Source organism: Bos mutus, chromosome 21, assembly GCF_027580195.1.
Source record: "Bos mutus isolate GX-2022 chromosome 21, NWIPB_WYAK_1.1, whole genome shotgun sequence".
Lineage (NCBI taxonomy): Eukaryota > Metazoa > Chordata > Mammalia > Artiodactyla > Bovidae > Bos > Bos mutus.
In genome coordinates, this window is record NC_091637.1 from 19,301,825 (window position 1) to 19,588,786 (window position 286,962).

The following is a 286,962-nucleotide window of genomic DNA, read 5'->3' on the forward strand; positions in this document are numbered from 1 at the left end:
TAGTGAGCCCACGAGCTGCAGCTACTGACGCCTGTGTGCCTAGAGCCTTCACTCTGAAATAAGAGGAGCCACTGCAACGAGAAGCCTGCACGCCACAACCGAGTAGCTCCTGCTTGCCGTGACTAGCGAAGGACTTCATGCAGCAACAAAGACCCACCACAGCCAAAATAAGTAAATACATAAATCTTTAAAAATATCCTGTGATAAACCATAGTGGAAAGAAAGATGAAAACCCCTTAACTCAGTCCTCTGAACCTTCTCTGGTAAGGAGAGTCTGAAGGAAAACCTTCTCTTACCATGTGGCAGGTGGTAGATAAAATTAGCAAAAAGGATGGCTTCTGTCACTGACCCCACTCAAAAGCATCTTTTTTCTGAAAATTTTTGGCCTCACTGCGCAGCATGGGAGACCTTAGTTTCCCAACCAGGAATCAAACTTGCACCCCTGCATTAGGAGGTGGAGTCTTAAACTCTGGACCCCGAGGGAAGTCCCTCACCAGCATCTTAAGTCTATTTCCCATGGGCTCTTCCCTATGTCTTTTAAAGTCCTCTGAACACCCTCATCACTCAATCTTGCTGCCATCCTGTTTCCTACCCTTTCTCATGAATGTACTTCTCAAGCATGTGGCTACAGCTGGACCAATTCCTAGGTTCTCCTTAACCCCTGGGGAAAAGGGACTCATTCTCTCCATCCCTGACCCTAAATTTTACCATGCAGACATCCAAAGATTATCAAAAGCATTTGAATGGTCAACCCCAAAGGCCTTTTCTCAGTAATCATTCTCCTTTAATTCAATTGAACAAACATATTTAGCACCTTCTATCATTGGGGTTCAAAGATGAATAAGTCATCATTCTTGCCCTCAAGGTATGACTATAGAAGTAGCTATTAATGTAAATAGGTCAATAGTATTGATGAGATAAGAACTATGATATGAAGTATGAACTGTGAGGATTCTTGACCTCAGCACTCAAACTTAGTTCAGGGCCTTGAACATAAATATTTTTTGAATGAATGAATTAATGATTGAATGAATGCATGAACTCCACAGGAAGGTGAGAGAAGGCTTTATGAATGAAGTGACCTCCGAGCAGTGTCCCAAAGGATGAATAAGGTTTTCCAGGTAGAGAGGGTATAGTTAGGTGTTCCAGCTGGGGTCAAAGGTGTGGGAGCAAGAAAAAGCATGTCACATTCCAGATACAGCGATGATGTAACTGGGTGACATGGAGGTATGAAGGGAATGGGAGGAGAAAGGCTTGGGATGGAAGGTGGTTAGGAGGTGGAGATGCAAAGAGATGCTGAAAAAACCCTCCTGTGCCTCCAGGAAGAGTTTGAATGTTATCACTCGGGTAATGGAAGCCATTCCTGGGTTTTTATTTTAACAAAGGGAATCAGTTGATTAGAGTGCATTTTGAAAGACAGCCTGGCAGCCACTTAAGGTACTAGAAGAGGATGAAACACTTGGAAAGAGTATATGGGAGAGAAAAACAGAAGGCTGAGGACAGAACCAGGGCTGAAGAGTCAGACATGGGAAGAAGAGTCCACAATACACACCAAGAGGGAATGTAGGGAAAACAGGGGTGCCTACCACCAGAGTCCCCGGCTACCAAGAAGTCGAGAAAGGGTGTCTGAAAGCTGACTGCAAAACGTGGCAGTGAGTGGGGGTGATAGTGACCTTGTCAGAGCCCGTCCAGTGCAGCAGCAGGGGCAGAGCTAGGACTACGGCAGTGGGCACTGTGAGACCACCCCCTCCTCCCTTGACCTCTGTGACCACGCGCCTGCTCTCTCCTCTCTCTCTCTCAATGGAAATACAAACTTAAAAATAAGAAGCCATGGGAATCAATTTCTTTGCCAGGACAATGAATGTTAGTTTCTTCTTCTTCTTCTTTTTTTAAAGCTTCTTATCTAAAAAATGTTCAGGGACTTCCCTGGTGGTCCAGTGGCTAAGACTCCATGTTCCCAATGCAGGTCGCCTAGGTTCGATCCCCGGGATGCACATGTACTCACTGCTTGCTATATTTAAAATGGGTCACCAACAAGGACCTCCTGTAGAGCACAGGGAACTCTGCTCAATGTTATGGCAGCCTGGATGGGAGGGGAGTTTGGGGGAGAATGGGTATATGTATATGTATGGCTGAGTCCCTTCACTGTTCACCTGGAACAATCACAGCATTGTTAACTGGAAATACACCAATACAAAATAAGTTTAAAAAAGACAGAGAGACAGGGTTAACATGATCAAGGCGACATGCATGTGCCTGGAGTTTAGGATGCCTGGGGTGTGACTTGCGCTGAACTAGGATAACCAAATCCTCAGGCAGAGAAGATGAAGCCATCTACTTCGATGAAATAGTAACCAGCCTCTGTCGTGTCACTGGCCCATTCTATCTCTTCACCTTCTCTCCTACTGATTTTCCACTTGGACTCTGCTCTGGACAAGTCAAATTGCATTCTTCCACTTAGAGGCCTCTGTCCCCATGTCCTCCCCCCTCCCCGGATGCCATGCCACCCTCACCCTGACCTCAGCCCATAGACCTTCAAGCACCAGTTCATATCTCTAAGAATCAAAATCAGAAGAAATTGTTCCCTCTGTGGAATAATTGCTCATGATATCGATTACACTTTATCACTTACTACTCAGTCCTTTTTAGTGAGCTCTCCAAGTATTTCCCTTTGGCCTACACAGGACTTGGCTTTCTGGTTCTCTCTCTGTAATACTAAATGTCTTGCTCGGTAAAAACATTTGCTCTGTTATTAAATCCAATATATGGTGAAACAATATAGGGATCTCTGGCAGGATGTAAACAGCTTAAAAATAGCTCAAGAACATGAAATTATGCAGGAAAGGCTTGTAAAGCACTTACTTAATGCACAAGTTTTACTGATTCCTTTGGAGTTAGCAGCATGAACAACTCAATTTTTATTACTGTAATTAAGGATGACGTCAAGAAAAGGAATGCACAGTGACTAAGAAGTCATCTCTGGCCAATCACCTGTATTAATCACTCTGATTATGTATCTGATTATAATGCTGAAACAGCTTTTCATCTGTGTGTGTGTGTGTGTGTGTGTGTGTGTATTACATAAACATTTACAGCCCTGGGTCCTACGTATGTAAGTACAAGTGTCACCACACTATTTATCATTCAAATTGAGACCATTTGAGAGTGAACGGGGCCACAGTTTGCAGTGAAAAGGAAAAAAAGGGGAATGAGTTTTTCTTTCTTTTCTTTTCCTTTCTGAGAACAAAGAAGATAAAGAGAACAGTGAGCAGGCTTGATCATTCCTGGTTTTCACTTTAACTATTCCTAATCTGTGGTTTGTAACTAAGTTTGCTTTTCTCAAAACTAACCTGACACTATGTAATTTACATCCTGCATATAACTCAGCATAACTTACATTCTGCATCTATTATCCTTTAACTCTGTGCTAATTGCATCCTGTACCTGGTGCTCACCTTTACCTGGGACCACCTCTTGTAGTTTTTTATCTTTTTGCACTTTTAGCCAGAAAGCCACAGTACAAAAATCCAGAGACAAACAGACCCAATTACCAGGCTACACTGGACTGCCAGACTCAATTCCTGGGCTACCTGATGCCAGATAGGAGTTTTGAAACAAAGCAAGAAAAAAAAAGAATGCAAACCTTCATTACTTTGAGCCTTATCATTTATCTAAAGACCAGAGACCCAGACTATGGAAAGTCCCTCGGTTCCCTTGGGGCAGGGAGCACAGTTCTTGAGACCCTAGCCTGCTGCGTACTCCTCTCCACTGGCTGAGAATTAAGGCCACCTTTCTTTTTCCTCCAAGCTCTGTCTCTGTAATTTTTAAATTTGGCTTCAGTGGGCAGAGAAAGCCAAGATTTGGGGGATAACAACACTGTTAAAATTCTACTGGGGCAGCAGGCGTAAAACCAAGACTGTCCTGGACATAAAAGCACCCTGTGATGTGACCACAGACAACTTCACAAGTAAGTTTAAGGAAGCAGCCCAAGTCACAGACAGGGATCTTGTTCAGCCAGCCAGCAGGAAGCTTTACTGATAACAAAAGAGGCTAAACCGTTGAATTTCACCATAGTTTGTCCTCGTGGAACTATTGAGTATGGCAACTTAGATCTTCTAAACAAACTTCATCTGTGTTATCAATCAGAAGCTAGCCAGGAGGCCTGGCCCTGGGGCTTTCTAAACACATTGCCCAGACTTTACACAGAGGCAGCACTGGGTATGACAATAAAGTGACAGTGTTGGAGTCCTTAGAGCCTGAGCTATCTCAGGCCTTGAGGGGAATCTCATGGACACCCAGGTTGCAGCCACAGCTTTCACCTTTCCCTCAGAGGGATTATGCTGATGAGGTCTAGTCTCAAAAATCTTAACTCATGGTGGGAATGTAAACTGGTGCAACCACTATGGAAATCAGTATCGAAATTCCTCAAAAAACTAAAGATAGAACTACCATATGATCCAGCAAGGGCTTCCCTGGTGGCTCAGCAGTAAAGAATCCGCCTGGCAATGCAGGAGACATGGGTTCCATCCCTGGGTCAGGAAGATCTCCTCAAGAAGAAAATGGCAACCCATTACAGTATTCTTCCCTGGAGAAACCCATGGACAGAGGAGCCTGGTGGGCTACAGTCCATGGGATCACAACAGTTGGACAAAACTTAGCGACTAAACAGCAGCAACAACAATGATCCAGCAATCACACTCCTGGGCATATATCCAAAGTGAAAGAAAGTGAAGTCACTCAGTCGTGTCTGACTCTTTGCGACCTCATGGACTGTAGCCTACTAGGCTTCTCCATGCATGGAATTTTCCAGGCAAGAGTACTGGAGTGGGTTGCCATATCCTTCTCCAAGGGATCTTCCTGACCCAGGGATTGAACCGGGTCTCCTGCATCGCAGGCAGACGCTTTACCATCTAAGTCACCAGGGCATATATCCAAATGAAACTATAATTTGAAAAGATAGATGCACCTCTAAGTTCATAGCAACCCAATAGCCAAGACATAGTTCACAACAGCCCAGACATGGAAACAACCTAAATATCATCAACAGAGAAATGGATAAAGAAGGTGGGGCACATATATACGGAATATCACTCAGCCATGAAAAGAATGAAACAATGCCAGCAACATGGATGAACCTGGAGATTATCATACCAAGCGAAGTAGGTCAGAACGAGAGAGACAGATAGATATCACTTATATGTGCATTCTAAAATATGCCACAAATGAACTTATTTACAAAACAGAAGCAGACTCATAGACAAGAGAACAGACTTGTGGTTGCTAAGGGGGAGGAAGGGAGGAGAAGGTTGGGTTAGGAGTTTGGGATTAGCAGATATAAACTATTATATATAGAATGAATAAACAATAAGGTCCTATTAAGTAGCATGGGGAACTATTTTAGATATCCTGTGATAGGGCTTCCCTGGAGGTCCAGTGGTGAAGAATCTGTCTTGCAATGCAAGGGACACTGGTTCAATCCCTGGTCTTGGAAGATCCCAAATGCCGTGGAGCAGCTAAGCCCATCCAACACAGCTAATGAGCCAGCATTCTAGAGCCCTCGAGCCACAACTAGTGAGCCCACGAGCTGCAGCTACTGACGCCTGTGTGCCTAGAGCCTTCACTCTGAAATAAGAGGAGCCACTGCAACGAGAAGCCTGCACGCCACAACCGAGAGTAGCTCCTGCTTGCCGTGACTAGCGAAGGACTTCATGCAGCAACAAAGACCCACCACAGCCAAAATAAGTAAATACATAAATCTTTAAAAAATATCCTGTGATAAACCATAGTGGAAAGAAAGATGAAAACCCCCCTTAACTCAGTCCTCTGAACCTTCTCTGGTAAGGAGAGTCTGAAGGAAAACCTTCTCTTACCATGTGGCAGGTGGTAGATAAAATTAGCAAAAAAAAAAAACAAAACCCTGCGTGTGTTAGGGTGATGGGTAAATGAGAATTTTCTGTACTTTCTGTCCAATTTTGCTGTGAATCCAAAACTATTTTTTATTTTAATTTTATTTATTTGGCTGCACCAGGTCTTAGTTGCAGCATGTGAGATCTTGTTCCCTGACCAGGGATTGAACTTGGGTCTCCTGCATTGGGAGCTCAGAGTCTTAGCCACTGGACCACGAGAGAAGTCCCCAAAACTATTTTTTAAAATAAAGTCTATTCAGGACTTCCTTTGTGGTCCAGTGGCTAAGATTTGACCTTCCTACTCAGGGAGTGTGGGTTCAATTCCTGGTCAGTGAGCTGGGACCCCACATGCTTGATGGCCAAAAAATCCAACAAACATAAAACAGAAGCAATATTGTAGCAAGTTCAGTAAAGACTTAAAGAAAAATAAAGTCTCAGTTCAGTTCAGTTCAAGTCGCGTCTGACTCTTTGGGACCCCGTGAACCACAGCACGCCCAGCCTCCCTGTCCATCACCAACTGCCCGAGTCTACCCAAATCCATGTCCATTGAGTCGGTGATACCATCTAAACATCTCATCCTCTGTCGTTCCCTTCTCCTTCTGCCCTCAATCTTTCCCAGTATCAGGGTCTTTTACAATGAGTCAGCTCTTCGCATCAGGTGGCCAAAGTATTGGAGTTTCAGCTTCAGCATCAGTCCTTCCAATGAACACCCAGACTGATCTCCTTTAGGATGGACTGGTTGGATCTCCTTGCAGTTCAAGGGACTCTCAAGAGTCTTCTCCAACACCACAGTTCAAAAGCATCAATTCTTCGGCGCTCAGCTTTCTTTATAGTCCAACTCTCACATCCATACATGACTACTGGAAAAACCATAGCCTTGACTAGATGGACCTTTGTTGGCAAAGTAACGTCTTTGCTTTTTAATATGTTGTCTAGGTTGACCATAACTTTCCTTCCAAGGAGTAAGCGTCTTTTAATTTCATGGCTGCAATCACCATCTGCAGTGATTTTGGAACCCCCCAAAATAAAGTCAGCCACTGTTTCCCCATCACTTCATGGATCCTGAATTCTGTGACCACTACTTTTGAAGGACAGAACTTGAAAAATGAGTTAGCACCTAGAGAAATGTTCTTAAGTGAGTTCTTATAATAACTATGGCAGGAACTTCTGTAGCAGTTCAGTGGTTAAGACTCTGGGCTAATAAATAAATAAGGCACACACTTATTAAGAGCTAAATATGTGGCAGGCACTATTTGATGCACTTTACATCTATTAACTTGTTTGCTCTTCACAGCACCCCATGAAGGAAGCACAAATACCATCATCTGAATTTTATGGAAAAAAGTGGACACACAGAGGTGCAGAACTTGCCCAAGGTCACAAACTTGGGAAAGGAGGAGCCAGGATTCAAGTCCCAGGGGAATAGATGCCAAATCCCACTGCTCTTGATCATTCACTAAGGATACAGGATAATAAAAACGACAGACTGAGTGAATCACTGACTGCTATAAGAGAATAAATAGAGCTCACTACCTGCCCTGACCTCTGGTGCCTTATATTTCTCTGAAGACCTCAACGATTTGGTCACAAATCCTGCTGAGAGACCCCAGGTGAGTTTAGAGTCAGTTCGCCTTCAGTAAAGTGATGGAGCTTTAGTCATTCTGGAATGTGAGTGGGTGCACACCCTCTCCCTCCTTCCCTTTATGACAAGGCACTCTCATGCTTTCAGAAATGCATCTCATAGCCATGTGCTAACCAATGCAATGGTTACCGAAAACCAAGCCATCCCAAATTCTCAATCCCAGCAGGCTACTAAACTTAAAGGCAAAACTGAGTCCATTCTCTTCCCCTAACTGGCCTCCCACAGAAAAGCTTTATAGAGGGAAATCATTTGATTCAACAGAATATGGCAAGAGCCAAAGCTGGGGAGAGGAAACAGAAACCAGAGACCAATAAGAAAACAGTCCTGTGTGTTGCAAATGGCAATGGATCATTACTTAAACCAGCCAGAGCTGCAAAGGAAAAGATGGTCATGTCCTTTCCCTTGTTCTTCTCTGCCTGGGCTCATTCTGCACCTCCCTTGGAGCTTCGGTGACACAATTGTGCTTTAGAATTCCTGAACTGAATGGACATCCCTTTCTGGAACTCTTGGCTGAAGCTTTGTTCCTGACCTGTGTGGAAAAATCCATTTGCACAATAAGTCTATCTGCAATCTACTCCCAACAGCTGCTATCTGTGGCTCTGAATCAAGCTGGAAAAGTCTTCCCGGATCCTGGGAGCCACTTCATGCCTTTCAGAGCCTAACGAAACATCTCAATCTCCTTCAGCAAACACCAGCAGGGGCAAACCTGTTCCCCCAGCACACGTGCAGACATACGTATGGCCACCAAGCAGTACTATTTAAAGACACAACAACTGGAAAACTGTGGAACAGAACCAAATGCACACACACACATACACACACACGTGCACATACACATGAACACACACACATATCCAACTGGCCACAGGTCTAAAGCTCCTTTCCTGCAAGCACAAACTTTAAAAATTTTTTATTTTATTTTATTTTTTTTTAAATTTTATTTTATTTTTAAACTTTACGTAATTGTATTAGTTTTGCCAAACATCAAAATGAATCCATCACAGGTATACATGTGCTCCCCCTCCTGAACCCTCCTCCCTCCTCCCTCCCCATACCATCCCTCCAGTTCGTCCCAGTGCACCAGCCCCAAGCATCCAGTATCGTGCATTGAACCTGGACTGGCATCTCGTTTCATACGTGATATTTTACATGTTTCAATGCCATTCTCCCAAATCTTCCCACCCTCTCCCTCTCCCACAGAGTCCATAAGATTGTTCCATACATCAGCGTCACTTTTGCTGTCTCGTACACAGGGTTATTGTTATCATCTTTCTAAATTCCATATATATGCGTTAGTATACTGTATTGGTGTTTTTCCTTCTGGCTTACTTCACTCTGTATAATAGGCTCCAGTTTCATCCACCTCATTAGAACTGATTCAAATGTATTCTTTTTAATGGCTGAGTAATACTCCATTTTAATTTTATTTTTAATTGGAGGATAATTGCTTTACAATATTGTGTTGGTTTCTGCCATACATTAACATGGGTCAGCCATAGATATACATATGTCCCCTCCCTCTTGAACCTCCCTCCCACCTCCCACCCCATCCCACCCCTCTAGATTTTCACAGAGAACTGGTTTGATCTCCCTGTGTCATATAGCAAATTCCCACTGGCTATCTATTTTACGTATGATGGTGTATATGTTTCCACGGTACTCTCTCCATTCATCCTGCCCTCTCCTCTCCTCCCCACAAGTCTGTCCTCTGTTCTCTACATCTGCGTCTCTATTGCTAACCTGCAAATAAGTTCATCAGTACCATCTTTCTAGATTCTATATATGTGTGTCAATATATGATATTTGTTTTTCTCTTTTGGACTTACTTCACTCTGTATAATAGTCTCTAGCCTATTATAGCCTCTAGTGAGATTCATCCACTTCATTAGAACTGACTCTAACGTGCCCCTTTTTATGGCTGAGTAATAGTCCATTGTAAATATGTACCATGCTATTTCAAATCCTGAAAGATGATGCTGTGAAAGTGCTGCACTCAATATGCCAGCAAATTTGGAAAACTCAGCAGTGGCCACAGGACTGGAAAAGGTCAGTTTTCATTCCAATCCCAAAGGAAGGCAATGCCAAAGAATGCTCAAACTACCGCACAATTGCACTCATCTCACATGCTAGTAAAGTAATGCTCAAAATTCTCCAAGCCAGGCTTCAGCAATACGTGAACCATGAACTTCCTGATGTTCAAGCTGGTTTTAGAAAAGGCAGAGGAACCAGAGATCAAATTGCCAACATCCACTGGATCATAGAAAAAGCAAAAGAGTTCCAGAAAAACATCTATTTCTGCTTTATTGACTATGCCAAAGCCTTTGACTGTGTGGATCACAATAAACTGTGGAAAATTCTGATAGAGATGGGAATACCAGACCACCTGACCTGTCTCTTGAGAAATCTGTATGCAGGTCAGGAATCAACAGTTAGATCTGGTCATGGAACAACAAATTGGTTCCAAATAGGAAAAGGAGTACGTCAAGGCTGTATATTGTCACCCTGCTTATTTAACTTATATGCAGAGTACATCATGAGAAACACTGGACTGGAAGAAACACAAGCTGGAATCAAGATTGCCGGGAGAAATATCAATAACCTCAGATGTGCAGATGACACCACCCTTATGGCAGAAAGTGAAGAGGAACTCAAAAGCCTCTTGATGAAGGTGAAAGAGGAGAGTGAAAAAGTTGGCTTAAAGCTCAACATTCAGAAAACCAAGATCATGCCATCTGGTCCCATCACTTCATGGGAAATAGATGGGGAAACAGTGGAAACAGTGTCAGACTTTCTTTTTCTGGGCTCCAAAATCACTGCACATGGTGACTGCAGCCATGAAATTAAAAGACGCTTACTCCTTGGAAGGAAAGTTATGACCAACCTAGATAGCATATTCAGAAGCTGAGACATTACTTTGCCAACAAAAGTCCGTCTAGTCAAGCCTATGGTTTTTCCTGTGGTCATGTATGGATGTGAGAGTTGGACTGTGAAGAAATCTGAGCACCGAAGAATTGATGCTTTTGAACTGTGGTGTTGGAGAAGACTCTTGAGAGTCCCTTGGACTGCAAGGAGATCCAACCAGTCCATTCTAAAGGAGATCAGCCCTGGGATTTCTTTGGAAGGAATGATGCTAAAGCTGAAACTCTAGTCCTTTGGCCACCTCATGCAAAGACTTGACTCATTGGAAAAGACTCTGATGCTGGGAGGGATTGGGGGCAGGAGGAGAAGGGGACAACAGAGGATGAGATGGCTGGATGGCATCACTGACTTGGACGTGAGTCTGAGTGAACTCCGGGAGTTGGTGATGGACAGGGAGGCCTGGAGTGCTGTGATTCACGGGGTCGCAAAGAGTCAGACACGACTGAGCGACTGAACTGACTGAATTGAAATACGTACCATAGCTTCTTTATCCATTCATCTGTTGATGGACATCCAGGTTGCTGAAGGCACAAACAGTTAACATAAAGAGTTAGAACTATGAGGGGGGGGTCCCTCACTATAATCCTTTGAGTTTTTCTTTCCCAAAATGAAAAGAATATAGAGGAATAAATAAATGTTGAGGTTAAAAAAATTTTTTTAGGTAGCGTGACAACAGAATGAAAAATAGAGCATCAGTGAAGGATTCTTTCTCTTCCTTCAACCTATATGTGAGTTCTCTCAAAGGCAGACCCAAAGATCTGGGGCTAACTTCAGGCTTGAAGGTTTATTTCTGTTCACATTTCAGGACTTCCACACCTTCAGAATAGGCAAGGGGCTTCAGGAGTTCCTGACAGATTTTATGCTGATTAGCCTTCAAAAGGATGAAACATGAGCCATTGCATGTTTGGATGGGTGAATAGGAAAAAGGAAGCTCCATTTTTCCTTGTCATAATCCTGAAATGTGTTGGAAAAAATTTAACATTGATACAAATACCACTGCCCATCTCTGGGTAAATCACCATTCCCATCTCACCCTGTGCTCTCTTTCTTCCCGCCCTATGGTGCCTTGGTAGGGTGGCCCTGTTTGCCCTAGAATAGTTGCCTTTCAAGTCAGTCAAGTGTTCTATTCTTGGTAAAAGCACATGCCAATGCAAAAGTAGTTTCAGACTCATAGAATGTTAGAACTGGTCCTAATGCCATAGACCGATGTGTCAGTGAGTGGAGAACTGGTCTTGCCTGAACGCCTACTCAGTGCCAGGCACTGTTGGTGTTTTGTTGTTGACGTTTAGTCACTAACTCAAGTCCGAATCTCCTGCAACCCCTGGTCAGTAGCCCTCCAGGTTCCTTTGTCCATGGATTTCCCAGGCAAGAATACTGGAGTGGGCTGCCATTTCCTTCTCCAGGGGATCTTCCTGACTCAGGGATTGAATCCGCACCTCCTGTGTTGGCAAGCAAATTCTTTACCACTGAGCCAGCAGGGAAGCCCAGGGGGTTGGGGAGTGGAGAGTTATTAAATCTTCTCATCAACTACTGTTCATCTCAGTTGCCAAAGCAAAAAATCTGGACCTAAGCAGAAAGGTTAAATGACTTGCTCAAGACCATGTAACCTGTACATGCCAACAGAGTTCTAGTTATGATTCCAAAGGCCACATTCTTCCAGTCTGCCTTCAACTGGGCGAGGGTCGTCTTAAGGACAGAAAGAACAGTGGGACAATAACTGAGATCCACACTGCCCCACATGTCCCAATCACATTTCCCTAGCTAGAAGAGGCCAGAGACGGCTGCCTCCTCATCCTTTCCTCCCCTTGCGGCTTGGTGACTAACCTGCCTCCTTTCTCGTGGGACACGACCCCAGATTTTGCCCTGGTGTCCTGGACTACAGGTGAGTCCATTGGTCGGCCTGAAGCCTTCAGACCCAGAAGCTGAACTACCTGCGTGCCTTCCTCCTCCCAAACCCAGACGACACTTGACTCTACCCCGCCCGGCAAGCCAGCTTGTGGTCACAAATGCCTCCCTATTTGCACCCTGCCTCAATCAGCATCACACAAGACCCATCTTTTAGCCCTCCTCTCTTTTCCCTGCCCCCTCCGCGCTGGATTTATCCTATAGTTCCTTGGCCTATGGGCTAAAGACGTCAAAAATAACCAATTGTCTTGGAGTTCTTCGCTAAGGGCTCCGCCTCCGCTCTGAGGAGCAGGTCCGCTGACCAATGGGCTGCCCTCCGGGCGCAAAGAGAGCGCGGAGCTAGCAGAGCAGCCGCTGGGCTGCCCAATGAACAGGCTGGTTTCCGCGGTTAGGGGCGTGGCAGAAGCGGTGGTCAGGGGCGTGGCGGCAGTTGCTTGGGCGGGGCCGGTAGCGGCGGGAGCTGCACTGGCCAGGGGTTCCGGCTGTATTTCCATGACCGCCGGCGGCAGCCGCGGAGCTGCGGGAGCGCGACCGGGGGCGAGCTGGGCCGCTGTAGTCAACCAAGCGCAGGTAAAGCCACGGCCGAGCGAGCTCCGCTTTGCCGCGATCGAGCCCGCGATCAGTTGGGTCAAACCTCTGAGCCTCGAGATCCCTTGTCCTGGCTCGGCCCATCGCGCAGCTGCCTGAGAGCCCCGGATCCTCAGGGAGCCTGTTACCTGGCGCTGCGGGGGTCCCCAGGGCCGGCGGGAAGGGAGGCAGCCTGGATCACATAGGGTGGGATACGCCTTCCTGAAAGCCCTTTGTCCCTTGAAGCTTCAGATACCGAGGTTGGGGACATCCCCGACTGCGGCCTCCCTACCGGCCATTGGTCCATCAGTGCGCACTTGGGGGGTCTGGGGAGGGGGGTCTGCCAGGCTTGGTGATGGAGATCTGGCAAAAGCATCTGTAAGGAGAGGGCCGAGGAATCTGATTACAGCCCCGAATATCCGAAGGGTCTCTGCGTTTTGGGGCTCCAGGGGCATACTCAGGACTGATGGGTTCAAGTTGTAAGGAGGCAGCTTTGACCCACTTGGAGGCGCACTTACTGAGCTCGGCTCCTTGCCAGGCACTGTTCTAGGCGCTTCGTGGTCTTTCCCCACAGTGAGAGCTGTCCAGCAGCACAGGCCCCGCTAGTCGGGGCAGCTGGCATCTCGACCTTGGAAGTGACCAGGCAGAGGCCAAGTGACAGCCACCTGCCAGGGATGCTTAGCCAGGACTCGCAAGGGACGACTGTGCCACCGACCTGTAAAGGCCCTTCTTCATGCATAGATGCACTCTGACTTTGAAGGCCTACCTCCAGAAGAATACTGCTGGGGGCTCACTAGTTTGAAAGAGGGTGTTGAATTCATTCCTAATGAACTGGTGGTCTCACTTTCCAGAGTGGATGTTAGCAAAGAGAACAGACCGTAGGCAGAAGATAAGGTTTATTTAGACATCACGAAACTCCTTCCTTTGAACTCTCTTAATCTTCCTGATTCCTGTCTGGTCGCTTCACCTCCAGTGTGTCAGTTTCACCTGCATTCCAGTAACCGGATCCAAAGGCAGGCTCCAAGATCGGAGTCCTGAGAGATGCCTGGAGGTGGGAGGGACTGTAGATTTAGTAGAGTTAATGTGATCTGGCCCAGAGCTTTTCGAGGGCCATTTCATTGCAACCACACAAAGCAGCGTCCAGAAGAGAAACCATACAGCCTCCCTTTCACTACCCTCTTTCACTTGCCTGAATGGAGAGGACATAATAATCTTCTGAAGGTCAGGAGATAGAGGAGGAACCTTAATAGCAAGTGTGCTGCCTGTTGTAGGGTGAATTCGCCTTTGACTAACCCAGTCAGAAAGCAGACCGGTCCATACACTGCTGATTGTCAGCATGGACTTGTGGAATTTTAGAGCTGAAGACACCTTAGGTAGAGCTCATCTAATCAGCCTTCCCAATGCACAGGTGAGGGAATGAAAGCCTGGGGAGGTCTCAGGACTGACTGGTCATCACAGAACCATGACTAAAGGTTAATCTGTTGACCCTGGGTCTAGCAAGTGCATGATTTGTATTTCACTCCTAGCTACTTTTCTCACTCTTCTGAGTTGAAATTCTAGGGGTGGGGTGCAGAGACGTTAAGGGCACAGATTTTGAGGCCAGGGTGCCTGGATTTGAACCCTAGCTTTGCTTTGGACTGGCTATCACCTCGGGCAAGTCACTTAACCTCTCTGTGCCTCTGTTTGTTGCTGTTTACTCCACTCTCTGTGACCCCACGAACCATAGCATGCCAGGCTCCTCTGTCCACGGAATTTTCCAGGCAAGAATACTGGAGTGGGTTGTTGCCATTTCCTTTTCCAGGGGATTTTCTCAACCTAGGGATTGAACCCACATCTCCTGCATTGGCAGGTGATCCACCAGGGAAGCCCGTGCCTCTGCTTGTTCACCTCTGAAACAAGAAAAATAATGGTACTTAGATTAGAGGTTGCTTTGAGGTTTTGATATCAGAAGCAGTTAGAGCAGTGCCTGGCACACAACAAACATTATGGATTTGCTAAATATGGTCTTCTATTGCCTTTTTAATCCTTATTTTCTTTGTACTTACCCCCCAGTATTTTCTATCAGGCTCTGATTTTTTCCCCTGCCTCCACTCGCCCAGTTCATTAAACATATTCCAGATTTCATTGTAGCACAGATGTCTGTGGGGTTTTTCAAGTCACATCACATTTTATTTCTTATTTATTGCTTATTTTTCTGTCTTTTATTGAATCAGGTAATTCATTGTCTCTGTTAGTCCTCTCCTTGCAATTATACTCTTTTTCAGACTCCATATCTCGTTCTCCTTAAAAGAGGGCGAAAACCCCCCAAAGTGATAAACACCCTGATGATATCAGTCTCCACGGCATTCTTCCAAATATCTATCCCCCCTGCTCGGCCCTTCGTCCCAGTTGTCAGTGTGATGCAGCGTGATTATAAATGGGTGAACATTTTTAGATTAAGATTTCATGAGCCACTGTATTAAGTGCTTTTCGGAAGTTCAGGGATCGTGTGTCAAATGCATTTAAGTAAGTTACTTAGTCATGGGAGCAGGAGAGCACCAGCAGCGCCTGCCTTCCCTGGCAGAAGCACAAGTGTGTGACTGATTCTTGCTGGTAATCTAGCTCTTTCACTAATTTCACTGCATTTTTCCTGTTCTTTTCTTGAGCTTGAAATAAACCAGATGGCACGTGCAGTGGAATGGTTCTTTTCCTCTTGTCTTATTTGGGGAAATCCCCTTTCTTTCTCTTTGCTTTCACCTTCACTTCCTTTATCAGCTTCACGGGGCTGATAAATACCTACTCTCAATCTGCCAGCCAATTCCCTTTTCATCGGAAGGTAACCTGTCATCTTTATTTCTTGCAGGAATCTGGTCACTTTTGGTTTTTCCCTTCTCTGTTTTTACGTGTTTTCTAGAATGAACCAAAGATGATCGCTGTTCATTGATTCGCACCTTCCTTACAGCTGATTCTGAGTTTGGGTTTTTGTTTGTGTTATTTTGTTTAGGACATTCTAGACCTCAGCCATCTTAGAATAATTGTTGTAGTTTCTTTGTGTATTAATATAATATAGGCCCTTTTCTCTCTTGCTTTCTTTTCTTGTAACATCTGGGTGGAAGGGCTTCTCATTTGCTGTTGTTTCTTGTGTGTGTGTGTGTGTGTGTGTGTGTGTCTGAGTTTCTGGGTCATGTCCAACTCTGCGACCCCATGGGCTGTAGCCCGCCAGTCTCCTCTGCCCATGGATTCTCCAGCCAAGAATACTGGAGAGGGTTGCCATTCCCTTCTTCCATTTCCACTTTTTTCCTGGGAATCTCTGGCAGGGACCATGGAGAGTATAGTAGTTCCCCACCACCTTTGTCCCAAGCTCCTGTCCACACCTCAAAATAATTTCTTTGGTCCTAGGGAAGACCGTGGTGAAGTCTTATTCTTTTCCTGAAACCTGGCTCTTTGAAAAACCCTGGGAGAGAGAGCCTTCTAATACAATGGAATTCGTGTGGCAGAATTTCTGCTACAACCTTCTACTTACAACAGAATGATTTTCTTTTTTTTTTTGCAGTGTGGGTTTTGAGTACTTTTTTGACCAATTTAGGCGTATAGATGACTGGGGCAAGGGGTGTTTCAGCCTTCCTGTATCATCTTAGGCTATACTGTCCCTAGGAACAGAGTGCAGGGAGTTCATGCCACCTCTTCTTGCGCTCTGGCATGAGGTTCATAGTGGCTCTGCATGTTCTAACCTTTTTGGCTGGTGCTTGACGTTTTTTAACCCACAAGTTGCTATTTCTGTACTGATACCCTGCAGGTGCTGACATCTCCCTTCAGGATCATTTTCCTATCTGCATGTTTGTTTTTGTGGTCTTGGTTCCAAGGCATCATGTTTTTGGATTATATGTTTTCTATTTATAAAAGGGGGGTGTGGACAGGCCACTAGACCTATTGTTACCCATGAGGCTGGCGCACTGGACCCAGCTGGGTGCAGAGCATGTGACCCAAGGAACTGTTTTATGATCTTTTGTGGTAGTTAAGTAACAGCCAGGTAAAGAGCTTATTAGAGAATTAGAACTGATACCCTTGGGTTTGCCTGGTTTCTGATTTTCTTTTGTTTTCTTTCAAGCGGAGGTTCATTAAGTTCAACAAACTGAGCATCTGGTGTGTGCCAGGAAGACAGCTGTCCAGATTAACAAGGGTGTTTGGTTTTGCTGCAGAAAGACTATTCTGGGTTTATTATTATTATTTTAGATTTTTCAGTGTTTGTATTGCAAAAAAAAAAAATTTAGTAGGTAACGCATCTACATGATGAAAGAAAATATTCGAAAAGCACAAAAGTGAGGCAGGAACTACATCTCTGCCCGTCCCTGACCGCCGCCACCCGGTTTTATTCCTTAGAGGCACCACTCTTACTGGTTTTTCGTCTTCCAGAGGTGTTCCGGGCACAGCCAAGATACTTTATAACATCTATTAGCAAATGCATTATGATCATCTTTCCCTTTTACACAAATGGTAGCAGACGATACATGCTATTTGGAACCCTGCCCTTTTCCACTCAGTATTTCTTTGCAGTACAGGAAGAGCTTCAGTATCCTTTTTCACAAAGGTGATCTATTTTAAATATTCGATTCTGTTTCCAAGGCTGCTAAGAACCAGTCTTATTTAGGCAATAGCTTCACATGGAGATCCTAAGGCATTTCTGTGGATGTTGGAGGGCAAATATTTTTCTCCTCTATGTCCTATAGCTCTGAGCCTTGGAGGAGGCTAGGTGAGGGGGAGGGCCTCTCCTGAAGGTCCTCCTATGAAGGGAGAGTGGGACATTGAAAAATGAACGTTGGACCTTAGGCCCTTGGCCTGCGCTCTGGGCAGAAGGTGCTGGAATCACCTGGGAAAGCTTGCTGTGCTTTCTCTGGTCTCCAGGGAAAGCTCTGGGCCTTCCTGATTGGCCTTTCGGCATCTCTACCACGTCTAATCCGTCTCCTACACCCCAGCCCCGGCTCTGTGTTCGCCTTAGGCATCAGAAGGGGAACCCTCCCTTCTTGACACAACGTCCTGTCTAGTCGGCTTTGTTAAGCCCCGGCCCTTCCTTTCCCTCACCCCAGGAAAAACCAGCTCTCACACCTGTGCCTCTGTGAAGCATCCTTCCCAAACAATATTTGGGAATATAATTTTTTTCTCTCCTCAGAAGTCTTTCCCATTCTCCATATCACTTTGTCATCTCCAAGGCCTCTCAGACTCACATGGCCTTGCTAGGCTCTTGATGATTACTCTAAAGAGAGTTTAGGGGGTCTTTGTGTTTGAATTTTCTCTGGCTGCAATTGTGTTTTTCTAACCACACTGATTTAAACATGGTCTTATGGTCCTCAGTGGCTTCCATCTTGCCTGCTGCTTTATTTTTCCCTTTTCTTTAAGATCTGCCTTAATCTTCATCTTGTTTTTATTTCCCTCCGAATCTAATTTAGAGTCACCTTGACCTTGCTTTGAATCTTCATAATGTCAGTCAGACAGTCTAACGGAGAATCGTTGCATTCTGATCTTTGCTCCTCCCTAGGCGTCTACATTCTCAATCAGTTGTGCCATAGCTGCTGTGTGATGTAATATGAGAGGGGATGATGTTATCAGTCAGCTTCTGGAGGTAGAATAGTTACAAGCTTTGAAAAACCACCCCATATCTGCATAGTCACGCTAGGCATGTATTTGTGTACTATTTACTTAGTCATATCAGTGACAACAGTTAAAAAAAATCAGGAAGTCCAACACAGGATTGCCAAATTTTGTTTTTCAAATAGGGAAATAAAAAAGCTCTGTTCTCTTCCATCATCACCGTCATTTCTTAAGAAAAGACATTTTAACACCAAAAATGAGGGAGGGTCCACCTCCCAGAATAAAGAGCAGCCTTCTAAACAGAACGTATTTAGATTGATTAAAAAGGTGGAGGGCTTCCCTGGTGGGCTAGTGGATAAGAATCCGCCTGCCAGTGCAGGGATGTGTGTTAGTCACTCAGTCACGTCCAACTCTTTGCGACCCCATGGGCTGTAGCCCACCAGGCTCCTCTGTCCATGGGGTTCTCCCGGCAAGAATACTGAAGTGGATTGCCATTTCCTCTCCAGGGGATCTTCCCGACCCAGGGATAGAACCTGGGTCTCCTGCACTGCAGGCAGATTCTTTACCATCTGAGCCACCAGGAAAGCCAGTACAGGAGACATGGGTTCAATCGCTGGTCCCGGAAAATCCCAGATGTCATGGGGCAGCCAAGCCCATGAGCTACAGTGAGAGAAGCCACCACAGTGAGAAGCCCAAGCACCCCTACAGAGTAGCCTGTGCACAGCAACAAAGACCCAGTGGAGCCAAAAGTTTAAGTACATAAATAATTGTTTGAAACAGTTTTGCTAATGGAAATTGAATCATGGCATTTGAGAGGGTCTGAAGTAGAGGATTCTATTCAAGGAAGGTTCCACTTTTTCAGTTTCCTTAAACAGTGCCAGCTTTTCTTCTGCTGGGAAACAAGGCCATTCACTTAAGCTAACCTAGCTGTGGCATCATTTGGTGCAGTTTTTGCCCAGTTTCTTTTAGGGGATACAGACCACATAATGTCAATATGTGATGGTGCCGTCAGAGTGATGCGAGCTGACTCATGGGAGTCAGGGTACGTTCATGTCTTACATGTGTTCTCTGGTAGTTCACTGGTTAGGGCTCTGCGCTCCCACTGCCAAGGGCCTGGGTTCAATCCCTGGTTGGAGAACTAAGATCCTGCAAGCTGTGGCAAAAAAAAAAAAACTAAACCACAGTAATAAAGTGCCGTGTTGTAGTTCTTAAGGAAGAGGCGTGGGGGAAGCCAGGGTGGGACCTCCACAGCTTGGAATGAGGCCCTTTGATGTGATGTCTTTTGAAGTGTATGTTTACACGTATTAAATTCTTGATGTAATATGTCAGGGGGTGGCTCATATTGTTTCTGAGATGCAATGTGACTTTTCATTTGAGTCCCCATGGCACCCTCTGCTCTCCTCCAGCAGTCAGTACCACGACATTCCTTCTGGGTTACAGATATGTCCCAATCCAAGACCAAGGGTATGTCCTTGATTTTCTTTGAGTTCTCCTTAAATTAAGAACACTCAGACTTTTAGAGTTCATATTAATGATAATTGGCAATATTTTAAAGGTATGCCTGGATCACTGGGATGACCATATTATATTAGGGTCCAGCCAGGCCACCTCAGTGCCTCTTATTATTTTTTTAAAAAATTTTTAAATTTCTATTTTTATTTATTTCTTTGGCTGCACCAGGTCTTAACTGGACTCTTAACCACTGAACCTGGAGAAGGAAATGGCAACCCACCCTAGTAATCTTGCCTGGAGAATCCCATGGGCAGAGGAGCCTGGCAGGCTACAGTCCACGGGGCCACAAGAGTCGGACACGACTTAGCAACTAAACAACCAAACAACCAAAATCAACCACTGGACCACCGGGGAGGTCCCTCAGTGCCATTTGTGTGTAAATTTCTGGTAACTTAGAGCCAGGTTAACCTGCTATGAGAAAAACACAGAGACAGACTTAGTGTGGAGAAAAGATGGTGTCAGATGAAGCCAAGTGTGCAAATGAAGGCTGAAACAAGGGTTCCAGCAGAGGAAAGTGGTGAAGTCAAGTGTAGTAAATCTGAATTATACTCTTTGGGTAATTTTATTTGTTTTTCTTTGTACATTCATTTTAGTCTCCATAATTGGAAAAGTGCTAAGGTAAATTTATGCCTGGTTTTATGTTTATATGTTTTAAGAAATAGTATAGGAAATAATAATTGAATAAAAGTAATTCAATGTAAAGACTTCTCTGGCGGTCCAGTGATTAAAACTCTGGGCTCCCAAGACAGAGGGTTCGAGTTCTATCCTTGGTCGAGGAACTAAGATCCCACATGCTACTCAGTGTGTCCAATAAATACATAAATTAGAGCTCCTTTCTTCTGGGGTCCCTGCATTTAAAAAAGAAAACAAAGCAATTTGATGTAAGAATCGAATAAAAGGCAGGGCTATTTTTTTTCCCATAGAGGGGGCCACCTGGCCCCTGAGTTTGAAATACCCCAGTGGAAATCTAACCTCAAGACAGAGGTTTCCAGTCACATTTGTGTCATGCATGGCTCCTTTCCACATGTTTTTGTTGAACACTTTAGAAATACCCTTTGAGTCTGTTCCTTGCTTTGTTCACTTAACGAGGAGCAATGCGTTTTAGCAAATCTCCGCATGTATTGTTTGGCATCCTGTTCACTTTTCTCCAATATCCAGCTATGACATTACTGCTCTCAAGAAATTCAGGAAACACTTTTCTCCAATACCCAGCTATGACATTACTGCTCTCAAGAAATTCAGGAAAGCACAGTATTCCCAGGATGACGTGATAGCACTGAAGTGTTTTTTTTTTTTTTTTGGCCACACCACAGAGCATGTGGGATCTTAGTTCCGCAACCAGGGATCAAACCCTCACCCTTGCCTTCGAAGCTCGGAGTCTTAACCACTGGATCTTCAGGGGAGTCCCTGCTCTGGTGTCTTTCAATAAACATTTACTGAGCCCTCTCTTTGGGGGGCCTCTACCATCCAGGCTCCTCTCTGGGGACTGGACACCCTCTGTCCCACTGTTGGCCCCTTGTTTGGCCCAGAGGTGGATTTCCATGAATGCTTGCTGAGCTTCCAGCCCCTCCCAGCTATAGCTTCCTGTGTGGCCTGGACTGTAGACTTCAGCTTCTCAGATTCCGAATACCCCAGCTGCAATTCCCGTTTCTATTCTGATCATGTAAATAAAGTGCTCGCTCACTCTTGTCAATGACATTAAAAAATGTGCCCTTCTAAATAGTAAGATGATGGAAAGTGCCAAGGAGATGATAGTCAAGCATACTTTTTTCCCAATTTAGAAAACTCAGTCCCTTTCACTTGGTCTGTCATTAATGTCACCCATCACTCTATTTATTGCCTCTACATAGCTGGATGTTACCCTGAAATTGCGAGAGAAATCTTGACTTTGCCACCAAAGAGCCTGTGAGGGGAATGCATATTTCCGGAAGGCCCTCTTTGATGGGAGAGGATATGCAGAGCTGCTGTCAGTGGAGCCAAAGGGATCAGGATCCATCCAGCTCTGTGAAAGCTCTCTAAGACAGACAGGTGGCTTGTTTCTCTGTATTCCTAGAGCCCTTCCCAGGCCTGGCCCAGGGGGGGTTCTCCAGGCCTCAGCCTCCTCCTCCCTGGCATTAGTAATAACTCACAGAACTGTCATGAGTACCGAGTGAGGTAATGTCTGAGGACGCACTCTGTAAACAATAAATTCCATATAGGTCTCTACTGTCAACACCGGTGCACTTTGTGACTTGTTTGAGGATTAACCAATGTAATGTATTAATATTTAGCTCACAAGCATTTGATTAACTGTAGAGCTACACAAATAGGAATTTTGTTTTCATCTGGTTCTACTCCTTCCTTTTGAAGAGACAGTGACTTGTTAGTTAGAATTAGCCAGAGAGCACTTACTGGATTTCAGAGTGAGGGTCTTTGACCCCTAATGTGTGAATCATAAACTTTATAAATTCTCTGGGGGAGCTAATAGACAAGCTACGGGTCAGGAATGGGTACGGGAATGTGTAGAATGTCTGTGATCTGCTCATCACCTGCATGAGATGGTTAAATTGGGGTTGCTGGTGATCGCTCACAAGCAAGTTCAGGACCTGGACTAATCAGGCTTGAAGAGATCTACACTTCGGGCTCTGCCCTGGGACCCTCTAGTCCAGTTGGATAAATCAGTTTCCTCTTTTGCCATATCTGGTGGACACACCATTGCCAAGTCATCGTGTTTGCATCTAGCGTTTTTGTGGTAACAGCAGGACACTCTATCATCCCCATTTTAATGGGTAAGGAAACTGAGGTGCAAAGAGGTTAAGAAACTTGCCCCAAGTCATACAACCAGTCAGTGGTAGGATTGTGATTCTGGACATATCGCTCTGCCCCCAAAGCCTGCCACCCTACTGTGAGCAGCCTCACTATCTCACCACCCCTGCACACCTATGGGAGCATCTCCATGAAGCAGAAATCTTTGTAACAAGACTTGTTCTGACCTATTTACACAAACCTGTTCCGAATGTCACAGATGTTTAAGGAAGCATTTTTCCATTTTTCTTAGATATTAAAAATGATCTTGGGGACTTCCCTCGTGGTCCAGTGGTTAAGACCATGCGCTCCTAATGCAGGGGGAGTGGTCAGAGATCCCTGGTCAGAGAACTAAGATCCCACATGCCATAGGGAACAGCCTAAAAAAAAGAGATCCCTATTTTTTAAAATTCCATTAACTTCTCAATCTAGGTTAACCTTAGGATTAATTGTATTCAGATTTAAATTTTCTAGCTCAAATAAGCTTATGCCGACAGTTTTGTTGCATTGGATGTTCTGGAGTAAGAAGCAGGAGCCATGAGTCTTCTAATGGTATTTCAGTATTTATCTGAATGCCAACAATTAATGGGTAGTTTTCTGCTACCTTCTCTTTGGGTATCTTTCCTTTCTTCTGCTACATAGAACAGCCTGTTTATTAATGGCTCAATCCATTAATAAATATTTACAGAGTGCTGCCCCCTCCCTTGCTCCCATGCTCCACACTCTGAATTGAAACTTGTATAGAATTGTACACTGAGGATTGAATTAGCAGGGCGTGGACCAGAATCCCCAGCAGAGATCAAAGGGACATGAATCATCACTTTTATGTGGCAGTGAGGCTTGCTGATTTTCTAGTCATGAAGAAGTATCTGGAAAACACAAAGGTAGGAAATGGGACGTTTTTGAGGGCCTGGAGGGGATAGTCCTCAACTGAAGACTCCTGAATACTTCAGCAGATTGTCTAAAAACTACTGCAGTGTCATGGCAACTTGGGGCGATGTTCACGAGGTGAATGACAATGCTTGTCCAACATCCTATGGGTCGGGTTACACCCAGCCAAGCAAGGGCTTCTCATACCTACCGAGGCACATCTGTCCCCCAGTGGGCCAGCCCACTGGGCTCCACCAGGGCACCATCTTCCAAGCTGTTGTCTAGAATTCCCCCTGGAAGTAAAGCCCTGAAGCTTCTTCCACAGTGACCCACTCCCACTGCTCCCAGACCCATTCCTCCTGTCCTACCTGCCGGTTTCCTGGTTGTCCAGGATCTTCAGGCCTTGGCTCCACTCCTGAGCCCAGCTTGAGGTCTGCACCCACCCCTTCTTTCCCTCTTTTCTGTTCCCTCCCTTCCCTAGATGGCTCTCTAGCCATCTGAGTCCCCCTCCTCCTTCTTGCCTCCTTTGAGTTCCTCCAGTATTCATAGTTGGAACTTAGGATTTCATTCTTCATTATATATGGGTTTGCACTGTTTGCTCATTATTTCCTGGACGCCATGTATTGTACTTCTTTCATAGTCCCCATAGGGCTTAGAACGAAGCTGATGCCTTTGGTACCTGTGGGGAGCAGAGTGGAATGTCAGAAGTGGGATGTAGTTTTGCAAATAGCTCCCCCAGTGATATTGACACCGTTTGGGTGGTGGGGGTGGGGTGTCTGTCCCCTACTTTTAAAAAGTGAAAAGTGAAATTGTTAGTCACTCAGTCGTGTCCAACTCTTTGCAACCCCACGGACTGTAGCCTGCCAGTCTCCTCTACCCATGGGATTTCTCAGACAAGAATACTGGAGTGGGTTGTCATTCCATTCTCCAGGAGGATCTTCCTGACCCAGGGATTGAAGCCTGGTTTCCTGCGTTGCAGGCAGATTCTTTACCATCTGAGCCACCCAGGAAGCCCCTACTTTTACAAACCACTGCTTTATCCTTGAGGGTGCATCCAACTTACACAAGTAAATCAATTTGGGGGAAATGGGATCATTTTCCCAATAATGGAGAAACATTTCCCTCATTTCCAGTGAAATCTAACTTACCTTCCAGGAAACTAATGTTTGGCATCACATAGGCGCAGGGAAAGCCCAGCAGAGGAAGACCACCTGTAAACTGAGCTCGTGGCTGAGTCTCTGCTCCCTGGGAGGCTCACCTGCCTTCGGTGGAGGTGGAGATGGACTCAGATCAAATGCCTGCCTGAACAGGCAAAATTTAAACAAAAACCGAAGGAGGAAGGCTGCTGGGCGACTAGGAATAACAATGGAGACTTGCCTTCAGGCTTTAAAGAAGGCAGAGAACTCTCATTTGCTTAGTGGGAGGACTGGGAGGAAAGTGCAGAACAACAGTGTGACGTTTGTGTTGGATGGACGAGGAGACAGGAACTTTTGAGAACGTGAACCTCCTTCTGTTTAGCTAAGACCTCAAAATATATCAACCCAGAGAGCTGCCCTTTTCATGTCAGAGCCTCTGAATTTTTATTCTTCTAGATTTTCAGGGTCCTTGGTAGAAAGATCTGACGAAGTCAAACTCAAGACTGCCTAGGGACCAACTCCCCTGTTCTTCATATGTTGAGAACTCCCTAGCTCTTTCTTTCTTTAAACAATTTTATTTGTTTATTTTTGACTGTGCTGGCCCTTCCTTGCATGGGCTTCTCTTTGTGGTGGCTTCTCTTGTTGCAGAGCACAGGCTCTAGCAGCTTGGGCTTCGGTAGTTGTGGCCCGCAGGTTTAGTTGCTGCTCGGCATATGAGATCTTCCCAGACCAGGGACTGAACCTGTATCCCCTACATTGGCAGGCGGATTCTTATCCACTGTGCCACCACGAAAGTCCTCGAGCTGTTTCTTTACATTTTTATAATCTTGAAATATATAATAAGGCAGATTTCCTGTAAAAAGCTCTAAGCATTTTGCGAACCGTGTCTTGAGTGTATTGGTATTTTATAATTACAAAGCATTTTCTTAACCAACATAATTTCACCAACTTCTTTCCCTCCATAGTCTGTAAAGTAATCTCCCCTCCCCTACTTGATAGAAGAAAAAGTGAACTTTCATGAAATGTAAGTAGTTCACTCAAAGTCACTTGGAACAACCTAAACTCAAACCCAAGGCCTATGACTCTAAAATCTATGTTATTTGAACTGACTTTTTAAAAATGGACAGAGGTTCTGAATAGATGTTTTTTCCAAAGAAGATATGCAGATGGCCAACAAACACATGAAAAGACGCTCAACATTGCTAATCATCAGATACACGCAAATCAGAATCCCAATGAGACATCACCTCACACCTGTCAAAATGGCTGTTATCAAAAAGAGAACACATAAATGTTGGTGAGGATGTGGAGAAAGGAGGGTCCTCACGCACTGTTGGTGGGAGTGTAAACTGGTGCAGCCACTGTGGAAAACAGTTGGAGTTTCCTCAAAAAATTATAAATAGTCCTACCATATGATCCAGCATTTCCATTTCTGGGTATATATCAGAAGAAAACAAAAACACTAATTAGAAAAGATATATGCACACTGATGTTCCTTGCAGCATTATTTACAATCGGATTTCCCTGCTGGCTCAGTGGTAAAGAATCCAGCTGCCAATGCAGGAGACTCAAGTTCAATCTCTGGGTCAAGAAGATCCCATGGAGAAGGAAATGGCAATCCATTCCAGTATTCTTGCCTGGGAAATCCCATGGACAGAGGAGCCTGGCAGGCTACAGTCCATGGGGTCACAAGAGTCAGACACAACTTAGTGACTAAACAACAAAAATATGGATGTAATCTAAGTGCCCACCAATAGATGAATGGACTAAGAAGATATAGTACATATGCACAGTGGAATATTACTCAGCTATAATAAAGAATGAAGTCTTGCCGTTTGCAACAACATGGATGGACCCCGAGGGTACTATGCTAAGGAAATAAGTCAGACAAAAACAAAACACTGTATGATTTCACTTATATGTGGAATCTGAAAAACAAAACAGATGAAGAAACAAAACAAAACAGAGATAAAGAGAACAAACAGGTGGTTGCTTGAAGGGAGGCGGGTGGGGGGAAGAAGGAAATAGGTGAGGGAGATTTAAGAGTACCAACTTCCAGTTGCAAAATAAATGAATCACTGGTGTGAAATGTACAATGTGGGGAACATAGTGAATGACTGTTTAATATCTCATGTGGTGATATATCGTAACTAGATTTAAGGTGATCATTTTTTGAAAGTATGGACAGATTGAATCACTTGGTTGTATAACAGGAAGTGATATAGTGTTACAGGTCAGTTTTACTTCAAGAACATATGGGCAAACTCATGGAAAAAGAGATCAGTTGTGTGCTTACCAGAGGCAGGTGGCAGGAGGAGGGGAAATTGACTGAAGAAGGGCAAAAGATACAAACAAAGGTCCTAAGATTAAAAAGCACTAGGGGTGTAATATACAACATGAAATATGAAAGTTGTTCAGAGAGTAAATTCTAAAAGTTCTCATCACAAAGAAAAAGTGTTTTTTTTTATATTTCTTAATTTTTGTTTCTGTATGAGGTGATGGAGCTTCACTGAACTTATTGCAATCGTCATTTCACGATGTAAATCAAGTCCTTATGCTGTTCACCTTAAACACATGCAGTGCTGTACGTCCAATACATCTCAATGAAAGAAAGAATAAATGGAAGGGAAAAAAAAATCTTTTGTCATTTGATTATACCACAGGGGCTCTTAGGGTAAACTTCAAAATCCCCAGAGAGGGCAAGTGATCTACTCAGAGCTGCACAGCACAGCCCATGCTCAGATTAGGGACTAGCATCACATACCACCAGAAGTACATCGTATGGAGACGCCAATGGGATGGGATCCCCTTCCTCTTCTGAGAGCCAGAATCCAGCACATCTGGGTCCTTCCACTTGAGCTGTGACCTGGACGCTGGGGACAAAGCTCTATTTAGCTCTCAGAAACGGCAGAACTGATGGCAGAGGCTGGGTAGGGGCTCCCTGGAGGCCTGTGAAGCCCCAGAAGGGTGAATGTCTCGAGATACCCTGCCCTTCATTTTTAGCCTAAAGGCCTGAGTATGAGTCAGTGCGTCCTATGGGTCTGCATTTAGCTGGTGGATTTGTCTTCCGGGACGTGGGTACTTGTCTCTGGAATCCACATGACCTTTAAGCTTACTGCTCCAAGCCTGCAGGAGATCCTGTGTCTAGTCCCAGAGCCCGAGGTATATGTTAATAAAACAGAAGTAAGTAAAGCATGCCTTACACTGCATACCCTTGCCCCTAGAACCTTCTCTCCCTCTTGGAAGGACAGGGAGTCCAGAACCTTTCCTGCTTTCTAGGCCAAGCCCTGAGGGGAGCTACTGTTCTCACTACTGGCAGAAGGCTGAGCACTAAAGAATTGATGCTTTCGAACTGTGGTGTTGGAGAAGACTCTTGCGAGTCCCTTGGACAGCAAGGAGAGCCAACCAGTCAATCCTAAAGGGAATCAATCCTGAATATTCATTGGAAGGACTGATGTTGAAGCTGAAGCTCCAGTACTTTGGCCAACTAATGCGAAGAAGTGACTCATTGGAAAAGGCCCTGATGCTGGGAAAGATTGAGGGCAGGAGGAGAAGGAGCGACCGAGGGTGAGATGGTTGGATGGCATCACCGACTCAATGGACATGAGTTTGAGCAAACTCCGGGAGATGGTGAAGGACAGTGAAGCCTGGCGTGCTGCAGTCCTTGGAGTCGCAAAGACTGAGTAACTAAACAGCAATGGGCAGAGTTCATCATCAGAGGCCAGAGCTGGGAGAGGCCAGGAGCGGATGAGCCCAGCCTGGCCCTGTGGCCATGCGAGTGGGCAGAAGTGTCTCTTCCTAGGGGAGGGGCAAGGGGCTTGACCTGTGGGTTGGTTCTCCTCACAGACCTACTTCCTGCTGCCTGCGTGGTGACAGGCAAGCATCGGGATTATAAAGGGCCACGCGTCATGATCATGCTCCTATTACAGCTTCAAAGTGTGTGTCTTAGCCAAGTACTGTGCACCAATCTGGCTCTGGGGCCTTTGGGACAGAATGCTCAGGAATGGGGACTCCCGATTATTTTTATTCTCTCATTAACTGAAGGTGGCTGTAAGTGCTTTGTATTGCAGGTCTGTGTTAAACTTTCTGTTTTAGTGAGTTCCATGGGGTCAATGATTCTTCTTTTTTTTTTTTTTAATAAGTTAGAACCTAGAGTTTCGTTTTTAATAAATATTTATTTATTTGGCTGCATTGGGTCTTAGTTGCAGCATGTGGGATCTCCAGTTGCGGCATATAGGTTTACCTGTTCCATAGCGTGTGGGGTCTTAGCCCCGTGACCAGGGAACGAACCCACATTCCCTGCATTGCAGGGGCAGATTCTTAATCACTGGACCAGGGAAGCCCCAGGGTCAGTCACTGTTCAGCCAAGGGCTGTGCCAGGCACTAGGGCTTGCCCTCCCACCCCATCCCTGGTTTCCTCCATCTAGAAGCTTGTTTGCTGGGTGGGACCTTTGCCGTTCCCATCGCACGCCCTGGAAGTTTCTTCTGTTTAAGAAGTCTGGAGATGCCCTTCTCTTCAGTTGTACCTATCTCTTAAAAATTCCAGGGACTTCCCTGGTGGTCCAGTGGTTAAGACTTCACCCTCCAAAGCAGGGGTCGATCCCAGGTCAGGGAGCTAAGATCCTACATGCTTTCTGGCCAAAACATAAAATAAAAACAGTGTTAAAACAAATTCAATAAAGACTTTAAAAATGGTTCACTTCAAAAAAATCTTAAAAAAAATTCCTGTGTACTAGGCAATTGGGTTTGTTGGTTTCTGATAAATTGAGATTTTCTTTTGATATTACAGAGTTTAATTACAGTATGTATTTTTAAAGTGTTTTTTAAATTATTTATTTAGGATGCACTGGCTCTACGTTGCTGTGCATGGGTTTTCTTGAGTTGCAATGTGAGGCTTCTCATTGCAGTGACTTCTCTTGTCACAGTCTCTAGGACTCTCGGGCTCTAGTAGTCACGGCACTCGGGCTTTAGTCGTTATGGCATATGGGCTTAGTTGCCCCATGGCATGAGGGATCTTCCTGGACCAGGGATCGAACCTGTGTCCCTTGCATTGGCAGGCAGATTCTTAACCACTGGACCACCAAAGATGTCCCACAGTGTATGTTTTTAAATACAGTGTTGGAGTTACCAAATCTCTCCATTAAAATGCCAGTCATATTAGAAAACTATTGGATCTCCGTAGAGGAAACCCCTGGCTTAGAATTTTGGGTTTGTCCTCAGGTTTGCATTGAATGGTTTCTTGACTGTACAGAAAACAATTTTCCTGTAATTTTATTAAGTGCTTTACCCATTGTCTTCCAATAGAAAGTACTACACTTTGAGGAAGGCTATTTGCTAATGAGAGAGGCCAGCTCCCTTTCGGTAATTTAGTAAATGCATGTAAAAGGGCTCAAATCAATGTGCCTGCTTAACTGGTGACACAGTCTCCAGCTATTTTTAGTTTAGTGACTTCTTTTGTGAAACCTATGGGTTAGTAGTCACTCCTGATACTTAAGCACAAGGTTCACACTTCCTCTCATAGGATGACTTTGCTCTTACTAGACACTTGTAGGACACCTTCTGAAATTGCAGCAGGATGAATGCATGAGCTTATGACTGTGGAAGAATATGGTTAAACAAAACTGTTATCACTTGGGTGAGTTTTCACAAAAAGGCAATTTCAAGCTCTTCATTTTGAACACAACTGAGAGTGAGGTTAACCTAAATGTATTTAATCATTTGGAAATCCCCTTCTCTTTACCAAATTGTGTGTGACTCAGAGCATTCCCTTCCCCTCATAGGACCTGATTTGTAAGGAACTAGCAATTGGATCTTCCTGCCACCACCCACAGCCCAGCACCATAGCCTGGTCCCAGGACGCCACAGCTGGTCCCTGGTTTGATCTGCTGAAGGAAAGGGCCTGGGTACTCGATGCTTAGTGTTCAGAAGTCAATCAGTTAATTAATCAACGTGTCTTGGCATATCTGGAAAATACAATTACCCCTGTCATTGCCAGGGTTCTCCATCAATTTGGGGCGTGAGGTGATGGCAGTGGTGAGAGGCAGAATTTCAAAACCAGGTTACCCTGAAGGCTCAGTCCATGGGAGTCTCCTTGGGAGGAGGACACACAGGATTGGAACAGCCTGGCTGTGCTGAGAGGTGGTTCTCTGTGCTGCTGGCCAAGGCACTGACCTAGAGAATTGAAATCTCACTGTGAGATCAGAATGGGGCCGAAATCAGCTCAGGTTATCAAGCGTGCACACGTCTGGGTTGACTAGGACATACTTCAGAACCTTCCGTCTCAGCCCCGAGTCACTGAGCACTTAGCAAGTGCAGAGAAACAGCTCTTGAGGGGTGTCCAGGCTTTGTTCCAGCAAATCTGCTCTGGGCTTGTTCCTCCCCTTCTGTGTGACTGTGTGTGGTGTGTACAACAGCCCCAATTTCCTTAGTTAAGTGGCAGATAAAGTAGGGAGAAACTGGCCCTTTTCCTCCTGCTTTCTCCCCAAATATGTCATGTTGCCTCCATTTAGAGTTGACTACTTTTATCTAAGGGCTTCCCAGGTGGCCCAGTGGTAAAGAATCTGCCTGCCAGTGCAGGAGACGAGGTTTGATCCCTGATCCAGGAAGATCCCCTGGAGAAGGAAATGGCAATGCACTCCAGTATTCTTGCCTGGGAAATCCCATGAACAGAGGAGCCTGGCGGGCTCCAGTCCACGGGGTCACAAAGAGTTGGACATGACTTAGCGACTGAACAACTTTTCTCTAAGTTGTCACCAAAAGGTGGACAGATTAGAATGACCTGACCACCATGTGATATGGCCCTTGCCTTCTCCTATACTACTCACAGGGCCTTCTGGAGGAAGCAAGCCTGCCCCAGGCTTACTGTGCTGGCGTGGGGTTTTATTTCAAGGCGTTGAACAGGTTTGCTATGAAAATCGAGCAAGAGTAGATTTACAGGCAGGAAGGAGGTGCAGTTGGAGGAATGGTCTCCGTGGGAAAGGAGGGGTCCCTTGGCAGGAGAGAGGGTGTATGTGTCAGAAGCAGAGGTCCAGGCTGTGGACTGCCAGACCCTTTCAGCATAAACGAAAATGCACCTTGGAACTGTTCATGAACCTTGGTGATGAACATTTACTATCCAGTGATTTATTAAGTGTGTAACATGATTCTGCATTAGAAGAATCGAAAGTGTGTCCTGGGAGTAATCTGAAACTTGTTGGAAGAGCCCAGGCAGTGGATCCACTAGTTATTTCATTGTTGATGAGGCCTCTGTGTCAGTTGGGAAAAGGGCATCTTTTGTGGTACTTGCTACCTGTCAGATTAGTGTTTACTAAGGCAAGATGGAGGAGAGTTTAATGGTGGTGATGGGGTAGCTAATATTTGGGGTTCACTTACTGTATACTGACTTTCCTGGTGGCTCAGTTGGTAAAGAATCCACCTGCCCATGCAGGAGACCCAAATTCAATCCCTGGGTCTGCAAAATCCCCCGGAGAAGGAAATGGCAACTCACTCCGGTATTCTTGCCTGGGAAATGCCATGGACAGAGGAGCCTGGTGGGCTACAGTCCATGGGGTTGCAAAGAGATGGACACTACTGACACTTAACTTACTGCATGTCAGGGATTGATTTAAAATTAACACCTTCGGTTTGCAGACAAGGCCCACAGGAGGTAAGAAATGTGGCCCAAAGACAAATACCAGACCTGGGTGGGGTCAGGGTTTGACACTGGGTCACCTTACTCCAGGGAATGAACCTAAGCATTATCTACTTCAACTAGATTGGATTTGAAAGAGAGAAATCCTTTAAGAGTTTGGTTTCGTTCTCCTTGAGGTGTATTTGACGCAGGACTCATGTCTGTGTTGAAGTTTGCTTGTCAGGTCCTTTGGATGGCAAGGAAAAGGGGGCCCTCCGTTCCCAGCCTGTGATATTTCGTCTCTGGGCTCCCTCACTTCACTTCCCTAGAACAGGAGAGGAAAGGATGGTCCTAACAGCTGAATCTCAGAGGCAATGAGGCCAAGCCAGTGAACACTTGGGCCCAGAGTGCAATTTGTCGTGTGCTATGCAAGTAGCCTGGGAGTATCGTGTTGTTAGCTGATTATGGTTAGTATCAGTTGGAACTTGTCTGGGTGACTTTGGAAAGAGTGTGGCAATGGTTCTCGTCAACCGCTTGAGGACAGGGGTATGGAACAGTTGAGTCATGAGAGGTGCTTTGGATCTGTTCTGTCATAGTTCTGGAGGTTAGATGTCTTAAATCAGGTGTCAGCAAGGTTCTTTTTTAAATGAGTTTTTATTTTTTTAGACCCATGCAGCAAGTGGGATCTTAGTTCCCTGACCAGGAATCGAACCTGTGGCCACTGCATTAGAAGTGTGGAGTCCTAACCACTGGACAACCACTTCCTTGTTGCAAGGTTCTGAGAGCCGGCCGGGTTTTTCTTGAGAGCTCTGAGGGAAATCTGTTCCTTCTGCCCCTCTCCTAGCTTCTGGGGATTGCTAGCAATCCTTGGTGTTCTTGGTTCAGAGAGGCATGACCCTCGTCTCTACATCCATCTTCATTCACATGGCCTGTCCTCTGTGTCCAGATGTCTCTCTTCTTTCATGGAAACCAATTGTGGGGTTAAGGGTCACTTGAACCAGTGTGACTGCACTTTAACTTGATCATATCTGCAAAGACCCTATATTCAAATAAGGTCGCATTCATAGTTCCCTGGTGGACGTGGATTTGGGGAAACAGTGTTCACCCCATTATTACCAGCCATTGAGTCTTCTACGTGTGCAGTCTCTGCTTGGTGTTTTTCTCCTTTTCTTCAGTGTAAGTTTTAGGTTTTTAGTAAACATTAGTATTCCAAGGCTGAAACCCCAGTCATGTAGTTGGAATGAATAGGATGGAATTATTGGTGTAAATGGCACAGCTGAAAATATATTACTGTTTGACTTATTTGCAGGAAGAACAGAGGCCCTGAGGGTTGTTAGTTCTTATGAGTTTTATTGTTTAATGGTCCACAAAGTAGACTGGAAAACAGGGCTGTCTCCTGTTACCGAGCACAGAGAGAGTGTTTCCTGTGCTCTGAAGCCAAGGACTGCAACTCTGTCCCTCAGAATCTCAGAAATTTTGAGCTGAGAGAGACCGTTGGCATCATCAACTTCTAATCTAGTCTTCTCCTTTTACAAATGAGTTCTTTAGGGCCCAGCAAGGTTAAGTGACCTCTTCAAGGTCACCAGCTAAGAAGGGGCAGAGCAAGCACAAGGACCAGGTCCCAGACATCTCTCCTGGAATCTGTGCCTCCATCTGAAAATAATGCCCTTCGTCACGGGGGAGCAGTGAGAAGCCCAGGCCCTCGCACCGGTGGAGATGGAGGTGCCCAAGCGTGTCTTAGAGACCAAGGACGATACTGAAAGTTCTTTTCCTGTTGAGCCTTTGGCAACACCTCGGATTACTTTTTAAATGTTAAGATGACAGATGGAATTTTAACTATCAGTTACAGCACCAAAATCCCACTCATAAAAAGACCGTGTTACGGGACCTCCCTAACAGTCCAGTGGTTAGGACACCAAGCTTCCACTGCAGGGGGCATGGGTTCCATCCCTGGTCAGGAAACTAAGATCCTAGATGATGTGTGGCCCAGCCAAAAAAAAAAAAAAAAAAAAAGACTGTGCTGGGAGCAGAGAAATGTGGGGGTTGGAATGGAAGAAGCACTGATCAGGTACACCGTAGGTGGGGTGGGGAAGGGAAAATGTCTGCTTTCCACCTAATGCATACTCAGCCCTAGGCTGCCAGAGGCCCATTTTAACTGAATTTCACTTGCCCAGGAAGGGAGAGGAAACACACAAAGAGTACGTATGTGCTTAGTCGTATCCTACTCTTTGTGAGCCCATGGACTGTAGCCCACCAGGCTCCTCTGTCCATGGGATTTCCCAGGCAAGAATACTGGAGTAGGTTGTCATGTCCTCCTCCAGGGGATCTTCCCAACCCAGAGATTGAACCCATGTCTCCTGTGTCTCCTGCATTGCAGGCCAGTTCTTTACCCACTGAGCCATCGGGGAAGCCACCAAAAGTTCAATAGAAGCTAAGTTTGTTATGGCTGTAACAAGTGCAGAATATTAATTTTTAGTGGCAGGTCGAACTTAGAAAGAAGACCATAAAATAAAATGCAGTAAGAGAAATGCACATGAATATCAAAGAGTCAGTCCACACCTGCCAGTTAATTCCTGGTTTAACGTATATAGTGCGCATGTACGCATGCACACGTGAAGAATCTCCCTCACACAGACTCACACACACACTTCTTCTGAATCCACACTTCACTCACGCCCAGTTCTAATTCTAGCTGCGCCGTAAGTCCTTTCCCCACGTTTTTTTTTCCCTGGACTACTTATTCTTGTCCCCAAGTTTCTAAAGTCAGTGTAGCGCTAACACAAACTTCTTTTCCCCCCAGCTAAAATGAGAATTCTATTTGATTGTGGTTCTACACAATGCTTAGCACAGTTCCAGGCACACTGTACGTAGGTCATCAGGTCTTTAAGCCCCCTGAAGTTCAAGGAAGGTGGCCCTAGCCATCTACAGTAGAACCACCCTGCTTCTCCGAGCTTCAGCTCAAGGCTCCACATTTGGACCATAATAATTAGAAACCTCTCATAGGATTGCCTTCAGGAATTAAATCCAATTTTAAACCCTTAGTGTTTTTCAAGGGTTGAGGAAATTAATTCTCTACTGCATTTGCTATTAAAAAATCTTGTAGGAGGACATTGCCTGTCACATTACTCAAGGTCCCCTTATGTAAAGTCTCGAAGAATTTTTTTTTTTTTTTTAATAAATTTGTGCCAGAAAAATCCCTCTTTTCTCTGAGTGTCTTCCTGGGAGGTAAGAAGAGTGTAACACATGTTATCTCTGCGTTTTGGAGACTCTCAAGTCTGGCTAGGTTTCCCTTTTCCCCCTGGCAGTCAGAAAGCTCAGATATAGTTTAGACTTAGTCACATGCTTAGTTTTATATATCTTGACGTAGGTATTTTCCTTGTTCAGAGTTTCTTTTCTTTTTAGATTTTGTTCATTGCCATTTTGAAGATATTTTTGGTAATAAAAAAATTGTAGTCATTATGAATTTTGGAAAAGAGAAAGAAAAGTTTGCCTGTGTTCTAATAATAACCCAGCCAGGGCAACATCCATGAAGATTTAGGGAGATAGTAATTCCTCCTGTGTAATTAGAAATTACAGACTCTGAGAGTCTAGAAATAACAGCGGTTGAAATGTGCAAGGGTTTATTCTCTCGCAGAAAAGAAATCCTGAGATAGGCAGTCTAGGTCTGACACGGTGGCTCCATGGAATCATCATGGACCCCGAGCCTCTGTCTTTCTCCTCTCCTGTCCTCTCAGTGTGGCTCCTAGAGTGACCTCATGGTCCCTTCATGGCCCAAGATGGCTGTTGGAGTTGCAGCCCTCTTGCCTGCATTCCAGGGAGGCAGGGAGGGAAAAGGGCAGAACAGTTAATGCCTTTTTAGGTGTCTCCCCAGAAAGCAGACCAGCCCCTTCAGAACAGGCCCACATTTAGTCACGTGGACTCTCCTGTCTGCACCAGAGGCTGGGATCTGTAGTTGGTTTTTTCTAGCTAGCCATGTTTTCTAGGTTTCTGTTCCAAAGAAAGCAGAGACTTCTTTTGTTCTTTTTTCTTCCGGGCACTCCACAGGGCATATGGGATCTTAGTTCCCTGACCAGGGATCGAACCTGTGTCCCCTGCTTTAGAAGCATAGAGTCTTAACCACTGGACTGACAGGGAAGTCCTGGGACTTCTTACTGGGAAGCACTCAGCAGTTAACTGCATTTCTGAATCTTTCTCTGTGGACGTCTATCCAGTATTCACTTGAAGCTATCTCAAATAGTTTGTGGAAAGAGTAAAACTGCAGGAGGTTTCCCTGGTGGTCAAATGACTAAGACTCTGTGCTCCTGATGCAGGAGGCTTGGGTTCAATCCCTGATAAGGGAACTAGATCCCACATACTACAATTAAGAGTTCACATGTCCCAACTAAGGGTTCTTTTGCCTTAACTAAAGATCCTACATTAAAAAAAAAAAAAATCCCACATGCCACAACTAAAACCCAGCACAGCCAAATAAATCAATAAAAATAAAATACTAAAAAATAAGTAAGAAGTTGATAGATGACTTCTAAAATTTAAAAAAAAGAGTAAAGGTATAAATAAACATCAGTGTAAATATCAATAAATAAGATGTATTGCATCTTGTTATTTGCTACTTTGCCTTTCCATAATTTTTTTGTATTAACTTATCATTTATACATATACTGATTGGAGAAGGAAATGGCAACCCACTCCAGTATTCTTGCCTGGAGAATCCCATGGGCAGAGGAGCCTGGTGGGCTACAGTTCATGGGGTCGCAAAGAGTCAGACAGGACTGAGCGACTTCACTTTCACTTTCATACATATACTGATAGTGTATATTTTGAATATTCAATCAGCATAGACTTATTCAAGGCTAGTAGGGACCTTGGTCTTCCCTGGTGGCTCAGTGGTAAAGACTCTGCCTGCCAGTGCAAGAAATGAGAGTTCAATCCCTGGATGAGGAAGATCCCCTGGAGAAGGAAATGGCAACCTACTCCAGTATTCTTGCCTGGAGAATCCCATGGACAGAGGAGCCTGGTGAGGGCTACAGTCCTTAGCATCGCAAAGAACTGGACATGACTCAGCGACTAAACAACAACAACCCTTTCCCCAAGGGTTGCACATTCGGATGCCTATAGCGACCATTCAGGTACCATCAGTGATTAAGGAGGTCAGAGATCATTGCTGAGGACCATATGGGGACGGTGGCCACCTGGAGAGAGCACAATCTGTCTAGAGGGTCAGCCCTGCTCAGCTCCATTCATTGCTGCCATGTGAGAATGCTGGATCAGTTTCCCAAACCTTCGGATTTTTTTTTTCTTCTCAAGAGAAACCAGAGATTCCGATTTTTATCTGCAATCTCCTGGTGTTTATAACTTGGCAGCTAATAAATACAATTAAAAAAATGCCAACCAAATGCAATGCCATCCCATGGGTTGCCAGTTTAAGATCTCTGATCTGGCACATCCCTTTTTTTTTAGTGGACAGCCAAGCCCTGGAAAGGTCAGGTGGCTTGTGATGTGGCTGGAGACATGCTCCTTAGTACCCTGCCCCTACCCCCCAACAAAGCCTGGTCCTCTGTGTCTAATTTGTCTCAGAATAGGAAAAAATAAAAAATTTGAATTTGAGCAAGGCTACTCTGAAGGTTAATTGAATCTCCCCTCCAACTGGCTTTCATTTTCTTTTTAAATCATTTGGGTGTGATGGAATCAGAAAAAAACTGGGCTTGAATCCCAGCTCTACTATGTTACAGCTTCATGATTTTTGCAGGCTCTTGGTGTCTCATTTGTGTTTTCCTCTACCATCCACTTTCTTTCTTGTTTCTCTTTTTCTTACTTTTCCTCTTTTCAAGTAGCACAGCGTGGTGGTTAAAAGCACGTTCTTTGGAGCCTGATATGTATCTTGGTTTCTCTATCTACTACCTGTGTGACCTTGGGCAAGTCACTCAAGTTTTCTATGGCTCAGTTTCCTCATCTGTTGTCGTTGTTCAGTCACTCAGTCGTGTCTGACTCTTTGCAACCTCATGGACTGTAGCATGCCAGGCTTCCCTGTCTTTTACTATCTCCCAGAGTTGGCTCGAACTCATGTCCATTGTGGAGAAGGCAATGGCACCCCACTCCAGTACTCTTGCCTGGAAAACCCGTGGACAAAGGAGCCTGGTAGGCTGCAGTCCATGGGGTCGCTAAGAGTCGGACACGACTGAGCGACTTCACTTTCACTTTTCACTTTCATGCATTGGAGAAGGAAATGGCAACCCGCTCCAGTGCTCTTGCCTGGAGAATCCCAGGGACGGGGGAGCTTGGTGGGCTGTCATCTCTGGGGTTGCACAGAGTTGGACATGACTGAAGTGACTTAGCAGCAGCAGCAGCATGTCCACTGAGTTGATGATGCCATCCAACCATCTCCTCTGTTGCCCGCTTCTCCTGCCTTCAATCTTTCCCAGCATCAGGGTCTTTTCCAGTGAGTCAGCTCTTCCCATCAGATGGCCAAAGTGTTGGAGCTTCAGCTTCAGCATCAGTCCTTCCAATGAATATTCAGGGTTGATTTCCTTTAGGATTGACTGGTTTGATCTCCTTGCAGTCCAAGGGACTCTGAAGAGTCTTCTCATCTGTAAAATGGAATAATAATAGTACCTACCTCAGAGGTACTCTTAAAAGCATTAGGACGCATTTTACATGAAATATAAGGGGAGCTCGGCACCTAGATGGTGCTCTGTAAACACTGCTGTCTCTCCCTCTCCCTGTTTCTCTTTTTGTTTGCTGCTTTGGAAGCCATGGGTCTTTAACCCAGAGGGCCTGGCTCTGGTTCCCCATCTCACGGTGAGCGTTTCAGCCCTGGATGGCCCAGCACAGCCAGCCTCCAGCCCGCAGTGTGGCCCAGATCTGGCAGGTGTTATGGCTCCCCACTCGTTACTTTCAGTTCTGTTCCATTTCTGGAACTGCGTTTTTGAGCCCATCTGTGCCCTTTTACTTTTCTCAGCTCCTATTTTTTCTGTCGTTTCCGTATATTTGGAAGAGATGAAACAAGTCAGCTGCCTGCTATCTCGACCTAAACCCGGCTAAATTATTTCATCAGTCACACAGAGATGATCCTTGTCATCGTCGGGTATCTCTGAAAATGATGTTATGAGATAAAGGACAAAAGCAGCTTGAGTTTACATTAGCCAGAGTTGTGAACGCAGCAGATAACTTGTCCTGGAAACCACAGAGCCCGCCAGTCTGGATTCACCAAGATCTCCCCCAGCAGGTCTGGCCAAGAGTGTGTCACATATGTTAATTAAAGAAATCGTTTTTGGGTTTTTTTTCCTAACGATTTTAAATGCAGAAAAACTTAGACTATGCTTATATTTCAATTAAATTGCTTCTTTCTCAACCTGTAAAATGTCACTATCCAATCTTTTCAGCTTTTAGGTTAAATCGAATAAGAGATCTGACCTGACCGGCCCAGCTGTTCAACTCTTCTTCAAGATCAATTTGTATTCGCAGCAGAGAGGAACTGGTGACGTAGGTATGTATTGGCGAAACTCTTATTTTTGCCTCTTCTCCCTACCTTCCCAACATTCGTAAGTGGTGAGTGAAAGTGGGGGTGGAGGGACTTATTTTATGTTTTTAATTCAATGTGTCTACTCTAGATCAGCCAGAAAACTGGTCAAGCGACCCAGTGCCACCTTCTCCTCTCTTTGCGATTAAGAGGACAAGGAGGATGTCTATTTCAGTTTCATATCACCAGCATCATGCCAGAAAAACTGGAAATCCTCCTAGATTTTGGTTTCGGCCCCCCACTCACTACACTTAAAAGTCTCTATGAAAATTAAGACAACACTATTTCAATCAACTATACTTCAGTAAATAGCAAGCCATGTCATCTTGGATATTTGTTTCGAGTTGGTTTGACTGGCAGGTGGCAGGGTTTTGGAGATGTGAGGGACAAGGACACAGGTGGGACCACCAGAGCAACTCTGAGTGTGGTGCTGTGTGCTTGTTTAGGTCACAGGCCCCCTGGAGAATCTGATCTTATCTGCAAGCCCTCTTCCCAGAAAACTGTACCAACACGCACACTTTCACACATAATTCCAGGAAGTTCCCAGAAACCCATAGGGGACCTACGGACCCCAAGTTAAAAGAATCCTTGTTTTAAAGGTTTGGGGAACAGCTTTTGAGAGACATGACCCCAGAAGTTAAGTTTTAAGGAAACCGTCAGCTCATAAAAGGTCAAAGGTTGATGCAGCTAAAAAGTATATTCTGAGGTCTAGCCTTGATTCTAAACCAGATAAATTTAAAAAAAGTATTTTCTTGCCCTGATGGTGAGTTAAGGAACTGGGTTCTTTTTTCTTCAGTTGGACTATAGTTGATTTACAGCGTCGTGTTAGTTTCCCGTGTACAGCAAAGTGATTCTGTTATACGTATACATACATTCTTTTTTAGATTCTTTTCTCATATAGGTTGTCACAGAATGTTGAGTCGTGTTCCCTGTGCTATACAGTATGTCCTTGTTGGTTATCTTTATATATATAGTGTGTGTGTGTGTGTGTTTATCCCAAGTTCCTCATTTATCCCTCCCCCACTCACATTTCCTGTTTGGTAACCATCAGTTTGTTTTCAATATCTTTAAGTCTGCTTCTGTTTTGTAAATAAGTTTATCTGTTTCTTTTTTAAAATTACATCCCACATATGAGTGATATCATATTTGTGGGATCTTTTGATTGCCTTTCCTCACTCAGTTGGAGCCCCTGCCAGAGATGGTCTGCCCTGTATTTGCCACAGATGCCTCGATTTTAGCAAAGGACTTCAAGATCTCTCTGGCCTGACCGTCGGTCTCAGATGAGTTCGTTTGGTTCTGCCCCAAACACATTTTTGAGAGATTGTTTCGTCCTGCCTCTTTTCTCTGTACCGCTGGCCACTGGGGTTGTCCTGCTGTTTTCAGCAGAGACTACTTAAAACCATTCCAGGGGAAGCTGTTGCCATAGCGACCTTGGCTGCCAGGAGTTACCATTTTCTTCTTTTTGTTAGCTTGTGGTTTCCCTGATTTTGAAGGTAACAGCTGATGTTCTGATTTCCTGCAGTGCAGCGAGGAAAAGACTGGATTTTTGTTATTGTTGTTGATGTCTGTTTTTTTAAAAGTTTAGAGGGATGTATGTGAGTGTGTGTGTGTGTGTTTTGTGTACAAGATAAAGCTACCTGAAAAGATGAAAAACTAGATATTCGTGTATATTTTCCATACTCCAGTTTTAAATTTTGGTCTAGCAGTTGAACGGTGGTCCACTTTTAGCCCGATTTTGGAGACTAATGACTGTAAGCAGTTGCCTTCAGTAGGGGGAAAAAGTGACCAAGTTCCATTTCACATTGCCCGCGACTCCCAGGTGTAAAGACCTCTGCGAGCTGGGCTTAGTCTGAACTTGACTCCAGTGCCAGGACTGCCTCCAAGGGAGCAGGTGGCTGAATCAGGCTCTTCCTGCTCTGGAAACAAAGGTGGGGCCCACAGGCATGACAGCCACACCTGGTGGCCACAGCAGTCCCATCTCACGTCTGTCCAAGGCTGTAAACACGACACCTGATGCCCGGCCAGGGTACCAGGTGCAGGTGAAGTCAGGAAGTCAAGGCTGCCTGGTAACAGAAATCAAAGCTAGTCTCCTGGTCCCCTTGTGCCTTTCCAGCTGGACTTCTTTCTCCTGCTCTCATCAGGTTTTATTTATTTTTTTTACACTTTTGGTCCTGCCACACTGCATGTGGGATCTTAGTTCCTAGATCAGGGAGGTTGGACCTGCACTGCCTATGTGCAGATCAGATCAGATCAGATCAGTCGCTCAGTTGTGTCCGACTCTTTGTGACCCCATGAATCGCAGCACGCCAGGCCTCCCTGTCCATCACCAACTCCCGGAGTTCACTCAGACTCACGTCCATCGAGTCAGTGATGCCATCCAGCCATCTCATCCTCTGTCGTCCCCTTCTCCTCCTGCCCCCAATCCCTCCCAGCATCAGGGTCTTTTCCAATGAGTCAACTCTTTGCATGAGGTGGCCAAAGTACTGGAGTTTCAGCTTTAGTATCATTCCTTCCAAAGAAATCCCAGGGCTGATCTCCTTTAGGATGGACTGGTTGGATCTCCTTGCAGTCCAAGGGACTCTCAAGAGTCTTCTCCAACACCACAGTTCAAAAGCATCAATTCTTCGGCGCTCAGCCTTCTTCACAGTCCAACTCTCACATCCATACATGACCATAGGAAAAACCATAGCCTTGACTAGACGAACCTTTGTTGGCAAAGTAATGTCTCTGCTTTTGAATATGCTATCTACGTTGGTCATAACTTTCCTTCCAAGGAGTAAGCGTCTTTTACTTTCATGGCTGCAGTCACCATCTGCAGTGATTTTGGAGCCCAGAAAAATAAAGTCTGACACTGTTTCCACTGTTTCCCCATCCATTTCCCATGAAGTGGTGGGACCAGATGCCATGATCTTGGTTTTCTGAATGTTGAGCTTTAAGCCAACTTTTTCACTCTCCACTTTCACTTTCATCAAGAGGCTTTTGAGTCCCTCTTCACTTTCTGCCATAAGGGTGGTGTCATCTGCATATCTGAGGTTATTGATATTTCTCCCGGCAATCTTGATTCCAGCTTGTGTTTCTTCCAGTCCAGCGTTTCTCATGATGTACTCTGCATATAAATTAAATAAACAGGGTGACAATATACAGCCTTGACGAACTCCTTTTCCTATTTGGAACCAGTCTGTTGTTCCATGTCCAGTTCTAACTGTTGCTTCCTGACCTGCATACAAATTTCTCAAGAGGCAGATCAGGTGGTCTGGTATTCCCATCTCTTGAAGAATTTTCCACAGTTTATTGTGATCCACACAGCCAAAGGCTTTGGCATAGTCAATAAAGCAGAAATAGATGTCTTTCTGGAACTCTCTTGCTTTTTCCATGATCCAGTGGATGTTGGCAATTTGATCTCTGGTTCCTCTGCCTTTTCTAAAACCAGCTTGAACATCAGGAAGTTCACGGTATACATATTGCTGAAGCCTGGCTTGGAGAATTTTGAGCATTATTTTACTAGCATGTGAGATGAATGCAATTGTGCAGTACTTTGAGCATTCTTCAGCATTGCCTTTCTTTGGGATTGGAATGAAAACTGACCTTTTCCAGTCCTGTGGCCACTGCTGAGTTTTCCAAATTTGCTGGCATATTGAGTGCAGCACTTTCACAGCATCATCTTTCAGGATTTGGAATAGCTCAACTGGAATTCTATCACCTCCACTAGCTTTGTTCATAGTGATGCTTTCTAAAGCCCACTTGACTTCACATTCTAGGATGTCTGGCTCTAGGTCAGTGATCACACCATCGTGATTATCTGGGTCATGAAGATATTTTTTGTACAGTTCTTCTGTGTATTCTTGCCATCTCTTCTTAATATCTTCTGCTTCTGTTAGGTCCATACCATTTCTGTCCTTTATGGAGCTCATCTTTGCATGAAATGTTCCTTTGGTATCTCTGATTTTCTTGAAGAGATCCCTAGTCTTTCCCATTCTGTTGTTTTCCTCTATTTCTTTGCATTGATCGCTGAAGAAGGCTTTCTTATCTCTTCTTGCTATTCTTTGGAACTCTGCATTCAGATGTTTATATCTTTCCTTTTCTCCTTTGCTTTTCTCTTCTCTTCTTTTCACAGCTATTTGTAAGGCCTCCCCAGACAGCCATTTTGTTTTTTTGCATTTCTTTTCTATGGGAATGGTCTTGATCCCTGTCTCCTGTACAATGTCACAAACCTCATTCCATAGTCCATCAGGCACTCTATCTATCAGATCTAGGCCTATGTTGGAAGGTAGATTCTTAACCATTGGGCCACCAGGAAGTCCTCTCCTGCTCTCAGCAGGACGCTATTCTCCGCATTTTCCAGTTTGCTCATCTTAGAAATAAATGCTCATTTGTTGTTGTTCAGTTGCTAAGTTGTGTCTGACTCTTTGTGACCCCATGGACTGCAGAATCCAGGCTTCCCTATCCTTCACTATCTCCCAGAGTTTGCTCAAACTCATGTCCATTGAGTCTGTGACACCATCCAACCATTTCATCCTCTGTCACCCCCTTCTCCTCCTGCCCTCAATCTTTCCCAGCATCAGGGTCTTTTTCAATGAGTCGGCCAAAGGATTGGAGCTTCAGCTTTAGCATCAGTCCTTCCAGTGAACATTCAGGGTTGATTTCCTTTAGGACTGACTGGTTTGATTTCCTTATAGTCCATGGGACTCTCAAGAATCTTATTCAGCACCACAGTTTGAAAGCCAACACCCAGCCCAGTTTATCAGTGCTCAGGATTTTTGTGACCTGGGTTGTTGCCGGTTCATTGGCGGCTGTAAGGGCACCGATAGGAATTAGTCAAGGTGGGTTCTGTGGGCCCTTCTGGATCGTCACCATTCCCACTGGCTTTGTCTCTGTGCGGTGGGCTCTTCCCTCTACACATGCTTCTAAACCCACCTGTACCCCTGCTCCCCAGATCAAGATGAATGCCATGATGGAGACCTCCGAGCTCCCGGCCGTATTTGACGGGGTGAAGCTGGCCGCGGTGGCTGCCGTGCTGTACGTGATCGTCCGGTGTTTGAACCTGAAGAGCCCCACAGCTCCGCCCGACCTCTACTTCCAGGACTCGGGGCTCTCGCGCTTCCTACTCAAGTCCTGTCCTCTCCTGACCAAAGAGTGAGTAGACGTCAAACCCACCTGTACACCTGATTGCTGATCTGTCTGTCATTACACTGTTCAAAGAAGAACCTTTTCACCATGGGTCCTCAAGGCATCTATGTAAAATAGTGTCACTGATGTTAAAATAGCCACCATCTCTGTAGGAGTCTGGCACTTGAATCCTGGCGGGTAGGGGACAGACTCAGATCTTTGTTGCCCAAAGTCATCCCTTCTTCCACAGTGTGGTGTCATCAACCATGTCAAGGACTTTGCAGAAAACTGTTGTTGTTTTTAGGTAGATGCAGAAAACTTGGACAGTATTTTGCATGTGTGCGGACTCAGTTGTTTCCGATTCTGTGTAACCCCATTGGCTGTAGCCCACTAGGGTCCTCTGTGGGATTTTCCAGGCAAGAATGCTGCAGTGTGCTGCCTCTTCCTTCCTCAGGGGATCTTCCCAACCCAGAGATCGAACCCGGGTCTCCTGCATTACAGGCAGATTCTTTACCACCTGAGGCCAGTTCTAAGATGGAAGTTTTCCTGACCCCAAATAATTAATGAGCAAAAAAAAGCATAGGTTTCTTGGGTACCTGGAAAAATATACATTAGCTAAGAGAATCCACTCTAAGAGAAGGTTTTCATTCTAGTTCAGTTCAGTTCAGTCACTCAGTCCAGTTCAGTCACTCAGTCGTGTCCGACTCTTTGAGACCCCATGAATTGCAGCCCTCCAGGCCTCCCTGTCCATCACCAACTCCCAGAGTCCACCCAAACCCATGTCCATTGAGTCAGTGATGTCATCCAACCATCTCATCCTCTGTCGTCCCCTTCCCCTCCTGCTCTCAATCTTTCCCAACATCAGGGTCTTTTCAAATGAGTCAGCTCTTCACATCAGGTGGCCAAAGTATTGGAGTTTCAGCTTTAGCATCAGTCCTTCCAATGAACACCCAGGACTGATCTCCTTTAGGATGGACTGGTTGGATCTCCTTGCAGTCCAAGGGACTCTCAAGAGTCTTCTCCAACACCACAGATCAAAAGCATCAATTCTTCGGCACTCAGCTTTCTTTATAGTCCAACTCTCACATCCATACATGACCACTGGAAAAACCTTAGCCTTGACTAGATGGACCTTTATTGACAAAGTAATGTCTGTGCTTTTTATTATGCTGTCTAGGTTGGTCATAACTTTCCTTCCAAGGAGTAAGCGTCTTTTCATTCCAGGTGAACCAGATTTCCCTGCAGAAGCCCCAGCTCTGTGTTCTGGAGGTGACAGGGGTGAGCACAGCTTCTGACAGAAGTAAAACAGTAGTTGTGAAAGAGACAGAATCTGTGTTCCACACCACACATGCTGTTTCCAGGAGACGTATTTGGCAGGATCTTCATTGAGGCATGTGGAATCTAGTTCCCTGACCAGGAATCAAACCTGGGCCCTCTGTATTGGGAGCACGGAGTCTTAGCCACTGGACCACCAGGGAAGTCCCTGAATGATTCTCTTCGAAGAACAGATGGGCAGCAGAGACACCTGAGAGTCTGGGCTCTTGCTTTGTCCTCTTTGGTTGTCTAGCTCATTTCCACAGCCACGGGTAAAGAGCTGTGGGCTATGGGTATTTTGGGTGTCTGTGTACAGTTTGCTTGTTAGTTATAATGTCGTGACCCTAAAAAGTTGTAATCAAGCTGAAAGAGACTTATAGCTCAGTTATATTGCCTAATACCTGTGAACTGCCATATACAATATAAATCGCGGTGAACTTGGACCCGCCCCTGCTGAGGGGATTCTACGTCATAGTGGCCTCCACAGCTATGATCAAGGGCATGGTGTTTTAGTAAGCAGTGTCTGCCGTGGAAACTCTGCTCTCTGAGGAGTGTGCACAGCGTTGGTGTGTTTTCAAAATCATCCGGCATTTTTCTTCCATGTTTAATTTAGATAATTCACTCATCTGAACTGGCAAGGAACATTTGCATCCCCTACTTTCAGATGGGGTGGGATGCAGCTGGATCCAGTTCCTGGGTCTCTGTTTGTAGAGAGCTTTTGAAAAACCAAGGTTTTAAAAGCCCTACGAGATTATAGGCAGATGAGTACAAAGTTCCAGCCAGCATCAGTTCCTGAGTAATTAGAGGAAGCCCTGGGAAAGCTTCTCCCCTCTAGGCTGTTTGGAAAACATCATGTAAGGTTTCAGTTAGTCAGTCGCTCAGTCTTGTCTGACGCTTTTGCAACCCCATGGACTCTAGCCCACCAGGCTCCTCTGTCCATGAGGCAAGAACACTGGAGTGGGTAGCCATTTTCTACTCCAGGGGATCTTCTCAAGCCAGGGATCAAACCCGAGATTCTTGAGTCTCCTAGGTTTGATTTCACACTAATTGTTCAAAGCATTTTTTTTTTTTTAAACTGATTTTTGGCAGGGTTTTTCCTAACCTGGTTTCTCAGTTTCCTTTGAAAAACAGCCTGGAGACATACATCCAACAATTTCTCTTTGCTTTTTCTTCTTCCTGTACACTTTCTCGATGAACCTATGTAACTTCAAGGTTGGATTTGTTTTCCTCGCATTTTAAGGATGGGGAGATGAGGAGTAGTAGAGGGGGAGCCTGGACCCAAGTCTGTGACCCCACAGCTGGCTCCTTTCTTGTCCACAGGGAGGGGGAACAGTGACCTTTCTCAGGGTGCAGGCGAGGGACGGGAGGCAGAGAGCAGTAAGGGGCCAGTCCGAGACAAAAGTCTCTAGCTGGGCTAGCCCTGGAGTGGCCTTCTGATTCCTGCATGACCCTCTCGCTATTTTAATCACTGTCGGAAGCAGGTGGCCTTGATGTTTTTTCTCTGTGTGGCCTTTCTGGCAACAGCCTTCCGTGTGTTTGAAGCCAAGCTCAGGAAGCTTATCTGTTAGGGGTAAAAGTGCTTCTCCCGGGACTTTGAAGATTTTTTTTTCCTACAGGAAGCCTGTCTACGGCCTTTACAAACAACTGTCTTGGCTAAAAATTTCACTTAACTGATTTAAAACAAGCTGATGGGGTTATTCAGTAACCCTGACAGAAAGCAGCCAGTTAATTATGACTTACGTGCAAAATCACGGACATAGCCTTTTGATGTTCTGGTGTAGGAAAAAAAAAAAAAGTCGGTGAAAGGTGAACAGTGAAAACATGTTAGGAGAACAGGGATTTTTTTCCCCCTCTTTTCAGCATTAAAGTCAGTTTTTAAGTCTGTCTTGAGATCACCTAGCCAAAGATATATCAGAAATGAATTTTTCAATGTCTCGAGAGAAACTTTTCTAAGATCAGGTGATACGTCTCTTGTTCACTTAGCAACAGGTCAATATTTACCTAGTGATTCAATTTTTTTTCTCAAAACATGTTCGATTTCAGTGAAACAGGCAGACTAAAAAGCTCAAATCAGGATTATGAGAAAATTTAGATGGTGATACAGATCTCCATTTTTTCCTCAAATAAAAAATTTAATGCATGTTCATTTTTTTTTTTAAACGGAGAATAAGGTGAAACACAGAAATCATCTGTGAGTCTCCTCCTTGGGGATACACATCACTATGTTGGTCATCACTCCTGCAGGGTTTTTGCTGCTGCAGATCATTTCCTCCAACAAAATCAGGGGCATATGTAGCATTTGGTAACCTGCTTTAACACTTAGCATACCATGGGGACTTCCCTGGCAGTCCACTGGTTAAGAATCTACCCTTCTAACACAGGAGCTGAGGGTTCGATCCCCGGCAGGAGAACTTAGATTCCATAGGCCGCATGGTGTGGCCAAAAAATTTAAAAACAAACAAAAAACAAAACAGTATGCCATGGACATTCATCCACACTGCTACATATCTTCTAACATTTGATTTTTAGCAGCTTCAGAATTCTGTCAACTATTCAAATTTCCTAATGGCTGTTGGCAGCAGTGGTGCAGAGAAAAAGCCTTGATCTGAAATGTGGATTATGATGCAAACTGAGGTCTTCTTCTAAACAAGGTGGACCCCTGGACCACGTGACAGGCCCTCTGGCCCTTGGTTTCCTCGTGTGTGAAATGAAGCAGTCTTACAAAGCTCCTTCTCATCATGAAGCTATGACCAGAAAGTACTATCCAAGAAAGCATCAATTTTTTTTTTTTTTTTAATTTATACATGTGGCACACACTACATAGACTTCTAAGGCCGCAGCTTTTTGTTGGGGTGAATGACTCAACGACTAGAAGTCACAGAGGGTGTGAAGAGATGAATATTATAGAGTTCTGCTTTACGTATATCTCTAGTTTTAAGCTGTGAAGAAAAGGCTGAATGTTTCTGATGGTAGTTCTTTAATTGTAATGCATGAGAAAAAACAGGGCCGATTGACCCCATCATTCTAGCTGTGTTTACTACCCCTTCTCCCATCCTAACTCAGATTGAAGCATCCCAGTGTGGCTTGGAAAATGAGTTGTGCTATGGACTGAATTGTGTCCCCCCAAAATTCATGTATTGAGGACCTAACTCCTTATATGATGATATTTGGAGGTGGGGTCTCTAGGAGATTATATGGTCTAGATAAGGTCATTTGGGTGGGACCTTTATGATAGGATTAGTGCCCTTATAAGAAAAGGAAGAGCATCAGTGCTGTCTGTACCATATACAGACACAGCAAGAATGTGGCCTTCCACAAGCCAGGAAAGGCGCGCTCACCAGGAAGCAGATTGGCTGACACCTTGATCCTGGTCTTTCATCATCTAAAATTGTGAGAAATAATTTCTGTTAGTTAAGCCAAGAAGATAAATTAAGTAAAAATAAATGAATAAAATGAAACTGGCCGTTCTCCCGCCGTGCCCTTTCAGCACTATCATCCTCTGAGTCTAGGACCACTGCATCGTCACAAGCACTGAAAGACTTTCTTAGAAGGACCCTGGGTTGGGAGCCCTAGTGACCAGGTAAGGACCGGAACCCAAAGAGAAGGGTTTTCTTGTGTGTCTGCCCACTCCTAACCGTTCTCACTCCCTTTGCTCTAGGACAAGGGGACACTGGACCCCTTGGACTTTTGTTTTTTTAAGGACTTTGTTGAGCTGTCATTTACATATAGTAAAATACACAAACCCTAAGTATACAGCTCACGGCCTTTTGCATATATATTCACCTGTGTAACTGCCACTCCCCTGTGCTTTACAGGAATGTCCCAAGTCACCTCTTGCCTCTGACCCACTTTGTCACTATGCCACTTGAGTTGGGTTCTTTAAGCAGGCCAGCACCCAGAGTGCAACACTGTGACCCTAGCCTATCCCAGCCTCACCACCCATGGCATTTTGCATTGCGCATTAAGTGCCTGCCCCTTAGGCACTCGTCCCTGGCTCCCCCAAATCTCTTCTCTCTCTCCACCAAGAAGCCTCCTCACCCTGCAAGAAAAACTTAACTAGCATAACTTTGCTGGTGGTCCAGTGGCTAAGACTCTGAGCTCCAAATTCAGGGGGCCAAATTCCCTGTTTGGGGAACTAGATCCCACACGCTACAACTAAGAACTAGTGCAACCAAATAAATAGGTTTTTCTTTTTTGAGTATGTCATAAAAAAAGAAAAAACTTAAATAGCTTCTATTCTGAGAAACTTTGCCTGACTACCCTCAGCTCCTCTTCAGTCAGAATGAGCCCCCTCTTCCTTCTTCCTGTCCGAGTTTCCCCAGCATATAGCTTCTGTGTCCATTTAACATATTTCATCGTTTTCTGCAGGGCTTCCCTGGTGGCTCAGTGGGAAAGAATCTGCCTGCCAATGCAGGAGATGTGAGTTTGATCCCTGGGTAGGGGAAAATCCCCTGGAGAAGGGAATGGCAACCCACTCCAGTATTCTTGCCTGGAGAATCCCACGGACAGAGGAGCCTGGCAGGCTACAGTCCATGGGGTCAAAAAAGAAATGGGCAATGGGTTGGACATGACTTAGTGATAAACAACAACAGTCTTATTCTATAGAGGTTTGTACCTGTCTCTTTTCTTCACCAGTGGAGTATATGTACCCCAAATCAGGATCCATAGTCTTGACCAGACAGAACAGGATTCCAAGCCATTCTAAGTCTTAAGTGTAATGCTCTTCTGCCACTTGTTTTCCATAGACAGGTGTAGTTGAGGGATGTTCCCATTTTGGTTTGGTTTGGTTTCCCACTCCAGCTTAAGCAATCAGTGCTGCTCAGGGGCACTTCAGGGAATCAGGTGTACCTTCAGCTCTGAGCTTAGGGCTTCCCTCGTAGTTCAGTCAGTAAAGAATCTGCCTGCAGTGCAGGAGACCCAGGTTCAATCCCTGGGTTGGGAAGATCCCCAGGAGAAGGAAATGGCAACCCACTCTAGTATCCTAGCCTGGAAAATCCCCTGGACAGAGGAACCTGGTGGGCTGCAGTTCATGGGGTTGCAAAGAGTTGGGCACGACTAAGTGACTAACACTTTCTCAGCTCTGACCAAGTTTTGCTTATTAGGAAGTCACTGTGCTGTCTCTGAAAGAGGATGGATTGGTTGTTTGGTCTTGCTGCTGCTGCTAAGTCGCTTCAGTCACATCCGACTCTGTGCGACCCATAGACGGCAGCCCACCAGGCTCTGCCGTCCCTGGGATTCTCCAGGCAAGAACACTGGAGTGGATTACCAATTTCCTTCTCCAATGCATGAAAGTGAAAAGTGAAAGTGAAGTCGCTCAGTAAGTGTCCAACTCTTCGTGACCCCATGGACTGCAGCCTACCAGGCTCCTCCGTCCATAGGATTTTCCAGGCAAGAGTACTGGAGTGGGTTGCCATTGCCTTCTCCGTGTTTGGTCTTAAGTCAGGGCAAATCCAGGTATATCCAGAAAGGCAGTTTGCAGCCTCCACCCTCCCCTTGTAGTTCCCATCACCAGCCCTGGTTTAGAAAGTGAAGACAGGAAGCAGGTGCCCTGTCTCTGGAAGCTGTTATTAAAATGCATACATTCCCTGTGAGAAACCAGGTGTCTACTTTTTCACTCATTAGTGGGCTCGTCAGTATGGATCGTGGTAGAGCTGAAGATGAAGGCTTTTAAGAGGAATGTGATGGAGCGCTTAGCTAAAAGGCAAGCCTAAAAACAGATGACCGAGGTGTTTTTATTAGATGCAAGAGACATCTGTGAAGCCCTACACAATCTAGTGAAGGGACACAGTGAGATCAAATCATCAACCATATGCTTGTGGGTCCTTTCTTCCCCAGAGGCAAAAAAGGTAATAGCTTCCTTCTGTAACCCACTGCTGCCTGTATTAATAAGCTCTGGATTTTATTATTCTCCATGGGTTTGAGAGACACCTGAAACTTGGAGTAGAGGATCACACCCATTTCAGCACCAAGCCAAAAATAGTAGTTGACTCATCTCTGCCAATGGTGCCCTTTCTGAGCACTTCCTCTTTGAAGCTGCTTCAGACACTCATCAAACAACAGCAGAAACCCTGTGACCTTTCCATGGATCGTAGTGGGTTCGTCTTCTGTGTTGTTGTTGTTTTTTTTTTTTCTATTTATCTCCTCATTCACGAGAGTAGACTCCAAACAAGAATCCCATGGAAATGTTGTTCTCATCGTAATTAGTCCCTATCTTTAGTTTCCTGCCAGTGGTCATTCATTAGCCTGGGTTAATGAACATCGAAAGATTTACTTCTCTGAGACTCTGTTGTTGGAGGTATTTTCAAAAGATCATTTATTTTAAAACCATTTCATTGTGAAAAAAAAATTTTGAGGGACTTTCCTGGCAGTCCAGTAGTTAGGACTCTGTTCTTCCTGCAGGGCATGGGTTGCATCCCTCGTCTAGGAACTGAGATCCCATATGACACGTGGTATGGCCAGAAAACAGAAACAAAAAATGTTATTGGTTTCTACATACCTGTGCTTAATTATTTCTTCTCAGACACAATATCAGTTCCCTTTCTATACAGGCATTCATACTCCCTTTCTATCAGTAATATTCACTTTTCTTTTATTTATCCCAAATAAAAGCCTTTTTCTATATATAAAAATACCATGTTGTTGCTGTTGTTTAGTCGCTAACTCATGTCCAACTCTTTTTCGACCATGTGGACTGTAGCCATCCATGGGATTCTCCAGGCAAGAATTGGAGTGGGTTGCCATTTCCCACTCCAGGGGATCTTCCCAACCTAGGGATTGAACCTGCATCTCCTGCATCGTCAGATGGATTCTTTACCACTGAACCACGAAGGAAGCCATTCACACATGTATATATATCTGTGTGTGTGTGTGTGTGTGTGTGTGTGTGTGTATCCTAGTATACCCAGGACATATTAAAAAATTAGAAATACTCAACAGAAAAGCACTAATTCAGATCGGTCTCATGTTGCAATATATGAAATTATTTTCCAGATCTAAAGAGCAAAGGGCTCAATATGTAAATTCCTACTCCCCTTTCCATTTCCTGCCTTGCCTCCTTTTTATTTTACTGTGTCTTCTTAGTGGTGGTGTCACAGGGGAAGCTAGGACAAGAATCTTGTTTGTGAACAATTGGTGTTTCTCAGTCTTAAAGGAAACCGTGCAAAAGCAGCTCCACGCGTTCCCTTCCGGTCACACTGCCACCCCTGGGCCCCTCCTGGGTAGAAATTCCGGAGCCAGCACGGCTTATTTATAGTGAGTTAAAGTTGAAAAGAATTTCATTATCTTGGGCTTAAATTCTTAATTCCTTCTTGTTCACAGAGACATTCCAAATCAGATTTAGATCCTTTCCTTCTTGGCTACACACTCAAGCTTTGTCCTTTTTATAGGATAATCTCCTAATTGCCAGGAGCCTTAATTCTATTGACCTGATTTTACCCATTTAAGAACTGTGCAAATATTTCCTCAGATGCTTGTGGTAAACCATTAACAATTGATAAGTGGATCTGGAGCACTCTAATGGGTTTATTATGTACGCACCAGACCTTCAGAACACATTTGTTGAGAAACTTACATTGCAAGAGAGTCCTTGAAAGATGAAAGACTCAGAAAGCATGAGACTGATGATTGGTGGTTAGCTCCCATGAGGTCACCTTTTCAGGGGCCTTCATTTTAAAATGGCTTGTGTTTTTGATGACAGTGGCCCAAACCCAAACTGTCAAGGTGAGAAAGTTGAATTGCTAAAGCTGAGTTACTGTCCTGTCACTAGGCTGACCAAACATCCCGATTTTCCTGGGGCTTAATAGGGTTCCCAGAGTATGGAACTTTCCCACTAAAACCTGGGAAAGTACCAGATAAACAGGGATGCATCGGTCACTATCTGTTTCTCACTGTCTTCTGGGATCAGATGGTGAGGTTTTCGTAAGTGGGTGCCATTAGGAGTAAGTGTTTAGTTCGCCAGTGGTCAGCTGTAATTTAACCCTTGGATGTTGCCCATCTGTACTGTCTCTGCCCTAGCAGCTCAGTTATCCAAGAGACCAGGAGGAAAGTGCTGCCGCCTCTGAGGCCTCTTGTATTGACTTAAGACGAGAAAACTGTGAGACCGTGGAGAGATTCGTCCGCCTTCCTCTAGCCTTGGGACAGGTTGTAGCCTCTTGTTAGAGACTCTGCTTTCGTGGAGGAATTGCTGAAAGCTCTAAAAGGTTCAGAATCTAGAATATGTGAAACTCTCTTGATTTGGTTCAGATGGAAGGAACATCTATGTGCCATGCACTCCGTAAAGCAGAAGTTTTCAGTTTCTAAGAATGTATTACCAGCCTATTCCCCTGTTGATCATGCTTGAGTTTACCCTTCGGGCCTCTACCATGCCTTCAAAAAGGGAAAAGAAGCATGTGCTACAGCTGATTCTATCCCACGGTGTCAGAGCCAGCACATCTGGATGGGCCGGTGGGCCTCCGCTTTGTGCAGGGCTGGCTGCATTGCCAAGTCACCGTCTCTTTCAACTTTTCCCAGGGCTCCAGGGTCAATCTTTGTCCATCAGTCAGCCTTAATTTTATTTAAACTACTTTAAACCTAATTTCCTTTATAGGATTTGCCTGGGATTAGATCCACTTTTGTGGTCCTTCTCAATATGTAGTTGACTGAAAACAGGTCCAACATCTAGGAGCATGACCAGGCTTCATTTTCTAGAAACTGTAAAATTTCCAAGTGTAGCCAACTTTTGTCAGTTTTTCTTGTTCTGTTGATCCTGTAAATTTACTGCTTATGAATTTTGATCTCAAACTATTTCTTTTCTCTGCCAGCTCCCTGGCACAGCTCCCCTCACTGTGACAGTGCACTCGATACTATGTACGCTTTATTAATAAAGTATAATTAAGACAGCAACTTGATTTTGAACGTGTGTCCTAGGGACTTCCCTGGTGGTCCAGTGGTTAAGACTTCACCTTCCAATGCAAGGGGTGCGGATTTGATCCCTGGTTGGGGAGCTAAGATGCCACATGCCTCGTGACCCAAAAACCAAAACATAAAACAGAAGCAATATTGTAACAAATTCAATAAAGACTTTTAAAAATATTAAAAACGTGTTCTAGAGGGTTCAAGTCAGGGATCGAACCAGGGTCGTCTCCTGAATTGCAGGCAGTTTCTTTACTATCTGAGCCACCTCCAGGGACGCCTCCTCTGGAGGGTTAATAAATATGGTTTCTAAACTCTTAACTGCCCTCATCAACATTCAGTGGTATGGAGGGTAAAAAGCTGACTGCCGTTTTACTTCATCTTCGTCCAAAGCGGCAGCAAGCGAAGCAACCAATTTTGGAAGCCCAGTCCTCTTCAGCCACCTCGAGGATGCCTTCTGTGCAAATGGAGTCTGTTGGGGGGACGGGGTTTTAGGATCAGAATCTGCTAAATGGTATAATATTAATTCAAGGTAAGCGTCTTCCGAGGTTTTTAAGGAAACTTATCCCTCTGTGAAATTCTGGGAAGTGAAGCTTTTACTCCTACAGAAAACTGTAGTCCTTGACTAATCGATGTTTCAAACGGTTGGATAAGATGCCAACCCTGTCACCACTCCCAGGTCACGGTCTGCCAGACTGAGCGGCGCCATCCCCCAAGGGCCATGTCCTTCTGGGAGCGTGTCCTCTGCCCAAGGTGACTCCCAGTGGTACAGCAGCCCCGTGAGCCTCAGAAATGAGTCAGCCCTCCTGGCAGCTTGTGAACCAGCCTAAATCTCCACCCTGTGCCGTCTCTAATCATAGAGTGAGGACCCAGCCTGTGTGGGTGCAAGTTGGACGGCTTAACTTGTGACGTGGCCAATAAGAGTCTGCAAGCTGGAGCATTTGGGAAACCTCCTCGCCCGGAGGTCAGCAGTTGATCCCTCCCAGGAAGGGAGAGGTCCATGAGAGGTGGCAGGTTGTGTGTTTTCCATCTTTTCCACTGGGTACTAAAGCCATTGCCAACCAACCCCACTTTCTTGTTGAACTGTGGTACCAAATTCTCCAACACTGGCATTTTCAGCCAGATAGCAAAAGCTTGAACAGTAATTCCTTTTTTTTTTTTTTAAGATTTTAAAAACCATTTTATTGATTTATTTATTTTTGGCTGCGCTGGGTCTTCATTGCTATGTAGGCTTTCTCTAGTTGTGGCGAGCGGGGCTACTTTCCAGTTGCGGCGCTCCAGCTTCTCGTTGCAGGGGCTTCTCCTGTTGTGGAGCACGGGCTCTAGGGTGCGTGGGCTTAAGTAGTTGCAGCTCCTGGACTTAGTTGCTCCAAGGCAAGTGAGATCTTAGTTCCCTGACCAGGGATGGACCTTAGCACCCAGCAGTGAAAGAGCCGAGTCTTAATGACTGGACCACCAGGGAATTTTTTAAACTTGAAATCTGCCAAGCCATAACAATGCAGACTTTTCCTTCCTTAGTATTTCCATAAAGGACAATTCTTCTTCTCAGTGGATAAAAATATATATATATATATATATATATTTTAAGGTAGTCAATTAATATAGAACAACATGCTCTTCCAGTCTGTTCTCTGTGTGTGCAGCCCATACTCACCCCTTCCCTTACACGCAGAATCCTTCTTCTCGTATTTCTGTCTCCTCTGTATATCAAAATCCTCTTCATCTCTCAAGGCCTCCTTACATTCTAGCTCTTCCAGCATTCTCTAACCTTTACTCTTCTTCTGTCTCTTTGGCTCCTACTTACCAGCAGAACTATAAATGATATCTTTCTCTGTGTGTATCTCTCTTCACCCTCAGCTGTGTTCTGAGAGGCTTAAGGGCAGAAGCTGTCTTAACGTTTTCTGTATTCTCTATGGCCGCTGCTTTGCACAGAGTCAGTGCACTCTGACACTTGTAGGTCGTTTTGGTAGGAACCCAGGTGATTAAGGGTCAGAATGAGTAATTCAGATCAGTGATTAAGGAGTGTAGAGGAAGAGGGAGATGGTGCTGTGTTGGCTTGGATGAAGTCTTGTGGGATCCTGAAAGATGAGTTGGTTTGGAAAAAAGACAGAGCAGTTGGCATGATCATGAGCTAGCAAAATCCATCATTTAAGCAAGTACTTCCGGTAGAAGACTGCCTTTGATCCCCAGGCCATCGCTTTTCACTGACCCACGTTTGTTCCTTGGTCCTGTTGGCCATCCAGCCAGCCTGCCTGCGTAAGGAGATGATGGATGTGCCACCGATTTGGCCTGTTTTCTCACTGTCACTCTTTGCCCTGCCCCCACAGCCTCTCTTCTCCTGTTGCCCATGTTCCAGGATCTTTATTTGGCTAGACTTGGACCATCTGTCTTGCAATTCCCAAACATTTCTTTGATGCTCTTTGTGTAGCATTTGGACCTGCTGCTGTCTGTGCCCTTTGTTCTCTGTGCCCTGGGTTTTGTTTGCTAATGTGCTTTGGCCCCATCACTGGCCTCATCTCCATAGCTGCTTCCTGGCAAGCTCCTTGCTGGATCCCTATGCCGTGATCCAGTGTGAGGAGAGCTGTCTGATTACAGCAGACAGCCCCAGGTCACCAGGGGAGAAAGAGGAGTCTCAGATTCCCAGAAAGGAAGAGTCTGGTCTTGATCCCATGAGCGCTAGTGGAGAGAGCAAAGGGAAGGGTGGGAGGCCTTTCAAGGTAGAATCAATAGGTGCTGGTAGATAGTGGAATAGCCTTGAGTGGTTGAAGGGAAGGGCTGAGTAACCGAAAATGCCATGATTACCGAGCAATTGAGAGAAGAATAGAGCCATTGACAGAAATAAAGGAGTCCAATGGGGAAGCTGCTTTCTCGGGGAAAGTTGTTTAGTTTGGGACAGTCTATGGGACATGCCTGGGCAACGAAATTTAGGTGTGAGCTTAAGGCCAAGTGGTTCAGATGGTTAAGAGTCCACTGCAGTGCTGGAGACGTGGATCCGATCTCTGGGTTGGAAAGATCCCCTGGAGAAGGGAATGGCAACCCACTCCAGTATTCTTGCCTGGAGAATCCCATGGACAGAGAAGCTTGGCGGGCTACACTCCACGGGGTCGTAAAGACTCGGACACTACTAAGCAACTAACACTTTAAGGCCAGGCATGCAAAGTCCAGAGCAGCTATCAACAGGGGAGAGAAAGGCAGATGGGGAGAGAGCTGAGGACTGATGGCCGTGGCAGGTGAGGGTGGGAGGAAGAGCCAGTGAACGAACCAGAGATGGGCAGTTCTTGAGGAGAACCAGGAGCCCTGGGTGTCATAGAAGCCAGAAAAGGAAGACTTTGAAGCAGACCATGTCAGAAGCCACAAAAAGTCAGGAAAAGTGAGGGCTGACCAAAGACCTTGGAGCTTAACCAGAAAGAAGCAGGGATTTTTGAGGATGAATTTTCTTTTTTGGGGTTGGTTTTTTTGTTTGTTTTTAATTGGAGTATAGTTGCTTTTGGGTTTCCCTGGTGGCTCAGCAGTAAAGAATCTGCGTGCCAATGCAGGAGATTCAGGTTCAATTCCCGGGTCAGGAATTGACCTGGAGGAGGAAATGGCCACCCACTCCAGTATGCTTGCCTGGGAAATCCCATGGGTAGAGGAGCCTGGCAGGCTATAGTCCATGGGGTCCCAAAGGAGTCGTACAGGATTTAGCGGCTGAACAACATAGGTGCTTTACAATGTTGTGTTAGTTTCTGGTGTACAGCAAAGTGAATCAGCTATACTATACATGGATCTCCTCTGTTTGGGGTTTCCTTCCCATTTAAAACAGACCGCATAGCGCAAGGCTGAGTTTTCAGTAGTAGGGTCAGAAATGAAGTCAGTTCATAGAAACTGCAGGAGAAACAACAACAACAAAAATAAGTGTGGCAACCAAAGCTGAGAAAGAAAGGGGGGAAAATAGGAAGCTAAAAAGTGAAAGTCACTCTTTCACTTTTAAGCTTTCACTTTTAGCTTTCAAGTGAAAGCTAAAAAGTGAAAAGAAGTGTCTCCAACTCTTTTCGACCCCGTGGACTGCAACCCACCAGGCTCCTCTGTCCATGGGATTCTCCAAACATTAATACTGGAGTGGGTTGGCCATTTCCTGTGCCAGGGGATCTTCCCCATCCAGGTATTGGATCCGGGTCTCCCACATTGCAGGCACATTCTTTACCATCTAAGCCACTAGATTTATCCTAGGAAGCCAGAGGAGAAAGCCAAATTGGATGAAAGTCTTCCCCAAGATCAGGAAGGTGGGTGCTGTGGTGCCAGGCAGAGGGAGAAGTTAACAGCTATTGCTCATGGAGCTCTGGAGCCCAGCTCTGTGGCAAGACCACCTGGGTTCTCATACCAGCTCTTTCCCCTCCTGGCTGGGCCACTTCCCCTTGCTGAGTCTCTGTTTCCTCATTTGTTAACTAGCACTTGTTTCACAGGTTCAGTATGAGAAATGGCATGTGAAACAGTTTATAGTCTGTTTAGCATGTGTAAGAAGTCAATAAGCATATATTGCTATGGGTGTTATTATTCTCTACCTCTGTCCTCCAATTTTTAACTCATAAGTAAGTGCAACTCAACAAGGTAATTGACTTGAGCAAAGTTGCAGAGCTATCAGGAATGAGATTGGACCCTGGTCTCTCTGACAACCTAGTTCTCATTGTTTTCTCTCTGCCATGTGTCATGACTGCCCAGTATTGTGTCCAACACATAGTAGGTGCTCCATAAATATTTACTGAGTGAAAATAAGAATACACAGATCACAAATAAAGGAACAAAATTGTTAATTCCACTGCTATGAATCTAACACAAAGAAATCATTTAAACCCTGGTGGTCCAGTGATTAAGAATCTACCTTTCAATGGATGGGACGTGGGTTCCATCCCTGGCCAGGGAACTAAGATCCCCCGTGCCTCAGGGCAACTGAGCCTACCTGTCCCACCTGCCACAACTAAGACCCCACACAGCCAAATAAATACTTAAAAATAAAATAAAGAGAAATGCTGAGACTTGATTAAAAGTGGCAGATTGAACACATGTTTACCTTCACCTCTTCTCGAATCCCCACTAAAATGACAGTAAAGGAAAAAAAGGCATGAATTTTCAAGAACATAGAGACTAGGAGGGGGAGATAGGGGCAGATGAGTGGAAAGCAGACAGACAAGTGGTGGACACTAACTTAGAGAAGCAGAGAAAGCTGAAGCACAGGCCTGCAGACTGGGAACTCTACAGGAGTCAGGCTGGTTTGAACACTCAGGAACTAGAGGCACCTCTGAGGTTGGGGTGTGAAATATGTCTGAAACCACAAAGACTGAGGGAGAGTCCCCCAATCTCCTCCTATCCCACACAACCAAGTGAGCACCCTGCCTCTGCCTGTTGGGAGACTGGCCGACTGAGAGCAGGAGTGAGGTGCCAGGTCATAGAGTCTGCCCACAGAAAGTCCCAGCCATGCCTAGGTTCCCCAAGGAGTTGGGAGGACTGCCCTCTGGGGAAACTGACCTGCCCAAGAGATAAGTCCGAAAGACCTTTATCTGGGGGTCCTCTAACAAAGGAGCTGGAACCCACAGATTGACAGGCCCTGCTTAAGGAAACAGCTGGGCATCAATTTTCCTGCCACAGGAGCAGACACAACCAAGAGTCCCTGGACATTCAAAGAAAACCTTGAACATGAAAGCCAAAGATATAAAGCAAGCAGATGAAAGGCTAGGGAGGAAACACAATGGGAAGGAACCAAAGTAAACTTGAGAAAACCTGTAATGAGCATACTCAGAGGGAAGAGAAAATGTACATCCTTGTGGCAGGAAGAATTGCAACATCAGGAACAGGAAGAGCTTTGGGAACACAAATGGAGAAGATTGATAAAGGAATTAGAAGATTAAAGGACGATCTCTTCCAGAAGGTAGAATAAGAAGACAAAAGATGGAAAGTGGAAGAGATTAAAGGATCAGTCCAAGAAATCTAATATCCAAATAATAGTAGTTCCAGAAAGAGGCGAGAGAGAGTGGAGGGGAAGAAATTATCAAAAAGTATCCCAATATCCTATAAGTATGAAGTGAAGTGAAGTGAATTCGCTCAGTTGTGTCCGACTCTTTGCAACCCCATGGATTGTAGCCCACCAGGCTCCCAAAATCCATGGGATTTTCCAGGCATGAATACTGGAGTGGGTTGCCGTTTCCTTCTCCAAGGAATCTTCCTGACCCAGGGATCGAACCCACGTCTCCCACATTGTAGGCAGATGCTTTACCATCTGAACTACCAGGGAAGGACCTAAAAACTCTTATTAATTGAAAGAGCCTCTGAAATTCTAGCTCAGAGAAAAAGACCTAATCAAGGTTCTTTGTAAAATTTTGAAACACTAAAGCAAGATCCCCAAAATTTGCAGAGTAAAGAATTAGATACTTTGGCCACCTGATTCAAAGAGCTGACTTATTGGAAAAGACCCTGATGCTGGGAAAGATTGAGGACAGGAGGAGAAGGGGGCGACAGAGGATGAGATGGTTGGCAGGGCAACCTGCCAGGACAGGGCAGCCTGGCATGCTGCAGTCCATGGGGTCACAAAGAGTCGGACATGACTGAGCGACTGAACAACGACAAAAGAAACAGAGTGCACGTAAGGACCAGACATCAGCATGACACCAGATCTCAGTGGCGGATCAGAAGCTGGAGGACAGGATCGAGGCTTCCAAATCCTGAGGTGTTAATAAAATGGCTTTTAACTTAGACTTCTGTACCTGCCAAACTAAACCTACTGTGAAGGTAAAATTAAGACATTTTCAGGGACTTCCCTGGTGATCCTGTGGCTAAGACCCTGTGCTGCCAAAGCAAAGGGCCCAGGTTCAATCCCTGGTCAGGAAACTAGATCCCACACGCTGCAACTAAGACCCAGCACCGTCAAATAATTTTTTTTTTAAGTCATTTTCAGATATTGTGAGTTGCTCTCAAAAGTTTTTTTTCTTCCCCCCAACTTACTTTTTTGCAAGAAACTAGTAGAAGCTATTGTTGTTCAGTCTCTAAATTGCATCCAACTCTTTTCGACTCCATGGACTACAGATGCCAGCTATCCTGTCCTCCATTGTCTCCTGGAGTTTGCTTAAACTCACGTCCATTGAGTCGGTGATGCCATCCAACCATCTCATCCTCTGTCGCTCCCTTCTCTTCCCAGCATCAGGGTCTTTTCCAATGAGTTGACTCTTCGCATCAGGTGGCCAAAGTATTGGAGCTTCAGCATCAGTCCTTCCAATGAATATTCAGGGTTGATTTCCTTTAGGATTAACTAGGTTAATAGAGGAGAAGGCAATGGCACCCCTCTCCAGTACTCTTGCCTGGAAAATCCCATGGGCGGAGGAGCCTGATGGGCTGCAGTCCATGGGGTCGCTAAGAGTCAGACATGACTGAGTGACTTCACTTTCACTTTTCACTTTCATGCATTGGAGAAGGAAATGGCAACCCACTCCAGTGTTCTTGCCTGGAGAATCCCAGGGACGGGGGAGCCTGGTGGGCTGCCGTCTATGGGGTCGCACAGAGTCATACACAACTGAAGCGACTTAGCTGCAGCAGCAGCAGCAGGTTAATAGAAGCTGTTAGTAGAAGCAGACCTCCACCAAAAGAAGGAAGTAAATGAAGGCAGGGTAGCCATGGCATCCATACTGCAGGAAAGAGGCCAAGAGGCCTCACAGGATGGAAGGAAGCGAGGCCCTTTCATAGGGGTGTGGGGGCAGAGAGGTCCTTGAACAGTGTCTCCAGGAGAAAGCAACACTGGCGATGTCTGATATCTTTGTCCGGTGGTCAGGGAACTAGACCCCACATGCTACAACTAAAGATCCCACATGCCACAATGAAGATCAAAGACCCCCCGCCATACTGCAACCAAGACCCAATGCAGCCAAATAAATAAATAGTTTTTTAAAAGGCATCCCCAGTGGAAGCAGAAGCACTACAATGCAGGGTTAAGAACGTGGGGTATCAGGTTAAGAGACATGGAGTTCAAATGCAAGGTCTGCTGCCTACTGTGTCTTTGGAACCTGTTTCCTGGACTACAAGGAGAGATCCTGATAATAAATGTTGCTGTGAAGGATAAATTATATTATGTAAATGTGCCCATAGAAGGTGCAAGATAAATGTTTGCTCCCTAAACTACAGCTAATAAACAGGTTAAAATTGTATGCCATTCAGAACTTAGTATTATAGCTATATGTACAAACAGGGATTAAGTGAAGAAAGCAGAAGATATTAATAAAATTATATAGCTATATATCAAGAGACCAATATTATAATTATATAAATACTCTTCAAACAGACACAGGTAGAAAGGAAATGAAAAAATAGAAATAGTTCTTGTTCTATAAGGGTTGTGAGGATATGGATTTGTTTTTAAACTTTTGGTTTCTTCTAGCTGTTGCAAATTGATATGAAATAAAATGAAGGGACTGTGAGTATACATTTCATCCTCCACAGTTTTGAAAGTCGTTTGTAGTTCATTTGCTACTAATAAGGATAAGCAGTGATGCCAGCCACTGTCTTTTGAATCTATCCTTCATGTGTAAAGAGACATGTGCTTTGCTTTAGCAGAACTTTCTAGAATATGCTTATCTGTACAGTTTTGTGATGCTCTCTTGTCATGTGGGCAAGAATGAAGTTTCAGTGCCTAAGTTGCCGTGAGTTTTCACAAGGGTGGAGTTGTTGACTAGCTGAGGAAATATTTTTCTGTTCTCATGTCATAGGAAAGAGCTGCCATTTCATCTGGGCTAAACCACAGCCCTCAACAGTGGCCTCTTTCAGCTTTTTGGAACCGCGTTCCTCTTACAGAAAGCTCCAGGGCAGCTGCATCATTTCCTTCCTTTTACATTTCTGCTCAAGAAGCAGTGTCTGCATTTCCCAGTCGTTCTCTCATCACCCAGGAGCGTCCATGACCTCGTTCTGGCCTTCAGTGTTTCCCTGGCCATCAGTAGGCTCTGAGGTTCATCAGGGTAAATTTATAATAGTCATGCATATCATAAACATCCTTAACTCCTGGGTAGCTTATATTTGTTTTTAAAAGACAGGTTACATGAAGAGACTCCCACAGACATCATCCAGTTACCTTCAACCGATGTTTCCAGTTTCTTGACTGTTTTTCCAGATATATTTTTAAAATTTATTTTTTAATTGGAGCGTAGTTGCTTTACAATGTTGTATTATTAATAGTTTCTGCTGCACAACAATGTGGATCAGCCATAAGTATTCATGTATCCCCTCCCTCTTGTGCCTCCTTCCCAACCCCTGATGCCCATGCCTCTCGGTCATCACAGAAAACACCGAGCTGGGTTCCCTGTGCTAGACGGCAGCTTCCCTCTAACTCTCTGTTTACACATGTGCTGTATACATGTCAGTACTACTTGCTCAATTCATCCAGACATATTTTATGCAAAAACAGTTACACACACACACACACACTTCTTTTCCTCTTATTGCACAACTAATAGTACGCTATATACGCTTCTACACTTGGTTTTTCTTCATGAAATACCACCGACAGCTTCCGTATGAATATAGGAAGAACTTCCTCCACGTATGTCTCAGCTGCTTAGTATTCCATTAGTATTGCCAATCTGATGAGTAAAAAAGTGTTTTCTCACTGTGTGTTTTAATTTGTGTTCCTCCTGTCAAAGAGGCTGTGCATTTTTTTTACATCTAAGAACTATTTTTATTTCCTTTCCTGTTGACCTTCTATTGGTAGCCACTGCCCAATCGTCCAGTGGTCATTGGTTTCTTCAGAATCATCTGAAAAGATGATTTTTGTTTAGTTTTTACTTGGGCAAGATTTTTATTTTCAAATTATTGGTGATACGAATAATGGTTATACCAATGGTACTTATAACATTAAAAAAATCCTCAAATAGAATACAAAACAGTGGAAACAAGTTCTTAATGTGTGATTGTAGTTACCTTTGGTATAAATTGCTCAATCTAGAAGACAGTTGATGATCATACCTTTTTCAATTATCAAATCTCCTAGACAGCCTCCTGTTTTGAAAAAAAATTTTTTTTCTTCCTTCTCTTTTAGAATGTATAGTTAAATATTTTCCTTCTGTAGTCTAACCATGCATCCTTTTATTTTTGGGGGGAAGGGACACCTCTGTCTCCTATAATATCACTTAAAATGTATTTTTGAACTTCCTATTAATTTTCTCTGTATTACTTTAGCCCAGAGACCTTTGGGTTGGGTAATGGAACCTAGTTCTGTAATGGATCCTTTATGTATGCTGGAGATTAGCCCTTTGTGGTATGTGTTGCAAATATTTGTTCTCAGTCTGTCATTTGTTTTTGTGACTTTGCCCATGCTGGTATTTGCCATGCAGATTTTTTTTTTTCTTAATATTTGCATAGTCAAATCTTTGGATCGTTTCTTTTGGCTTCTGGGATTTCTGTTTTCCTTTGAAAGATCTTCTCCATTGTGATGATTTTAAAACCGCCAAACTTTCTTTGGGGTTTCCCTGGTGGCTCAGACAATAAGGAATCTGCCTACAATGCAGGGGACCTGAGTTTGATCCCTGGGTCAGGAAGATCCCTTGGAGGAAGGCATGGCAACCCACTCCAGTATTCTTGCCTGGGAAATGCCATGAACAGAGCAACCTGGTGGGCTACAGTCCGTGGGGTTGCAAAGAGTCGGACATGACTGAGCAACTAACAGTTCCTTTTCTTTCACTAATCTTTTTATGGGCACCTGTATTCTTTCATTTCCTATTTTAAAATGTCGGATCTCTCTGGAATTTGTCGTGGTATGAAGGATGACTCCAACTTAATTTTTTTCTACATGGTTACCCTTTGTCCATAGCCACTTATTGAACGGCCATCTTTACCCCATTTATTGAAATGCCACCTTCCTCTCCTACTAAATTTCCTGGATGCATTTAGGCATATTTCCAGTCTGTTCCACTCTGTTGATAATCCTGAATATACATCATTAGCAGATTTGTAGCTTTTAAATACGTTTTGCTGTGGGCAGAGGGGTGGGTACTAGTGCCCTGCCATTATTCCTCTGTTTCATGATTCCCTAGACTATTACAGCTGGTTCTTTTTTTCCATATGAACTTTAGAATGCTTGTTTAATTCCAAATATAAAAACCCTGCTATTTTTACTGTGTGTCTATGACATTTATAGATAATTTAGGGAGAATTGGCATATCTGTGATGCTGAGGTTTGCCATGCAAGCTCATTTGTTCTTGTTTCCTGAGCCCTAAAGAGCTTCATACACTTTCCTTATTATCTCCTTCTCATGTCTGTGAACTTCCTGGGAACAAGAACGGAGCCATATTTTGAGTGTTGTAGGGTAGTAACAATGATGTATATATATATTGCTGACAAAAAAAAGCATAGTTTTAATTAACTAGTTTAAGAACCTGTCTTCTTCTACTGGCAGTTTGCCATTTTGTGAATTATTTTCTGCATGTCGAGGAAAGGCAAAATACATGCTGTTGTTGAATGCTGACACTTTTAATTCTTACAGTAATCTCTTGATTGAAGTGCTCTTAAAAGGGCACTCCATGTAGATAACCCAGGAATCTCACATTTCGGTATTCCAGTTCCCCCCCACACTAGGAATAGTAGCAGATATGATGTGACATTTCAGCTCTTATCGTCCCTCCTGTCTAGCCCTGGCAGATTTTGAGGTGACCTTGGCCTGAGACGTGAACAAAGAGGTTGGGCGAAGAACAGACTATTGCTATCTCTGTGCCTGTCCTTCATACAGATGACGGGTGACCGGGGAAGACAGGGACAAAATGAAGGTGTTCCGTGTGCTGCGTGTCACTGTAGGTCCAGTGTGGTCAGCAGAGGCAGCTTTTCCAGAGCTATTTATTCATTTTTCCCTTTTGGCCACGTCGCATGGGTTATGTGATCTTAGTTCCCCCACCAGGGATTGAACCTGGGCCCTCAGTAGTGAAAGTGTGGAGTCCTAACCACTGGATCACCAGGGAATTCCCAGAGGCAGTTTTTTTCAAATCCACGCTTTAGTAATAAGAAAGGTGAGGTGGGGGAACAGTTTAGCATCTTGGGTGCCAGACTCCAGGAGCTGTGATGTAGTCTCCCAGCAGAAATGTGGAAGTGTTAGTTGCTCAGTTGTGTCCAATTCTTTGCGGCCCCATGGACTGTAGCCCGCCAGGCTTCTCTGTCCATGGGATTCTCCAGGAAAGAATACTGGAATAGGTTGCCATGCCCTCCTCTAGGGGATCTTCCCAACCTAGGGATTGAGCCCAGGTCTCCTGCGTTGCAGGCAGATTCTTTTCCACCTGAGCCACCAGCAAAGTAACTAATATTTGACTGGGTTTTTGCAGGACTAGTTATTTAATAGGTGATATTTGTCGGTGGAACCCCCAAACCTCCTGATAAACTATGAGCCCACTTAGAGCATAGTGTCCAAACCAGGTCGAGATATACATGAGGAGAGAGGGCTGAGCTTCCTCCCTTCTATGTACAGAGAGAGGCTGGTGACCAGAGCTAAATGTGCAGGAAGATAATGGGATCAGAGACATTTAACATGTGGGTACAATTCAGAGGGATTTTAATTGGTTTTCTTTGAACTTTAAAATTGAGTTTATTTTTCCTCAGAGTAAAAAAATGTGTGGTTTCTTTCTAAGTGGTTTTTTTGTCACTCATGGGCGTCCCCAGTGGCCCAGTGGTAAAGAATCCATCTGCAACGCAGGAGACTCGGGTTCGATCCCTGGGTTGGGAAGAGTCCCTGGAGGAGGAAATGGCAACCCACTCCAGTATTCTCGCCTAGAAAATCCCATGAACAGAGGAACCTGGTGGGCTACGGTCCACGGGGTCACGGAGAGTTGGACACGACGGAGACACTGAGCACACGTGCACACCCATTGTCACTGGTGTGCTTCTTCCTGCTAACGTTCCTTCTTCATGGCTTGCACAAGAGACATAATGGTTCAGAGATGTGCCAATGTCCTGTATATATTTAGAAACCAGGCACAGGAACGGAAGTCGACTTCTCTCTTGTTTCCTTCAGCCACTTTTGGTCACTTCAGGCAGAAACAGCCCTCTCTGCACTGGAATTTTTCTGTGCACCATCCTGTAATTCAGGAACAGAGCAACAACCGTTTTAAAAATGTAGCGTGTGACAGCTGTGAAGAGGAATGTGCTTCCAGTGGGGGAAAATGCTGTGTTCCAAGCATACTGCTGATGAGCCTATTAATGGGGCTTGGGGAAGCTGAATGTGCCATTTTGAGATAAAACGCCCAAGATGTTGGTTTCCAAAGCCAGTGATGAGGTCCCTTCCCAGCCTCAGCCTCGCCTCCCCAGCAGGACTGGTGTCACGTGGTGCAGGGTCTCCTCCGCGTCTCGACCTCCTGCAAAGAAGGGCCCTCCAGGGGGCTGTGTCCTAGCGGAAAAGGATGAGGTCCAGTGTGGGGAGACCACAGAAGACCTGCTGGCTTCGGGCCAGCCAGGCTGGATGCAGAAAGACGGGGGACCCAAGGGCTCTGCGGTAGGAGCAGCTGCAGTTCTGTGTTCAGGGTCTGTGAAAGAGAGGCTCTGGTAGTTCAGGATCCAGGACAAGTGTCTATAGGATGTTCCCCTAAACTCTAAAGGGCTCTGCCCCTTCCCCTCTCTTCTGTGTGGACACAGGCTTGTGCACACACACAGGCGCATACACACAAAGGCCTGACATCAATTTTCTGACATCTGGAGCTGCCACAAATCTTCGCTCCCAGTGTCCTCCCCCACCCCACACACGCCTGCCCCAGTGATCCTTGTCTTGATTAATTTATCCTCACTCAATTAAAGCAGGTAAAAATGATTCCCCAAACCAGACACCTCTCACCTTTCCAGAAGTATCTCCAGCCTTTTGCTCTACCATCCCTCTCCTGGGTCTCACTATCTTTGGGGAGATATTTGGTATGAGTTTATTAACACTCTGGCCCCATCTTGAAATAATCCATGTGAGTATTCAAATTAATTACCCTCCAGATGAATCTCCTGCAGAAAAAAAAAAACTTCACTAACGTGACGGAGTTGGTTACAGTTGTGAAAAACATGTAAAATCAAAGAAGTTTCTTATGTTTGTTTAATGTGTACTTAGAACACCAAAGAGAAGTTCCAACAAATTCAATTATCAGATTGGAAAAACGTGATTTAACCTAACATTCTGCCAGTTGATCAGACAGAAAAGAGCGGGCACAAAACTGTTTGTTGTTTTAACTCGTAGTTGAGGGAGTTGAGAAAGCTCAACATTCAGAAAATGAAGATCATGGCATCTGGTCCCATCACTTCATGGGAAATAGATGGGGAAACAGTGGAAACAGTGTCAGACGTTATTTTCAGGGGCTCCAAAATCACTGCAGATGGTGATTGCAGCCATGAAATTAAAAGACGCTTACTCCTTGGAAGGAAAGTTATGACCAACCTAGATAGCATATTAAAAAGCAGAGATATTACTTTGCCAACAAATGTCCGTCTAGTCAAGGCTATGGTTTTTACAGTGGTCATGTATGGATGTGAGAGTTGGACTGTGAAGAAAGCTGAGCGCTGAAGAATTGATGCTTTTGAACTGTGGTGTTGGAGAAGACTCTTGAGAGTCCCTTGGACTGCAAGGAGGTCCAACCAGTCCATCCTAAAGGAGATCAGTCCTGGGTGTTCATTGGAGGGACTGATGCTGAGGCTGAAACTCCAATACTTTGGCCACCTCATGTGAAGAGTTGATTCATTGGAAAAGACCCTGATGCTGGGAAGGATTGGGGGCAGGAGGAGAAGGGGACGACAGAGGATGAGATGGCTGGATGGCATCACCAACTCGATGCACATGAGTTTAGGTGAACTCCAGGAGTTGGTGATGGACAGGGAGGCCTGGCGTTCTGTGATTCATGGGGTCTCAAAGAATCGGACACGACTGAGCAACTGAACTGAACTGAACTGAGGGAGTTGATGCGTCTGGAGTATGGCATGGTAAGAACAGCTCTGAAAAGAAAGCAGAGGTCTGTGCTCTAATCCTGACTTCCTGATACCAAGCAGGTCAAGACTCTATTTTTCTCATGTGTAAAGTGGGGGTGATACCATCACTCAGAGATGTTGTAAACACTGCAAGACATGACCAGCCCAGTCCTTGACCAGAGGTTGGATGCTCAGAAACTTGCCCACTCTCTGGGAACCTTAGACTCCCTGTCTTAGCTCAGGCTGCTATAACGTAATACTGTAGACTGGGATGCTTAAACAACAGATAGTTACTTTCCAAAGTTCCAGAGGCTGGAAGGTCTGTGATCAAGGTGCCAGCAGGTTTGTTTCCTGGTTTGTTTCCAGGGCTCTCTTCCTGGCTTGCAGGTGGTCACCTTCTCACTGTGTCCTTGCATGGCAGAGAGAAAGAGGGAGAGACTGGTCTCTCATCCTCTGCTTATAAGGACACCAATCCCATCATAGGGGCTCCACCCTCAGGACTTTATCTAAGCCTAGTTACATCCCAAATATTCCATTTCCAAATACCATCACAGGTGGTAGGAGAGCCAGGTAGGGCTTCAGTATGTGAATGTTGGGGGAGGGGACACAAATATTCAGTCCTTAACACTCCCCATCAGATACTGAGTTAAATTGGTACTTCTCAGTCATGTGACTCAGTCTCCCCAAACATCCCCCCATCCTGCCTTTCTGACCCCATGGCCCACGCCTCCTCTCTGTGAGTAGTTGTCTGTGTTTCCCTCATGTGCTTCCACCCCCAGGATGTGAGCCTTCTAAGGTCGGGCACTGTGTCTCCCTAATCTCTGAACTGTATTGACTCAACATGTAAGAGCCAAAAAAAAAAAAAAGTAGGGCGTGGCCGGCTCAGTTTCGATGACGTCTCTGGTTGGGTCCCAAGTACCAGCCACGTGCTCCTAGAGCCATTTCTGGTCCATGTGCTCACTCTCCAAACAAATCTCCTGATCAGAATAAAGGTCATCTCTGTTCTCAGTGGTCAAATATTTTTGCTGAAATGGAAAATTTGTTTTTCTTTACCTGAGGCTGTGCTCTGAGGGCCTGTTGAGAAGAGTACTCTCTGCAGAGGCTGAGCGAAGGGCCCCAGCACCTGCCCCGACCCCCGGCCGGCATCTCGGCTCAAGGCCAAGGAAGGACATTATCAGCCACTCAAATGAGAGATTCCCAAGAGAGAAACAGGAGCAGCTGTGAGGCAGTGCTCTGTGGGCCTGATGTGAGGGGAGCTCGTCCCTTGGGAGGCTCGCCCAAGACACCATGACCCCTCCCTTTCTGCCCCTGTCACTGAGGCGTTCCCCAGGATTGGGCTTTGAGGAAGGAGAGCGAAGCTGAGGGCAGACTAGAGTCTATGGAGTGAGCCGCTGGGTTGGGAACACAGTCAGGGCTGTGCACTGGATGGGCCTCCAGCCAAGTGCTGTGTTCACAGATGCTGACATTCAAAAGTCACCAACCCTTGAGAAGGTGTCGTTCATTTTACCAAATGACTTTTTTTTTTTTTTTAATTGGAGTATAATTGCTTTAAAATGCTGTGCTAGTTTCTGCTGTACAATAAAGTGAATCAGCTTTATGTATACATATAACCCCTTCCCTCCTGAGCTACCTCCCACCTACCCCCATCCCATCCCACCCCTCTAGGTCATCACAGATGACCCTTTAAACCTAAAAAGCAAGTTCTAGGTGAATCCCTGAGGTGACCGTGGATGCCTGGGAGAATCCTGCAGACAGATCTGCTCAGTGTCTGGAACTTAGGCAGGGAGTAAACGAAATTACTGCTTCCCAGGTGGCTCAGTGGTAAAGAATCTGCCTGCAATACAGAGATACAGGTTCTATTGCCAGGTCGGGAAGATGCCCTGGAGGAGGAAATGGAAACCCACTTCAGTATTCTTGCCTGGAGAACCCCATGGACAGTGTAGCCCCCTGGCGGGCTACAGTCCATGGGTTGACAAAGAGTCAGACATGACCTAGCGACTGAGTGTGCTCAAATGGAATTACTACTTTAAAAAAAAAAATGTTTTTTGCAATATGTAAATTATTACTCCAATATGCTTTCTAGTCTTCAGTTGGAGCTGTATCATATATATTGGGTTGGCCAAAAAATTCATTCAGGTAGTGAATGTGTTGTGCAGTACAGTTCTTGGTGTATATGAAAAAGTATGTATTTTATTTTTACTTAAAACTGAACAAACTTTTTGGCCAGTCCAATAACTCAACTTGTGTAGATTCAGCTCTTTATGTCAAGAACGACAGACACTTACGTGCGCGCGCGCGCACAACACACACACACACACACACACACACAGTCTTCCTTTGTGCTGGTCCCGCAGCCGGCTGCTTTACTCAGACGCACTCAGCCCCCTTGTGTAGGTTGGGAGCCTCATATCCCCACCAGCAGTACCAGGGCCTGTGTGCTTCTGCTGCAAGGGAGAAGCATCGTGCTATGTCCTTGCATTTAAACATTTGGGATTTCCTGGTTTCACAACATGACCCTAACCACAGGTCATCAGGGCCATCTGTGTTACTGCTGTCCCAGCCATCCGCCCAGCACTGGATGAGAGCTGCTTGGACTTCATGGACAAGCAGTGTGTTCCTGCCTGTAGGGTATTCAGAAGGTGATTTGACTTTAGCTGGTGGTTTGAACTTTTAATTTGAAAATCAGACTATGGGTGAGACATGACCCCACTACACTAACAGAATGACCCTGCGGAGGAGAGAGCAAAGTTAAAACAGAAGGGATCACTTCTGAATGACCCCTTTGCCATGACTGTTGCACTCACCGAAGACCCAGGATGTGATCTGAGGCTTTGTCCTTTCTCCGGGGTGTCAGGGGTGTCAGACAGGGGTGTCCTGTCTCCGGGTGTCTGACTCAATAAGTGGATTTATATCAGGAGTAGCTACCAGGGCTCCCTGTGTTGCTAAGAAGCCCCTGATTGGCCATAGCCTTAAAAACCGACAACTCTGAAATACGCATATGCTAATTTGATGTATTTTTAAAGCTAGAGGCTGCCTGTTGACTAAGATATGTTAAGTTTCATTTGCACTAGTTCTCCATAACTGTAATATTTTTAAAGGATGACTAATAGAATCATAGGAGTATCTGGAATGAAAATATCTCTTTCTCATCATCATGCCTGTTTTGTCATCCAGATAAGCACTGGACACAGTGGTCATCAAGGTCTCAGTTGAAGTCCTGACTCTGCCCTTGATTAGCAGAGTGACCGTGGCTAAACTCTGGGCCTCAGGGTCCCCATGGTTGACAACAGCTGCCCATTGCAAAAACTTGGTATCAAAGGCAAATGAAAACAAGATCGGACTGTGTAGCACAGGGAACTCTATTCAATATCCTATAATAAAGCATAATGGAAAAGAATATGAAAAATAATACATATATATGTGTGTAACTGAATCACTTTGCTATACAGCAGAAACTAACAACATTGTAAATCAACTATACTTTAATTTTTAAAAATTACTTAATTTGGGACTTCCCTGGCAGTCTTATGGTGCTTTCAATGCAAGGGGCATGAGTTTGGTCCCTGGTCAGGGAAGAAAAATCCCACATACCACATGACCAAAAAAAACCCAACTTTTTTTTTTAATAACAAACATTCCTGTGATAACATAAATAAAAAAACAATTAAAATTATTCTTAAGAATAAAATTTTAAAAGGCAAGTGAAATCCTGTACAGAAAAGATTTTGACAAATTGTGAAGTGCTCTAAGTAAATGAAATGTTCTACGTTGAAAGTAGGAAATAAATGTGGTGATGGAACCATAACTAGCACCTCAGATATTCCTGACTACTTTGGAAAAGCCTTGGGGGAGGATCCTTAATGTGCCTGAAGTCATGAAGGGTTTCAGTCCTGGTGATGTTTCTTTGCTCTAGTAAGCTTCCAGACCTTTGTCTTCACAGGTATCTCATTCTCGCAGATAATTAGAGTCTGGTGACTCTTCCCTCCCGCTTCCTTTTTCTCTGTGAAATCACTGGCCCTCCTACTTCCTTAAGATGGTGGAGAAGCAAGACTTCTCCCACGACTCCCACGGATCTCAATGGCCCCCAAGTGGACCCTGCATTTGGGATCTTGTCTTCACTGCCTCCTTACTTTTCATATCATCTACTTTGTTGGTACTGGTCTTGTCTGGATCGAGCTGGGAAGAAGGACCTCTAGTTGGGTTCTAACTATCTGCATTCCCGCAGGGAGAAGGCTCAGTAGAGGTTGAACCCAAGGACATTTTAAATGCAAGTATTTTCATCAGATTTACGTTACCATGAAAGAATTTTAGAGAAACTATCTTTGGGAACAAATTCTACTGAACCAATTTGGTTTCATGTTGATTTTTTAGAATATAATACAATTGAATTTTATCTCCATCAGGTTTATTTTCCATTTAACTTTTACTGCAAAGCTTGGATTCAGTTTTTTGTTCATATTGTGTGTTACTGACCATGGCTTCCTCTATAGAAAGCTGTCTTGTGGCTTTTCTTTTCATCAAGACCAATTCTCTAGGTTAAATTTTGCAAGTCTAAATGCTTTTATGAAAATGGATTCTTTTGTCAAAATTTAGACAATGCTAAATTATTGTTGTTGTTTAGTCACTAAGTCATGTCCCACTCTGCGACTCCATGGACTACAGCACATCAGGCTTCTCTGTCCTCCACTGTCTCCCAGAGTTTGCTCAAATTAATGTCCATTGAGTAGGTGATGCTGTCTAACCATCTCATCCTCTTTCGCCCCCTCCTACCCTCAGTCTTTCCTAGCATCAGAATCTTTTCCAGTGAGTCAGCTCTTCACATCAGGTGGCCAAAGTATTAGAGTTTCAGCTTCAGCATAATTTAGTATCCAACATAATACTAAATTATACCACATACCATTTTAACTGTTACCAATTTTACTCTGATTTGATTCTTTCTACTGGTAGTAGCCAAATTATGATTAATATTAGAGATAGAGATAGAAGCAGAGATAGAGTGGAAGGAAATAGCCTGGAGTCAAAATGGTAGGGCTTTTCAGTGCCATTAATCATTAGGGAAATGCAAATCAGACCACAGGAGATGCCACTTCATACCCACTAGGGCGGCTGTAATAATTTTTCTCATGGAAAATAACAGGTGTTGGCAAGGATGTGGAGAAATTGGAACCCTTGTGTGCTGTTGATGGAAATGTAAAAGTGTTTCAGCTGCCGTGGAAAACAGTTTGGAGGTTCCTCAGAAAGTTAAGCATGCAATTACCAGATGACCCAGAAATACCACTCCTTGGTATTTCCCCAAAGAATTAGAAACAGGTATTCAGTCAAAAACTGGTACACAAATATTCATATCAGCACTGTTCATGATAGACACAGGTGGAAATAATCCAAGTATACATCAACAGATGAATGGACAAGCGAAGTGTGATATATCCATGCAATGAAATATTATTCAGCCATAAAAAGGAGTGAAGTACTGACACGTTACTACAACATGAATTAGCCTCGAAAACATAATGTAGGTGAAAATTCACAAGACAAAAAATCACATATTGTATGGTTCCATTTATGTGAAATATCCAGACTATACAAATCCATAGAGACAGAAAGCAGATAGATAAGTGGTTGCCAGGGGCAGGGGGAGGGGAGGAAGTGATTATGTAATGGGTGTAGTGTTTCCTTATGGAATGGTGAAATGTTCTGAAACTAGGTAAGGGTGATGATCCACAATGTTGTGAATATACTAAATGCCACTGAATTATAGACTTTGAGATGGTTAATCCCATGTTGTATGAATTTTACATCAAAAAGATGAAAGTGAAAGTCGCTCAGTTGTGTCCAACTCTTTGGGACCCCATGGACTATACAGTCCATGGAATTCTCTAGGCCAGAATACTAGAGTGGGTAGCCGTTCCCTTCTCCAGAGGATCTTCCCAACCCAGGGATCGAACCCAGGTCTTCTGCACTGCAGGCAGATTCTTTACCAGCTGAATCACAAGGGAAGCCCAAGAATACTGGAGTGGATAGCCTATCCCTTCTCCAACATATCTTCCTGACCCAGGTATTGAACTGGGGTCTCCTGCATTGCAGGTGGATTCTTTACCAGCTGAGCTACTAGGGAATCCTGGTAAAAGATAGTGGGGGCAAAATGACGGGTTATGTAACATGTATTAATTTAAGGTCAGTAAAAATCACTGACCAGGAGTCATAAAAACTCTACTTGATGTCTCCTTTAAAGAAAACAACACAAACTTTATATATATATAATATTTGCTTTTATAAAGACAGGTGTGTGGGGGGAAAAAACACACTTGAGCAAGTAGGTTGTCTTTTTCTGAGCTATGCTATGTCATAAGTGAAGCAAATACTTCAAAGTAGATACATTTGAAAATAATGGGAAAAGACTGAGTTGGGACCAGGTTTGGGGAATAGGAACAAAAAGAAAGAGGAGACTTTGGGAGCACTAGAAGAAGCATTGTGGTTTGATGGGGGCTGTGGGGTGTCAGGGCACTGAAAAAGCCTCCTTTTTAATGTTATTTATTTGTCTGTGTCTCTAGTTATGGTGTGTGGGCTCCAGAGCAGGCAGGCTCAGTAGTTGTGGCACACGGGCTTATTAGTTGCCCCATGGCATGTGGGATCTTACTTCCCCAACCAGGGATGGAACCTGTGTCCCCTGCATTGGAAAGCAAAATCTTAACCACTCGACCACCAGGGAAGTCCCTGAAAAAAGGCTCTTGAAGCAAAGACAAGTCCAGCTAAAAGCCTTGAAAATGATGTTTGTTACTTTTCTGCCGCCCAGCGTCCATTCCTCCTCTCCAAGGGCACACACATTTCCTTTGGGGGACGTTCTTCTCTCACAATGCACATAAGTAGTAATTCAAGGTGCCCTGCCCACCCACTCTGAAATTCCGTGCTTCTAGACATCTCCCTCCTGGGACATTGACTCTTTGCAGGGAGTGATCCTGCTGACTGTGTAAAGAGCTCATTGTTAGAGCAGCCCCCTGGTTTCTTTCCTGGATCCTGCGCTCTTCAAGCCTGCTCCAGCCTCTCGTCCATTTGGGGAACATCCCAGCATCCCTCTAATATAAGAGGAGTTAAGTTAGTCGGGGCTGGGTTGTTGCTTTAACCAAAGTATCCTGTTTGATACAAACATAAAACGCCAAGAAGTAGCTGCTAATGGGCATTTGTTTCACTGGGAAAGACTTGCTGGGAGTCATGGTGGGGGAATTAATCTCAGACAACATATCCTGAACACCTATTGTGTGCCAAGCCTGGAGCCAACTTGGTAGAGAGGTGCTGGAGAGAATCAAAGGGAATAATAACTAAGTCTAGGTCCTATAGCTATAAAGTGGTTTGATCTATTAATACATCCAAGGGACCCAAGTCCCATAGGGAAGAATCGGTCACCCACAGATTTAGGGCAAAGATGAGCATTAGTCACCTTTTTTTCCAACTGTCTTATAAACAGCCCAGCAACCATCTGTCCTTGCTCATGTGAACTCCATCTGCCCAAAGGTGGTGTGTGGTGTGTGTGTGTGTGTGTGTGTGTGTGTGCCTGTCAGGAGGGATGTGGGTGGGAGGGAGGTCTGAATTTTCCCTTGAGGTCTTTTCCTTTGGGCAATTCTGTTAGTATAGCCCGATGTTGATTATAAGCATGTTCAGAAGATAAAGACATCCTGGCCTCTAGATTTTATTGTGGTCTTCCAACTTCTTTCTTAGTAACAGGATTCATTAACCACTGACCACAGCACGACATTGGACAAAATATCATCTAGATAAGTAAAGAAGTAGAAGACATAACTTCTGCTTCCTGGGAGTCAGGAGTAAAACATGCCCAGATGCTAACTCTTGAGACTAACTTTTAAAAATGTAGACATGAATGCAAATTAGGGTAGTGAAAATTCAGTATTGAAACATGAAGCAAGCTATAAAGTTTTACTATAAGACATAAATACTTGAATAGTGGAGAGCTACACCATGTTTTTCAATGGGACAAGTCAAATTGTAAAGATGTCAATTCTTCCCAAAGTAGTATGTGTTTGGTGTGTTTGCAATTTAAAAATCCTAAATTTTTCATAGAACAAGCTAATACTATAGTTCATCTGGAAACTAAAATGCCAAAAGTCTGCCAAGAAAATGTTGAGTGAGGTAGGCCTGTACTATCAACTCTCAAAATACTCCATAAAGCTATGTTAATTAAAGGGATACCATATTGGCACAAGAATAGACAAAGAAATCGATGAACCAGAATAGAAAATGCAGAAAGAATTCCAAATATTTCATTGAGAACTTGATGTATATTTAAAATGACAGTCAAAACAGTAGGGAAAGGATGGGCCATTTATAGTGTAAGGACAATTAGCTAACTGTCAGGAAAAAAAATGAGTGAAATCTTCACATCATTTTCAAAAATAAGTGGATTTAAAAGAGTAATACATTTTTAAAAACTATAGGAATAACAGAAAGAAGTGTTGGGAATATACTTATAATTGGGTGTTGGAATAGTTTCCTTCTAAACAAAATGCAAAGCACAAAGGTTTTAACAGAGAAAATTAACAGATTTAACCACAACACATAAAATTTATATAAAGTGAAAGACAAAATTAAAGTATGCAATACAGCACATGGTAGTTAAAAGAAAAAAGGAGATGTTTTCAGGTGTTAAGATCCCAGACTAGGCCTTTCCCACTTCCACACTAGCTCTCCTCCCCCAGCCCCTCCATAAAGGGCGGGGCGGTGGGTGGGAATGGTGGGTCTCGGGCCTTGCCGCTCTCCTTTCTGCCTCTGCTCGTCCCAAACCACAGCTGTGAGAGTCATCTCATGATGACTGCACTAGGTGCTCAGCACATGCTTGTGAAGTTAATTCACACACACACACACACACATAAATGGGATAGACTGGGAGAAAACCTTTGCAAAATATAATATATATAATGACTTAATGTAGGGATGATAAAAAGGAAAAAAGAAAAGTATAATAGAAAATGGATGAAGGATATAAATAGACAGTTCACAGAAAAGAAATACAAATTGCTAATAAGCATATGAATCAAGGAAATGCAAATTCAAATAAGAAACTTTTGGCCATACCTTTAGGAAACACAAATTGAAGTGAAATATCCATTTTTTGCCTATCAAAGTAGCCAAAATGGGAAAGACTGATAACACCAATTCTTGATGAGAGTGAAGAAGACAGGTACTTTCATACATAATTGGTGGGAATGTAAATTTGTCCCTCTTTTGGGGGAGGCAGTTTGGTGATACAATAACATTTAAAATGCACATAGCTCTTGTGTGTGTGTGTTTTTAATATTTATTTATTTATGGCTTCCATGGATCCTAGTTGTGGCTCTCAGGCTTAGTTGCCCTGTGGCTCGTGGTATCTCTGTTGCCCAACCGAGGATCGAACCCAAGGCCACTGCATTGGAATGTTGATTCTTAGCCACTGGACCACCAGGGAAGTCCCAAGCTCTAGGTCTTACTTCTCATCCTCTCGGCCCCCTCCGTATTTCCCCACATCACTGTGTAGTCAAGGCCCAGCTTCTATATTGGCGTATGCTGTGCTTAGTCGCTTAGTTACATCTGACTCTTTGTGACCCCGTGGACTGTAGCCTGCCAGGCTCCTCTGTCCATGGAATTCTCCAAGCAAGAATGCTGGAATGGGTTGCCATTCCCTTCTCCCAGGGATCCTCCTGACCCAGGGATAGAACCTGTGTCTCCTGCATTGCAGGTGAATTCTTTACTGTCTGAGCCACCAGGGAAGCCCCTCTTTACTGCATAGCACCAGGCTTCCAAGGAGGTACAAGAAGAAGCTGCCAGATTCCTGAAGGGCCAGGCCCAGATCTGGGCAGCTTCCCATCACATCCTACCAGTCCAAACAAATCACAGGCCTGCCTGGACTCACAGGGTGTGCAGATGTTTCTAGCTCCTAATGGGAAGAGTGGCTGGGGACAGGAATAGGTAAAATTATTGGCACCCGTATTTTCAGATAAACTATTCCATAGGTAGTTAGAGTAAAACATATTCCTCCATGTATTATTTCAGCAGCATTTCTTAAATGTTTCCATATTCATACACATTTCAAATGTTCCGTTGTTTCGGTCCAGATTTCTTCGCTGAGCTAAACCATGTAACTAGGCACCTATTCTAGTTTTTCATTTCTTAATGTTTTTCTTATGATCTGTGGATTGGTTATATAAACAAACAGAAACACACAGTAAAGCTCCACTACAGTAAATGCTATGCAGAAACTCAATTTTGTAAGCTCTCGTGTTGTGTTACCGTGAAGTTAATTAAAGACAGTGTTTTATCAGTAGGTGGTAGTGTCATAAAATGATAGATTATGAAACCTCTTCTGTGCACAATTGACTTTAACTGAAGGTTCCAGATGACCCTGAGGCAGTCGTTTATTCTCATACACACACACGCATGCACATACGCACACACGGCTTGAGAATTTCATCCCAACCCAGTCTGAGAACAGTGCTAAGTAGCCTCGAAAGAGATCAGCAGCCAAACCAGTCATGCCACAGCCAAGTTCACGTTATTATGATGCTTATGATATTTTAATCACATCTTTGTCTTTTCAGAGGGCTTCCCTTGTGGCTCAGCTGGTAAAGAATCCACCTGCAGTGCAGGAGACCCCGGTTTGATTCCTGGGTTGGGAAGATTCCCCTGGAGAAGGGAAAGGCTACTCACTGCAGTATTCTGGCCTAGAGAATTCCATGGACTGTATAGTCCATGGGGTTGCAAAGAGTCGGACACGACTGAGTGACTTTCACTTTTCACACCAGTGGGTCTGTACTCTTCATCCTCAAGTCCTCCCTACATGTTTAGTGTGTGTGTAGTGCCATGAGGACAGACACAAGAGAGAAGGAGCCTGGCTCCTGCAGGTGGCAGGGAGGAGTGTTCTTGAAAAGAGTGTATTTTAATGAAGCCTCAGGAGTGCCGGAATGGAGTTATGTCGTGGGGTGCTTTGCCAGGGGCCACAGAGAAGAGGCAGCTCCCCAAACAATCTGATTGGAAGTGACTTTTGAGAGACAGGTAGTAGCTGGGCAGGAGAAAAAATTGGATGTAAAAAGAGAGAAGGAGGGACTTCCAGTGCAGGAGACGTGGGTTCAATCCCTGGCCAGGGAACTAAGATGCCACACGCCAAAGGGCTGCTAAGCCCGCGTGCCACAACTACTACAAAAACAGCAACTAAAGAGAAGCCCAAACGCCGCGACAAAGAGCCTGCTTGGGGCAACTGAGACCCAGCGCAGCCAAAAATAAATGCATGTAATTTTTTAAATGAATAATTATTTAAAAGAGAGAAGGAGAGAGTATTCCAGGTAGAAGAAACAGCCTGAGCAAAGGTATTTGGGATAAAAATAGCTCCTGGGTGGAGCTGGGCTGGTGGTTCAGGTTTTTTGGAGCTTAGGGAGAAAAGGCAGGCACCAGAGTGTGGTGGGCCTCCCAAGCCAAGCTACAGGGACTCAAACAATGGAGGACTGTGGCCAGGGTTATGTGTTAGTTATCCTTCCACTGGTCGGGGGATGCCAGAGTCGGCGGGAACAAGACTAGAGGCTAAGAGGCCACTGGAGGGAGGCAGATGCCAAGACTCAGAGGTGCTGACAGGACCTTGAATCTGGAGCATGGCCTCAGGGTCATCACATGTGTCATGATTATACAGGAAATCTGTGACTAGCCAAATGGAAATTTTATTCTTTTGTCATCTTCTCTAAGATTATATTGTATTCCAAACAAAATCAGAAGATTTTGTATTCCAAACAAGATCAGAAAATAAGTAGATGAAATTTAACCCATTCTTCTGACATTTTTAACCTCAGAACATTTCCATTTTTAATTTACATTATAAACAAAATTTTCTCTCAACTTTTCCTCCAGGAGCGATTGAAAGTTTAGTTTCTTGGACCACTCCCCTACCCCGATGCACAATTTATCGTCCAATTTAGTAGTCTGACGGTCATCCTCATCATTTTTCAACAGGGTTTTTATTGTTTAGTTGCTTAGTCATGTCTGACTATTTAGCAACCCCCATGAACTGTAGCCTGCCAGTCTCCTCTGTCCACGGGATCTCCCAGGCAAGAATACTGGATTGGGTTGCCATTTCCTACTTCAGGGGATCTTCCCAACCTAGGGATTGACCCCAGGTCTCCTGCATTGCAGGTGGATGCTTTACCACCAAGTCACCTGGGAAGCCCCTAAGTAGTCTGAAACCCTTCATAAATTCTCTTATCTAAATCTTGTATAGTATTCACCTGTCCAATTGACATTATTTTTATAGGCTTGCTTTCTGTTGCTATCATAATCCACTCATCTCTTATAAATGCTTCTGCCTGCTTTCCAAAGGCCATGCCCTCTGCACTGAGATTTGCACCTGTGATGTGACATTGGCAAGTGATTTCTTGTCCTTAGGTCTTAAAATACTCTTCCTTGTCCTCCCTGCCCCCACAGAAGAAGCATGTCTGGGAACTGGCTTGCTTAAGGTGATAACTTCCCTTCTCTTAAACCTTGTGATGAATTAATTAACAGTTAATGAATTACCAGGAAAAAAAAAAAGAGTAAATCTGGTTTAAGGAGAGGATCTAGATCATCTGGTCTGATAAAAAAGATGGTTTCCAATTGGCAAACAAACATTAAGGTAAATTCTTAACAAAATGCTCACCACTGTGATACGCTACGGAGATGGATTGACGTCAGTACCAAATCCTGCTTGACCATCAAGCTGGGGCTCAAAGCCGAAGAAGAGAAACAGATAGCAATTTCAGGAGATGGGATCGTCTTGCGAACTGTGATTGTGAACAGTAATCATTTCTTAATTGTCACTTGAAGGACCTTGTTTTTCCCAGTAATTAACTAGTTTGTGGTTTTTGCACTTCCCTCTGACGACCAGAGTCACTCTGTGTTTTCACGAAGGACAGTTGTTAGGGTGGTGTCGTGCCTTGCTTGTGCTAACAAGACTTTATCCTTCATTAATCCAACAAATATTTACATTGCTCTGCCCTTCCTGCACATTCTCCGGAGCATACAATGCTGCCCCCGCAACACACACAGACACGCACAAGGCACTCGACAGACTCTCAGGGGCTTTGCAGCCCTTGCCAGTTTAACAAAGGCAGCAGGTTTGTGTTCATGGGGTCACCCCTGCAGCTGTGGCTGCCTTATTAGGGGAAGGCAAAGAAGTGAGCATTTAGTGTGCGTAGGCGCCTGCCAGCTATTTTATATACATTAGCTCAGTTGATAATGAGGCTAACCCTGTCAAGTAGCATGTGTTCAAAATGTACTAGTTGCTTTCTTTCTGTTCTACATTATGGAAATAACCCATGTTGAATTAATTAACACCTTCAATTTGAAATCCTGTCTATATAAGCATGTCCTGGTTGATTTCTAAAGCTAATCTGATGCATCAGTGGGAAAAGAAGTAAATCATGGCCTGGATGTAAGGTTGAAAAAAATATCCTATTTGTGCTTAGTGGACAGAATTTACCAGAGGGGGGAAAAAGGTTGAAAAGCTTTTGTTCCAAGAGTTTTTCAGAGTGTTATTCCAAGAGTGTGGGAAAATTGACCTCTCCTCTCCTCCTTTCTAGATACATCCCACCCTTGATCTGGGGGAAAAGTGGACACATCCAAACGGCCTTGTATGGGAAGATGGGAAGGGTGAGGTCACCACACCCGTATGGGCACCGGAAGTTCATCACCATGTCTGATGGAGCCACTTCGACCTTTGACCTCTTCGAGCCCTTGGCTGAGCACTGTGTGGGAGGTGAGCTAGTTCAGGTTGTGGGATTGGGCCAGCCCTCAGGGAGGGAGCATTAATCCCTGAGGGAGCTCGGTGTAAATGCTCAAGCCACTGACTGTCACCATCGCATCCAGGGGGCCCAGAGGACATCAGCTGAGGTTCGTCACTTAGCTACTACCTGCAAGGACTGGGTCCAGCATGAGCTGGCCGAGTGACTTGTAGGGCTCTGCAGAGAGCATTGTCGAATACAGTTGATAAGTCCTCTTGTGAAATAGAAAGGTTTGTATAAGAACTTGGAGCCCAGGATCAGATCTCTGGTTTGATAACGGCAACAGAAGCTGGCCTAGTCTAAGTGTTTCATATATACTATCATCTCATTTAATCTTCACAACCACCCTGAAAAGTCAGTGCCTTATTATCCCTACTTTACTGGTGAGGAAGCCGAAGCTTATAGATGCAGTGTAGCTAGTCTTCTTTGTTGGACAACAGCAGCTCACAAAGGCTCTCAGGTACCCTCTGCTTAGATTTTCAGGGGTCTGGGACACCTATTTCTCAGAAACAACCACAGTTTCTATTGCTGATAAAACTCTCATTGTTCCGTCCAGGCTGCACAATAAGCAGGCATTAAAAAGCTTCACAATGAGGACTTTTGAGGAAGTGGAGTTACATGGCAGCATCCTCTGAATGTTGTTTCTACCAGAAGAGAACAATATTTTGATTCCATAGTATTCAAATGCACCTCGTTTGTTTTTTTTTTTTTAATAGGAGCTCAGTAAATATTTAGGGGTAAATTCCAGTAAGTATATTATTATAGCTCTCAGTTATTTGAAGCACTTAGAACTGCCGAGTAGCTAGTGACAGCGTAGCTTATGTTCCCTCTGTCAGGAACGCTTGTCCCAGACTTTCACGTGACTGCTCTCTTGTCACTTAGCTCTGTGCTCCAATGTCACCTCCTCATAGGGATGCTCTCTGATCCTTCCCAGCAAATCCATCACCTTCTTGCTCAGGTTCTTCATGGTACCTGCCAATCTCTAAACTTACTTGTGTAGCTGTTTATTATCTGTCTGCTAGAATGTTGGAATCCTTCAGAGTCCAATAAATAGTCACAGAAAGAATGAATAAATGAATAAGTTGGCCGTTCACAGTGTGTTTATGGTCTTGTAGCCGATCTTTCAAATATTTACTTCTCTACCAAACCCAGTTAAATATTTTTTTCCCTTGTATCTAATGCTCTGACTTCTTCTACTGTTGAAGCACAAAATTTAATTTAACCAGTCTGCTCTTTAGGACGGAGGTAGAAAGTTGAAAAAGACAAAACTTTTATTCTTTTTTTCCAACTTGTCTCTGTATTTCTACCACCCCTGTGCCCAGAAAGAATTGATGAAGGTAGTTGTGGAAAGCAGTATTTGCATCCAAGAAATGCTTTAAGGAAAGCAGCCCTTTTTTCCCCCCTTTTTTGATTTTTTTCTGACAACAAAAGGAATACTCACTTTAAAAAATGTAGATAACATAGAAACTTTTTTTAAAAAGAGAAAATAATCATCAATAATCGTACACCCTGCATACCGTTGTTAACATTTTGTTCCATTTGTACCATTACAGTAAAATAGAACTGAAAATTTTCAATTACTACACATTATAAGTATATTCCCATATCATTAAAAGTCTAAAATGTCTTTAATAACAAAAGTGTAATGATTGCTTAATAGTCTACCATGTGGTCATGACATAATTTAATCAATCTATTTTTGAACATTTAGCTTGCTTATAATTTTGTTATTCTTAAGTAATCCTTTGATAAGAATACTTATTCATAAAATTTAAGGCAGGATTCCAAAAATTGGAATTTCAAGATTTATTAAAAATTTTAATGTTCTTTATACATTATTGCATAAGAATTTAAAAATTATTTGTCTCAACTTTTAGAAGGAAAATTTATGATTAAATTTAATGACCTAAATACCACTTTTCTTTTAAAGAAAAATGCATATTCATATTTTCAAGTAAGTAGTTCATACTCACGGTAGAAAATTCAAAAGTTACTAAAGGACATACAGTAAAAGTGTAAATTTCTCTCCCACCCTTACGCCCCAGTGGTACCAACTGTTAGGACTCATGTGTATGGTTCCAGAGCTAGTGGATGCATTTATAAATATAGATGTCCTCCCCCACCCCCAAATGATAGCATAGCATAGCCTTTTTTTGCATCTTGCTCTTTTCCACTTAATACTTATTGGAGAGCTTGCCTTTAGCAGTGTATAAAAAATGTCTCATTATTTTTAAGGACTACATAATATTTCTTCATTTGGATATGCAAAAACTTATTTAACCAGACCCCTGTTTCTGGACATATATATTATATTCAGATTTTTGCCATTACTGCAGATGTATTGCTTTGTGTATGTACCATATATTTTTAGAATTCATATCTGAAAATAAAATTGTTGGATCAAAGAAGTCTGTGCAAACATAGTTTTTTATTTTTCTGTTCATTGATTCATTCATACAGAATTTCATATAGGAATTAAGAGTGATGCTCAGAAATTTGTATGGTGGTTTGACAGAGGAATTTTATATCTGTTGAATCTAGTACTAAAAAATTGAGATTTGTATTTCTTCATTTTATTTTTCTAGTAATTAATTTTTATTGTATTTTATTTTTCAAAAGCATCTGCCCTTATGGATTGGAACTTTTTAAAAACTGACCCCTCACCATAAATAATTTGAGAAGCACTGACGTAGACAGTTCCAGCTAGAAGGGAAAGTTACTCTGGCTGAAAGTAGAGTGAAAAGATGAATGTTAAATTCTCTCCTACTGTTTTCTAAGCCAGTGAAGTGTAATTGTGTCCATTTACCACGTCAGTATTTATTGGCTATCTCAGAATCTCCTTCTCCACCCTACAGATGACATTACCATGGTCATCTGCCCCGGAATTGCCAATCACAGCGAGAAGCAGTACATCCGCACCTTTGTCGACTATGCCCAGAAAAATGGCTATCGGTGCGCTGTGCTGAACCACCTGGGCGCCTTACCCAACATTGAACTGACCTCGCCACGCATGTTCACCTACGGTAAGCTGGGGCCACGGCCAAGCGGAGTGCCCCTCAACCTTTTTTTTTTTTTTTTTTTCTGTTCCCACTGCAAGTGTGCTGCTCCGTCTGCGTCTGCTTTACTTTTCTGAGTTTAGAGTTTGTGCCCATGTGCAAGAGCTGGTGAGGCGCACAATTGTAACAGCAGGGCATTTAAGAAGCTATGCCTCCCAACAGCAGCTCAGTGGGGCCCTGGAACCACCAGGTGCTGGAACCACCTTCCTCTCATCCCGTCTCAGGGGCAGGAGCTAAAACTCACAGGGGACGGTCTTGCACAGCGCCCCCTGCTGGTAAGTTAGTGCCCTTCACTCATTCCTCCGGACTCCTGTGACTGGCGGGCAAGCATTGTGATGAGGCTGGTGGATGCCCGTGGGAAGGGAATCTGGTACCTTAACAACCTAGTGGCTTTCAGGCTGCTTGAGGACAGGAATTAAATCTCATATTTAAATACATGCTTCTTGCCTTTAACTGAAGTCCTATGTTAGGTAAGGCTGTGTGTTCTGGACTGCTCATTCTTGAATCTTACTTAACTCTCCCTTCAGATTAACTGTGAACACTCATAAATAATAAACACTTAAAATATGTGTCTGTATATATGTACCATCCTATGGGGTGTTCATAAGTAAATCAATTGTAATGTGTTTTCATGGGAAACAAATGAAAATTATATCTATAATCTCACCATAACTCTATTTCTTCATCCTCCCATTCTTCGATCTATGTGTACAGTTTTTGAGTGCAGTCATAGGGTGTATATCTATGGTGACTTAATTTAAACAATTTTATATTCACTAACATAAAGATGCATAGTCATTTAATCTTTTTAAAGAGCCACCTTGCTGTGATTACCCTGTTATAGTTTATTTAACCATTCCTCTTTGTAGTCATTTAGGTTGTTTAAAGTTTTTCAGCGTTTTAAATAACGAAGCTATGAATATTTTTACATAGAATCTTTTTCTTCTCTTTAATGACTTCTTGGGAGTAAATTTCCAGGAGTAGAATTTTGGAGTCAGCATTTCTTATGCATGTTTATACATATTGTCAGATTGTCCTCCAGCAAGGTGGTTCCGGTTTATTCTGCCCTTGGTGGCATGTAAGGGCAGGTAGGGAAGCGTGAGCGGGTTTGCCTGCTCTGTGCCTGGCTGGGGGCTCCCCATCTGCCCCTCCTCGGTATGCACTCCCACCTAAAGGCACTCACTTTACAGACTCTCTTCTGTACAGCAGGTTGTTTAGTGGCTTGAAGATATAGGTGAAACCCCAGATTTATACATAAGACAGGAACATGGGACCCTGATGCTGGGAAAGATTGAGGGCAGGAGCAGAAGAGGGGGTGACAGAGGATGAGAGGGCTGCATCACTGACTCAAGGAACGTGAGCAAACTCCGGGAGATAGTGAAGGACAGGGAAGCCTGGCGTGCGGTAGTTCATGGGGTCACAGCGTTGGACACGACTTTGCGACTGAACAACAGGCACGTGGGCAATAGTGAGTAAGCAGGAGACAGGTATGGGGCCAAAAGACAGAAACAGAATCTAATAAAAATGAAAACAGTGGGGAATGATGATAGGTCTGGGACTTCCCTGGTGGTCCAGCGGTTAATACTTCACCCTCCAATGCAGGGGGTGCAGTTTCAGTCCCTGGTCACGGAACCAAGATCCTACATGCCTTGCAGCCAAAAAGCCAAAACATAAAACAGAAACAATATTATAACAAATTCAATAAAGACTTTAAAACTGGACCACATAAAAAAAAATCTTAAAAAAAAATAAGGTCCTGTACTTGGATATACAAATTCATCTTCACGAGTAGAGAATGGGGAGGTGTGGCTTGCTTGGCCACAGGATCTGGGATGGGAGCATGAAGTGCTAAAAGCATAAAGTGCCAAGAATTCAAGAAATACTAGCAAAAACACTGATCACGTGCCCTGACACAGGGAAACATCCATTTCCCATGGACAGAATCCCTCCCACCTCAGCAGTAGCCCTCGAGGCGGTTAGTAAAACTGTGATGGAAAGACTGAAGCACAGAGAGGCTAGGTAATTCAGGCAGAGAGATAGAGCCAGTAAGTAAAACAGGCAAGATGAGAGCCTGGATCTGGCCGCCCCAGCCTCCAGAATCCTCGAAGAGCTGGGTGTGTGTGGTCCAGGCCCCTGCCCCACAGCGTGCTGAGCCATAGGGACAGGAGATTAGATTAGGGGGCATTCACACCCATATCCGGAAGTCTAATGGCTAAAGGAGAAGAGAAGAGTTGCTCACTGTGGGATGTGGTCACAGAGCAGCCACCCCGGCCCTGCCACTGGCTGGCTGTGTGTCCTTGAGTTTGCTTAAACTCAGTTCCAGGTTCTTCATTGGCAAAGTGAAGACTACAATTTTACAATTAAATGTGGGTTACTAAGGACTTAGCCGGCAATTGAGTGCCTAACGTATAGTAACAGCTTATTAAATGTTCGACTTACTCAGATACTTGAAGATCCATTAATGCTAGTGAGAGATTAGCAGTGTTCTGTGTGGCCAAGATAAATAAGTTCTCCAGGGGCAGATGGGAGTATCAGTAATAATTACAGTACAGTATGATGAGTGAACCAGTAGAGAGGTCTGGTGGGCACACCACCGCAGTGCAGGGAAACCAGCCTCTTTCTCTGTAGTCAAGGAGTCATTCGTGGAAGGAAGTGTTCTCCCAGAAAAAGCATTTGAAGTGGCTCCTCAAGGTGAGGATGGGGGATTTCCTTGGTGGGTCACTGGTTCAGACTCCATGCTTCCAATGCAGGGGGCCCAGGTTCAATCCCTGGTCAGGGAACTGGATCCCACGTTCCGTGACTAAAGACCTGGCACAGCCAAATAAATAAATTTTTTTAAAAAATGGTGAGGATGGTTGGAGCTCATAAATAGAGGGAAGAGCTGTAGGGGAAACAGTAGTACAGCTGCTTTTACGAGCATTTTACACCTAGGCTGGCCATCAGAAAGGAAGAGCCTGGGATTAGATGAGCCCATGTAGGGCCAACTCAGCCCCCACATTTTTCATAGACATTTAACTGTTTCCTCCTTTGTTGTTGTCACTGTTTGCTTCCTCAGAATTTTAGAAGTAAATTCCTATAGTGTATTATATTTTAGTAGTATTTCAGAAAGACAGGTGACCTAGAAGATATGGATGATTTTTCTAGCTGTGCTGTTTATCAGTACATCTTTGTTTATCTTGTTTATCAGTACATCTTTGTTTATCTTGTTTATCAGTACATCTTTGGCCTATTCAGATGCATTGGTTTAACCATCAGTTAATAAGGTCAAACAAATGTGACCTTAGGTCAAAAATCCCGAACTCCAGTGCTTTGTTGAAATCCAAACAAAAACATCTCTGGTAGCCTTGAGAAAGTATTAGTGCTTCCATAAGCGCTGTTCATTCCAGGAGATGGTGGAGGACAGGAGGCCTGGCGTGCTACACTCCATGGGGTGGCAAAGTATCAGACACAACTTAGCGACTGAATGACAAAGTGCTATTGATGTGACTTTAGCTTTTCTCTGGTGGCTCAGATGGTAAAGAATCTGCCTGCGGTGGAGGAGATCCAGGTTTGATCCCTGGGTCGGGAAGATCCCTTAGAGAGGGGAATGGCAAAACCCTTCTCCAGTATTCTTGCCTAAAGAATTCCATGAACAGAGCCTGGCGGACTACAGTCCATGCGGTCACATAGAGCTGGACACGAATAAGCAGGGAGTCTTAACCACTGGACCACCAGGAAAATCCCTCTGCACCTAATATTATTCATTTTTAATTACTGTTGCTCTGTGATATCACTTAATTTCTGATAAGATTCACCCTGACTCATCACTTCTTCAGTGTGTACTTTAGACTTTCCTGCTTGTTTATTTTTTTCCATTGAACTTTAGAATTATTTTGTCAAGTTCTGTGTTGAATTTCTGTACCAGTCAAGATGAACTAGATTATGCTGTGGAAACAATCCCCAAATCTCAGTGGTTTAAAAACAAAGATTTATTTCTTCCTCAGACAACAAATCCATCCTGGGTTGGCTGAGGGGTTCTGTGTCCCATCCCCATCCTCACTCAATGACCCAGGTTCACCAAGCAGCTTCCAGCTAGAGTGGTACCCATAGAAGTCACAACTGATTGGCCAAAGAATATCACATGGTCATGCCTAACTTCAGTTGGGTTGGGGAGGTGCATTGGGGAGGTGCATTGCTCCCAGAGAGGGAAAGTAGATTTTGGTGAATTCTAGAAGGAAATGGCAACCCACTCCAGTGTTCTTGCCTGGAGAATCCCATGGACGGAGAAGCCTGGTAGGCTGCAGTCCATGGGGTCACACAGAGTCGGACACGACTGAAACAACTTAGCAGCAGCAGCAGCACTGTATTACAATTTTTTTTTAAAGGCTTTTTGATATGGACCACTTTTTTAAGTCTTTCTTGAATTTGTTACAATATCGCTTCTGTTTTCTGTTTTGTTTTTTTGGCCATGAGGCTCATGGGTTCCCAGCTCCCCAACCAGGGATCAAACCCACACCCTCTGCACTGGAAGCGTGGAGTCTTAACCACTGGACCACCAGGGAAGCCCCTGTATCACAGTTTTGGAATAGGAATTTTATTGTATAAATTAACTTGGAGAAGTTTGTTGTCATAGTACTTTCTCATCCAGGCATATGGGACTTCCCTTGAAGTCTTTCTTTATTTTTCCCATAAAGAACTTCTGGCTCTTAGTGTATGTAGGTCCATGGTTATCAAGATTAGAATTCCCCTGGGGACCTTCTAAAAGATACCAGCGCCAGGGGCCAGGCCCTAAGAATGCCCGGCGCCCCCAGGGTAGAGAGCCATAGATGTAGCTCTTTCACAGTTTGTTTCCTCTTCAGCTTTTCCTTTCAACTTTTCATTATACGATTGTTGAAACTATAGAAAAGCAGAGAGCATAGTAAAATGAACTCAGGATAAACCCATCACTCAGTCTCAACAATTTGTCAGCTTTGGGCCTATCTTATTCCATCTATAAACCATCCCTTCCTGTGTCCCCCTTCACTGATTATTTTGGAGCAAATCCCAGGCAGCCTATCGTGTCATCTGTGACTGTTTCAGGGTGTGATGCTAAGGTACACGTACTCTTTGTTTTAGTCTGCTAGGGCTACCAAAACAAAATACCACAGTCTGGTGGCTTAAACCACAGAAATGTATTTCCTCGTAGTTCTGAAGGCTAGAAGTCCAAGTTCAAGATGTTGGCAGGTTTGCCAAGGCTTCTCTCCTTGGTTTAGAGATGGTTCTCTCTCTGTCCACATCTCTGTCTGTATCCTAATCTCTTCTTATCAGGATACCAGTCAGATTGAATTGGGCTTCCCAAGTGGCGCTAGGGGTAAAGAATCCACCTGCCAGTGCAGGAGATGCAAGAGACTCTGGTTTGATCCCTGCATCAGGAAGATCCGCTGGAGGAGGAAATAGCAACCCACCCCAGTATTCTTGCCTGGAAAATTCTATGAACAGAGGAGCCTGGCGGGCTACAGTCCATGGGGTCACAAAGAGCCGGACATGACTGAGCAACTGAACCACCTTCACCACCATGTTGGGTTAGGGCTCACCCAAAAGACCCCATTTTTACTTGACTACCTCTCTCCAGAAGCTCTGTCTCCAAACAGAGACATTCTGAGGTCCTGGGGCCTAGGACTTCTATATAGGAATTTGAGGGGAACGCACCTTAGTCATAAACATAAACCATCATCACACCTGAAACATAGTCCTTCACAGCCGTTCAGTTTCCCCAGCTGACTTCTTTGTTTTTATTTTTCCTTTTTAATTATAATTTGCTCAATTCAGGATCGGAATCGGGTCCCATATAGTGCAGCTGGCTGAAAGGTTCCTTAAACCTCTTTCAAATCTCCTTCCCTCCACTGGTATTTGGCTTCCACTCACGTCAGCCTCCTCCATGTGGGGTGACTGGATGTGACGTGAAGGAGGTGCCTGATCTGAGACGTGCCACAGCCCACCCAGAACATACGCGGGCACCGGGCACTGGCCCGAGGGCCCTGCTGACCCCAGGCTGCCCACGTCCTGTGCGGAAGGCCCTTCTCTAGCCCTCACCGGGTTGCTCCTTGTCATTCAGGCCTCCACCAAGATGGCACCTTCCTGGAGAGCCCTTCCAAGACTGCCCTCGACGCCATTCTCATCTAATCCCCCTCTTTACGTCCGCCAAGGCACTTGTGATTTGGTGAGACCGTGTACTTGTCTACCTGTTTGTTTCCTGTCTCTCCTCCCCAGTCCCCCTCCACAAGCACCAGAGGTCTTTGTTCTCCTGCTGTGGCTCCCCGGAGTCTCTGCTTGGCCCCTAGAAGGTGCTCACTAGGTCCGTATTGCCTGAGTGAGGGCTGAGGGGAGGAATGTGAAATGACGGTTTTTCTGGACGGAAGGTGGCGTGCAGACGGGCACGTCTCAAACAGGTGTGCCTTGTGGTTGTGTGACCTGCCCTTGTGCAAACCGTGTCACTCTGGAGCAGATAGCAGGCCTTCCTGTCACGGAGATCCCCTTCTGGCCTTTCGAAATTGAGTTCAACCAGAGGCAAACTAAAGAGGGCATTAACAAGAAGCCCTTCTTCTTTGTTTCCTGTGTCCCACCCACCTCAGATCTCTCTGAGAAAACTGCAAAAAGCCTTTTCCTGCTTACCTACCAGCTTTGCTCTAAACCACATAAGCACTAGTCCCTTGTTATTGGGCATCCTTGCTGATGTGATTAGAAATTGTTGGCCCTAGATCTCTCTTGAACAGAATTTCCTAAATGGATATCCGTATGTTCTTGTGACTTAGAATCACAGGAATCCTTCCTGCTGCCTTTGAAACATAAATTCATTAAAGGAAAATCCTGCATGAAGCAGTTACCATTTATCTCGCATTGACAGTGCCAGGCACGCGCTGAGCATCCACGGGTGTTACTTCCCTTCATCCTCCTGATGCCTCGGAGGTTGGCATTAGTTTCCCCACTTGCCAGCCTAAAGGAGGTAAAGTACCTTGTCTGGGGTCACACAAGCAGAACGTGGCAGGACCCGCCTTCAAACTGTGTGGTTCTTAACCCCAGCTCAGTGCCGCCTCTGTCACAGTGTTCATTTCCTATTTGAGATACTGCTTATTAGATAGAGTAAGGGGCTTCCCAGGTGGCTCAGATGGTAAAGAATCTGCCTGCAATTCAGGAGACAGGGAACTCTACTCAGTAGTCTGTAATGACCTATATGGGAACAGAATCTAAAAAGGAGTGGATATATGTGTATATGTATAACTCATTCACCTTGCTGTACAGCAGAAACTAACACAACATGGTAAATCAGTAATACTCCAATAAAAATTTTAAAAAAAAGTTGAGTAACTTGCTCCAGATCACAAAACTGATGAATGGGCGACCCAAGTTTCCCACTCAAGCAGTCTAGTCCTGGAGTCCATGCCTTTTTTTTTTTTTTTTTTAAGCTTTATGCTTCATTATGTATTGGGGTTTTTTTTTTTTAAATTTTTGTTTGTTTGTTACAACATTGCTTCTGTTTTATGTTTTTATTTTTTCACCACAAGGCACGTGGGATCTTAGCTCCTCAACCAGGAAACTGCACCCCCTGCACTGAACATTGAAAGGCAAAGTCTTAACTACAGGATGGCCAGGGAAGTCCCTTGGAGTTCATGATTTTGAACAACAAGCTAAACAGCCTTTTTAAAAAAAAATTTTTTTGTTCATTTATTTCATTTTTGGCTGCATCAGGTTGTAGTTGTGGCATGTGGGCTCTTCCTTGCAGCCCACGGGCTTCTCTCTAGTTGTGGCGCTCAGATTCCTGAGCGAGAGGGCTCAGTTGCTCCATGGCGTGTGGGATCTAAGTTCCCCAACCAGGGATCGAACCTGCGTTGCCTGCATTGGAAGGCGGATTCTTAATCACTGGACCACTGGACCACCAGGGAAGTCCCCACACAGCCTTTCTGTGTAAGGAACTACATCCTGTCGATACTTCTAAGGAGGAAGGAAATAGTTCCCGGTCGGATATATATCAGATTTAAAGCAAAAGAACAGCGACAGCTTCTCAGAGTCACAGAAATAGGCCCGGTGGGTTTGGGCTCCATTTTTCTTTTTTTTTAATCTCACATCCTACAGACATTCATGAGGCCAGACCCCAAGACGAGAATACAGGTGGTAGCCAAAGCCCCCTGCTTTCCTGAAGCACCCCGTCTAGTGAGGAACAGCTCAGCTCAGCGTCGGGGGAAGAGGTCGGGAGACAGTCCCAGTCAGGCTGCACTTGCTGGCTGGGCTTTTCCAAAAAGAACATTTACCAAACTGCATCTTTTTTCAGGACAGGAGCCAGATTTCCGTGTTTAATTTTCATAGTATGTTCATCTCCTGCACCTAGTGGATCACTCAGAGAGAGATGCTCAGGAAAGGCCTGCAGAAGAAGGCAGTGTTTCAGAGTCCAGCAGATGGGAGTCTGCATTCCCCAGCTGGGGAGGTCAGCAGTAACGTGAAGGCACACAGCGTGGGGTCCAGCAAATACCACTGCATGGCCATGTTACTGCCTTTTTCCATCTTCACTCTATGTGTGTTCTGTGAGCCCACGTAGACGAGAAAAGGTGGAAGTTCACTGGAACCGTTAAAAGGCCTCGCCTCTAGGTCAGCTGACTGCCTGTGAACAAGGGCCAATTTGTGAAGCTGTGCTTACGGAGCATAAATTTCTGTTTTGAATTTGGTCTGAATTCTGACTCTTTACATGTGGGGATGGCAAGACCCCGGTGGTTATTTTGAAGGATGCAGTGCTTGCTGTCCAGTGGCGTGCACTTCAGAATTGGCTCCTTGCCAGATCTGGTGGGCCAGGGCTGAGGATGGGGCGGAGGGGGGGTGGTGGTGGTGCATGTGGGGGTCACACACCTCCATGTCACTGGCTTGTTTTATATTTTATAGTACATGCAGTGCGCGCTTGGTAAGCCGCTTCAGTCATTTCCAGCTCTTTGTGACCCTATGGACTATAGCCTGCCAGGCTCCTCTGTCCATGGGATTCTTAGGCAAGAATACTGGAGTGGGTTGCCATTTCCTTTCCCAGGGGATCTTCCCGCCTCAGGGATTGAGCCCGAGTCTCCTGTGTCTCCTGCATTGGCAGGTGGGTTCTTTATTGCTAACTCCACCTGGGAAGCCCCAGTTGTAGTATATGTTTATTTAGCTATATTTTAACTTTCTAACGGAGAAGGCAATGGCACCCCACTCCAGCACTCTTGCCTGGAAAATCCCATGGACGGAGGAGCCTGGTAGGCTGCAGTCCATGGGGTCGCTAGGAGTCGGACATGACTGAGCGACTTCACTTTCACTTTTCACTTTCATGCACTGGAGAAGGAAATGGCACCCCACTCCAGTATTCTTGCCTGGAGAATCCCAGGGATGGGGGAGCCTACTAGGCTGCCGTCTGTGGGGTCGCACAGAGTCGGACACGGCTGAAGTGACTTAGCATAACTTTCTAAAATTTATTTTCATTCTTTAAAAATAATTCACCATCCCTTGCCTCAGAATAGTTCATAGATTTTTTTTTCAACCAGCAGAATTTCCCTTTAGAAGAATTAAATTCAATGACATTATCTGATCTGACCAAAGACAAAATGTGAGGCCATTAGGATGAGTAGTAGAATCCACAGGGGTAAAATTTATCCATCTTTTTAATTTCTTATTTAAATAGGATTCTTCCCTGGATCAGACTGGGTCCACAACCCTGTCATCTGAATAAGATCAATGAATAACACGTGAAAATCAAGGAACACCTAGAAGTCGTGAATATTTTTTGAAGTGTATTTATCATACAGAGCCTAGTCTTTAATTGGAACACAGCAGTCATGGACATGTGGGCTTGCTCTTTATTGACTCAACTAATTTTCTAACCTGGACAGTGTTTGGAATATAAGTAATTTTGTCAGCGACACTGAGAGGGACCAGTAAATTCAGAAAATATTCTGCTCCATCTTTCTGTCTTGGGCAGAAGGCCGTATCCCAACAGTCCAGTGTTCATATTCAGAGCAGAGTACAGCTGGGTCAAGTCTACCAGCCAAGGAAACTGAAAACCAAAATAATCCAGTTGTGGTTATTCTGACCTCCATTTCTAAGACTGACCCTCGAAATGTTATGACCAGAAACAGCCAAGCAACAAAGGATCCATGAGTTTGATCTTGATTAGAGAAAAAAAAATTGGGATTTTTTTTTAAAACAGCCTTTTCTATATCATATGAAAAGAATCAAAATAATAACCTGGCATTAGCCCCTATAAGGTGACCAAATCTTTTAGAATCATGAACCTCCTAAGAACTTATGACCGAACACCAACCTAGGATATTTTGGCGTTGAAAATGGTCTCAAACTATTTACATTGCCTTTTCCTGTGAGTTTTAACAGTGAAGTGGGCTCTTCCCTTATTTCTAAACACTTGGCTTTCTTGCATTAGCATCAAGGTGAGCAGAGGTGCCTAAAATCACAGCATCTTTTTTATTGCTTGGAGGGGGAGCTCATTAATGTCCATTTGGGTTTAATACTGGAATTGTTTGTGTATTTAAAACTATCTTTTGTAATCTCAATGTAAGATCAGAAAGCTGTGCCTTACTTAGAGTACAGTATTTCCATCTTAGAAGGGAGGGAGGCCCTGTACCTAGGGTGACCGTATAATTTAGCATCCCAACCAGGTCACTTTTGAGAGTGAAAGAGAACTTTCCTCATCACTGCATCAGAATAACAGACAAACTCTGAGGTCTCTCTCAGGCAAACCCTGCTATACGGCAAGCTGTAGAGATCACCCATGATCCAATACATCTTGCCACAAAGACTTGCAGATCTGTGATTTCCTGTTATACTTTAAAATTTTTATTGATTTGTCTATTCATTTTTGACTGTGCTAGGTCTTTGTTAGTGCACTCAGTCTTTCTCTAGTTGCAGTGAGCAGGGGCTACTCTTCACTGTGGTACAGGGGCTTAGTTGTCCTGGGGCAGGTGGGATTTTCCAGAACCAGGGATTGAACCCATGTTCCCTGCATTGGCAGGCGAACTCTTAACCACTGGACCACCAGAGAAGCCTGCAGATAGTTTTAAAAAACTTCTACTTTTCCATAAGTTTCTCCTACCTACCATTTTAATTGCTGCAGACTGTTCTCAATCGTATTCATGATTCCAGATGATAACCAGAGCTGTTTTGCCTGTGCAACAATTGTGTATAATAATTGCAGGAGGATGCCATGGGGTGGGAGGGGGGTGAAGAGAGACGGAGGATGAGGAAGTGAAGGCAGTGAATCTGCAGAAAGTCAAGCATCTCAGTAAAACATCTGACAAGACCATCTGCTGAGAGGACTCGAGCATCAAGAGAGTTCCCAGGGAGGGGCCAGAGTTTGGGATGTGTTCGGGGGCATCCCATTTGCACTTTCAGGATGAGATCTAAATATTTAACCTTCAGCTGGAAGAGGGCCGTATTCAGCACCCTGCACCCAAGGAAACAAAGCCAAGAGTACTCAAGCGCGAAAATCTTTGTTTCAGAGATAAAGACAAGGCCAATTAACATGGTGGGCCAAAAGGGCTCTCGCTTTATTTCTACAGCTGTTTTCTTCCCCGGGTGACTCAGCTTGGCAGTAGCTTGCCCACAGCTCGAAGAAATGACTCACACACCTTCACTAGGAAAATGCTGGGGACTGCGAGGCTCCTAGCTGCCTGCCAGCGGAGCCATGTTGTTGGCTAACCAGATCATACTCGGGGTTAAATTTAGGGGGAAGGCTATTTAGGTTCTTTCCCCCAATCCCCTGTACAGTCACACTGGGTGTTACTGTGTGGTCTCATTCCAAATGATTCAGACTTCCTCCCTGCCCAGTTCATTGTGGCACACCCACTATGTGCCTAGCACGGAGCTCACAGATGACTCAGCGTCTCCATCCACAAAGAACACCAAGTCTCTGGTTCTTGTATTCCAGCCCACTGAGTCATGTCGGTGCCATTTTGGGGGAATGTGGCTTTGAAATAGTAGCATTCAGACTGTCTTAGCCTTGTCTCTGGTTAGGGGTGGGAGGTATAAGAAAAGGGTCTCCCCTGTCCTCCACAGTTGGCCTTTCAAAGATGGGCCTGTGGTACTCAGTCTCTTTAAGGCCAGGGTGGGAGTGGTAGTGGTAGTCGCTCAGTTGTGTCTGACTCTGTGACCCCACAGACTGTAGCCTGCCAGGATCCTCTGTCCATGGGATTCTCCAGGCAAAAATTCTGAAGTGGGTGGCCATGCCCTCCTCCAGGGGATCTTCCTAACCCAGAGATCAAACCTGGGTTTCCTGCATTGCAGGCAGATTCTTTACAATTGAGCTACAGGGAAGTCCTAAGGCCAGAGTACTGTCTCATATTTCATTGTGTCTTAAAATTGCGGCAAGATTAGAGACCTCAATCTTGTTTCTGGTGCTAATCCCTTAAGGATTAAATATGTAGAACCGCATTAAATTAATTCCTAGTATTAAAAAACAGATTGCGTAGCTCTTAATATCAGGTTAGCCGAAAAGTTCAATCAAGTTTTTCTATAAGCTGTTACGGAAAAACCCAAACGAACTTTCCGGCCAGCCCAGTAAACGCACCCAGGAAGGGGTTCCCAGACACTGAGGAACTGAGGGTGTTTGGTAACTGACATCAGGTGGAGATCTTGGGAGGACCCAGCATCTACCCAAACGCTGATCCTGGAGGCAGGCAGACACCATGTCTTCGCCTTTCCCCTGCCTGGGAGAGACAGCAGCCCCACACAAGCACCCAGCAGCTTGTCCAGGGTTACACAGGCCTGGCCTTTGATCCACATCAGAAGTGCTTGGATTGAATTAACTTGCAGCTCCTAAAGCACCTACACAATTAGCTGTAACTGCTCCTCAGAATCCGCCTGCTGATGCAGGAGACTTAGGTTTGATCCCTGGGCCAGGAAGATCCCCTGGAGAAGGAAATGGCAACCCACTCCAGTATTCTTGCCTGGGAAATGCCATGGACAGAGAAGCCTGCCAGGCTACAATCTATAGGGTCATAAAACAGTCGGACACAACTGAGCCGACTAAACAACAGTATTTCATTTAGCATAATGTCCTCAAGGTTTGTCTTTGTCACAACATGTGTCATGATTTCCTTACTTTTTAAGACTGAATAATATTCCACCAAATACATGTCAATATCTGGTTTATTCATTCATCTGTTGATGGACACTTTTGTTGCTTCCACCTTTTGGCTGTTGTGAATAAAGCTGTCATGAACATGGGTGTCCTTAAATGATATTTTAAAAAGAAAAAAGAACTAACACAATACCCTGTCTAAGCCCTTTACCTATATCATCTTACTTAGTCCTGACTTCACCAGCTTCTCAAGGGGCCACCAGCTGGTATCATCCCTCCTGGGCACACTGGGCCCAAGTGCCCTCTCCATTCAGAAGTCTCCTCTGTGTTTCTGAATGGGTCTGCCTCCCTTGACACCTGTCTCTACGTCACCAAGAACATTTTAGCTTAATCCCACAGAACATGTTGGCCATCCCTCTGGACTGAAGTTTGTCTTTCATTCTCCCCGCTGGCAAGGCGATCCTGTAAATAACATCCACTTGGTACTTTTCTTAACACCATGAATCACTGTACACTTGGGTATAGCATCTTGTTTTGTAGCCTAAGATGCTGATCCCTAAGAGTATTGCTCTTGCTTTTGTTTTCCTCTGTGTGCGAACCGAGGTGCTCAGGCACACCTTGAATATATGTTTTGATTTCAGTGAGTATGGGAGGGGCTTCTCAGCTCCCGCCTCTGAAGGAGGAAGGCACATGCGTTTGGTAAATGGCCCCTTCCCTCATGGGCGCTACTTATGCTGTGTTTCCTCACACTGAGGGGCCTCTGGGAGCTTCTCTTGTTGGTCAGTTGCTAAGTCATGTTCGACTCTTTGCGGCCCCATGAACTGCAGCACACCAGGCTTCCCTGTCCTTTACTATCTTCCTGGAGCTTGCTCAAACTTGTGTCCATTGAGTCTATGATGCCATCCAACCATCTCATCCTCTGTCGCCCCCTTCTCCTCTTGCTCTCCATCTTTCCCAGCATCAGGGTCTTTTCCAATGAGTCAGCTCTTTGCATCAGGTATGCAAAGTGTTAGAGCTTCAGCTTCAGCATCAGTCCTTCCAATGAATATTCAGGGCTGATTTCCTCTAGGATTGACTGGTTTGATCTCCTTGTTGTCCAAGGGACTCTCAAGAGTCTCCTCCAGCACCACAGTTCAGAAACATCAATTTTTGGCACTCAGCCTTCTCTGCAGGTAGCCAAAGAGAAGTCTGGCTTCTCTCTCTACACACACACCGAAATACCTGCCATCCCTCAGCATCCTCAGGGAACTGGTTCCGGGACCCTCTTGGACACCAAAATCCACGGATGCTCAAACTCCTTATATAAAATGGCATAGTATTTCCATAAAACCTAGGCACATCCTCCTGTGTACTTTAAAATAGTGGTTCCCAACCTTTTTGTCACCAGGGACCGGTTTCGTGGAAGACAGTTTTTCCATGGACCAAGGTGGGGGATGGTTTGGGGATGATTCAAGCGCTTTACATTTATTATGCACTTTATTTCTGTTATTATTACATCAGCTCCACCTCAGATCATCAGGCATTCGGTCCCAGAGGTTGGGGACCCCTGCTTTAAAACATTTCTAGGTTACTTATAATACCTGATAATACCATGTAAATGCTATGTAAATAGTTGCTTATGTATGGCCAGTTTAAGTTTTGATTTTTAGAACTCTGGAATTTTTTTCCCAAATATTTTCGATCTGTGTTTGGTTGAATCTGCAGGTGTAGAACCCACAAATACAGAGGATGGGCTGTATACTTACATTTCTGTCTGTCTCTCTCTCTTAATGCCTTGGCACCCACTTAAGTAACCCTCCCAGCTCACATTTTCTCCAAACTTTGTTGCATCTGAAATGACCAAGTTCTCTTACCTCTCTGTCCACAGGCTGCACCTGGGAATTTGGAGCCATGGTAAACTACATCAAGAAGACATATCCCCTGACCCAGCTGGTGGTTGTGGGCTTCAGCTTGGGCGGTAACATCGTGTGTAAATACTTGGGGGAGACCCAGGCCAACCAAGAAAAGGTTCTGTGCTGCGTCAGTGTGTGCCAGGGCTACAGCGCACTGAGGTGAGTGATCCTGGCCACGTGCTCCCACTTCCTGCTGCCACTGGTCCTCCAGTTAGCTTTCATTTATTGAGATGTCCCCAGCACACCAGACACTGGCCCGTGAAGACCTGGGGAAATGCTAGGGCAGACTAAGCAGAAGTGTCTGGGTCTTGATTTTACCTTGCTTTGCTTCCACATCGTATACTGGAGTGGTCCTGTCAGACCCCTTCAACCTGGGATATGCAGCTGTATTTTGGGGGTCAGATCTGTAATGGAGTAAGCCAAAGCCCCGCCCCTTTAATAGCTGCTGTTTCCCTTTGGAGTCTCTGAGATTACTTAAATTCTTCATGCTCCAGGAGTTTTGTAGAACTGTGGGTTTATGAAAACACAGGAGACTTGGCAAACCAGGGTCTGAGAGCTGGACCACCTTATGACCCCAACCCCTCCTACCTGCCAAAGAGTTGAGTCTCAGATGGCATCTGAAGGGATCTGTAGAAACTGTTTAATCTGTGCCCTCACCGTCAAATAGTCATCTCTCTCAGCATCCCAGGATCACACATAAGAGACGACCTTCTGGGTAGAGGTTTACCTCCCCGCTAGTCCCCCGACAACAGAAACCTGCAGGATGAGTCCTAGGGGGACACTTGTCTGCTCTGACCTCCCTGCCCAGATCAGTGTTGTCCTCGACCACTCCAGAGTCACCACGCACACACATTCACACATATACACACACACCCATACACACCCATACACATACACACTCACAAACATGCACGTTCATATATATACACCTATACACGTACACACATACACACACACATATACACCCATACACATACACACTCATACACACACACACCCCCATACACATACACACACACACATTCATGTACACACACCCATACACATACACACTCACAAACATGCACATTCATATATACATACCCATACACGTACACACATACGCACTCATACACACTCACACACAAACACACTCATATACACACACATCTCTCCAGATTCTTTAAATGCATTCATATTTTTTCCTGTACTCACTCCTTGTGATAATGTCTTTTGTGTTATAAATGGTTAATGAAGAAATCTAAAATCACACACAAAAAAATAAAAAACAAACTCCCTGCCCTGATTGATCCAGTCTAATACCACAGTCCTTGTAGACAATCCTTACTTTCTGCCTCACCTGTATGTCTTGGTGTCGTTTAAACCTATTTTGTCATTTCTAATGGATAAGGGGCTATGTTATTTCTAAAAATATCTATTACTGGAATTTGAAATCAACAAATCCAAAGGGCAAATGCAGGCTCAGAATTCAGCCTCTGCCCAAGCCTTAAAGCTTGGCCAAAATGGGGAGTTTAAATGTACCCCAAAATAGACAGGAAATACTTCCCTGCTGGAGCCTTTCCTGAGTTCCAGGGCTGAAGCCTGGGTCCCAGTTGTCCTCACCTGCAGTACGGGGGTGACAATAATTGGAAACTACCCTGTGGCGCCATGGTGAGGGTCAAATGAGTTCATGAGAATGAACTACTTGGAACAGTGCCAGGCACGTAGAAAGTTGTCAGTAACTACCAATTATCATCATTATGCATTGTCAAATGAGAAGTGGGCTACATCAGTGGATCGTAGCATCACAAAGACCAATCTAGAGAACTAGTGACTGCCACACTTAGTTAAGAATCACTTGGAGGATCATGATAAAAATAAATTCATTTTCTCGGGCCCCAGCCCCGGAGATCCTGATTCGTGAGTCTGGGGCATGGGGCCAGGAATCTGCTTTTGGACGCATTTCACAGGTGACTCCTGAGGTGTTAGCCGTGTTTAGCAGTCACTGGGCCCAGGGACCTCAAGGGTCTCTCCAGCTCTAGTGTTGCAGGCTAGGTTATTCTCCTCATTCTCCTGTTGGGAATCCTCCCCTTCAATTCCCCTCTACACTCTGGTTTGAATCAGAACACGTTCCTTTGTGTTGACTTGGCTAGAAATACTCAACTCCTGATTCTCAGCCATGATGTAACCAGAGTTACCCAAAGCCCCATCCTTGCCAGTACCTGGGATCTTAGAGCAAAGAGCAGAGGGCACGCCCCAGGATCCCGGGTAAATCAACTCTTGTCTGATTAGCGGTCCAGTTTTTTGGCCAGGCTTCTAGTGTCTGTAAAAATCAGAGTCCCTTCCTAAACCAAGCGCTGTCAAGTGACTAGAACACTGACTTCGTGTTCAGAGAGCACTGGGTTTGACAGGAACGAGAATGTAGGACAAGTTTGTTTTCCCTGTTTTTTAACGCGCAGAATCGTCAATTAACAGCCTTGTTTCATTTTGCTGCAACAGCGCCATCTGCTGTTGGCCAAGCCCATGACTCGCACAATTGAGAATCCCAGGTATGGGTTTAAGCTAGGAAGCTAACCAACATCTGTGAGGTGCTCTATGCACTTTGCAGACGTGGTCCACACCACTTCTCTTTGAGGCCTCAGAGATCTTTATATTCATAATCATTGTCACATCAGTTGTCTGCAAATAGAAGAGAAACAGGCAACTTTATCCTCTGGAGCAAAGAGATCCAGGCTAAGATCCTACACCCTACGCACAGGAAAACTGGAGGCAGATCAGAGACACGGTCGTCTTATGTGTGCTGGGGCCGCTCACGGCTCAGGTCCCCTCAACGTTTCAATGAGATCTACTCGCCAGGAGACAGTGCCTTACTTTCAACCAGTGTAACCTTTTTTTTCCTGCCGAGGCTTGAGGGCAGTGAGCCTTTTCCGCACTGGAATGATGGCAGCCATGCTTCCTTTACACGGAGGTGAAGCGGGGAGGGCCCATCTGCCGCTGCAGGGGCCACACAGGAGTTCATGCTTCTGGTAAATCCCTCCCCTAGTTGAGTCTCCAGAACCGCTGGTCAGTGATCCGTCCTCTCCCTCTGGCTTCTCATCCCGTAACGCACCTCCCCACTAGCCACAGCCAGTTCTAGGCTCAGAAGCCAGCCCCCGCTTGCTGTAGTTAGCAGAGTCTAGCTGCTGCTAAACTAGCTCACGCTTGATGAGGTGCTGAACCAGCAAAGGAGGGTGACAGATGTCCCCAGACTACACTGTATCCAGCAGACTTAACTCGTTCCCTCAGCACAAACAGCTGCCAACTAGCCCTGGAAATGTGTGTGTTCAGACTCAGCCTAAATCTCTAGTTTAATTAATCATTTAATGGTGTTAAGAAGACATGCTGCGTGCTCTGTCATTCAGTCATGTCCGACTCTTTGCGACTCCATGGACTGTAGCCCGCCAGGTTCCTCTGTCCATGGGATTTTCCAGGCAAGGATACTGGATTAGGTTGCCATTTCCTTCTCCAGGGGATATTCCTGACCCCTGGATCGAACCCACGTCTCTTATGTCTCCTGCATTGGCAGGCAGATTCTTTACCACTGAGCCACCTGGGAAACCCCTGATTAGAAATTGGGGCATCTTGAAAGAACTTTATTGGTTGAGATAGGTAGATATATGGATGGGTAAAGCACTTCTTGCCTGAGCCATCTGCTTCCCAGGCTGACATTCTATTTATCCTCATGAGATGTATGCCCTGGAGCCTGCCCATCCCCAGACCTCTTCAGCTGAGGCCAGAATTCAGACCCATTCTTAACATCACCGGTTGGCCAGCTCTCCACTCACTACATGCACCCCTTTCTGCCGAATTTCACCTGCTAGCAGAAGCAATGAAAACACCACCAAGGCTCCCAGGGCGACCTCTGTCAGGCCTGAGATGGAACATACCTCACCCATAGAACAGTCTTGGTGTGAACATTGCTTCTCTAATTCAACCTCCTAATTTGACAGATAAGGACACTGAGGCTTGGAGAGGTGAAGTGGCTTCCACAGAGTTTGGTGAACCACCCAGTGGGGTCAGATGGGCCATAGTTCCAAGTCTCTGTGCTAACTCATGCCCACCGGGAGGCCTGGACATCTTGTTAGACCATCCCATCACCAGCCCCATTCCCTGGAGCCTGGTTCTGCCTCCTCCCTTCTCTCACTGCAGAAACATGGCATATAAATTGGAGCTTGGCTTCAGTGGGAGCTGCAGTTCCCAGTGAGGTTCTTGTTGGGCTGTGTGTACAGTGGTTCCAGACCACTGCTGATCTTTCCTCAACCCTAAGAAATAGTTGATGAGTTTCATGGTTAATGGTTAAAACTGACTTTAATCTTCAGCTCTCCTCCTCAGGGTAGATAGTTTTCAGGAGGTCACAATCCAGAAGATTTTCTATTTTCTGTCTTCTTCTCTTTCTCCTTCTTCATTATTATGGAAAATTTTAGATACATACAAAATAAAAGCAATGGGGTATTGGACCCCTGTATATCCACTACCAGCTTCAAACGTGCTTAACTTTTGGCTACTCTTATTTCCTCTGCACCTCATTCACACATCACTCCCCTATAAGATGGATTATTTTGAAGCAAATCCCAGACATTATGTCATATCATTTGTAAATATTTCATTTGGTAGCACTAAAAAGACTCTAAGAACTTTTTATTTTTAATTAGAGTGTAATTGCTTTACAAGGTTGCTGGGTCCAGCCCCAGCAGGATCCAGGGGTACCCTCAGGATGATGGCATAGGCGAAAGGATAGCAAAGCAAAGAGAACAAAGGCTTGACCTTCCTTGATTAACACAGAAAGCCAATAAAGCTCCTGTGTTCCAAGGAGTCATCCTGAAAGAAGAACAGAGAGAGAAAAGGAGGGAAAAGGAAAAAAATAACAACACAGGGAGACCAAGCTTCGGTGAGTGAGGCCCATAACTTTATTTTCAAAAGGAACTTTTATAGCTTGACTTGTACATAGAAGGAAATGAAAGATGCAAAGTCATTCAGAGTCAGCCCAAACATTACATCTGTTTTGTCTTTATCAAAACCAGGATTTTTCTGCATACCTTTCCCATAAACAATGTTGTGTACATTATCTTCTGGCCTTGGAGGCCTGTGGACATTTTATGACCCTTTTTTGATAAAGGCTGCTCAACCAGAAAACTTATTTTCCCTTAAAGTGTTTCTTCTTTATTTCTCCCAGCCTCAGAAAGTACTAAACAGAGTTACATTCTCACAGAGCAAAGGTGCAGTGGGTCACAACAAAGAAAGAACCAATTAGCTCAAAGGTCTGATGTGGCTAATTCCAAGGCTGCTACTTGTTTTTCTTACATTCCAACTATGTTAACTAATGCACTCCCAAGTGCACAATGGATAAGGGATATGGGCACTTGGCAGCAAGCATTGGCCCAATAATGAAGCCCTTTACCAGTACTATCTATTCTAGTAATTTTTCATCCCTTAAAGGACTCTATGCTCATTAGGACTTTTAGAATGTTTTGGCTTCCCGTGCCTTTCAAGGTTGGGGAGTTATGAACAATCATGTGTGTTAATTGCAAGAGTATGGATAAACCTGTCAGGCAAGCTAGAAAGCCATCAGAGGGGTTTGAATTGAAACACTCCTATCATGCCCATTAACTAAAGCCCTAGGTTGATTTTTTCCAGAGAAAGGTGGTCGGGGATAGCCCCCTGTTAATGTCAGAAGAGTTGGTGAAAGGCACAAAATAGTAAGACAGACAGATTCTGGTTTTGGGGTGGATGCTCGAGCAGATTCAGGGGGTCCCTTGAGGCCTGACCCGCCTTTGCCTGTCAGGCTCTCTCCGCATGGCCTTTGTCATGGGTGGGATCTCCCGTGGTGGCTCCCGGCACAAGATTGTGTTGGTTTCTGCCATACAACTAAACCTGAGTCAGTCACAAGTGTACCAACGTCCCTTCCCTCTTGAACCTCCCTCCTACCGCCCCTCTAGGTTGTCACAGAGCACCGGATTGAGCTCCCTGGCAGCTTCCCACTAGCTATCCGTTTTACACATGATAATGTATGTTTCAGTGCTACTCTCTCAATTCGTCCCACCCCTCTTCTTCCCTGCTGGGTCCACAAATCTGGTTCCTATGTCTGCGTCTCTTGTTTCTGTCTTGCAAATAGGTTCATCAGCACCATTTTTCTAGATTCCATATATATGCATTAATGTACAATATTTGTTTTTCTCTTTAAGAATGTTTTCTTAAACATAATCACAATATCATCATCACACCAAAAGATTATTAACTCTGAATATTAATATCATCCTGTCTGTAGTCAGTGTTCAGATTTCCTTGATTGTCTCACAGAAGTTTTTTAACAGTTTCTTTGAATCAGAATTCCCATTATGTCCACGCACGGCATCTATTGATTTGTCTCTTCAATTTCTTTTAGTCTATAGGTTCCCCTCTCTTTTATTTCTTCTCAGTTTGTTGTTGGTGCTGGTATTGAAGAAGGTCTTTTTTTAAAGGGATGAAATGAATGGGTTTTTTTTAGTAATACATTGATCTCGATTATGCTTTATTAAACTAATATAAAATTAAGTTCAGTCCCTTAATTTTATACTCAAAGGTGATAAAAGACATCCCTTAAATATATTGAATGATAAACCAAAGATACAAGAATCACTGTTGGCCAGTGTTGACTGAATGAAGCATTGGTCCCAGCGTCCTTATCCCCGTCCCTCCTTGAGCCCCAGGCCCCCGTGAGTCCCCAGAGCCTTTCAGTGAGTGGTTTCTTGGGTTGGGATGAGATGGTTGGGTGGCATCACCAACTCGATGGACATGAGTTTGAGCAAGCACCAGGAGTTAGTTATGGACAGGGAAGCCTGGCGTGCTGTAGTACAGGGAGTTGCAAAGAGTTGGACACAACTGAGTGACTGAACTGAACTGAACTGAACTGAACCTCTGGGGTTATTCAACTAAGAAACCCACAGAACTGAAGCGTCTTCTCATAGCCCAGGTTTATGATCAGAGCCCCCTCCCTTCCCTACGTCTGTTGTCCCTCTAATATGAAGGTAATACTAACAAAAGCAGTTGGAAGGTCAGCAAAGGGAGAAATGGATGAGGGCAAAACTACTTCTTCATTTCTAGACTATTGACTTTCTGAGGAAGGGGCTGTTTGGGTCCAACGTCAGAGAAGAGGGACCCACCCTGGCAGCAGGGTGCAATTCACAGACTGGGTGACACCCTTCTGTGACACCCTCACAGACCAAGAAGCAGGTGCCCACAGCCCTGCCTTAGCTGGGGTCCTGCCTAAGGTGATCTGGCCCATCCTTTCTACTCATGAAGTGTTTGAGGAGCCGCCTCCAGCCCCCCATGGATTTATGGAATGACCTTTTGACTTTTGAAAGCAATGTTAGTCTTCACCGTACACTTTAGCCTGTGTTTTATGAGCATGTCACAGGCCGTTAAACCCACCAACTCTTTCCCTTTTAACTTCCCACTAGCTCTTATTTTTTAACTGTGATGTTATGGGAAATGTTTGCTATGCCAGAACTGAAGTGTGACAGCTTTTGGGAAATAACTTTTATAACTCCCTGGGTTTATATATATATATACATATATATATGTGTGTGTGTGTGTGTGTGTATATATATATTTGAAAATGTTTTATTTGTATTTCTTTGATTATATTTTTCATTTTCATCAAAGCTTTTGTAAATTGTTTTGATAATGCCACTGCCATTATTTTTGCTTTCATTATTTAAATTTATTCATTTTTAATTGGAGGACAATTGCTTTACGACATTGTGTTGGCTTCTGCCATACATCTACCTGATCCTTGTTTTTTGTTTTTGTTTTTTTAATACCTATGAACCACCCTTTCTCTCAGGAGTCCTGTCTCTGGCCATCTGGGAAATGAGACCATTGTGGGCATAGTGATACCCAGATTCATTCCCAGGGTGGAATCAGGCCTTGAGACTCAGAAATCTGCAGAATGGAGGTCAGCAAGGACGCCATGGCAGCTGTGTTTGGGTTCACACCCAAGGGAAGAAAGCAAAGAGTGGAGAGGGCTGAATGGCAGCCTGGGAGTCACCACCCTGGTGTTTGTTCACCTGACATGTGGGCAGGGAAATCTGGCTGCAGAGGTGAGCAGAGGAGGCTGGCCCTGCGGTCTCCTCCCGCCGCACAGGGTGGTGATCCGAGCAGGGACGCTTGAGCCATGCCAGCCTGGGTCACACTCAGCCATACCTGACCTCTGTGGTGGGACCTCTCTGAGTCCCTGGTCTCCTGATCTGGAAGTGGGGATATTACATGTCTAGCGACCCCCCTGGTGAAGGAAATGGAAACCCACTCCAGTATTCTTGCCTGGAGAATGCTGTGGACAGAGGAGCCTGGTGGGCTACAGTCCATAGGGTCACACAGAGTCGGACACAACTGAAGTGACTTAGCATGCATGCCTGCATTGGAGAAGGAAATGACAACCCACTCCAGTATTCTTGCCCGGAGAATCCCAGGGATGGAGGAGCCTGGTGGGCTGCCGTCTATGGGGTCCCACAGAGTCGGACACAACTGAAGTGACTTAGCAGCAGCAGCAGCAGCAGTGCTTTATAATTTAAAAAGTTTCAAGTGCCATTTGCAGAGATGTGGATGGACCTAGAGACTGTCATACAGACTGAAGTAAGTCAGAAAGAGAAAAACAAATATCGTAGAATATCACCTATTCGTAGAAATAGAGATACAGATGTAGAGAACCAAACTTATAGACACCAAAAGAGGAAGGGGCAATGGGAGGAATTGGGAGATTGGAATTGACACATATACACTACTATGCATAAAACAGGTAACTAATGAGACCCTACTCTAACAGCACAGGAAACTACTCGATGCTCTTGTGGTGACCTAAATGTGAAGGAAATCTAAAAAAGTGTGTGTATATATGTACATACAGCTGATTCACCTTGTTGTACTGCATAAACTAACACAGCATTGTAAAGCAACTATACTCAGTAAAGATTTTAAAAGTTTCACACACATGATTTCGTATAATCCCATAATAACCCTTCCACCCATATTGCCCATTCCCTTCCCTCTCCCCACTGATAACCACTAGTTTATTCTGAGTCTGCTTCTTTTTAGTTTTATCTAGTTTGTTGTATTTCTTACATATTCCGCACAAAAGTGATAAAATGAAGCGTTTTTAGGTTTTGCCACACACTTATCTTCTCCACACACCCCGTCCCTATGCACGGTCCTGTTATTAAGCCAGAAAAACTTGCTTGCAGGGTAGAAAGCCAAGGAGAGAAACCGTTCAAATGACAATCGAAGCAGGTCCTGTGACAAAGACCTAAGAGACAGAAGAGGGGGTCAGGAGTGTCGCCAGCAAAGCCCGTGGCCCCAGAGACCTTTCGGGCAGGACCTCTCATTGAGCATTGTTCACTCACTTAGTGCTCGGGTGGCTCTCTGCCCTTAGTCTGAGGACCACGTGTTCAAGCCCAGGTTCCCGCCGGGAGCCAGCCCCCTCCAGTGGCAGGAGCTCTGCCTCCTGCCCCCGGCAGCCCCAGCCTCTCCACTCCAGGACGGACCCCGGCTTCTCACCCTTCCCTTGTGGCTCTTCCAGGGCCCAGGAGACCTTCATGCAGTGGGACCAGTGCCGGCGCTTCTACAACTTCCTCATGGCCGACAACATGAAGAAGATCATCCTCTCGCACCGGTGAGGCACCTTCCCCTCCCTCAGGAGACAGACAGTACCTTTGTTTTGTTTTGTTTTGTTTTGTTTTGGCTGCAGCAGGTCTTCGTTGCAGCCTGCAGGATCTTTAGTTGCAGCATTTGGGATCTAGTTCCCTAACCAGGGAATCGAACCCCAGACCCCCTGCTTTGGGAACATGGAGTCTTAGCCACTGGACCACCAGGGAAGTCAGTGCCTTTCTGAGCTTATTTCACTAAATGCCAAAAGTCCTCTTTCTCTAGGATAAAAAAGAAGAAGAAGAAGAAGGCAGGGTTGGTGCAGATTCTCTGCTGACTGCTTTGTGATTTGGTTAGAAACAAATTTGTCCCAAGCTCCCAAATTAACCATGGAAGCTATACTGCTTCCATATTTTTCAAAAAATTCAAGAAGGAAGAGAAACCATTTCCACACCATTCTTTCCCAAATGAGGGCCATCCTGGGGCTTCTCTGATGGTCCAGTGGTTAAGCCATCAAGCTTCCAATGCTGGGGACACAAGTTCAATCCCTGGTCGGGGAACTAAGATTCCACATGCAGCCCCCCAAATTTTTTTAATTTTTAATTTTAAAAAAGCAAAGTTAATTATTAAACAAAAAAATGAGGGCCATCCTGAGGGTGGCTTGTCACTGTAGAGGAATGTTTCTCTTTAGGAGGCTTTTGGGCTTGGGGGAACCCAGAATCGTTCTCTGCTAGCTCTTGGGGTTCTGATCAAGCAGCAGTGGGACGGGGATCCCACCACTGGCGCCAAGCATGGTGTCCACACTCTCCACACCCTGCCTGCCCATCTCGTGCTCAGAGTGCTTTGGTGCGTTAGCCCCTGACAAGTGCTGAGAGCAGCCCCTGGCTGGCAGTAGCACTCAAGGAATATTAGTGATGATTTCATCACTGTGACTGTCCTTGGCCGTATGGGTTCTCCCCCTTCCCCCACATGCCTCCCTCCCCCTCCAGCTGGAGCGGGCCACTCAGAGACCCCCGTGCCCCCTGGCCTCTCCCGACCCTCTCCCCATCAGCTCTGCTTGTCCAAACCCAGCGCACGCCTTTTAGGTCCATCTCTGATCTCCACCTCCGTGAGCCGGCTCCTTCCCACTAGTTGTTTTTCTGTTGTTTCTCCCCGAGTGTGAATCCTGCATCCATGAACCAAACAGGAAAGCACGGGAGGGCTCGGGCATGTTTTGATTCACTCAGAGCCTGGTACACAAATGGGCACTCAAAGAGGTACCCAAAGCGGGGTTCTGAGGCCATCCTAGGAAAAGCAGTCTGGTCTGAATGATCAGTTTCTTATTCTCTTTTTCTCAGCAGTTAAAAGAAAATGTTGTACTGTCCAGCCAGCCAGGCACCCCACTGGGCTTCCTGTGGGTGGGGTTCCTATGGCATCTGGGCTGGCGTGGTGCTCACAGGCCCCTGGGCAGCCAGGCAGCCGGGTGCGTCCCCAGGCTGTGGTGCTGGGCGGGTGGAGACCTTTGGAGACGAACGTGCCCCAGGCTGGCCTTCCGCTCAGCTCATGGTGTGTGAGCATCAGTTGTGTGCCGGGCTCCGAGTCGGGTGTGGCTCAGCTGAGGTTTGGATGGATCCAGGGGTTTGCTGAAGATACGCAAGGGGTGAAAGCAGGCCATCAGACCCCAAGTCCAGGCCTCTGTCTGGCTTTCCACACCTCTGGGGTGGACAGTGAGCTCTTCCCAGGGAACGTTTGTTTTGCTGCTGGGCTCAGTCTTGCCATTAATTAATGAGTCCAGAAAGGCCATCATGTAATTCTTAACAAATTGGGAGAGTCCTTTGAATGTGCCCTCAGTGTATTTAAATGTTTTTTTTTAAACTTACCACAGAAAGTCAAACATCTCGAAATTTTCAGGACTCTTCATTAGAATTTTTTGTTTTCCCCACCAGCATCATCTTTCCTTTCTTAAAATTTTTTTCTAGTTTTATCGGGACACACTTTAAATTGGGGATTCTATCCTTTAAGTATATGATCTTCCTAATTCTCTTTTGAAAAAAAAAAAAATTTTTTTTTTTTTTAAGAAGTTGGTTCCTTTCCTTTGGAAGAGGTGGTGACTGGCTACCAGAACATTTAGTTTCTATAATGAATTTTTCCCACTGTGGGGCCAAACCTCAAAACAAACTCCGTCAGTCTTCCTTGAGCTGTGTGAGTGACAGCTTTCGCTGGCAATGGACATCTAAATGTATTCACTATGACCTCTGGCTTTACACTCACCCTCTCTAGATGGATCATTTTCTTAACTAGAAATGATTAGTCTTCCGATATGTTGTTGTTGTTCAGTCGCTAAGTCATGTCATACTCTCTGCACCTCATGGACTGCAGCACGCCAGGCTCCCCTGTCCTCCACTTTGGAGTATACGTTAGCTTTTTATATAAAAAATAAACTGTGAGATGAATGTTTGATGGGGAAAATTTTTTAATGTTTATTTTTGTTTACTTATTTGGCTGCACTGGGTTTTAGTTGTGGCATGCAGGATCTTCTCATTTTGGCCTGTGGGATCTAATTCCCTGACCTGGGATCGAATCTGGGCCCCTGCCACTGGGAGCATGGAGTCTTAGCCACTTAGCTAACATATTGGAAAGTGGTTGATTTGCCCAAGTGCTGAATGGGTTAATCATTATCTTCCTTGTGAAGTGGCACCAAGAGCTCACAAAGGGAAAGAGGTTCTGCCGAAGAGAGCAGTGGCAATACCAGTGTAAAGTTGGGGGCCCCCAACTTTAGAGTAAGCGCCCCCAGCCCTGCCTTTGGTTGGCTGACAGCCTACCCCAGGCCACACAGCCCATCCTGAGATCTCTCTGCAGGGCCAATTTTGAAATAGTCATCTAGGCTGAAGCCTAGTCCTTAGTTTGTCTAGCTGCCCCTCACAAGGAAAATAAGGTCTTGATATCTATCGTTCTCCGGGTCTTCAAAAGTCAACAAGCTCATGCTCTGGGACATTCCAACGGCTGAAGGGATTTATTTCTAAGTTATCCACATCTGCTTTGTCACAGACTCTCTCCTGGCGTACCTCTGGGCCAGGAAGCAGGCTCAGCCGTGGTTGTTTATCATGTGCTTTAAAAAACTTTTTTTTTTTTTTTCAGCTTTACAGATGTATAAGTGACAAAACGGTAAGCTATTTCATTGTACAGTGTGCTGATTTAACATCTACTTCTCATTCCTTTTGCTTTCCATCCCCTTCTAGGCAAGCTCTTTTTGGAGACCATGTGAAGAAACCCCAGAGCCTGGAGGACACAGACTTGAGCCGCCTCTACACAGCCACATCTCTGATGCAGATTGACGACAACGTGATGAGGTGTGCCCACGGCCCGGGGTGGGGTGCCAGGCGGGAGGTGGCGGGCCAGCACTGCCCGGCGCCAGGGCTTTCCTCTGCACACTTTGGTATTAAGGGTTTGTTCGTTTGTTTTTAATGCCCACCATTTAAAAACTGAAGATTTCAGGACTTCACTGATGGTCCAGTGGTTAATATTCTGGCTTCCACTGCAGGGGCCACCTCGGGTTCAATTCCTGTTCGGGGAACTAAGATCCCACATGCCATGCAGCATGGCCAAAAAGTTTTTTAAAAACCCTGAAGATTTCACAGAGAAATCCAAATTTCTAATGTCTCTTAAAAAACAGGAAGGTGCTCTGAGCACTCATTCTGCATTCCTGCCTTGCCCTGCTGAGCGTGAACAGGGGAGCTGGGGTGTGTGCGCCCTAGTTGTCCATAGTCCTCAACTCTAGCATGGAGATCAGATGTCACACAAACTGCATGTGGCAATGGAGTAAAGGAGAAGGAAATATTTCCTGTACTTGTACCTGCCCACGTCTCTATCCAAAGTAGAAAAACCAAAAGTAAACCAAGAGAGCTGGGTGTTGCAAGAAAAATGGACAGAGCCTCTTCCTTTAGGGGCACGAAGACACTTCTCTCTGAGTGTAAAACCAAACCTCGCCCACTTCGCTCAGGGACCCTTTCCTGCCCCACCCTCTCCAGGCACCTGAGGTCACCCCTTTGACAGTGTCCTCTTTTCTGGCACCAGTGGTTTCTGATTGAGGTTAGCCTCACCTGGAAAGGTAAAGCTGATCTCTGACCTCATCAATCTCTTCTAAAAGCATCATCCTTTTTGTTTAATGATTATTTGATACCTTCAGATGTGGCCTAAAGTTCATCCAAATAGACAGATATTAACCTGAGGGCATGGGATCTGTACTTACCTTCCTTATGAGGTTTTAGTAGCCTTCTTATACCAAGTAACTTTGAAATATGCCCGTGAATATGCCCAGTTACTCAGAGGAAATGGAAATTGCTGGTATGTTCAACAGGCAAGAATGAATTATACCCACGCTCACCTACCACGACGCTCACCTACCACAGGGCATGCAGCTTTACTGTGGTGCAGACACTGTCCTGGGGCTTCCGTTGTGGCCCAGACAGTAAAGAGTATGCCTGCAATGCAGGAGACCAGGGTTTAATCCCTCAATTGGTAAGATCTCTTGGAGAAGAGAATGGCTACCCACTTCAGTATTCTTGCCTAGAGAATCCCATGGACAGAGGAGCCTAGCAGGCTATAGTCCTTGGGGTCGCAAAGAAGTTGGACATGTCTAAGGAACTAACACTTTCACTTTTCAGACACCATACTAATGAGGGAAAAAAATATTACATAAATTTCATTCATCTTCAAAGTCCAAAAGAGAGTGTTTAGGAAGAAGCTGCTCTCTTTAGCTCCATTTACAGAGGAGAGGGCTTCCCTTGTGGCTCAGCTGGTAAAGAATCCACCTACAATGCAGGAGACCTGGGTTCGATCCCTGGGTTGGGAAGAGCCCCTGGAGAAGGGAAAGGCTACCCACTTCAGTATTCTGGCCTAGAGAATTCCATGGGCTATACAGTCCATGAGGTCAAAGAGAGTCAGACATGACTAAGCGACTTTCACTTACAGAAGAGAAGCTCAGAGAGGTTAAGCCCTTTGTGTAAGCTTACCTAGTAAGTGACAGAACCAGAATTTGAACCCAGATGCCATAGCCGGGTGTTCTTAACCCCTAACTCTGGTACCTGTGTATATTCTCTGATATGATGTGTTAGTGTGGGAACCTGCACAGTAATATATTAACTCAGCATTCCAGTCTTATTCCAAGTGTTGTTTTTTCTTTTTCTTGTGTGTGTTCCAGGAAGTTTCACGGCTACAACTCCCTGAAGGAATATTACGAGGAAGAAAGCTGCATGAGATACCTGCACAGGGTGAGTGGCCACAACTCAGAGAGCAACATCTCAGAATTAGCATCACTCCACCCAGCTCCACCCACTGTATAACAAGTCTCCCTCCTCAGCTTCCCTGGTGGAAGTTCAGCCGGCATCTGGCTCCATCCACTGTAGTTGTTGACTTGAGTTTATTATCGAACAAAGCCCTGACCCCTCTGTGACCTCTGAGTAGTAACCCCAGAGCTGTCCCTTAGTCCAGTCTGCTCCCCAGTCTGTGTGAAAGCCCTTAAAGTCACTGCCACATCCGTTTTTTTCATAAGTCCTCCTTTGATAGTTTCATCCAGCCTGGTTCCTACTGTGGTTCCTCATAGGAAGCCCATGTAGATTTCTTACAATCCTAGACTCTTTTGGGTCATTGTGTCTTTCATCGGTGTGGTGCCCAGGACTGAATTCAAAATTCCTGCCTTGATCTGGCAAGCACAGAGCAAAGCAGATGTCTTTCTGTATCCAAATGGTAGAGAAGCATGTCTTTGGTCGAAGTGGATTGGTTTATATTAATGGAGTTGTCAGCAGCGATGATGAACTTTGTGTGTGTTAAATCAAGCTTGTGGCCGATCATAACCACTATGCTTTTTTTTAACCTGAATCCCCACCAAACCAGTGTCTCCCTTTCTGTCTTTGATCAACTGCTCTTTTTACTCAAACACAGGACTTCCCATTTATCCCTGTCAATGTCCACCTGTTAGTCTGGCCCACCACTCCCCCCGCTAAAGCAGATCATTGTGAATGGCAGCTCTGCCATCGTGTCATGTCAGCCACCCTGCATACTTTAGCATCATCATCTAGGCTTTTCATGTCTTCATTTAAGCCATTACAGAAATGTGGAACTGTCCAGAGCCAATGTCAGGGCCTCCAGGTTAGGCAGCCAGTTGTCACACTTCCTGAGCATGGCTGTTCAGTAATATCTGAGCACCCCCATCAACACCATCTCCGCTAAGAAGAAAAAGGACACTACTGGCTGTTTTGCTAAAGTGGATGTTGAACGCACAGCTGCCAAGAGCCTCCCAAGATCTACCAGCTTGCTCCTGTTTTCCTTCCTCAGATTCTTCTAGAAAGGCTCCTTTGTCTGCAGTGAAGCAGACTCCTTTCTTTCTCCCCACAACATAAATTGGATGACCATGTACATAACTCTGTAAAGTCGTTTTTCTGAAAGATACGGCTAATCTGAGACACTGTGAAGAGGATCAGAAATACGTTGCCGGCGAGTATTGTAGTCCTGAGCCTTGCTCCATCAGAGCACGTGGGTCACCTAGGACACCGAGCACGGCTCCTGTGCGTGCCTGTACGTGCCTGTGCGTGCCTGCCAGGGCTGCAATCCCAGCGGCCACTGCCAGGGAGCACAGGCATCCTCAGTCCATTAGTTCAGCAGACTAAGCACCGACCCTCTTCCCTTTGCTTCGGAAACATGTCCAGTAGTGTATTTCAGCCTTGGATCAACAGGATCTAAAAAAAGAGAATTGATCATTTAATCCTGCTTTTATTTCCTTGTTTCAGATTTATGTACCTCTCATGCTGGTGAATGCAGCCGATGACCCCTTAGTGCACGAAAGTCTTCTAGCCATTCCAAAATCTCTTTCAGGTAAGTGTTTCTTCCTGCCGCTCTCTCAACCGCTCAGCAAACTACCACAGTACATCGCCTTCACCACGCTGACATCTCCTGGACACCAGAGCGTCTTATGGCAGTATTCTTACTTAGTCTAGTCTGATAGGCCTGGGGCTGTGGTAGAGCCTGTGTTGAGCCTTTCATGTTCTGTCCTGGTGCAAGAGACAGGATCCTCATTTATAACCACAACCTAGAGTTTGGGGGAGTCCCCTGGTATTCTATGAAATTATTGTCTCAGGGATGTGACTCCATTAGGTCTGAGAGCTTGAATTAAAGAGATATTTAGACTTGAAACGTTGACCTGAAAAGGAAAAAAAAAAGTCAGTTCTGCTGCCTCTTGTGACAGACAGCCTCCCTGTCCACTTTGAGGATAAAAATATAAGCCATTGAAAAAGTAGAGAAGGTCACTCATGGGAATACCATCATGTTTCAGGCTGGCATGACCTCATGTCTTGCTAGGTAGGAGCTACAGAAAGAACTAGAAAGAGGGAAGCAGAGGAAATACTTGGGTCACAAACCACAGTTACTGTGCATTGTCATTCAGATCCCTCGGACCAGACCTCCCTGCCCCATCCTCTGTGATTGTTTCCTCTTATAAACATCACGTGTTAACCAGAGGGAAAGGGGTACATCTGATTCTCTCCTGACCCCAAGTTAAAGAGTAGATAATGAAGCAAACAGACACAGGACCAATGTCCAGACAGGGCTCTGTTCTCCACTCAGAGCGAATGCATGAGTCGCAGGTGTGTTATGTGATAAAAGCTGTCGCCTGTCAACCGCCTGTCAAACCACAGGCTCCCTGTACAGAAACAGCCACGTTGGCAGCGGCAGGAGGACACAGGCTTCCTTCTGCACATCTAAAGTAACACCCACAGCGCTCATGCTGTCATACAGAAACTGATGAAATAGCAGCCAAAAGGGAAGAATAAAGGGGATCAGACAAGAGCCCTGCAGAGCCAGAAATGCAGGTGCCAGGAAGCGCCTCAAAGGCCTGGAGCAGCCAGCAAGGGGCCCCTTGTCGCTCGTCCCCCTGGGAAGACAGATGCTCTTTGTGGTACCTGAATGCACCTGGCTCCACATTTTTGCATGTCTTCAGTAATGGCTTTACTAGCCCATGTGGGACTAGCTTAAACATGGACTCATAAAGTCAAGCTCCAGGTTTGTAATTCTCAGATGACCATTTATCACGTGAGGTTGAGAGCTCGGGCAGCTTTTAACACAACTTGCAGCTTTATGTTTTAGTCTTGCAAGATAAAGTTCTGCAGTGGAAAATCATTGGCTCCATTGAATCCATCTGGTTCTTTGGTCAATAAGAGTGTGTTAGGAATCCGTCCTCAAAGTCTGGGCCCCACCAGTAGCATCAGCATCACCTGGGAGCTTGTGAGAACCGCAGAGTCTCAGCTCCTTAAATCCAGGCCTGTTAAAGCCAAACCTATATTTTAAGTCAATTGCCTGGGTGATTTGGATTGGCCAGAAAGTTTGTTCAGATTTGTAAGACGGTGCAGAAAAATCCAAATGAAAGTTTTTTGGCCACCCCAATACTTGGCTGTACAGTTGAGTCACCTGGGAGTTTTAACAACACCAATGCCTGGGTCCTCCCTCTTTCACCTGCCAACTCCCAGTTCCACCCCACCCCAGCCCTCACATCAGAATCTCACTGGTCTGGGTGCAACATAGGGACCTTTATTAAAAAAAAAAAAAAATTCAGGTGATTCTAATAGGCAGCCAAGTTTGAGAACCACTTAGAGTTCTAAGGATGTCCTAAAAGGCAACCCACTCCAGTATTCTTGCCTGGAGAATCCCATGGACAGAGGAGCCTGCTGGGCTACGGTACATGAGGTCACAAGAGTTGGACAAAACTGAGCAACTAAACCTAAGCCAGTACCCATTCTGCTCCAAAGCTAAGCTGCTATTCCCAAACCTGCTTGATCTCACCGTCTTGCCTGCCCCCACCAAGTTAGCACCCGCCCCCACTGCTGGTGAACGAGGCGGAGGGGGTGGAGATCCGATGCCCACTTAGAGGGGGACACCTGCACCCTTGGGGCAAGCCTGGGCCACCCTGGCCAGCTCGCCCTCCCACCTCCAGCCCCGGAGCCGGTCAGAGGACAGTGACTCACTCAGCCGCCTTTCTCCTGCAGAGAAACGGGAGAACGTCATGTTTGTGCTGCCCCTGCACGGGGGCCACTTGGGCTTCTTTGAGGGCTCCGTGCTGTTCCCCGAGCCCCTGACGTGGATGGATAAGCTGGTGGTGGAGTACGCCAACGCCATCTGCCAGTGGGAACGCAACAAGTCGCAATGCTCTGACACGGAGCTGGTGGAGGCTGACCTGGAGTGAGGCGCTCCCCGGACTCTGGCGTGCTCCAGCCGCCCTCCTCTGGAACTCTCATCCCTCACTGGCTGTTTTCAGGTCTCCCATCTCCCTCAGCGACCTGGATCTGACCTCACACCATCAACGGGGACCACCCACCAGACACACATGCGACCTGAAGTGGGTGGCGGTCCCTGGGAGCTCCAGGCTATTTTTGTGCTTAGTTACTGGTTTTGTCCATTGCATTTGTTAGCCATGGTGACAAGCGACAGGGTTCTCACCCTGCTGTCCGGTGTCAGCATCGGATTGCTTTCAAGCCAATTACATCTAGTTTCCCTATTAAAAAGCGTGTCTGAATAGCAGTTTTGCTTTGCCAATCAAATTTTCCCCAAGAGCAGGGAAGGATGGATGTTACGCTGTGGCAGTTGTATGTGTCCTGGATGTAGACCCTAAATAGAGCCAGTGCTGTAGCTACAGTTCTTGGGGGCCTGGGGCCCTGGGCCCCCCCTGCTGAGAGTGTGGTCTCTTACATGACAAAATTCCCTTGAGTCAGAAGCCAAGTTTCTTCCTTACGCATTCCTGACGATGAGAGTTACCTGGGGCGCTTATTACAAATTCAGCCTCCCACGTCCTTCCCCTTGGAGGTGTTTCTGTGGGGCTGGGAAGGGGCCTGGGATTTTAATTTTTGACAAGTGCCCCAGGTGATCCTTATCACCAGGCAAATTCGAGAAACCCAATGGTGCGGAGCCTGTGAATCAGAAACGTCTTGGTAGCTCATGGTATCTCGTAGCTCCCAGGAGCCTCTGAAGCAGCAGTGCCTGTCATGTGCACCTGCCTTGATGTGATAGCCATGAGCAGTTTCAGCACGGGCCTGGGCTGGTGATGGAGACTTCAGGCCTGCCTCTGCCTCTCACTGGCTATATGACCCTGGACAAGTCCCTTTGAACTTTTCTTTCTTCACCTGTAAAATGCAGGAGCGACTGGACCAGGCAGATTGCCGAGATCACTACCAGTTCTAAAGTTCAATGACAAACTCAGTTTACTGAGGTTTGAGAGAACTCCTCTCCAGGGGAGCCCAGGAGCTATTCTAAGCATGTCGATATCATCATTTGCCTTTTTTTTTTTTTTCCTGTCCCTCATTTCATATAAAGTGGTTTGTTTTTGTTTTTTAAAGTACTCATTTTATTTTTTTAGCCCACACACAGAAGTCGCTCAGTCGTGTCCGACTCTTTGCGACCCCATGGATTGTAGCCCACCAGGCTCCTCGGTCCATGGGATTTTCCAGGCATGAATACTGGAGTGGGTTGCTGTTTTTTTTAACCCAGTTCTCTCTAACTCTGGCTTTTGATACCAAACAGTTCAAAGGTTGGATCTGAGTTTGGAGAAATCGCTTTTCAACTGAAGAGGGTGTGATTTTGGAAACCGGATTTTTAGTTGAATAACTTATGTCCGTAGGCTATTGGATAGGTCTTTCAAGAGTGTGTCTTCTCAAATGAAAAGCCCACGCTGTGTTTCAAGTACTCCTTTCCTCCAATCCTGTGGTACTTGAATATCTAAAAACCCTGCACTTTGAAATAATCAGCAGTTGCTATCTGGAACTGAACAGAATTATGAGTGAAATGACCTAGATACTTAAAATTATTATTTCCCCTGCTTCTTCTACTTTGCTCTAGGACAGACAGGAGTATTGATAATGGATCCGTGTGCAGATATTTAAGGGGTAAAGGGAGCCATATGAGGGCCTGGGCGCGGACCCTCTTGGTCACAGGTGGTTATAGTTTGAGCCTCGGTCCTAGTCACGTGAGTCATGTGTTGTTTTCTGACAATCACCAGCTTATCCTAAATGGTAACATCAAAGACCACTGTTATCTGAAGAGACTGAGGCTTCTCTGGTCTCGACTTGGCTTTGGTTTCTCTCTCTCTCACACACACACACACACAAATTCATCATCATGACTTTCCCCCCAGGTTGTTATTTTTCAAGTGCATATCTCATTCACGTGCTTTTAGCACAGATCGGCACTTTATCTTCTGCCCCTCGATTTGGAAGCTCGTCTTTTCCCCCTCTGTTACTTTTTCCTCCAACCTGCAACCACAGCTGTAATCGAGAAAATTCACAGTCATATTTCCTGCTCCTACCTTCCTGTCTCAAGACTTTTTGTGAAATCAGATAAACGAAGCAATAACCTAACGGGGCTGAATCACCATCCCAGGAAGCAAGAGGCTCCTTTTCATTTGCCTTAGGACACATCCCTTGATCTGTTCCAACTATATAGCAGCCAGGTACCAGCTCCATTCAGGAGGAGAAAACAGTCCGGTTGTCATACACTTGGCGGAGACAGGGACAGGAGTCTGGAGCCTGGTGTGCCCGGCAGTTCTGTTGACCCACGGAGGAGAGGCAGGGCTCAGAGCACTCCCTTTGTTGCTGGACAACCGGATTTTACCCCACAGGACCGTGGGGCGCCATGCACAGCTGAAGTCTTTTTAGCGTGTGACTCTGAATGGCACTTTTTAGCTCACATGAAATCAACTGAGGCCCTTTGTTCAAGCTTCAGGCTCTCATGCATGGAAATGAGAGTGTAACTGTGGCCGTCTTACAGGAAAATTGTTGTTTGTTTCTGAATGGGAGCACAGAGGCATTCAAGCCTAATAAACAAGGGAGCAGCACTTTATATGTCGGTCAGCTTTTTCCTCCCTCCCGCTTGCCTGGCTTTTCTGTTCATTTCTGATGATAATGTGGCGGCTCTTCTTGCTCCTGAGGTCCTCTTGGGGTTAACACAAGGCTGAATTTTCAGAGTGTTTGCATATTATATTTTAAAATCAGGTTAAGGACATAAATTGTAATGGCCTAGATAATTCTGTTGCTGGAAGAACATGTTAAAAAACCAAACAGGCTTCTAGCAACATTTTTCCAAGTTTTTCTCCCTGCCTCTGTAAACAGTTTTGAAGACAACAGTGAGTAACTGATCCCAGTCAAGTTAGGATTGTGCATGTTCAGTCACTCAGTCCTATCTGACTCTTTGCGACCCAATGGACTATAGCCCGCCAGGCTCCTTTGTCCATGGGATTTCCCGGGCAAGAATACTGGAGTGGGTTGCCATTTCCTCCTCCACGGGATCTTTCTGACCCAGGATCAAGACCTCGTCTCCTGTGTCTCTTGCATTGGCAGGTGAAGTCTCTACCACTGAGCCACCTGGGAAGCCCAAGTTAGGATTATCTGACTTGAAAAATGGTCTCAAGTCTTCTTGATGCACTTATATCAGTAGCGAGTTTAACAGTCTTAAAGAAAACCTCTTACCTTCTCTGATGTGAGTCTGTACCAATGATTCCAGGGCAGAATGAAGACAGAAAGTTATTTGTTGTCACTGTATTCCTTGAACCTCCTGCAAGCATTTCCCACATACCTTAGAATGGGAATATACCTGCCAGGGGAGCACCCTCTCCTGACTTGGTGTTAATGTAACCAGGGTCCTGGACACTTGGATTCTTCTCCTGTCTAAATCACACTGGTCTGTGGGCAATCTCTTCCCCTCTCTAAGCCTCGGTTACCTCACCTTAGGCCATCTCCAAGTCCACTTCACCTGTTTACACATCCTTTGCCAGAACCTTCCCAACTGGCCTTCTACAGCCCTTGTAAGTGGACACAGATAAGTCAAGGCTTCGGGCTTGTCTTGAGGGGACTTGGAGAGAGAGAGAGTGAGCTACTGCATTCAGCCTTTGCTGGTGAAGAACCTTGATTTTGCCCCAAGCCCCGTGTCCCTAACTAGCTTCTCTTCAGAGCCTCCATTGTCCTCCCAGTAGCCTTTCTGTGCCGAGGGCGGTCTCATGACGGGGACAGGTGCTGACCGTTGGAACAAAGCGAATATCCCCTTCATTCTGTGAGACTTGGGCAAGCATTGACCGTTCCCAGGGCAGGAATCCTTCCTGCTCAGACTTCCATTCTCAAACTGCAGCCTTCATTAGAGCTGAGATTTCTAGATAGTCGAGTTTGTCTGTCTGGCATCTGAATGAGAGCTCTCTTTGTCACTGTGTGGCTCATGATCCATTTTGCCAGCGCCTGGGAAACAATACACGTGTTCTTGTTTGTGTTTGCCAGGCTAGCAGATGTCTGAGCTCTGAAGGGCTTTTCTTTTTCCCATGGCACTGATTCTGACTTAGCGCTGAAGATCACTGAAACATCACCTTGAGTTCAAAGAACTCTGGTCTTTGTCCTCTGAGGTAGGACAGGAGAGTTATCATATTAAGCATTTTGCTGCAGCGTCCGCTCACAATATCAGCTGGAATCATTTTTCTTTGCCCAGAAAGCCTTAACTTGCCTCTAGAATATCCCCTGGTAGGACAAAGCTATTTGGCTGCAGAATTGAAATTCTCCTGCTGTATTAGTCTGCAACAAAGCCACAGCAAAACCAGAGAATGTTACATTAGGCACCTCCCACCCCTTGACAATTAAGAGCAGTCTGGAACTGGCCAAACACCTGATGTCTCTGATGTCTTTCTTCCTTCTTGGCCTCACTCTGTAGTTCAAAGACTACTTGGATACTTCCAAAAGCCATGAAAAGTGGCAAAAGCCTGCGTGTGGCATTTAGTGGCCAAGCAATTGAGGGAAAGGTGTTCTTCTCCACATGTTATCAAAGCAGAGGAAAATGTCCCCACCCCACCCCGCCCCCGCGAATTCCCTGGTGGTCCACGTTAAGACTCCGCACTCCCAGTGCAAGGGGCAAGGTTCAGTCCCTGGTTGGGGAGCTAACATCCTGCATACTGCAAGCATGGCCAAAAAAATACAGAAGAAAATAGCCACCACCAACCCCCTTCACATACTAAGATAGCTTTTGCCAAATTGTATTTGAAGGGGAGCAGGCAGTGAGAACTGGAATGCTGTCCAAAACTGAAGCTGCTTCCTCTTGTGTGTTCTCTGCTCCTGCTGCCTCGGCTGCTGTGGCCCAAACACCCCCAGCCCCTCAAGTGGCCCTTAGAGGCAGGCTGCAGAGCCTGGCTCAGCAGCAGTTCTCAGACCCCAGGACAGTGGACAGCTGCCCCTTTTGAAGGAGCCAGCCCCTCCTTCGCAACACATCATGTTTTCTGAACCATGTTTTCCCCAGCATGTATGTGGATAAAACATTCATCTATCTCAAATGAGTAAGCTGAAGTTAATTTCGAACCGCTGGATTGTCTTTTTAACTCAACTCCTGTCAATTAGTAACAAAGCCTATAACCTGCCTTCCCTCCCTCCTGGTGTCCCCATTAGCCAAGAAACCCATTGCCGCAAGTTAGGGACTGACCACCTATATAGCACCTGCAGAAGTACCCTTCATTGCCGTGGGGCATTCTCCTTCCAGGCCACCCACGTGCCCGTGGCCAACAGTCCCCTAGCATGATGGCTGTGCCCGCAGTCCCGGCGCCAGTCACCTCCTTCCCGGGCTGTTTGTGGGGGGTGGGCCGAGTTCCTGGGCAGACGTGGGAGCTAGGTTTCCTTTGGTTTTTGCTTTGGGCCTCTTTAGTCTTCCTAAAGCACAAATCCTTGTAGACTCCTGTCCCCTCTTCTCCACACCAGTCTCAGACGATCTGGGTCTTGCCCACCGCCTCAGGAAGACCTTCACTGTACCTGAGCTTCTGATTTCTGCCACTGCAGCTGCCTTAGTGACACCAGGGGCTGGGGGGTGGGGGGTGGGGGGCCAGTTTGCATCTCCCCCCTTTCCTGGTTAGACTCCCATGAACCACTTTCTTTCTGTTGGCAAGGTGTGCTTCCAGGTTGATTTTTGAGAACCATCACTTACACATTCCTAAATTTCTGTTTTGTTTGAGTTTGGTTTCTTTGTTTGTTTTGTTGTTGTTGTTAATTTTCTGAAACTTCAAATGCTGCCCTGAAAATAATGTATTTTTGAGTTTGTGTTCTGAAGGCCTCTGTGCTGCTGGATTTGGGGGCGGGGGTGGGGGCAAGATATAGGATCCTCCAGCACTGAGGTGTTTAAGATTTGCAACTAGCAATGCAATTTTTTCTAAATATGAGGATATTTACCTTTATTAAGAAATTATACTAAACAGTGGTGTCCTTGATCATTTTATGTTCTCATAAATTACTTTTGGTTCTGTTTTGATTCTGTGTGGTGGTAAACAAAGATCATTACAAACAAAAGCTGTAATTTTGTTATCTTTGATTCAATGGAATTTCTTTACTTAAAAAAAAATAAAAAAGACTAAAAATGTGACCTGGCTGTGCAGTCATTTGTAGTGGAGATTTTCTGTCTGTGAATAAAAGAATTCTTCTTGGGCTTGCCTGGTGGTTCAGTGGGCTAAGACTCAACCCTACCAATGCAGGGGGCCCAGGTTCAGTCCCTGGTCAGGGAACTAGCCCCCACACACTGCAACTAGAAGACCCTGCATGCTGCAACTAAGACCTGGCACAGCCTAATTAATTAATTAAAATAAGTTTTTAAAAAATAAATAAAAGGATTCTTCCCATGTCTTCACCAAAGCACGAGCTTGAAAGAAGTGGGCAAAATACCAAATTCTCATCACAATTGACTTTAACCCAGCCTTGCAAATACCGAAGAAATGACCAGCCCACAGGTGTCTTTACAAGCCCATCCTCTCTGGGAAGACAGCCAAGGCCTGGGAAGAGTGAAATAATCAGCATTTTAAACACTTGCTCTATAAAGTGAACCACGTAGACAGAATGTAAGAGATGTCAAAGTGGTAGTTGTCACACATGATTCACAAGCTTTTCTGATAGTGTTCTTTGGAAAGACCAGGTGAACATGACCTAAATTAAGATTATATTGGGTTGGCTGAGTAATAGTGGTGTTTTCTTCTTTATATCTGTCTGAATCCAAGCGAAGGGTCTCCCAGGGCCAAGTACTGGCCCAGCCAGAAGGGTTGTGGTGGTCCATGCTCCCCCACCCCAAGGACCTTGCACTTAATCTTCTTCCTTCCTTCCTTGCAAAGCCTTTGACAAACTAAGTGGGGAGAGGTGAGTTGGTTTGGGGGGACATACATCAGCAAGATCTAAGAATGCTCACAGACAGAGGATCCCCGTGGGCTATAGCCCATGCAACCCATGGGGTTGCAAAGAGTTGGACACAACTGAGCAAGTCATCAAGCTTCCCAGGAGAATCAATCAGCAAGGAGGTTGCAAACCCCTGCCTTGGAAGCTCTGATTGGTTATGTGCATTCCCCTAAGGATCTTGTTAAAATGCAGACCATGATCCAACAGATCTGGGGTAGGGGGAACTAAGATTCTGCATCACTAGCAAGCTCCCAAGTGGAGCAGACATCCCCTCCTGGGGCCACACTTTGAGCAGGAAGGCTCCCGGGTATCCTGTGAGCTTCCCCTCCCCGCACTGCTGCTGCTGCTGCTGCTAAGTTGCTTCAGTCGTGTCCGACTCTGCAACCCCATAGACGGCAGCCCACCAGGCTCCACCGTCCCTGGGATTCTCCAGGCAAGAACACTGGAGTGGGTTGCCATTTCCTTCTCCAATACATGAAAGTGAAAGTGAAGTCGCTCAGTCGTGTCCAACTCTTAGCGACCCCATGGATTGCAGCCTACCAGGCTCCTCCATCCATGGGATTTTCGAGGCAAGAGTACTGGAGTGGGGTGCCATTGCCTTCTCCACCCTGTACTGCTAAAAGCTTCCTCAACACCAGAGCCACACCCACAATGAAAAGTATTATAAAAGGTGGTCCAATTCACCCTGAAGGTGACTCCTCAGCTTTCTCAGATTAACTTAAGACCCAGGCATCCCTCTTCCAGGAAGACTCTGCCAGGACACCCAGCAGCATTAGCCTCCTGCAGCATCCCTTAGGTAAACTCGAGAATCTAAGAAGTGGCTAGTCTTGCTCAGAGATTCTTTGAAGCTGATGGCCCATTTCATTACTGAGACCTCCACCCACACCTTAACAAATGCTTCCATCTGCAAACAGTATTTCCCCAAAAGGCCATGTGATGCGTCACTGTGACCTCCCAACTTTGCTGTTGTGCTGTGTTCAGCCATATCCAACTCTGCAACCCTGTGGACTGTAGCCCGCCAGGCTCCTCTGTCCACGGGATTCTCCAGGCAAGAATACTGGAGTGGGTTGCCATTTCCTCCTCCATGGGATCTTCCTGACCCAGGGATGGAACCCGTAGTTTCCTGCGACTCCTGCATTGGCAGGCGGATTCTTTACCCACTGAGCCACCTGGGAAGCCCTCCCAACTTTTGCTTGGCTCAAATTACTTTCGTGTGCAGAATCCCTGCCTCATCCCAGATGTCTCCGGAAGGAAGGTGTTCTGAGCAGCAAATGGTTGTAATGAAAGTCATGTTTTGTTATCCCCTTTCCCATATTTGGTGGCTTTCAAGAGTATTTTATTGTCCCTCTAATTTTCTCATGAATGAGGGGGGTGGTAGTCACTTGCAGGAATCCAGCATATCCAGGCAGCTCAGAATTTGGGAAACTGAGCACATCAGATTTTAACATTAACATTCATGGTCTTCAGGCACCTACTCCCAAAGGCAGCACCACCTTCCTGGCAAGGTCTGGCTCAGACTGCCCCTGCCCAGGACTGCCACGGACATCCATGGACATGGAGGAGCAGTATCAGGGCATGGCCAGCAGGGGGCGGTGGCAGCCCACAGTCAGAACCGACTTCCTCAGAAAACCCTTGGGGCTTTTTTGTCAAACCATTCTTAAGCTAAGTCTCCAGCCCTGCTGACTTTAGCGGGGACCCCAGCATCCCATTTGGATTTGAGTAAGAACCAAATGTATGGATGTGAGAACCAAATGTCATGTATGGAGAGTTGCATCATAAAGAAAGCTGAGCACCGAAGAATTGATGCTTTTGAACTGTGGTGTTGGAGAAGACTCTTGAGAGTCCCTTGGACTGCAAGGAGATCTCACCAGTCAATCCTAAAGGAAATCAGTCCTGGGTGCTCATTGGAAAGACTGATGCTGAAGCTGAAACTGCAATACTTTGGCCACCTGATGTGAAGAACTGACTCATTTGAAAAGACCCTGATGCTGGGAAAGACTGAAAGCAGGAGGAGAAGGGGATGACAAAGGATGAGGTGGTTGGATGGCATCACCGACTTGATGGACATGAGTTTGAACAAGCTCCAGGAGTTGGTGATGGACAGGGAAGGCTGGCGTGCTGCAGTCCATGGGATCACAGTCGGACACAACTGAGCGACTGAACTGAACTAAACTGAAGAACCAAAGCTGCCCCCAAGAACCTCTGCCTGCAGTGTTTTCCATATCCTGATTTCCTTTGTAAATTAGAGCGCCCACAGATCAGAGGGTGGGGCGAGGAGGGCTCTGGCAATAAGGGACCCGGGGGAAGAAGGGAGTCATCCAAGAGGAATCAGCCAGGGTTTTCCTCAAATCTGGGAGACAACTCCTCTGCAAAACAATTGTAAGTGTAGCTTGAAAGCTTTAACAAAGCTCATTCCTTTCATCTTTTCAGCTCAGCCTCATCCTCTCCCGGCTTCTACCAACACCTGTACTGTTGACTCACCAATGCCCTCTATCTCCGCAAATACAAGCCCCATTCTCCTATCACTTGCCCCAGCAGCATGCTTCTGTCCTCACCCTGGACATAGCCTTCTTAGCTCCAGATATTCTAGATCTCTTGGGGATGAGGCTGCAGAGCCCTCTTCAATCAGAGCAGCTCCACTTTTCAGGCTTAATAATAGAGTTCCATGTAAGGTTTGATATGGAAAGGCTTCAGGTTTTAAAGAATTTGAAGATGGGTTTGCGAGAAATCCTCACTGGTCGTGTATGCTCAGTCACTTGAGTCATATCTGACTCTTTGCAGTCCTATGGACTGTGTCCTGCCAGGCTCCTCTGTCCATGGGATTCTCCAGGCAAGAAAACTAGAGTGGGTTGCCATGCCCTCCTCCCAGGGATCCTCCCAGCCCAGGGATCAAATCTAGGTCTCCTGCATTGCAGGTAGATTCTTTACCGCTGAGCCACCAGGGAACCCTCTTCACTGGTCAGCCACCCATAATAACTTGCTGTGATTCTTCCTCCAGCTCTGAGGTTGTATGTATATCATTTAAGAAAATAGAGATTGTTGACTGTGAAAGTGATAAAGGAGAAAGTTACTCGGGTGATGAGTATACACTACAAACCCCAGAAATGAAAGAAAAGATACAAGGAATAAATGCATATATATGCACAGTCACATATAGATGTACATGTACATAGCCACACTGGAAAACAAGAAAGAGAATTCAGTGGCTTCAGAGAAATTTCCAAAGGCATGAAAGCAGAGGGCACTGGATTGAACCCACAGCCCAGGAAACAGCTGAGGGTCCTGCACCAAACGGTGTGCCCAGCACCAAGGGTGCTTTCGTGCTCAGAAGGAGGCAAGAGCAGGGAAGTCTTGGGATGAGTACTGAGGTGCCTCAGTGAGAAGAGCCAGGCCAGTTGACCCTCACTCATCACCACAAGCTGGATAACAGGAACAAGTGTCTGTCTGAGTGGGAAAGTCAGTGCAGGACCTTGGGAGAAGAATCAGTCAGTGCCTCTGAGCCCCATGCCCAGAAGAAGCCAGGCTTTCCCCAAGAGGGAGCAACGTGCCCAGCACACACTCAAAAATCACCAGACGCTTTGAGGAAAGCCAGCTCCACAGAAAGAAAAGCATTTATGTTTGTCTAAATATGCAGAGCTTGAAAGTAGAAGCTCACTGCTGTAGGGTGAGACTGCAGACAAAGAAGAGTTTTCACCATATAACTTGAGGTCTGGGAGAGTGCTCAGAGAAGATATCATCTGTAAATCTAAGTAAAACCATCCGTGGAGGCAAGGGGTCTGGAGGAGACAGCTTTGATGGAGGGACTCCACAGACAGAAGGAGGGGGACACAACAGTCACCCTTGAAGGAGGTCAAAGCTCCTGACCATCACTGCATACATCAGAGGAGGAGGACCCGACCACCCCAAAATGCAGCCACATCAAGAGTGCTTCCACCCCATAATTCAGCATGGAAAACCTTTCACCTGCCTCCCAGCCACTAAGGTCACCATACTTGCCAGATCCTTTGGACTCACATCCCTCCTCGTTTGGGCTGAGCAACTAACGCTTTTACTTTACTCCTCTTTGATCTTTTATTTTTTGTATTTTTAAGGAGGAAGAGACCTTTAAAACCAGACTCCTTGCCTATTTTCACAGATCCTAAACAGTAAAACTCTATTACAAAGGAAATCATTCAGAAGCTTGATTAGAGTCTTTGAAACTCAACCCCATACCAAGTCTGTGTCCTAAAGCTTCAGAGGCAGTAGAAATATAACTATCCTCACTTTTTCATGTTCAGGAAATTCCCCTGCTTTTTTATTGGCCCCCAGCTTGGGAGGAGAATGACATCTGAGTTTGCCCAAACTTAGGATGGTTCAGAGGAACCACAGTCACCCCAGGAAGCCCCTTTTCACAGCATTCTGGGTCCAGGGCAGTTGAGGAGAGGCCTAGGGATGCTAACTACAGGTCAGATGGCAGGAGATATTCTCAGAAGGCTGTGTTCTCAGTTTGGTCCCGAGGACCAAAGAGCTGCTCAGCAACGGCCTTGCCATCATACTTGGGCAGTGTACCCCCAAAGTCGGAGGGCAGGATGTCCTCATCAAACTCCTGGTAGAAGCTGGAGAGGTCTTCTCCATGGACAAATACCTGCAAGGAAGCAGAGGAGATGGGTCTGAGCAAGGAGGTACCCTAGGATGAGGTTGGGGGAGAAGAGGAACAGGAAGACAAAGGCACGCATGCCATCTCTGCCTGGCGATGTCCTTCTCAAAAGTCCTCCTTGCTGTGCTGTCCATGGGATCCACTTAGTTCCAAGTCTTCATACAGAGCCCGAGGAGGTGGGGTTCCCTCCTCCTCCACCTCATCCCTCTTGTCTCCTGAACCCTTTCCTGCTACAAGCCCATTCACTCACTCACCCACACACCAGACGATCAGCGGGCACCTTCCCTGTGCAGCTATGCACTCACCCTCTGGAGCAATTTGCTCTTCAAGAAGGGCTTGACCACGTTGTAGGTGGTGGTGAAGTACCAGGGCTGGTAGATGAAGTGGATGGCTTTGAACCGAGCTGGGAAGGAATCCTGCAGGGACAGACAGCACCCCCACCACATGGCCCCGTGACCTCAAAGGTTCTCACTCACTTTCCCACTACACTGCCCCTCCCCACGACACAAGGACAGAGTTGTCATCACACAGTTGCCCCAGAGGATAGCCCACTGCAGGTTCCATCCCCAGGCCAATATCTGGGGAGCCCTGGTTATGCTGTAGGTCCAAACTGAAGGAAGGATGCCCCAGAAGCAGCCCAACCCTCTTCCTGCTGATGCACAAGACTCTGTCATTACATGGAGTGGAAATGGAAAGATAGCCTTGCTTGGCTTTTAGGTGACCCAGTTTTTTCAAATCCACTTGCCTGCTGAGTAGACTACAAGCTGTGATAGACCAGAGGGACACTATTGTCATGACTTATTGTCCTGATGCGCAGAACCGACTCATTGGAAAGATTGAAGGCAGGAGGAGAAGGGGACGACAGAGGATGAGATAGCTGGATGGCATTGCTGACTCGATGGACGTGAGTTTGGGCAATCTTGGGGAGTTGGTGAGGGACAGGGAGGCCTGGTGAGCTGCAGTCCATGGGGTCACAAAGAGCTGGACAGGACTGAGTGACTGAACAACAACAATTGTCCTCCATCCCCTCCCGTGACCCTTACCTCCCATCTCTCCTTTCCAAAGCAAATCGGATTTAAGATTAGATTCAGTTCAGTTCAGTTCAGTCACTCAATCGTGTCCAACTCTTTGCAACTCCATGGACTCCAGCATGCCAGGCCTCCCTGTCTGTCCATCACCAACTCCTAGAGCTTGCTCAATCTAACTCATGTCCATCAAGTTGGTAATGCCATCCAAACATCTCATCCTCTTTCATCCCCTTCCCTTCTTGCCCTTAATCTTTCCCAGTATCAGGGTCTTTTCCAATAAGTCAGTTCTTCACATCAGGTGGCCAAAGTACTGGAGCTTCAGCTTTAGCATCAGTCCTTCCAATGAATACTCAGGACTGATTTCCTTTAGGATGGACTGGTTGGATCTCCTTGCAGTCCAAGGGACTCTCAAGAGTCTTCTCCACAGTTCAAAAGCATCAATTCTTTAACGCTCAGCTTTCTTTATGGTCCAACTCTCACATCCACACATGATTATTGGAAAAACCATAGCTTTGACTAGATGGACCTTTGTTGGCAAAGTAATGTCTCTGCTTTTTAATATGCTGTCTAGGTTGGTCATAGCTTTTCTTCCAAGAAGCAAGAGTCTTTTAATTTCATGGCTGCAGTAACCATCTGCAGCGATTTTGGAGCCCAAGAAAATAAATTCTGTCACTGTTTCCATTCTAAGAAAGGACTTCAGATACATGAGTATATAGGAGTGAGTTGTCTTGGGGCATTAGTGCTATCTCTTTCTCAGGATAAATTCACAAGCAGAGGGAGACAGCATGACAAAAGGGGACAGAGAATGGGATTCCAGGTCAGAAGGTGCAGTTCAAGTCCCACCTCTGCCCCTTGATAGCTGTGTGACCTTGAGAAGTCACTCAAATCTCTGAGCCTAGGTTTCCAGGTTTGTAAAATGAAGCAGGGAGAGAATGTTTTTAAAGAGTAAATGAACTGATGAATGTGAATACATGGCAAACTGTGGATCACCATGAAGTGTTTGTGGTTGGGGTTGTGATTATCCAGCATCATTAAACCAGAAACCCAGGCCCTGCCTCTCAGTCTCCCCACCCATGACAGGCTCCTGCAGGACAGAGTTCTGAGGCCTCACCTGGAGCATGTCCACCATCTTTCTGAGATCGGAAGGCCGAAGTCCGGCAGCCTGCTGCATGGTGAAGCCCTTGAAGTTCTCAATGATGCAAAAGCCATTAATTTGAGTCTCCTCATTCTCCAGTAGCTTCTCCAGGATGACGCAGTATGCCTGCAAGATCTTGGGCACAAGTGAATGGGCTGTAAGATCCAAGCCATAAGGACAGCTAAGACTCAAGGTCCTAAGAGGAGGCCTTCCCTAGTGGTTCAGTGGTAAAGAATCCACCTGCCAACGCAGGAGACTCGGGTTTGACCCCTGGTCTGGGAAGATCCCACTTGCCACAAAGCAGCTAAGCTCTTGCACCATGACTACTAAGTCTGAGCTCTAGAGGCCAAGAGCCACAGCTACTGAAGCCCGTGCGCCTAGAGCCTGTGCTCCACAAGAGAAGCCACTGCAATGAGAAGCTGCACACTGCAGCTGGAAAGTAGCCCCCACTCACCACAACTAGAGAAAAGCCTGCACAGCAACGAAGACCAACACAGCCAAAAGAAAGAACATTTTTAAGAACGGTCTTAAGGGAAGAGCTATACCAGTGAGCAAATTAGAGGTAATCTGTCACAGGCTTGGAGCTGGGACAGTCCACCTCTCTGAATGTATCCCAAGAAAATAATCAAATCATCTTCAGTGTCATATCCATGGTTAGATGCCAGAGTGTCTATCCTTATACCATTGTAACAGTGGAACAACCTAAATGTCCAGCAAAGGGACTGGTGAAATTATGGTATATTCACACCATGGGGTATTCTGGAACAGTGATATATAAGACTAATGATACAGAAAGATATCCATTCATGGTATATTATTGTAGAATACGATCCATATTTATAAGAAAAAATGTGTACGTCTGTATGCATTTGCATGCACGTATGTTTCTAGGTTTCTTGCAAAAATAGACTTGGAAGAATGTCAGTGGTAGAAATCTCTGGATGGTAGAATTCTGGATGATTTTAAATTTGTTATTTTTTTTTTTTTGTATTTTCTAAAATGAGTGGTATCACTTATGTAATCAGAAAAAAAATTTGTAAGTCTCTTCCTTAGCAGATATATGTATGCTTCAGTCCTAAAACCAATATCTTATTCAGTAGCAGACACTACAGTAGGATCAGGAACAAGATAAGCATGCTCACTTCCCCCTGCTACTGCTGCTAAGTCGCATCAGTCATGTCCGACTCTGTGCGACCCCATAGACAGCAGCCCAGCAGGCTCCCCCGTCCCTGGGATTCTCCAGGCAAGCACATTGGAGTGGGCTGCCATTTCCTTCTCCAACGTATGAAGGTAAAAAGTGAAAGTGAAGTCACTCAGTCGGGTCTGACTCTTCGTGACCCCATGGACTGCTGCCTACCAGGCTCCTCTGCCCCTGGGATTTTCCAGGCAAGAGTACCGGAGTGGGGTGCCATTGCCTTCTCCATCACTTCCCCCACCACAGAAGTATTGACCAATGCACTCAAGTTTTTTTGTTGTTGGTTTGTTTTGTTTTTGTTTTAATCAGGGACATAAGAGCTAGAAAAGGAAAAGAAAAAATTTCCTCTAATTACAGATATTATGATAGCATTCTTAGGAAATCTGTATATGACTAACAAATAACAGGAAAATTCAGTAAAAATACTAGGATATGAAACTAAGAGACAAAAACAATAATCTTCATAGATGCAAAAAATGACCAATTAGGAGATATAATGGAAGAGAAAGTTCAACTAATAGCAAAAACAATAAAATAAATACTTTAACGACAAATGTGCATAAGGATTGAAAACTCTGAAAAACTTCTGGACGCTCAAAATGTAGTCATAAAAGGGAAGGCATCCCTTTTTTGTGGATGGTACCACTGGCCATGGATGTTGCATTCATACTGATGCTGATTCTCCTCGTTTGTTATTTATATTAATGTTACTCCAATAAAAATCTTCTGACATTTCTCCTAAAGCTAAACAAGTTAATTCTAATTGTTTTAGGGAGGGTAAACATGCAAGAATAGCTAGAAAAGCCCTGAAAAAGAGGAGCATTAAGGACCAAATGAATCCCAACAGATATTAAACATTCTATACTGGACATGGAATAACAGACTGGTTCCAAATAGGGAAAGGAGTACATCAAGGCTGTATATTGTCACCCTGCTTATTTAACTTCTATGCAGAGTACATCATGAGAAACACTGGGCTGCATAAAGCACAAGCTGGAAACAAGATTGCCGGGAGAAATATCAATAACCTCAGATATGCAGATAATACCACCCTTATGGCAGAAAGCGAAGAACTACAGAACTTCTTGACGAACATGAAAGAGGAGAGTGAAAAAGCTGGCTTAAAGCTCAACATTCAGAAAGCTAAGATCGTGGCATCTGGTCCCATCAATTTAGTTCAGTTCAGTTGCTTAGTTGTGTCCAACTCTTTGTGACCCCATGGACAGCATGCCAGGCCTCCCTGTCCATCACCAACTCCCGGAGTTTATCCAAACTCACGTCCATTGAGTCGGTGATGCCATCCAACCATCTTATCCTCTGTTGTCCCCTTCTCCTTCTGCCTTCAATCCCTCCTAGCATCAGGGTCTTTTCAAATAAGTCAGTTCTTTGCATCAGGTGGCCAAAGTATTGGAGTTTCAGCTTCAGCATCAGTCCTTCCAGTGAACATTCAGGACTGATCTCCTTTAGGATGTACTGGTTGGATCTCCTTGAAGTCCAAGGGAGTCTCAAAAGTCTTCTCCAACACCACAGTTCAAATGCATCAGTTCTTTGATGCTCAGCTTTCTTCACAGTCCAACTCTCACATCCATACATGACTACTGGAAAAACCATAGCCTTGACTAGATGGATCTTTGCTGGCAAAGTAATGTCTCTGCTTTTTAATATGCTGTCTAGGTTGGTCATAAATTTCCTTCCAAGGAGTAAGTGTCTTTTAATTTCATGGCTGCAGTCACCATCTGCAGTGATTTTGGAGCCCAAAAAATAAAGTCTGCCACTGTTTCCACTGTTTCTCCATCTATTTGCCATGAAGGAATGGGACCAGATGCCATGATCTTAGTTTTCTGAATGTTGAACTTTAAGCCAACTTTTTCACTCTTCTCTTTCACGTTTATCAAGAGGCTCTTTCATCTGTATATCTGAGGTTATTGATATTTCTCCTGGAATTCTGGTTCCAGCTTGTGCTTCATCCACTGGTCCCGTCACTTCATGGCAAATGGATGGGGAAACAGTGGAAACAGTGACAGACTTTATTTTGGGGGGCTCCAAAATCACTGCAGATGATGGCTGCAGCCATGAAATTAAAAGATGCTTGCTCCTTGGAAGAAAAGTTATGACCAATCTAGACAGCATATTATAAAGCAGAGACATTACCTTGCCAACAAAGGTCCATCTAGTCAAAGCTATGGTTTTTCCAGTAATCATGTATGGGTGTGAAAGTTGGACTATAAAGAAAGCTGAGCACCAAAGAATTGATGCTTTTGAACTGTGGTGTTGGAGAAGACCCTTGAGAGTTTCTTGGACTGCAAGGAGATCCAACCAGTCCATCCTAAAGGAAATCAGTCGGAAATATTCTTTGAAAGGACTGATGCTGAAGCTGAAACTCCAATACTTGGGCCCACCTGATATGAAGAACTGACTCATTTGAAAAGACCCTGATGCTGGGAAAAATTGAAGGCAGGAAGAGAAGGGGACGACAGAGGATAAGATGGTTGGATGGCATCACTGACTCAATGGACATGAGTTTGAGCAAACTCCTGGAGTTGGTGATGGACAGGAAGGCTTAGCGTGCTGCAGTCCATGGGGTTGCAAAGAGTTGAACATGACTGAGCGACTGAACTGAACTGAACTGATCCTGTCTCTATAATTAAAACAATGTGGAGCATGAAAAGACAGACCGATGGCACAGAGTAGAAAGTCCAGAAATAGATCCAAGCACCTATGAAGATGCAGAATATGATAAAGATGGTGTCTCAAGTCACTGGGGGGAAAGATGAACTTTTAAATACATGTTGCGACAACTAGATGGCATTTTCTAAAATAAGTTTGTACATTTTTTTAAGGCTTGGTGTCACATGCCAACGTCCTCTCCAGATGAACCCTATATCCCCAATTATGACAGCTCTCTTAAGGGCTTGGCAAGTGAAATCACACACATACACAAATGCAAAGAACTCAGGCGCTTAACAGATTGGAACCCATGCTTTCCAGAATCTCTCCCAGTCCACAGTCCACTAAGCCCTGTTCTCTGTGTTGCTCTCCACTTTCAGCATTTGGCAGGGTTGATCCCAGCTCATGGCCCCAACTGTCAGTCCCATTCAGTGGGATACAGGGGGCAGCCATGTACTGGCCAGTGGGCCCTGCCTGCAAAGCTGCTGGGTTTTCCAGCTGCCACAGCACATCCAAGGAGTTCTCTTCCTGCCCGGAAAGGGCTTGGTGCCATGAGTTTACCAGATATTCCCTCACAAACCTTGCCTCCCGGGGAGCCAGGAATGAGGTTCCAGTGGAGACCAGATCTAGAGAAGGCAACCCAGCCCAGAGGATGGCAGGGAACCAGGAGAGCCCCCACTGACCTCATCAAAGGTGATTTCTTCAGAGTCCCAGTTCTCAATATTGAAGAGCATGACCACTCGGCCATACTTGTCCCGCGTGGAGAGGACACCAGGGTAGCCAGCCTCAACGGTGCAGCGGACAGCCTCTGGGGACAGGCTGTCGAAGAGCTCTGGGTACTGCAGCCGGAAGTTCACGTAGCCTGGCAGAGGCGGAGCAGAGGAGGCCCCTCAGGGAGCCGGCCCTCAGGGAGCCAGCCCCTCCCGGGGTGGCACATGGTGGGCATGCAGAGACCCGGGCTCCTGCCTGGCTCCTCATCTACATGCTGTGTATAACCCGGCAGGGTACTCAACCTCTCTGTGCCCCAAGTTTCCCCTCCAAAAGATAGGAGGATAATGCTGGCCTATCTCGCCAAGTTGCTGTGGTTAACAAACAAGATTCCAGGTACGCTACGGTCTAGCACGGGGAACTGTGCTCAAAGTTGTGTGGCAGCCTGGATGGGAGAGGAGTTCGGGGGGAAGGATGGCTGAGTTGCTCTGCTGTCCACCAGAAACTATCACAACGCTGTTAATTGGTTATATCCTAATACACAATAAAAAGTGAGAAAAAAAGTGCATGAATTTTTCCAGGTATGAATGCCATCAGTAAACTGTATAGGTGTAATCAGTAAACATCAGTAAACATAAGGTGTAATCGTAAATCTGAGGACAGCTACTACTGGTTATTTTTCTCTTTCCCACGAGTAGAAACACAGGTGTTTCAGTTGGGCACAGGGTTAGCTGAGCAGGGGTGGGGAAATGACCTCCAGATAAAATCCAAACCCCAGGTAGGACACAGAGATCCCTTCTAATTTCAGCGGAACTTCCACCAACCCCATCCTGAGCCATCCTGAATGGGTCCCTTCTTCTCTGCGGTTGTCTCCTCCACCAGACCCTGGAGGTGCCAGGCCCAGAGGAGGAGTTTGGGAGGCATTTGCCAAGGGAAAGGCACTGACCTGCTTGCTGTCCCCCAACACCCCAGGCAGCCACCATGCAGTGTTTGCCCTTGCTGTGCCCTCTGCCTTATTGCTCTCTCCTAGGGCATCTCACTTCTTTCTAGTTTTTCTTTGAAAGTTTCCTTTGCACTAGAGCTTTCCTAATCATTTTACCTAAAACCCTCAATCCTTTATATCCACCTCTTTTGTTTTTCTCTGTATATTTTTAATTGTCTGGATTGTTATTTCTACCATTAGACTATCAGGCCCACGAGGGCAGACAGTTCTTGTCTACTTTGTTCTCAGCTGCATCCTTTGGCCTGAAACAGCCGTTGGCACAGAGCAGCAGTGAATTAACATTTGTAGAAGGAAGGAAGAAGGAGAAGAACTTCCCTGGCAGTCCAGTGGTTAAGATTCTAGGCTCCCACTGCAGGGGAGCACTGGTGGATATCTGGTGGGGCAACTAAGATCCCACAGCCAAAAAAAAAAACAAAAAGAATAATGAAAAAAATTTTTTAAGAAGAAGGAGAATCATTAGGCTGCTGAGCGCCTGCTCAGACACCGTTCCCTCCGACAGCACCAAAGACTTGATTCCCTTGGGACCCTGGTCTCCATCCAGTGGTCGTGGCCAGGGAGGTTCTGTCCTCCAGGCTCACTCCCAGGGCAGGCACCATCTTCGATTCCACTCTTTGTGAGGTTTGAGTACCTGCGAGGAATCAGGCTCATACCTACCTTCCATGCAGCGCTCCAGAGCCAAAGCATAGGAGGGGCCGGTGGGGGGCGAGGAGGGAGCAGGGCTTGGAGAGGAAGCTCTCGCATCTTGGGCTCCCAGTTTGGGTGGCTAAGTTCTGCTCATTGAGAGTGGAAAGAGGGGCCGGATCTCCAGGAATCTGGTCCTGCCAGACTCACTCCTTTGTCTGAACAGAAAAGGATCTCGAGACTATTCAGCTCACACACCCATTTTACATATGAGGAGAAGGAGGCTCAGATACAGTCACTTGATAGAGCATGGGAAGGAGGTGGAGTGGCCAGTCTCCTCAGTGCCTGGATGAGGGTCCACACCACCCTCATGACTTCCCCTCCCACTCCCCAACCCCCGCAACCTTCCTGGGGCCTCACCTCTGAGCAGCTCGTAGGCGCGCCCCACGTGGAACTTGCGCGCGCGGATGAAGCGCAGGAAGAAGGCACTGTCTTTTCCCTGCACCCTCTCCGCCACGGCCACAGCCAGCTCCTGCCCCGAGGCGGCCTCCGCCTGCACCAGCTCCTGTAGCTCCCGCACTGCCTCCTCCCGGGTCTCTTCCTTTTCATTCAGCTCGTCCTTGGCCTGGAGCAGGGGCAGGGTGCAGGCACAAAGTCAGGTAGGCGCGGTGCGGGAGGCTCCTCCCGGTGCCAGACCGGCGGACGCGCAGAGGGCACGGCAGGTAGTGCCATCGCTCCTCTGCCCACGAGAGCAGCATCAGCATTGGCAGCAGCTCAGACTGCCCGTTATATTTGGAGAAAATTAGGTCAAACTGCTTATCCTGGGTTTGTTTGCAGGAGACGGCCAAAGGACTAAATGTTTCTAACCACAACAGCCTATGCTTACTGGAGCCCTGAATTAGCACACTGCTAAGTCCTGGGTGTTCTTTGGAAGGAATGATGCTAAAGCTGAAACTCCAGTACTTTGGCCACCTCATGCGAAGAGTTGACTTATTGGAAAAGACCCTGATGCTGGGAGGGATTGGGGGCAGGAGGAGAAGGGGATGACAGAGGATGAGATGGCTGGATGGCATTACTGACTCGATGGACATGAGTTTGAGTGAACTCCGGGAGTTGGTGATGGACAGGGAGGCCTGGCGTGCTGCAATTCATGGGGTCACAAACAGTCGGACACGACTGAGCGACTGAACTGAACTGAAGTCCTGTAGATACTTTTTTTTTTTTTAATGTATTGATTTGTCTGCTCTGGGTCTTAGCTGCAGCCCGCAGAGGCCATGGGGTTACAAAGAGTCAGACATGATTGAGAGACTGACCCACACACATTCAAACTCCTAGTTGGGGCATCTGAAATCCTAGTTCCCTTGACCAGGAATAGAACTCAGTTCCTCTGCACTGGGAGGGCAGAGTCTTAGCCCCTGGACCACCAGGGAAGTCCAGTACATGATGTTTCTAAATCTTGGCCACAGTCCATCACAAGAAGGTTGTATTCTTATCCCCCATTTCTCAGGGTGAACAGATTGAGGCTCATAGAGGTCAAGATATTCTTGCTCAAGATCACCCAGGTAAAAAGAGTTGAAGTTGAAACTCCTGATCAGGTTGAACTGTTAATTGCTTCACTCTGCTGCATCCCAGGTTAATTTCTGATCTTCTCAAAATTAAAGATACCATTAATTAACAAAAAAATTAAAGATACCAGTCAGATGGCAGCCTGCCCTCTCCCTCACATTCCTCCCCTTGGATAAGCCTGGAGAAATCCTGAGCATGCCAGGGGCTGTTCTTTCCTTGGATGGCATGAGGGGCGAAGGTAGGTCTGGGGGAACTCGAAGCAGCTTTCCCTTGAGATGCCCAGGGAGCAGAGATGGAAGCCAGGAGCCCAGGGCCAGCTCAACCCCAGGCCAGCTCTGCCACAGTCTGATCATCTCTGAACTGGTCCGACAACCTTCTTTCATAGATACCGAAGACAAGACCCAAAGAGGGAAAGCAGTTTGCTCAAGATGACACAACAAGTTGGAAGTCATTGTGATATTAGGACTTGGGCCCTTTCCTATTCAGTTGGGAGCAGCAGTTGTATCTGTGCTCTCTAAGGCCATTGCAAATCAGGGTTCCTCATGTCTGAGTCCAGGATGATCCCTGATCCAGAAGCCCTAGGTCCCAGCCTTGGTTTCAGGGAACCCTGTTGATGCCATAATCTTAGAATCGGGTAGCCTTGACATCTGGTTGACCCAGTTGCTACCATGGCCCTGACTTCAGAATAGCCCGTAGAACAAGTCAGTCTTTTAGGTCCAGAATAACCCGGAGGGCTGGTACTGGACCTCTTCTACAGGAGAGAGGATGTTATCAGTATTCCCTTATGTTGGGACTACCATGACGGCCCAGTGGCTGAGACTCGGTACTCCCAATAAGGGGAACTCAGGTTCAATCCCTGATCAGGGCAGTGGATCTCACATACCATGACTAACAGCTCCTGCATACCACAACTAAAGATCCCACACGCTGCAACTAAGACCTGACACAGCCAAATAAAAAATAAATGTATTCCCCCTTGTTACCTCCCTACCTGTCCCTTCACACACCCCCAGGCTACCTCACCTTCTGCAAGGTGTGGCGGGGCAGCTGGCTGCACGGGCCAAAGACAGGTCCATGGTCTTTGGTCGTAAGCCTCTCCAGTTGGGCACGGAGCTCCTGTTCCTCTTCAGGGACCATGCGGAACGTGCCCGCCTGAGGAGGGAGAAGCCAGGAAAAGGGAGGAAAAGGCCCCCATCAGCCTGAGCAAGCCAGCCAAATGGGTCTGCTCAGACCCCAAGCTAGTGCTTTTGCCCAATGTCACTGTTGAACTTCCTCCCTGTGGGTGGGGTCAGGGACTACCGAGAGGTTTAAAGGGTGGATGCCCATAACCCTGAGGAGAGCAGATAATGGAGAAACAGGGAGGAAGAAAAGGAAGGAGGAAAGGTGGACAGAAGGGAGCCCCAGGGCACGGAGGTACTCACCCCCTCTGACATGCTGTCTGTGGAAGACTGGAAGTGCTGCAAACAAAGAAGGAGCCCACTTCGTCTGTCCTGGCCTCTCAAGGCAGCCTCCTTTCTAGGGGAGACATGGAGAAGTTCTTCTGTTATTGTCTCAGAACAATGAATCTCAGACTTTTGAGTGCATCAGAGTAACATGAGGCATTTGCTAAGAATACAGATGCCTCGGCCCTGTGCCTGACTCTGAATTGGAGACCAGACATCTGTATTTTAAAGCAGCACCCCAGGGACTTCCCTCATGATCCAGTGGTTAAGACGCCATGCTTCCAGTGCAGGGGACCCGGGTTCAGTCTTTGGTTGGGAAACTAAGATCCCACCTGCTATATGGCGCAGTCAAAAAAAAAACAAAGCAGCACCCCCAGTGGCCCTGAATAAGGTGGTTCTTGGGCTGTGCTTTGGGAAACACCCCTCTAAGAAGGAGAACACACAAATATACCTCGAACTTCAGTTCTTAAAATGAGATGGCCCAGCCAGGGAGAAACTAGAACAGGCTTCCACTCTTGGTTACATGGTCACTGAGGGATAAGGCAATCCCTCCTCCCATTTGTGTCCCTCTTTTTCCAGTCCCAAGGGGCATCTGAGAAACTCCCCAGCCTAGTGAATGGCACCATTCCAGTGAATCCACTCCCTGGAGGGATGATGGCTAGTTACATAACCATAACTGAATGTGTGTTCAGTGCCTTGTGATGCACTTTTCAAATCCATTGTCTGGGAGCCAGCATTATGATATCCACTTTACATAAGAGGAAACAGGCCCAGGAGAGTAGGTGATTTGTCCAAGGTTACACAGCCAGATATAGCCAGGGATCAGGACTCAAGACCAAGCTGTTACTTTCCATCAGCACCAAGAGGCAGCCTGTTGTGGCAGAAGTCAGATCTGGGTTCAAATTCTGTCTCTTCCCCTTGCAAGTGATGTGATCTAACCTGAATCGGGGTTGTCCCCTATAAAAGGGAGGTGGAAGGTTATGAAGATTTTATTAAATAATGTACACAGAAGCAGTGGGAGGCCAGCAGAAAAAATTTCATCCTTTGCCCACATGACATCCCACTGAGTACTTTTGGAGACAATTCTATTTTCACATTTTCTCCTCTCCTACCTAAACATCCCCAGGCCCGTCACCACTCCACTCCTGCCTCCGACCAGGTTCCTGTCAGTCAGTTCTGTCACCTGGTCACTGTTGATTAGTGGCAGAGGTGGGACTTGAACCTATGTTTGCCTGACACCAAGACTTTTTTTTTGACACCTAGAGCCAAGACATCTCCAGGCAAACTCTTAGGACAGCAGGTGTCACAGAAAACCACACTTGAGAGTCAGAGAGACCCAGGTTTAAATCAGCCTTTGTTATCTATCACCCATGTGACTTTAGGCCAATAAAACCTTTCGGAGCCTCAGTTTTCTCATCTGCAAATTGGGGATAATAGCCACACCTACCAAACAGAGTAGTAACAAAGATCATAGAAGTTCTGTAGGGTACCTAGCACAGTGTTTTGCTCTGAAACATAGTTCCCCTTCTCTTTCTTAGCACCATCCGGATCATTACCCCAGCTTGCAGAGAGAGTCTTAGAAGATTCCAGGGAGTATCTGAGGATCTTCCATCTCCTGCCTGTCCCACTCCGCAGCCCCAGCAGGACAGGGAAGTTCTGGGGGGCTGTAATCCACCAACAGGAATAAAATCGAAGTCAACTTTCTGAGACAGAGACTTCCAAATATGCAGGAAGATATATAAGATAGACTGAAATGCAACTGTGTTCTCACTTCGGTTTTGCTGGAACAGAAATGACAAGGCTAATAGAACTCCCTGAGCGAGAGGCTCAGACAGGAGAGACAGGAGCTAGACGCCCCCAGAGAGTTAAGCGGATCATCACAAGATCAAGGCTCTTAGAAATGAAGGGTTAAAGTCAGTACAACAACTCTTTTTAACATATGCCCAGGGATGGGAGGGGAATTGGGGGGAGAATGGATACAAGTATATGTATAGCTGAGTTCCCTGTTCAACTGAAACTATCACAACATTGTTAGTTGGCTATGCCCCAATACAAAATAAAAAGGTTTTTAAAAAATAAAATAAAATATCCCCAGGCGACTTCTCTGATGGTCCAGTGATTAAGCTTCTGCACTGCCAATGCAGGGGATGTGGGTTTGATCTCTGGTTGGGGAACTAAGATCTGACATGCTGTGCATGGCCAAAAAATTAAAAATAAAATATGTCCAAACTACTAACTGTGATTTTAAACTATTGATTTATAAGTTGTATACATGGAAAAAAACCCACGCCTCACTTCATGTCAAAGCTATTCCCTGCCATCTAGGCTTGCCAGATAAAATATAGAATGTCCAATTACACATGAATTTCAGATGAACAAAAAAGTTTTGACGTGTTTAAGTATGTGCCATACAATATTTGGGACATACTTATACTAAAAAGGGCTTCCCAGGTGGCACAGTGGTAAAGAATCCACCTGCTAATGCATGAGATGCAAGAGACTCTGGTTCAATCCCTGGGTTGGAAAGGTCCCCTGGAGTAGGAAATGGCAACACACTTCAGTATTCTTGTCTGAAAAATTCCATGGATAAAGGAGCCTGGCAGACTACAGTCCATGGGGTTATAAAGACTGAGAACACAAACACTTACACTAAAAAAAGTATTTGTGGTTCATCTGAAATTCACATTTAACTGGGTATCTTATATTTTTATTTGCTAAATCTGCCATCAGGTTGGTCGAACTCACCCTGAAGAATGGCCAGTTGGTTTCAGTTTTGGGGGCAGCCTGGAATCTCCCCACCACAAACTCCTTACCCTAATCCTAAGCTTCCTGGCCCAGCCAGGCCCCTGCTACTGACTTACCTGACAAGTTAGCAGCTCCTCCTTGGGACACCTGGTGCCTGTGTCCTCCGGGAGCCTGGAGGTTGCCTCTGCTGGGGGTGTGGTCCAGTCAGCAGGCTGGGATTACTGGGTCACAAGGAACTTCTCAGGGCCCACAGTTTCCGTTTAAATCAGGCTCACAGGGAGGCCCAGATTGGGGCAAGTGACGCACCAAGGGGGAGAGGGGCTCAGCTTGGGCCTGGCTAGAGCTCGCTCAAAGCCCTCCTTTGTGTGCGGCTGCTCCAGAGTTCCTGCTCAGCCATGTGGAAGCCGGGCCATGGGGGTGGGATCTGGGTCAGTCCCCTTCTCTCCTCCCCTTCCTCTCTCTCATTGCAGAGGGGGTCTGAGAAAGCACTCCTTAGGGTAAGACATGCTGGAGACGGAGGGAAAATTGAAATGTGATCATTGATGAAATGGCAGTGGCAGAGAATCTGGGCCGGTCACCCTCTCCCTGAGCCCAGCCGGGCCTGGCATGGTAGGGCAGGGAGCAGGGCCCACCGGGGAAGGTAACTGGTTAAGGCTTCGTGGGGAAAGGACAAGCCCAGGCTGACCCACATCTAGGCAGTGGTGTGCAGTGATAAGAGCCGGCTTAGGAGCCATTCTGCCCCCTCCAGCACCTTCTAGCTTCAAGAAGTGACTTCACCGCTGAGTGACTCAGTTTCCTCCTCAGAGAAGTGGGGATCATTAGAGGAAGTCCTATTCCCCAGGATCTCAGAATGGGACTCTATTTGGAGATACAAGAGGATATTAAGGAAAAATGAGGTCATCATGGTGGCCCCTAATCCAAATCACTGGTGTCCTTATAAGAAGAGGGAATGTGGACGCCAACACACAGAGGGAAAACTGCGTGAAGACCCAGGAAGAAGGTGCCATCTACGAGTCAAGGAGAGAAGTCTCAGAAGAAACTAGCCCTGGGGACTCCCTGGCAGTCCAGTGGTTAGGACTCTGCACTTTCACTGTGAGGTCCCCGGTTCCATTTCTGGTCAAGGAACTAAGATCCCACAAGCCGTGTGTGGCATAACCAAAAAGAAGGGGAAAAAAAGAAACCAGCCCTGCTGACACCTTGACCTTAAACTTCTAGCCTTCAGAATTGTGAGAGATGAATTTCTGTTGTTTAAGCCACTCCGTCTATAGTATTTTGTTACGGCAGCTTTAGCAAACTGATGGAGATGCGTCCTTGGTTTTTTTTTTTCCGCAGGTACTTCACAAAGTGTGAGGGCAATAATGAAAGGAGGCGGTGGTGAGAGCTCAAGCAGCCCTGTGGGAAGGAAACGTAGAGACCCCAGAAGCGTGCATACGTGCTCAGTTCATGTCTGACTCCGTGACCCCATGGACTGTAGCCCACCAGGCTCCTCTGTCCATGGAATTTTTCAGGCAAGAATCCTGGAGCGGATTGCCATTTCCTTTTCCAGGGGCTCTTCCCTACCCAGGGACCGAACCTGAGTCTCTTGCATTGGCAGGCAGATTCTTTACCACTGAGCCCCCTGGGAAGCCCAGAGACCACAGAAGAGGCTCTGTCAGAACTGGATGAGGGGAACTTCCCTGGCAGTCCAGTGGTTCAGACTCTACACTTCCATTGTAGGGGCCCGGGTTCGGGCCCTGGTTGGGGAAACTAAGATCCTGCACGCCACATGGTACAGCCAAAAATAATAATACAAATTACTTAAAAAACAAACAAACAAACTGGGTGATGAACTCCATCATGAGGAATATTCTTTTCTACCAAGATCGCTTTTGAGTTGATGGCACAGCCCTGACGGGAGTGGGGATTTTCAGGATGCTGCCAGGCCACAAGGCCCTGTATAAGGAGCAGAGCTTTCTGTGGCGTTCTGCTCACAGCCCTTCTGTGCCTCTGCCCTGTCCCTCCCCCCTCCCAAGAGTCACGTTCACGTCCAGCCTCTCTGGCTGGAACAATGGTGCTGCTGTGTGAGTGGGGACACTGCCCTGCGCAGGCTGCACCGGCAGACCCTCTGGGCTCCTTGGCTCTCTCTGCCAGGCTAGAGGCACAGAGGGAGGGGCCTCCCTCCTGGGCCAAGGAGGACCCCAGCGGGTGGCCGGGCCTCAACTCCCCAACTTTCAGAAGTGGGAAAACCCAGGTTGAGGGACATTCTCAGTTCAGTTCAGTTCAGTCGCTCAGTCGTGTCCAACTCTTTGCGACCCCATGAATCGCAGCACTGCCAGGCCCCGCTGTCCATCACCAACTCCCAGACTTCACTCAGACTCACGTCCATCCAGTCAGTTGTTAAGGGAAGCACACTGATTAAAACCACCCACCCTGGCCAGGTATCATAGTAACCATTTGCATGAGTTGTTTTATGACAGGAGCTCCTGATAAGGAATACGGAACTAATAAGCCACCCCCAACCGGAAGAGTTCAGGAAAGGTCAAAAGGAGACACCGTGTCCGTCCACTTCCCAGAATCCCTTTCGCTAGCATCCATCTTGACTGAGCGATGTGTGCCGCCACCAGGAAAGACTCTGAATTAAAACAATTGGCCAAAGACCACCCAGAAACTAATCCCATCACCATAAAACCCGAGACTGCGAGCCACGTGGCAGAGCAGTACTCCTGGGTTCCCTTACCCTACTGCTCTCCACCCGGGTGCCCTTTCCCAATAAAGTCTCTTGCTTTGTTACCACATGTGTCTCCTCGGACAATTCATTTCCGAGTGTTAGACAAGAGCCCAGTTTCGGGCCCTGGAAGGGGTCCACCTTCCTGCAACAAGTGATGCCATCCAGCCATCTCATCCTCTGTCGTCCCCTTCTCCTCCTGCCCCCAATCCCTCCCAGCATCTGAGTCTTTTCCAATGAGTCAACTCTTCGCATGAGGTGGCCAAAGTACTGGAGTTTCAGCTTTAGCATCATTCCTTCCAAAGAAATCCCAGGGCTGATCTCCTTCAGAATGGACTGGTTGGATCTCCTTGCAGTCCAAGGGACTCTCAAGAGTCTTCTCCAACACCACAGTTCAAAAGCATCAATTCTTCGGCGCTCAGCTTTCTTCACAGTCCAAGTCTCACATCCATACATGACCACTGGAAAAACCATAGTCTTGACTAGACATTCTACATCTTCCTTAAAATTACACAGTAGTAATGAGAGTCCCTCAACTAGTGTGGGCTGACCCACAAAGATTGGCAGTCACCTTGTGCTCTAAAAAGCTCCACAGAATTCCCTGGCCGTCCAGTGGTTAAGACTCCATGCTTCCACTGTCGTGGGCCCTGGCTCAATCCCTGGTCAGGGAACTAAAGATCCTGCAAGCTGCATAGTGTAGCCAAAAAAAAACTCAAAAATATTAAAAATAAATAATAAAAAGCTCCTGTTCTTAGACATAGACATAAAGAACAGATTTATGGACACGGGGGAGAAAAGAGGGTGGGATGTATGGAGAGAGTAACTTGGAAACATACATTACCATATGTAAAACAGATAGCCAATGGGTATTTGCAGTTTGACTCAGGGAACTCAAACCAAAGCTCCAGTTTTTCCAAGAGGCATGCTCATTCATCCCATGAAAAAAGGTTCAAAAGCATCAATTCTTCGGCGTTCAGCCTTCTTCACAGTCCAACTCTCACATCCGTACATGACCACAGGAAAAACCATAGCCTTGACTAGACGGACCTTTGTTGGCAAAGTAATGTCTCTGCTTTTGAATATGCTATCTAGGTTGGTCATAACTTTCCTTCCAAGGAGCAAGCGTCTTTTAATTTCATGGCTGCAGTCACCATCTGTAGTGATTTTGGAGCCCAGAAAAATAAAGTCTGACACTGTTTCCACTGTTTCCCCAACTATTTCCTATGAAGTAATGGGACCGGATGCCATGATCTTAGTTTTCTGAATCAATCAAGCTTTAAGCCAACTTTTTCACTCTCCACTTTCATTTTCATCAAGAGGCTTTTTAGTTCCTCTTCACTTTCTGCCATAAGGGTGGTGTCATCTGCATATCTGAGGTTATTGATATTTCTCCCGGCAATCTTGATTCCAGCTTGTGTTTCTTCCAGTCCTGTGTTTCTCATGATGTACTCTGCATATAAGTTAAATAAACAGGGTGACAATATACAGCCTTGACAAACTCCTTTTCCTATTTGGAACCAGTCTGTTGCTCCATGTCCAGTTCTAACTGTTGCTTCCTGACCTGCATACAAATTTCTCAAGAGGCAGATCAGGTGGTCTGGTATTCCCATCTCTTGAAGAATTTTCCACAGTTTATTGTGATCCACACAGCCAAAGGCTTTGGCATAGTCAATAAAGCAGAAATAGATGCTTTTTTGGAACTCTCTTGCTTTTTCCATGATCCAGCAGATGTTGGAAATTTGATCTCTGGTTCCTCTGCCTTTTCTAAAACCAGCTTGAACATCAGGAAGTTCATGGTTCACATATTGCTGAAGCCTGGCTTGGAGAATTTTGAGCATTACTTTACCAGTGTGTGAGATGAGTGCAATTGTGCGGTAGTTTGAGCATTCTTTGGCATTGCCTTTCTTTGGGATTGGAATGAAAACTGACCTTTTCCAGTCCTGTGGCCACTGCTGTTTTCCAAATTTGCTGGCATATTGAGTGCAGCACTTTCACAGCATCATCTTTCAGGATTTGGAATAGCTCAACTGGAATTCCATCACCTCCACTAGCTTTGTTCATAGTGATGCTTTCTAAGGCCCACTTGACTTCACATTCCAGGATGTCTGGCTCTAGGTCAATGATCACACCATCGTGATTATCTGGGTCATGAAGATCTTTTTTATACACTTCTTCTGTGTATTCTTGCCATCTCTTCTTAATATCTTCTGCTTCTGTTAGGTCCATACTATTTCTGTTCTTTATCGAGCCCATCTTTGCATGAAATGTTCCTTTGGTATCTCTGATTTTCTTGAAGAGATCCCTAGTCTTTCCCATTCTGTTGCTTTCCTCTATTTCTTTGCATTGATCGCTGAAGAAGGCTTTCTTATCTCTTCTTGCTATTCTTTGGAGCTCTGCATTCAGATGTTTATATCCTTCCTTTCCTCTTTTGCTTTTCGCTCCTCTTCTTTTCACAGCTATTTGTAAGGCCTCCCCAGACAGCCATTTTGCTTTTTTGCATTTCTTTTCCATGGGGATGGTCTTGATCCCTGTCTCCTGTACAATGTCACGAACCTCATTCCATAGTTCATCAGGCACTCTATCTATCAGATCTAGGCCCTTAAATCTATTTCTCACTTCCATTGTATAATCATAAGGGGTTTGATTTAGGTCATACCTGAATGTTCTAGTGGTTTTCCCTACTTTCTTCAATTTAAGTCTGAATTTGGCAATAAGGAGTTCATGGTCTGAGCCACAGTCAGCTCCTGGTCTTGTTTTTGCTGACTGTATAGAGCTTCTCCATCTTTGGTTGGAAAGAATATAATCAATCTGATTTCGGTGTTGACCATCTGGTGATGTCCATGTGTAGAGTCTTCTCTTGTGTTGTTGGAAGAGGGTGTTTGTTATGACCAGTGCATTTTCTTGGCAAAACTCTATTAGTCTTTGCCCTGCTTCATTCCGTATTCCAAGGCCAAATTTGCCTGTTACTCCAGGTGTTTCTTGACTTCCTACTTTTGCATTCCAGTCCCCTATAATGAAAAGGACATCTTTTTTGGGGTGTTAGTTCTAAAAGGTCTTGTAGGTCTTCATAGAACCGTTCAACTTCAGCTTCTTCAGCATAACTTAAGCCCTTCTAAATCAGAATTTCTTCAGAATGAAGTCAGCTGGTTCTTCTTAATAATTCTTTGGACTTACCAGATAGTAATATCTTTTTCAAACCTTGGCCATTTTTAAGTATACACTTCAGTAGTGTTAAGTATATTCACATTGTTGAGAAACAGATCTTCAGAACTTTTTCATCATGAAACTGAAACTCTACACCCATTAAACAACAGCTCCCAAATCCCCCCTCTCCCCAGCCCCTGGCAACCACCATCTACTTTATTTTTGTGTGTGTGTGCTGCACAACATGTGGTATCTTAGGTCCCCAACCAGGAATTGAACCCACATTCCCTGCAGTGGAAGCTCAGAGTCCTAACCACCAGACTGCCAGAGAAGCCCCTTCCATTCTAATTTCTCTTTCTTGGAGTTTGTCTCCTTTAGATACCTCATATGAGTGGAATCAAACAGTGTTTGTCTTTTTCTGACTGGCTCATTTCACTTAACATGTCCTGTGGGTTCATTCATGTTGTAGCATGTGATAGGATTTCATTCCCTTTTTAGGGCTGAATACTATCCCGCCTTATGGATATACCACATTCTGTTTATTCATTCATCTGTTGGTGGACATTTGGGTGTCCAAATGTTTTGGTGCACTGTCTTAGTTGTTCCGTGGCATGTGGGATCTTCCGGGATCAGGGATCGAACCCATGTCTCCTGCATTCTCAGGTGGATTCTTTACCACTGAGCTACCAAGGAAGCTCCCTCTTTTTAAAAAAAGAAAAATTTTTACATGCTATTTTGATTATTCCCTCAAGCAATGTCATCCTTAAATCCAGGCAACTGGAGTGCTTGGGCTTAGTGGTGCCTCAATGGCCCCCTTCTTTGATGATGATGAGTCCAAGGAACTTAAAGGGTATATCTTCTGAAGCCCACATACTCTTCTTTAGACCATACTCGGGGTACCTTCCCAAACGTCTCCAAGCTCAGTTCCTCAGTCTATACTGACTTCTTCCTAAGTTCACCCTTCCTGGAGTGGACCTGTTAGTGTGTATAGCCCTGGGCCCAAAGGTAGTCAAGGGTAGCCAAGGGCAGCTTTCAGGGAGACACGTGGTGTGGATTTTCAGACTGAGTGTCCACGTGCAGGCATATGAAGGCCCTTACACTGCAGGACTGAGTGGGAAATGATGGGGGGCCTCCATGTGTAGTTTTTCTCTGCTAAGTCACTTCAGTCGTGTCCGACTCTGTGCGACCCCATAGACAGCAGCCCACCAGGCTCCCCCATCCCTGGGATTCTCCAGGCAAGAACACTGGAGTGGGTTGCCATTTCCTTCTCCAAGTTTTTCTCTGGAGCCCTGCAAATATCAGCAGCTATAATATTATTACCCAAACATGAACCAGGTCTGAGAAACATGTGGTTCCAACATTGCAAACCTGTTTTTAACTGGCTGTATTTTCTAGAATCAGTGTATGCCTAGCTGCCCAGTGTATGGAGTCTAGGTGGTTGAAGCAGATGGGCAAGGTTTGTTGCTTAGTAAGGAAGTTTGCACCAGGATGGAAAACACTGTCATGAGTCTAAGTCTGTTCTCATCCTTTACATACATAACACCCAGGAGCACTAACAGGAATTACAGATGATACATTCATGCAAATAGAGGAGGCAAGCCCCTCTAGTTGTCAATGCCAGTAGGTAAATACTTACACGGGCAATGCAGCAAGTGCACCTGGGAATGCAAAAATGGAAGCTGAAAACGAGCCTGTTTGAGCTACACAGACACACAAATTCATGGCTGCTGGCCCTTCCCCAGAAGCATCCTGGAAGGGTGGTTTTGTGGGGAGAACATGAGGTAAATTCTCTTCCTTGGAAAGCTAAAGGAGTCCCCTCAGGAATAATCTTCCAACTCAGCTGCTGTGCTTTAGCCACATGTGTTTGTGTGTTTAGTCGCTCAGTTGTGTTTCTTTGCAATTCCACAGACTGTAGCCTGCCAGGTTCCTCTTTTCATGGGATTCTCCAGGCAAGAATACTGGCATGGGTTGCCATTCCCTTCTCCAGGGGATCTTCCTGACCCAGGAATCAAACCCAGGTCCCCTGCATTGTAGGTGAGTTCTTAACTGTTTGAGCCACCAGGGAAGCCCACTTTAGCCACACATCACAGCTCAACACTGGGCCAGGGATATGGTAGAAATAATAAAGTGCTTATGAAGGGCCGTGAGCAAGTAGTAGACAGCTGAGAGGCATCGTTCTCTTCCAGGAGCTATGTTTCTTCCAGAACTGGCCAAGTAGATGGATTCCACCCCTGGGGACTGGGATTCAGTCTCCAGATTGAATACTCCCCGATCTTAGCATTCCTTCCAATGCCATCCCATGGTCTCACACTTGGCAAGTCCAAGTCTAAAAGCCACACTATCACCCTCAAACTTGCATCCTTCCCTGTGTGTCAGTTCATTGGCAGTATCACCCACTTCCATCCCTGTCACTCAAGCCTGAATATTCCTCAACCCCTCCCACCTTTTCCCAAGCCTGGGCCACCACCACCTTTGTTCAGGACAATTTAGAGCCTCCTAAGGGGATCCTCAGAGAAGGCAATGGCACCCCACTCCAATACTCTTGCCTGGAGAATCCCATGGACGGAGGAGCCTGGTAGGGTACAGTCCATGGGGCCGCTGGGAGTTGGACATGACTAAGCAACTTCACTTTCACTTTTCACTTTCATCCATTGGAGAAGGAAATGGCAACCCGCTCCAGTGTTCTTGCCTGGAGAATCCCAGGGACAGGGGGAGCCTGATGGGGTGCTGTCTATGGGGTCGCACAGAGTCAGACATGACTGAAGCGACTTAGCAGCAGCAGCAGGGGATCCTGACTTCAGTCTTGAGCTGTTCCTCACTTGCTCCTAATGTGAAAAAGACTGCTTTTCCACCTCCATCCAAAGCACCTGCATCTCCTGAGCCAGCCGGGGGCTTGATTGCTTGTTGCCATCAGACCCTTTGCACAAGCTGCCCCTTCAACCAAACACAGGCTCTCAAACCTCCCCTCCATTGCTCTTTGTTCTACTGTCAGTTGTTTGTTTTACAAATATTTACTGCTTTGCCAGCAGTGGTGGCTTAGTTGCAAGTCTTGTCTGACTCTTGCGACTTCATAGACTGTAGCTCAGGCTTTGTGCTAAATGCTGAGGTTTTGCATGCAATAACCCCTCTAGCCACATGGACTTACATCTTAGGGCTGTCAACTGAGAGAAAAATACACAACCTAAAAGTGAGTTAAGTTTTATCCAGGGACCTTACACAGAATGATAACCCAGGAAACAGCTTAGCCCTTAAGGGAGGATATATATGAGATTTTTTTGCAGTGGGTGGATGGGTGGGAAATCCATCCATCAAATTGAACATCAAAAGATAACTGATCATACACAAAAACCCAGCCATTTCAAGATAATGATTTAAATGCTCTTCTATGTGTAGGAAGATGCAAGAATCTTGTTCGGTCGCTAAATAGTGACCAACTCTTTGCAACCCCATGAACTGCAGTACATCAGGCTTCCCTGTCTTTCAATATCTTTTGGAGTTTGCTCAAACTCATGTCCATTGAGTCAGAGATGCCATCCAACCATCTCATCCTCTGTTACCCACTTCTTCTCTTGCCCTCAATCTTTCCCAGCATCAGGGTCTTTTCCAATGAATCGGTTCTTTGCAACAGGTGGCCAAAGTATTGGAGCTTCAGTATCAGTCCTTCCAATGAATGCAGGAATCTAGGTTCATTTAAATTATTCCTTAGATTTGCATTTTCACTATCTAAGGATCAGTACATTCAAAACACAGAACGTTTCCTGTTTTCCCTTCAGGCACACTGAGACCGGAGACTGCAGGGCTACAGACTCGATTCCTGAAGAACAGGAATTGCACGCAACATTTATTTTTCCTTTACAGGGGCAACTGGCACCTCTTACGGCACAAGGAGTAGGAGCCTTCCTCTGCCTTCCAGGCATTTCCCATGCAACAAGCCATTACTTGATTCATTGCCTCTCTCACTGACCCTTTCCCCAATAGTACATAGGAAAGCCTTAACTGGTCAGGACATCGTGGTGACTATGCCCGGGCCACACTTCCCCTGCTCATTCTGAGGTCCCGAATTAGCGTTCAGAGATTGTGCCCCCCCCCCCACTTTGAGTGGGAACGTCCGAGGATTCCACAGCTCCCCCCCCTCCCCAGTTGTCTTAATGGTACGCTCCAAGCACGAGCTCCCGGGTAACGGAAATAAGCCGCAGGGGGCGGGACCCGTTGCTCAGGGTAACGGAAGGACGGAAACGGCAGGTTGCGCGGGTTTTTTGGAATTCAGTGGCTGCGTTGAAGTGGAAGTGACCGGCTAGAGGAGCTTCGCGCGTCGCAGGGGAGGAGGGACTCAGCTCCCGGGAGGTAAGGGGTCTGGGAGGACAGGACGGCGCCCCTTCCGAATGGCGTTCTGGCTTTTTCCTTGGCCCGAAAGAGTCTGTGCCCTGGCGTCTCCCGTTGTGGCCTTTAGCGTTTCCTGCTCCTCGGGCGGCCTACACCCTTGGCCCTCTCGTTAAATTCTTCCTCTCCATCAGCGTTCAGCTCCTACGTCTGAGACATTTCTCTAAACCCGTTTCGCCTTTGTAGCTCGGTCACAGCGATTATCCCCAGCTGCCTTGTTTTATAGTTTCTCTGTGTTTACTTCTCGCTCTCCGAGAAGCCCGGGTGCTAAACCCGCGGCGTCTCCCTTTCGTGGTGCCTCACTAACCTCAGGGCCTTTGGACAAGGAGTCTGCTATCCGCACAGGGACTTAACAGCCACCTATCTGTGTGCTACTCAATTCTGGTTTTAGGACTAATTTAGCAAATGTACCTGCTGAAATAGAAGGAGTTCAGCATCTTCCCTTTAGGGCTGGACGTTTCTTTGGTTGATATCCCTTTTCTGAATCCTCTACCATTCAGCCCCTAATAGAGGGGCTAATCGTAGGTAAGAGTCCCCAGTAGTAGGTAAAAGCATGGGTTTTGGGGTCTGGAATTGGACAGACTTAGGTTTCAGTTCTACTTCTGCAACTTACTAGCCTTCTAACCTTTGGGGGACGTTCCTTAATTTCTCTGAATCCCAAATGATCTTCATCTGAATTGGGAGTAATAGCACCAACCTCAGAGGACTGGTGTGAGGATCAATGTCATTTTCCCCACAAATATTTATTGGGCACCTATTACGAGCTTACTGTGCTAAGTCTTGGAGATTCAGTGATAAAACCAGAGGTGGCCCCCTGCCCTCTTGGAGTTTGTAATGGAGTGGGAGATGTAATTCTTAATCTAATAATAAGTGTAATGTTAAAAGTGTGGTGATGGTGAGAGATTACAGTTGCCTTGAAAGAATGTAATAGGGGAGTGTTTAGACTGAGCTTGTAAAGGAGTGTGGGATTGAGCTGAGACCTGAAGGATTTTTAGGAATTAACAATAAAAAGATCGGTGGGCAGGGGATGAAAGAAGGGGTATTTATTTTTATATAAGTTCCAGACAGAAAATCATGTGGAATTGACTGTGGCAGGAGGAACTTGGGGGTTTGAAGGACTGAGCAGTTCAGTGTAGCTGGAATATAGAGTGATGAAAAGGAATTAACATGGACCAGCCATGAAATTAAAAGACGCTTAGTCCTTGGAAGGAAAGTTATGTCCAACCTAGATAGCATATTCAAAACAAGAGACATTACTTTGCCAACAAAGGTCTGTCTAGTCAACGCTATGGTTTTTCCTGTGGTCATGTATGGATGTGAGAGTTGGACTGTGAAGAAGGCTGAACGCCGAAGAATTGATGCTTTTGAACTGTGGTGTTGGAGAAGGCTTTTTTTTTTTTTTGGACTATGAATATGCTTTATTGGAGAAGCAAAGAATAGACACGCTAATTGCTCATGGGGTCGAGATCACAGTGCAGATACAGACACACAGATGGCAAAGAGAGATCAAGCGATGATCCTGCTGCTCTTCCAACAACGTGGTGTCAGCTTCAGGAAGCAAGCCTTTTCTCTGCCAGCTGTCAGTCCAGGAGGGAGATTAAGGAAGATACAATCCATCACCATGGCCAAAGGGAGGACAGTGGGAGAGCCTGGATCTTGTTTCTTGGTCCAGATGAAATCTGGTGCTGTTACTTCCACTTGGGTGGACACTTCTGCTCGCATGGTGGGCATGGTGGCCCAGGAGGGCATTTCTTCTGGCTTAGTGGAGGTGGGCATGGATGAGGTGGGCAAGACTCATGGCACTTGGGTGGGCACACTTTTGGAGGTGGATGGCAGGGCTCCTTGCACTGATGGTGATGCTGATGCTGATGCGGATGCGGATGGGGATGCGGATGGTCAGACATCTTCCTGGGTCTCAAGGAATCAAATCCAAGCTTGTTCCGCTTGCTGCAGTGAATCTGAGATGAGGTGTCTTGAGTAGGCTGCAGGCGTCCGAGGAGACCTGGAGAAGACTCTTGAGAGTCCCTTGGACTGCAAGGAGATCCAACCAGTCCATTCTGAAGGAGATCAGCCCTAGGATTTCTTTGGAAGGAATGATGCTAAAGCTGAAATTCCAGTACTTTGGCTACCTCATGGGAAGAGTTGACTCATTGGAAAAGACTCTGATGCTGGGAGGGGTTGGGGGCAGGAGGAAAAGGGGATGACAGAGGATGAGATGGCTGGATGGCATCACTGACTCGATGGACATGAGTCTGAATGAACTCCGGGAGTTGGTGATGGACAGGGAGGCCTGGCGTGCTGCGATTCATGGGGTCGAAAAGAGTCGGACACGACTGAGCGACTGAACCAAACCTTTATATCCTGACGTCAGGATTTTGGACTAATAATGGAAAGCCACCGAGTAGTTTTTAAGATGAGGATGAATCACAAATCTGGTTTGTGTTTCAAAGACATTTTAGCTGCTGGGTGGGGAATGAGTTAGGAAGCTGTGTAGTAGTTTAGGTGAGAGATGATGGTGACTTTGGAATAATGTGGTAGTAGTGAATCTCAGAAGTAGACTTGAGAGATGTTTGGGGACACAGGACTTGGTAGTGGATGTGAAGGATGAAGGTGAAGTGGTTAAGAATGTTGCCCAGGTTTCTTGTTTCAGCAGCTGGGTGGATGATGGTATAATTTAGGGAGATTGAAAGCAGCAGGAAATACAGGAGGAGGTTTTCTTTCCACCAGTCTGCATTGCCCTCTTCTCCTAATACTCCCATAGCTACTCACTGCTCACTAAATCCTATCTGCCTAATGTGCTTCCATTTCACCCTTTCCTTTGCAGTCTCCAGAGTCAGCCCCCAACACCAGCCTTTGTCACTACCACTAAAATAGCTCCCAGTAGACTCTTAGCCTCTGCTCTTCTTCCTTATTCCCTCCCTACTTTAATCTGCGCATTGATGACATATTTAGTTTCCTCAAACACTGTTTCAGTCTTGTCAGATTCTCTTTTACTCCAGAACTTTTTGTCACTATTACTTACAGAATAAGGCCTAACTTCCTTAATTCGACATTTGAGATCTTGCACAGCTTAGCCCCTCCCTTTTACTAGCCTTCCTTCTCACTGCTCCCCTAGTTGAACTCTCTACCTCAGGCTACGTACTCATTTTCCCCGAGTAAGTTTTTCAAATTCTCTTATGAATGCCTTTGTTGACAGTACTTTCCTCCCCAGTAATGTACACCATGTGGTTCTGGTGACTATCTACATTTAATCTTTAAATTCCAGTTCAAGGTTTCCTTTGCTGGTAAGCCTGCTTGATGTTTGAGCACACTTTTATTTCTTAGCCTTGTTAACTTCTCATTTATTTTTGTACCGTTTAATTGGTATAAATGTGTTTACAGTGCTATTGCTTTATTCATTTATTGTGTATGTGTAGATAATAGTATATATTTGCAATACTGTTAAATGACAGCTTTGTTCTAGGTAGCATAATGGGTAGATACTTAAAAAAAAAAAAGAAAATGTGAACAATTGAATTATGAGACGACTTAATTTGACTACAGCTTTCTAATAAGGAAATTCCAGGGGATTCTCCAGATTCTTTGGTTTGGTTAAGAATCACCTACTCCTACAGTTGGTAGTCCTTAGCCTGTTGAGTATTCATTGTGTACATAACATATTTGAAATACTCAGTTAACAAGTAGAGAAGGGAAAAATCAAACTTGTTTACTTTTGGGAGTTTTATCCAGCTCTTGACATTTTTCCTTTTCAGTTCCTTGCTTGTGCAACAATGGACCAGAAAATTTTATCTCTAGCAGCAGAAAAAACAGCAGATGGCCTACAGGAATTTCTTCAAATCCTGAAAGAAGATGATGTGAGTATTGGGAAGCAAGTTCTGCCAAAAGTAGATGCCAGGCATGATGAGAGATGTAAGGGACATGTTAGAATTAATTCTGCCGCTTCATCTATCCCCCACTCACCTTAGGAGACAAGGGTTTATTTGATAACAACTCATAGATGTAACGGAGGAGGCAATGGCACCCCACTCCAGTACTTTTGCCTGGAAAATCCCATGGACGGAGGAGTCTGGTAGGCTACAGTCCATGGGGTCGCTAGAGTTGGACACGACTGATCGACTTCACTTTCACTTTCCTGCATTGGAGAAGGAAATGGCAACCCACTCCAGTGTTCTTCCCTGGAGAATCCCAGGGACGGGGAAGCCTGGTGGGCTGCTGTCTCTGGGGTCGCACAGAGTCGGACACGACTGAAGTGACTTAGGAACAGCAGCAGCAGCATAGATGTAAAGAAATGGGGGAGAGGAAGAGATATGGACTACTTAAGGGCATTTGGAGAAGGCAATGGCACCCCACTCCAGTACTCTTGCCTGGAAAATTCCATGGATGGAGGAGCCTGGTGGGCTGCAGTCCATGGGGTCGCTAAGAGTCGGAGACAACTGAGTGACTTCACTTTCACTTTTCACTTTCCTGCAGTGAAGAAGGAAATGGCAACCCACTCCGCTATTCTTGCCTGGAGAATCCCAGGGACGGCGGAGCCTGGTGGGCTGCTGTCTATGGGGTCGCACAGAGTCGGACATGACTGAAGTGGCTTAGCAGTAAGGGCATTTGTGTACATTTATACAACTATAATTTCTTGGGAACATACAGTTTAATGAAATCAACCCAATTTGAGATGGAGTGCTTAAACAGATCAATTTTCATAAAAGAAAAAAAGTTAGCAGTTATACTTCAACAAAAATACCAGGCCCAGATAGTTTTTCAGGAGGCTTCTACCAAACCTTTAGAAATCAGAGGTAAGAGCTAGATAGTCCCAGTGCTACACAAGTTGTTTTAGAGCACACATATTATGTAATGTATGTATATACATAAGGAAAGCTTCCTGATAAAGACAGCTTGAAGGGGCTTCCATTGGTGAAATGTGAACATCAAAATAATCAAGTTCAGTTATGAATTATAAACCACTGAAATATAAAGAAATCTGTGAGTCCATATTGATAAAAAAAAAATAAATGGTGGGAAAGGTTCTTGCTTACCATAAAGTTAGAAAATCGTCATTTGGCAACAGTCATGATCAAGATTGGATCAGGCAGAAGCAGCAGTGGATGCTAAATCCAGGGAGCAGTTTTTTGAACTTTTTATTTTGAATTGATTTTAGATTTACAGAAAAGTTGTAAAAATAGTAGAGTTTCTGTATAGTTCTCTCCCCAGTGTTAACATCTTACATAATAATTTCAGTAAAATTTTACAAACCAGGAAGTTAATATTTGTACAATACCTTTAGTGAGACTAAAGAGTATTTGAACCCTACCTGGTAGTTTTTTCACTGATACCCGTTTTTTTTTTTATGTTCCAGAATCCCACTCAGGATCCTACACTGCACTTAATTGTTATTTTCCCCTGATTTTCTGCAATCAGCAACTGCTCCTCAGTCTTTCTCTGTCTTTTGAGAACACTGAAGAGTTTTGATCCATTATTTTGCTGACTGTCTGATGTGTCTCATGATTGGACTCAGGACATGCATCCTTAGCAAAAAGACCACAGAAATGGCTCCATGCCTTTTCGCTGTGTGTTATATCACTGGGCTTGTGATGTGCCATACCTGGTGATGCTGACTTTGAGAACCTGATATTAGAGGTTGCTGCTGGGCTTTTTCATTATACAAGAGAAAGTGAGATGAGGAACACGATACTTGCATGGTCTTAAAGTTACTTCCACAAACTGCATACTGGTTGCAAAGGGAGGGGAAAAAATAATTATAAAGTGGGAAAATCAGGCAACACATTTGACTGGGTGATCAGACTCATACTACCAGTGAAGGACAGATGGTATCACATGTCTCCAGGTGTAATACTCCAAGAAGGACACAGTATCACTTGTATTCTGGCCAAGAATGCGTAAACTCAGTCTACTCACGAGGAAGCATCAAACAACAGAAAATGAGGAATGTCCTGTCTTATAAAAATCTATTTTCACGGTGCCATTAACTTGGTAGTTCCAGTCTGTCCACTAAAAGAAAAAATGTTAAGCCTTCCAACATAGCAAGGATACTTAATCTTACTTGGGGCTTTTCTGGTGGCTCAGATGGTAAAGAATCTGCCTGCAATGCAGGAGACCTGGGTTCAGTCTCTGGGTGGGGAAGATCCCCTGGAGATGGGAATGGCTAACCCACTCTAGTATTCTTGCCTGAGGGAATCCCGTGGACAGAAGAGCCTGGCGGGCTACAGTCCATGGGGTCACAGAGTCGGAAATGACTGAGTGACTAACACACACTTGGTTTACTTTTGCATTTTAAAATGCAGTAAAAAGGTAACTGAATAAGGTCAAAAACTAAGACTGCAGATCATGTAACTAGAGGGAGGAGGACGAAACAGGAATAGAGGACAGGAGGAGTGGGAGAGAGCCAGCATTTGTTTGGAACCTGCTGTGCACTAGAACTGCATAGGGTCCTCTCTGCCTGTCATCTAATGTAACCCTTCTAGCAGTGCTTTGAGGCAGGGACTAGACACGCATAACAGGTTAGATAACTTGAGGTTGTAAAGCTAATATATGGCAAAGCGAGGATTCATATCTGGGTCTTCTGATTCTGGGGCCAGTTTTTTCCCCGTATGCCATGTTGCCTTCTCTTAAAACTGAATTTTTTCAAGAAGAGTCAGGGTTTCTCAGCCTTGGCACTGTGTATATTTTAGAGTGGATAATTCTTTATTGAGGGAGGTTGTCCTAAGCATTGTAGGATGTTTAATAGCATCCCTGGCCTACACCCATTAGGTGACAGCACCCTTCCAGTTATAACAACTAAAAATGTCTCCAGACATTGCCCTGTATACCCTGCCTGGGGTGGAGGTAAGGGGGTAATCCCTGGTTGGGAACCTCTCCTCTAATAAGGGTTATGTCAAGGGCTATTGGAGGTTCCAGGCGGAGCAGTCAGCTACTTCCTTATTAAGTATTTAAGAAGGGAGAGAGAAACTCCAGTCAGAAAGACCAGGCACATGTAGAAGGCTTCTGTGGTAGTCCTTTGTCTGGATATTATCAACCTCATCTTCTCAGTTTTTTCTGGCTGCTGCTGCTTAATCACTGAATGTTTGTGCTTTTTTTATCTTTACATTTTCTCCCTGGATGATCTTACATGTTCCCATTGACCTCTTTCCTCTCTGAGCTCTACTTTGGCATATCCAGTTATCAACTTGACATCTCCACTTGGATATCTTAGAAATAGTAGTTCTGAGCCCCACATCAGATGTGCTAAATCAGAAACTGCAAGTGAGGGTCTCTGTTTTAACAAGCCCTCTGGAAGATTTAGATGCTTGCTTAATCCCAAATTTTCACCATGTCAGTAAATGGTGTCACCATCTAGCCAGTTAGTTGCTTAAGCCAGAAATTTGAGTTCTCCTTGATTTTTCTCTTTCCTTTATCACCACAGCCATTTCACTTCTAAACCATGAGGAAATCTGTCTTTGTCTTAGTCCATTCAGGCTGCTATAACAAAATACAGTAGACTGGGTGGCTTATAACAACAATTATTTCTCATAGTTCTGGAGACCAAAAGTCCTGGATGATGGTTCCAATATGGTCAAGTAAGCGCTCTCTTCTGGATTTCAGGCTTCACATTGTACCTTCATATGGTAGAAAGAGCCTGGGAGCTCTGTGGGATCTCTCATAAGAGCTCTAATCCCATTTGTGGGATTTCCGTCCTTATACCTATTCACCTGGCAAAGTCTCCACCTCCAAATACCATTACAATGGGTCTGAAGAGTCCAACACATGAATTTTGGAGGACATAAACATTCAGACCCGAGTAAAGTCCTCCTGATCAAGCTCTCAAATATATCTTCAGTGTACTGATTTTCAAATTAAGGTGGGGTTATATCCCAATAAACCCGTTTTAAGTTGAAAATATACATTGAAAAATATCGTAAATCGAAAATGCATTTAATACACCTACCAAACATCGTAGCCTAACCTTACCTTAAATGTGCCAAGAATACTTTAATATTAGTCTTCAGTTGGGTAAAATCATCCAACAGCCTGTTTTTTAATAAAGTCTTGAATATCTCATGTAATTTATTGAATACTGTTCTGAAAGTGAAATACTGAATGGTTGCATGGGTGCAGAATGGTTTAAGTGTATTGGTTGTTTATCCTTGTGATCCCAAAGCTGATCACTAGCCCAGGAAAGGGCAAAAATTTGAAATACAATATCTACTGAAAGTGTATCACTTCTGCACCACTGTAAAGTTGAAAATCAAAGTTGATCCAATGTTTTAAGTTGGGGACCACCTGTACTTCATCTTACAAAGTACTTCAAACTGCAGTAGCTATTTTTACAGTTCTGAGGACTAGAAGTCCAGGATCACAGTGTCGGCGTTGTTGGTTCCTACTAGGGCTGTGACTATCCGTTTCACGCCTCTTGCCTAGCTTCTGGTCGATTGCTGACAATCTTTGAGATTCCTGGCCTTGCATCACCCACCCGTGGTCTCTGCCTTCATCTTCACATAGCGTTCTTGCTTTGTATGTGTTTCTGTCCCAAGTTTCCCATTCTTCTAAGGACATTAGTCATATTGGATTAGGGCCTACTCATGTGACCTCATCTTGACTAATTACACCTACAATGACCCCGTTTCCAAATAAAATGACATTCTGAGGTGCTGGGGATTAGAACTTAAGCATGAATTTTGCAGGGGAACACAGTTCAGCTCATGACTTCTCTGATGACATCAGTGTAGGCCATTATCTCTCTATTGATCACTGTAGCAATCTCCTAGCGTATTTCTAGTTCATTCTTAAACCCTTCTATAGTGTATTTTCTGCCATAGAAGGAAGACTGATTTATTTTTTAAACATCTGTCATGTCCCTCTCCTCTTTTCTCTTTAGTTACTTCTATTGCATTTCGACAAAAATCTGAACTTCCTACCATGGCCTACAAGATTCTTATCATCTGGTTCTCTCGAAATTCATCTTGTGCCACTCTTCCTTACTACTTTTCATCCAAATTGGTCTTTAAAATTTTTTTTCAGGCCATCCAACTTGCCAAACGCCTTGCTCCTTCAGGACCTTTGCGTGTAACAATGCCTTCATCTGAAGTGTCTTCCTTTTCCCCCTTTGCATAACTAGCGTTTTCTCATCCTCCAATTCTCTATATGGAAATGTCCTCCACCTCAGAGAAGCTTTCTCCCTGACTACTCTAGCGGAAGTTGCCTCCCTTTCCTCAATTACTATCTGTTTCAGTCTTTTCAACCATTTCTTTTTCTGATTTTTTTCCTGTTATCCTTTTTGCTTCTGTCTTACTGTAAACTGAGTCAGACTATGTCTGTCTTGTTCATTCTTGTATACCTAATACTGAGGAAGAGGAACATATTCAGAGTATTTGTTGAATGAATGTATATCCCCAAGAACATAGCTCAATACCTAGTGCTGATTAAATACTTAATAAATGTTTGTAGAATGAACATATGAATAAATTTCATCTTGACCACCCAGTATCATCTTATGATCCACCCTCTATAATGTGAACACATATCTTATTTTTGATGCCTGGAGTTTCTGAAAGATATGATTCTGACAGATGAGCGTTTTTCATATTGGGAGTTTAGGTCATTCGAATAGGGAAATTGTTGCCAGACTTGTACCTTTTCCTTCCGTTCTTTGTAGCTGACTGACCTCCTTCAGAATCAGGCAGTGAGAGGAAAAACTGCTGGAGCACTGCTGAAAGCCATCTTCAAAGGTAATAATAATGCCTCTTCTCTCTCTGGGTTCACTGGTATGTTTGTTTAGTTTTGGCTCCTATTGCTACTCTTCGTATTGCTTGAAGCCCCACTGAAACTTTTCTGTTTTGGGGATTTTACAGAATCAATAGCACTATCTTGTGGACTTAAATAATTTTTCTAAGGCAGGTAGAAGTGGCTATCTGAGATTGTATTGCTAGTTTTAGAACCTGTAAAGGTTGTACTTCATAAAATACGGTTTGGTTTACTTGTGCTTTTAAGCTTGTGGAGAGCGGCAATGTTTAATACTTAATCTGTGTTTAACAAGAGGCTAGAGAGCTCTGAGTTAAAGAAATAGAATACCTTAGTTGACTTATTTAGAGATGCTTAATTCCCAGTGGGGAATATTTGTTTCTGTATCTTGAACAAGGGCCAGTTTTATATTGTGGCAGATTGTAACTCACAATCATTTTATAAATTGTAGAAGAATAAAATTCTATAAGCACAAATTAAAAGTGGCTTTAGACTCTTAGGAGGTTATTTTAACTTGGTTTATTTTTCTTACCCCCTCAAGTAATTGGGTCTTGCCTTGCAAGGGTTCAAAAACACATATTTAAAATTTGGAAACTTTTTAAATGACTGTTCTGTAGAAATATCTGAGACCAGGAAGTAACAGAGAATCAGGAGCTGCTGCCTATGTATACTAAGTGAAAGTAATAAGAGTAAAACTGGGAACAGATTATCATGGCTCCCACTTGTGTAACTAACCTTATTTTTACCTTATTTAAAATCCTAGATTTGGAAATCCGAGTTTCAAAGTAGCATGAATTATCGAATATTTATGGAAACTGCCTCATAACTATTTTAATCCTGTTAAATCAGTGCTGTGAAGGACCAATAGTTAGCTAATGATATGTTTTATAAAATTGATATATAATCCATGTACTAAAAAATTCACCCTTTTAAAGTATATATTATTTTATTGAGATGTAATTGACGTCATAAAATTCACCCACTTAAAATATCAATTCATCGGCTTTTAATATATTCACCAAGATGCACGCCTGTCAAAATTTTCGAGTATTTTTATTATCCCTGAAAGAAACCTTACATTCCTTAGCTGTCACCTCCTAAATTCCTGATCCACTCCAGCCCTAAGAAACCACTTATCTGCTTTCTGTCTATAGATTTGCCTGTTCTGGATATTTCATAAAAGTGGAATCATACTGTATGTGTCCTTTGTGACTGGCTGCTTTTACTTCCCGTAAGGTTACTAAGATTCGTCCATGTTGTAACCTGTATCAGTATTTCATTTCTTTTATCTGTTGAATAATATTCCATTATCTGAATAGATTATACTTTTCCATTCATGAATGGGTGGACATTTAGGTTGTCTACACTTTTTAGCAATTACGAATCCTGCTACAAATTTTTGTGTAAAACATTTTCATTTCTGTTTGGTAAATATTTAAGAGTAGAATTGCTAGGTCATATTGGACACAGGCGAAGCGCCTTAGCAGCAGCGGCAGCATGATGACTCTGTGTCTGAGTGTTTGAGGACTGATGAGCTGTTTTCCAAAGCTGCTGCATCATGTTTCCATCACTGTTGAATAAGAATTCCCATTGCCCACATCCTTTGTCAACACTTGTTACTGTCTTTTTCATTCTAGCCACTCTGGTGAGTGTGAAGGGGTATCTAATTGTGGGTTTGATTTGCATTTTGCTGATGGCTAATGATATTGAATATCTATTCTTGTGCTTACTGACCATTTGTATGTCTTTGGAGAAATGTGTGTTCAAATTATTTGACCTTTTAAAAATTGGATTGTCTTTTTATTACCGAGTTATAATATTTAAATGTTCTAGATATAGGTCCCTTATTAGATGTATGAATCACAAAAGTTCTTTTCCATTTTAGGTTCTTTTCATTTTTTTAATGGTATCTTTTGATGCATGAAGTTTTACATTTTGATGTCTACTTAATTTTTTGTAGCTTGCACTTTTGGTTTTTATCTAAAAGATCTTTGCTTAATCCAAAGTTACAAAGATTTATACCTTTTCAAGATTTCTTGAAAAGATTTCTTGTGTTTTCTTTTCAAGATTATAGTCTTAGCTTTTACATTTAAAACTTTTATCCATTTTTGAGTTAATTTTTGTATATGATGTGAGTGAGGTAGGAGTCCAGCTTCATTTTTCCCCATTTTTTTCTTCTTTTTAAAAAATATTTATTTTATCTGGCTGTGCTACGTCTTAGTTGCAGCATGTGGGATCTAGTTCCATAACCAGGGATTGAACCTAGGCCGCCTGCATTGGGAGCACAGTCTTAGCCACTGGACCACCATAGTACCTTTATTGAGAATCAATTGCCCATAGATGCGAGGGTTTATTTCTGGACTCATAGTTGTATTCCCTTGATCTAGATGTGTCTCTTTGTGTCAGCACCACACTGTCTTGATTAGAATAGCTTTGTGGTAAGCTTTAAAATTGCGAAGTGTAAGTCCTCCACTGTTTTCTTTTTTAGAATTAGTTTGGATATTCTGGGTCTCATGAGTTCTCATATGAATTTTAAGATTAGCTTGTCAATTTCTGCAAAAACGGAAACTGAGTTTTTGGTAGGGATTATGTTGAATCTATCTATGGAAAGTATTGCTATCTTTATGTGTCTTCCATTAATAAATATGACATATCTTTCCATTTACTTAGGTTCTTTTTCATTTCTTTCAACAATATTTTGTTCTTTTCAGAGTACAAGTGTTGCACTACTTTTATTAAATTTATTCTGAAGTATTCTTTGAGTGTGATTGTAAATGAGATTCTTTTCGTAATTTAATCTTCTCATTGTTCAGTGCTAGTGTATAGAAACACAGTAGATGAGTATATTGATCTCATATCTTGCAACCTTCCTGTACTTGCTTATTAGTTCTAGTAGTTTCTTTTTTGTGGACCCCTTATAAACAAAATTATGTCATCTTCAAATAGATGTAACTTTACCTCTTTCTCAATCTAGATGCCTTTTATTTTTCTAACCTAGTTACCTCAGTTGGAACCTCCAGTACAGTATTGAATAGAAATGCTGAGAGTGAACATCCTTGTTTTTTTTCCTGATTTCAGGGGGAAATCTTTCAGTTTTTTATTAGTAAGTATGATGTTAAGTTAGTTAAGTCTCTCACTTAGTCATGTCTGACTCTTTGCGACCCTGTGGACTGTAGCCCACCAGGCTCCTCCGTCCATGGGATTCTCCAGGCAAGAATACTGGAGTGGGTTGCCATTTCCTTCTCCAGGGGATCTTCCCGACCCAGGGATCGAACCCAGGCCTCCCACATTTCGGGCAGACACTTTAACCTCTGTGGGTTTTTCATGGATGCCCTTTATCAGGTTAAGGAGTTTTCCTTCTATTCCTAGTTTGTTGAGTGTTTTATTTTTTTAATCATGAAACAGTACTGAAATTTTCAAATGCTTTCTCTGTATCTGCTGAGGTGATCATGTGACTTATATCCTTTATTCTATTTATGTGGTATATGAAATTGATTTTCATACATTGAACCAGTATTGTGTTACTGGGTTAAATCCAGTTTGGTTAGAGAGTACAGTCTTTGTTTTATGTTGGTGAATTTAGTTTGCTAATATTTTGTTGAGGATTTTTGCATCTGTAGTCACAAGGAATATCATTCATAGTTTTCTTAGAATATCTTTGTCTGCTACTGCTGCTAAGTCACTTCAGTCGTGTCCGACTCTGTGCGACCCCATAGATGGCAGCCCACCAGGCTCCCCCTCCCTGGGATTCTCCAGGCAAGAACACTGGAGTGGGTTGCCATTTCCTTCTCCAGTGCATGAAAGTGAAAAGTGAAAGTGAAGTTGCTCAGTCGTGTCCAACTCTTCTCGACCCCATGGACTGCAGCCCACCAGGCTCCTCCGCCCGTGGGATTTTCCAGGCAAGAGTACTGGAGTGGGGTGCCATTGCCTTCTCCGGTCTTTGTCTGGTTTAGGTATAAAGGTAATACTGACCTCATAGACTCAGTTTGGAAATGTTACCTTCTCTTCTGTTTTTTGGAAGAGTTGCTGTTAATTCTTTAAATGTTTGGTGAATTCACCGTAAAGCCATTTGGTTCTGGACTTTTCTTTGTAGAAGAGGTTTTATTGCTAATTCAGTCTCTATTTATAAGTCTGTTCTGGTTTTCTATTATCTTTTTTAGTCAATTTTGATAACTTTGTATCTTTACAGCAATTTATTCATTTCATATGTTGTTTATTGTATTACTTTATTTTATTTTTTTTTAATTTCTGCAAGATTAGTAGTAATGCCACTCTCATTCCTGATTTTAGTAATTTGATTCTTCTCTCTTTTTTTCTTGGTCAGTGAAGATTTTTCAACTTTGTTTATCTTTTCAAAGAAAAAGATTTGGTTTCCTTGATTTTTATTATTCTATTCTTTCATTTATGTCTGATTTTATTTTTATATTCTTTTCACTTGGTTTGAGTTTAGTTTCATGTCTTTATAATTCCTTATGGTAGAAGCTTGGGTTATTGATTTGAGATCTTTTTTAATGTAGGTATTTACAACTGTAGGTTTCATTTTAAGCTCTACTTTAGCTGTATTCAATAACTTTTGGAATGTGTTTTTTTCTTCCCATTCACCTCAAGGTATTTTTCTCTCTTTTCCTGCTGACTTCACTCAATGATGATGTTTTGAAGTAAAGTATGTTACTTAATTTGGGTTATTGGATCCCGAAAAGCTTTAAGAAATATTAGAAGGTGTTCCTTCTTCTGCACTATAAAATTATTTTAAAAATTAATGGCATGGATGGAAGTGTACAGAAAAACTGGTATTTCAGTTTTCTGTCTAAATTAAAAAACTTTTTCAAAGCTCCTAAATATTGGCTGTTCTAAGTACCATAGTAAGTATTTTGATCATTCTGTTTCTGTGTTCAACTGCAAAGCTGTTTGTTATTCCTGTTTGCCCTTCAACCTTGTCAGACTTCTTCCTTTTTTCTTTCTTTGTTTCTGTGCTACCTGTTGAAAATGATAAGGTTTACCCTGTTCTGAGGAAGCTGGAGCTCTTAAGAGACTTAAGATATACAGTTGTTGTATCCAGTTGTTGGAATCAGGGGATTTACAAAAAGAAGTAGCATCTGAAATCACAGGATTGCTAATGCTGGAGGTGAGATGGAAAGCAAAACTGTTTTGGTTTTGGTTGGATTTGGAGCGGGGTTGGTTATATGTTGAGGGAGGGGAAATGTAAATGTCTCAAACCCACCGTAGTTCCTACTTACAAGTAAGAACTACCGTTCTAAAACAAAATAGCCGATGAATGAGCCATAAACCACCTAGATGTTTATGTTACGTTTCCGGTATCATGGACATGGGTCTCTTTCAAGAGCTGGAATATTTGAGAACATCAGGGAACTAATGGAAGATCCTGACCTTTTGAAATCCTTTACCAGAGCAGAATGATTCCCTGAATCACTGTTAGAACCCGTTTTGGGCTTCAATGCCAGTTCTGTCAACTCAGCAAAAGACTGATTTTTGGAAAGAGGTATCAAACATCTAGATATCTGCTGAATGTTTTTTAATCCCATGAACTTTTAGGTTCACCGTTTTCCGGGACAGTTATTGGTTGAATTAGCCAATGAGTTTGTTAGTGCTATCAATGAAGGCAAGCTAACAAATGGAAAATCTTTGGAGCTGTTGCCCATCATTCTCACTGCCCTTGGTACCAAAAAGGAAAATCTGACTTATGGAAAAGGTAATTTTTCTTCCAATTTTAGTGGCTTTTTCTTTCTTCATTTAATCGGATTTATTCTTCAGTGTATTTTGCATTTCTAGGTGAACTAAGTGGGGAAGAATGTAAGAAGCAGTTGATTAACACCCTCTGTTCTGGCAGGTAAGTCCTTAATAATATGAAGAATTTTTCTCAGGACTATAAGTCACCAAAAAAAGGAATACCATTATTTTGGGAACTTATATCACTGAAGTTTTAGTCCATTTTTTTGTTTATGATTTACCACTATAAAACCATTTAGTCTGTGATCAGTTTTTGAGAGAGGTTATTTGCTGTATTCTTTGTTCTAACATTATACATATAGTCTCTACTTACTTAACTGTCCATCTTAACACAGCAATTTAGCCCTATAGTATTATTTGGAGTCCCAGGGTCTTCAAGGCTAGAAAGTCACCTTGCCACTATCTTTTATTTTGGGGCGGGGGGGATATATAAGTGATATTTTTATCATTAAGCCTGATATTTGTATCTTTAAACCTGAAATACAAGTGTCTATGCTAAGGAAAAACTGCATTGTATAAGAAAGTCTTCATACATGAACATTTCAATACAGAAATTTGTGACTAGCTTAAGGATACAATAATAGAGATATGTAAGTTGTGGTATGTAAGCTATAAAAGAGCCACTCCATGCAATTTATACCCATTAAAAATGAAATATATAAAGACATATAGCGAAGATGAAAGATCTTTGTGTATATATGTATATATATAGTAAATCCTTAATATGTGTTTTTATATATATATAGTCTGAAATGAATAGAATACTAAGTTACATAATACTGTGATTATACTTCAATATATTGAAAGGAACTAGATTATCCAAACCAGAGATAACTGCTTTCATGGTTCATAAGGTCTCTTACAGAAATAATTTTAAGCATGTATCAGCTCAGGTATGTTTATCCATTTATTCTTAATTACACAAAATATTATTCATTCTACATTGTAATGTACCTTGCATTTTTCATTTAACACATATGTTCATGTCAGCATATACTACTTTACATCATTCTTTTTAATAGTTCCATAGTATTCTAATATTTGGCTAATCTCTAATTGTTAGATTATTTAGTTTTTGCCAGTAAATAATATTGGCTATTTGGGTTTTTGCTATTATAAAAGATGTTGCAGTTAACATTCTTTTATGTCTGGGTGACCTTTTATAAGCATGTACGTGGGATATATTCCTAATAGTAAGCTGGGTGGCTCTTTGGTTATGTGCATGTTTAAAGTCGGTAAGTAGTATTGCCAACTTGTCTTCCCAGAAGGATTATATCAGTGTATGTTCCACAAAATAGTATGTGAAGTGTTTGTTCACCAAAATCTCACCAGCACTGAATGTCATCAGGCTTTGATTGTGCCAGTCCAGTAGGTTAAAAGCTGTTATTTCATTGTTTTAAATGTCATTTCTTTGATGTTATTTCCCAGTAGCAGCAAATCAAACTTGAAATGGCCCTAATTCTTTTCTTCCTTGCTAATTTTATAAAGTAACATGTAAATAAGTTAAAACAACATAAACTTTTCTTTTTCATTTTTAATCAGATGGGATCATCAGTATGTAATCCAACTCACCTCTATGTTCAAGTAAGTATCATCATTCCCTTCTTTTTTAATCCTGCTGTGAGAACTTACCTGCTAGAAATTGAAATGTAGTAAGCTCAAATACCACTGTTCCTGAGTAAGAGTATTGATACCTCTGTTTTCTGTTACAAGATTTCCCCCCACCCTTTTTTGCTTTAATTTCTTATTTAAAGTATATGATGTTTTATTTCCAAGATAACTTTGCTGAGGTAAGATTATTGGTTTCCTTTAAGGTTCTCCATTAGAGAAAAATCAAAAGACGCAATTAACAACATTCTGATATCTCCCAAATTGGTCTCTAACCTTTAGAGTCTTTGATCCACAGGGCTGTCCCTCTGACTATAGAAGAGGTGGAATTTGTGGTGGAAAAAGTGTTGAAGGTGTTCTCCAAATTGAATCTTCAAGAAATACCACCCTTGGTCTATCAACTTCTGGTTCTCTCCTCAAAGGTATAAATAAAATATTTTTTTAAACTCTGGTGTAATGACCAATTATTACCATTCAGTTTATTCATACTCTTTATTTTATGTACTAGGACATAGAAACTTTCATTTCACATATGACAATTTGGTCTACTAAAAATGTCATGGTCCTCAGAGTGAATGTGTGTTATCTCTGGTCTCGTGTGTGTGGTAGGAAGAGGGATGAAGAGCTCTGAAAGGGTGGATTGTAGGCCCCTTAGAGTCTGATATTAAGATGTATTTCAAACTCTGTTTCAAAAAGTGTTTTTATGAAAGTGTTCTATAAATTCTTAGTGTGAGTCTAGCTTATAATTTATTTAAATTCATACTTGAAAATTCTTTAAGTTGAAAAGTAGTTTAACTTGCCCTTATTTATTTTGTTTTATTCTTTTTCAGGGAAGCCGGAAGAGGGTCTTGGTAGGAATCATAGCTTTCTTCAACAAGCTAGATCAGCAACACAATGAGGAACAAAGTGGTGATGAGTGAGTCAAAGAGTATAGAAATAAAATCATTTTTCCAAATTCATCATCTCTTTATCTAACTCTTCAGTCCCTACCTTCCCCTCAGCTGCTCAGTAATAAAGTTAAAAAATAGTGTAGTCTCCTCAACTCTTATTTTAATCTTTCCTGGAAAACAGCAATAATGACTCTGTAGTTATAGACTTCAAAGGCATTTATTAAGTGTTTACTCTGTGCCAGAAGCTATTGGACCTGGGACAGTGATGAACCAGTCAAAGTTCCTGCTCTCATGGAGAAATTTTAATGAGAAAAGAAAAGAAATGACAAGAAAAGTATTAGAGTGGAAAGGGCTATGCATACGTTTCAAGTGGATGACGTGACAGTGACAGCATGGCTACGTTAGGTTGAGGGGTCAGGGAAACCTCTGAGAATGTGCTGTGTTACCTGAAGCCTGAAGGATAAGAGCCATAATATGTAGCTCAAGGAAAAGAACATTCTCAGTGGAAGAGTTAGTCCAAAGGCAGGACACAGCACGGTATGGCTGGAAAAGAGTTTTTGAAGCAAATATTTGTAGAATGCTTGCTGTGTGCCAAGTACTGTTTTTTAGCACTTTAAACTTCATAGCAACTCCATTTTGTCTCTCTTTTATACATGGAGAAACCAAGGCACAGAGAAATTAAGGGATTTCCTGGGGTTATATAGCCATAAATTGGTGGAGCTGTGATTTGAATGCAAGCAATTTGTCTGCAGCATTTGTGCTTTTAATCCTATCTCAATCTACTAACCTGGAATAACAATTTTAAGTTGTTGTACTTGAGCAGTTGATGAGAAGTTGTTCTTGTATACTGAGTCAGGAAAGACTGACAGAACAAGCAGGTTTAGAGGAGAAGAAGCTCAGTTTTTACCATGGAAGTTTGAGATATGTATTAGTATCTTATATGAAGGTGCTAAGCAGGCAGTCTGGAGTTTCAGGGAGAGGTTGGGACCAGAGATACAGATTGGAAGGGACTGAAGCCTGCAGGCTCTTTGGGGTCCCTGGGGAAGTTGTGAAAAGAGAAAAGGAACCCAAGATTGAACTCTCAGAGGCATTCCACCACTTGAAGGATGAGGCAGCACAAATAATTTGAGGCCAGTGACAGTGCCCCAGGAGCTAAGAGAAGAACATGTTTCCAGAAAGAAAGGGATCAACTGTGTCAGATCTACTGAGGCTTTAATTAGGGTGAGACTTGAGTATTGATTTTGACAATGTAGAGGTCATTTGTAGCCCTTGCAAGGATAATCAAATAGCATTGGAAGGGAGGTTAGGGAGGGCACAGAAGCTTAATTGAGTTGGATTTAACTGGGGAGAGGTAAACAAGTGGAAATAATGACCATAGACAGTTCATTCAGGAAGTTTCATGAAAAGGAGCAAAGAATAAGACAGTAGATTTTGTACTTTCTGCCTGCCTCCAGTGATCCTGTTAGTTCAGCCTGAGTTTTTCTATTCGTTCATATGAGCAAATGCACTGTTGTCTCTTGGTCAAGCTATAGCTCAAACCTTTCTGTTGAATCTTTTAGGTACTTGGATCTTATTACTGTACCATTGGATGAACTTCGTCACGTGGAAGGCACCATTATTCTACATATTGTGTTTGCCATCAAGTTGGATTTTGAGCTAGGCAGAGAACTCCTGAGACACTTGAAGGTAGTAACCAGACTCTTAAGGTGATCCAGGATCTCTATGAAACAAGGACGTTTGAACTCAAGCCTCTTTTTATGCCGTTTAATGACTGGAAACCAATACATAGAAATACTATAGAAAGACCCTGGGTCTAGAGGGTCTCTTTTTTAACTTTGAAAGTGGAAGATACATGATACCACTACATTTTTAAGCAAGTCCCTTTTTAAAACCAGACCTTAAGTGTTCTAATGTTTTTCTGTTTGTTTGTTTGTTTGTTTAAAGTTGAAGACTGTTCTGTAGGAAATTCAAAATTTAGCCTTAGCTCCATTATTATATGAACTTCACTCTTGACTTGTTTCCTTATTTGCGAATTGGGGAAATTGTCTCTTTCTCATAGTAAATCATGGAGTTTTGTGAAGCTAAGTCATTGTTAAATATTTGTGAAGTAGTAAGATAAAAATTAGAAATGTTTTGAACTCTTAAGTATTTTGCTACATTTACCTTATCTCACCTCTCTCAAGTATATTTTTTCTGAACCATTTAAAAGAAGAAATATTGACACTTCAGTGCCTGAATATGTCCACATGTGTCTCGTAAGAATAAGGATTAATACCTTTTTATTGAATTTTTTAAGAATCCTGCCCAGTTTTCTTGTGTCTCATATTGTCAGATTTGTCTTATTGTCTCCCCATGATTAGATTCAAGTTAAACATTTTTGGTGAGAATATGTCTCAAGTGCTGTTGTGTTTTTTCTCTTGTTGGAGTCAGCAAACTTTCTCTGAAGGACCAGATAAACTATTTCAGGCTTTGCGGATGACATAGCCTCTGTCACCGCTACACTACTCTTGTAGCAAGAAGGCAGCTGGAGACAACACATGAATGAATGAGTGTGGCTGTGGGCCAGTGAAACTATATGGGCACTGAGTTTTAATTTTATTTAATTTTCATGTGTTATGGAATACTATTACTCCTTTGACTTTTCTCCCCTCAACAATTAAAAATGTGAAAAGCAGTCTTAGCTCATGGGCTGTACAAAAAAAGGTGGTGAGCTAGATTTGTCCCAGAGGCTTTAATTCTATTGCATCACATCAAAAGGCTCATAGTATCAGGCAGTCTTAGCCAAATCATTTTATTAAGACAAGGACCAGCAGTTTTCTTCACTTGCAAAGATATATGTTTCCCTTTGTAATTAGAAATTAATCCATGGGGTCATAATTTGAGACATGTGAAAATCCTTTCCTTAGCAATCTTCCACACAGTGGATTTTGGTTTCCCATCTATTAATGATTCTTGTCCTAAATCAGTAATTATACTGGGAGTTGCAAAATGGTAGAATTAAAATCAGAAGTTTTTATTGGTCATTCCTTCTAGTTGGTTTTCTGTGAAAAGAGCCCCACACCTCCCTCTTTTTTTTTTGAATATTGTTATGCAACCATGAACCTTTTAAAATTCCATGTACTCATAAACAGTACCCAGAATGATCCATATTTGGCCATTTGGATCCCTGAGGTTGGCTTATGTGTCCTTCTAACATGGCCATGTTAGTCTTTGAGCACTTCCATGGCGTAAGCTATCCAAAACACACCTGTGCTTTCCTTATTGCATCTGATTTCTCCAAGGAGCCTCAGGTCCCTTTTGTAGGAGAAGATATTTAAAGACCAAATGTGAAAAGTAGCCTTTAAAGCTCCTTTATCTTCTCTGTGTCTATATACTCTTTTTTTATTTAGGTTTCTAGTAACTGTTCTTTTCAAAGAACAAGCTTTGTATTTGTTTACTGTTTTATTTTTGTTTTTTGGTTTTCTCTTTTATTCATCTTTGATTTATTTTTTTCTTTTGTTGTCTGCCATTTCTTTTAGGGCTCAAAAACCTATTTTTTAACTTTATTGAGTTACAATTTATGTAATATAGAATACACTCATTTTAAAGTATAATTCAGTGATTTTTCATAAGTTTACCCAGTTGTGCAACAACCATCATCATAATTCAGTTGTGGAACATTTTCATCACCTTGTAAGATCCTTCATGCCTGTTTCTATAGATTTACCTTTCCCAGACATTTCATATGAATGAAATCACTTAATATATAATCTTTTGTGTATAGCTTCTTTCATTGAGCATAATTTTTCAAGGTTTTTATCCATGTTGTAGCATTTACCAGTATTTCATTCTTGTTTGTTGTTGAATGGTCTTCCACTGTGTGTGTGTGTGTGTGTGTGTGTGTCCGTTGATTAGATGTCCACCAGTTGATGGACACTGCAGTTGTTTTTACTTTTTGGCTATTAGGAATAATGCTGCTGTGAACATCCAAATGCATGTCTTTGTGTAGGGACATATGTTTTCATTTCTCTTGGTAGATACCTACCAGTAGAATTTCTGGGTTTTGTAATACATTCATGTTTATATTTTAAAGAAACTACCAAACTGTCCTCCAAAGTGGCTACAACATTTTACATAGCCACCAGCACTGTATGAGGACTCCTTTTTTTCCCACATCCTGGCCAACATTTGTTACTGTCTGTTTTTTTATACCTATTCTGATAGCTATAAAACAGCTTATTGGCCATTCTAATATCTTTGGTATTGCAGAGTCAGACATGACTTAACAGCTGAACAGCAACATCAACAATCTTTGATGAAATGTCTATTCAAATCTTTTCCCCATCTTTTGATTGCATGGCTTACATAGTTTTAAGATTTCTTTGTATATTATGGGTACAAGTCCTTTATCGTGTATGTGATTAGCAAATATTTTTTTCAGTCTGTGGCTTGTTTCTTAATGGTGTTTCTTTTGAAGCACCAGAGTTTTGATTTTTAATGAGGCCCAGTTTATCAGTTTTTTACTTACATAAATTATATTTTTGGCATTGTATCTGAGAAATCTTTAATCCGAACTCTTGAAGATTTTCTGCTGTGTTTCCTTTTATTTTTTTTTCTTGTTTCCAGTTCTTTATATATAAACAAATTCTATCCTTCCAAATGTAAGCTATACATTACTTCCCCCAAGTTTATTCAATTCACATGTGAAAAAATTATGATTTAAAATACCAAGCTGTGTTTCCTTTTAAAAGTTTTTGTAGGCTTTTTTTTTTTTGGTCATACTGTGTTATATGGGATCTTAGTTCCCCAACCAGGAATTGAACCTGCACTCCCTGAATTGGAAACACAGAGTTAACTGCTGGACTGCCAGGGAAGTCCCAAAAGTTTTATAGTTTTAGCTCTTAGGTTTAGGTTTCTGATCCACTTAAGGACCTGTTTTTAAGTAGAATATGTTGTATTTTTCAAATGTAAGTTATGACTTCTTTTTGGTTTGTCTGTTCTAGGCAACACAGCAAGGAGATTTCAGCAGTATTTGTCCTTTCAGCATCGCCCTCTTGCTCTCTGTAACAAGAATACAAAGATTTGAGGAACAGGTATTTATGAGTGACTTTTGGTTTCCTTCTGTAGTTGATAAGGAGTGTAAGAGCCTGTTTATCCTTTCCTAAATAATTTCACTCCCATCCTGCCAGCAGCAAATTCCCCTGTAAGAATGTAGGCCCACACTCTTCTCTGGGAGCTGCTTGAAGACTTCTTCAGATACTTGATTTATACTTCTGTTTCCAACTATGTGGCAAGCCAGGGGCTGAGATGGGAATAGCAGTGGGAACATCACACAGTCCAGGTAGCAAGAATGGCAAGTTTAGCTGGGTATTCATAGCAGTCGTATTATGTTGTAGCTTTCTAAGAAATATTCCTTGACCAAGTTGAAATTAATGAGAATAGGTTTCAACTTGGTCAAGGAATATTTCTTAGAAATATTATTTGCAAGAATGAAAATATAAAATCCTTTACCCTTTTTTCTCATACGTGTTTCCCTGGGTGTGGGTAATATTGATTTTTAGCCATTTTTCTCTCAAGTCAGGCATGTCTTCAGCTCCTTTTAAGTTCTCACTGAAAGTTATAATTTTTGCGTCATGCTCATCTAGTGAAACAGTTGTAGGGATATGAGTGTGTGGCAGCAAGTAGGAACAGTTACAGGGTTAAGATTCTCTAGTATGGGCTATACATTTTTGCTTCATTTTCCTATTTCTTTCATTATGTTAGGTGTTTGACTTTTTAAAGTCTTCAGTTATAAAAAACTTTAAGGATCTTCAGCTTCTCCAAGGCTCAAAATATATTCAGAGTCTATTTCCTAATGAATGTTGTATTTCAACCATGATCTTGGAAGTGGTAAATAATAGGTAAGTTTATGAACCATAAGGTTTAAGCTATTTAGTGCTAGAAAATGCAGTGTGGTACCATACTTATGGCCCATCAGAGAAAACTGTTGACTATAGTTGTTGACTTCACATATCAAGGTTTAAATCCCTTAAAATTGATCAAGCAGACTTCCCTGTATCAACAGATTCTAAAATCCCAAGGCTTGATTTCTTGGCCACCTTGTTAGCAAGAATACGAAACTGAAGTCGGCTCCTTTAGTACTATTACTGCTCTGTTGGTCTAAGTCTTCATTGGCTTTTTAGGTAAATAAAAAACAGATTTTTTTACTGTAACTGTTGGAGTTTGGGAATGATGGATGGAATTGAATTAGTAGTTTTAGACAACTGACGAGCAGTTTTAGGCAAATCTATCTTTAACCAAATATAGAAGTAAAAATAGAAAAAATAGAAAAAAAACTGGTTACCATCCTGGTTGTTATTTTCATGGTTAATGTTGTATTTCATTGTATACATGTATACATCAGCCGTTATAATATTCTTTACTGAGTCATGCTTTTTTTGTGGTTTTGGTTTGCTGTATTTAGCTCTGTTGACAATTTCTGTGCTTACCTGCAGATAATCTGAAGGTGCAAAACATTAATGTGCTAGGGAAAAAATCACTATGAACCAATACAACTTCTAGGTTGTACTTACTCCCATCTGTACCAATCACATATGAACTCTTTCACATTACAGATAAGACATTTTGTAGCAAAATGGATTGTAACTGCCTCTTCTCTCCAAAATGAGAACTTTAGGGCACAATTTCTCCACTTCCTTCTTGTTCAGCATTATTACTAACAAGCAATACTTACTTAGACTTCATTATTTTACTGGTTTCTTTGTTTGTATTTATCTTTTGAATCTCATACTTTGGCCCATCTGATTTCTGCTTGGTGTTTAATGTACCCTTCCACTATAAGGATTCATGTATTTCCTCTTGAAATGTTTTTCTTCATTTTTTTTGAGTACTCTCTCCTTTTTCTCTTGGAATATCTTGCTCTGTATACTATGTCTCAATTTTTCTTTCATACTTTATGTATTTTTGTCTTTTTGTGTCAAGTTCTATAAAAATTCCTGGGACTTTGCTCATGGTCCAGTGGCTAAAACTCCATGCTCCCAATGCAGGAGCCCTGGGTTTGATTCCTAATCAGAGAACTAGATCCTGCATGCCACAACTAACACCTGGCACAGCCAAAATAAAATAAAAATTCCTGAGCTCATTCTTTAGTTACTTCTTCAGTTCTGTGCATTTTATTCTTAGGCCATCTGCTGAGGTTTTCACTCTATCCATCATGTTTTTTATTTCCAAAATTTCCACTTGGTTGTTTTTTCATAACAGTTTATTTTTTGTTTCTTGCGATAGTCTCTCTTCTCTGAGAATATTCATTAGACTTTTAAAATCTTCTATTTGTTCCATTAATCTTTTCCCATAGGATTGGTTCTCTTTGTTGAGTTTGGTGCTTCTCTTTCCTGGTCGTATTATTTTCTTGTATTTGGTGATTACTTATTTCCTTATTATCGTATTTGACGTTCCCCATTAGTTTGTCTGAGAGTGCTGTATTTATTTAACACACTCTACCTCAGGGATACGAGGGTAGCAGTAGGATGTACCAGGGGCTGATCTTCTAGGTATGGTGTCTCCCTCATCCTCCAGCATGTTGTCATCCTCTCAGAGTGCTGCTCTGCCTCTCAGGCCCCAGATGCAGTGAGGTCTTGGAGAAAAAGGTGGAGAAGGTTGATGTGTACTGAACTTCATCCAGGGGTATCCTAGCCAGTCACCACAAAAGTTGCCCCAGGGTTCCTTCCAGTTCCCAGCATAGCTACCCTTGGCATCCGCTTTTGGAGGCACCCTTTCAGTCTGCATAATGCTGTCTATGATTTCTTTTTTCCTTCTATTACTTTCATTTTTTAAGGATTCTTCATAATTTCTAGACAGTCAAAGCACCTCTTATTTTTCCACGTTATCATGGATTGTATGCATGCACCACATATAGACATTCACACACAGTTATATCTATCTTTTCTGTCATTTGTAAGTATTCAGGTTGGGAAAAATGGAGCATGTACTCATTTTATTATCTTGATCCCAGATCCCCAGAGTGTGACTCTTGTTAAAATCTGTCAGAATGTTATGAGAATCTATTCACAACTCTTTCATTCTTTAATGCTGCATTATAATTTGTTGCTGTTTAGCAGGTAGATGTAATGATATAAAGGTTATTATAAACATGATTTCCACTATAGTGGGTAACATTAAGTGGTATAAAATCACCAGGGATTCTCTTGCTTTCCAAAGGTTGGTTGTAGTTTTATTTCATGCTTTTGAAATCCAGTCATTCATCAGACCAATTCCTACTATAAATATGAATATGAAATAAATATGAATATAAATGTTCCTACTATAAATATTTACCAAGTACCTTCTATATGCCAGAATTTGTGCTAGGCTCTATGAGCAAAAATATGACTACAATGTGCTCTCCACCATAGAGAATCTCAATCTAGAGAGGAAGACAAACTTGTAAGCATATGTATATGTGTTGTTATTGGCATGAGGGGAATAGTAGAAGCAGAAATTAAAATGTAGTCATGAAATCTTGAATGGCAATCTCTAATGATCTGTACACTGAAATATTCCAGTTTCTTCCATATGTTGCTTCATGTTCCATAGTTTCTGGATTTTCATGGTGATCTGTCGGTAGAGATTGCTTGCCTACCAATTCCCCATTACTGTTCCTCCAAAAATTCAGAATTTTGCCAGATTAAGGGTACATGAAAAGGAAAGACTCATGTGGGGTGTTGGTTATACAGGTCAGGTTTGGGAAATGTGTAACATGGCAAAGAGTGTAGAGGTAAGGTGTTTTAAGTTTTTCTTCTTAACTAAACTTTGTTTTCCTGCAGTGTTCATAGTTGGGATCATGTTACTCAGGGCTTGGTAGAATTTGGCTTCATTTTAATGGATTCCTATGGGCCAAAGAAGATTCTTGATGGAAAAACTGCTGAAACCAGCTCAGGTCTTTCTAGAATGCCGAACCAGCATGCTTGTAAGCTGGGAGCTAATATCCTATTGGAAACTTTCAAGGTGAGACTCGAGTTCAGCAACCATTCCCTCATTTTGTTGTATTATACTACAAATAGGACATTCACCTGGGAGTTTGGGGGACTGGGCAATTTGAGTATGTAGCAGTTTCTGAGAACAGAAACTGGGATAATAGTTGAAACATTAATAGATGCAGTTTGATGAATACTTTCTCAGTCTTTATCTGAGTTTTTCATCTATTCTAATTTCTGTTCTTTCTGACCATTTCTTAGAAGTTTGAATATAGGTTAGCTTCCTTATGATTTCCTCTTCTTCCTCCAGCAGTAAATCATTTCTGAATTTTTTTTTATACCCTTATACAAAAAATAATCTTTTAGGTTGCTGTAGAACATCAAACTTGAAGAATCATGCCTATTGGTTTATTGTTTTTGAAGAACCCCAAATGGGAAATTCATATTCTTTTAATTCATTACCATATTACAATTGTTATCTCAATCTAAATAAGATCATATCTGAGGCTAAACAAATTTGCTTTGCTAGTGATTTCTCTAAGTCATCTTGACATCCATTCTTCAGTGTATCTACACACCAAAAGTATCTGCTAACAGTGTTATTTGGAGGTCAATTTAAATGTAAATCTGATGTTCTGATCCAGAAGTAAAGTGAATACCATATAATAGTCCTTGAGGGTTGTGTGTTAGATACACATGACTCTTTAACAGTAATCTGATTTTAAAACATTCTTAGAATAAGAGACTTAATATTTTTTGTTTTAAAATTAGTCTTTTTTTTAAATCAAGGTTCTACTTGCTTCACACAGTTGTTGGCTTTGTCACGGTATCTGTAGAACATAGAATTTACTAATAACCAAATTATTAATCCAGAGTCTGAAAGAAATCAGTCTCTACCGAAAGTAATCAAGTTCAGGTATGAAATTTAGCTAAAGTTCAAGTAAAAATTCAAAACAGGTCCTTTTTAAGGCAACTACTCTGCTTCTAGAAACTGAGGACAGGGTTATTGAAGATTTTTTAGATTTTCAGGGTTTTTTTATGGGCTTTTAAATTTTAATATGAAAGTTGTGCATACTGTCAGAAATATGGACGTTGACCTAATAGTAGATACCTAGGTAGAATTATTCCTGTTTGCTGCTGGACCTTACATGTAGCAGTACTTTCATATGGTCTCTCTATAAGGCTAATAAAAGTTTGCCTGGTTAATGAATCATTTGAGTACAGGATGATAATTGAATGATTCTTTCCAGATGATTCACATAATGTTTGTCTTTGAAATAAGCAGTCCAGTTTTACCCATATTCAAACTTTTCTTTATTCTGCCTAATAGGTATTAATACAATTGTAAGCTGAAGTTCACCAAGGAATATTTTATTGATTCTTCTGCTCCTTTTAGATCCATGAGATGATCAGACAAGAAATTCTGGAGCAGGTCCTCAACAGGGTTGTTACCAGAGCATCCTCCCCCATCAATCATTTCTTAGGTATTGAACTTTGAAAGGGTGGAAAAAGTTGTCAGGAATATTTTTATTTAAATGTCATAATGCTTTGGATCCTGGGAAAAAACCTTAATGATATAGTAGATTAATGCAAGATCTTTGATTATGATGCCAGTAAAAATAAATTCTTTTATATTGTCTGTGGTTGTCAAGAAGGAAAGGAGCATATGAGTGAAACTTCTACTTTGCATCAGCTTTCTCTCTTTTTTGTTTTAATAATTGTCAAGTGAGTCCTGTCCTTCTGCTGTCTACTTATTGACCTCCCACTCTCTTAACCCTTGACATTCTGACTTCATTGGTCAGAGTGACCAGTGGTCATTTGGTGACCTCTTTGGTCTCTTTGGTGACCTCTGAATTTTTTGTTTTTTTCGTACATATTTCCTAATGCCTAAATCCACTCATCTTAATCATCAACTTCCTTAATTTCCTTTTCTTTCTACACTATAACTCTCCTGAAGTTCTCTGATAACTGTAATAGTTTGCATCTTTTATCCTGCCTTTGATCAGTTTTTCTTTCTTCTTAGAGATTGGTTTTCTTTCTTCTATCCTTAAATGTCAAGGTTTTCCAAAGTTCTATACTTGACATTTCATTCTACTTTTTCTTTCTTTACATTCAGCTTTACTGAAATACAATGAGGTACAGTAATGTACACATATTTACAGTATAACAGTTTGACTTTTGGTGTGTGTGTACACCCGTGAAATGGAGACCATCACCACAGTCAAGATGAACATATCTGTGTGTGTGCTAAGTTTTCAGTCATGTCCAACTCTTTGCAACCTCCTGGACTATAGCCTGCCAGAGTCCTCTGTCCATGGGATTTCCCTGGCAAGAATACTGGAGTGGTTTGCCATGCCCTCCTCTAGGGGATCTTCCCAACCTGGGTACTGAACCCTTATCTCTTTCATTGCAAGCAGATTCTTCACCTGCTGAGCCACTGGGGAAGACCATGAACCTATCTATCACCCAGAAATGTTTCCTGGTGCCTTTTTCTGATGTATTCTTGCATCTCTCTTTTCCTTCCCTGACCTCCTATCTAGTCTGGTCTGCTTTCTGTCACTATAAATTTTAAATATTTTGTGTAAATGGAATCCTACAATATGTACCTTTTTTTTTCTTTTTCCTTTTGGTTTAGTTTTTTCAGCATAATTTTGAAATTTTTCCAAATCCTTTGTCAGATACAGGTTTTGCAAATATTTTCTCCTGGTCTGTGGTTTGACTTTTAATTTTTGTAACAGTGTCATTTGAAGAGCAAATATTTTTGTCAGTTCATCAATTTCTTTGTATAGTTGCTGCTTTTTGTGTCATGTATTTAAAAAATTTTTTTGCCAAATCCAAGGTCCCTAAGGTTTCTCCTATATTTTCTACTAGAAGTTTTATATTTTCATCTGTTGTACTTAAATATATGATCCAGTTTTGTTAAATTCTGTGTATGGTATAATATAACAGTTTGTTTTTTTGCTTATAGCTATCCAATTGTTCCAGCACAGTTTTTTGAAAAGATTATCTTTCCTTCATTGAATTACTATGGCGTCTTTATTGAAATCAACTAACTATATAATGTGTGGATCTATTTTAGGAATCTTCTATTCCAGTGAGCTATGTTATGTCTTGATTGCTATAGCTTCATATTGAGTCTTAGAATCAATAGTGTAAGTCCTTTAACTTTGTTCTTTTTCAAAATAATTTTGGCTATTCTAGGTCCTTTATAATTCCAAGTAAATTTACTAATCAGTTTGTCAAGTTTTATAAAAAGTCTGCTCAAGTTTTGATGGAGATTGCCTCAAATCTATGGATTAATGTGGAAGAGAATTGGCATCTTAACCATATTGAGTCGTCTAACTCATGAATACAGTATATCTCTCCATTTATTTAGGTCTTCAATTTCTTTCAACACTGTTCTATATTTTTAGTGTGTGTATCTTGTATCTTTTGTCAGTTGATCCCTATTTCACTTTTTTTGACACTGTTGTAAATAGTATTTAAAAATTTTTCAATTTGTAGATTGCTAACTGTTGTCATGTAGAAATAGTTGCTTTTTTAATGTTGACCTTATCCCCTGCAGCCATGCTAAACCCATTTATTAGTTCTAGTAGCTTTTCAGCAATTCTTCAAGATTTTCTACATAGAAATCACGTCATCTGCAAACTCAGGCATTCTTGATATCAGTGATTTGTCTTTTTTTCTTTATCAATCTGGCTTAGAAACTTGTCAGCTTACAGCCTTTCAAAGAATGAGATTTTAGTTTGAATTTTCTCTATTGGTCTTTTATTTTCAATTTCACCAAATTTTGCTTTTTATTATTTCCTTCCTCTTGCTTGCATTGGGTTCATTTTGCTTTTTTAAAGTGGGTGAAAAAAATCAATAGAAGAATATTTCTGATACATGAAAAGTTTAGATTTCAGAGTCCATAAAATATACTATTATTGGAATACTGTGTTTATCAGCAAGAGGTTTCGGAGAAGACAATGGCACCCCACTCCAGTACTCTTGCCTGGAAAAGCCCATGGATGGAGGAGCCTGGTAGGCTGCAGTCCATGGGGTCGCGAAGAGTCGGACACGACTGAGCGACTTCACTTTTACTTTTCACTTTCCTGCATTGGAGAAGGAAATGGCAACCCACTCCAGTGTTCTTGCCTGGAGAATCCCAGGGACGGGGGAGCCTGGTGGGCTGCCGTCTATGGGGTTGCACAGAGTTGGACACGACTGAAGTGACTTAGCAGCAGCAGCAAGAGGTTTATCAATTTTATTGATTTTTTTCTAAGAGCCTGCTTTTCATTTCATTGAGTTTCTCTGTTGTTTTTCTGTTTTTAGTTTTATTGATTTGTGTGCTTTTTTGGGTCCTTTCCACTTCTTACCTTGGGTTTAGTCTGTGCTACCTTTGGTTAAATGCATGTGTCATTAATTTGAGGTCTTTCTCTTTTTTTTCAATACAGGCGTTACACTGTAAATTTCCATCTAAACATTGCTTTAGCTGCATCCTATAAATTTTGTTTTTTATTTTCATTCCATTCCACATACTTTTTCATTTCTCTTGTGATTTGTTCTTTAATGCATGGGTTATTTAGAAGTGTGTTATTTAGGTTTGGTCTACTAATTCTATCATTGTGTTGTTTCTGATATGTTTTTGTTGATTTATGTCGTCTTCATCATGAGTTGTGTTTTCCTGCTGCTTTGCATCATTAATAAGTTTTGATCAGATGGCAGACTTTATGAGTTTCACATTGTTGATTTGCTGGATTTTTTTTTCCTTCAAACATTCTTGAGCTTTAAGTTCCCTGGTGACTCAGATGGTAAAGCGTCTGCCCGCAATGTGGGAGACCTGGGTTTGATCCTTGAGTTGGAAAGATCCCCTGGAAAAGGAAATGGCAAACCACTCCAGTACTCTTGCCTAGAAAATTCCATAGATAGAGGAGCCTGGTGGGCTATAGTCCATGGGGTCACAAAGAGTCAGACACAACTGAGCGACTTCACTTTCACTTGTTTCTTGGAAAGTATTTAATCCTTTTGATGATTATTTCTATGTTGTGTAATGAAAGACCATTCAGCTTTTAATCTAGGGCTAACTTGATGCTGCAATTAAGGCAGTGTTCCTTGTATATTATGAGGTGTGTACAGTGTGGGTGTTGTGAATGTGAACTATTTCCTGCCCTTTATGACCTCAGAGAATGGATTTGCCTACTCCTTGCCAGTAACTTTTAGCTTCACTCAGGTTGTTTTTTCACATACATATGCTGAGGAGCACTCAGCTCATATACAAGGAGAGCCCCCTGCACATCTCCAGGGTGCTTTCACTGCAGCCCTTTCCTTTCTAGTGCTAGCTGCCTTGGCTTTCCTGAATTCTCAACTCTGTCTCTAACTCAGGAAGACCACTGGCTTCTGAGTTTTTCTCTGTGTTCCTGTCTAGAAGCTCTCCAGGCAGTAACATGGGACAATTATAAGCCTCTCCTCATGTATTTCCCTCTCTCAGGGATCATTTTGTGTACTGCTTATTATCTAGTGTTTGAAAATTGTTGTTTTATGTAATTTGGCTTGTTTTGTTGTAGGTGTTTAAAGTGAAGATAACTGGTTAGTGTTACTCCATCGTGGTGGAAAGTGTCTCTTCCTCTTTTTATACATTCTCTTACTTGTAGATATCATCACCTCTGTTCTCACGATTTCAGTTTTGTTTTGGGTTTTTTTTGTGGGGGGGAGCTTTTGTGGGCATGGCTCCCAAATCTTTATGTCAGGACTATTTGCTTAGTTCAGTGCCTGAGTGCCTTCATTCCTGCTAGCTGTTTCCATTTAGCTTTTTTTTTTTTTTCTTTTATTTCAAATGTAATACTGTTTCCTTCGAACAACCTCTTTCTTTGTCCCTATTTCTGTTAGCTGAAACATGGATGTCTGAGTCCCAGAGGCTAGAATTTCTTTTAGTCTTCTGGAATACATTTGGTACCTAAGTTCTCTCATTCTTTCCCTCATGGTTTTTATCTTCTTTTTTATACCCTCCCTGCCACACACAGACATCAATTTGTCTAATTCCCAACTTTATAACCTTCCATTTAGGCTACTGCAGCAGCTTCCTAACTGGCTTCCCTGCTTTCTTTTCTTTTCTTTTTTTTTTTTTGCTTTCTTTTCTCTCTGCAGCAATTCACCCTGCAAATTGCTACCAGAACAGTATTCCCAAAACATCTGTCTGTCACCCAGAAATCACCAGTACCTTGTTTCATAAATTACCAGGTCTTTATCCTCTTATTTCAAGTTCTTGATGGAGCACCCTGGCTGTCCGGTGGTTAGGACTTGGTGCTTTCACTGATGTGAGCCTGGGTTCATCCCTGGTTTCAAAACTTAAGATCCTAGATGCCACATGGCATGGCCAAAAAAAACCAAAAAAGTCCCTGACAATTTGATTGAATCTCACTTTCCAGCATTAACTTCCATTATTTACTTTTCTGAATCCTTCACCCCACCTCCACAGAGTTCCCCACCATCCTTTGAATATGTCTTACACTTACCTTCCTGTACTTTTACTTGGACTTTTCCCTGTTTCTTTGTGCATTCTTTAGAATATAACTTAAATTTCCTTTTCCTCTTTGCTCACCTAAAGCATACCATCCCATAATGATCACTTTCTTTACACTCCTATTTAAATTCTCTACTGTTTCATAGACAGTGAACAATGTTTGGAATTATTAGATACTTGATATGATTTTGTTACTTCTTTCATTCTTTTAAAATATTTTTTTCTTGGAAGATGGGAGGGAGGTTTCAGAGGGAGGGAATATAAGTATACCTGTGGCTGATTCATGTTGATGTATGGCAGAAACCAGCACAATATTGTAAAGTAATTATCATCCAATTAAAAATAAAATTAAAAAAAAATTTCTTATTGATCTTCATCTAAATTATCATTCTTGAAGGAAGAGAGACCATGTTTTGTGTTTCTGTATATTCCTTGTAGGACCATATAATTATGCTTGTTTATAATAAAAATTCATAAATATTTATTGATTTATTTCAGCTTGGAAATATGAAGACAATGTGTGCTGGTTGTTCAGGCACTATAATGAGTTTCTTCCTTCCTTTTAGACATAAAATTTTTTAAAAGTATCTGGTTACCATTGACCTTACAGTATATAGGATCAGCAGAAATGTATATTACTTGACTTATTTGAGAAAGGAGCAGAAAACTTTTTTATCATTTCTTTTTCTATATTTATGCTCCTTTTATTTAAAACCTCTTTAGTTATTTGAGGCAACTGATCATAGCTTCCATTTTTCAGACCTACTTTCAGATATCATCAAGTATTCACCATTAGTTCTTCAAAGTTGTTCATCTAAAGTTATAGAAACTTTTGACTATTTGTCCTTTCTACCCGTTCAAACCGTACAAGGACTGCTGAAGGCAGTGCAGGTAAGTCTTTTGACTCCTAAGCAGCTCATGAACAAGGTTGCCGTGGAAGTCTGATGTATTTCTTCATAATTACGTATGTATAAGAAATCCTGTTTCCCTTGATTCTAAGACAGAACCTTCTATTAAAAGAGCAGAAGCACTTAGCTAGGGTCTATTTTCCAAGTTTATCCCCTCTTCATAGTACTATTCTCTCTCCTTTGATTCTGTTTCAAGTCAGTGAAGTAATTGAAAGGCTCTTAGGAAATTATTAATTGAAGACAATAGATATAAAGGTATTCACAACTAGTTTCAATTTAGCATTAGTATTAACTCTTCTTATTACTAAGTGCAATAAACATTGCAGCGTGTTTATAAAATGGAACCAAGCTTTCTTAAGCCAAATGGTGACAGTATTGAATAGAAATGTGCTAAGGCTAATAAACAAATTGCTGTTTTTAACACTGATTCTTCCTCTTTCAGCCCCTTCTCAAAGTCAGCATGTCAATAAGAGACTCCTTAATACTTGTCCTTCGGAAAGCCATGTTTGCCAGGTATGTAGCATCCCCTGAGATCCTAGGAAATGACGCTCTCTAATGTTACCTAAAGTCCTCTCTGCAGTCACTTCTAGTACAGCAGTCATGCAAATTTCTAAAGCACGATCGAGATGACAGTACCATCTCCTAAAGGGATTATGAGATGAGTACTATGGAAAGAATTTGCTACTTTAAGGATAAAATACCAAATTATTGTCACATTGTCCATATTATAGTACACTCATGGGTATTCAGAGGAGCAACTAGTAAGCAGCCAAATGCTATTTCTCCATGTTGTAGAGCTGACAGTTTTTGTTAGTCCTTTCCCAAAAGCGTGTGTGATAGGCCAGCATTGTATGTTGTAGTCTCAGTGAGATGAATGGTTTCTCTGGATGGAGGGTTTACAAGGTGCCAAGCACTGCACTCCTCTATGTAGAAGGGAAGTCTCCTTTAGACTCAGAAAATCAACAATTTCCTTTGTTGTTTAGTACTTATGTTTGAGTTATCAACTCATTGTGCAGCCTCTCAGGACTCTTGTTCTCACTGCCCACAAAGGCTTGTCAGCAGGATAGAGAAGAGTAGAGATGGTGTCATGAGGTTAAGTAGATGAAAACTTCAGCTGAATTCCTGTCCTTCCTAATTGATGTGAACAGCTATGCCTTGTTTAGTATGTTTATTTTGCTCTGTTCTTCATTGTTAATACACATTCTTTTTCTGTATAAAACTAACTGGATTTTTCTGACACAAAAGCTTATTCCTGTGAAATCAGTACTGTTTGGTAACTTCTTCTCTGTCTATTCCTGAGCTAGCCAGCTTGATGCCCGAAAATCTGCAGTTGCTGGGTTTTTACTGCTACTGAAGAACTTCAAAGTTTTAGGCAGCTTGTCGTCTTCTCAGTGCAGCCAGTCTATTGGTGTTAGCCAGGTAAGGACTTTTTTTCACACCAGCTTATCATGTGTGTACTGATGCAGTAGTTGATGATGTAAAGATTTTTTTACTCGGGTTCTGGTTGTACAGATGATCCTGAAACTGAGGATCTGATGATGATAATATCAGCCATCACTTACTGATGGCAAATTTGCTGTATGGTAGCCTCTAGCTTCAAGTTGGCTCTTGAACTGTATGTTGATTGAAATGTGGCTAGTTCAAATTGAGTTGTGCTGTATATATAAAACAACACACTGGATTTTGAAGACTTAGTGTGAGATAAAAGTGTAAAATATATCATAATTTTTTATTTTGATTATGTGTTGAGATAATATTTTGGCTGTGTTGGGCTAAGTAAAATGTTAAAATTAATTTCACCAATTTCTTTTTACTCTTTTGATTTGGCTATTAGAAAACTTAATATTATATATACAGCTTGCATTTGTAATTTGTATTGTGTTTCTAATGGACAACACTGTGCTAGACACTGTTCTGAGTGCTTTACATTTATTTTCTCATTTAACCTTCACAGCAGTTCTCTAGGTAAATACTGTTATTGTCCTCAGTTTTAATAGTTTATTTATTTGCACACCTGATAAAGCCTGTAATCTAAGAAAACAAAGCTTTTTACAATAATATGATAATCTAGGCTTTGCAGCAGTAAAATTGTCATTTAAATTCAGTACTAATATGATTTGTAAATAAGAGACATCTGTATAGCAGTTTCTTTAGGAATCCTTTATTGCTGTTACAGCAGCTCACCACTTTTGTTTATAACTTATGCCATAGATTAAATATTAGGAACACTGGATATCATTTATGAATGGTTAATATCCCTATTTTAAATATAAGAAAACTGAGACAGAGAGAGGTTAATAATTTGCCCTAAGTGATATAGCCAGTAAAGTGTAGAACTAGGATTTGACCTCAGAAGGAAATGGCAACCCACTCCAGTGTTCTTGCCTGGAGAATCCCAGGGATGGGGGAGCTGGTGGGCTGCAGTCTATGGGGTCACACAGAGTCGGACACGACTGAAGTGACTTAGCAGCAGCAGCAGCAGTATTAACTACCTCACTAAGATGCCTGAAATAAGGATTAGGGTTCTTGGTCTATAATTGCTGAAATTATTATGTAAATCAAACAGGCAGTATTATTCTTTGTCATGTCCATATCTAAACAAAACTACCTGCCTCTAAACCTCTCAGGAGTTCATGGAACCCTCAGAAGAGCTCAATTCTCAGCCTTTTAAGTAAAATTAAGTTTATTATGACTACTAAATTCTAGTGGCATGAAATAATCTGTGTGCCTTCCTAAGTAGGTGACTTAGGAATATTGTACCACATTGCCAAGGAAAATCTTAAGGAATGAGTAAGTTAATTTTTTTTAAGTGCTTGAAAATTCTTATTCCAAAATAGAATAAGATACTTATCATGGCTTGATAATGATTATAGTGTCTGCCTCAGCCCTGGGTTTTGCCATATGGGGAAAGCTAAATGTAAGGTTCTTTAACCAAAAATACCAGCTCATTTTACTCCTTAATGGAACTATTAATACTTACTCAGGTAAGATCTTCATGAACTGACCTCTCTTCCTTTCAGGTCCATGTGGATATCCATAGCCGTTACAATTCTGTTGCCAATGAGACCTTTTGCCTTGAGATCATGGATAGTTTGAAGAGATGCTTAGGTCAGCAGGCAGATGTTCGACTCATGCTTTATGAGGTAAATCAAAAGGGTGAAAGAGATGTAGTACTCCACTCCCCAACTCCACTGATCCTTTTAATTTTAATAATTTTTCTTACCAGAGTACAGTAGATATGCTCTTATTTAGTGCAGTGAGGACTAGTAGTTATTGATGCTTGGCCAAAAATTCATTGAAGGTGAGGAAGCATAAAGAATAGTTGAAACATGTTAAATGTTTTCATTTGAAATATTTAAATGTACTGTTAATTTACCAGCCTTTTGTTTTAAGGAAAAGTTCTTTTGCTTTTGAGTATGAAAAATACTCCAGATTAGTCTTAGTAGAGAAATCTTCTAAATGTGTTTAGTTTTTTCCGTTTTTAGAATTGTCTTACCCCTCCCCCAATCCATCAGAAATCAGTTTTACAGATTTACTTTTATTAAATATTTCCAAAATATTCAACTTAGTTTTCATAAAAACAACTTCTTGGGGTTTTTTGTTTGTGTTTTTAGTGGGTTTTGGGTTTTTTTGGCCATGCTTGCATGCCTTGTGGGATCTTAGTTCCCTGACCAGGGATTGAACACACACACTCAGGAATGAAAGAGCGGAGTTCTAACCGCTGAACTGCTAGGGAATTCCCCCAGACAGCTTGTCATTTTGCTCTTGGTTTCCAACAGTTTACAGAATGTCTTGAGTAGATTACGTAATGACAGTACAATTAGCAAAAAATGAATGGAACAAATATTACTACTGACTTGTAATTAGGATATAATTCAGCCAGTGGAACAAAAGTCTGCAGTCATGGGAGACTGCAGTACAATTTCTAGCATTTAGTATGCTTTGTGCTTCAGCACACATATTTTATAGGATGGAGAACATTAGGTAATCTAGCAGGTAGATTAAGTGCAAGTCATTTCAGAGCACAGCTATACTTTCATTTGGCATTTTTAAAATAGCATTTATTGAGCTACTGTAGTTGCCAAGCACCACACCTGACATTGGATTTTTCAGGTTTATTGTAAAAAATATAGAAAGTATAGAAAAAAAATTTTTTTATTATTACTAGTCCTACCACTCATATGCATACTTACCCAAAATTGGAATCATAGATTTCTCTAGCTTTTTATCTCTTAATATTATGCTGTAAGCATTTCCTATTTTATTAAATGTTCTTTGCCACATAATTTTGAATGCTAAAAAGTGCTCTTTATGTATACAGTAATTTATTTAACTTTTTTTTATTTTGGGGGCATTTTTGTGGCTTCCAGTTTTTCACTATGAATATTGTTGTACCACATTGACTGTTTGACAGTAATGTACCACTGTGAATGACCACATTGGCGGGTTAAAGATACAACATTTTCAAGTCTATAGCATATGCTGTCAAGCAGTGAATTTTTTTTTTTAATGATTAAGAATACCTTTGTTTTAACATTTGTGATGAAAAATCGCAGACACTCTTTGCAAATGAGGATTAGAGGGGAAATTTCTCAATTTAATAAAAGGGGTCTATGAATCCTACATCTAATTTAAATAGTGAGAGAACTTAATGCGTTTCTCCTCTGGTCAGGAACAGGATATTTGTTCACAAAACTTCTGTTCTACATTGAAGTGAAGGTCTGATCCAATGCAACAAGGCAAGAAAAAGAAATAAAGGCTCATAGATTTGAAAGTATGAAGTAAAGCTGTCTTGATTCACATAGTGTACATAGACCATACCAAAGAGTCTACAAAAAATGATATAGTAAGGTTGTAGAATACAAGATCAGTAACCATGTAATAGTCACTTATAGTTCTGCTTACTAGCAACAAACAGTTCAAAATTGAAAGTAGTATTTATAGTAGATGAAAAATACTTAAGGAGAGGTTCCACAAAGTATATGCAGGATATGTACACTGAAGACCTCAAAATATCACTGAGAGAAATTAAAGAAGAGTTAAGTAATTGGAGAGATACGCAGTGTTCACAGAATAGAATGATCAATATTGTCAATATTTTTAAGTATCAGAAAGATCTGTAAATTGAGTGAAATCCCAGGCTTTTTTGGTAGAAATTAAGAAGTTGATTCTACAAGTTATATGGAATGTAAGCCACCTCTAAGATGAACAGCACAATTGAAAAGTATAAAGTTGGTCAGTAGAGTTTTGACAAAGATCCCAAGGTAATTCAATAGAAAGAGGATAGTCTTTTCAACAAACAATGCTGGAACAATTGTACTGGCGGGGGGGTCCCCAAAGCCACCTCTATTTAAAAATTTCTTTAGGAGTCATAAAACAGAATGTATTTGTTCTCATGGCTAAGATTATAGTTAAGAATACAAAGCAAAAAATAGCACAGGCAAGAGGCTCATAGAGGAAAGTCCTCAGGAAACCAGATTCCTCTTTAAGAACATAAACTATATTGTTTATACAGTTTAGGCACAGTAAGCTTCTCATTGTTTTGGGAGTTTTATATCAGTATAAGAAACTGTTGATCAGCCAGATTCACAGCCACCAGCCAAAGGGCTAACCTTTCCATGGAAGCGGACCTTACCAAGGATAGCAGTCTCAGACTACTAAGTTAACTCTTCTCCACAGTCATCTGTATTAAAAAGAAGAAATCCTCAACCCTTATTTAGCTCCCAATTTAAAAAATTACTTTGTAATGTCTCGTAGTCCTAAATCTGTTAGGATATTGGTATTCATTTATTCATCAAAGACTTAAGTTAGTACTTTTGATTTGTAAAAAACTCTATGTATTATTAACATAAATACCTTTTGTCATACTTGTTGTAAGTACAGGCCAGATTGCCATTTTTTTTTTTTTTTTTTTTTTAAATGATAATCATTTTAGAGCTAGAAATTTAGATTTTACAGTTTGGTTGTAATCTTCACCTTTGAGATACCTACTATCTCTTTTGTGTGGAGTCCATATCCTTCCAGTGAATATTTACTAGCATTTTCTTTTATTTTTTTTAATGCTTTTGTTTAACTAAATTCTTCTGCAGTTTTTATATTAATATATAAAGACCCAACTCCTCCGAGATTAGCCATTTCTTTTTTCAGGTATAATATATTGCCTCTTTCATGTGTACTGAGTCTTTCTGTTTGTATGCTATGCCTTTATTTTTCTGTAATTTTTGTGCCAGGACCACAGTTGTCTTTTTATTACCATTATACTTTTATAAAATATCCTAATACTTATTAGGGCTGATCATCCTTTGTTTTTTAAAAAAAAAATGAGGGGAGGTGTCAATTCTCATTTTCTGTTTCTCACTGGTAGACTGTATAACCTCTTTCTCAGGTTCCAAAAAGAAAAGCCTCCCCAGGATTTTAATCTGAGCAGTTTTAAACTAAGACTGGGAAATTTTGGATGGGAAGAAATGTCATAGTCATTCACATTAGGGTGCTTAGGTCCAGGAGGCACTTTTGAATCACTGGAGAGTAGGGGAGTGCCCTAAAAAGGAAGGCTGCTAATGTATGATAAGAGGAAAAAATGAGGTCTGGGAAAGGGAAAAGTACCCCAAAGCCAGACGAGACCTGATGTCTAACAGTTGTGAGGATTATGGTCAGTTTATAATCCAGTTCTCATTGTCAGAGATCTCACATTAGCGTAGGCCAATAACCTAAACTTTCTGAATTGTTTCTCCCTCTAGCATATACGGCCTCCATCTTTTTTTCAGAGAGCTGAGAATAGGTAAAGAAACACAAAGTTATTTTAAAGTTAAGATTGTGCAAATCACTAGTGACTCTGATAGAGAGCTTATTTGTCCTCTGATTCCTTTTAGGGGTTCTATGATGTCCTTCGAAGGAATTCTCAGCTGGCTAACTCAGTCATGCAAACTCTGCTCTCACAGGTAAATTATATTTTCATGGATATAAGGGAACCAAGGCATTAAGTAATTGACATTTTTAATAATTTTCAAAATATAAAATAATTCCTAAGTAGTCCACTGGTATGTTTTAAACATGCCTAGGGTACATGATGCTATTTCATGTTGTTTTATTTTAATCACTGTTTATCTGTCTACCATATTGCCATTGTCTGACAATTAACCTTCTCAGTTAACATCCTAAGTCAGAAGGACATTTTGTAGAACCATTTATACAAAGGCCATCAGTAGTAGTATCTGTTATGTTTATTTCTGATAAAGAAGAGTGATTTGGAGAAAACAGTAAAATATTGACATTTCTCAAATCTGAGTGACATATTCATGAGTGTCTCTTAGGTTATTTTCTATATTTCTCAGCTTTTTTAAAAAGCTGCAAATTATGAAATATTTCAAAGGACCATCAAGATGAGAAGAATTTAGCTGAAGAGTTTCTAATGTGAATAAGACCTTTTTACTCTCAGCATTTATTATTAAGCATTTATTTGAATTAGTGAATTCACAAAGTGCAACCATCACCAGTCAATTGAGAACGTTTTATCTTCTCATAAAAAACCACACCGTTTAGCTACCCCCCCTTTAATTTTCCCATCCTTCCTCAAACCTTCTACCCCTAAGCAATCATCAGTCTTATTTTTCTCTCTATAGATTTGCCTATTCTGGACATTTCATATAATAGAGTCAAACAATGTGTGGTCTTTTATGACTGACTTCTTTCACTTAACATGTTTTCAGGGGTCATCCATATTGTAGGGTGCATCAGTCTTTATTCCTTTTTATGGCTAAATAATATTTCATTGTATGATATATATATATATATATTTTTTTAATATATGTTGAGAGAGTTCAAGAGACTATTATGTACTAATAGTAATAACAACAGTACTTAATGTTTAGCACTTACAGAGGGGCAAGCAATTTATGAATGGTATATGGTGGATGATCTCATTTAGTCCTCACAAAACCCTGTGAAATAACTGCTTAGTTCCATTTTACAGATGTATGTTTTAAGGCTCCAAGAGGTTAAGTAATTTAATTTGCCCAAGGTCTCACAGTTAATAAGTGATGGAGCTAGAATTTGAACTCAGATCTGGCTCAAGAGCCGAAGCATGTGTTTCTCCTATTTGGAGTTGATTAAGCTATTTGAATCTTTTAAGTTGATGCTTGTCACCAAATTTGAGAAATGTCCATTCATTATTTCATCAGATTATTTTTTCCTATCCCCTCTTTCTCTCCTTTTCTTCTGGGGCTTCAGTGGTATGTATATTGGAATGCCTGATACTGTTCCACAGATCTTGGTTCATTTTTCCTCAATATTTTTACACTGTTTTCTTCAGATTTTATATTTTCTCATAATCTGTCTTCAAGTTTACTTTCTTCTGCCATTTCAGTTCTGTTGTTTTACTCTTGAATGCATGTTAAATTTTATCAGATGTTTTTCTGTATCTATTGAGATGACCATATGATTTTTCTCCTTTAATCTGTTACCGTGATGAATTATATTATTTGATCTTTTAAAAAAACATTGCATTCCTAGAATAAACTCAAATTGATTATATTACCTTTTTTATACACTACTGGGTTTGATTTCCATTTAGGACATACATACATCTGTACAAGAAGGAATGGCCTATAATTTTCATTTTTCATACTGAATTTCTTTGGTTTAGTATGAGCTTAGTAAAATGATTGGGGATGTTCCCTCTTTTTCTGGTTTTTGTAAAATTTGAAATTTCCTTTATTCCATTTCCCCCCTTACTTGTTTCAAAGTTAAACACTTTCTTTAAACTTTCAGCTATATTGTCTAATGATTTGGACAGTCTTAACTCTAAAATAACCCTATATTTGAAGTCATGTGAATTCTAGCCTCAGCTAACTAACTTATGGTTAGAAAGTCCCTGAGGAGACTTTTCCCCCTTCACCTGAAGTCAGAGGTAGGTAGGTAGGTACATATCCCCTCACTATCTTCCTCCATGTGGTGGATTTATTTTTTAGGTTCATCCACTAAGGATATCTGCTTTTGAGAATTCCAGCTTTCTGTGAAGGTCTCTGATACAATCTCAGATACAATCTCTGATACAATCTAGATATAATCTCTGATACAACCCCATGCGGACCCTAGGCTCTGTCTTTAATTTCATGATTTCTTTTACTTTCTTTTTATCTTAGCTATCTATTTAATAAATGTATCTATATAAAAATTTTAATGCAGTGTTTTTTATTCTTTACTGCGAGGGTTTCTCTAAACCCTAGCCCACCATTTTGCTATAAATGGTACTTCTCTTCCCCTCTCGCTCTTCCTCCTTTTTTATGCTGTTGCTTTGTGCTAATTCTGCTAAAGAAGCTCCATTTGGAAGTGGAGAAATGATTGGAAGGTCTTACACTATCAAAAGTTTTTCAGTGGACCTTGGACCTGATCTTATATAAAATTTATATCTTGTTATATTTTATCTTTCAAACTAATGATCAGTCCATCTACATTTGCACATTAACATGGCAAGTTATGACTGAAAGCATAGAGCAGTGCTTCCCAACTCAGGTTAGTATGTGGACCAATAAAATTATATAGACTCCAAAAGTTAAAAAGAGGAAAATGGCAATTAACATTTTTTTTTATGAAAGTATAGTTGATTTGCAGTGTATTTGTTTCTGGTATACAGCAAAGTTATTCAGTTACATATATATTCTTTTTCATTATGAGTTATTACAGTATATTCAATATAATTCCCTGTGCTATACACTGGGATCTTATTTATCTATTTTATATATAATAGTTTGTTTCTGCTAATCCAAAAGTCCTAATTTATCCTTTCCCCACCCCCTTTCCCTTTTGATAACCATAAGTTTGTTTTCTGGGTCTGTGAATCTATTTCTATTTTGTAAATAAGTTTTATTTGTATCATTTTAAAGATTCCACATATAAGTGATATCATATAGTATTTGTCTTTCTCAGTTGACTTCACTTAGTATGGTCATCTCCAGGTCCATCTATTTTGCTGTAAATGGCATCATTTGATTCTTTTTTATGGCTGAGTTAACTAACTTTTTTTGAGCTCTGTTATGTGCTAAATAGTATTTGAAGCTCCTTACATGTGTTAGCACATTTAATCGTATACAAATGTTTATACTTATATTAATAATATCCTCATTTCACAGATGAGGAACCAAGACATCTACCTTTCTTGAATTAATAAGTAGTGGTACTGGGATTTTAGATTCAGTCAGTCTGACTCTGGAGCCTCTATTCTTAATAACCAAGCTGTACTGAAAGTGCTTGATAGCCTATACAAATTAAGGAACTGGTGTGAGAGAGCATGGTGTTTTATAGGAGAGGTGATGAAGTGGACTAGGAAAGGTGTCAGTCAGTGCACTGCCTGATGCAAGGGCAAAGGAAGGACAGGGTTGAGCCAAAGCAACAGATTTTCCTGCAGTGTTCTTTGGACAGTTGGGAAATAATGTCTTAGAAAGCATTAAACATTAAAGTTGCCATTAGCTTGACCAGTTAAAAAAGTGAAAAGCATTCATGAACCGTGATGTCTTTTTCTTTCCCATACACAGTTGAAACAGTTCTATGAGCCAGAACCTGATGTACTGCCTCCTCTGAAATTAGAAGCTTGTATTCTGACCCAAGGAGATCAGGTCTTTCTACAGGAACCACTGGTGAGCCATTCTTTCCTCCTCCCATAACCATTATTTTTACTCTTAAGTAAAACTACCAGCCCTATTGATATGGTTGAGCTTCAGAAAGAGATGACTTCTCTGTGAAACACCTAATACTCCCAGTGAATTTTTACTCTTGACTCTTCCCTGACCCATCACCACCTTGGTTCTGGTGGTGAGATATCTGCATATCAACACTTGACTAATAATCAAGGCATCTATCACTTCTCCCAAGGAGCATTTTACCTCCCATTAATGGCTCTTTGATTGCAAGTACTAAACAGATATACTTTAGAATTGGAAGAAGGAGGTTACCCAGAAGCAGGTGAACCCAGGCGATCTGCTTCATTAGTCTGGAGTGTATGATTTAGGCTGAGCTAGAACTGGCATTCTGTTGAACCTTCAGAGAAACTGGGACAGTTGGTTTTCTATTCTCATCTAGCGGGAAGAAAGAAACTGAAACTCCTGAGTGACTTACAACAGATGTCCTCAGCCTAGGTCAGAGAAGCTATGGTGGTCTCCCAAAGATTCCCTTAACCTAAATCCATATGTTTGGAATAGCCTTTGGGACTCAAAGGTGCTGCTGCTGCTGAGTCACTTCAGTCGTGTCTGACTCTGCATGACCCCATAGACAGTAGCCCACCAGGCTCCCTCGTCCCTGGGATTCTCCAGGCAAGAACACTGGAGTGGGCTGCCATTTCCTTCACCAGTGTGTGAAAGTGAAAGTGAAGTTGCTCAGTCATGCCCGACTCAGTGACCCCATGGACTGCAGCCTACCAGGCTCCTCCATCCATGGGATTTTCCAGGCAAAGGTGCTGGAGAGGATTTAATTTCACAACCTGGCTCCTTGGTATTTGTACCAGATCAGAGATAGCACATTTGATGTTACATTCTTAGGTGTCAGCTACTTGTGAAGCCACTGTCTTTGGGAAAGGCCAGAAAACAATGCCTCTGTTAGTTCAATTCTTTTTTTCTGTTTTGTTTTGTTTTTAACACCAGATTGACTTAATTTGTGATGCTAATGAATAACTTTATTTAGCCTTATAGATAAGGATTATTTGTCAGTTATCAACAGTTTGATAGGTTATCCTTTAACAAGAATATTCAGTTATTATCTTTTCTTCTACAGGATTATCTGCTATGTTGTATTCAACACTGTTTGGCCTGGTATAAGAGCAGAGTGGTACCATTACAGCAAGAAGAAGAGGAGGAGGAAGAGGGGTTCTACCAATACTTAGATGATATGTTGGAGTCGATTACGAATAGAATGATTAAGAGTGAACTAGAGGACTTCGAACTGGTAATTGCTAAGTCTAAGCTGTGTTGAGTAATGGAGGTTTTTAGTAGCTTATTAATTTTTATCTTGTGTCTTTTAGGACAAATCAGCAGACTTTTCTCAGAGCACTGGTATTGGCATCAAAAATAATATCTGCGCTTCTCTTGTTATGGGAATTTGTGAGGTTCTAATAGAATATAATTTCTTCATAAGTAATTTCAGGTAGGGTATACTCTAACTCTACTTGTAGTTCATTTTGTGTGTGGGAGTGTGTTTTCTTAACACTAACAATAGGCTAGGTATGAACAGACTACAGCGCATGACACTCTTAGATGGACCTCTAGCCTAAGACCAAACTATGTTCTTTCTACCAGGGAACATCCAAGCACATGCCAAACAGGCTCGTGAATTTTGTCTCTCCATCAGGCTTTACTTTATTGAACATTCCCCAGACCTTGAACATAACAACCCCTGATTTTAATAGAGAAATTTTGATTGGTGGTAGTATTGAACTTTCATTCTCTGCAATGACTGATACAAATAAAGGGGGAAAAGAAATGACCCAGTTGGGTATTACCTAGGAGTACTGTGTTAATAGTGAAGATCGATTCATTTGTAATATTGGGTCTAAAGTATGACATCTAAAGAAGTATTGTGATTTCCTTATTACTGTCTTGAAAGTAAACCATAATATTCTGATGCCTGTCCTTGGTGGACTCTTTCCTTTTATACAGTAAGACTAAGTTTGAAACAATTCTGAGCTTATTTATGTGTTACAAGAAGCTCTCCGACATCCTTAATGAAAAATCTGGTAAAGGCAAAACAAAAATGGCCAACCGACCAACCGATAGTTTTTTGTCCATGAAATTTGTGTCTGATCTTCTCACAGCTCTTTTCAGGTAAGGTTCTAACACAGGGCTTAAAGACAGCCTTAAGGTGAGGGTTAAAAACACCTACTGAGGGTCACTGATATTACCTAGTTTGGATTCACAATTCTTAGCATATATACAGTAAAAAGTAAGTCAACGGGGTTGTAATTTTCTTGAAAGCAGAACACATAGGCATTTAAAGAGATGCTTTGAATTACTAAAGGGAACATCAGAAACAGTGAACTAGTGGATGAAAAGATAGGATAGATTCCAAGAAATCAACCTAAGTAGCATGAAAAGAAGGGAAAGAAAAGCTTGAATTTAAAAAAAAAGGTGGGGGTGACAACAAAAAAAACATTACAGAAAGTTAACTAAGACTGACCTTTAAATTTCATCAAAGTTAAAGGATTGAGGGAAGGGGGAGAAAGGGAGGTAACGCTGAGAATAATATTTGTAGAAAGACAGCCTTGGCAGTGACTCTTGGTGTGGGCTGCCTGGAGTCTGTCTTTTAGAACTGGCTGGGTGCTATTGTGAACTGTCCCTAGAAAACGTAATTTCAAGTCCCAGTAGCAGGGGAATCTTTCTGTCTCTTTTTTCCTGTCTAGGGACAGTACCCAGAGTCATGAAGAGAGCCTGTCTGTTCTGAGGTCCAGCAATGAGTTCATGCGCTACGCAGTGAATGTGGCTCTGATGAAGGTCCAGCAGCTAAAGGAAACAGGGCATGTGAGTGGCCCTGATGGCCAAAACCCAGAGAAGGTCTTTCAGAACCTCTGTGACATAACTCGGTAAGCCCCACACACCCTTAGAGACCTGTTCCACTTGCTGTGGCATCTCCAAGAGAGGAAATCGACGACGGGGGTGGGGAGAGAAAGGTGGTTTGAAGTTGGGTAGGGAGAAAGGTGGTTTGAAGTTGGGTAGGGAGAAAGGTGGTTTGAAGTTCGGCATACCCAAAGGTGGAAGTGCAGTCACTCACTATGTTGGGGTCTTTTCCTAGTCCTGTTTTGGTGTGGATTGTTGGCCACATATAAAATGTTAATCTAATACCAGGAATAAAAAGGGATATTACATAATGACTAAATAATTCATCAAGCAGACAGAACAGTTTTAAATGTATATGTACTTAATAGCACCTAATAACAGCTTCAGAATACTTAAGGCAAAAATGGTAATACTGAAGGAGAAATACACAAATAATAATCTACCTCTCTCAGTAATCAGTAGAATTAGATAGAAAATCAGAAAGGATGTAGAAGACTCGAACAACACTATCATCCAGCTTGACTTTAATCAATATTTATAGAACATTAAATAAGTATTTAAGATAGTGAGGTATTGCCAGAATCAGTGGAACAGATGGTTCAGAACTGATCTACACAAGTATGGTCTTGACTTTTGACAAAGGTGCCAAGGCAATGGAATGGAGAAAGAAAAGTCTTTTCAAACAGGTGTTTCTGGAACAATTGTACAGGAATATGTGAAAAAATGAAATTAAAAGACGCTGTTTGGAAGAAAAGCTATGCCCAACCTAGACAGCATATTAAAAAGCAGAGACATGACTATGCCAATAAAGGTCTGTCTAGTCAAAGCTACGGTTTTTCTAGTAGTCATGTATGGATGTGAGAGCTGAGCTATAAAGAAAGCTGAGTGCCAAAGAATTGATGCTTTTGAATCAGTTGATGTGTTGAAGAAGACTCTTGAGAGTCCCTTGGACTGCAAGATCAAACCAGTCCGTCCTAAAGGAAACCAGTCCTGAATATCCATTGGAAGGACTGATGCTGAAGCTGAAACTCCAATACTTTGGCCATCTGATGTGAAGAACTGACTCATTTGAAAAGACCCTGATACTGGGAAAGATTGAAGGCAGGAAGAGAAGGGGAAGACAGGATGTGATGTTTGGATGGCATCACCGACTTGATGGATATGAGTTTGTGCAAGCTCTGGGAGTTGGTGATGGACAGGGAAGCCTGGCATGCTGCAGTCTATGGGGTCACAAAGAGTCAGACACGACTGAGCGACTGATGTGAAAAAAAATTGAACTTTGATCCATTTCTCATGTTATAACCAAATATTGAAATGAATCAGAGGCATAAGTATAAAACCAAATATTGTAAAACATCTAGAAGACAGAAAAACCTTTACAACCTTCTTTTAGGTAAAAAATTTCCTAGGTATAATACCAGAAGCACAATCAATATTTTTTTTAAATTTAACTCTGTTCCTTGAAAAACATTCCTAAGGAAATTTAAAGACAAGCCACAAATTAACAGGAAATATTTGCAAAACATGTGTCTGATGATGGACTGGTAACCAGAGTATATAAAGAACTCAAACTTGTTAAGAAAACAATCAAATTGAGAAAATGGATAAAGTGTTTTAACAGACACTTTACCAAATAAGATATATAGATGGCAAATAAGAACATGAAAGGGTGATCAACATAATTAGTCACTAGGTTAGTGCAAATTAAAATCACAATGAGATATCACTAAACACCTAATTTTTTTTCTTTTAAAAATTTACTTATTTGTTTTAATTGGAGGCTAATTACTTTACAATATTGTGGTGGTTTGCCATACATTCACATGAATCAGCCATGAGTGTACATGTGTTCCCCATCCTGAACTGCCCCCCCTCCCCCTATCCCATCCCTCAAGGTCATCCCAGTGCACCAGCCCTGAGCACCCTGTCTCATGCATCGAACCTGGACTGGCGATCTATTTCACATATGATAATACACATGATTCAATGCTGTTCTCTCAAATCATCCCACCCTTGCCTTTTCCCACAGAGTTCAAAAGTCTGTTCTTTATATCTGTATCTTTTTTGCTGTCTCACATATAGGGTCACTGTTACCATCTTTCTAAATTCCATATATATGCGTTAATATACTGGATTGGTGTTCTTCTTTCTGACTTACTTCACTCTATAATAGGCTCCAGTTTCATCCACCTCATTAGAACTGATTCAAATGCATTCTTTTTAATAGCTGAATAATATTCCATTGTGTATATGTACCACAGCTTTCTTATCCATTTGTCTGCCGATGGACATCTAGGTTGTTTCTTTGTCCTGGCTATTGTAAACAGTGCTGCAATGAACATTGGGGTACACGTGTCTCTTTCAATTCTGGTTTCCTCAATGTAAACACCTATTAAAATGCCTAAAAGTTTAGATTGACTATACCAAAGTGTTGTCATGGATGTGGAACAATTTAAACTCTTTGTTTTTTGGTTTTTAATGTTTATTTATGTATTTATTTTTGGCTACCCTGGGTCTTCTTGCTGTGTGGGCTTTTCTCTAGTTGAGTGAGCGGGGGCTACTCTAGTTGAGGTACACGGGCTTCTCGTTGCCGTGGCTTCTCATGTTGTAGAGGACGGGCTCTTGAGCACACAGGCTTCAGTAGTTGCAGCTCCGGGCTCTAGAGCACAGGCTCAAGTAGTTAGTTGCTCCACTGTATGTAGAATCTTCTAAGATCAGGGATCAAACCCAGGTCTCCTGATTGGTAGGTGGATTCTTTACCACTAAGCCTCCAGGGATGCCCAGAATTTAAACTCTGATACACTGTTGACATAAATGTAAAATGGTGCAGCCACTTTGGAAAATAATTTGTCAGTTTCTTAAAAAGTTAAGCACACACCTATCTTACGGTACACCCATTCCACTCTTAGGTATTTACCTAAAAGAAATGAAAGCAGATGTTTTTATAAAAGTTTGTATATAGTAGTTTTATCTGTAATAGCAAAATCTGGAAACAACCTAAAGATGATAAATCGGTGACTATGCAATCTGTGGCGTATTCATACCCTGGAATACTGCTCAGCAGTGAAATGCGACAGGCTGCCAGTACGTGCAACAACATAGGTGAACCTCAGAGCTACATGCTGTTAGCAAAGCCGGACTTCAAAAGCTACAGAATGAATGATACCATTCTTATATGATAGTTTGTGAATTGTAAAATCGCTGGGACAGGAAACAGATCGGTGGTTGCCTGGGAAATCAAAGAGAAAGAACTGACTGCAAAGGAGCACATGAGAACTTTTGGGGTGATGGAAATACCTAGATTGAGGGGGATGAGTACACAACTGTGGAAGTGAGTCAGCAGAGCCATACAGTTACAGGATGGGAATTTTACTGTATGTAAATTGTATCTCAGTGAACTTGACTTTAAAAATCACTTTTCCCCAGGGTCTTGCTTTGGAGATACACTTCAATCCCTACCTCAGTGGAAGAGTCGGGAAAGAGAGAGAAAGGAAAGAACATCTCGCTGCTGTGCTTGGAGGGCATACAGAAGATACTCAGTGCCGTGCAGCAGTTCTACCAGCCCAAGTGTCATCAGTTTCTCAAGGCTCTGGGTGGGCATTTCAGTTTTGATAACTTGGCTCGATCTGAGTTTCTCTTTCTCAACCAAACCTCTCAATTCCAGTTGTTAGCCCAGCAGAGGACACCTGCGAAGAGTCCCAGTGTGGCTAAGGAGTGACATCTAGTGGATTCAGAATCGGCACTTACTGGATTCCATTTAACCACAGATGGGACTGGGAAACTGAATATAGCCTTAAGAAGCTGCTGAATGTTAGGAATATAATTAAAGCTGCCTCCAGGCTTTTTTGGCCTCCTAAAATTTTAGCTTGGCAAAAAAAAAAAAAACCAAGCCCCTTTCAAAGCAGATAGCGTTCTTTTCCTTTTCCTAGATGCCACAGATAAGGAGGAAGAAGAGGAGGAAGTCAGTGTCAGTGAGAGAGCAGCTTTCCAGATCCGTCAGTTTCAGGTGAGACACCTAGGAGACTGCTGTGAGGGTCCTCAGAAAGGGACTGTTACCAGGCCAGCTGGGAACAGGCAGACCGTCCACAAGTAGGACAGCAGTTTTTCCTGGGTCATCATTCAAGCAACTTGACAGCTCTGAGAATGAAAGGTAATGCATTTAAAAGCATCATTCAAGGAAGGATGTGTGTCAAGCCACCCCAATCTACAGCACTCATTGCCTCTAAGAATCACTGAGCTGATATTATACAAAGAGCTGGCCAGGAGCCCACTCGTGCAGGGAGTGTAACTTGGCTTTGTCTGTCAGATGGTTCTAACCACTAGCTGTCACGTATCAGGATCTTTTATCCCAGAGGATTTCTTTAATGTTCCTATCATGTGCCAGGAACTGTTCAGGTGCTGAAGTTCTAGCAAGAAATAAGAGACAAAACCCTACCCTCACAGAGCTTACATAGTGGGAAGAGACTGACGGACCAAAGACAGTGTTTTGGGTGGTGAGAGAGGAACAGAGAAAAAGGAAATGGACAGTGTGTAGGGAATGCCAGTGCTGGGGTGTGGTCTAGCCCTCAGGTCAGTGAATGGGCCTCAGGAAGTTGTGAACCACCCAGACCTGGGTGCACTGGAATTCCGTGGCGATCAGTGGTTGGGACACAGCACTTTCATTGGGCCCGTGTTCTGTCCCTTGTTAGGGAACTAAGATCCCACAAGCTGTGTGGTGCAGCCTAAAATAAACAAAACTGGGTGCACAGTTCATTCCTAATGTACACGTCGCAGGGGTTTGAGGAGTCCATAGCACTCAAGAGAGCACTCAGACGTCTGATCACAAAAGGGTAGGAGACTACCTGCTCAATCCAGGTCTTATTTCCAGATTTTATCCTCTTGGATTTTTGGTATTTTTGAGTCATTTCTGTCCCAGCCTTAGGAATCTCTGGCTGGATGTCTCTTCTCTTTGCTAGTATCATGTCTGCTAATGTTTCTGTGTGTCCTTTCTCAGAGGTCCTTGTTGAATTTACTTAGCAGCCAAGAGGAAGACTTTAAGAGCAAAGAAGCCCTGCTTCTGGCCACTGTTCTCACCAGCTTGTCCAAGCTGCTGAAGCCCATCTCTGCTGAGGTATGAGCACCAATCAGTCCCACTCTGCATCCCCCAGAAGGCCAGAATACTACATCTTACAGTGTACAACTAAATGTCCTCTTGAAATCTGGCTTATTTAAAATCATGTATCCAGTTATGCTCCTGAATTAATATAAGATCTGTAAGATGTACCTCCACCCACCCCCGCCCCGTACATAGTGTTTCTACCATGACGTAGTTAACTGCTTTTGTTTATTTGGCCACTGTCAAGGGTAAACAATAAGCACTGTAAAAAAAAAAAGTCTTGTTTATCTGTGGGGCCTTCAACCTTCTTGTGTTTCCCTACCCCCTTCTAAGATGAAAGTATGTTAATTATCAAGGTAGCTGACATTCAGCAGTTAACCTTCTCATCAAAATTAGCTGATTCTGAGTTTGGGGGATATTCAACAAAAGGTGATAAGTCAGAAAGCATGATTATAGTCCTAAAAGAGAATCTGTTCTACCCAGATAGATTTTAGGTATATGTGCTTGGGTTTGCACATGTACACGAAGAATATATGTACCCACATGAGCATTCACACATGTGCAATAAGAGAAGCCATATTCTGTGGGTTTGTTCCATTCAGGAGTAATTTCCCTAAAGGATGATAAAGAGAGTCCTTGAGACTAGGGCTGTGTGGTCCTCCCACATCTATTTCCTGACCTGTGGGGAGACAAGTTGAGAGTGCTGAGGTGCAGGCCTCCTTGTGTAAGCCCTTGCTTTTAGGAAGAGCTAGCCAGACTATAGCCTGGAATGTTACGACATTTGAGCACTGAAAAAGCAAACTTCATTTTCTTGTTGTCTTAGTTCCAGGTAGCCCAAAGAAAATCCCCATTGCTACTTATTTCATCCTAGATCGGAACAACGCATCCCCACTTTACTTTCAGCTTCATTCTTTCATATTGCTACTTTTGCTGCAAGGAGCCCAAGACTAGGAAAGAAACACAGGGAATTGGAACATGGGGACAGTTGAAGGAAAATAGATTTGGAAAGGCTAATATAAAGAAGAAATTTTTAAAATTTTACCACCCCCTCATAATTTCGGGTAGTGTGTCTAAAATTTTTTAATTTAACTTTGAATGGGTAATAAAGTTCAATGATTTGAAAACCAGACATTATAAAAAAATTTGCAGGAAATGGTCACCTTTCTATCCGTGTCCTCCATCTGTTCAGTTCTTCTCCCCCAGTAGCTAAATATCTTTTAGTGTCTTGTGTAAAGAGTTCTTTTATTCCTGTACAGCAATATGAATATAGCTTCTTATGCTCAACCCTACCCTCTTCACACAAAAGCTTTTTCAGCATCCTGCTTTATTTATTTATTACATTTAACACTGTATTCTGGACATCTGTATTCTACAGTAATCACTGTATTCTGGGAAATATTTTTATATCAGTTCACAGAGAATTTTCATTTAGCCTCTGAAGTTTTTTTTCCCTGACAGATCAAAACCTGAATTCTTACTGGTCATTTTACCTTTAAACATCACTGCATTTCAGTGTCTTGGTGGCTAGAAGCCTATCCCAAATAACTGCTGAAGCAGAAAGCTGAGTGTGTGTCTAGTGAAACATGACCTACTAGTCCAAGGCCTTAAGCTTCCCCAACTCTTTTCTTTTGCCCCTTTTCTTTTTTTTTTCCCCTGCTCCCTTTTAACCTCCTGTGGCCTCTTGGTTCCTAAAGGCTAATTTGACTGTCACTGTGGCCAGGATCTTATTCTCCTATGCCTCTATTAGCTTACTATTCTTAAAGATGTCTCAGATGCAGAGAGTGCTGGGCATGGGAAGAGGAAGAAGGGCACTTTAGCCCCAAACTGTGGTGGGAGGGGCCAGGGAAGCTCAAATAACAGCCCAGACCCCAGGACCTTTGGCCCTTAATGAGGGCATTTGAGAATTGAATCATAGGCTATATTTAAGAAAAGAATCAGTAATTCAGCTCGTAACTTTGGACTTATTTATGCTGTTTTTCAGTAGAGTACCACTTTAGATCCAGGCACATGTTTTAGTAGGTGATTTGTTTAGACTTGCAAAGGCCTAGAGCTCTCTTAGTCTGATAGCACCTAGGTCTGTCTTTTGAATGTTTCTATAATATCCTAATGATCTCCAGTTTGTGCAGATGTTATCCTGGACATCTAAGATTTGCACGGAAAACAGTTGCGGTAAGTTTCCTGCCATATTTCCTTTTTCAGGTTTATATAAAATCATCAGCACCAAACAACATTTAGAAAATTACACATTCACCGGAGTATCCAAAACTTCAAATGCACAAAACCAGCCCCAAGGGTTGGTAAGAATATAGTGCAGTTGAACCTCTCATTCACTGCTGCTGGAGGTGTCAGTTGGTATAACCACTCTGGAAAATTATTTAGCAATACTTAACTACTAAAATTAAACATAGGCTTACGATCAAGCAGTTCCACTCCCAGCATAAGCAGGTGGGAAAATTCTCACAGCAGTACTGTTCTAATAGGCAAAACCAAACCCAGACGTCTGTCAGCAGTCAAATGGGTCGAGGGGTTGCACTGTGTGCGCGCAGTGGGACACTGGACGGCAGTGGGAGTGAACAGACTCCACTGACACGTGACATGGAGGAGTCCGGCGCACACGACACTCAGCAGATGGCAGACACAGACAGAGTACTTACTGCATGGTGCTACTTAGATAAAGTTCAAAATCAGACAAAACTCGATGTGAGGTTACAAGGCAGAATGACAGTTTCCTTGGTGAGGAGGGGAGTGTCCTGGGGTGCTGATATTTCTTGACCCGTATGCTAGTTATATGTTGATAGTGACTAATAAATGGGAAACATCCCCCTCATTTGCACCTGTGGGTCGAAGTGTACCTTTGTGGACCCGCTGCCTGGGTTGGAGTGTGTGCAGCATGGGGGTGTTGTGCCTGAAACATGACAGGCTAGCATTCCAGCCAGGCCACCCCCACCTGCTACAGGACTGACTTGGGTTATAACTGAGTTTTCTTTCCTTCCTACTCCTAGAGGATGCCTCCTTTTGCAAGGGCATGCTGAGTTTGCTCTTCAACCTCCATGTTTCGTGTAAGAGTCCTGTTGGTCTGCTGCGTGACTTGTCCCAGGATATCCATGGACATCTTGGAGACATAGACGAGGTACTGTAGTGAGCCTTCAGTATGGAGCCCTGAGTTGGGAGTAGAGGCCAGGGGAACAGCCTTACTGTCATTACATCTCACCTCTCTTTCCGTTCCCAGGATGTGGAAGTGGAGAAAACAAACAACTTTGCATTGGTGAATTTGAAAACAGCTGCCCCTACTGTCTGTGTAAGTGTTGATCCCTGGCACTTGGGAAATAGCCTTGTCATCCCTTCCATTTTATTCCCTGTGAGGAGTGAATTACAGTGGCTAAAGTCCTGAGGCCTCTAACCCGCCCACTGGTGGCCGTGGCTATCATGTTACACCAGCAGCTGTGTGCAGTGAGCCATGCCAGGCGTTTTTTTCTTTCACAGCTGCTTGTTCTGAGTAAAGCTGAGAAGGTCCTAGAAGAAGTGGACTGGCTGATCACCAAGCTTAAGGGACAAGCAAATCAAAAAATCATACCAGGTAACATGGGTTGAGGGAGGGGTTCCAGGAATTGTGATCAAAGCAAAGCCAACTAAAACCTGAACTGAAAGAGACATAAAGGCAGAGCCCCTGAGCTCTGTCTGTTTGTGCTAGACTTCCAAAGTAATGAAAGTAGAAGATATAATTACTAATGTATTCTGCATCCAGACTTCCTAGTTAATGATGTTTAGTTGGTTTCTAAATCTCTTTGACTTGAACTAGAAAATAAGGTCAGTTGGGTTTGAATGTGCTAATTAACTTCATTTCCTTTCAGAAGAGGCCTCTTCTCAGGCAGCCCTAACAAACCATCCCATGGAGAAAACCACCATCATACAGTTGGGAACTCTGCTCACATTTTTCCACGAGCTGGTGCAGACAGCCCTGCCATCAGGCAGCTGTGTGGACACCTTGTTAAAGGACCTTGGCAAAATGTACACCACTCTTACAGCACTTGTCAAATATGTGAGTATCGGAGAGTCAGTCACCACCATCATTCTGCCCCACCCAGCCAGGACACTGCCCCTGGTGCTGAACACCCCAGGGCAGAACCCACGTCTACATCTCTGCAAGTCATAGTTTGACCAGTAGATGGCAGGTGACTCCACAGGCCTGGAAATAACAGTTGAGGCATAATTCTAAATCTGTTTTTAGAGCTCCATATTTCTTTAGCATATGAGTATGTTGCTCATATGATTGAGTATAATGAATGTAAATGCCTCTTAATTGAGTATAATTGAGTATAAATGCCTTTTCAAACACCTTCTAAGACTCAGTCTAAGCTTTAGCTATAGAATTTAATCCGATTCCAATTACACAAAAAGTTAGACAATTTCAGACCAGTCTGGACACCGAAAGGGTATTTGTCCTTTAACAAGTAGGTGTTAAATGCCTCACAGGTCAGGTACACGAGTAGGGAATAAGTTTTTTTTTTGAAAATACAAGGTATACTTGCCCTGAGTTTAAGTTAATGCTTCTTAGTATCCGTTAACAAGAAACTTTTTTTGTATTTGCAGTATTTTGATTCTCAGCAGACATTCAAGAGTGCTAAGAACTATGTAATTTAGTTCCAATTCTAGCAATGACCCACATTACTTAGGAAGGCACGGACAACCAAAGAAAGATGGTGGACCGCCTCACACCATGTACCCAAACAGCAGCGCTGCCATTTCTGAGAAGGTGCCGCTCTGGCTATAGTGTGTGGCTAACTAGCTTCTGTGGTAGAAATACGGAGAACCTCTATAATCTTTATTGGCTTTTTCTAAAAGAAAAACAGCAAAGTCATTGGCTTTCTAGATTCAGGGACTATCACCCTGAAGGATTTTTAAAGCAATAAATGGAACAAGTCAGAAACTTAAATCTTTCATTGCCTCCTGTCTGGGAAGCTTTGGAGCTTAGGGGAGGGAAAAAAGGAAGCCTGGAGTCTTAAGATTCTGCACGAATCTGGGTAGCTTATTTTCTTTTCCTCTCTCCAGCCAGAGCAATAGTCATACACCATGTGCTCACTGAGTCACTACCTGTAGTTTCATGGGACATCTGTGTAGGAATAGCATTCTAAATCTGGATTCCCAGGTGGCTCAGTGATAAAGAATCTGCCTGCCAATGCAGGAAACGTACGAGATGCAGGTTCAATCCCTGGGTTGGAAAGTATCCCCCAGGGTAGGTAATGGCAACCCACTCCAGTATTCTTGCCTGGGAAATCCCATGGATGGAGGAGCCTGGTGGGCGACAGTCCATAGGGTCACAGAGTTGGACATGACTGAGTATGCATGCATGTAAGATTCCAACGCTTTCCCCTAGAACTTTATGAAACCTTTGAGAGAAGTGGGTGTCCTGCCATTGCCTAATACTGAATCTTGGAATCTTTTGTTAGTATCTCCAGGTGTATCAGCCCTCCACAGGAATTCCGAAAAATATGGAAAAACTGGTGAGTTGAGAATGCCTTTCCTAGGAATGGGGAAAGCATGTTATTCCTACAGTTACTGAATTCTTTCTCCTTTGCTGCAGGTGAAGCTGTCTGGTTCACATCTGACCCCTCTATGCTATTCGTTTATTTCTTATGTACAGGTAAGTGATTGTCTGTATCACAGTGTATCTTCAAGTGAGAAAGGACTCCTTGTATTCCCAGGGGACTGATCACCAAGTTTGATTTAGAGAGAAAAAGTGTTTGGTATGCTTGCACTTGGAGCAGAGGAGAACATGCATCCTTAGGCTCAGTGACTTGGTCTATTTCTGGGTGATTCCAAACCCACTCCTTTGGGAATGTGAGTGAAGTAGTGGCAGGCATGGTGAGGCTAAATGAGGTAACTTGTGGAAAGTGCTTAACACAACACCAGGCAGGTGTTCTCTAAATATTTGCTGTTCCAATAAAATGAACATGACCTTAGAGCATCATTTCCCAAGCTGTCAGACATAAGGCCAAAAACAGAAAGGTTAAGATTCCGAGCTTCTGATATAGCGGGTGTGGGTTTGATCACTGGTTGGGGAACTAACATCCCACGTGCTGTGTGGTACGGCCAGAAAAAGGGGCAAAGCTGAGGTTCGAACTGGGTTCTTTGACTCCATGACAGTGGTCTGCAGACTTTCTGCAAAGGGCCAGATGGTAAATGCTCTGGGTTTTGCAGGCCATAGAGTCACTGTCACAACTCAACTCTGCCGTTGTGGAATAAAAGCACCCATAGTCAATATACAATGAAGGAGCTTGGCTGTGTTCAGTGAAACTTCTGAAAAACAAGCAGGAGCTGGATTTGGCCTCTTGGTTGTAGTTGGCCAGCCCCTGCTCTGGAAGCATACTTGACACTCACTGACTTGTAAAATGCTGGGAGGTTTGGGGTTTTGTGTTTGACCCATTCTCAAGCTTTTCTTCTGCTTATCACTAGGCACCTTCTAGACTATCTTTTTTTCTACATTACACAAAAACTGGTTTATGTATTCTTCCTTGGATATTTCTCCCCTTCTCAATCTGTGTTTGACTTAAAGCCTTATTTGACAAATCAGCTGATCCACAGGCACTTTTTGTCTTTGTGAGATGTGCTTAATGAGTCAAGAGCCCAAGGTTCCATTAACTCTCTCCAACTTTTATCTAGAAATCTGGATTGCATTTGCCACATCTTTCAAAGAGCTGCTTATTCTCTTTTAGCTCCTTTTTTCCCATAGCCTTGGATCTCAGTGAGAAGAAAGCAGTGAAAGCCATTGCTCCAAAACCCGTAGCTTAGCATCCTGCTCAGGACTGTATACCTTTAAAAGATACTTCTCTTCCCACTACAGTTTTAGTCCTGCCTGAATCAGCAGAAACAGGCCGTAGCTGGGATTGATTTAGGGAGTTTCAACAAGGTCCCATCTGGGGTACAACTTTTAGGAAGATGGCTCACTTCCCATTTGGTCACATGAGTTCTACTACCTGTGCTGCTTCTCTGCCCCTCCCCTACAAAGTATTCACCCTCTACCCTGCCTTCCAGGGCCAAAAATAAGTTTCTTCACACCAGCATCTCTGGGATCCCTACATTTTCTTATTTTCCAGAACATGCCATGTGGACCAAGCCTCCTCTCTCTCACATGGCTGTAGTAGTGTGATTTCTCTCTGTTTGCAGGCCTCTGTTTTTAACTGTTAGTTGTCCCATGGGCCGTGGTCTGTCATTCCTAGAGGGCACAGAACTCCCCTTCAAGTAAAAGGTTCCTGTTTGTGTGCCTCACACTTGGGTGGTCTCTGCCTCACGTGTCCCTTCTCTCCTGCCTTATCAGAATCCTGTACTTCCTGGTCCCCTTCTTGATTGTTCCTTTCTCCAGGAGCCCTTTATTTTGATTATCTGCAACATAGGGAAACAAAGTGTTTCTATGACCTTTAAACTGTCCTGGAGCCTGTAACCACTTGTCATGTGAGACACATGGCTCTGAGAACAACCTCTCCAGCTTCCTATCTTTTCTCTAGCCCTTTTAGCGAATATCCCAGTAGTGAACACCTAGTCCTACTCCCCCCTTGACAGTTCTTTGTAGCTCACGAGTCCCTTGGCTGCCCTAGTGTTAATAACGGTGGGTCCTAACCTCACTTCCCTGTGATAGACCCATCCAAGAGCAAGACTGTAAATCTCCCAACAACAAAAAGCGGGAAAATATCTGAGGATTATGAAGTGTCCCAGAATGTTTCCCATTGCCCAGCATCTACTTCAGGAGAATCTCTTCACCCAGACTTGGCCCCCTAAGAGTTCTCCCGTTATCGCTATAATCATCGTATTAGAAAAGTACCACTAGCCTGGTAGCTCTACAGAAAAACCTTCAGGAATGAGAGAACTTGTTTCCTTTTCTTTAGAACAAGCACAGTAGGAGCCTAAAATGTACCGGAGAAAAGGAGAAAACCGCTGCCGGCCCCACAGCCATCGTAAGTTGCTGACAGTGACCAAGACGTGGCCACTGGGAATTCCCTGGTGGTCCAGTGGTTGGGACTCTGCGCTTCCACTGCAGGGGGGCACCAGTTTGATCCCTGGTCAAGGAACTAGGATCCTGCATGCCGTGCAGTACAACAAAAAAAAAAAGGTTGCTGATGAACCTTGAAAATACGTTAAGTAAAAGAAGCCAATCGGACAAAGACTAGGTGTTATATGAATCCATTTATATAAAATGCCCAGAAAAGGCAAATCTAAAAAGATTAGTGGTTGCCTAGAACTGGGGAGCAGGAGTGGTTAGGGGGATGTTAGAGAAACTGGGAAGGTGCCTGCTAAAATGGGTATAGGATTTCTTGTGCAGGTGGGTTGTGTGAAAATGCTGTAAAATTATGGTGATGGTTATACAACTCTGTGAATGCACAAAGAAACACACACAAAAAAGCATGCAATATAATGGGTAAATGGTTGGTATGTGAATTACATCTCAGTAAAGCTGGGGAAAATGTGCTTATTTGTGTATGGCTGCTTCTCAACTCATGGACTTTGTTCAAATGGAACATCTTTTTCCTCTGTATATGCTCTATTCAGGAAGTACCAGGAAATCTTGAACTCTTCAAAAATAGAAATAGCTTAGGATAACCACTGGGAAGGAGCTGATTTTAGGAAAAGTTAGTGAGTGCAAAAGGTGCCCCTTAAAGGACGTGAAAGATTGGTGCCGGAAAGTGGATTCTCCAGGGTACTGCTGGCAAAGTAAGAATTGAGTCCTCTCTCAAGGGGAACATTTAGCAATAACTGTTCACATGCACCAGTCTTTAATGCAGCAATTCTACTTGTAGAATATCTCTATTGTCAAGGCCTGTGTATATTCAGTCCTAGTAATGTTGTAAGTAAAAGTGAAATACTGGGAAAACTAAGATGCCCACAATAGAGGGCTGGCTTTTACAGTATATTTATACTGTAGAACAAACTATGCAGACATGAAAAAATACAAAGCTAAATGTTCAGATACAGAATTCTAAGATAATGTTAAAGGAAAAAAAGATGTAAAGTGTCTTCATTTGTAGTTTAAAAAATATAAAAACATGTCTATATGCATAAGAAACATATGGAAGATCTATAAGCTACAATTCAAGTTGAGGGGAGAGAGAATCGCAGCTATGAAAACGCATCTGTAGACTAGAGCGGAAACAGAGCCAGTGCAGAGGGGCTCATCATCACAAGAATCCCAAGTCAGAGAGGCAGCCACCCACCCACACCACGGCCCTTCCCTCAGCCAGCCTCTAGAAAACACAGGTTTAGGAATTACAAGTAGAAAGGATTAATTGCCATCTCCATTAGCATTTAGGTCCTTTGATGAAACTGAACTGTCAAAAAAAATCTTAATGACTGGTGTATAAGTAAAACTGCATTTCATTGGAAGTTAGACTATCTTTCCCTCAAAGCCACGAGCAGTTCTGCTACAGGCAGTTTCAGAGCACTTTACCACCCCTGAACCCCAAATTTAGGTCTTCTCTTCTTTGCCCTGTAGGCCAGAGCTCTTCGGGAAACCAAGCCAATTCCTAATCTCATCTTTGCCATTGAACAGTATGAAAAATTTCTCATCCACCTTTCTAAGAGGTCAAAGGTAAGCATATTCTGTAATTTTTCTACTGATTTCCACTTAGCCTGTGAGGGGACCTGGCAAACTGAAGCAACACAACTGCACTGGGGGGAGGCGACTGCGTTTCTTTTGTTTCTTTGCTATTTCTGATCTGATGGCCTGAAGCCAAACATTGACACAGGGGGCCTGATGTGAAGTCTAGTGGGTGTGGACTTGCTTCTCTAGGAACTGAAGGGTTTATCCGGGATGGCTTAGGCAGTCCTGGGCAGGTTTTATTGGTAGCAAACTGTGCCTGTGTTTACAATCCTGTCCCAGGTGAACCTGATGAAGCATATAAAGCTCAGCACCTCACGAGACTTCAAGATCAAGGGAAACATCCTGGACGTGGTTCTTCGGCAGGAGGAGGATGAAAATGAAGAGGTCAGTGCCTGCTCGGACTAGAGTGCAGGAGGCTTCAGCTGCCCTCCTGGCTGGCTGTCAGTAGCCCGTCAGGGAGCAGCCACAGAGAAAGAGCCAAAAGGTGGTCAAAGACGAAACTAAGCATTCTCAAGAGAAAGGTTGTAAACGGTGAACCATCCCCGAAGTTTCCCAGGCTTGTATACCTTTAGGGTGGACATTTCCAGAAAGGGAATGTTGAAAACAAGGTCTTACTGTGGGTCTTCTCCCCATAACCTTTTAAACCATTGGAAAATTATGAGCCTAAGCACTCTGGCTCAGAAACCAGTTTTTCCCTCTTCTACCATGCTGTCATTCAAAGTAGGGCCACTACTCTGAATGAGGGTCAGCACATTTCTTAGCCTCCTTTCCCCTCTGCTGAGACTAAAGGGAGAGGAACAGCACGCTATGAGCCCTACAGCATCTCTGAAGCAGAACCCAGTGTTTCCTTACCTCTGGTGCCCAGAATTTCTATCACCTTACATATATCCAAGATAAACTGGAAGTTTACATCAGCCACCCTGGATTTCTAGCTTCTCAAAAAATTCTGAATCTACATTCTTCCATTTACCACTCTAAGCCATAATACACCTGGCCCTGTCCACTGCCTCTGCCTCCCTGGCATTTGAGTTCAGGGGAGTTCTGCAGCATCTTGATGCCCCTTCTCTGTCACCGTGTTCCCTGCGTCATTACAGAAGTCCAAAGGGAAGGAGTCAGCACCACCTTGCTCTACTGCAGAGCTTGCCCCCATCTCCAACAGTTACCTCCCGTGAGTGGGACGGGGGAGAAAGCATGACCAACACAGGCTTTGATGAGAAGATAAAGGATTTCTGTTTTTATTTCCACTGCCTCTGAACAAGCTTCTCACGTTACAGCGTTACTTCTCTCCCCTTCTAGGGCACTGCATCAGAGCATGAGGGGCAGAACAAAGAACCAGCCAAGAAGAAAAGGAAAAAGGAAATGAAATGCCTGAGTTAATGTGAACTTTGGGGCTTCTGCTTTCTTTTTACCCAACAAGCAACAATGCCCCCTTGTCCTGCTGCCTGCACCACATTGGCATCTTGGTTCTGAACTCAATTGCACCTTCAGTTTAGAGGCAATCATTCTTGGCAGGCCCTGCTACTGAAAAATGGCTGGCCTCAGGCCAGCCCTTTTGCAAAAAGCAGAGCTGAAAGCCTGAGTTTTAGGAGCCTGCACTGCCCCAATGAAGCTCCATGGGAGCAAATACAGAGCCTCCAGGCAGGGCTATAGTCCAGGCTGGCTTCATTTCTCCAGGGAGCCTTTGGTGAGTTCAATTATCTGGTAAATATCCAGCGCTTCACCTGAAAAATAGTGCAATTCGTTAGGATGCCCCCTCACGAAGCAGTCAGAAGTGAGAAACGCTTAATGTTAAGGTCAAAAAGGATTGCCAAGAATGGTAGGGTCATATTTGGGGAGGATCTGTTTTCTTTATTTATAAAATGTTTGTCTTAGATACATTTTAAATAGACTTTAAGCTTTCTAATTTGTTTGGCATTCAGAGCATAATTTTGTCACCTAAGAACCCACTGTGACTTTAAAATAAATCTCGTTTAAATCTTTTGTGTGTGTGTGTGGTTAAAGAAGAAAGAAACCGGAGTCAAACACTTCATTTACTAGGAACATCTTTCTAGAAACACATGCCTTTGTGATCTGAACATTATGCTCACTTTGGACTCAGGGCCCGTTATAAACCGAACCAGCCCAGTACATAGCCCAAGATAGGGGTTACCCTCCAGTGCCCCAAGCCTCTGTTGTCTGAGACCACTTTCTAGTCCACCTCCCGTCCCATGTGTAATAAGGAAGGAAGGTGTTGTGCTCACCCTGGGGAATCCCGTATCGCCTTTCCATCCCAGTTGGGTTAGAAGGGGTTTTACAGTCCATGGTCACTTCCTTCCTGAGGCACTGGTCAATATCGATTGTGCTGAAAAACGCCACTGACTGGGGCAGGTCATTCAGACCCAGCTTGTGGGCAAACATGCACCTGAAAGAGACCCGATCCCCTGCAGCAGTCGCGCCCCCGCTATGAACAAGACCCATCTCCCAGGAGAGGGCCTGCCCAGCCGGCTCTGTGCAAGCGAAGAAAGCTGATGGGCCAGCACCTCCCACTGAGACACTCGCGTACAACTGTGGACTCAAAACACACCTTTTTTCCCACTTTGGTCAGAAGACGAGGGCAGCAGTATTGATCATTGTAAACATTCATTATATACCCATTAATCAGGACAGGCCATGGTTCCCAAACTGGTTCTTAGTGGCAGATCAACATGGAACTGTAACATCAGTTAATACAATCATATAAACTAGGGATTTTACTACAAGGAAATTAACTCAATATGTATACTTGAGCTTCCCTGTTAACGATGTTTTCTGTTTACTAACAGAATAGCAAACTTTTGGCACCTAAGAATAAATGTTTACAAATGAAAAAGTATCTCAATTTTCTGAGATACTTTGAGAAAAGCCTGTCATCTGATTTTCAAAACAAAGCTGTATTCCAAGGGGAGCACAGTTTGAGAACTCCTCTCCCACCTCCTGACCACCCCAGTGATCTAGTCTGGCGATACAACACTTTCAGTCTCCAAAAATCTTTTCTAAATATTGAGCCAGTCTTTTTAAGACTTCGTAGTTTTTAAAAATCAGAGATAAAAGTGGAAACACTTATTCCTGGGGGCATGAAAATTCAGATTGTGCTCAGTGTGGTCCAAGCCCCATGTAGCTGGCAGACGCTCAGGCCGGAGGAGCCGTGGGCCCTGCCTACCTGGTCAGGAGGTTGGTGATTTGCAGGGCGAGGGCCGCGCGGTATCGGTCCTCCTCCCGCACCAGGTAGCGAACCTCATCGTGGATGCTGATGCAGAAGCGCCCGTCAATGGCAAACTCCTCGAACAGCCACTTCATGGCCACAAGCATGAGGTGCAGGTAGTCCACCGCGGAGCTCTGCACCACCCAGTTCACTCGGCTGGTCATAAACTGGGGAGGGAAGGCACAGGTGAGGAGGGCCAGACCACAAGCAGCTCCCTCCTGAGCAGGAGGCGGCACAGGAGCCCTGCCCTCCGAGGCCCCTGTTGCCCTGTTCCGAGGGTGGCGATACCTCCCCGCGGACAGCACAGGGTTCCAGGGCCCGGCTGATGCGGCAGCCCAACACCGGGGTACGCGGTATGTCAGATGTGGCAATGCTCTCCAGCTTGTTGAACATTTCTGACTCTGTGCCCCCCATCCAGGCTCGCTGAGCAACCACCTCCCACTTCTTCCATCGCGATCTGGGGAACAAAGAGGGCAAGCTTTGTGTTTCACCATATCAGGGCAAAAGCACGCCAGCTCTCCCCGGGCAAGCCCAAACCCTCCCACTGACATGAACACACAGAAGGGTCTCACTTCTTTGAAGCTTCTCTCTGGATCTTGCGCAGATCCTTCAGGGAAACCCAGCCGTCCTCGGTCCTCTCCACAGGGAGGTCCAACTCCTTCACCAGCCACTCGCCCTCATCTGACAACCGGTACCTGGGGGGCAGCGTCACCACCGTCATTTCCACGGGAATGCCTATTCTGTGCCAAACCCTGGGCTAGGCGTGTTCAACTCCACTCCATTTCCACAACCGCCCTGGGGTCAAAAGGCTCAGAGATGCTAAGTGACTCTGAGATCACACAGCAGGCAGAAACAGAGCCTAGACAGGATCCCAGGATTCTGTGGGCTTCCTGAAGGTAGCCCGATAAAGGACAGGGGACCATTACTGTCCTAAACCTTCAACCCTGCACTGCCCAGTGACCAACAGGTGTCATGTCAGTCCAGCAGGCAGCAAAGGCTACCACCCTGCATTTTGGGGTGAGGGTGGGAAGAGCATTTAGAAAGGCAGAAGACAGGACATACAGCCAGCCTGGCTCCCCCTTCTCGGTCCCTGCTGCCCTAGACTCACAGCTTCACTGCGGCTTCAGACGACACCAGGCTAGTCCCCTGCTGGCCAGTCATGTCACTCACCTGCTCACAGGTACAACAGGCTTTCCCCACCACCCCTCAGTCCACACCATGACGCTTTCAAAGGTCTCCACGACTAAGACCCAGCCATGTCTGTTGTCACTGCCTTGCTTCCGCCAGTACACGCTACCCTAGAGCATCCTCCCGACCCCGTCTCCCCTCTCACCTCCCTGGACAACACTCTGCTCCCCCTCTCACTTGCTCTCATGCCCTGTGAGCATGTGGGTTTGCAACCCCCACACTACTGTTTATTCTGCAGGAGCAGAGCACGCACCCTGCAACCACTCAGTGATAACTCACGGCTATGAGGAAAACGGACTGTGAAGCGAGCAAACATCACAACCGAAGGACAACGCACCTAGAGCTAGGTCAGAGGCTGTATGAGGGCTCAGGCAACGGGAAGGTCAAAAAGACAGGCGCAGCAAAGACAATAAAGCAAGCCTGAGGCCCAGGGGTAGGGAAGGGGGGACACTCACCGGCGGAGGCCCTTGGTGACCGCATACATCTGCTGGGCCTTCTCAGCTGCCTCCTGCCGCGTGAGTCGGTGGTTGAACTGCATGAGCAGGCGCTCGGCGAAGGGCTGCCCGGCCCCATAGATGCGGCCGTAGTTGATGATCTTGGCGTGCTCACGGCTGATGCCCACGGTGGCTGCTGTCTTGCTGTGCAGATCAGTGCCCCTGCTCTTCCTGCCCTGCAGGGTCATCCAGCCGAAGGCTGTGCAGCCTGGGGGGCAGGGCGACAGTGAGAGAGGCGGCTCCGCCGGCCAGGCATCAGGCCGCCTCCACTCTGCTCCAGCCCTGGCTCCCGCTCACCATGCATGCCGGCAAAGTGGGCATCTCCCAGCACAGCTGCGATCCACAGCTCCTGGGAGTCCACGTCGGCACCCACGAGGACGTAGCCAGGCGGGGCCTGCACCATGGCCTTCAACTCACTGCCTACGCGGTCAGGCTGTGGGAAGAAGGAGGTCATACCCCACGTAGGTACCCGGTGAGACTCCTCTTGCTCACCCCGGGGCCTGACTAGACTGAGATGTGGTGGCCCTTCCCAAAGGCATGGTTTTAGGGAATGCAGCCAGCTCTGCTAGTTCCAGGTAAAGATCCCCTGCCCCATGCCTGGCTCACACTCAGCCCCATGCAGACTCCACAAAAGTTGTGCCACGCATGCCTGGCCAGGAGCTGGTGCCCAGAACTTATCTGCCCAACAAATGGAGGGGCTGTGATGCCAGATTTGGACTTGAGTCCCGCCAGACTCAGATCTTAGTACAGGCTCATTGCAACCCCAGCTTCTCGAGACAGGAGAGGAAGGCCAGGGAGACCAGACGTACAAAGAACACGTACCCGGGCATTGCTGGCAGTGAGCCATGTGGGCTCCACAGCCCGTCGAGTGATGGTGCCAGCCGTCACCACCTGGGGCAGGATGGCCCCGTAGCGGCCTTCCTCATCGTAGTTGGCATGCCTGTGGGGGTGTCGGGGGGAAGGACCTGAATCCCCACAGCTGGCTTTGGTCTTAGGACCCGCCTCACTCAGCTTTCCTGTTCCCACAACCCCAATAGGACATACCTGGTCACGGCCCGGGGCAGCGCAGACCGGGGCAGCCACACCACCATCTGGGAGCTGTGGGGACACGCTGCTGAGCACAGCCATGGGGGCAGGAGCCACCCCCTCACGACACGGCTCTCAACTACCTTGCTCTGCTGTGTGCCCTCTGTGCCCGGCCGGTTCAACCCTCTCCATTGACCTGACTCGGGCTGGGCCCTGCCATCTACCACCCAGAAGCACAAGCCCTCAAGGAGATGGCCAGGCAGCTGAGGCCACTTCTGCCCGCATCCTGGGGTGACCGTGAGGCACCCCGCTGCAGCCCTGCCACCACTGCCTCCTCCACGCTCAGGGCAGACGTCACCAGCCCTTGCCAGACTCTTCTCACAGGAGCGTGCTGCTGGCAGCCACCTCCGCCATGGAACTAGACTTTGATCCATCTGCCATTCCCGGCCTAGGACCCAGCCCCCAACACAGCTTACAGGCCACTAGCCCTTCACAGAAGGGGCCTCACAGGGCTGGGAGGGGCCTTCAGGGACCTACAGTGCCAGTCTTCTTACATAACAAGGAAACTAAAGCTGGAGAGGGAAAGAGCCTGGTCCGTGGGTGCACGGCAACAGGACCACAGAGAGCCTGGCCTCCAGACCGGGCAAGCCCTGTGCTGTAGTACAGGCTGTCAGGGCCCCGGGGTTGGGGGGGTAGGGAGGGGGGAGGGGAAGGGATCCCAGGAGAGTGGTGACCTGGTCAGAGGCACGCACAGCAGCAAGTCTCTGCCCTCCCCAACGGCCCACCTGATACGCTTATGGGCGTTCCTCCAAAATGAGATCATCTTATTGATTTCCAAGGCCCGGGGCCCGCTGGCGCCTCCTGGGCCAGCCTGCAGGCTGCCGTCCTCCATCTTGGGCAGGAAGTCTTTGGCGAAGGGGCTGCCCACATTGCAGCTGTTGCCATCCTGCGGAGAGCAGAGGAAGCGGGGCCTGGAGGTGTGCTGCGATCCCCAGTGCCCAAGGCACTGCCCAACACTGAGCCCAGACTGCCCCACCAGCAGAGCAGTCTGGGGCAAATCCCTGATTGCAACATACACACACACATGGGCGCAAACACACACACATTCACACACAGGCACACACCCAGCTCCCCTCCCAGTAACAGCCATCAGTCACCAGATGTGGTACTAGGCCCCTGACATGCTCTATGTCATTTTTCTCTTTTTTCTCGCCCAGATCAGATCAGATCAGATCAATTGCTCAGTCGTGTCCAACTCTTTGCGACCCCATGAATCGCAGCACGCCAGGCGTCCCTGTCCATCACCAACCCCTGGAGTTCACTCAGACTCACGTCCCTCGAATCAGTCATGCCATCCAGCCATCTCATCCTCTGTCGTCCCCTTCTCCTCCTGCCCCCAATCCCTCCCGGGATCAGAGTCTTTTCCAATGAGTCAACTCTTCGCATGAGGTGGCCAAAGTACTGGAGTTTCAGCTTTAGCATCATTCCTTCCAAAGAAATCCCAGGGCTGATGTCCTTCAGAATGGACTGGTTTGATCTCCTTGCAGTCCAAGGGACTCTCAAGAGTCTTCTCCAACACCACAGTTCAAAAGCATCAATTCTTCGGCGCTCAGCCTTCTTCACAGTCCAACTCTCACATCCATACATGACCACAGGAAAAACCATAGCCTTGACTAGACGAACCTTTGTCGGCAAAGTAATGTCTCTGCTTTTGAATATACTACCTAGGTTGGTCATAACTTTCTTTCCAAGGAGTAAGCGTCTTTTAATTTCATGGCTGCAGTCACCATCAGTAGTGATTTTGGAGCCCAGAAAAATAGTCTGACACTGTTTCCACTGTTTTCCCATCTATTTCCCATGAAGTGGTGGGACCGGATGCGATGATCTTTGTTTTCTCGCCCTATGTCATTTAATTCTGCCACCAGACCCCTTGCCACTCAATTTTTAGAAAAAGGCTCAAAAACATCCCTGGTGGCTCAGATGGTAAAGAATCTGCCTGCAATGCAGGAGACCCAGGTTCAATCCCTGTGGGGAAGATCCCTTGGAGAAGGAAATGGAAACCCACTCCAGTATTCTTGCCTGAAGAATCCCATGGACAGAGGAGCCTGGCGGGCTATAGTCCATGGGGTCACAAAGAGATGCCCCATGTCATTTTTCTCTTTTTTCTAGCCTTATGTCATTTAACTCTGCCATCAGGCCCCTTGCCACCCAATTTTTAGAAAAAAAACAAAGGCTCAGAGAGATGGCAACTTTTGTCCGAGATCATGCTCTGCCCCTCTACTCCTGGCATTCCCACAGCAAGGCCGTCTCCTGGTTTGAGTCACTCTGCAGGCCTACTATGTGCCCCAGGACACCACGAAACAGGGTGTGAACCAGCACACACACCTTGTGAGGCAGCTTGAAGAACCAGCAGCCAGGGATATCCACGTCATCGTAGGGTCCGTTGCCATGGTGATAAGCTGGCTGGCTGGCTTTGGGGCCACCAGCAGCAGTCTGTGGGGGCCACACACCTAGATCAGGCCCTGCTCCAGCACCTGCATTCAGCGAGGGCCATGGGGTAGGAGTGGGAATAAGGGCCTGAAATGGCATGCAGCTGGGAAAAGACAGGATGGCCATGCGGTCTCAGGCTCCCTCTCTGGCCTCCAACAAGGGTGGGGCTGCCTAAGGGCATGGTGGTCATCTCCCAGCCCCCCAAAACCTTGGGAACTGAGGGGGAAAGCACTACCTGGGCGCAACAGGAGGACGTGGCCAGCCAGCACCCACCCAGAGAAGCCCTGAGCAGGCGCCCAGCTCACCGGAGCTAGCGGTTGACCTGGGACTGCCTCTTGCAAGTTCTCCATCTTTGCCTCGGCCTCCACTTCCAAGCAGCCCAATTCTTCCACCTGGAGGGGCCCAGGTACCAAGCGAATAAAGCAGGGGGCTGGGCTGGCCCACGTCCGCCAGCCCCACTCTGGGGTGAGTGAGCAGATGAGTGCCCCTGGCGCCCGGCCCCCACCCAGAGGCTGCCCCGTCCTGGAGCCAGAGCCGCCCTCACCGTCTGCCACATGGCGCCGCTGTCGGACAGCAGGAATTCCTCGGAAAGGTCTGCCTGTGGCGGCTCCAGCTGCTGCTTCCCCTGTTCAAGACAGTGCTTCCTGTACAGGGACTCGATGGCTCTGCGCAGAGAACGGCAGCCGCAGCCTGATTACCGCGGGCCCCCTCCGGGCCAGGCCGCTCGCCGGGTGCCTTCCACCGTTCCCTGTTCAGTCCCCAGAAGCGGCCCTGAGGCAGGAATGGACAGCACTCTCCCCGGCTCATAGATAGCGAGGGACAAGCTGAGAAAGACAGCACGCTGCTGGCAGGCTGGGCTTCGAGGCCCAGGCTGACTCGGGAGAAGAGCATGCGGGGAGCAGGGCAGCGGGAAGTCAGGGCCAGGCCCACCCCAGGCTGGCTCCTGCACCCACTCTTCAGCTCACAGGCGCAGGCCGACCCCCATCCCTCTGTCCTCAGGCCCCACAGGCGGGCAGGGTCAGAATGCCCTGCTGAGCCAGGGCCCTCAGTTCTGGGCCACTTCACGCACTATGGCTTCTCCCCAGCACCTGCCTGTCAAAGGCTCAAGGGTTTGGGTTCTCAGACAAGAGACTTCCCCATGGCCTTTTCTTCTGCCAGCTCTAAAATGAAGATAACCACCCTGTCTCATGCGGCTGCCTGGGGAACAAACGAGGAAGCACTGTAATGGGTTTATTAACACAGAAGATAACCAGTGCTCGATAAATGATACTCAACGGAGGCACACGAAGTCCATAGACCCGTCACGTTCAACGGCCTCCAGCCCGCCCTCTACGTGTTCCTGTGCGGACAGCCGGGCTGCAGGCTCCTGAGCAGGGCCTCAGCCCTTCCCACTCCAACCCCACGCCCTCAACTCAACAGGGCTCGGAGGCCTGGACAGAAAGACTGCCATCAAAAAAGAACTAGAAGCCAGACACTCCAACTCAGGCTCCTCACCCTAGCCCGAGCTGGGCTTGGCCTCTCCAACAAGGGGAAGGGTCCCGAGATGCCAGCCCCTTCCTCCCCGAGCCAGAGCCTTACGTGTGGGGGCAGGCCGCCCCAGCCGACGTGGGAGTACTGCCGGCCGACACCTGAGCCAGGTTGTCCCGCCGCCCGGGCACCAGGTAGCCCCAGCCATGCTGCTCCGAGTAGTGCAGAGGGAAGCCGTCCCAGGTCAGCGCCATGAGCTTAGGTGTGACCCGCATCTGGAGGCTGAGGAGACTGGGGCCAGGGGTCCACTCAGGGTCATCGAGCCGGGGACACAGCTTCCGATACCACCTACACCGCCAGCAGAGAGTGCGTCACAGCAGTCAGGGGAGGACAGCATGTAACGAGGAAGGCTCTCTCCACCCGTGACAATGCCCACCCATCCCAAGGCCTGCTGGTGACCTCAGCCTGACATTACCACCCCCTCCCACTGGGACTCAGCCAGGACCCCCATGGAGGCCCCTAGAATAATTCAAATATTCCCCAAGGACAGATCCTGTGTCAGCTCCCTATTCCAGGACCCATACACACTGCCAAGGGCAAGACTCCTCGCCAAGCTCCACTTCACCAGGGGAACTGCCCAGAGCAGCGCACAGGTCTACCCGACCTCTGCTGCTCCAGAAGCACACCAGGGCCCCCAGTGCTCCATCCCTCACGGGCTGTTCACCAAAGCCAATGCCAGAGCTAGGCAAGTGAGGCACTCAGGGCACAGATTTAAGGGGGCCTCCTCTCAGGGAAACACAAAATTGGCCCCTTGCTGTTCAGTCTGGATGCCCCTATTTTCCCATCTCTGCCACTTTGTGGGGTGAGAATGAAGGTCACCTCCTCAAGGAAGCCTTCCTTGATTTCACCAGGCAGAGTTTTAGGTTCTGCCTCGACACTGATGACTCTCCTGTCTCATTATGGATATCAACTCCAGCGCAGGCTGGCTCCTCCCAGGGAGAAGCTACTAGAAAGGAGTTATGCTTCTCTTTGCCCCTCAGAGGCTGCAGTAAGGCCCAGAACACAGCAGGTGCTTAGTGCACTTGTAGTGAACAAGCCCAAGGACCCAGGGGTGACAGCAGGACAGGAAGATGGCAGGAACAGATGGCAGCGTGTTAGCAGGGGCGCATACGCATACTACCCTCTGTGCTGGGGCCCAGAATACGGGTGTCTCGAGGTGGAGGGAGGGATAGGGTGGCTTCTGGACATGTGAGGGGAAGGGCTCACCCTGGGTGTCCAGGAAGGTGCTGGGGCCGCTTGGGCAGGAGCTCTGTGGTCCCTCTCAGCTGCTCCAAGCAGGTGCGGGCTGTGGCATCTCGCTGGAACTCCTCCTCCTCACTGGGGGGGCCGGGGTCTGCACAGGGTGGGGAGGACAATCAGGACCAGGGAAGGGTATCTCAGAAAGACCCTCCCAGGACCTGCCCAGCGGTCCAGTCCAGTGGTTCGAATTCTGTGCTTCCACTGCAGGGGGCATGGGTTCTTCTCTGGAAGGCTGGAGCCACCACTGCCAAGGGACCCCAGGGACCCAGGCCCTTCCCAGGGCCCCTCCCTTCCCCGCCTCCCGCCCATGTTCCCCACCTTCCTGATCCCTGGGGTCCCCAGGGGCGTCAGCCCCCTCGACAGGCAACTTGCTGGTTGCAGCCGGCTCCCTCCTCTTCCCTTTCTTCGCCTTCTTCTGCTTGAACTCCTGCACGTCCCACTCCAGGTCCCAGAGCCAGGGGTCCTCTTTGTACCTGCACAGCCAGTTCACCAGGGCAGGGCTAAGGCCACGCCAGAGGCCAGGCCTCCCACTGCCCGGCCCCTGTAGGAGGACCCTGCCCACCCAAGGGCCTGGCTACCTCTCTCCCGAGAGCAACTGGCAGGCGTCGTTGGCCAGGTCCATCAGCGACTTCTTCATCTCCCGCTGGAGCTCCTCGTAGGTGCCCTGGGCCTCCGCCAGGTAACGCTCCCAGTTCTGGTTGACGGGCAGGTAGGAGACACCCATCTCCAACATGCCAGCCAGAGTCACCGGGTGGGGACACCTTCAGGACAAACACCAGGGCTGCCATAAATGACCACGGGAGGCAAGGCTCTGGCCCAAGCCCTGAGCCGGCCTGGCAATCCTCAACCCAACCACCCACATCAGAGAGACAGGGGTTTAAACCCCAGCTCTCTCCTACTTCCCAGCCATGAGACCCTGCATAAGTGACGTCATCTCTCTGAGCCAAAGTTCCTTCATCTATAAAATAGGGATATCATTCCATCCTCAGGGATAATGTGGGAATGACAGCTCACAAAAATGGAGGTGGCTGCCACATGCTGAGTAATGACCAGGAGCCAGACGCTGCGTTACAACTCCACACACACAAAGTGTCACACAAGAGCCTCACAACTGGATAGTCAAGTATGCCTGTGTGTGCTTCACAGACAAGACCACCGGGGCTCAGAGAAACCAACTGCCCTGCCCAAGGTCACATGAGCTGGACCGGACAATTAAGATCAGAACCGGGTTTGGCTGAGGCTTCCAATTCTGACCGCATCATCAGACTGACTCACTAGGACACATAACCAAGATGGACATGAAGCCCGTGGCTCAGGATCTGGGTTCAGAGAGGGCGCTGAGCAGACCATGAAATAAGCACAGCCTGAGACCTCTCCTCTAGGACTCTGTAGACACCCGAGAGCCCAAGGCCCAGGTGGCCACCCCTGGACAGAGCAGCTCCGTGCTCTCAGGCCAGAAAGGCTGAGGGCCCCAGCCTGAGAAAGGCCCAGCAGCACCTGGCTACAATGGGCCCAGGTACCACCGGGAACCCACTGACCCCCAGGGGTTCCCAGAGGGGCACTCCCTCACCTCTCCAGGAAGAGTGGAAGCTGCTGCTGGAAAACCTCATAGGTGGCCCACGCGTCCTGGGCACAGTACTGCATCAGGTCCTGGCACAGGCGACAGGAAGGCGCAGGGTGGGCAGTCATCCCACTACTGCCGCTGGGGCCCAGGGTCAGGTGTGACAGCTACACTCCCAGGGCCTCTAGGGGCCTGCCCCTGCCCGCACCCCCGGAGCACCCCACCCCCTGCCATACCTGGAAGTTCTCACGGATGTCCTTCATGTTGCCCTTGACAAACAGCTCGCGGGGCTCCTTCTCCAGGCGAGGCCCCCCCACGTAGAGGCCATGCACGTCTGCCAGGTTATTGACACTACTGATGTCCAGCCAGTCCCAGGACGAGATCTGGGGGCCAGAGCGAGGGACATGGCAGGTCAGTGTGGCCTTGAGCCAGATGGGCAGGCTTGTGACGGGGTCCCCCCACGCCCACTGTGCCCTCACCGGTGGGCCGTTGGCTTTGCTCTGGGACTTCTGGCCTCGTTGAGTAGGGGGCCGGGCCTTGTGCTTGCCCTGCTTGGCAGCCATCCACAGACTGCGCTGGAAGCTGCTCAGCCCCGAGATGGCCATGTGCATGCTCATGGTGTCCAGGAAGCGCATGTGGGAACCCTGAGGAGTAGGGAGAGGCTGCAGCAGAGGGGCCTGCCTACCCCAGCTCAGTGCTTCAGCCCACCAGCCCCACCATAGCCCCCCTCCCAGCACACAGCTGGATGCTCAAGACGCAGTGTCTTCAAACTTGCTGGTGCTTGTTCCTCCACCTGTGAGGGGCCTGCCTTCTAGATCCTAGCCACCCTGGAAGGCACAGGCCAGGCTCAGTCCCAACACAAGGCCCTTCCCAGCAACAGCGCTGAGAGGCACCTTGGGAACAGAGGGGCCTAAACCAAGCCTTCCGAGCTATCAGGCTTGGCTGCCCCACCCTGCCACTCACCAGCTATGAGGCCCTGGCCAAGTTAACAAGGCTGTCTGAGCCTCAGCATCTGCAGCTGGAGGCCAAGGCTGCTCCCACCTGCCCCACCTCTCCTGGGGCACTTTCCACAAACTCAGGAAGTGCCACACTATGGTTCTGGGTGTCTGACATGCGCACTGTTCAAACCCTCTCAGCAATCCTTTGATGCAACTTCTGCTATCTCCCTCTTTTTACAAAAGAGGAAACTGAGGCTCAGGGGTGTCAAGAAGCACATGCTGCTCACCAGTGGCTGAGGCAGGACGCGTGCCGAGGCTGTGGGGCCCGCGGCCTCCAAAGCCCAGGTCAAGCTCTAAAATGCCGCATACAGACAAGGGCCATCAGTACTGTGACAGCTCAGGTCCTGTGCCAGGGATGCTGGGGACCCAAGAGCTGGGCACAAGGACCACGGGCAGGGCTGGTCAGCAGGGGGCCCTGGAGCTGCTACAAAGGCAATGGAGGCACTAGCCAGGACACGCAGTCCTTCCCCAGCCACTGAAAGCCGGGCTCCGAGCCCACCCCGAGCCAGGACCTGCAGTCAGCCCCAGGATCCCTACCTGGATCAGGTACTGCTCCCGGATGTGGGCTCGGTCGAAGGACACATTGTGCCCCACCACTAACCGCTCCTGCCGGTCTCGCTGAGCAGGGCTGCCGGCACTGGCAGGGACCTCCAGGGGAATGAGGTCAGCCGGCGACAGCTGGCTGGTCCAAGAGTAACGCTCTTCCACCAGCCGCCGGCTGCACCAGGAATACCTGAGGAGGTGAGAGGCAGGCAGGCTCAGCCCAGAGACGTGCACGCCCCGCTCCTCAAGCCCCACTGCACACCTTCCACCACATGCAGGTCCTGCGCTAGCAGCTGGGGACAAGGTCTCCTAACCCTCACAGAGCTGGAGGTCGGGTGGGGTGCTGTCAGGGGCCGTGCTGGGAGTGAGGAGGAGTTACAAAGCCTTCTTTACTTCTCCACCTCCACAGAGAGGAAGGCAGCTACGCGCCACAGTCCCCGGTGTCCCAGACGGGCATGCAGCCTGGCCATCAAGATGTCTGTTAGGTCTGGGGCTCACCAAGTCTGTGCTTGGCTCTGAGATGTCTTAATGAATGTTACCAACCCCTCACATCTATGAGCATGAAACAGCTCATGTTCAAAGAGCTAATAAAGGGGACAGACAATTATAACAGGACCCAAAGTGGAATTTTTAATTGAAAGTGGCAAAAAAAAAAAAAAAAAAAGACAAACGCTGCACACAGGTACAGGATGAATCATCTGACGGCTGGAAAGATTCCGAAGGACAAAGAGCAAGTCATGCACCTTGGAGAAGGTGCTGGGCCTCTGAGCAACCACCCCCAGTGACAGACCAGGGAAAGTGCCAGAAAGGAGGAGATGTATGCACATGTTCTAGAAGTACGTGCTAGAGCTGGGGGGTGGGGTGGACAGGGGGTGAGTGCTGTCTGTTGGGGGCCTGACACTGACTCGGGAAAAGGCCGGAGTTTGCTCAAGATCCACAAGGATAAGTGTAGGGAAACGGCCACTGAGCAAAAAGCCTCTTGTGAACCATGGATCACGCCAAAGGGTCAAGGCCACTCAGCACCAAAGTGAGTGACGAGGCCACCTGTGTGGCCACCACAGCTGCAAGCAAGCTCCCTGTGTCCCTTATGGAGGGGAGGAGGGGTTATCTGTCACAACAGCTAATGACAAACATAAAACTAGTTTCTCTCGGGGAGAGCATTACCAGCAAAAAGTGGTTCCTAATTTTAAACCTGGTGAGATCTAACCCACACCCCAAATGATGGGAAAATGCTCAGGAACTCGAGTTGCAACCTCCTTCCCTCTCAATTCAGCATGTCAAAGCCCTTAATAACACGGAAGAAAAGGCTGAAGGATGTAAAATATCAGAGGCTGCGGGGATGACAGGGACTTTGGTTGCAATAAAAAGCCAGACTGGTGTCAAGATCTGGGTCTGCAGCTGTGCATGAGAGCCATCTTGTCAAATTTTTGTGATAAAAAAGAAGAAAGCCAAAATGCAAACACCTTTGGCATATTTAAGATGAGTCAGAACCAACGCCATTAACACTACACTTTCCCTGTGAGCCTCAGCTTGGCACTGACAGCCTGTGCAATGTCCCTCCGGTCTCATGACCAAAGCCCTCACCTGCAGCCTTTGGGAAAGCTGCCCTCTGGCCTGTGCAAGGCTTCTCCCTTCCACTGGAAACCGCGGGCTGCTCAGGCATCTGACGTTAGACAGCCAGGTGCCAGGGATATGCCAAAGTTAAGTGGGCTGCTGTCAGGGCCCCAGCCTTCTGCCCCCACCACAGTCAGGCTCCCAGGAGGAAGGCCCTGTATGAGCCCGGTCCTCAGTAATAACTTCCACTGCCAGGCAAACTGAGCGGTGCCCCCCAGTACCACTGGCAAGAATGGTATGAGAATGAGAGGATGATGGAAAGGACAGGAAGAGAAAGAGGTGAAAAGTCAGGAGAGGAAGAAGAGAAAAGAAAAAGGGGACTAGAGGTAAACTGGCCAAGAATGACCGAAAGATCAAAAAACAGTTCTTATCACTGGTTTCCTAATTTCCTTTCAGCCACCACAGCCTACTTTACTTTCTCAAATGATGGAGAGTATTCCCTCTAGTTTGACCATCAAGTTACATAGTAAGCTCTGAGATTCTCATCTTAACTGGAACTAATCAATAAGGAATCATCTGGTTTTGCTCTTTTCAGCCATTAATGCCTACCTTATCTATTTAGCCATGTTTTCACCATTTTCAACTGCATATTTAACATTTCGCAGCTTTCTTTACAAAGATGTAGCTTCCAATAGGAATAAAGAAACTGCCAACTTTTTTTTTGCTGGCCATGCCTGAAAGCATTAAGGTTGTAAATAGTATTTTAATCCTGGAATGAAGAATAAAAAAAGGGGAGAAACAGTACTGCCATCATTGTTTGAAAAAGAAACTTGGGTAGCACTTAGAAAGTTACTCAAAAAGAAAAGAGTGATTGAATATACATTTGGGGGACCAAAATGCCTGCAGGCCTACTTGGGAGGCTGGGGGATGGAAGAAGTGTTTCTCAACTAGGGGTGATCAGCAAGGTGTCACCTGAGGGGAGGGGTATTTGGAAACTGAAATGGGGGGGCAGAGGGATTTGGTCTGGCACTTAAGAGAGCAGCTGGGGACGCTAAGTGTCTTATACCGCCTGGGACATTCCCACCAAAGGGAAGTTTCTCCTGCCCAAAATAACCAGACATCCCCAAACAGAAACACTGTTCAAATGTCTTGGACTAACTTTTCAGGAAGCTATTAGGGGAAGGGGTAAAGGCATCAAATCAAGGTAATCTCAAATGGTCTCCCAGTCAGCTTCAAGTACATGTTACTGGGACTCTGCTGAGCCCATCACCACCTGACACTTGCTAGGGTGTCCTTTACCACCCACACCTTCCCCACCATAAAGTAAGCTCTATCAAAGCTGGGGTCGAGCTGATTTCAGTTCACCACTGAGTCCACAGTCCCTGGAAACCCACCCGTCAGACACAGAGTGGGGGCCCCCCTCGAGGGCTCAAGTCCCCTGACCCTGGCCCCTCCCTACTCACCAGGCCGAGGGGGATATGGCCACCGCCAACGTGGGGCAGGTTCCCTCTGCCAAGCAGACCTCCACGTCGAACACCAGGGCCCGCTCCTCGGGGATGGCCACGGGTTCGGCCTCCCCCGCGGGGCCGTACCGGGTCCAGCCCTCCGCCCAGGCCCAGCTCGGGGGCCGCGGGGGCAGCTGCGCCTGCAAGAGCGAGTTGGCCGCCTCCAGGTAGGGCAAGCTCTGCTTCTGCGCCAGGATGCGGAAGTGCTGGTCCAGGCTGCCCCCGAGGAGGGGCGGCAGGCGCAGCTCCACGTCGGGCAAGGGCGGGGCCGGCTGCCCCCAGAGCCCGTGCTTCTGCAGGTGCTCCACGCTGCGGCGCACCGCGGCCTCGTCGGGCCTCTCCCCGCCGGGCCCGAAGATCTGCTCGTGGAGCCCTCTCGAGAGCATCTGGATGTGCAAGGGGTTGTGCCGCAGCTGCCCGCCCACCGAGGATGGCACAGGCTGCGGCGACGGCGGCCCGTCGCTGGGGACGGGGTCGGAGGCGGAGCTGGAGACCCAACGTCGCGGAGCTGGAACCGGGCCTGGCCCGACGGTGGCGCCGGCCACCTTCCTCCAGAGCAGGCGGCTCATGGTGGGTGCAGGGAGCCCCTCGGTGGGCGTCAGGACACCTGGCTTTGGGCTCCAGCTTGGCAGCGTTCACTGGCTGAGAGACGTGGAGAGGGACACGTCCTGTCTCCGCTTTCCTGCCAGGGAAATGGTTCTGACCATGCCTGCCTTCCACCCACAAATCCTAAAGGAGACAGATGTACAGTGTTACCAACATGCAGAGCACGTGCGATCTTAACAGCCCTCCTTCCGCGAGCACTGCCTGCGTCCCAAAGCAGGGTGCCTAGCGCCTTTAGGTGCATGTTCTCAGTTGATCATCAAGCAACCTTGGGAAATACCAATACCCCTCGGAAAACCGAGGTTCACGTTAAGTTCATCAGAGAAGAAGACGGTAGTGGTTAAGAGCGCAAGACTCTGGTGGGGACAGCCAGGGTTTGAATCCCGGCTCCAGCTCTTCCGAGACGTCTGACCTTGGGCAGGCGGCTTAGGCCCCCGTTTCCCTACTCTGTAAAATGGGGTGACTGGGTTCTACCGGTCATACAGGACTGCTGTTCGGGTGACACAGGGCGAACCTGCCGCGGGGCACGGCCCTCGGCAAGTGCTCAGCAAACGGTGGCTGCCGGTGCCCCCCGATCGCCGCAGCCCGAGGGCCTAGCGCCCTTAGGGGCCGGTGCCCGGGTTCGAGCCCGCCAAGGGGGCCGCAGTCCCGCGGGGCCCCCACCCCCAGCCCGAGCCCTGGCCCAGCGCGCCGCAGGGGCCCTCGGCCGCCAGCCTGAGCCCGGCGGCCGCGCCGCGGTGCGCGCTGGGACGAGCCTCCGCCCAGCCCAGGGCCGCGCTCCTAGACTGGAGAGGGAGGGGCCGCGCCGCCGCTCAGCGACCCGGCCGCCCGCCCCCCTGCGCCGAACCCGCCGGAAACCTCAGTCCGCCCGGTGCCTTCTGGTCTGCGGCTCCCGAACCCAGGCTGGCGACGCCCCGGCTCCCTCCGCGCGGCCTGTGCAGCCTCGGGGTGGCCTGTGGCCTCCACCCGAACGACCCGCCTCACAGGCAGGGGCAACTTCCTGTCTGTACTCTGCTAGGTCCCGCGGCTACCCAAGAGGCAGGCGGGAGACTCCTAGCGCGACCAATAGGAGAGCCACAAGTAGACCGGTCCGCCCGTAGGGGGGAAAAAGGACTTCCGGATGGACCTTCCCCTGCGGAACTCTGGGAATCAAGGTCCAACCTCCCCTGCTCAAGAAGCAGGTGGGTTAGTCCCAGGCAAGCCGGTGGGCGGTAATAATACTTTTTAGATTGTCCAAAGAGTACTAGCTAGCGGGCGGCCGCGTGGCCTAATGGATAAGGCGTCTGACTTCGGATCAGAAGATTGCAGGTTCGAGTCCTGCCGCGGTCGCAAAGGGGAAAGTTGCTTTTTGGTTTATCCTTTCTTAGGAATTCAAGTAATAGGACCGTAGGGAAACGCTGTTGCAGATTATCACCCCTCTTTCATGTCTGGGAACACCCAGATCTCAAGAAGTAACTGCACCCACATCCCACCCGGCAGTGTCCTTGTGAAATTGTTCCTCTACCTGCTACAGCTACATGGAGGTGAGCGGAAGTGGTGGTCCATTTCTAAAAAGGTACCATCCGTGTTCATACCCCCACACTGGTAGAGAAGCAGGAGCATCCTTTGCGGGAACTCCGATTTTAAATCAACTGGATCCTGGGTGTTCATTGGAGGGACTGATTTGAAGCTGAAACTCCAATACTTTGGCCACCTGATGCGGATAGCTGACTCATTTGAAAAGACTCTGGTGCTGGGAAGGACTGAGGGCAGGAGGAGAAGGGGACGACACAGGATGAGATAGTTGGATGGCATCACCGACACAATGGACATGGGTTTGGGTGGGCTCCGGGAGTTGGTGATGGACAGGGAGGCCTGGCGTGCTGCGATTCATGGGGTCGCAAAGAGTCGGACACGACTGAGCGACTGAACTGAACTGAACTGATACGTGGGAATCACAGAGATTCACATTTGAAGGCAAGCCCCTTCCCTCTGTTCATCCTGGACAATTCTGATGAGTAAAAATACTGCCTTCCCTTGAAGCCGGATCTGTCGCCGGGTATTAAGCTCTCATCCAACGTGTCTATGGAGAAGGCAATGGCAACCCACTCCAGTACTCTTGCCTGGGAAATCCCATGGACGGAGGAGCCTGGTGGGCTGCCGTCTATGGGGTCGCACAGAGTCAGACACGACTGATGGGACTTAGCAGCAGCAGCCGCAGCCAACGCTTCTGGCTCACCCCACCGGCCCGAGGAGTCACCAGAGGTAGCCTTCCATCTTCGCGGTCTCCTGTCTGCAATCCACCGCCTGTTGCTCCACGTGCCTCTGATACACTGTAAAGTGCTGCAGAGAATCAGGCCCACGCAGACGACGAGAGCCTGGAGGCTGGATCCTGGAGGTTCGGCCGCGCGGATGAAGAAAGTGAGGCTGGGAGAGGTTTGAGACACGCCTGAAGACACACAGCTGATTAGGGACAAAATTCAGGCCTCGCAGAAAGTCGGCCCCCACTTCCTAGGCCGTAGGTGTGCCAGGACACCCTGAACTGACTGACTTGAGCAAGGGACTTCGGTATTTTTCAGGGGTGTGGTTTGGGGACATCTAGGGAAAGGAGAAGGTGGCAGCAGAGGATGAGATGGTGAGAGAGCATCACCAACTCAATGGACATGAATTTGAGCAAACTCCTGGAGATAGTGGAGGACAGAGGAGCCTGGTGCACTGCAGTCCATGGGGTCAGAAAGAGTCCCATGCGACTTAGCCACTGAACAAGGGGGAAAACACGCTGCCCCGCTGGTCCTGTGAACTGATCGCGCCCAGGGAAGCAGTGAGAAGCCCCAGAACAAGGCTTGAAGACTGCACAGTAGCGCTGAACCTAGATCCTCCCATACATTTCCCCTTTCTTTAGTTTTAAGTATGAAACCTTGTAAAAAAAAAAAAAAAAAAAGAAACCTTGTTTATACATTGTTCTAGATGTATTTAGTATATATACTGTGCTGTGCTAAGTAGCTTCAGTCCTGTCCAACTCTTTGTGACCCTATGGACTGAAGCATGCCAGCCTTCTCTGCCCTTCACCATCTCCTGGAGTTTGCTCAAACTCATGTCCATTGAGTCGATGATGCCATCCAACCATCTCATCCTCTGTAATCCCTTTCTCCTCCTGCCTTCAATCTTTCCCAGCATTAGGGACTTTTCCATTGAGTCAGTTCTTCTCATCAGGTGGCCAAAGTATTGGAGCTTCAATTTCAACATCAGTTCTTCCAATGAATATTCAGGGTTGATTTCCTTTAGGACTGACTGGTTTGATCTTCTTGCTGTCCAAGGGAGTAATACCTGAGAAACCACATACATTTCCCTACAATTTCTTGGACCTCTCCTCCCACAGAGCAAGAGACAAATTCATTAGGAACCCCCTGCCCAGATGGAAACACTCTGTACTTTCTTGCAAAGCACGAATCTCAGGTGTAACAAAAGCTGATTTTATTTTTTTAATCTCCCCTTCCACTGCTGTTAAATACCCAGGAAGACTGACCTTGTGTCTCATTGGATGCTCTGCTCCAGGACCTGGCTGGAGCTTGGTAATAACTACTAGCACATATTAAGATGTCAGGTTGTGGCATCTAAATTAATTAATCCTTGCATTAACCCTAGGATAGAGATTCTGTTATTATCCCCTTTTACTGATGAGGACACTGAGGCCCAGAGAGATAAAGTAGGGAGCCTAAAGCCCTACAGCAGGTAAGTGGTGGAGCTTCCCCAAGATTTGAACCCAGGGAAACCTGCTCTACTGTATTACTCAGTGACCACCCACTAACCCTGAAAGCTGAGGACCCCTGCTCCTAGGCTGTGGGCCAGACACAGGCTGAGGCTGGAGATGCAGGCTGGGGCGACTCTGCATCACTGTTGCTGACTAAGGGACTCTCCGGTCACTGCCTTCTCCTCCACGGTCCCTCTAGGGAGCTTCCTTCCTGATGACCTTTTTGTGTCATCTTTGCCAAGCCCAGCTTCAGCAGTTTCTGCCTCAGAGAGAAACTATCACTGTTCTACCTTTAACAAAAGCTACCACTGCCAAATGAACCAAGCTAAACGCTTTAGAGTAGCTTCTCCTTCAATCTGCTCAATGACCCCTTTGGTACTATTGGTGTGTGTGTGCTAAGTCAGTGGTGTCCGACTCTGTCTGACCCTATGGACTGTAGCCCACCAGGCTCATCTGTCCATGGGATTCTCCAGGCAAGAATACTGGAGTGGGTTGTCATACCCTCCTCCAGCCAATCTTCCAGACACAGGGATCAAACTCGAGTCTCTTATGTCTAACTGGCATTGGCAGGCGGGTCCTTTACCACTAGCACATGGGTACTATTATTATTTGATTTTTCTTTTTACTGTATTTATGGGGCTTCCTAGGTGGTACTAATGGTAAAGAGCCCACCTGCCAATGTAGGAGACATAAGAGACTTGAGTTCTATCCCTGGGTTGGGAAAATACCCTGGAGAAGGGCATGGCAACACACTCCAGTATTCTTGCCTGGAGAATCCCATGGACAGAGGAGCCTGGTGGGCTACAGTCCACGGAGTTGCAAAGAGTTGGATGCAACTAAGCATGCACGCATGCACACAATACTAGTTTGTTTCAATATTAACTATTTTATTAGCATGACTATATTACTATAATAGTTATATTAATATTATTTATATTAAAGTAATAATTTGGGGTTGGACTAATTGAATCTTAGAAAGGTATGGTTGATGTTCATTGTTTTTTCTTTTTAATACCCAGTCTTTCTGCTTTTAAAAAAAATTTCTTTTTCAATTGCAGGGAAATTGCTTTATAATGTTGTGTTGGTTTCTGCCCTACAACAATGCAAATCAGTTATAATTATGTATGTATCTCCTCCCTCTTGAGCCTCCCTCCCTTCTCCCCATCCCACCCCTCTAGGTCATCTCAGAGAACCAGAGGAGAAAAGAAAGTCTCCAGTAATAAGTATGAGGTTGACTCACTTATCCAAAAATCATACAGTCAGTGCAGGGCCTGGCTTAGGACCCAAGCACCGTATGATTCCCAACCCACCAGGCATTTCTTCGAGCCCACTAAACCCCCCACAAGCAAGAAAGTGAGTTTGAAAAGACAGAAAGCCAGCCCTGATCCTGGGTTTGCTACTAGCCCGCCCCAGAATGACTGGCATAAGACCCCAGGTCACAGCAATAGCGGCCCTTCTGATATTTGTCAGAAAGCAAATGTGAGTTTATTTTTTAAAAAACATTTTACATTTGTATCTGAGTGATATAGGTCTTTTTTTTTTTTTACTTTTTCTTTTATATTGGATATAGTTAATCAACAATGTCATGATAGTTTCAGGTATACAGCAAAATGACTCAGTTATACATGTCTCTACTCTTTTTTAAATTCTTTTCTCATTTAGGTTGTTACATAATATTGAGCAGCCTTCCCTGTGCTATACAGTAGGTCCTTGTTGGTTATTCATTTTAAAGATAGCATTGTGTACTACATGTGAATGTAGCAATATTTTTCATGAGACTTCCTCCTTTGTGCTTGACCCAGTGGGATCCCCCCGCAAGGAGCTGAACAAGAGGACCAGGATGAAGCAGTGGGTAGGGGAGGTGTCTTAACCAAATATTATTTACTATGCAGTTCATGAACCTCCTCATCCGTAAAACGGGACAGTTATAGCATCAGCACCATGCAGTTGCTGTGAGGGTCAGATGAGTTCTAAGTGTAAAGCTCTGAGAACACAGCCCGGCCCAGAGTAATCGCTCACAAAATACAGCATGTGATTATTCTTACGTCAGCACCTCTGTAAAAGCTGCACCAGCGTTATGAGCACCTCCGGGGCGTCTGTCCCTGAAATAACAAGGCCTTCACTACCAGGCTTCAGAAGGCAGAAGGCAACCATCTCTCTTGAGCTGTTTCTACCAAAAACACATGGTAAAGGGAGTCGAGTGCTCGTTTGGGGTCAGCTCCTGTGGAGTCCCAGGTCTCTGTCTACCACACATGGGATCACCTTGGCATGGGTGTAAAAATCGGGATGAGAGGCATAGGCTAGTTTCAAAATGTGCTTCATATTTCAGAGGGGTAACTGTTTTCAATAATCACTTACTTGGCTGCTTCGGGTCTCAGTTACAGGGTTTTGGTGCATCATGTCGGATCTTTCGTTGCAGCACATGGATTCTCTAGTTGTGGCACAGGGCCTCAGTGGTCGCAACCAGCAAGCTTGAGCACTCATTAAATACTTGCTGAATAAATGATTGAGCTTTTTTTAAAAAATATCTTTAGTTAAATTTCACTGAAGTAAATTTCGCCAGGCCAATACACAAGATTCTTCCATTTGCAATGTGCTCTGCAGCTGTTAATTTCACCTTCACTGCACAACGATTTGTGATACTGGAGCTATCTCTGATACAGAGAAGCATTCAGAAAGACAACGATTTATTTCTACCATAAGCTGAAAATTGTCACATCATAAATATAATTTCAACATATACGACTATATAATAGCTAATTTATACATTAAAATACATTGAATTATAATTTAACATATAAAATTTAAAAATAACAAACACCAGTAAGAAATTCAACTGATTTACAAAAACCCACACCTGAGGGCTTCCCTGGCGGCTCAGTAGTTAAAGAATCCACCTGCCAATGCAGGGGACACAAGTTCAATCCCTGATTGGGGAAGATCCCACGTGCAACTAGGCCCGTGTGCCACAACTAGTGAGCCTGTGGTCTGGAGCCCGGGAGCCGCAACTACTGAGCCCACTCGTTGCAACTACTGAAGCCCTTGTGCCCTAGAGCCCATGCTCTGGAACAAGAAAAGCCACCGTGATGAGAAGCCCGCACACCGCAACTAGAGAGTAGCCCTCACAGCAAGAAAGACCCAGCACAGACAAAAATAAAATTATTTTTTAAAATCCTTAAAAAAAAAAAAAAATAAACCCACTCCTGAAAGTAAGTTCTTCCATCAGAAGAATGAAATGTTATGAACACTCTGCAGAAAGGAGACAGTTAACATATCTTAGTTTAAGATAAAGAGGACATTCTGGGTCAACAAGATAATTTCATTTCATATATATATGTATAATGATAATATTAATCAGCTCCAAGCATCTCAATCCACATGTACACACCACCAGAAAGGCAACTGAACTGCCTTCTCTGACAGACATTAGCATCCTTACACATATTTCACATACTAAACAAATGCCAACTTCTGGAAGTGACAGTTCTACAAATCGCTGGGGAAAAAAAAAATCCCCACAAGGATCCACCCTGGGGGCCATGGCATCAGTGCCATGTGTCCTTCCAGACAGAGAAGGGCAAAACCCTCAGTTCCTGAAGGATTGAAATATCCATGGGCTCGGAGCCCTGTTAAAGGCCCCGTGGCATGTTTTGCCAGCTGCAAAATTTCGAATCCCACGTCCTAATCTGTTAGATCCTGGCCTGGCCTGGCTTGGCGAGCAGTGTCCCCTGCAGGGTGAGAACAGCACAGAGCCTAGACCCGCAGTGGCCACTCCACCTGCCCGCCGGAGACGGCAAATGGGTTTCTTGCCATTTGTTTGTCTCTAAAGACTTTATGCTCAAAATATAAGCTGTGGTATTAAAAGAAATGTGTATTTCTCTCTTGCAGAGACATTTCCTTTGAGGAGTATGTTGGATTGAACTCTTTTACTTTTTTAAGCTAATTTTTTGGAGTATAGTTTCTTTACAAAGTGGTGTTAGTTTCTACTGTACAGCAAAGTAAATCAATTATATATATATATACATATATATCCCCTCTTCTTTTGGATTTCCTTCTCATTTAGATCATCACAAACATCGAGTAGGGTTCTCATTAGTCATCTATGTTCTACATCCTATCAATACTGTATATATGTCAATCCCAGTCTCCCAACTCCTCTCACCCTGTGTTCCCTTTTAGTGTCCACACACTTGTTCTCTATGTCTGTGCCTCTACTTCTGCTTTGCAAATAAGAGCATCTGTACCATTTTTCTAGATTCCACATACACGCATTAATATAAAATATTTGTTTTTCTCTTTCTGACTTCCTGTATAACAGTCTCTAGGTTTATCATATCTCTGCAAATGACCCAATTTTGTTCCTTTTTGTGGCTCAGTAATATTCCATTGTATATATGAACCACATCTTTATCTATTCCTCCATTGATGGACATTTAGGTTGCTTCCATGTCCTGGCAAAGCTTCCCTGGTGGCTCAGATGGTAAAGAATCTGCCCGCAGTGCAGGAGACGTGGATCAGGAAGATCTGGAGAAGGGCATGGCAACCCACTCCAGTGTTCCGGCCAGGAGAATCCCATGGACAGAGGAACCTGGTGGAATACAATCCATGGGGTTGCCAAGAGTTGGACACGACTGAGCAACTAACACTTTCACTTCATGTCCTGGCTATCATAAATAGTGCTACAATGAACACTGGGGTGCATATGTTTTTTTTAAATTATGGTTTTCTCTGTATATATGCCCAGTAATGGGATTTATGGGTCATACTGGGCTAAATTCCAAGCACCAAGAATTTTTGTAGAGACAGTCTTGCTCTCCTATTAAAAGAGGACACACCCCATTCCATCCCAGTAACAAACAAGGTATTCATTCAATGGGGGGAAAATGAGAGCAAGACTCTGAGAGCAGGTTTTCTCATGTAGGGGGACATCTCTAGTACCCCACTCTTGGAAGGAAATGGTCATCCTGCCTTGGCATTTAATTGTCAGGGTTTCGAGAGAAGATTCTGTCTGTTGTCCTTCAGGGGAAATGATGGACATATTTGGTAATTGTAATGTGCCATTCAGTTTGGACTGGCGTGGCTATTTATTTATTTATTCCCTGCTTTGTCCCAGAAACACTTTAAGATGGCAGAGGTTAGTTGTGCTGGAAAAGACCATGATGCTGGGAAAGACTGAGGGCAAGAGGAGAAGCGGATGACAGGGGATGAGATGGTTGGATGGCATCACTGACTCAATGGACATCAGTTTGAGCAAACTCCAGGAGATGGTGAGGGACAGGGAAGCTTAGCGTGCTGCAGTTCATGGAATCACAGAGAATCAGACACAACTTAGTGACTGAACAAGGTTAGTTGTGATCAGGTAATCATTAGAGCGTAGAACCAGGAAGCAGCTCAGGTTAGTGGCTGGTGGGGTCAGCCGCCACAGGGGAGGGGGTCCTGCCAGAAGGTGCCCAAAGACTTGCCGTGCCCAAAGACCCACCCCTCAGGAAACCAGCTGTGCTCCCCCGACCACAACTGACTAGCTCAGGCAGGTACCCGAGCCAAGGCAGCTATGGACCAGCCAGGTCTGAAAGAGACTAGATGTCAATGCAGTGAGGCTTAGCCCACAGGGGTGATCCAAACCAAATAGTGACCAAGTGTCCCTGCTGCATCCTCTTTCAGGAAGCGTGACGGGGCCCTGGCCATTCTCATCTGAGGACACAAGAGGCCTGAGGTCACCAGAGCTACCGCTGTACCCCTGTGAGCTCTCCCCACGATGCTCGGTGCTCTACAGTGATGCAGAATTGCCGGCCTGGCCGTGACTGTGGCAGGATGGTCGCTTTGCTGGAGGGTCAGTTCTGGAAGTTCATTCCGGAGGCCCAACTAAGAATCTACCCTCCAGCCCTTCCTAAGATTTGTAAGCACCTAATTCCCTTCTCTAAGTCCCCTGTGTATTAAAATATCTGGAAAGGGAAAGAATTGAAACATATACATTACCGTATGTAAAACAGATAACCAGTGCAAGTTTGATGTGTAACTCAGGGCACCCAAAGCTGGTGCTCTGTGACAACCTGGAGGGATCAGGTGAGGAGGGAGGTGGGAGGGGGGGCTCAGGATGGAGGGGACACACGTATACCTATGGCCGATTCATATTGATGTATGGCAAAAACCATCACAATGTTGTAATTATCTTCCAATTAAAATAAATTTTTAAAAATCTGACACTGAAGCTGAAGCTCCAATACTTTGGCTACCTGATGTGAATAGCTGACTCATTGGAAAAGACTCTGGTGTTGGGAAAGATTGGGGGCAGGAGGAGAAGAGGGCAACAGAGGATGAGATGGTTAGATGGCATCATCGACTCAATGGACATGAGTTTGAGCAAACTTCGAGAGAGAGTGAAAGACAGGGAAGCCTGGTGTACTACAGTCCATGGGGCTGCAAAGAGTCAAACACGACTAAGAGCCTGAACAAACAACAGAAATATCTGGAAAGCCCTTTGTTTCCTGAAACTGAACGTTGACTGATGCCAGGACCCTCCTCTGGGCTCCCATCGCGCTCTCTGGTGTGGATCACATGCCATGGGGTGCTTAAGTTCCCTGCTGCCCTCACCCACCCCAGCCACAAGCTCGCTGAGAGCTGTGTCTGGTTTCCCTTACATACCTGGCGCCCAGCACAGAACCTGCAGGAAGAAGGTGCCCGGCCAATATTTGTTGCATGGACCAATGAATCTCCCGGTGAGAATAAATTCTTTTTCACCTTCATAGCCACATCATTCAGAGTAGGAACTAGAGAACACCCTGGCTATTTCTTGCAAGAGGAGATTCGGTACAGAACTTCATCAGCAAGAATAAAGATGGCGGACGGGCTGGCGGAGTGGGTGTCTCGGGTGACTTGCTTCAAGGTCACACCACTGCAGCGGGGGACCTGGAGCCAGATTCTAGAGGGAAGGAGGCCAGTGTTGCCACGGCTACCACTGTGGCTGCTGCCACAATGCGAATCCAGCGACTAGAGGGTGACACACCGAGTTGGGCTGTGACAGCCATCATGTCAGCCAGAGCATGCTGGTCCGTGCAGAGGCCACAGGAAGGCGGTCCCTGCCTCTCCCTGGCCTCTCAGGCCTCTCGTATGTGTGTCTCACAGGAAGAATATAAATTACAGCCAGAACCCCAGCTGCAAGGGCCTCTGGGAGTTGCACGCTGGCTCCCAGCATTGAGGGCAGGAGCTGTTTCATCATTACCCTGGGCCTGACCCATGCTCTGAGGACAACAAGAGCTCCATTGAGGTTTCTGGCCAAGTTCTCACACAAATTTCTGTGGGTTCCCAAGCATGAGGATCTAGGAGAGGGACTGCTGGGCTACTCCTAAAAAGTGCCAGCAAACCACCCCCTATCCCCTGACCCCTACTCACAGTTGAGAGGCGGCAGGAAAAGCAGCTGAAGGCCTGGCCTGAGGCACCTCAGCTCAGGGACAAGTGACCTTTTGGAAGGCAGAGCACACAAGTGGGCAGGAGGGCAGGCCTGGCTCAAGCAAACAGAAGAACTCAGAAGACTTTGCTGGGGAAGCCTGGTGGTTCCAGACAAGGGCTATGCCCCCAGTGTGGGGGTCCTGGGCAGGGTGTGTAATCCCAGGACCCACAGCAAGAGAAGACAGGGCTCAGCTGCCCCTCCCTGGGTTTGCAGAGAGACTCAGTGACTCCCAAATGGAAGCCAAGGTCACTGAAGTGTGACTGGTGTCTGAGAGGGAGGAACCCAGGGGAAAACGATGGCCTCGCTGCAGGATCAGAGAGCAAAGGCGGCCACCCTTACCCACCGGCACAGGGCTCCTCACCCCTCACCCATCGAGGTGCGTGGGGTCTGGCTGTTCTGCTTCAGCGCCTCCTGAGTGGGTCTGGTCCCTTCGGCTACCCGTACCTGGTAGATGGCAGAGTCTGACCACCAGTTTGGGTGCTTCAGCCTCCTGCCAGTCCTGGGTCTGAAGGGCAGTGAAGAGCCCCCGTGGTGGGGCAGGCCATGATCAGGTCAGCCTTAGGAATTAGAACCTAAGCTCCCCAGCAGGCAGGGGTGGGAAGGGAAGGGCGTTGTGGAAGCTGCTGACACACCACAGCACCAGGGTCTCCCACGCTTCTCCCAGGGCTCAACTGGGGAGCCTGGGCCACCAAGAAAGCAGACACATCCAGGGCCTAATGGGAGCGGCGAACACTGGCACCTGGTTCTCCCCGTGACCTCCCCTCCACCCTGGACGTCCTGAGGGGAGCTCTCAGGGCTCCTTGCCTCCCCCAAAAATGCAAGAAACTGGCGCCATCAATGCCCCCAGGTGGGACACAGGGAGAATCTTCACTTCAATCTTGCGGTAGCTTTTGAATTAAAAAAAAAAATTTTTTTTTAAGTATTTATTTGGCTGCACCAGGTCTAAGTTGTGGCATGTAGGGTCTTTAGCTGTGGCATGCAAACTCTTATATAAGACATGTGGGATCCAGTTCCCTGACCAGGGATCGAACCCTGGCCCCCTGTGTTGACAGCATGGAGCCTTAGCCACCAGACCTTCAGAGAATTCCCAGCTCTTGAATGTTGAATGATAAACTTGTTATTGTTCAAAAATAATACTAAAAAGAAAACTAAAAAGGAAAGAAGTGATTAAAGAGAAAAAGAAGTGATTTCCCCCCTCCATATATTATTATTATCTACTTCCATGGTTAGGGCTTCCCTTATGGCTCAGCAGGTAAAGAATCCGCCTGCAATGCAGGAGACCTCAGTTCAATCCCTGGGTTGGGAAGATCCCCCAGAGGAGGGAAAGGCTACCCACTCCAGTATTCTGGCCTGGAGAATTCCACGGACTACAGTCCATGGGATCGCAAAGAGTTGGACATGACTGAGCAACGTTCACTTACTTCCATGGTTAACATACATTCAACTTAACTGCAGGCAATGGTCAAGTCACTATGGTTCCTCAAGCAGGACCCTCCATGCTATACTTCACACCCACCCTGAGCACACACCCAGCTTCCCACAATATGCCTGTGTGTGTGTGCAGTTGTGTCCAGTTCTTTGTGACCCCATGAACTGTAGCCCGCCAGGATCCTCTGTCCATGGGATTTTCCAGGCAAGAATACTGGACTGGGTTGCCATTTCCTTCTCCAGGCAATATTCCCAACCCAGGGATTGAACCCGAGCAAGTGGGTTCTTTACCACTTGAGCCATGGATTCCCACAGGTGGTCCGTAAAGATCTGCAGACCCCACCTTGGCCACAGGGACTGATCTAAAGGTGGCAGGTGAGCCAAAGGCAGCCCACCAGGCTCTTTGCCTGGAATTTCTTTAAACGGCAGCTAGAAGAGGGGGTCAGGTCTCAAATCTGCTGCAGCCATGCATCTGCAGTGTGGAGAAAGCTGGTCTGACCTGCAGGGAGGGGATAGGAGAGGAGAGCCGGATGAGACCCCGATGACGTCAGGTTCCTGTCGTCCTTCCCTTTCTGCAGTTTGGCTGAGAAAGCCAATACATTTTCCCTTTGTCTGCCAAAACTGGTGTGAATCAGGTTTCTGGTGCTTACAGCCAAGAGAACTGTAAGTGATTCGTCTTGCCCTCTGTAAAATAAAGGGGCTAGACAGGCTGCTCTTGGGAGTGGGGGGGGGTGTCCTGGTGGCTTTGGTATCAGGCCTTGTAAAGTCCACGCCCTGCGCCCTGGAGTGAGCCGGGGTGTGACCTGGATATGACACAAACCATCCCCCTCTGTGTCGGGCCTAATGGCTCATTCTTGGGACACTGCATTCAGAAGGATGGGCCAAATGACGAAAAGGCATTTGGCCACCTTCTCTAGCCCCAGCCTGCCATCACCTGCCCTGCTGCTGGGCCAGCTAGCTCTGGAGAAGGGGGAACACAACCAGAGCCTTTCCGAGTAGGGAATCAGCCCCTGTTACTGCAGTGAAACCTCACAAGCTCTCACTTCTAGAGAGGAGGGCTCGGGCCTGGGGAGGTCCAGCATACTCTGTTGGAGGTCACACGGCTTCAACAGGTGGTGTCAGGGTTCAAACTCCTTTTGTTCACAGGCCTCTACTTGGCCTTGTTTACAGGCTCAGTTGCTCTTGGGGGCAATCCCTTAGGCCCTCCAGGCCAGACCCACCTAGGAGGAAAGGGGAAAATCCACTATTAGCCCCCAGAATTTTCCAAGGGCTTCCCTGGTAGCTCAGCTGGTAAAGAATCCACCTGCAATGCAGGAGACCTTGGTTTGATCCCTAGGTTGGGAAGATCCCCTAGAGAAGGGAAAGGCTACCCACTCCAGTATTCGGGCCTGGAGAATCCCATGGATAGTCCATGGGGTCGAATGAGTTGGACAGGACTGAGCGACTTTCCCTTAGCCCCCAGAGGCCCCAGAGCAGCACTGACTCCATGGGTGTTGGGAGAAAGCATCACAGTGAAAGGCCTGAGCCAGTGGTGGGCCACACCCAGTGCCACGTGACCGCAGAAGGGGACCTCTAAGAACCACCGTCGCTCATCTGTGGAATGGGGAGAAAATGCCTCCTTGCCTCCCTCACAACCAGCTGAGCCCTCAGGAGTGGAAGACTCGGGACACCGCCCAGCTCCCTGCCCTCATCAGAGTTCTCTGTGCCTTGTGGACAGAGTTGTGGCCTCCCACTCCCCCAACCCCCTCAGCCCTGGCCACAGCCCAAGCCAAGGGCCACCTCCATTTGAAGCGACTGCTTCCACTTTAATTCTGCATGGAGGACCAGGGTGGCAAATGGAATTAATAGCGGAGGCGAAAGCTCACCCACTCCCCCAACCCTTGCCTTTTTTTTTTTTTTTTATTAAGTAAGCAATATTTTTTCTCTGTTTACCACTCCTCCCATTCAAAAAAAAAAAAAACCCACAGATGAACTGTAGAAATTTTTGAAAATATATCTTAATCAATATACAATCCTGGACTTCCCTGATGGTCCAGCAGTTAAGAGTCCTCCTGCCAGGCTTCCCTGGTGGCTCAGTGGTAAAGAATCCACCTGCCAAAGCAGGAGACATGGGTTTGATCCTTGGTCCAAGAAGATTTCACATGCTAGGAGCACCTAAGCCCATGTGCCACAACTACTGAGCCCACATGCCCTAGATAGAACCTGTGTTCTGCAACAGAGAAGCCTGAGCGCCACAGCTAGAGAGCAGCCCCCACTCGCCACAGCTAGAGAAAAAGCCCGTGCAGCAACGAAGGCCTGTGCAGCAACGAAGACCCGCACAGCCAAAAGCAAATAGACACATTTCTTTTTTGAAAAGAGACCTCCTGGCAATACAGGGGACACTGGTTCAATCCCTGGTCCAGAGAGATCCCATGCCCCAAACTACCAGGCCTGTGACCCACAACTGCTGAGCCTGCACACCTAGAGTCTGGCTCGGCAACAGGAGAAGCCACCTCCATGAGAAGCCCGCGAGCCACAGTTAGAGAGCAGCCCCAGCTCACTGGATCCAGAGAAAGCCCACACGCAGCAAGGAAGACCCAGAGCAGCCAAAAAAGGAAAAAAAAAAAAAAAAAAACACAATCCATACTCGTGGATTCATGGATTCTGTATTTGTGAATTCACCCATTCTCTAGCATTTACTTGTAACCCCCAAGATCGATACCTGTGGGATTTTCACGGTCATTCTCCAACATGGGCAGAGCTGAGAAGAACCTGGCGTTTCTAGCTGAGGTCCAGTAAGACAGAGTTCTGCCTTCTCCTTTCAGCTCTCAGATCCCAAACAAGTGTCCTTTTGGTATTTTATGCAGGATGATCTTTTTTCACATCTATGCATTTTTTTTGGTAGGTGATTTATCAGAGAAGGCGATGGCACCCCACTCCAGTACTCTTGCCTGGAAAATCCCACGGATGGAGGAGCCTGTTGGCTGCAGTCCATGGGGTCGCTAAGAGTCGGACACAACTGAGCGACTTCCCTTTCCCTTTTCCCTTTTGGTCTTTATAACAACCCCCAAGCCTAAAGGTGAATGAAGTACCATCAGGTGTTCCTAAGCAGACTCAGCATGCGATGGGCCTTAAGGCGAAAATATGGTCATTCAATTAGCTCTGTTCAGACATAAGTCATAGAGCTATTGACCCTGAGTGCAACATTAATGAACCAGCAGTACACATTAAAAAGATGTCTTTAAGTAGAAACATCCCCCCAAACAAGGCTATATACTTACCTATTGATCCACTGAGAAAAATACAGTGACCCAAGGTTGGCAAGAATCCAACTCCACGTTACCCTAGGAGAGTTGGGTCAGCCTTCACTTCTTCCCTGTTTTCGAGAGTCTTTACAGAGCATGACGACTGGATAATGAGCATCATCTGCTCTCTAATTTAGAGGTATGCCCGTGACAGTTCAGTGAAGACTGAAGGCTGAAAAGTACTGACCACAGGATGACCCCATATTGTAAAAAGTAAATAAACAAATTAAGCAAAGTTTTTTTTTAATCCTCCACCTCTGTGTTTTATGTTTGTTGGAGCTCAGAGAAGAGTGGAGAGGTTCAACCTGACTTTCCTGGGGAAGAATAAGGGGTGAGGGGACGATGAAGTGTTTTCTTTATACACCTCTGCTTTGTTATGAGAGGTGTGTGTCACTTTTGTGAATTTTTGAAGTTCCATCCCTCCTCATACTGTTCATGGGGTTCTCAAGGCAAGAATGCTGAAGTGGTTTGCCATTCCCTTCTCTGGTGGACCACACTTTGTCAGAACTCTCCACCATGACCTGTCTGTCTTGGGTGGCCTATACACGGCCCGGCTCATAGTTTCATTGAGTTAGGCAAGGCTGTGATCCATGTGCTCAGTTTGGTTAGTTTGTGATTGTGGTTTTCATTCTGTCTGCCCTCTGATGGATCAGGATGAGTTGGGCCATTAAAAAGACTAGGCACTGAAGAATTGATGCTCTTGAACTGTGGTGTTGGAGAAGACTCTTGAGAGTCCCTTGGTCAGCGAGGAGATCCAACCAGTCAATCCTAAAGGAGATCAACCCTGAATATTCATTGGAAGGACTGATGCTGAAGCTGAAGTTCCCAATACTTTGGCCACCTGATGCAAAGAGCTGAATCAGAAAAGCCCCTGATGCTGGGAAAGACTGGGGAGAAGGGGACGACAGAAGACAAGACGGTTGGATGGCATCATCGACTCAGTGGACATGAGCTTGAGCAAACTCTAGGAGATGGTGAAGGACAGGGAAGCCTGGCGCGCTGTAGTCCATGGGGTCGCAAAGAGTTGGGCATGACTGAGCGACTGAACAAAGTTCCATACAACAGAAAAAAATAAATAAATAAAGCAGTAAGCTCTTTCTGCTAGTGGCGGCACCTAGTGGGTACAGATGGAATTACTGACATTACTGATTCTCCCTACCTGGTGAGGCTCTTAGTTTCATTGAGTTAGATAAGGCTGTGATCCATGTGATCAGTTTAGTTAGTTTTCTGTGGTTGTGGTTTTCATTCCTTCTGCCTTCTGATGGATGAGATCACCCATGACCCCAGCCCTTACCCCCAGGTACTCCTCAGAACCTCTGGGGACATCTCACATGGATTCAAGGACAAGTCACACCGTCAGTTCACCGAGGCCTGTCTGCATGCCAGCTGGCCCCCAGCATGGCACCCCGAGTGCCTGGCTTCTCTGATGGGAAGATGGAGGGAGGTCATTCTCAAAACCACGGGGGAACCTGAAGGGTGGTCAGAGTGAATGGGGCTTCCCTGGTGTCTCAGTGGGTAAAGAACCCGCCTGCAATGCAGGAGACACAGAAGATGTGGGTTGGATCCCTGGGTCAGGAAGATCCCCTGAAGGAGGAAATGGCAGCCCACTCTGGTATTCTTGCGTGGAGAATCCCATGGGCAGAGAAGACTGGTGGGCTACAGTCCATGGGGTCACAGAGAGTCTGACATGACTGAGCATGGAGATGCAGAGTGAGTGGTTAAAAGCTGGGTTCTTAGCACTGTGTGACCTTGGATGAGCTACTCAACCTCTCTTGGCCTCAGTTTCCTCATCTGTAAGATAAGCATACCAAGGTTATGTAGGCATCAAAGTCAAACAAACTGCTTGGCAAATACCTAGACCCTTATAATGAGGTTAGCTATTATTATTATAGAATTTGTAAACTTTTGAAGATTCCTGTGATGTTGCGATTTGTAAGAAATGTGCATTTGGTCCTTATCCATGGTTCCTGGCTCACAGCTTTCACGTGAGAACCATGTGAGAGTCGGACACGACTTAGTGACCAAACATCACCAAGCCAATCTCAGTGCCTGAAATGACTTCAGAGCTGTAAAAGATAAATGTTTGTCTCATCATTCACAAGCCCCTTTCCACCACCACTGGGTTTATGCTAATGGGGTGACTTTTGGAAATCCTCTAAAGATGGGGAGTTGGTGGCCAGAGGAACCAACACTGAACAGAGAGGTGGAACTTTCAGTCTCACCCCTTGATTTCCAGGAAGGACAGTGAGGCTGGAGTAGGAATCAATCACCAATGATCAATGCATTAATCAATCCTGCGTATGCCATGAAGCTGCCAGAAAAATCCAAAAGGAGAGGATTCAGGGAGCTTCCAGGCTGATGAACCAGAACTCTTCCACATGCTACCTTGCTGGGCCCCAAACTCCCCAGACTTTTCAAGGACACAGACTCCTTTATTCAGGGTCTTGTCCTGTGAATCTCTTCCCCTGATTGTTGACTCACATTCTTTAATGTCCTTTGTAACACACCAGTGGTCTAGTGAGTCAATGAGTTTCCTGAGTTCTGTGAGCCATTCTAGCAAATTCATCAAACCCAAGGAAGGGGTCATGGAAACCTCTGATTTATAGCCAGTTGGTCAGAAGCCCAGGTGACAACATGGATTTGCAAGGGACACCCACAGTGGAGGGTGATCTTGTGGGACCGAGCCCTTAACCTGTGGAATCTGATGCTATCTCCACAGTGTCATATTGAGTGGAATTACACGACACCCAGCTGGTGAGCAACAAATTGCCAGGTGATGAGGGGGAACTCCCTACACACACTAGAAACAGTGACCAGAATCCTGGTTGGTGGGGGCTTCCTCGGTGGCCCAGTGGCTAAGACTGCACTCCCAATGCAGGGGGCCAGGCTTCAATCCCTAGCCAGAGAACTTGTTCCCATGTGGTGCAAGTAAAGATCACACACACAGAACAAAGATTCTGCATGACCCAACTAAGACCCAGAGGAGCCAAATAAACAAATAGATATTAAAAAAAGAAGAAGAATCCTGGTTGGAGGGATTGCGGAACTAGAACTGTAGTTCCCAGAGGTCACATGCAAATAGCCTAGTCCACAAGTCCAGCCCAGACTGTCTGAATCCTATTTAGACCCAAGCTGGTCCTCACCACCACCCCCACACTGACAAAAAAAAAAAGAGAATTCAAATATTCCAAGCCCATCACCCAGAGATAATCACAGCTGACGCTTCGGTGGGTGCACTTTGTGAAGTTGCTATATTTGTCATTTTCAGTGTGAGCAGTGCACCCACACCCCTGTCTGTCATCTGACACTATCGAGTGATTATTTTTCTGTGCCTGCACGTACTCTTTTACACAAGCATATTTGCGACTGCCTGGACACTCTGCTGTTTTCCACTGATTTCTCGCTTCACTTGGCCTTCCTCATTCCAGATGGTTTATGTGGATCCGTGGGCTCTGCCAAGGTGATGACTAACTCGTGAGCAGGGCTGGGAGCTGCCCGAGTGGCACAGAAGGGTGGTATTGCTGCCTTTCCCTTTAGCTGAGACGCAAACACCCACGGATGCCACCTGCACAGGCTGCTGGGAATGTGGCCCGGGTTTATGCCATAAAATCTGTCTTGATCTAGAACCAGCCTGTCTCTAGGACAGAAGGGCTTTGGACAGATGAAAACAGGCCTTTGGGGGGATGCATCTTATGACTTGCTCTAGCTAGGAGTGAGATGGGGCCCACTGCTGGCCCTGGCTGGCCAGCAAGCAGGGACGGGACAGGGGAAATATGAAATAACAGAATCTCTCTTCTCAACCAGGCTGAAACCAGGGCCAGGGTCAGCCTGGAACTGTCCCAGTTTTCAGGGTGAATGTGGGACTTGAGGGCTAAAAGGAGCCGATGGCAGATTTCTGAGCACATGCAGGGTGAGGACAGGTGAGTGTAGATCAGGAAATGACAGCAGGTCCCTCAAGGAGCCACACACACCAGGCTTCAGGCAAGGATGCTGGTGGGGACTCGCGGGGGAGAGGGAGCAAGAGAGTCCAGTGACCTGGTGACCAGGTAAGACCTGTGGACGTGGACTGCACGCCCTAGGACATGGATGGCCATGATCTTTGCATGGTGATGACCCCTCTGTCCCAAATCCACACTGGCCCTGACAGGCTGGTAATCAAGTTGCAGTGAGGTCCTCAGAGTGGGCTGTAATCCAGTCTGACTGGTGTTCTGATAGGAAGAGGGGACAGGACACAGAGAGTGCAGAGGAGAGACCATGTGAAAACTTGGGGAAGAGAAGACAGCCATCCGCAAGGAGGGGGCCTCAGGGGAAACCAACTCTGATTTGCGAAGTGCTGACTCTGTTCTTGGAACCATGTGGGGCACGCAAGATGCAGCGTGGATAGGTTGACGTGACCCCTGCCAGGAACACCCTGCCGGTTCTTTTCTTCCTCCTCCTTTAGACGGTGTAGGATTGTGATTATCGGTATGCTTTGGGGGGGCTATTGAAGGCTGTTGGAGGTTACATGGGGCCTAAAGCTACCCCTTGGCTGACCTCTCCTGCTGGTGGCTGGGCCCCCTGCTTTTTTACCACATTTGGCCCCCACCCAGCCTGTCCAGTGCCCTCCAAAATGCATTCACTTCCTGCTGGACACTCAGAGGTGTCAGCCAGGAACTTGTCCACTCTTTGGGACAACCAGATTTCTCAACATTTTTCTATGATCACTATTTGGGGGGTTCATTCTGCACCACGCAGCTTGCAGGGAACTTAGTTCCCTGACCAGGGATCAAATCCAGGCCCTCTGCAGTGGAAGCCCAGAGTCCTAAGCACTGATTGCCAGGGAAGCCCCTCTGATCACCTTTTACAGACACAAACATCTCCTGCCCTCCCCTGCCAGCTGCACACACCACTGAAAATCAAGATCTTCTCCACAGAACCATCAGAAGAGAAGACTTAGTCCACCTTTACTCTGTATGGTTGTTTTGCCTAAACAATGAAGGATTTAATTTTTCTGAAAAGGTAATTATATCCCAATAATGGATATATATATATTTTAAATATTATCGATTTATTTGACTACATCAGGTCTCAGTTGCAGCACTCAGGATTTTTGCTGTGGTGCACAGACTCTCTAGTTGCAGCACGTGGGCTCAGAAGTTGTGCTCAGGCTTAGTTACTCCTCGGCGTGTGGGATCCTAGTTCTCCAACCAGGTTTCAAACTGTATTGGAAGGCAGATTCTTAACCACTGGACCACCAGGGAAGACCCTGGATATATATGTTTTTTAATGACATTTCTCCTTATCTACAGGGGCTTCCTGGAGAAGGAAATGGCAACCCACTCCAGTACTCTTGCCTAGAGAATTCCGTGGACAGAGGAGCCTGGTGGGCTGCTGTCCATGGGGTTGCACATGCATTGGAGAAGGACATGGCAACCCACTCTAGTATTCTTGCCTGGAGAATCCCAGGGACAGAGGAGCCTGGTGGGCTGCCATCTATGGGGTCGCACAGAGTCGGACACGACTGAAGGGACTTAGCAGTGGCAGCAGTAAAGGGGCTTCCCTGGTGGCTCGGTGGTAAAGAATCTGCCTGCAATGCAAGAGACCCGGCTTCCATCCCTGGGTCATGAAGATCCCCTGGAGATGGGCATGGCAACCCACTCCAGTGTTCTTGCCTGGAAAATCCCATAAACAGAGGAGCCTGGTGGGCTACAGTCTATGGAGTCGGAAAGTTGGACATGATTTAGTGACCAAACCACCACCATTGTTCTGATAGGATTCCCTCCCTCTGCAATATGCAACCCTGGGGGGAAGTACTGGGGTGCAAATGAATGGCACCCCCTGGAGAAATGCAGCACCTAACCTATGCAACTGTGACCCTGGCTTGGGAGGAAATCCTAGCTGAACATGACCGCTCTACAAGCTGTCAAAGCTGGACTGTCAAGGTGTGGGGGCTGTAATCACCAAGACAGGCAGAGATGTCTGCAGACAGGGAGAAAGAGTGCCTGCCAGGCTCCTTCTGAAGCCAGAGCAAGGACCTGAGGCTCCTTGTTTCAGGCCTGAGGGAGGTATCCAGGCCTTGGCTGGCATCCCCTGGCCTTCGCTGAGAGGGTGACTTCAATCACCAAAAGGGACAGAGAGGCAGCCAAATCACAAGGGCTTGGCAGGGAGAAAATGAGGGCATGAAAGCAAGGAGATGGAGACCAGCAACCCATTAAAGAATGAAGCCAGGAGGGGTCTGCACGGGCTGGATGCTTAACACATGAACTTCAACACGGTTCCTGAAGCCCCAGATGAACTGTGGCCTGAGGGCATCCCTGTCTGTATCCCCCAACCTCTTGACACTGCTTACATACCTCCAACAACAGGGAGCTCACTACCTCATCAGGAAGCCCATTTCCTGTTTGTGCAGATCAAGTTCCTGAAATCTCTGACTTGCATAATCCTAGTCTCCCAGGATGCACTAAGAAGGAGAGGGCAGACCGTGGTCCACAAGGAGGCTCCACTCCAATTTTTTCTTTTCCTCTAGAGTACAACACGTGAAGAAATTTACAAACAATAATTCAAAGACTTGTTGCTGTCTCTAGAAGAGAAATGCCAGAATTTGCCACGGGAGTAATGAAAACAAGCAGAAATATGCAGAGCATCTCGGCAGCTTCTTATCTCTTGAAGGGTGCAGCTTCTAGAGATGTTGCCTGGACTTCCCTGATGGTACAGTGGATGGGAATCCACCTGCCGATACAGGGGACACGGGTTCAATCTCTGGTCTGGGAAGATTCCACATGTGTGGGAGCAACTGAAGCCCGTGTGCCACAACTGCTGAGCCCAAGAGCTACAACTGCTGAAGCCCGCACACCCTGGAGCCCACGTCCCAGAATAAGAGAAGCCACCGCAATGAGAAGCCTGCGCACCACGATGAAGAGCTCCCCCTGCTCACACCTACAGAAAGCCCTCGAGAAGCAACGAGGACTCAGAGCAGCCATCGATAAAAGAGTAAAAAAAAAAAAAAAAAAGTAATTTGTTAGAGATGCTGCCTGTGTCTTCTGTGTTAGGAGCGAAAATGTGGAGATGAATGAGACAGGATTTCTTCCCTCACTGGGCTCACAGTCGTGTAGAGCAAACAGATGAGGTGTACAACAGAGTCTGATAAGGTAAAGGATCTGCCGGCCAATGTAGGAGATGCAGGAGAGGCAGGTTTGATCCCTGGGTCAGGAAGATCCCCTGGAGAAGGAAATGGCAACCCACTCCAGTACACTTTGCCTGGGAAATCCCATGGACAGAGGAGCCTGGCGGGCTACAGCCCATGGGGTCACAAAGAATTGGACACAACTGAAGCGATTAAACAACAACAATAAAAAGTGTTGCCTGGTTTTTATTTTTTTAAAAGAACATTTGGATGATTTGAACAGGAAGTGGAACAATGGAAAACTATTACTAAGAGGCAGTGTAATGTAGTGGTAAAGAACGTGGACCCTGGATTCACATCCTGTCAGCCACTGACTGAATACCTGTGATGGGGCAAACGACTTAACCTCTCTGTACCTCGGTTTCCCTATCTGTTGAATGAGGAGAGAAAGAACCTCTTGGAATAAGGATGGCTGTGAAGATTAATCATAAAGTGCTAGGACAGCACACTCAGTCAATTACTGTTGCTCTTCAGTCGATAAGTTGTGTTGGATGTGACCCTATGGACTACAGAATGCCAGGCTTCCCTATCCTTCACCATCTCCCAGGAGTTGGCTCAAACTCAAGTTCATTGAGTCGATGATGCCATCCAACCATCTCATCCTCTGTTGCCCCCTTCTCCTCCTGCCCTCAGTCTTTCCCAGCATCAGGGTCTTTTCCAATGAGTCAGCTCTTTGCATCAGGTGGCCAAAGTATTGGAGCTTTGGCTTCAGCAACAGTCTTTCCAATGAATATTCAGGGTTGATTTCCTTTAGGATCGACTGGTTTGTTCTCACTCAATTAACTGTTAGCAAACTCTCACCCCGTGAACAAATCTGAAAAATGCAAACCTTAAAACATTTTAAACGTTAATCAATAAGCACATCTTTCCCGGGCTGGCTCTCGAGTGGACGGCAGGCTGTGTTTCTCAGAATTGCCACACGGTGGCGCTATGCAGCAGGCGCAACAGAAGCGCCCGCATTACGCCAGGTGTGATTCTTGCCAGGTGGTCAGGAGGGCCGCTTCCGCGAGATGTGCCCATTGCCAGGACGTGCCCACGCACACGAGGGAGGAAGGCCAGGCTTGACAGGAGGGTTTTTTTTCTGGGTCAGGAAGCTGTCAGGGGCAGAGAACAGAATCCTATGCCAAGCAGGCCAATGGATGCAGGCTTATTGCAAGACTCTCCTGCCAGGGAGGGGCGGAAACCCTCTGAGAAGTCTCAGGCTCTCTCATCCTGGAGCCCTGGGACCTTTTCTCTGTCCATTGGCTCCATTCTCTTCTCAGCGTCTCTGCTCCCATTGCCTGGGCTGATGCAGCATCCATCAGGCCCATGCAGACCTGCTCAGCCTACTCTCACTTCAGTGCTCAGGAGAGACTCCACCTGGGCCAGAAACTAGCCTCAGGGGGCCAGTGGCCATGCCTGATATAATCAATGGATCATCGTGGAGAAGAAAGAATGCAGGAGGTGCAGACATGGCCACTTAGGACTTCCCTGATGGACCAGTGGATAAGAATCTGCCTGCCAACGCAGGGGACACAAGTTCGATCCCTGGTCCAGGAAGATTCCACGTGCACCAGGGCAACTAATCCACATGCCTCAACCACTGAGACCCACGTGCCCTAGAGCCTGTGCTCTGCAACCAGAGAAGACACCACAGTGAGCAGCCTGCACTCTGCAGCTAGAGAGTAGCCCCAACTGGCCACTTAGGCCCATCTGTTCTTTTATCTGAAGGGAGCCATGTCTGAGTCAGAAGGTTTTATGCAGGAGGTGACATTTGCCTAGAATCCAAAAGATACTCAAGAGAGAGGAGTATTACAGGCAGAGGAAGGGTTGGTCACACAAATGCAGGGAGTGAGTGGTGCAAAAGTGTGGGCCTTGGGGAAATGAAGACATCTGAGATGGCGGGAGTGTTGGGAACCCAGAGAAGAGGTCACAGATCAGGTCATGGGGGGAGCTTGAATGCTTCTGAGGAACGTGGGCTTTTATTTTGAAAGTAACAGAACCCTCTGAAAGATTCTGAGCAAGGAGGAGACATGACCAATCAGACTGGCATCTTAGAAGGGTCCTCATCCAGAAGTGTGGATGACATATTGGAGGGGGCTGAGTTCTGAAGAGGAGCCCCAGCCGGGAGACCTCTGAAATCATTCAGGTGAAAGACAAGAGATGGAGGTAGGGTGGCATGCTTCTGAAGCTGAATCCCGGCTCCAGCAATTTCTAGCTGTGTGACTTCCAGCAAGTTACCTCCCCTCTCTGAGTTTTGTTCCCAGAGGCATGTAGTTGGAGCTCAGCTCTGTTGAATGCGTGTCAAGAACCTATCAAAACATGATCAGGCAGAAAACAGAACACCATGCTTGCAGGGGCAGAGATGCTCCTACCACTGGAGGTGTGAGCCTAGACTCTCCAACTCTCTTAGAACTCAAGACTCCAAACCCCAGGCTTTGCCCACAGGTCCCACCGTTCCCTTGGCCCATCTCTCATTCTTCAGACCTAATCTCATTCCTCAGGCTTTTTGCAGAGGTGGGGAGGGGAAAGCTTGGAAGTGACGGGCAGCACAGTTTGCCTGGCTGCAAGAACCCTGGGGGGGAAGTCCTGAGACTGACTGATCCCCCTCGGTCTTCATGGGATCTTCCTGAAGGAGGCTAGGATAGCAGAGACCCCAGTCCCAGGTAGAACAGGTGAGCTTTAGGCTTGCAGACTGGCTGCCTCACTGTTGTTCCCACTACCTGAGTGCCTGTTTCCCGTGAGAGGGCCCGGTGCACGCGAGCGGGTGATGTACGTGCAGGCTGAGAAGACTAGAGGAGCCAGGGGTGAGAAGAGACAACCCTAAACCATCAGGCTGGTCTGGAGGCTTTCCTGCACGGGCCACAGTGCGCCTGTACTTCCCGGAAACTGCCGCCAGAGAGCGTTGTTGGACAGCGCGCCGAGCCGCGCTCCGGAGGGCGGCGAGGTCAGTACAGTGAACAGGAGGACAGCGTATACACGGAAAGAACAGGAGGAGGGCTTAGGGTGGGAGGCCGGGATATCCTCATAACTCCTGCGTCCTGCAAGAGTCCTGGCATTGCATAGCCAGGTCTTGGGCGTGAGCGGGCTTCAGCCTCTCCAGCTTCGGGTCTTGAAACCTGTGGCAAGGAGGATGACCAGGTGGCACTGCGCGGGCTGCAGCAGAGACGCCAGGGGCGCTAGTCTGGCCTTTCCGCCATCCATCTAGGCCGCAGTCGGTTCCTCGAAGTCTCCCCGTCCCTCCGGGGTCCCCGCCCGGGGGTCCGAGTCGCGGGGCTTCCTGGGGGAGATCGTGCAAAAGAGGCCGCCCACCCGTCCTCCCTCCCTCCGCGGCCTGCGTAGACCACCATCCAGCGCTCTTCCTCTGCGCTCCCGGGCCCTTCTCCCACGAAGGGTCTGGTCCTCCTATCCCCGGCCCGCCTATGAGCTCATCTAACCGCTTTCCCTCCAGTTCTGCTCCTGGGAAGGGCGTGCCAATCCTCGAAATGGACGAAGCAGGTCGAGCCAGAGGTTTGAGTGACCTCTGGGGCCAGGCGTCTATTCACCCTGGGCTCAGGGACTCCATAGTCCTGGAGTAGAAGGGTAGGATGGGGGCTGCTGGAAGGCTGGGGGCTGCTGGAAGGCTAGGGGCTGGCTGGAGGGCTGGCTGGGAGCCAGGAAAAGAAGTGCTAACAGTAATCGACCCTTTCTTTAGTGGGCACTGGTTCTGGAATCTCGATGTTTTTTCCCGTGGGTTCAAGCTGAACTCTCAGTCTCTCCTGGGCTTTTAGGGGCTCAGAGTGCAAACACCTTCCTGTAGGACCGGGAGGGACACTCGCTGGAGCGCTCGGTAGGCCCTAGGCATCGGAGTCGGATTCCCAGGCTCGCACCACCGAGCTGAGCTCTCAGAGGGGTTCCTGGGCACTCTCTCTCCTCGGGTCCTGAGGCAGGAGAGGTGAGGCCACTGGGGAGCCCGCTCTGGCACCCTGGGAGCCTGAAAGTCATGCCTCAGACCAGAGCATCTCTCTCTCATCCTTTTCCTAGTGATCTGAGAGAAGACCTGTCATGCTGAGGAGACGGGCCTTCGAAGGGAACACGGGGCGCCAGGCGGGCGCAGGACAGAGCTGATGTGCCCTTCTGTGCTTCTCCCCTAACACTGGGCTGCCTTTCTTCACACCCTTAACTCAGGAGAGGCTTGAACTGACTGGAAGCTGGGGGTCTGGGCCGGGAGGAAAGAGAGGAAGGGAAATTCGGGTTGCAGGAGAGCAGGGGAGGGTGGCGAAGTCGCAGTGGTGTGTGCTGGCTGTCCCCTCACTGCCCAGTCCTGAGGCCGAGACTGCGGCCTCCTCAAAAGCTGCCCCGCGGGGCAGACGACAGGGTCTCAGCAACCCCCAGGGTGAGAACCCGCAGGCTGGGACAGGGTCGGCAAGAATCACACTAGGCCTGCATCCGTGCCCATTCCCTCCGGAAGGGGAGAAACCCACATAACCTTGGGCGGACTCCACCGAGGCCTCCAAAAAGGGCAGCTGGGCGCAGGAGTGGAGAGGACCGGAGGGGGGCAGGAGCCCGGGTTTGGCGGGTGCCTCAATGGGCGGCAGGGACCCGAGCAGCGGCCTAATGGATTCAGGCCCGCCGGCAAGAGAGCGCCTGCCCCAGCTCTCAATAGCGGACAATGGAGTCCCGGGGTGACCTGAACAAAGAATTTGGAAGTAGTTAAACTGCAGAACACGTTCTGGGCCTGGGTGCCTCCTTTCAAAAAGAGCTCTGGGAGAAGAAAAGAAAGCACTGGGGGGTGGAGGAGGGGGTGAGAAAATGCCCAGGGGAAAAGTTGGTAGGTCGCCCTAGTTGCCGCCAGCTACCGGACGCCAGGAATTCAATAGGAAATGGGGATGGGGGGAGGCCAAGTCTGCCGGACGGCAGGGAGAGGCTGAGAAAGTTCTCCTGGAGGAAGCTAGGGTTCCCGAGCAGGACTGAGTCTTTGCCCAGTGCAGGGATCCAGACCCCAGGCTTTCTCTGTGGACCAGACTCAGGAGCTGGGCTTCCCAGAGAGGCTACAAAAGCTTCTCTTGAACTTTGAATGCTAGAGTTCAAAGGGGCAGCGGGGATGGAGTGACTGGGCCCGGCCCTTGTTCTCCAGTACAGATTTTAAATGTACCCTCTCCCTCTGGGTCCCTGTGTCTAGCCCTCTACCTCCCCGTTTCTCTCCGAGGCTCCTCTAGCAGGATGTATCTGGAGAGGTCTCCCTCTATGATCCTTTCCTCAAAGCTTATTTTTGTTTTCCTTTCTCCATCCGTTTCAGGAAGGATGGGTGCCCTCCCCATCTCGGCTCACCCCACCCCCACCCCCACAGGACCAGCAATCGAGATTCTTCTAATGAAAATATTTTTTTCTATATCTTTTGCCTTGAAAGTCAGGCCTCTAGGCTAGAAATCAGGGCCAATTATTATTTTTATCTCATATTTTTCTAAATCTCATTTCCCCCCACCATGAACAGTCATAAAGCAGAAAAAGGGGGAGTCAGTTAGAAAAGCACTCAGTTACACTGCTGTCAAACTAATTTAGAAGAAGAGAACCTGGAGAGATTATGGAGACCAAAACAGTAAACAAAATGATGGAGGAAAATGGTCAGGAAATGCGTTGGGGGTGGTGGGATGGGGAGACAAATCCTCTTTCTCTCTTCCAGCCCTTTTCCCGAGTTATTCAGGAAAGAGGGAAATGGGAAAGAAAAAAAGTGCTGTGGCGACCACAGCTTTGGGGAGGCAATGAATGCCTCTAGAATCGGAGAGAGCGCGCCCCAGCCAGGCAGCTCCTTCTTATGGGAGGCGCTCGGTTTGCAAGGGGTTAACAGCGTTGCTCGTGAACTTGGCCTGTCTGTCTGGCTTGTGATGGATGGTGAAACCCGCTGACAAGTTCAGCCGCAGGGACCTCCCCTGCTGTGGCGGCGGGAGAAACACACAAGCAGTGAGGACCCGGGACGCGCGGCCAGGGCGCGCGGGGAAAGACGGCGGTTCGGCGACAGGGCAGGGCGACCGACACGGCGCGCGGCTCTGCCTGCCCTCTCGGCTCCCTCCTTTCCTTAACCGCTCGCCTCCTTCCCTGAAGCTTTCCGACCTCTCCGTGGAGCACCAAAGTTTCCCGGGACTCCGCGCTGGGTGTCCCAGAACCCCCTGCCGGCGCCTGTGAGCACTCTGGGCGAGGGGAGCGAGGCATCAGGAGCCAGCCTCTAAGGAGGCCGGGTTCAGCATTTGGACAGCGGCTCCGGGGCGCCGTCGGCCGAGCGCGTGGAGTTTGCAGGTGCACAGCCCCGGGCGGGCCGGCAAGGAAGAGGAGGTGGAGGCCTTGGGCGTTGGAGAGGCAAGACCCAGGCTGGAGGGCTCTCTGCGCTCCGCACGGGACACGTTTCCCCACGCTAAAACATCCCTTCTGAGCTCCCACGGGGGCTCCGGCCTATCATCGTGGATATCCTCACCCTAACCCACACTCGCGTAGGGATCAAGGTAAGACGTCCCCTTCCAGCCCGGAGAGGAGACGTCCCCATCTTCCCAGCTCTCCATTCTCCGCGGGTCCCTGAGCTCAGAGCTGCCAGCGAGGCTTCCAGCCCGCTGCTTCCAGTTGTCGGCTCTGCACGAGTCAGGCGGCGTGAGGGGAAAGGAGGGCTCGAATGGCGCCGCGACTCCCCGGGAAAAGCTGAGAGGCGAGCGGGGCGGGGGGCGCAAGCGCCGGGGCGCGGGGCTGGGCGCCCCTCGCTGCTTGCCTCCGCCCCCTCCATTCCGCACTGGTCCGGGTGAGGGGAGGGGGGACGGGGCGGGGGGGAGCCGCGCTGACGTCACTGCGGGCCGTGCCCGCCCGAAGAGGCGGCGCTGAGAGCGGCTCGGAGGAGCCGGAGAAGCAGCGTACCGCCGGGAGCCCCCAAACCACCGCTGCCACGCTCGCCTCCGGAGGTTCTTGGCCGTGCGTCCGCCGGGGCCGGGGCGTCCGGAGAGCGGCCGGAGCCGGGCCTGAGCCCGGGGACGCGCCAGATCAGGGACCGCGGAGCCGCCGTCCCCGCAGCCGCCCCACCCCCGCCGCCGCCTCGCGGGCCCCCGGCCCCCTTCCCGGTCCGTAAGTGCCGCTGCCGGCTGTGTGTCAGTGAAGCTGGGGAGCCGGGTCTCGGGCGCCAGGGCGGTAGCCTCGCCTAGGGCAGCGTCAGAAAGCTGGTCTGGACTGGGAGAGGGGCCTGGGGCGCCCCTGCTCAGCCCCTTTGGGCAGCACGGGCGGCTCCAGTCTTCCCGTTGGCGCCGGGCGGGGTGAGGGGTGCGCTCCGACTGCGGGTGGAAGGCAGGATCGGCCTCTGGAGCCTGACCGCCCCCCTCCATCCCCAACAAATCACCCAGGCCAAGGTCAAGGGTCATGGGGCAGTGGGAAGAGCCCAGAGGTGAGGACTTTGGGTGTGCAGGGAGGGGAGGGGCGCACGGCCGACGGAAGTTGTGGGATGGCCGACAGGTTGAGCAGAGAGGAGGCAATGTTTCGGAAGTGAGGTTCCCTGGAGTCCCCGACCCACCCCCTTTCCCACCCCACCCCCGCCCCTAAAGCTCCTCTTCCTTCTTATCCCTGCCCACCCCCCTCACAGAAAACAATCCAGAAAGTGGTTTCCTGGAAAAATATTTTAAGGACTATTGCAACCCACAGCACCCACTCTAGACAAGATTTATGGCAGGCTGTCCCCTTCTGTAATGGGAAGTTGTGGGGAAACCCTTTCTGGTCTGTTCCCTTCTCCATGCCCCAGAGCAGGCCTCTTGGATCTGTTTGGGGGTGTCTGCAGCCTTCTCCAGCCTGGGTTCCAGTGAACTGAGAAAGAATGAGGGTGCCAGTGGAGGTTGAGGCTCTGGTGAGGGCCTTCTCTGGGAGAAGTCTGGGTGGGGGCGGTAGCCAGGCTGGCCCCCTAGAAAAGCAGGGAGGTAGAAGAAGCTGGGAGTGGCTCCCAGCCAGTTCATGGGAACTGTACATGCATCCGAAAAGACACAGTGTGATTCTTTGTGACTGAAAAACAGATGCTGGGGCTGAAAGGGAACTCCTTTCTGAGCTCCCCCCACCCCTACCCTGAAAAAGGTGGTTTCTTTAGCTACGTAGAGGGAGAGAATGGAGTTTGGAGGCCTGGCTTTCAATCAAGGAACAGAGGCCAGAAGGTGAGACAGGTGGGCACTAAGGTGGGGGTAATATGCAAAGCTCCACCGCAGGAGCTTCTATCAAAGATGCTAGCTGGACCTCGGAGAGGGGTGCTGCTCTGCCCACATCTTTTCAGAAGGGCTGTTTCCGGGTTCCTGGGTCACCCCAGCGCCCACACCCTGGATGTCTAAGCTTTAGCTGCTGAGGAAAGGGAGGCTGGATGTGGCAGCCATAGAGAGCACCACAGCTCTGCTGACCACGTGGACATGAAGGTGATGTGGAGGTCCTGGGTGCAGGAAGCTGGGTCCATCCGAGGCAGTTCACTGTTGGACTTCCAGACTCCAGACAACAGGAATATCATTTTAATCAAAGCTTGAGCCTGAGGGAGGAGGAACAGAGGGAGTGGGAAAAGGGCATTCTGGACTTGGCCTGGGTTGTGACCAGGGATGTCATCTCCTATTTAAGTCCCAGCAGAGCTCAGGAAGGGAGCACAAGAGCCAGGCTGAATGTCAGGTCCGGTGGCTGCATCTGCCTGGGCTGGAGCTTGGGGAGCCCTGTGGGTCTCAGGCTCCCAGCCTCTGGATAAGGGCCAGTCTGGCAGCAGGTAAAACGGGCCTGGCACAGGCTGCTGGCTGGAGTCAGGACTGCTTGCTCTCCTTCCATGTAATCAGTTAACTCACTGTGTCTTAAAGTGGGGGTCACACTCCTGTGGGATGGTTAGGGCCCTCACACTGACTGGTATAACAACCAAGAGGAAACAGGAACTTGGGCCAAAGCCGGCTCGGAGCCCTAGCAGCTGAGGTTGCCAGTGGATATGAGAACGCTGGTGCACAGAAGTGCCTGGATGGGCAAGGGACCTGCCACCTGCCTTAGGCCGGCTGCTAGATGGGTGCCTGGGCCAGGTTTTGAAGGCGGGGTTTTCGGGTTGCGTGGCTCTGCAGGGCTACAGGGCACGTGTGGCTGAAGCAGGAATGAGCATTTCTGTAGATGCAGGTGTGAGGGGCCCATGAGCCTCTCTGTCCTTTGGCTAGACTCAAGTATGAAAAATGAAATCTCTGGCCCTTGGGGGAGGTGCCTAGGAGGGAAGCCTCCTCTTGAGGAGTCACTTGCCAACAGGACTGTCTTCAGGAGTCGCTCCCTTTTTTTCCTGGTAGCTGCTTGTGTCCCTGGAGCTTGGTTTAGGACTGGGGAAGCGGCTGAAGACAATCAGGGCAAAGGGAGTGGGGGCAAGAGAGACCCGGCCGGTGCTTCTCAGCACCATGGCCAGGGCCCAGCTGCACCACTGCCGCCTGCATCTCCCCGCCCAGCACTCAAGTCAGCCCCAGTGTGTGCTTCCCCATAAGGCCTGTGCTGGGGCCCTGGCGCCAAGGCTTGGCGTGGGACAAAGTATGTAGATGCTAGACCCAGTCCACTGTGCAGAGAAGAGAGTGATCCGGGCCAGGGCAGATGGGGTTCTCCCCAGTCGGGCTTGGAATCGGCCTGCTCAACAGCCTGCCACCTCAGTTGTCGGTGTCAGGCCCACACAATGCACCTCCACCGGAAGGGCTCCAACCTGGACCATTTCCTGGGCCCCAGTGTAAGCTGTGCGTGGAGGCCGGCCACGAGCCTGAGGAGAACACGGTCAGCCCTGACCCCGCAGAGTGGTCTCCTTCCCAATGCCTGTGCCCTCAAGGTCGGATTTTTCTGTAGTCTCCTTCCTAGGAGCAGAGCTCAAAGGGCCAGCTGCAAGTGAAGTGTAGGGGTCGCTCATTCTGGGAGCATCCCGCTCAGGCAGGGCCTGGGACCTTTGCTGGCTGGTTTCATCTGCTCCCCGCCAAGGGACTCAGTTTCTCAGAAAGGGAGTGGATACGTGGCCCTGAAGACAGTGGCCTCTCACATCTGAACTCAGCCTAAATCAGGCTTTTAATTCTTCCTCCCAGAGCCCCTACTCGCCCTCAGCAGGCCAGTCGGGCCTCCGGCACCGCCGCTGTGTTACCGTGAGCCTCGCTGAGGAGCCATTTTGTGCAGCATCCTGGTTAAATCACACTCCGAGGGGCTCCTTTCTCGCTCTCTTCCCCCACGCTCCCTCTCTCTCCTTCCTCTCCCGCAGGTGAGCAGTGCTTCTCCACCCCTTCCTGCCTCTGCAGCCCCACCCTTCCCACCCTGGGGTGGCCCAGAGGACTAGGGCTCTGGAGGCCACCCACACACACACACCAAGAAGGGGAGATGGTGCGGGTTCCTGGAGCTGCTGGAGGAGGGGAAGCAAGGGGCGCCTCCCAATTATGGTAATCCTTTGGAATTAACTGTCTCAGGCCCAAATTCAGCTGGTTCCTTCCCGGAGGCTGCTGTCAGATGCTCTGTTCCTCCACCCGTTGTGGTTCTGTCTAGTTCTTGTTCACGTTCTGGGAAAAAAGGGATGTATGTGCAAAATGGGATTGGGGGGAGATATGTAAACACCAGGTCTGGTCTGGCAAAAACGGACTGGGATGGGAATGGGATGCAGGCTGCCTTGGATTTAGGTTCAGGATGAGACAAGTGGTGGGGCGACAGGAACTGACAAAATTGAGAACTTGGAAAAATGGAAATGTGTCATGTTTTTAGGGGAAGATCAGGGAGATCAGGGATATTTAGAAAAATCAAGAAATCCTTTCCAAGCCACCCGCTTTGGCCCTCCTGTTTGGAACACATCCTGTGGAGATTTGCCTGGTTGAGAGTGGCTCAGCACCCCTGCATCCCAGGAAAATAGATCCTCATGGGTACCTCCGCACAACCTCCCCGGTGCTCTGCTCAGTGGCAGCAGTCTCTGTTCGGAGAAAACTGGTGTGTTGGCTGCTGAAAGTGGAGAATCCACCTGCCTAGTCCATTGCTAAATCTCTCCCTAGCTCTTGGACTCACTACCCGCCCCGGGGGTATCTGGGAGCAAATATAACACATTTTTTTCACATTTAATCTTTTGCCTCCCTGGGATGGCTGGCGTGGGAAGGTGAATCTCAGTGCCTAGGGTTGGAGGGTAGCCACAGCATCAAGGAGGAAAGGGATGATGGCTGGAGTGAGTGAGAAGGGCCGCCCCTAGCCATGCACCTCTGGAAGGCTACAGTGGGGCCTCCAGGTCTGTGTCAGGCTTACTTGGGGGTGATTCTGGGAGGTCCTGGGTGGCAGCCCCTTCCCCTGTGGAGCTACTTGCAGTGAGTAGGCCAGGCGGGTGCTGAGAGTCCTAGAAGGAGGGCCGAGGCAAGGCTTTGTGCTTTCATTTTTCACTGACACAGAAATGTAACCAGAATCGTAGTTCGGGCCTAGGACATCTCCAAGGGGTCGGGCACAATCGGTTGTATGTTTCCAGGCTTTCAGAGAGAGGAGGGACCCAGCAGCCTGGTACTGAGCGCCAGGGCCTGGCCCAAGTGTCGCACGGCTCCGGAGCCTCTGGGTGCCAGGCACGCACCAATGGGTGGGACACCGACCCACGCGCACCAGGACATTTACTTCCTCCCTCCCTTCTCACTCAGTCTCGGCAGGCGCGTGGGCTGGGTCGACTGTAAGGGGTAGGGCGTGGGGGAGGGAAAGGGAAGTTAAAGGTGAAATAGCGCCTAGTCTCGGCTCTCGGCCTCCCAAGCGCGTCTCTCTGGCCGTTCTAGGGAGACCTTCACCACGCCCCACGAGCGCGTCCCCAAAACCTGTCACCATAGCTCCCTAACTCTGCTGGTCCGCGGTGGCTGCCAGGCTCCCAGGGACTTGGGGGAAGGCAAAGGAGTTGGGGGGAAAGGATAGACGGTGCGCACCCAGGCGCACAGCCCCAGCGCTTTTGAGAGCAGAGGGGGCGCTCCCTGCGCTCGCCGAGGGGAAGCTGTGAACGCCGAGGCCATTGTAAGGCTGGGTGGTACGGAGCGCGGGAAGGGGGCTGGGATTTGAATGAGAGCCGGTGATTGGTCAACCCCTGGACTGACGTCACTTCCCCGCGGGGCGATTAGCCTGAGAGAGGAGGGCTGGCAGTCCAGAGCGCTGGGGGCGGCCGGGGCGCCCGGGGCTGCCGACGCGCGCCGCGCGGGTGCCCTCGGTGCGCCCCGGGGAGCCGTCGGAGCGGGCAGCCGGCGCTGGTGCCCGGACGCACAGCGCGGGGAGCCGGGCAGGAACGCTGTAGGAGGGCGAAGGAGGGAGGGGTGGAAGGGACTGGGCGGGGGCTGCCGGCCTCGGCTGTTGGGAGTCAGTGTGTCTGTGTGTCTGTCGGTCCCCTTCGGCTCTCCGCGTGCGCCCGCGGCTCTCAGAGCGGCGCCCGCTCCAGTTTCCGCGCCCGGTGGGCAGCGGCACGTGGGGCCAGCGGCGCGGCAGCGGCGGTGGCGAAGGGAGGCCCGTTTCTCTCTTTGGTTATCTAGCTGTATGAGTGCCACAGAGCCGTCATAAAGCTAGATAACCGAAAGTAGAAATGACTCTCACAACTTCTGCGTGCGAGCGCCCGTCCCGCCGGCCGCCCCGGCCCCCACCAGCCCGAGGAACCCAGGAGGAGCCCAGTGCTGGCCCAGCGGACTCCAGCCCGGCGGAACGGCCGCGCCCGGACCAGGTACCTGACCTCGGCTGTCTCCCGAGACACTTTCCGAACCCTGGAGGAACTCGCCCGCTTTCCCCACTCCTCCTCCTCCTCTTTCCCCGCCCCCACCCATCCCCCAGCGCCGAAGTTGGAACCCCAAAGTGGAGAGGGCCGGGGGGGAGGGGGTTGGGGTTGCAGAGGGGTCGCTGGCGGGGAAGGCGCCAGCCTTCGCCTTCACCCCATAAATCAGGCTGGAACAATCCTCTCCCGGAGCTGCGGACGGGGATTTTGGGATGCAAATGTGGACGGAGAGAGACAGTGGCCGGTAGGGGGTGGGAGTGGGGGGAAGTGAAAGGGTGGGCAGGGGGGCTGCCCTGTCGCTAACAATGCGCCCTTTATCGAATTATTCGACGAGTCAGTCCCTGAGCGTCATTAGCATACGGCTTGGGGGTTGCCGGAGCCTCGCCCCTCGGTGAGGTCAAGTTCTTGATAATTTGATCACTTTTCACGGGCTCTGGCAGCTGCCTTTGTGTGCAGTTGGGGGGTCTGTGTGCAGCGTGAAGCGGAGCAGAACCGGCGAGGAGTGCGCTCAATGGCTAGGGGCTGGGGTGGGGGGCCTCCCTCCCCGACGGGCCGGCTCTGCCCTGCATACAAACCGAGCGCTGGCCAGCCAGCGGGCGGGAAGGACGGAGCTCAACCCCGCCAACCTCTGCACTAGCCCTGGCTCGGCCATTCCTGCCCGCGCCTCCCCAACTTCCCGGAGTGGTTAGGGTGCAGGCAGGCTCCCGGCGCCTTCCCACTATTCTCCCTAACCCCCCACCCCTTTGCAACATAAGATGTATTACAATGTCTAGCAAATAAAAAAGCAATTGGGGGAAATCTGCATTCCGTTCCCATGGCAACCCAATGCAGCACACCCGGCCACTCAGGCTCCCAGCCCCTCTTAGCTGGGTGTGGGGGTGTGGGGATGCACCCCTGCTCACTGCATGGGCATCAGGCTCCCACACAGCACACAGCACTGGGGTCCCTCCTGCGGTCCTCATCTGCCTCCAGGTCACTTTCCTCCCTGGCAACTGACTTGTCCTGGAAGCCCTGGAACCTCCCGGGCTCCCAGGGATGAGTGGCTGTAGACCCAGCCCTGCACCCTGCCATGCTTCAGAGAAGAAAGAAGCCAATGTGGGTTCAGACCTCCTGATGGTCTGGGGGGCTTTCTAGGAATGTACGTGTGTGAGTGCTATGACAGGCAGGCTGGAATGAACTTGAGCCACTGTTTAAACATGGCCCTCCATCCTATTTCCCTTTTATACAGGAGGAAACAAATCAGGAGGCCTAGAGTGATTCCTGCAGGGTCTCCCAGCTCAGAATTGCAGAGCTGGGCCAGCTCTTGTTCCCACCTCTGCCCACTTCACTCCCCAGACCATCTCCCTCAGGTGTTTATATGGCTTATCATTCCCATCCTCTTACCCAGAACCTGCCCAGTCCTCTTTTAATTACAGAAATCTTTTTCCATTTTTCATCCCTTTAAGCCTTTTTGTTTTGTCTTTGCTTAACAAAAAAAATTTTTTTTGAAAATGGGTTATATGTGTAAAATGCAAAAATTTAAACAGTACAGAAGGGAAGTCCATCAGCCCTCTGGAGAGGAACTGTGAGGCTGAGATGAATGGTGGACGGAGACTTTCCACTACATCACCTTTTGAATTATGAACCACTTGAATGTGTTAGTTATTGAACATAAAATTAAAGAAGAAAACAAAAGATTAGGCAGGGAAGTTCAAGTTGCCCTCCCTCTGTCCCCCTTCTCCTCCCTAGAGATAATCACCAGGTAGAAGGTTTTCACGGATCCTGTGTGATATCTGCCTCCCATTTTTAAAGGCCATTCTCCCCTTTTTTCCTGGGAAGAGGCAGGGAGGGGATGGCTATCTTGTTTCAGGATCCTGGAGGCCACAGGCAGCATCCCTGGGGTCGGCCCTCCCCTCTCAGCACACCTGGGAGTCTGTGCAATGATCGTGACCCCATTTCGGAAGAAACCAGAACAGCCCTTCCTGCCTCCGTTCCCAGCCAGCTGGCCCTGGGTCCCGGGCTTCCATCTTCCCTTCCCACCATCCCTATCCTTTGCTGTTTTGCAAGAACTAGTCTTTCTAGTAGCCTGATGGCTTTGCACCTTCACAGCTGTGTCTACACAATTCAAATGAGTTTTTGTTGGTTTGTTTTTAAACACTAGGGTCCCAAATCCTCTGGTCAGTCCTGAAATCTAGGTCAGGGGAGGAGGAGTCTGAGCAGGAGAGAATACGGTTTTCTTTCCGCTTATTACGAAAATTCGTTGATGCAAACCCCTGGGTTAGGGAAAGGATCATGGCGGGGCTTTGGCAGACAGAGAGCGCCTGCATCCTAATCTCCCGGACCCCACCCTACACCCACTAAGAAGTGGCCCTCGTAAAGAGGCCAACCTGCCGGATTTGGCTCCAGAGTATGAATGCCCGGCCCTAACAGAGCCATGTTGACATCCCCTCTGGACACTGAAAGCCTGAAGCACAGAGTCAAAATCGATGCCTCACCCCATCAAACCTTATCTGGCTTGCCCGGGCCTGGAGGAGCCGGCTGGGCCTTGGCCCTTCTTGACTCTTCTCTCCATGCCCCAGGGAGGCCTTCCCCCAAGCCTCCTCTGGCCACTAGGCTCCCCATGTTTGGGCTTCATTTTTGCCCCATGTTTCCGCTACCCACTCAAAAAGGCTTTAGGGAGCCTGAGAACTGCAATTAAAGATGGAGCTTGGGAGCTGGGAGTGGTTGGTGTCTCAAAGATGCTCTTTACCTAACCTCTTTCATTTGACATCTATAACAGCTAGCTCGGTAAGGCCCGGTTTCTCGCCAAAGGTCGCACGGCAAGCCACTAGTAGGGCAAGGATCAGGGTAGCCACCGTGGTGAGTGAGACATAAAGGGTTTCCTTCTCAGTAGTCCACGAACTCCCAACCGGGAATGCCTGCCGGGATCTCTGCCCAGCGAATGAAAAGCTGGCATCGCTGGGCGCCGCCGAAAATCAGGCTGCGGCGCGGCTAGAGGCCTGATCTAGGCTGGTCAGGGAGCTCTCCACGGTCGCGGGCCGACCTCCCGGGAAATGGGACCTGAGCGCGGAGGGAGCGAGGCCAGAAGGCCTCTCAGGGCCCAGCCGCGACGCTGAAAAGCATGAAGGGTCGGAATTAGGCGCTCATTTAGCGAGCGTTACTAATCCGAAGTTACAGCGCTAATTCCCTGATCCGGCCGCTCCCACACGCAGCGCTGGGATTAAAGGCGCGGCCGCCGCCCCGCCCCGCCCTCACACCCCCAAACGCGCGGGCCCCGCGCCCTCGGGTCTGCGGGCTCAAGGCTAATCCGCCGCGCTGGCCCAGCCCGAACGTGCCGTGCGCAGGGCGGATCCGGCCAGCTGGGGTGTGCAGTCCTGTACGCCTAGGTCGGGGAGAGGCAGGGAGTGGTCTGCCCCGACCCCCGGAGCAGCCCCAGCGGGATTTATGCGCCCTCCAGGTCCCAGGCAACGCGGCGCGGTCAAGGAAACCGCCCGGATTTCTCCAACCCGGTTATGCGCACCCAGAACAGCGGCCCCGTAGAGGCCGCGGCGCCATTTTAATAGCCTTCAGTTACCCCTTGGCATTTCTCTTTCTCGTGTGTGTGTGTGTGCGTGTGCGTGTGTGTGTGTCGGGGTGTCTCGGTCCCCCATCCCACCTAGACTTTAGCCCCCCTCCATCAGCCTGGATGGAGTGACCAATCAGCTCTGGCCCAGGGTGGGATGCGCGTCACCATGGCGACAGTCAGGGCGCCCTGGCAGTGCCGCCCATCACAGAGGGTGAGTCTTCAATCCGCCTGGACAGGAAGGTGGTGACAGGTGGGGGGTTGGAGGAAGGCTGTGGTACCTCATCCTTACTCCTATCCCATTCTCTGTAGGGTCAGTTCAGCTTGAGTCAGGCAGGGGAGAATGGATGACGTGGGCAGTGCCTTGGTAGAGACCTGAGCTTGTGCTGGGAATTGCTCTTTCAGGGGTTTTCCCATTCCTCCAGGTGGTATTCCCCTCTGTCTCTCATCTTGGTCAACCTCTTACCCTCTTCTGTGTCTCTCTTCCTCAGAGAGTGGTGTTCTGGGGCTCTCAGAGATTCCGCCCCCCCCCCCCAAATTGCCTTGTCTTAGGTGCTGTGATTTGGGGAAGTCACTTCCTCTTAGATTTAATATCATCCATAAGGTGGGCTGGTGTGCTGGCTCATGATGGAACATACTGAGTGCATAGTGGGAGCTCTGTCAATGTTAGACCTCCTCCTTTAGCAGGGAGGGCAAGATGACTGGGGACAGAACTCAGGGATGTCTTCTCTGTCTGGGGTAGCCAAGTTTGGGTGTCTCATGGCTTCCTAGAGCCAGCTTTTCATTTCTCTTCTAGACAGCTGGGAACTGGAGAGGAGGGGAGGGTTTTTCAAAATAGAGTTGGGGGTGAGGGGCTGTGCCTGGAACAAAACCTTGGTCAGTGGCTCTGAGAATGGGCCGCTGCAGTTCCTATAGTGCTGGCTCCTTCCTTCCAGGCCGGTTTGGCTTAAGCACCACTTTAAGTGGTCCCGGCATTCACTGGCCAGCCCCTCACCGCAATTGAGCCGCAGGGGTTTGAAAAGAGGGCCAGGGCCTCAATGACAGGACCTTGGGCCAGGCTAATTGGTTTTGGTTCAAGGGGATACTGGATTTGTGAAAAGCTCCAAACTGCCTTTCCCACGCCAGAGCCAGGCCACGGCTTTAAGGAGACGGGCTTGAGGAGCTTGGAGCCAGGCGAAAAGGCTGGGAGCCAGGTGTCTCCAGCTGATGATCCTGCTCTAATGGCCAAGATATCCCTCTGGTTGGAGGGCAGGGAGTTATTATAAGGCATTTCATGGGTGCAGGCAGGTTCTACTAACCCTCTCTCACACACATGGCTATGCCAAGAAAAGCGCCCCTTTATCTGCGCCTTTGGCCCGCCTTATTTGAGGAGCAGCCTTGTTTTTTTCCATTGCAGTCATCCAGTAAGAGAAACCAGCAATCACTGAGTTTTCATTCTTGACCCCAGAGCTGGACCAAATTTAGTCTGTAGACTGTGGGAGAATCCTGGTCTCTTCTTGAGGCAGGCAGTGGAGTTGGTCTTAAGGTAACCCACTTCTGTCTCTTGAAATGTCCTTACACCACCCTGAGTATGAGCAAGCAAGACAGAGATGGGAAACAGGGAATCTTGAGGTACTTTTTCCTATTGTTTTTAAATGAAGGGTCAACTATTTCTTTACATTAAAAATTAAGCATTAATTGTATTATGATAAGTCTATCATTATTGTAGGTAATACCATAAATGCTTTGGAGCTTTATGCCTTGAGGTGTACCAGATATGTGTGTGCGTGGACCAAATGCGTGAACATCCGTATGTACAGTATACCCATTTTTGTATATATATGATCTGTAAACTGAATCATACACTTACATGACAATCAGTTATGTTAAAAGGATGGTGGCAGGGTTAAGGGAGAGCTGTAAAAAGATCACTCCCATTTCAAACACTGCATTGATTGAGACCTGTTTTTCATGGTCCATTGTGTGTACTGGAGGGAACATTCCCAAGTAGTCACCAGTGAAGGAAACCCTCTCTACCTTTCTTATTATTTTCCACATTCTGCACCATGTTTGCCCACTTGAAACGTAGAATAAGTAGGAAGAAGTTACTTTGAAGAGATATAGAACTCTGTGTATCACATTTTCCATTTTTATTTCAATTTTTAATTGCCCAGAGCCTATTTTCTTTGGGCCTCTGCTGATTTGCATATTTTAGATTCATGTGTAAATATGCATGTGGCATGTGTGCACGCCTGGGCTTCCTTATCACAAAGTGTGCTCTCTTGGTGTTTAAATACACACAGTCCACATCGATACATGATTACAGGCTTGCATATTTGCCTCTTCTCTAGAATTGGGTTAATTTTCCCTTCGCTAATCCTCAAACCCATTAAGTTCCTCATCCCACCCCCACCCCTGCCCCCACAAAAAAATTGCAAACCCTATCACAGACCACTGGTCTCACCCTACTTCTCCAGCAGGCAGCTCCCAGGCAGGGTGCTGGAGTGAAGGTTCCTATTAGGCAGACTTCATTAATGTTACCAAATATACCCCAGCACATTTACTCGTCTACTATGAAGTATTATCATAAATAATTAAAATTAAACTGCACTTGTCAAAATAAATGAACAAAGTACAGTTAGTGATGTCTTTGCCTTGATTTGCTGATTCACTAATTTGAAGAAAAGGAGGAAAAGAAAGGGAGAGAGGGGAGGAGAGAAAGGACAGACCTCCGTGAGAAGGGGAGAGGAGCTGTGGAGAGAAAGCAGAGGGAGAGACCGAGAGAGGAGACCCCCGCAGTCCTCTGCCCTTGGGTTTCCAGTCGTTAGGGCACTCAGGGAGACTGGAATGCAGTCTCTAACGTCCGCTCCTAATGAATATTGAGGTGTGGATGTCGAAGGAGGGATTTCTTTGTTTACTGAGGAATGGCCATGGGAATGGGGGAGAGGATTGCCTTTGGGGATTAAGGAGGGGGCTTTGTTTTTATGAAGGGCCTTACTTCTTTTCTGAAGTTTTCTGCAGCTAATTGATTCAATTCAGACCTTCAACCTCCCTACCCAGCCAGCCCAGGCCCTGCGTCTGGGAGATGCGCGCGGCTCCACTTCCCCATCTGCTCCGACCCCTTTCTCTACTGTGACCCTTGAAAAGGGTATGAACCTTCACATCCAGGAGATCACAGGCTATGGAGAAATCGGTCATCGGCTGAGACCTTTGTGTGCATATGTTTGAGATATACTGCCACATACTTCTACACCTACATATATATTATTAGAAGTATAATTTACACGTAGAAACAGCTATAGCTGTACAGTGCGTTTACATCCATGTAACCAACACTCAAGACAGCATTTCCCTCATTCTAGAAACTTCCCTCCTGCCTCTTCCCAGTCAATCCCTGCCCAACCCCCTTCTGCCCTCACCTACCAGGGATCTGTTTGACCCATCTAGAGTGTCATCTGCATAGAGTGTGTGCCAGGACTTCTTAGATTTCATGTTTGTGGATGCGTCAAGTTAAACATGCTCCCCTTGAGTGAGTCCAGAAGCCCGACCTGTAATTAGATTTGTTTGGGTGGGGCAGCTGGATTGGGGTGGTCTTCCTTCACGACAGCTCTGATCTCACCTGAGGTCTGTTAACGATGGGGACAGGTGAAGCTCACACTTGCCTTTGCAACTTGCTTCCCATCAGCGGCACCCAGGAGCTGATGGAGAGCTATTAATGGAAGGTGCCGGCTTTGTGCTAATTAGAACTTCCTTTCAGTTTCCATCTGCACAAGCACTGGAGCCCTCACTGGTCAGCCTCACCTCCCCCTGCCCCCGCAATCAGCATGCAACCTAGTTTGTGTCCCCACCATGAATTAGGAGGTACTGTGAGTGGAGCTGCTCTCCTCTGTCTCTGGCCAAACCCGGGTTCTTTGTGTGTTGCAGGAATGTGCAGAGTGGCATTTCTCAAACCTTCTCTGTCTTGTTAGGTTGGGGATGGACTGCAAACTGGAACGGGGTGGGGGCCTGGCTACCATGGCCATTGCCCCAAGTTAGGCTGGTCTCCCACTCTTCCACTTGAGTTTATTTTGAAAGGAACCTTTCTCCTCTGTCCCCTGGAAAGTGTGTGTGACTTCAGATTCTTGTTCCCTCCATTTCCCCTGTTCCTAGTGTCTCTCCAGTCTGGCTGTACCCACCCCATCGCAACCTTCAGCTGCCATCTTTGCTGTGTCAGGCAGCTGAGGGTGGGGGCTGTCTCCCTGGTTCTCTTCTGAAAAAGCCCAAACTCCCCCTTCACCATTTTGCTTTATCTTTCTTTCACCTCTGGTCCAATGGACATAATTTTTTTAATTATTAGAGGTTGTTTCTTATAGAGATTTCATAAAAGAGAGAAAGAAAAAAACATTAACGTCACATTAACGTCATTTAAAGAAAAAGCACCTCTCAGCTTGAAGGCTGGGGGAGTTATAGATAGCTTCCTGTCTGATTATCAATTGGGATTGAAATCTCTTACAGAGAAACAGAAACAGGGGCATTTCCTCATAACTCTCGTCTTTATAGCTCCTGAATCCCCCCAGGTCTCCACTGGGGTTATGTGTAAAAATATCATGCCCTCCTGCCCCTTCATCTCATTTTCTCCTGCTTGAATTATCTTGATTATAATACAGGTCACCCAATTCTTTGACTGTGTAGACTGGGATTTTAAAAATCAGGAGTGGATTAATGGCCAGTCTGAGGCTTTGCTAGGTTCCCTCAAGGTTCTGGACCCAGTCTAAAGAGGGTGGAAATGCCCCTGGAGGGGTGGCTGGGGGGGCAGACGGGTTGCAGAATTTCCCCATCACAGGTCACAGGGCGAGCAGGATGACATGTTCTCCTCTGTGACCCTTTCTGCCCTTCTGGGTGACAATCCTGAGTTCAGGCACTAGGATGGAGAGCTCAGGACTATCCTGGAATGGGTTAATAATCCAGCAGTCCAGATTTCAGAAGGGCAGCAGCTGCGGGTGGGGTGGGGCTGCCCATGCCTGTGAGGCAGGATTTGAGGACATGCTTTAGCCATTACAACTCAAGTGTATCCTTGACAAGTCACACCATCTTTCTGGGCTTCTGTTTCCCCATCTGTGAAATGGGAATACTAGTCCCCAACGTCCAGGGGTCCTGGGAGAATTAAGTAAAATATACAAATAAAGTGCCTGGCATATGTAGGTGCTAAGTCAATGATAGCTACCTTCAGGGTCAAACCGGGGTGCACATGAATACTTGGATCTGAAATTCAAACCTCCACCTGCTGGAGATAGCGTGAAAGCACCAATGGATGTCCAGAACCCCCTGGAAGAACTGACCAGTGCCTGCCATTACCCCCTGGGCCCCTGAATTAAGAGGCGAAACAGGACTCCAAGGTGCACCCAGTTTTCTGGGGGGCGGGAGGCGGGGCGGGGCTCGGCGCTAGACCAGGTATAAAGGTCCAAGCTTGGCGGGCTGGGGAGGACACACCAATGTCTACAGACTTGAAGGGAGCAGGATAAGGATTGACTTTCTCGCCAAGAGGGTATAACCAGTTGGTCCTTGTCAGTTCGGGGGTTGGGGATTTCTAACAGTCGGCGCCTGGCATCCCAGCTCTGGCAGGTTCTGAATATCAGGATTCATGAACATCTGTGAGGGGAGCCAGGAGCGTTTTGGGGCGCTGTAGCCTCTGCACTAATCCAGGTGCCCCACTCACGATTCTCCATTTCTGGAGCTTCAGCTCTTAGCGAACCTCCTAGGGGTTCAAGGCATCCTTGCTGGTGGGTGGATGCCTGGCCCACTGGCCATATGGAGCTCCGGGCCGGGCCGGAATCCCCCTTAGCCGGTACACCGTGCCCCCTCCCCTCCGCTCCGTCTTCCCTCCTGAGTCCTGGGCGGACGAGAGAGACTCGCGGAGAGCGCCCAGAGGCCTCCCTGGGCTGTGGTCTTGACCTAGAGGACGCATACGCCTCTACCTGACCTTCAAGTGGACGCGGGCGCCCTTCTGGGCCGGCATGGGTTGAGAAGGGGAGGCAGGGGCTCCTGATTCTCCGCTCTGTTTTGCAGCTACTGCCCTGCAAGCGCTTGCCTCCTGGCGCCGTTCCGCCTGCGCTCGGCGCCCTCTTCGCGGGCACGAAGTAGCAGTGGGCACGGGCTCTGTCATAGGAGGGCGCGCCGGAGGCAAGGTGAGTGGCCAAGAGCCAGGGAATGGAAGGAGGAGCTGTCCTCCCGCATCCCACCTCTGCCCTGAGTTGTCTCCAAGAGCCGGCTCGCCGGCCGGCAGCCTGGGGGTTGGGCGATTCCCAGCTCGGGACGGTGGAGCGCCTGTGTTTTAACCTGGGTTACCAGAAAGGCGTCCCCTCCTCCCTAAGCCCAGATCCAATGGCGCGCGCGCGCGCACACACACACACACACGCCCAACGCCCTGTGAGATGCCATTAACAACACACTCTCTGGCTTGCGGTGCTTTGTGATACAATTCGGCACGGCTTGCGCGGAGCATGCGGGTAGCACACAGTAGGCCTCAAGTAAATGGCGGCCCTGACGCTTCCGGCTTTGGCTTCTTGGACACCTGGTCTCCCCCCCAACACCGTCGGCTTTCTGCGGGAGGCCGAGGCCCCCAGTAGCCCGCGCCTTGCCCCTCTTTCTGGGGGTGCGCGGCTGGCCCGGGAAGGGTGGAGCTGAAGAAAATGGAGTCCCCGGCACAGGCTCGAGGGCCGCAGCGGGGTCGAGCCTAAGCTGAGCGAGACTCCTTTGTAAGCCTTCACACCTCATGTATACCCGGGGCACTGCCTGGGCCTACGGCTTTCGGAACCAGACGCGCCCGCGGGCCGCACAGCGTGGGCTCTGAGGAAGGGGGTTGAGCAAACTGGAGGCCCTCGGGGCGGGCCGAGGTTGGCGGGAAAGGCGGCGGCGGGCCCGCAGCCGTGACCTCCTGACTGGCGCCGAGACTCGGGTGGGGCGCGCTGCGGGGCCCGGGAGGCCATTTTGAGAGCGCGAGGAGCGGCGGCAAGATGGCTGCGTGGGCACCAGGTAGGTCGTGGCCCCGCCGAGCTCCTCCTCGTCCCTCCTTGCGCTCGCCGGGCCGCGAGCCCACAGAAGCGGGAAGCGCGTCGAGCGCGCCCGGCCCCGCCGCGTCCCGGCCGCCGCTCGCCCTGGGAAGGCCCTCGGGCGTTAATTACCCCGGGGGGTGGGGCGGCTGGCGAGGGGAACGGCCGCCGTCCTCCTTCCCACCTCCCGCCGGGACCTTCCGTCGCGGCTCCCCGGGTCCCCAGGCCGCTCCGTGCGCTCCCACCCGGCCGGAGCCGCGGAGCCCGGCGGTTGCACATTGCGGCCGAAAACAGAGGCGCCAGGCTGGAGCTCGCCTCACTTAACCTGCATCTGACTGGGGCTGAGACGGCCTTCCCCCTCGGCCCGAGCAGGTTGCGGCAGGGCTGGAGCGGACAGGGAGGTTATGTTGGAACCTGGAGCCGCGGGCCCGCTTCGCACTCTTATTTCTGACGCCCGGTTTTCTTGAAATGGCGAGGCCCGAGTGGCGAGCACACCGTAGCCACTCTTCCTTGGACTGGGTGTGCCCCGGAGCTCAAGAGAGTGACAGAGGGGGCTGAGGAGCAGAGAGCCCCGCCGGGGGCGGTAGTCTCTCGGAGGGTCTCCGCCGCGCTGCGGTGGTGCGGGACTGAGGACGGGCTTGGAGGCACGGCTGTCATCATCCGGGACTGCTTTGGGGCCGTCGCGTCCTCCGCTGGCCAGTTGGAGCCACTTTGAGGTCGCCCCCTCCAGGTCTCGGCCCAAAGGTCAGAGCTATGGCTCTAATGCGCCCCCAACCCCGTCCACCTGGTTGAAAAATTTAAGCTCAGTCCTACCGCTGCCCTAAAGCAGGTTCCACGCTTATGCTTTTGTACAGACTAAGAAACTCCAGTAATGTTCTCTGTGTTTGAGTCCTGCTTTGTGCCTGGCCCGCTGCTAAGCATGCATCGGAGTCTCAGCTTGATACATAAGGTGATGATTCCCTCTTTGTGATTTTGGCTATATAGCTAAGATGTGGCAGAGCCAGGAGGTGGATTCAGGCCTGTCTTCCCCAAAGCCTGAGTTCTTACCCACAAACTGCACTTACATAAATAACAACAGACTCATGGATTCATCTGTTGTGGTCTCATCTTTCAAACACACACCAAGCCTGTCCCGAATCCAAGCCCTCATCCCCACATCACCTATGAGGGCTCACAGAAGAGGACTCTCCTGTCACCCCATCATCCCCAACCTCTTGACCTAAATGTATTAGTCGCTGTCGTGTCAGCCCGCCAGGCTCCTCTGTCCATGGAATTCTCCAAACAAGAATACTGGCATGGGTAGCCATTCCCTTCTCCAGGGGATATTCTAGACCCAGAGATTGAACTCGGGTCTCCCATAATGCAGGCAGATTCTTTATTGTCTGAGCCTAAAATAGATGTTCTAATTTAATGTTGTGATTCTGAGCCTCCTGGCAGCCAAGAGAAAGAAGAAAGATGATGATTTATAACCTTGTTCAAAAAAGGAAGCTCATCAGGATTTTTAGAGATAAGGACATTTTTTTCCTCCGGAAGATTTATCGAAAATTTAAGCCTTGGTGATTACGTAGGTCAGCAGCTCATGTCACAGATGAGGATCCAGCCCAGAAAGATTCATTTTCCCCAAAGTCATGAAGTTTGCTTAGCAGAGCAAAGAATGGGACCCAGGAGTCCTGATTCCCAGTCCAGTTTCCATCCTCTCATGAGCGGCTTTCGTGGGGTTCTCAGCAGTGGTTTAGCTGTGTTTAGTGACTGCTCCATCTCCACTATAAATGTGCTTGCCCTGGTTCCTGGTGCTAGGCTGGTCTCCTCATTGTGGGTGTCTGTGAATATCTGGTGGTGGAGAGACATTCTGGTTTCAGTCCTCTGGAGGGACTTTGTTTCTTGAACATCACTGAGCCCATGAATTGCCTAGACCTCTCTTGGCAGATGGTGTGAACTAGGTGGTATATTTCCCCCTTTTGGCAGTTGTCCGACTCCTATCACGTTGTTGGACCTAACAGGAAGGGGCCGCTTCTCTCTTGTTTTTATTTTGTTCTGGCTCCATGGTGTGTGGGATCTTAGTTCCCTGACCAGGGAATAAACTTGTGCCACCTGCAGTGAAAGCACAGGGTCCTCACCACTGGACCACCAGGGAAGTCCCTGGGTCATTTCTTTCTTGAAGGGACATGTCATCAGAGAGACCTGCAAGTCACTTTTTGTGAAGTAAGGAGAGTTTTCCCATGTCCCCAGCACACACAGCTGCTATAAGACCTGGTGGACCCATTCTTTTGTCTTTGGGTGCAAAGCCAGCCTTTCTGAGCCTGCTCAGGTTTGGTTCCTGCAGCTTAAGTACAAGTCACAGACTGTGGCTCATCAGATCCCCAGAACTGATAAAGATTAGCAGATTTCCATGGCTCCCAAAAGGTAGCCTTTGAACCCTTGGCATGATAACTGTTGGTGCTAAGTACATTTAGTGAGCATGTCATAGACCAGATTCTCTGGAAATTTGTACTAGAAAGTTGTCACTTCTGTGTGTGGTCGGTGGGGGGGCGTGGAGGGGATGTGGGGAGGGGTCTGCTCCTTGGTGAGGAGCCCCCATGGAATCAGCAAGGCTCCAACAGACCCTATCCAAATCCTGACCATGGTCTTTGGGCCAGCTCTGCCCAGGCATAGCAGAGTGGAGAGCTGAGGCCAGTCTATAGCTAAAGCCCCAGCTGTGGAAGAAAAACAGGGTTCAGCTCCCCAGCTTAGTTACTGTCTACAAGGATTAAAGGCCCCAAATAATGGCTGGCCTCTCCCCTCCTCCGTGCCAAGGGAAGACATGTAAATACAGCCGCACGCCAGCTTAGGCAGTAGATGTGTATAAATCGAATTTAGCAAATCAGATCATGGTTTAAATGCACTATTTAAAGCAGTCCTGCAGTGAAGCCTTTTACAAAGGGAATAATCATTTTGTGATGCTAATCATCAGCCTCCAATTTATCTCCTTTGTAAGTTCAGATGTTGGTGCACTGGGTGTTCTGAAATCGGGGCGCTCTTGTGCCGGGCCCGGGTGATGGCTGTCTGCCTTCTTTTCCTGGCCTCTCATTTTAAATGGGTGTGCGTCCCTGTTCTCACAGGGGCCTCAGGATGCTTGCCACTTAGTCTGATAGTTCTCATCCATCCCACTCATCTTTTTATAATCGGATAGAGGCCACCATTCAGCGGCTCCTGGCTCCTTTTCTGAGATTTGCACCCTTCCTGGGGGGAGATATAAGCCCTGCTGTTCTCAGGGTATTAGATAGAACCAGCTCCCTCTCTGATCTGAACCTTCTTTTGTTTCCCTGAGCTTCTGGTACCTCTGGGGCTAATCATAAAGAAGATCTTAGAGTTGACTGGACACGCATCAGCCTCTAAATTTAGTAGGTAAATTAGATGCAGGCGCCCACCCACTGAATAGACACTGTCCGAAAAATA

At 45.9% G+C, this 286,962-nt stretch overlaps 4 protein-coding genes and 1 non-coding gene across 11 annotated transcripts; 3 read left to right on the plus strand and 2 right to left on the minus strand.

Moving 5' to 3' along the window:
• Window positions 1-12,804: 12,804 nt before the first annotated feature.
• Window positions 12,805-126,972, plus strand: ABHD2 (abhydrolase domain containing 2, acylglycerol lipase). The gene is made up of 11 exons (XM_005910196.2): window positions 12,805-12,942; window positions 39,795-39,898; window positions 44,865-45,064; window positions 83,744-83,919; window positions 86,800-86,967; window positions 101,928-102,111; window positions 111,521-111,613; window positions 114,804-114,914; window positions 116,765-116,834; window positions 118,350-118,434; window positions 120,597-126,972. The coding sequence occupies exons 3-11, from the start codon at window positions 44,871-44,873 to the stop codon at window positions 120,791-120,793; spliced, it is 1,278 nt and encodes a 425-aa protein (XP_005910258.1). The 5' UTR covers window positions 12,805-12,942; window positions 39,795-39,898; window positions 44,865-44,870; the 3' UTR covers window positions 120,794-126,972.
• A 4,975-nt stretch (window positions 126,973-131,947) lies between these two features.
• Window positions 131,948-143,761, minus strand: RLBP1 (retinaldehyde binding protein 1). Its single transcript, XM_005910195.3, has 7 exons — window positions 143,750-143,761; window positions 143,352-143,480; window positions 141,183-141,387; window positions 139,114-139,292; window positions 134,545-134,703; window positions 132,711-132,821; window positions 131,948-132,393 (listed from the first exon to the last, which is right to left on the minus strand). Exons 1-7 carry the CDS (start codon window positions 143,759-143,761, stop codon window positions 132,235-132,237), a joined length of 954 nt encoding a protein of 317 aa, XP_005910257.1. The 3' UTR covers window positions 131,948-132,234.
• A 12,810-nt stretch (window positions 143,762-156,571) lies between these two features.
• Window positions 156,572-220,731, plus strand: FANCI (FA complementation group I). Of its 5 annotated transcripts, none has more exons than XM_005910193.2 (38): window positions 156,572-156,707; window positions 160,496-160,597; window positions 166,387-166,459; window positions 171,467-171,597; window positions 172,026-172,182; window positions 172,263-172,320; window positions 173,763-173,804; window positions 174,127-174,250; window positions 174,659-174,744; window positions 176,278-176,404; window positions 179,701-179,790; window positions 180,461-180,597; window positions 183,520-183,700; window positions 185,066-185,153; window positions 190,932-191,062; window positions 191,522-191,592; window positions 192,384-192,498; window positions 194,100-194,222; window positions 197,949-198,017; window positions 201,609-201,710; window positions 202,840-203,010; window positions 203,087-203,208; window positions 203,721-203,885; window positions 204,461-204,640; window positions 208,041-208,207; window positions 208,544-208,620; window positions 209,608-209,724; window positions 211,827-211,878; window positions 212,712-212,839; window positions 212,939-213,007; window positions 213,193-213,286; window positions 213,561-213,748; window positions 215,157-215,210; window positions 215,291-215,350; window positions 217,590-217,658; window positions 219,191-219,286; window positions 219,578-219,682; window positions 220,595-220,731. In XM_005910193.2, the coding sequence occupies exons 2-38, from the start codon at window positions 160,514-160,516 to the stop codon at window positions 220,673-220,675; spliced, it is 3,984 nt and encodes a 1,327-aa protein (XP_005910255.1). In that variant the 5' UTR covers window positions 156,572-156,707; window positions 160,496-160,513; the 3' UTR covers window positions 220,676-220,731. The 5 variants fall into 5 exon arrangements, with proteins under 5 accessions (XP_005910255.1, XP_070214348.1, XP_070214349.1 ...); XM_070358247.1 differs by having other exon boundaries at window positions 213,564-213,748; XM_070358248.1 differs by having other exon boundaries at window positions 211,836-211,878.
• Window positions 220,493-237,360, minus strand: POLG (DNA polymerase gamma, catalytic subunit). 3 transcript variants are annotated; one of them, XM_070358251.1, is made up of 22 exons: window positions 236,602-237,360; window positions 233,579-233,774; window positions 232,523-232,687; window positions 232,280-232,426; window positions 232,053-232,132; window positions 231,061-231,243; window positions 230,801-230,955; window positions 230,450-230,576; window positions 229,295-229,531; window positions 228,261-228,381; window positions 227,952-228,108; window positions 227,612-227,760; window positions 226,012-226,172; window positions 225,245-225,298; window positions 225,023-225,140; window positions 224,498-224,633; window positions 224,162-224,408; window positions 223,091-223,213; window positions 222,807-222,975; window positions 222,477-222,685; window positions 221,539-221,699; window positions 220,493-221,019 (listed from the first exon to the last, which is right to left on the minus strand). In XM_070358251.1, the coding sequence occupies exons 1-22, from the start codon at window positions 237,210-237,212 to the stop codon at window positions 220,961-220,963; spliced, it is 3,765 nt and encodes a 1,254-aa protein (XP_070214352.1). In that variant the 5' UTR covers window positions 237,213-237,360; the 3' UTR covers window positions 220,493-220,960. The 3 variants fall into 3 exon arrangements, with proteins under 3 accessions (XP_070214352.1, XP_070214353.1, XP_070214354.1); XM_070358252.1 differs by having other exon boundaries at window positions 220,494-221,019; window positions 227,612-227,719; window positions 228,022-228,108; XM_070358253.1 differs by lacking the exons at window positions 220,493-221,019; window positions 221,539-221,699 and adding an exon at window positions 221,722-221,988.
• Window positions 237,361-238,502: 1,142 nt separating this feature from the next.
• Window positions 238,503-238,575, plus strand: TRNAR-UCG (transfer RNA arginine (anticodon UCG)). Its single transcript has one exon. It is a non-coding gene; the product is annotated as a tRNA-Arg (tRNA).
• Window positions 238,576-286,962: the final 48,387 nt, after the last annotated feature.

Coding starts and splice junctions, on each gene's coding strand:
- POLG (XM_070358251.1), bottom strand. CDS start 237,212: ATGAGCCGCCTGCTCTGGAGGAAGGTGGCCGGCGCCACCGTCGGGCCA. Junction 228,109..228,260: donor GCGGCGCCATGTGGCAGACG/GTGAGGGCGGCT, acceptor GGGCCCCTCCAG/GTGGAAGAATTGGGCTGCTT. Junction 226,173..227,611: donor TCTTCAAGCTGCCTCACAAG/GTGTGTGTGCTG, acceptor TGCTCTCCGCAG/GATGGCAACAGCTGCAATGT.
- FANCI (XM_005910193.2), top strand. CDS start 160,514: ATGGACCAGAAAATTTTATCTCTAGCAGCAGAAAAAACAGCAGATGGC. Junction 179,791..180,460: donor TACAAAGATTTGAGGAACAG/GTATTTATGAGT, acceptor TCATTATGTTAG/GTGTTTGACTTTTTAAAGTC. Junction 209,725..211,826: donor TGAAGCCCATCTCTGCTGAG/GTATGAGCACCA, acceptor AATGATCTCCAG/TTTGTGCAGATGTTATCCTG.
- ABHD2 (XM_005910196.2), top strand. CDS start 44,871: ATGAATGCCATGATGGAGACCTCCGAGCTCCCGGCCGTATTTGACGGG. Junction 102,112..111,520: donor CAGGGCTACAGCGCACTGAG/GTGAGTGATCCT, acceptor TGGCTCTTCCAG/GGCCCAGGAGACCTTCATGC. Junction 118,435..120,596: donor CATTCCAAAATCTCTTTCAG/GTAAGTGTTTCT, acceptor TTTCTCCTGCAG/AGAAACGGGAGAACGTCATG.
- RLBP1 (XM_005910195.3), bottom strand. Junction 134,704..139,113: donor AAGAAATCACCTTTGATGAG/GTCAGTGGGGGC, acceptor CTTGTGCCCAAG/ATCTTGCAGGCATACTGCGT. Junction 132,822..134,544: donor AGATGGTGGACATGCTCCAG/GTGAGGCCTCAG, acceptor CTGTCCCTGCAG/GATTCCTTCCCAGCTCGGTT.